This window comes from Balaenoptera physalus, assembly GCF_965194825.1.
Source record: "Balaenoptera physalus genome assembly, chromosome: 9".
NCBI classification, from domain to species: Eukaryota; Metazoa; Chordata; class Mammalia; order Artiodactyla; family Balaenopteridae; genus Balaenoptera; species Balaenoptera physalus.
In genome coordinates, this window is record NC_138888.1 from 2,177,799 (window position 1) to 2,463,649 (window position 285,851).

General features: G+C 48.2%; 6 protein-coding genes, 2 long non-coding RNA genes and 1 pseudogene across 40 annotated transcripts; 5 read left to right on the top strand and 4 right to left on the bottom strand.

The window, feature by feature from the left end:
* The first annotated feature begins 42,944 nt into the window (after positions 1 to 42,944).
* On the top strand, positions 42,945 to 71,815 carry UNC93A (unc-93 homolog A). 6 transcript variants are annotated; one of them, XM_082475602.1, is made up of 9 exons: positions 42,945 to 42,984; positions 43,960 to 44,089; positions 48,655 to 48,836; positions 49,765 to 49,994; positions 51,615 to 51,740; positions 55,605 to 55,819; positions 58,593 to 58,728; positions 59,819 to 59,950; positions 71,387 to 71,815. In XM_082475602.1, exons 2-9 carry the CDS (start codon positions 44,003 to 44,005, stop codon positions 71,650 to 71,652), a joined length of 1,374 nt encoding a protein of 457 aa, XP_082331728.1. In that variant the 5' UTR covers positions 42,945 to 42,984; positions 43,960 to 44,002; the 3' UTR covers positions 71,653 to 71,815. The 6 variants fall into 6 exon arrangements, with proteins under 6 accessions (XP_082331728.1, XP_082331731.1, XP_082331729.1 ...); XM_082475604.1 differs by lacking the exon at positions 42,945 to 42,984 and adding an exon at positions 47,652 to 47,839 and having other exon boundaries at positions 44,038 to 44,089; positions 48,132 to 48,852; XM_082475605.1 differs by lacking the exon at positions 42,945 to 42,984 and having other exon boundaries at positions 44,005 to 44,089; positions 48,132 to 48,852.
* LOC309667319 lies at positions 58,782 to 61,277 on the bottom strand. The gene is made up of 3 exons (XR_014267702.1): positions 61,198 to 61,277; positions 59,700 to 59,930; positions 58,782 to 58,981 (listed from the first exon to the last, which is right to left on the bottom strand). It is a non-coding gene; the product is annotated as an uncharacterized lncRNA (long non-coding RNA).
* A 19,883-nt stretch (positions 71,816 to 91,698) lies between the features above and the next one.
* On the bottom strand, positions 91,699 to 93,041 carry LOC309667292 (uncharacterized protein; the record flags this gene model as incomplete). The annotated part of the gene is made up of 3 exons (XM_082475677.1): positions 92,990 to 93,041; positions 92,729 to 92,890; positions 91,699 to 92,120 (listed from the first exon to the last, which is right to left on the bottom strand). Exons 1-3 carry the CDS (start codon positions 93,024 to 93,026, stop codon positions 91,699 to 91,701), a joined length of 621 nt encoding a protein of 206 aa, XP_082331803.1. The 5' UTR covers positions 93,027 to 93,041.
* Positions 93,042 to 94,631: 1,590 nt separating this feature from the next.
* Positions 94,632 to 95,639, top strand: GPR31 (G protein-coupled receptor 31). Its single transcript, XM_082475666.1, has one exon. It carries the CDS (start codon positions 94,670 to 94,672, stop codon positions 95,627 to 95,629), a length of 960 nt encoding a protein of 319 aa, XP_082331792.1. The 5' UTR covers positions 94,632 to 94,669; the 3' UTR covers positions 95,630 to 95,639.
* Positions 95,640 to 111,168: 15,529 nt separating this feature from the next.
* On the bottom strand, positions 111,169 to 192,131 carry CCR6 (C-C motif chemokine receptor 6). 22 transcript variants are annotated; one of them, XM_082475619.1, is made up of 11 exons: positions 192,072 to 192,121; positions 191,492 to 191,562; positions 167,865 to 168,810; positions 165,803 to 165,962; positions 147,835 to 148,037; positions 146,489 to 146,629; positions 135,172 to 137,459; positions 125,360 to 126,042; positions 118,546 to 118,644; positions 113,704 to 113,813; positions 111,169 to 113,605 (listed from the first exon to the last, which is right to left on the bottom strand). In XM_082475619.1, exons 8-11 carry the CDS (start codon positions 125,472 to 125,474, stop codon positions 112,487 to 112,489), a joined length of 1,443 nt encoding a protein of 480 aa, XP_082331745.1. In that variant the 5' UTR covers positions 125,475 to 126,042; positions 135,172 to 137,459; positions 146,489 to 146,629; positions 147,835 to 148,037; positions 165,803 to 165,962; positions 167,865 to 168,810; positions 191,492 to 191,562; positions 192,072 to 192,121; the 3' UTR covers positions 111,169 to 112,486. The 22 variants fall into 22 exon arrangements, with proteins under 22 accessions (XP_082331745.1, XP_082331742.1, XP_082331740.1 ...); XM_082475616.1 differs by lacking the exon at positions 192,072 to 192,121 and having other exon boundaries at positions 135,172 to 135,255; positions 137,207 to 137,459; XM_082475614.1 differs by lacking the exon at positions 192,072 to 192,121 and having other exon boundaries at positions 135,172 to 136,049; positions 137,207 to 137,459.
* On the top strand, positions 183,417 to 189,905 carry LOC309666578 (methionine adenosyltransferase 2 subunit beta pseudogene; annotated as a pseudogene). Its single transcript has 2 exons — positions 183,417 to 183,536; positions 183,892 to 189,905. The product of its transcript is annotated as a methionine adenosyltransferase 2 subunit beta pseudogene (transcript).
* CEP43 (centrosomal protein 43) lies at positions 190,941 to 216,916 on the bottom strand. Of its 4 annotated transcripts, XR_014267667.1 has the most exons (14): positions 216,709 to 216,915; positions 215,941 to 215,994; positions 214,142 to 214,196; positions 213,574 to 213,662; positions 212,981 to 213,118; positions 210,512 to 210,592; positions 208,021 to 208,080; positions 200,065 to 200,291; positions 197,915 to 198,027; positions 196,438 to 196,506; positions 195,222 to 195,261; positions 194,221 to 194,317; positions 192,072 to 192,637; positions 190,941 to 191,562 (listed from the first exon to the last, which is right to left on the bottom strand). XR_014267667.1 is itself a non-coding variant. In XM_082475639.1 (13 exons), the coding sequence occupies exons 1-13, from the start codon at positions 216,808 to 216,810 to the stop codon at positions 192,563 to 192,565; spliced, it is 1,200 nt and encodes a 399-aa protein (XP_082331765.1). In that variant the 5' UTR covers positions 216,811 to 216,915; the 3' UTR covers positions 190,941 to 192,562. The 4 variants fall into 4 exon arrangements, 3 of the variants coding, with proteins under 3 accessions (XP_082331765.1, XP_082331767.1, XP_082331766.1); XM_082475639.1 differs by having other exon boundaries at positions 190,941 to 192,637; XM_082475641.1 differs by lacking the exon at positions 196,438 to 196,506 and having other exon boundaries at positions 190,941 to 192,637; positions 216,709 to 216,916.
* A 916-nt stretch (positions 216,917 to 217,832) lies between these two features.
* Positions 217,833 to 233,897, top strand: LOC309667328. Its single transcript, XR_014267711.1, has 2 exons — positions 217,833 to 222,706; positions 223,120 to 233,897. It is a non-coding gene; the product is annotated as an uncharacterized lncRNA (long non-coding RNA).
* A 13,858-nt stretch (positions 233,898 to 247,755) lies between these two features.
* Positions 247,756 to 269,172, top strand: RNASET2 (ribonuclease T2). 3 transcript variants are annotated; one of them, XM_082475667.1, is made up of 11 exons: positions 247,756 to 247,905; positions 248,068 to 248,235; positions 251,176 to 251,236; positions 251,308 to 251,508; positions 254,104 to 254,159; positions 255,479 to 255,536; positions 258,969 to 259,042; positions 263,199 to 263,312; positions 265,713 to 265,755; positions 267,113 to 267,184; positions 267,992 to 269,172. In XM_082475667.1, the coding sequence occupies exons 2-11, from the start codon at positions 248,159 to 248,161 to the stop codon at positions 268,181 to 268,183; spliced, it is 948 nt and encodes a 315-aa protein (XP_082331793.1). In that variant the 5' UTR covers positions 247,756 to 247,905; positions 248,068 to 248,158; the 3' UTR covers positions 268,184 to 269,172. The 3 variants fall into 3 exon arrangements, with proteins under 3 accessions (XP_082331793.1, XP_082331794.1, XP_082331795.1); XM_082475668.1 differs by lacking the exon at positions 251,308 to 251,508 and having other exon boundaries at positions 247,759 to 247,905; XM_082475669.1 differs by lacking the exons at positions 248,068 to 248,235; positions 251,308 to 251,508 and having other exon boundaries at positions 247,798 to 247,905.
* The last annotated feature ends 16,679 nt before the right edge of the window (positions 269,173 to 285,851 follow it).

Sequence of the window (285,851 nt, forward strand, 5' to 3'; positions counted from 1 at the left end):
ATTCAAAGAACTGGGCAGGATAGTGTGAAGGGAAGCAGGAGAAAGGACATAAAAAAAAGAAATCTCTGTTTTGAAATTCTATGGTAATTCTAACGTCACGTAAAGACAAGGCTGTTTATGTTTCTCATTTTAAGAGTTCAGGGGACTTCCCTGGTGGCACAGTGGTTAAGAATCCACCTGCCAATGCAGGGGACACGGGTTCGAGCCCTGGTCCGGGAGGATCCCACATGCCGCAGAGCAGCTAAGCCCGTGCGCCACAACTACTGAGCCCACATGCCACAACTACTGAAGCCCGCGTGACTAGAGCCCGTGCTCCATAAACAAGAGAAGCCCGAGCACCGCAGTGAAGAGTAGCCCCCGCTCGCCGCGACTAGGGAAAGCCTACACACAGCAACGAAGACCCAACTCAGCCAAAAATAAATAAATAAATAAAATTTCTTAAAAACAAACAGACAAAAGAATTCAGTACAAGGAACACGGTGTCCCCATTTCTGATTGTTTTAGTTTTACTTAAAACTCTCCGTGTCCCTCAGAGTCACCTGTGGTTCCCAATTGTCTGCTGGACCCATGTCCTCAGACAGGTGCCCAGGGGGTTCTGTAGCTCAGACACACACACACACTTGCGTCTTTATGTGGCGTGTGTGGTGTGGATTGCATCGAATCTACAGATCAATTGAGAAGAATTAACATTTTAGCACTATTAACTTATTTAATCCGTATTTCTTCATTTATTCAGGTCATCTACCATTTCTCTCAGCAATGTATCCTATTTCCAGTGTGTTTTTTTTTTTTTTTTAGATCTTATACTTATTTCGTTAAATTTCTCCTTAAGCATGCTTTTTATACTTTTGTACAAGGTTTTTAAAATTTTTTCATTTTCCATTTTTTGCATTGCTAGTATATGGAAATATAATGGATTTTGTTGTTGATGTTGTTAGTATCCTACAATTTTGTTAAATTACTTGATCGCTCTGGAAGCTTTTTTGGCGATTCCTTAGAATTTTCTACATACTTAGTCATGTCATTTGCAAATAAAGACAGATTTTATTCTGCCTGACCAATATGTGTGTCTTCTATTTCCATTCTTGGCTTATTTCACTGGCTTGTGCAGTGTTGAATAGAATTGGTGGGAACACACGTTCTCACCTTGTTCACGGTCTCAGGGAGAAAAGAAAGAGTCTTTACGGCGACACTCAGGAAAGTTTACTCATCACCCCGCTTGTGGCACTGCCCCCTCCAGGCCTGCTGCTGAAGCCAAGAGAACAACATCACATCCTCGACCCTGGACCCACAAACAGGGACCTGGGCTGACAACACTCAGGCATCATACATGCAGCTGGGAAGGACACCCCCCAGCCACCCCCAGGTGGGCGCTGGGCAGATGGGGACAACAGGTGGACATTCCATTTTGGTTTGTGGCTCCTTAAGCTTCCCTCCTGCAGACGAAAGCACAGCAATGCGGATGCACAGGGCTGGGGCGATGCCTGCAGGACGGTGGTTGTTTGTCGGAAGGCCGTGTAGGATGCACCGGAGCTCCTGACTCCCCCACCGGCCGCCTCACTCAGCATCTTGATAACACCCGTCCTCACCTGTGGCGCGGCCGGAAGCATAGTGCCCGCACCAGGGAGCAGTCTGAGGGCTAAGTGACTGGATACCGGGGCCCCCCTGGAGGTGTGCACACGCAGTGTTAGCTGTTACTGCGATGAAAGCGTACGTCTCCCAAACTTATTAAACCAATAAATCCTACTTTTATGAACGTCTTGTGAGACTAATGTTTCTTGGAACATACTTTTGAAAAGTCTGCGCGGTGGAAAAGTAAGGGTTTTTGGGCTTAAGACTCTAGATCTCTGGGGAGTTTTCTTTCGTTTTTTGGTGTGGGTGGTGTATTTCATTGAGTTAATTTCTTTGTTTTCGGAAAGAGTGCATGGGTGGTAGGATATCTGCCTTTTGCTCTCAAGGTTAAACAACAGTTTGGCTGAGTGTAAAACAGTAATATTCTTTCTCTCAAAATCCCTATACATACTAACGGCTTTTTAAGTTTAGTGTCACGGTAAGGGCCTCGGGGTCAGTCTGATTCTCTCTCCTCCATCAATCCCCTTCCTCCGTGTGGGAATGGTTGCATTTTCTTCTACAGGGAATTAGGAGCACTAATTATTGTGACGCCTAAATTATTTTGTTTGTTAAAAATAAAACAAAATAAAAACCCGTTTGCATTTATATATGTAGTCTTCTTGCCCCTTGGGTGCGGTTCGGGAATTTTCCTGTGTCATACACTTGGTTACGGCCTCCCAGGCCTGGCGCAAGCTGTGTTAGTCAGTCAGTGCCATGCTGATGCTTTGGAACCAGCCTCCCCATACTCTGCGGCTTCAGCCACGCGCACGCGTTGCCCACACTGCTCACGGGTCAGTGCGGCCTCCGGCTGCAGGGCTGTGGTCAGAGGGGGCCTCTGCTCACGTGCCTCTCCGTCTGTGAGCAGCTACTGCCCCGTGCCCTCCTCCTGGCAACAGAAGACGTTCAGAGCAAAGCAAGTCTCCTGGGCAAAATCAACCCCAACAGGGCAGGGAAATACGCTCTTCCTTTGCGGGGGGGACATCCGGAGTCCCCTGGCTGAGCGCGTGGGCGCGGGCACGGACAGGAGCGCTGGAACGGTAACTGCAGACGTGGAGTACGGCTGTTTGGATGTTGTACAGTTCCTCTCTCTTCCCGGTCGCTCTCTCCGTCCACCCGTCTTAATGCTAACTGAGTTGTATATGACAGTCTTCTAATTCCATAATCTGGTTCTGAGTGTAAAAGCAGGAACAAAAATAACCTATAAACCAGGGAGAATCATTTCACTTCTCTGGTAATCCAAGAAATGCAAATGGCGACCCGCAAAATCAGACTGCCCACTGGATCTAGAGCTGGGGACCCAGCTGCCTCTTTTGCTGCTGCTGGGGGTGGGTGAGGCCCACAGGCCGAGGCTGAGTTAGGAAGGACGGACCCCCTTCCTGACGGCTCCCCCTGCCAGATGCCCCTGTGGTCCAAAGCTCTGGTCGGTGCTGAAGAGCTTCCAATACGCCGTGTGGACCGAGCCTCCGCCTTCAGTGCTGAGACTGAGCTGTCCAGCCGGGGGGCCGCTCTTCAGCCACACAGGGCTCAGGGCGCCTGAAAGTGGCTCGTCCAAACTGTGACAAGTCGTGAGCGTAAAATACACACTGGGTTAGAAAGATACAACAAAAAAAGGAAACCATCTCATCACAAGTTTCTTTTATTTATTTATTATTTATAATGTATTTATTTAATTTATTTATGTATTTTTGGCTGTGTTGGGTCTTCGTTGCTGCACGCAGGCTTTCTCTAGTTGCGGCGAGCGGGGGCTACTCTTCATTGTGGTGCGCGGGCTTCTCCTTGCGGTGGCTTCTCTTGTTGCGGGGCACGGGCTTCAGCAGTTGTGGTGCGGGCTTCAGTAGTTGTGACTCGTGGGCTCTAGAGCGCAGGCTCAGTAGTTGTGGCACACGGGCTTAGTTGCTCCGCGGCATGTGGGATCTTCCCTGACCAGGGCTTGAACCCGTGTCCCCTGCATTGGCAGGCGGATTCTTAACCACTGCGCTAGCAGGGAAGCCCTCATCATAAGTTTCATAGTGGTTACATGTTGAAATGATGACTTTGGATATATTGAGTTGTATAAAATATGCCATTAGAATTAATTTCAGCTGTTTCTTTTTACTTTTTTTAATGTGACGCCTAGAAAGTATACAGTTATGTATGTGGCTTGCATTAAGTTTCCACTGGATATTCTATTACACTGGACATTGCTGCTTTAGAACATTTACCAACTGTTTTAAGCCATTTAGGTTTAGACAAATGTTACTCCCCAAGTTTTTATTTTGTTTTATTTTTAACAAACAAAATAATTTTATTATGCTTACCTACTTGGCCTTTTATTGTAGTTTATTTGACCTTTTGTTATATTTTATCTTATAATTCCTAGTCTTTTTTACAAGGATGTGTTTATTTTTATCTTTCATTTACTTTATTTTAAACGGAAAAGAGGACATTACAGTGCAGAGAGGGATTGTTTGCGTTCAAAAAAGGGAGGCTAAGTACTTTTTAAAAATTCCTCTAGTTTCCACCAGGGACTTTCCGCAGTGCAGAGGGGCCGCCCTCCTTCCTGTGAGGACGAGCCCCCGTGTTCAGCCTCCGGGACCCCAGCACCCCAGCAAAGCCCCTCTATCTGCTCGCCCCGCAGGACGGCTTCACGGGCCTGACCGGGAACCCTGACTCTTGTCCGTCTTAGGAAAGTTGAAATGTGTCCCAACGATGCTCAGCTTTGCCTCCGTGAAGGAGCTCCAGGGGGCCGCACCGCTGCCCTCAACCGCCGGGACACCAGGGGGACGGCCGGAGCCGGCCGAGGTCGCTCCAGGTTAAAGCAGGGAGCCGCTCGTGCCGCTCGGTCTGTTGCAAATATCCCCCATCACCACACCTCCCGAGCCCCGCCCCCGGCTCGCTGTGCCTTTCACCACCGCGCAGGATGGGCCATGATTCCACCCCACGTCCCCACCCCGACCTCCCCGTGTGGGTACGGTCCTCCCCCACCCCAGCCCTCCTGCTCCAGGACCAGAGGGAAGAAGTTCAAGGTGCGAAGGGTCCCTGCTCCCTGTGGGCTCCTTCTCAGGGGCCTGGGAAGGCCACACGCCGTCCAGCACAAGCCAGGTGCTCTGGAAGGAACGGCGTAGTCGGGAGTGACGGGAACTCCAGCTTCCACAGCTCTGGCCCTGGAGACGTTTGGAAGAACATCCTTCAGGACCATGAATCCCTCCTGGACGGGCGAGAACCGAGGCAAATCTGAGGCCCTGACATAACCCCAGCTTCTGCTTGGCTTCAAAAGCCTTTCACGTGGAGGGTTTGTGGTTCTGCCATCACCCCGCACTTGGGGCAGACTGGGTGCCCTTGTCACCAGGAGCTTTGGAAAAGGCCAGTGTGTGCTAGCCCTGCATGGCCCAGGTGACTCCGGGGCGGGCGGGGGTGACACGCAGGGCACAGAAGCCGCGGAGTGGATCACACGCCCCCGTGTGATCACTCAGGACCCAGTCTCCGTGGCTGTGAACACACGAAGCCAGTGTAAGAACCACAGACGGAATAGGAGTGATCAGGGGCCCCTGGCAAGTGTGCACTAGGGATGCAAAGGCACACAGGTCCTCTGGGGCCCTGCACAGCGACGCTGTGAGGGGAGGGGACCCCCGTCAGCAGGAGGACGGGAAGCAAAAGGAGGCCAGGGGCGCCTGGAGGAGTACTGGCCGGTCCAGCTCAGGGAGGCTGGACCAGGGGACGGGGGGCTGTCCCCACCTGCTGTCCCCACCTGGCTCCTTCCCGAAACACAGCCAGGGTGGGCGACTCCAGTCACTTCTCCTGCCAGAACTCTCCAGACTAGAAGCCTGCCCAGCCTCTGTGGTGGTCAGGTAGACAGGAGTGACCAGGGCAGGAAGAGCTCTGCGTATCTGGGGCCAAGGTGGACACCAGCGTGGGAAGGGGGAGGCGGGCGGAGGGGCGACGCAGGGGTGGACGAGAGCAGACAGGGCCATGCAGGACTGAGAATGAGACTGAAACATGTGATGGTCTCCCAGCAGCCCAGTGAGTCAGTGGATTTTACCTGCTTTATTTGGAGGCGGGAAGGAAGCTTTGCCTCCACGCAGAGGAGCCTGGGCCAAGCTCTTCACCGAGGCCAGCGGGTCCTCCTCCTGGCTCTTTGCTGGACGACTGGTCACTGTGGACAAGCACGCGTCCTCCCTGGGCTCCACTTCCTCGTGGACAAACGTCCGCCCTGATCACAGCCTCCTGTCCGATGTCTCCCCCAAGTTCTCAGTGGTCTCTCCTGATGCTTTAGTCTCTCCCGACTTTCTCCGCACATCCCCGGACCTGGAAATCCTTTCACTCCCTTGAAGCGGCCTCTTGGAGCAGCCTGGACAGGCCCGAGTGTCCTGCTGCAGCCCAGAGCGAGGCCACGCCCAGAGCTGCTGGGAGCCACGGCCCCGGCCCCTGCGGGGAAGCTGAGGCCCGAGGGACAGGGCTGCCTTGACCCTGCCGGTCAGGAGCTGCGCCTGCCCTTGGGCGGCTTCCCAAGCCCTCCCCCCTGCAGCCCCTCCACCCCCCGTCGTTCTCCTCAAGCTCCCACCCGACCCCCACTGACCTGTCCAGTGAATGACCAGGCCGCCCAACAGAGCGTGGGCTCCTCCAGGTAGTGGGGCCTTCAGCTGCCTCTCCCAGGCCCCTCCCTTCCTCAGCCTGTGACCTGCCAGCCGTCCCCATCCGTCCTGCGAGCCCAGCTTCACCAGGCCTGCCCGAGCCTCACCTCCACGGAAATCCTCCCCGCCAGGCTCAGTGGCCTCACCCCCAGCACCGCTCCGCAGGCGCAGGCTACACAGACCCTCAGTCCTGGGGTCCTCATCTGCACGCCCACCTGACACCAAGCCCCCCAGAGCGTGTCACCTGGGTGTACCCAACGTGTCGTGTAGACCTAAAGAACTGGGGAAGCTGCACCAGACGCCTGCTGCAGCCCGTGCCACTCCAGGGGGCTCTGATGCATGCCGATCACAGATGGTGTTAACACAAAACTAAAATCAGAACTAAATGTGACCAGAGACAGTCACCTTCTCGGGCTATCCAAGGTTATTCAGGATAATGTGTAATTTGCACTAATTTGTAATCTCATCGTAGCCTCATCATTTTCTTCTTTTAGCCTCAGATTTCTTCCACAAAGGTTGTAGCTACATTTAAATAATTTTAACCTTCTGATGTGGCAAAGTCATGAGTAAGGTTTATTTTCACAAATTCTTCTGAAGGAGAACGGTGTGAACGTGGATTCTGTGACAACCTCCTCATATAACAGGAAACGTGGGCTTGAACAAACTAGTGTTGAATCTTAACTTTCTCATCTGAAGAATGGGATTAGTGCTGCTTATCTTACAGCACTGCCATGAGGATTAGGTGGAATAACACACGAGAACAGGATGGTAACAGGCTCAGCTGCTCCCGGCTTCCATCCCAGACCTGAGATGCCACAGAAACCAGAGGAAAATTGATGGGTCCCAGAGCCAACCACACGTTAACAGATGGATGTACCTAAAGATGAGACACCTCGGAGAGCAGGAGGTGATGGACCCCCTCGGGGGATGGCAGTCTACATCAGGGCACGTGTGTCACCAGCCCGGGATGACAAGAGATGCTCCTCCTGTGTGTGCCCTTCTTGTCTCCTGACCCGTTGCTCCTGGACGTGGAAAGAACGGCACCAGCTCAACTGGGGGCAACGAGTGGCAGTGCAGCAACAATGCAGTGGCAATGCAGTGACAATGCAGTGGCACTGCAGTGGTATTGCAGTGACTATGCAGTAACAATTCAGTGGCAATTCAGTGACCATGCAGTGGTATTGCAGTGACAGCACAGTGACAACGCAGTGGCACTGCAGTGGTATTGCAGTGACTATGCAGTAACAATTCAGTGGCAATGCAGTGACCATGCAGTGGTATTGCAGTGACAGCACAGTGACAATGCAGTGGCATTGCAGTGGCAGCGCAGTGACAATGCAGCAACAATGCAGTGACAATGCAGTGGCATTGCAGTGACAGTTCTACATTAGAAAATTTATCAATTTAATAAATCACATTAATGAACTAAAGAAGAAAAGTCATGTGATTATCTAAAGAAATGCAAGAAAGAGCATTTGATAATATCCCATAGCAGTCTGTAATTAAAACTAAAAAAATGGAAGGGAGCTGTTTTTAATTTTGATAAAAGCTGTTTACCAAACACCTATAGTAAACACACCGATTGAGAAATATGAGAAACAAGACAAGGCTTGCTACTTAGAAAAATGGGGAAAACCGCCAGAAGAAACAGTAACGAGAGTTGAAAATAGCTGCCTCTGAAGAGGGCCAGTGCTTTATTGATTAGTCCTCAATGGATGGACGTGTAGGTTGTTCCCAATATTTTACTGTTAAAAGTTCCGTTGCAAAGAGAAATTATTGTATGTGCATAATTTTGCATGTGAGCAATTGTATCTTAAAAAATCCCTTAAGTAGAATTTCTGGGTCAAAGGACATGTGCATTTGTAATCTTGAGAGACATGGCAAATTGCTCCTCAAAGGTTTGCACCAATTTACACGTCCGCCAGGGAAGTGGGAAAGAGCCATCTTCACAGTCTCCCCAGTAGGGGGTCGTCAATTTGGTCCAATCTGATAGAGCAAATCACTCAGTGAAATGTAGTCTGTACTTTGAACACCTCTTCATAAATGTAGGAGCCACTTGTATTTCCTTTTCTGTGAATCGTTTTTCATATCTGGTACCCATTTCTTCTATTAAATTGTTGGGGTCCCTTCCTTCCTTCCTTCCTTCCTTCTTTCCTCCTCCCCTTCCTTCCTTCCTTCCTTCCCTGTATCAATTTTGGTCTTATATATTAGGGAGGTTAGTCCTTTGACTGTGATGTAAAACACAGATATTTTTTCTGTTGTTATTTTGTCTCTTACTTGATACAGGCCATTTTTCTTTTACCATGAAGGTTTTAACATTTTCTGTGTGGTCAAACTTATCAATCTCACCTTTTATGACTTTTAAATTTTGATGAATAGTTATAAAATCCTTCCACATTCCACATTTATAAAGCAATTCTCTCACGTACAACGTAAAACACATTGTGTGTGTGAATGTGTGGTTACGCAAGATTTAATTGAAAAGAGACAGTTGTTCTACATACCACATTTCTAGATGGAATTTGACGCATTGGAATGCCCATCTCTGGGTTTTCTCGAGATCTTTTTGTACCTTGAGACAGGCTTTTCTGAGGTCGATTATCGCTCAGGGAAAAGAGGCCCCCATTTTGCCTGTTGGAGTTTTGCTGTAAGAAAGTGGCTGTTTGGGAAAAGGAGAGGAGAGCCTGGTGGGGGCCTTGACTGTGGCCTCGGGTTGCTTGTCACGTATGTAGCCGTGGTGGGGCACGGGGTCCCTCTCTCCAGCCCAGTCGGGTTCTCACACACGGGCTCGCCGGCCTCTTTCCCTCACTCGGTGCTATGGAGGCAGAGGACTCGCCAAGTGCTAACGCTGTCGTCTGCCTGAGAGTCTCTCTGAGCGGCCAAGGAGGTATGGGCAGGGTTAGCTGCAATAACAAAGTGTGGGAAACCGTCCAAATGCCCATCACAGGGCGATGGCCAAGGAATCGTTGCTGCTGCAGACGATGAAGTAGGTGCAGCTGCTCCAGCGGAGGAACGGTTCCCTGTGGACTCTAGTTGCAGGATCCCACGATGGGCTGCAAAGTTAAAACCAAAGCAAGTTACAGAAAATACTGTGTAAGACCCCAAACAAACAAACAAATAATTGAATGGATACCTTGAACGGAGAACGAAAGAGAGAGGTGAAGACAGAGACAGAGACAGAGAGACACAGAGAGAGGTTGGTTACTGGGAGTTAACAATGAGCAGTGAAAGTGTTGTTGGATGAAGAAATATACAGAAGACTTAAAATTTTTTTTTCAATTTTTCAAAGACCATACGTTTCTTTTTTATTATGAGCACATATTCCCTACATTAAAAGAAGGAAATTCCATGAAGAGTTAAGGCAGTTTTAAGGGGAAAAGGAGGAGGAGCTGACCCCACAGGGCAGTGCCCTGCTCCGCGGCTACCGGGGCTGGAAGGGTGAGCAGTGACCCTAGGAGACACGTGAAGTCCAGACACGAGCACACGTGGGAACTTTGTGCTGATCGACACAGAATTATCACACATCAGCGGGGAAAGAATGGTCATTTAGTAGATTTAGTAGATGGTGTTAGGAAAAAGGCACATGGGTAGAGAAAAAAACTAGGTCCATCCCTTCGTGAGCCCATACACAGAAGTGAACTTCAAACAGACCCAAGACACGAAGGTGAAGGGAGACACTCTAAATTCCCCAGAAGGAACTATGGGCAAGTGCAACTAGAAACTTGGGGGGAAAGAGATGTTACATAAGATCCCCAAGTTCCAAACCACAGGTGGTAAGTCGATGGCGTAATGACATCATAATTACAAAGGATGCAGGGACAAAATTAGCAAATAAATAGCAGATGCTTGCAGTACCTAAAACAGCAGGGAACTAATATTCTCAATAGACTGGGAACACTTGCTCATCAAAAATAAGATCAGCAACTCAAGAGAAAAATAGGCAAATTCTACAAAATTTAAACAAATTGGAGGCAACGTCAGCAGCTACCAGCAGGTGAGATGTTCAACCTCTCCCATGATCAGAAAAAAGCAGATGGACAGCCCATGAGAACGGGGACGGGCAGAAATACAGGAGTCTGATGGAGTCACACCAGTGGATTAAGATGCTAAGCTGGTGACCGGCAGCCCCTCCCGGTATAGACCCCAGGGGAGCCTCGTCTACCTCTGCAAGGACGCCCCCGTTAGCAGGAAGCTGGGCGATTAGGTGTCCATCCTCAGGGGGACATAGGGGAAATCACGGCGCGTGCAAACGATGGGCATGTTACGGGGAGCCTGGGATGAGTTACATTTACAGACAGCAACACAGAGAAGCCTTTTTCTAAACCTATTTTATTGAAGTATAGTTGGTTTACAATGTTGTGTTAATTTCTGGTGTACAGCAGAGTGATTCAGTCATACATATATATGCATTCTTTTTCATATTCTTTTCCATTATGGTTTATCACAGGATACTCAATATAGTTTTCTGTGCTCTACAGTAGGACCTTGTTGCTTATCCATTCTAGATACAGTAGTTTGCACCTGCTAATCCCAAACTCCCAATCCATCCCTCGAGAGATTTTAAAACACAGCATGAGTGGGAAAAAGTGAGACACCGATTGATACTTAAAGTACAATACCATTTATGTAAATTTAAAAACATGACCACGAGATACAATATATTACACTTTGAAGGGCTCACACATATCTAAGGGTATAAAACAGAATAGCTGGGGCCTAAGGCAGGGAAGGCAGTGAAAGTAAGGGTAGTAAGTGAAGGAAAAATAATAAAAACAGCACTGTTTACAGAAGTGTCAGCCATGATTCTAAGTGTTTTGTGGGTATTACATTGAATTCTTGTAACTTCCATTTGGTAGGAATTATGGAAATGGGCACAAACATAGAGTTCGGTGAGAAAATGTGTTTTCCTGTAAGAAATTGTTTGAAGAGCTTATTTAGATAAAAATCTTAAGGTCTCGGAGGAGGACATTCAAAACCTTCTCATAAAAAATAAATCTGCTCACGCTTGGTGAGTTTTATTAAGATGTAGGGCAAAGCAGGTTTGAAGATGTTTCTGGATGTTCCCCTTTGACTAAAAATGTCCGGTGTGGGTGCAGCCACCTGGGCAGTGGGACCTCGGAGCCACGGCCCACTCTGTCCTGCTCCCATGTGACAGGAGGCCACCAAGAGCCTGGGGACGGTGCAAGGTCTAAAGAGCGGGGTCAAGTGGTCACGTGGATCCCTTAATTAGCACGAGGAAAGCCTCTTCTCACCTTTTTTTTTTTTCATTGCAAAGTTAACACAACAGTAAAAAGCACATTGGGAAAATAAAGATGTGAATAGAAGAAGCCAATGACGTCCTCCTTCTGTAAGTACTGTTAAGAGTCTAACGCATTTGCTTTGAGAAAATGTCCATCCCTAAGTAAATATTGGGGAGGTGAAGGATAGTCTCCACTGGAACCCAGAGAATTCACTGGGATTCACATCCGCTTGGGCTGGAGGGACTCAGGCCCCTGGGAAGAGTGTCTCCCAGGGGACAGAGGGGCTCCGGCCAGCTCCTGGGCCGGCTCGGGGGCAGGCGGGCTCCCCAGGGAGGGGACGGCTGCAGGGGCCCCGGGTGAGGACCCCAGACGCCAGGGACCCTTCCTAGTCAGCTCCTTCCAGGGTCTAGAAAGCAGGGCACCTGCACTGGCTCCACTGCTCCCCGGGCCCCTCGAAGCCGAGCTCTCGTCTCGGGGCTGTGATAAGGGTCTGCAGCCTGGAAACGGGAGGCCACCGCGAGGCTGCTGTGAGGAGGGACCCCTGGGGTCTGAACTCCCGTGGAGGCGCCACAGGCAGCTTTCTAAGAGCGCTGTCCGTGGGTCGGAATCCGGTCACGTCATCGCCGATGGTAGCCACAAAGCTTGTTTGGGATGCTGGCTGGGCAACACAGCTGGGACGCCTGGGCGGGGTGGGGAGGGAGCACCTAGGGTCCTGCCCCAGCTTGGCCCTTGGCCTCAATGCCCCAGAGACTGTCTTCTGGCGGAGTACCTGCAGCCTTGGGCCAGCAGTGGTGCCAGCACATTGGGACACCAGTGGGACTCGGTGCCCCGCAGGGGCTGAGGTGCCCGTCACCAGGGAGGAGGAGGGGCTCCACCTGGTGGCCCACAGGACCGAGTGGAGGGGAGGTGGTCCCCTGCCCCCATCCCCGGCCCTGCTGCACTGGGGCAGCCCCCCGCCCCCCGCTTTTGGGATCTGGCATCCTCGCCAACCCCCGCTGTTGCTGCCCCTGGCTGTACCCACCAGGTCCACGGAGCCCTTTTGCTGAAGAGCACAGCTGGGCACCCGGCTGGGGGGACGCCCGCTGTCCCCTGGGGTCTTTACCAGGAGGGGCTGCCGGTCACCGGCGCAGCATCTTAATCCGCCGGTGTGACTCCATCAAGCACCTGCCTTTCTGCCACTCCCCGTTCTCGTGGGTTGTCCGTTTGCCTTTTTCGCATCACGGGAGAGGATCGACATCTCACCTGCTGGAGCACCAGGTCGTCCCTCTCCGTGCTCTGCGTCAGGATTGCACTCACAGGCCCTTCTGTGCTCGGCAGGGCTGCCAGCGCACAGCAAAGTGGGGTCCAGCACCGGTGGGTCCCCAGGCCTGCCTCAAATGGCCATGGTCCGCTCCCAAGGGTCCCCCAGCTGCCACTCTCCAGAAAGAGGAGTGCAGCCCCTGTCCCAAGAGCTCCCTCATTTGAGTTCCTGGGATGTGTTTCATCCCAAAATGCACTGGGAAAGAAGCTGTTAAAGGCTTTTAAAAAGAGAAAGAATATGATGTTCTTTAAAATCAGATAACTCTGGCTTTTATTTAGGAAAAGAAATCGAGAGGAGAGGAACCGGAGGAGTGTGGAAGGAACGGTCTGTGTGTCTTAATTCAGCTTCTTTCCAGAAGCCCATGGAGCCTCCTTGAAAACAGCCGGAAATAAAGACGTGCAGGAGAACAGAGCAAAATTCTCCATCCCACAGGAAATATTTTAGAGCCTAAGTGCTAATGACCATCACGGAAGACAAGAACAAATGCCTCAAAAACAAGCATTTTACAGCTTCTTTTTTTTTTTTTTTTGCAATAGGTGTTTGTGTCTTTCATTACTTATTTGTTCATTTGACCAAGCTGCTAGCTTGCTGATAGTTGAATGTTAATGCAATAGATGCTCTATATAGCAGTAAATTTCCTTGCTCGTTTCAAATGGGGCCTTTTAATGAAAGGCTCAAAATTAATAACAATTCAGAGCTGAAACCAAGTTATAGATTCTGTATAAACAGCAATCATCATTAGGAAATATTTCCTATTTTAAAATGATATGTCAGGAAATAAAGCCTAAAGAAAATGATAACAGTTTGTACATGTTAAAATAATGCAAGTAACTTGTTTGTTCTTTATGAAGATAAAAAAAAAGCTAAAGAATCAGGTGAGTCTGTATGACATGAAATAATCTGGCTAATTATTTTAAGTGTAAGTTTAAATAGTAAAATAATATGTAAATGTGCCTCCACATTTACAATAAGGTAATTTTAAGAAGCTCAGAACAAATTTATTGTGAGATCAACAGAATGAGATCTATTATTTAAATGATGTAATTAATGATAATGATAAAGTAAAAATCATTCGTTTGTAAGATAAAATAGTTGCTAATATGCTAAATTAGTTACGTACTTGATAATTTTTTTCTAGGTAATATAGGCAAAAGTAAGGGGCAGACACATCTTTCAAAACTAAGTAGGGGTTTTGGAAAAAGCTTTTCATTCTCCAAATAAGTAACTGTTTTAGTCTATTTGGGCTGCTAAAACAAAAATACAGAGACTGGGAGGCTTATGAACAATAGACATTTATTTCTCACAGTTCTGGAGGCTGAGGTCCAGGGTGAAGGCCCCGGCACTTTCACTGTCTGGTGGGTCCGCTTCCTGGTTCATGGATGGGGTCTTCTCACTGTGTCCTCACGTGGCTGGAGTGGTGGGAGGTTCTCTGGGTCTCTTATTAGGGCACTGATCCCATCATGGGGGCTCCACCCTCATGACCTCATCACCTCCCAGAGGCCCACCTCCTCACACCATCAGGTTGGGGCAGGGCAGTGGTTAGGTTTCAGCATATGGACCTGGGGGACACAGACACTCAGCTCACCGCAGGTACGTTGTGAAAGTTGGCAGAGGAGCTGGTGTGGGGTGGGATGTCTGAGAGGGTTCACCTGGAACCGTCACCTTCTTCCAGGTCGGCTGACAGGTGCCCTTCAGAGCAAGTGTGTGTTTAGTCTGGTAATAGGCAGTTATGATGCGAGAAACCTCATCACTCTTGTAGGAAAACAGAGAATCAGTAAAAGGCTGGGAGGGCCAATGATGTATCTCAGCAGACAGGAGCAGCTTGTAACATCTGAGCGAGCCCCTGCAGGCTGTGCCCTGTGACCGGTCACCCCCTGCTACCCATCGCGTGAGGGGCATGTGTGACTCCCCGCATGGTCCGATCTGAGCCATCCCATGAGTAACGTGAGTCTTCACGGCCCGAAGGAGGCTCCCGGGATTGTGCTGAGGCATGCCGAGAGCCTTGCACTCTTTCAGCTGGGCTAGAAACTAAAGTTATTGGTCCAAATCGTCACCACCCCTTCCTGCCCACGTGAAATAATTCTTCTCTTTGATCAAGAATACCCATTTCTGGCCTTTTCCTCTTCTCAACAGTAAGAATCAGACTTGGCCAATTCCTACGATGACTGACAGATGGAAAAAGTCGTTCCCTTCAAGGAAAACCCACCTCCGCCCTCCCTACCGGGTACACACTGCGCGCAACCCCCTGGGTACCAACCAGGTGTGGGCTCCCAAAACCCATCCACGCCGTCTGGCCACACAGCCTCACATCATAACTGGCCACACACACAACATCTTAGCACTTCTTACATCAGAACGGTTTCCACCCTAAAGCACCGCCTGCGTAAGGCAGTTTATAACAGCTGAACATGGACTGAGAACTCTAAATTATACAACCACCTCCCTTTTCTGGTATTTAGTCAGTTTCCAATTTTTTCTTTACTGTGAACACCTCTAAAATGAACGTTTTCCATGTAGTTTTACTTGTTATGATTGAAGATTATGAAACTTTAAAATATTCTGTTGCCTTCTTTCAAGAAAGATTAAGAGCGTCCATCCCCGTCATTTTCCACAGTGATCCTCTGATCATCTTAACATCTGATTTCCTCCTCCTGTCCCCCTTTCTAGGATGGAATCTGCTTGTAAAAGCTGAGTATGCAGCTGGAAGGGACCTTTCCTGTCCCAGGCTCCCCAAGAAGGATTGCAGTCCACAAAGGAGTAGAATTTCTGTTCTCTCTCTAACTCATATTTCCCATCTGCCCGTCCCTCAGAATGCTTCAATTCTTACTCCACAGTTGCCAGGGTCAGTCGTGGCGCACATTACATTTACATTAGCAGAACTTCAGACGGGGCAAGCAGAGGAAACCGACAAATGCTCTGGCTTTTGTGACAAATGCACGTTGTGAGTTTGCTTCCTCCACTGCGTCCATCGGGTCCCAGCGGCCGTGCCTCAGGTCCCCCTGGGCAGGCGGGCAGAGCCAGGTCACACAGGGAAGACGATGTGACTGTAGCTCCAAAGGCACGAGTGAGTCGTCCAAACTCCTTGGAAGGACTCCTCTGCGAGAGGCTACGGGGCATCTCCCGCCAGTGGTTTACGAAGTCCACTTACATAGGATGCCACCTAGCTATGTGCTGGCTCCAAAAAAATGCCAAAAAGTTACTTTCTTCCCCTTACCCCCATGAGAATGCAAGGCAAGTTAATAGTGAGTTCAGTCCTAAAAACAGAGAATGGTAAAGGGAAGAGGAGAAACTTTGTCATCTGGAACACGGATTGCATCCACCCGCAGACGGCATGATGGGATGGTCCAGCCTTTGCGCTCACTGGCCCCGGAGCTGCTGGCTGCACACGTCTGCGGAGACCACCAGGGCTGAGGTGGGGACTTGGAATCTGAAAGGAACCATCGAGAAAGTGAGCATGTGCAGGTAACCGCCCTGGGAAGAACCCACTGCTGATGAGAATCCTGAGTTCGCGGGCGGCCCACTGGCCTCACCCTCCAGGCCATCCCGGCTCCTTATTCTTGCTGTGAGAGTTGGTGGGGACCCTCCCAGGCCCTGCTATGCCCGATGCTGGCACGGTCATTGCCCCCTGGGACCCGTGTGGCTGTCGGTCTCCCTCTGACGAGGTGTGCCTTTGTGCTCACACAAAGATGGAACTTCACTAGCGTCACCATCCTGGAGCTGGCATTCCTGCCACTGGGGGAGCGTCTTTAGCGACACACTGTAAGGCCACTTTACACGTGAATTCACCACGAGAGCTTCGCTCATACTGCCGAAGCGATTCTGATAACTAGGAAGGTCCAGACAGGATCCTGCGCTTTGCCGTGGGTCTCAGACGTGAAAGATGCAGCCACTGATCACATGGGCCGAGCGCTCTGGGGACAGGATCAGTCAAGCACGGGACATTCCACAGAATCACTGCATGGGCTCAGGTAGCAGGTGATGAAATAAAATCTCCATTTGGATTCCACAACCTAGAATCTGCAAGGATAGGGCGTATTGAGGGAATATGCTTTCTAAACCCAATTGAAAGTGAAGTTTAGGCTGCATCGAGATGTCCATGTGAACCCGAGGCCAACAAACCTCGGGCTGTTCTTGTCCAAGTTCATTCACCCCGGCAGTACCCGAGCCATCGTTGCCCATGGGGAGCTCTTCCGAGTTCCTCCAAATTCCTTCACTCATGGAATTTTATGGAGGCCCAGGTTTAGAGGATTCCAGGCCTGAGACTGCTTCTCGGTCGTTGCTGATCATGGATTCAGCAGAGGAGACCTCGGGGAAAAGTCCTGACTGTCTCTGAGCAGCTAGCTGGAGTCTCAGAAAGAGAAAAGCAAAGGGAACATTAAGGCTTTCCCAGTGGCCCGGACGATTTGAGCGGTGTGCTGGCGGTCATCCCTCGATGATGCACTTCCCCCTGGCTCTGAGCGCCCGGGGTCCCAGGCGCAGGCCTGGAGCAGGAAGCAGGACCTGGCCTCTCTCGTGGCGGGTACACGCTCCCTTGGGGCATCCTGGATCCCCCTCAGCCTCCTGTCAGGACAGGACAGCAGTGGGGCGGCGGAGGCAGCAGATGGTGCCCATGCCACCTCCTTCTCTACACAAGATGACCAGGATGCTTCTCCCAAAAGGATTTCATGTGCTACGCTGTCCCCTTGCTCTGGCACACCCCTCCGAGGGCTCAGAAGGACAAGCTCCCCTCAAAAGGGAGGAGGAGAAGAGGGGAGTTTGGATCAGAATATGCCTCCCCCACGATGTCCAGCTTGTTCCCTGCACCCCTGGCTGCCTCGCTGGTTCAGCCAGCACCGCACACCCCGTCCCCTAGGAGCCAGCTGTCACTGTCACCGTCACCAAGCCCCTGAGAGCCCAGGACACAGGAGGAGGGGCAGGGGGAGGAGGGAGGGCAGACTGCGGGGACTGTCCACTTTACTTTTCATTGCATTTGATTTTTGTTCACACGCACTGCCTCTCTCTTAGACGATTTTTTAAAATATTTTAATTTTTGATTTTTAGTTCGATGTTCTTTAGAGAGAATGTGAGTTTTGAAATACAATTCTATTAAAGTGCTTTTGGCTTGGAAAACCCAAAGTCTCAGGACTTGGACATTTTGATGTGGGGACTTGTGCTAACCGGGAGATCTTCTGGGGACCAGCTGTGGGCTCGGCCCCCCGGGGGAGGTATAGCCCGGTGCTCTGAGACCTGCTTAACGCAAGGCCTCACTTCCTGCTCCAGCCCTGGGCTGGGATGCAGAGAAATGATGGAGAAAAAATTAATCACTGGGAGATGGGAAAGTTCATCAAATTTGAGTTCAATCACTTGCTTTACATTAATTTAAATGGAAACTTGGCCATGGGCAAAGGCTTAGATTGCACCCGTTCTAAATGTTATTTTCCATCTTGGAAAACCTTAGTGGCTTAATCTGACTGTTGCAATTACTCTCCACGATGGTTAATTTCAGGTCAACGTGACTGGCCGCCAGGCGCCGGATTAGACAGCACTCTGGGTGTGTGTGAGGGTGTTTCCGGGCGAGATGAGCATTTGAATCTGTGGACTCAGGGAAGCAGGTCGCCCTGCCCAGCGTGGGTGGGCAGCGTCCGGTCTGCCGAGGCCCCAGTAGGACAAAAGCTGTAGGAAGGAGAATCCTCCCGTTTCCTGCCTCAGTGACAGGCGGGCCATCTCGTTCATCTCCCGCCCTCGGGCTCCCCTGGTCCTCAGGCGTCTGGTCTCAGGCTGGGTCTCGGCCTGCAGAGGGCAGATGGTGGGGCTTCCCTGCCACCGCGATCGCGGAAGCTCATTCCTGTAATAATTCTCCTTTCAGGTATGTAATCTCCTGCTGGCTCTGTTTCTCTGGGGAACCCTGACTAACACGCTCACCCTAAGGCTAGCCTGTGATGGGGGATGCTTTGTTCCACTTAGACACCCTCAGACGGTGGGATGAAGCCGCCAGTCCTACCAAGGACAGAGATTACGGCACGCCCTGTGCTAAGGAGGACCTCGCTCCACATGAGCCAGCGAAGGAAAGCATCTTGTAATGACTCTGCTGGGACCAGCGTTTCCCAAGCTAGACGCGCGTCAGAATACCTGCTGATCCCTAAGCACTGGGACCCCAAGGCCCCCAGATGTACTGAATCAGAATCTCTGGGTGCAGCCTGAGTCACAGACCTGAGAGATCTCAGGAGAGTGGGCCCAAGGTCAGCAGTGTCCCACCCTCTCTGTGTCTTCTGTGCTACGTCTTCATGGGCATTTGTGTCTGGGATTCAAGGAGTTTGAGTTACATATGCATTTTCAGTCTATGTAGTTATGTATACAGTGATGGACTAATGTACAGTTAACAGTGGCTTCCCCGCCCCCAGAAAATGTGCATATGCATACACGCCTAAGTTTACTATGAGTTTTACTGATGTAGAGGTATGTAGCACGCGTAATAATAAGTTATACGGTACTATTTTACCATGAATTCCATGTAGCCAACTGATCCTCACAGGATGATTTTATTGATCTTTTTTAGACTATGATTTGGCAAATAAAATTACATACCAGTCTGTTAATTCTTCGCCCTATAAATTTATTGTTGTTAATCTGATTTGTGATCTACTCAAACTATTTTCACCCACATCTAAAACATAGTAAGAATAATATATAATATATATTATATGTATTAAGCTGAAACATCTTTCAGCTTCAGCAGTAGACACAACACATGGTATCTGCATTGGTAACATTTTCTCCTTTACTTTCTTCAGTCTAGACAATCAACAGAATAATAAATCAAGCCCCAATTTGTAGTGTTTGCCAATTCCTGGGGTGTAAACCCTTCCACGATGGCTTGTTTCGAACCAAGCGTACACAGAATATCACCATGGTAGTTCATGATGACAAAGTTTCTCCACCACCCGGATACAAGGGATGAGTAAACTCAAAAGCAGAAAACTTGTAGAGAGTAGAAAAATTGGTAAAAAGTGATGAGCTTTGAATATTTATTACCTTTTAAAAATATAATTTATATATTTGAAAGTTTATGTAACTTCATTTTTAATAATGGTCATGTTGAACAACAGGTTTGCCCAAATCCTGAAACTTTAACAAACCACTCTTGCTGCTATATATTTTTTTTAAATATGGGATATACACGGAGAAGGGTAGCAGGCATGGAGATGCAGGGAAAATCTGTGACGAATCACAACATCTTTAAGGTAAAATATTCTGTCGATGTCAAAAGAGGGAATGGTTTCGAATTATTGTTTTTCCCTAACAAGAGAATTTTTCTTTGCTGAAAAGAGACCACAGCACTCTCGGCCCTGCCAGCTATAAGCTCCAGAGGAAAACCTCTCCTGTGACATTTTCAGTCTCACAGTTTTTAAGGCTGCAAAGAACTGGACCAGAAACAATTTCAGTTTGTGATCAGTCATCTCTGCGAGCAGAAAATCCAAATGCCACACCTTTCTGAAAACAGGTTCTGAGCCTCAGATTGCTGGTCGTTTCCAATCACACGTCAGAAAGCTGTCATAATGTGTTGAAAGGGATTTGTACTGACCCCGGATGGTGGTAACGGGGCTGGCAGCTCCGTTCTTCCTCCCTCGGCTGTCTGCTCCCCTGGCAGGTAGACACGCAGTGCGGCTCACTGCCTGAAAGGCTAAATCCCTCATCTCATCTCAGATCTGAAGCACGTCTCCCCAGCTGTTCGCCAGCTTGTCGTCACACAGTTTCCAGATGTGCGCGCAGCGGTTCACTCTTGGCTGTGAGCCGCTACCCTCCTCATCTCCGTCCGCTGGCGTCTCCCCGCTTCCCCGCAGACATTTCCCAAGAGTCTTAGTTTACCTTCCTGGATTTTTTTAAACTAGGCCCAGAAGGGAGATTAAAGAAGAAAGTCCTTTATCATTGCAAAGGCAGCAATGCCAAGGTTGATCTTTATGCTGTTTTTGCTGTTGTGTAAAAGCCCTCAGTTTCCAGGCCCTAAATTTAGAGGTTCTCATCATTTTTGGGTTTCTGAGACATTTCTGGCCCCCAGCAGGGCCACTCAAGGAGCTGATTTCTTTGTGGGGCTACCTATACCAGCGTAGTGATTTTGCTTTTGAACTGCAGGTGTCCAGGTTCTGCAGAAATGGTTCATTTCATGAAAACGAAGGATGGAGACACAAATCAGAATGATGACTTTTAACTCTGCCGTGATGGTGATATTTGTTTCCCTCACCCAGGATGCCTCATTCCCAGGATCAGGGTTCTTGGTAATCAGATTCTAAAGAAGGGGGGTGTTTGGAACCACAGGAGGAGATTGAAGGCCCTGGAGCTCCTGTGGCTCTTTCCCACCCAGGGTCACCTCTGCCCGCTGACCGCTCAGCGGCACTGCAGCCCACCAGCCCCCGGGGCTCTGCCTCCCAGGGTTCCCCTGGTGTTTGCACCGAGCCTTTTAAAGCCGGTCAGGCCGCCACCAACACTGTTTCCTCAGACAGTCGGGTTATAACATCGGAGACTGGAGCCTGCTCTCCTCGATCAAGTTGTAAGATAGTCCCAAGCATGCACTCCAGTTTCTTACTTGGACTCTGGAAGGACCTTGAGCGAATCAGCATCATGTTATCCTCTCATCGCTTGGATGGGTCTCTTCTAAAGATGCTTTATCTCAAAACCCAGTTTTCACTTTCCTTCATTTCCATTTCAGATGGTGCCATTCCCCGACAGGGCTCGCCGTCTTCTTGGAACTGGAATGCCTCTACCTTCTGTAACCAAGTTCCTGGTTCCCTCTCCTCGCCTCCCAACCCCAGGACGGAAGCTTGCTGCATTCTTTAAAGACCCCATGGCTTGAAAGTGAATCTCTGGATTCTCTCTCGTAGGACCTAGAGCAGCCCAAGGGTCAGGAAAGTAGGGAAGAGCTCTTTTCTCCCCCCACCATCCCTGTCTGGTCACATTATTGCAGGATCCTTTGGTTTGGCAAGTTAAGGACTCTGAAGACACCTAGTTCAATGCTTCACATATACTAGGGGTGCCATAAATATTAGTTGAGTCTATAGGTAGTTGTATTAGTTTGCTTGGGGCTGTCACAACAAAGTACCACAGACCAGGCCACTTAAACAACAAACATTTTATTTCCTCACAGTCCTGGCAGCTGGAAGTCCAAGACCAAGGCTGGTTCCTCCTGAGGTCTTCTCCCCCTATCCTTACCCGGTCATCCGCTCTGCACGTCTGTGCCCCAACCTCCTCTCCTTATAAGACCACCAGTCACACTGGGCTAGGGCCCACCCACATGACCTCATAATCACCTCTTTAAAGGCCATTTTTCCCAAATAGAACCACATTGTGAGGTCCTGGGGGCTAGGACTCCAACACGTGAATTTTGGGGATGCAATTCAGCCTGTGACAGAGGTTGCTGACTTCAGACATAGGCATACCTAGAACTTTCCACAAAAGGACAAAAGATAACAAACCCAGAGGTGACCAGCTTGGCGTTTCTGGTCCTCCTGGGAACAAAGAGCCAGGTTACGCCTTGGTCAGAAGTCCAGTCAGTGGGCCCACTGGTTCCTCCTTTGCTCAGGGAGCCCAGACGCAGCCGGATGCTGCCCTCACCTGTAAAGTTAAACCCAATCTGCCTCAAGCAAAGCTGAGATGAGGCAGCCTGCTTTCCAGAACTGACCGGTCCCCAGTGCAGGGAATTCTCTAGGGTGAACTGACCTTCTGCCCGAGCAAATTTTCCCACTGCTTCTCATGTGCCCGATGCTCCCCTGAACCCCTAAACTGTACGAGGTTCTGGGAAAGAGGACGGGGCCAGGACTCGGCAGGCCCGGGGTCCAGCACAATGGGCCGGCCGTGGGGCTCTGGGACCATCAGTTTACCTCGCGTCCACGACAGGTCAAATACGGGTCGAGCAGGAAGATACCTGAGAACGTTAACTGATACGTGTCCCCAGATTTCCTGTTCCCAAAGCGCCTGCCCCTTGTCCTGGTCGATTATGCTTCAGGAGGGAGATAATTCTGCAAAAGGCGGAGGACAAAATAAGACAATTATCGGCTCTTGAGCTGGAAGAAACCGTGATCCTAGGCAAAGATGAAATATTTAGGACACTGAATAGACCTCAATTTTCCTGCGCCCCCCCATGCCCATGCCCACCCACCTAAGAGTAGATGGATCCTGTATGCCAGGAGGTTGGGCAGGGGAGCTGGAGGGGGCTGGAGGTGGTAGATGCTAGAGGGTCCTGAGATGCTCCCCACGGCCCCGAGCCCAGTCTCTGGGTCACACCAAGAGCCAGCGTGATCCTAGAGAGGAGATCTGAGAAGTGAGTGTGTGCTGCTTAGGTGGCCTCGTGGCCTCTCCTGGTGTGGCCCATGGGCATCCCCCGTGGGGTGCACGGGAGGTGGGCACTCCTCCCTTCCTTCCTTCCTTCTTTTTTCTTCCTGGCAAAGACAGGTTGGCCTGGTGTGGGGCAGAGGGAATTTTCAGACAATACATACTGAGTTTTGATCCACAGTTGATCTCTTACCGTATTATTTTAAAACACTTTGTAGAGACTGCACTAGTGTCATTATTTTTCTAACGCCTTTTCTTATAATTCTATACAATTATAGAACAATTAAGAATTGTTATAATAATAATACTAGTTGTCTTGGGACAGTGGAACTGGGAAGATGAGGGAGGGGGTTGGAGGAGATTTGTCACTATAAATAATTTGGTCCGCCTGCACCCAATGCCCTCCCTACACAACTCCGTCCGGCGGGACGTCTGCCTGCAGACGCCGGAGCCTGGCTCCGAGAGCGTCACGCCTTCTACAAGACCCCTCAGAGTGCAGATTTCCGGTTTCTTCCTGATGGGAGAAAATCTGAGTGTAAAAGAAGGCTTTGGGGATGCCCCTGGTGGCCCAGTGGCTAAGGCTGCGCGCTCCCGATGCAGGGGGCCCAGGTTCGGATCCTGGTCAGGGAACTAGATCCCGCACGCCGCAACTAGAAGATCCCAAGTGCCGCAACTAAGACCTGACGCAGCCAAATAAACACGCAAATATTAAAAAAAAAAAAAAAAATAAGAAAAAAAGACTTTGATGGGCCAGCCAGAAGAAAAGTGGGGAGAAATTTGCTTTGGGGCACATCTGGGCACCAAATATGCCCTCCCCCTCCCCTGCCAGTGCAGCAAGCACCTGCACACAGTAGGGCACATGCTTCACTCCTGGGGCCCGGGGGCCGGCATGGACCTGGAGGGAAGGGAAAGGTTTTAGCACCACGAGGAGCGTCGGGCCAGGGAATGGAGTCCCGTCCCCAGGAGCCCTCTGGACCCCTGCCCCTCATGGGGGCCATGGTCACGGTGCCAGGGGCTAACACAGGCCTTGGGGCTGGGAGAGCTGGGCTTCAAGTCCCGCCCTGCTGTGCGGCCTCTCTGGGTCCTAGTTTTCACCTCTAACTGGGTGTGATGATACCACCCACGGCGTTCCTGGGAGATAAATAACGTCGCTTGTGTGAGGGCCTGCACGTCAGGGTGACAACGGTCTCGCTGTTGAGGTGACGGCTATCTGACCGCCCCTACGCTGCTCCTGCAATTCAGGGCCACTTGTAGGGCTAAGACTGAGGCCTGGCCGGGCTCAGGTCTGATGGGCTGGTGGCCGGGCTGAGGCAGGCATGGCAGGGGGGTGGCAAGGAGAGCCTTATTTGTGGGGCATCTGCTGGGACCAGAGGGACCGGAGGGAGAGAGACAGAGGCAGCGCCACATCAGAGGACCATGCGGGGCTGGAGAGGTTGGTGGCTCTACAACCCAGGCGCTGTTCTAACACCCTCATGTGTTTTAACACATTTCGTCCTCCAAACACGTGGGCAGACGCTATTACCATCTCCTGCTCACAGCGGCACAGGGGTTCCTTGGCTGAGGCACGGCGGGGAGTTTCCTGTGGAAAACCCCTGTCTAGCGGGGCCCTGAGCTGGACCAGAGCCCAAGGCCTGTGTCCAGCCCGCACCCTCGGCCCCCGGCTGTGGCCACAGAAGAGAGCCCGGGTAGCCGTCAGGCCCCAGAGGCAGCGGCCTTGCCCGGCACTGTTAGTCCAGAAACGATGCACCGGGCACAGCCTTATCCGCTTCCCTGACTCTATCCCATTCCATAAACATTCATCAAACTCCAGCCGGGTGTGAAGCCCGGGCGGGCGGCCCCTCCACTTTAGCACCCCTTCCCCTGGGTGGCCGTGCTCCCCAAGGTCCCTGGGAGATAATGAGGTCACTTGCTCTTTTCTAATTGTGACGCAGCGAGAATCAGAATTCACTTCGCTCTTCAATAAGCAGCCACGAAGGGGCGGGGAGCGGGAGATCCAGCTGGATAATGACAAGCTTGACATTTTAAACGGAAAAAGCAAGACAAGAAAGGGCTCCCGTGCGTCAGGGCCGTCACTCCTGGGCCCGCTGTGTGGACCTGTGGGAAGCCGGGGAGGGAGGGGGTAGAAGCAGTCGCAGCCCCACGCGAGCCCGGCTCTGTCCATCTTCCCGGAACACTTCCTTCCCAGCCCACTGCCACTTCCCCCAGCTCCCTGCTCCCTGAGCCCTGGGCAGTGGGGAAGGGGAGGGTCCAGGCTGGCGAAGACTCAGCGGTCCCCCCGCAAGCAGCCGTCCCAGCAAACTGCCCGGGAGGTAAAGGAATGTGGGCTCGGCCGCCGCTCAGGCCCTCTGCGCTGAGAGCCTCACGCCGGACACGGGAAAGACGCTTCTGGCCCTCGGGGCTGGTCCTGGACCGCGGGTGCCGGGCTGCCGTGGCCCTCTTCCCACACGTCACCCACGTGGCCGTGGGTCGGGGCCGCTCAGGCCAGCCTCTCTTCCCACCGGGCGAGACCCTCTGCAGGGAGAGTGGGTGACACGCCCCGTGCCGAGTGTCACTGGGCACAAGGTCGTGGCCACAGCTGTCTTGTGAGCCCAATGACAGTGCCCAGAGACATCCCTGGGCACACGCCTCAGACCGAAATGGGGTGATGGGCCGTCCTCTTCGTGTTCGTGGCGACACCCTGAGTGCAGCGTGCACGTAGCCATGACTGTCTGGTAGAAATCGGGATTGGGTGGAACTTTGACCATCCTTCCTGGGAAAAAGTGCCATCTTTTTTCTGCAGTCCTCCCACCAACTTGGAAGACTAATAGGGCCACACAGAGCTCTGGGCCGAGGATCTTCTGAGCGATATTCAGAGAATAAAGGTCTTTACTGAGAAGCAAAGACACAGCAGCGAAGCCTGAGAGGAGAGCTCAGTCCATCCCAGGTCTGTGCTGATGCCACACGTACCTCCTGTCGGTCACTTAACCTCGTGGCCACCATTTCCCCATCTGCAGAGAGAGGCGATGCCCTGGGGATTGTTTGAAGACCCGCAGAATGAGAACAAGACCCGAACAACAAATGTCTCTCCTGTGACCACACTTCAGCAGAGCTTTTGAATGCAAACCATGAGTTCTTGTGCCCCCAAAACACAGTGTCTGGCCAGTGACACAGACAACAGTTGCTCCCAGAATTCAGAAAGTGCAGCTGGCGTGGCGGGCTCAGCTGCCCAGGTGAGGGCCAGTGTCTAGGCCGGGGCAGGGAGGGCTCTGGAGCTCGCGGTTTCGGGGCAAGTTCTGGTCCAAGAGGATACCCTACAGCCCAGTCTTCTTCACAAACGCTGGGCCTGCGCTTGGGTCACGATGTCCTATCTGCCACCAACAAGAGTGGCGCAGGGATTCTCGGCGAGAGAACAGTTAGAATGAATGACCCGGGGCTCCACGCTGAAATATACACAAACGTGGGTCTGCAGGGGTGGGGTGGGATTGAGGCAGGGCAGCAACCCCACTGCGGAGGTCTCCAAACAGTCGTTGTCGGCCCGGTGAGGGAACAAACGGCCCCTGCATCCTCGCAAACAGCCCGGAGGAGTTGGGCCTCCACCTGTCCGCCTTTGGAGAGTGACTGAGTCAGTGCAGACACCGTTTGTCACGTGGTAAAGGTTAATGGGAGTGTGCAAAAGGCATCCAGATGGCAGCATTTGGCCCCAGGAACATCCAAATTTAGAGAAACTTTTGACCATCATAAAAAAATAGCAGGAGAAACAAAACAAAACAGACACCCAGAAGCCAGAAACGATGTATTGTGTCTGCATGTGTGTTACTCAGGTTCTTATGCCGAGGTGCAAATCTCTCTTAATCACTGAAACAACGTGCTGTACTCAGTCCTTCCTCTGAGAACTGTAGGTTTCTTAGCAAATATGCTTGAATAAACCATGTTAACACTACCCCGGGCACCAGGGCAGTGGGATGAGGGAGTGAAGTAGATGTGACAGCCATCCTGACAGCAGACTGGGAAATTAAACATTTCCAGACGACTCTTTCCAGGAACTGTGCACTAACCCAGTGTGATCATCAAGTGATCAGTAAACACACCTTCTTTTCCCTTTAAAAGCTACAGAGAATAAATTTCAGAGAACCTGGAGTTTATCTAACCCAAACTACCTTATTTTATGCTTTGCCCAAGGTCCCACCACCAATGAGAGAAGCAAAGCTTCTAGCCCGTATTTCTGAGTCCTGCCTTCTTGAAACACATACATTTTGTGCTTAGATTCAGAGCAATTGGAATAATCCCCTCGCAGTTCTGTTTCTAGCCTCCCAGAGCACATGAGTTCCCTGGTGGTTCCAACAAATCTCTGCATAGAGAGACAAAAGATAGATAGATAGATAGATAGATAGATAGATAGATAGATAGATAGATAGATAGATAGATGATAGATAGATAGATAGATAGATAATAGATAGATAGATAATAGATAGATAGATAGATGGATAGATGATAGATAGATAGATAGATAGATAGATAGATAGATAGATAGATAGATGATAGATAGATAGGTAGGTAGATAGATAGATAGATGGATAGGCAGATGGATAGACAGGCAGATGGATAGACATACACTCACAAATACAGCCTATGTATCAATAAATGTACACAGGGCAATATTTGTGTACATGTTTGGGTCTGTATCTGTGTGCCTGTACTTTATGAAAGACATGTTTTGGGGGCAGAATGCTAGTTTTAGCAAAACTCCCAAAGTTTTGTCAAAATAAACAAATTATCCATGGATCAAAGTAGGAAATCCATTTTTAGACCCTGGCTCTTCACCTCTGGTTTTCTACAATTTCTATAATCACTACAGGTATCTAGCATTGAACACCCTCAAACTGAAGTGTTATGGAAAACAATTTATCTTTCTCAGGGGTATTTATATTAACAGAAATGAATTACTTAAGTCCAAGAAAACAGTGCCTATGGTAGAAGTGCCAATGTTAATACACATATATTTTCTATCAAACAATCCATCCATCCATCCATCCATTCTTCAACTCAATCAATACTGTATTTATTGAGTTATTGTTTTGTACCAGGAACTCTTCTAGGTATAGTAACAAAAGTTTCTGCCTTTATAGACGATTCATTCCAGATGCATATCTTTTTTATAAGCAGATTACAAAGCATTTTTACATTCATTGCTTTAGGAGAAACTCACAACAAATATGTGGGTATATTCGTCAACAATTGTCATAGTAATGCTGGGTAACAAGCCATCCCAAAACTCAGTGGTTTCCAAGAACAAACATTGTTTTTCACTCTCATGAGTGTCTAGGTCACCAGTGGCTCGATTGGTCTACACTGGGCTCAGCTGGTTGTCTGGGTAGCTTGGCTCCAAGCTGTGGGTTTAATTTCTTTCTGTCCCACATGCTATTCTGGGGCTGCAGCTGAAGGACAGCAGCTGACCGGGGTGTGTTCCTTTCATGCTAGAGCTCGAGACAGTGGGGACCCCTGAAGCCTCCTCCTAAACCTGCCACACTGACATCTCTGCCCACATCCCTGGCAGGCAAGCCCCATGGCCATCCCCAATACCAGTGGGCCAGGACACATAGTCAGACCCTCCTGGGAGGCCCTGCAAAGTCATGAGGTGTAAAGCTCTTTTATAGGTGACAGAAGAATGGGGACTAATTATCCAACCTCCCACACCTGGAAAAGTGATAATGTCCCTATTTCACAGAGGAGGAAACTGAGTGCCACAGAGATGAGTGGTTTGTTCAAGCTCACATCATCATTCCTGTGGCAACCAGGCCTCTTGGCTCCTAGGTCAGTGCTCTTTGGTTATTGCACTCTTTCAGCTGTGTAACCTGGGCAACTTTCATTCACACCGAACAGGCTAGCCTATCCAGGCTTATGGATTCTAGAAGGCCGAGTCAGGCTGACAAAGCTCATGCCAACAGCACTTGCTTATTCCCATCTGTGGTCACTCGGGACCCTGCCTGATGTATCTTGTGAGTCACTTAACTGCTAGGTATCTCAGAGGAGGGGGTCACAGGGCCATGAACCAAAGGGTAGAAATATGGGTTTGCATATACCACAGACCCACCTCATCCCCAGGGCAGGGTGGTAGTAAAAACAGAGAGCCAAACACTTCACCATGCGCCTTCATTAAAAGGTACAAATTGGAAGCCAACACAAGGTGTCTGAGGTACTAAGATGATGCCTTAATACCCACATTGCTCTTCTTCTTGCTATAATTCTTTAGGAAAGGATCAAGGCATCTGTCAAGAGACATTAACCTTGAAACACAGCAGCCTTGAGGAAGTTATTAACATGTTTGTCTCCCAAGGGCCATGTTGATACCCTGGTGTCCAGGCCCAAGGGGAGAAGGTGTTTCTGTCAGCTGATGCTCTGCTTCCGGCCCTGAACTCCGCCTTTGTCTGAGTTCTCCTTGCTCTTGATTGAGAGACAGGGTCGCAGGTCTCTGATCAGAGGACACTACGGACATGGGGTGCCCACTCCCTGCCTGCGTGATTACAAAGCTCTCCTGCAGGTCTCTCTTCCCCTCCCCTCCTCTCCTGCCTTTCCATCCTGTGTCTCTCCGGCTGAATTCCTCATACACGTCAAGGACATTTTCTGTTGTACTGCTAATGGTAAACAACCTTCAAAATGCCTTTAAATGTAAATACATTCTGGCTGATGAGTAAGATCTGACCCTTCCATTCACCAGGTAAATTTCCAGCTTCAGAGAGGAAGCCAAAAATACAACTTTAAGAACTGAAAACAGATCCTAAAGCAGGTTGGGACCAGGTTACTTTGGAAGCAGTGAACTGTGGGTAAAGGTAGCGAGCAGGTGTGGTGCTCGAGAAGATGCCTCAGCACCACTTCCTATGTGGGGTTAGCGGACCCACACAGAACATGACGGCATTTTCTCAGTTCCTTGATTACACAGTTTCTCCTGGTCTCCGTACAAACTGCCCTTGCACTTGATTTCGGATGTGTTAATTACTTGAAATAATTAGCTTCTTATATTTTTATGTTGTTTAAAGAAACCAGAAAGCTTTAATTATTCAAATTCCAACTCAATTGGCTTTCACATTTGCCTTTCAGATGTGGCTATGCCCTGGTCTGATCATTTTAAGGAGTTATATGTTGTCTTTGGTGGGTTAGCAAATGCGCTGAGGTATAATTTTATTTTTTGCTGGAAGATATGCAATTATCTATATGAATAGGATTGTGGTAAATGTAAATGGAGTAGATAGGGCATTTTATGAGTACAGATTCTTTGCCAAAGCCACTCAATACATTTGTACAATTACGTACGTTATCAAATGATTGATTAATTTATAGGGCATGATTATAGACTCAGATCAATTGTGACTCCAAGAATGACCCCCCCCCAAAATGGCAGAGGCTCCAGTGGGTAAACCTCAGGTCTGGTTGTTTCTCTTTCTAGAATCAATCATATCATTTTGATGGTTATGAGAGTTGTTTTAAGGTTGGGAATTAGAAATCAAGCTATACTACTACTCAGGCCCATTTCCTAAAGTAAACCACAATTTATAGGTGTGGGCTGCATAAGCTTTGATATTCAGATACAGTGAGGAACTGTAAATATTTGGAAAATGAATCGGTCTCTATTCCAAAGTAACCAAACCAATCTTTCCTTAAGTATTGAGAATGCTATGAGACAAAGACCCCAAAATACCCCAGATTTATCAACAAGGACTCTAGGGATATTCCTTTCCTGAAAACAATTCTCAACATTTCAAAGGCTGGGAAATCTTAGCCATGAGACCTGTAGTTTCAAGGTCTAGTTCCTAATCCCCTAACCTGGTTTATTCATGAAATGGAAAGAAGCCAAATACATGAATTCACGTGGTATAGCCAGGTCTCATTCATTTTCTCTAAGAGGTAATTACACTAAGAACGAAAAAAAACAGAAATTCTATAGCAGAGTGTTCAAGAAAGGTGTTGGTTTTAAAGCATGTTCGCTCCTCTTGGTGTGAGCTGCACTTGGTGGTTTGCTTTCCACACGTGGAATATGGTGGAGGTGACTGCATATCGGTCCCCTGACGGATCACAAAGGCATGTGACTTCCTCCTCGCTCTTTCTGGGAACACTCACTTGGGGGCAGGCAAGTACCATGTCATGAAGATACCCAAGCATCCCGATGGGGAGGCCCGTGTGTGAGGAATGGAAGCCATGTGAGGTACCATCTTGGAAGTGGACACTCCAGCCCCTGTCGCACCTTCAGGTGAAGGGGCCCCGGCCAACACCTTGACTGCAGCCTCAGCGGAGACTCTGAGCCACACACCAAGCCACTTCCAAATTCCTCACCCACCAACACTGAGACGGTAAGCATTGATTTATTTAAGCTGCAAAATTTGGGGTAATTTGTCATGCAGCAGCAGGTGACTAATACAGAAAGGGGAGAAGTACTCCTTTTCCCATCTTCCCTGACCCCACGGGTGAGCACGAGGGTGTGGAAAAAAGTGAGTGTCAACTAATACAAGCAGGTTTCTGATACTTTAGTTACTTGAAAATTGGCCAGAAAATAAGATGTTTCTTTCCCTTGGGTAGGTACATATTACTTAATACATCCATGAATCTTCTTCACTTTGTATTATTTTACAAATTCCAGAATTGGACAGTGAGAGCCAGAACTAGGGTAAACAGACAGAGCTGGCACAATATACACAAGCACCAGGCACTTTTACTACCTTCCACATTCCCATCTTCCTCACTGTGTCTTCCTTCAGATCTTGCCCAAAATTTCAGGAGTAGACCCTTTAACTAGAAGATGATGAAACCCATCAGGTTAAGATTTTTTTCTGTTAATAATTCTCTTCCTTAATATTTCTCATATTTAAGATTGTAATCCACTTCAAAGAGTCATCCAAAGAGGGCATGATTATTGAGGAGTTTTAAATAACTATCAAATACTTACATTTACCTAAAAAAGCTTTATAGCAATAATGATAGAAGTGTGCATTTTTTTAATAATCTGGTGTTCTGACATATAGTGCTATATTTTATTATTGAGTTATAGTTGGCATACAATATTATGTTGGTTTCAGGTATAGTTCATAGTGATTTGACATTCACACACATTTTGAAATGACCACCACAATAAATCTAGTAAACTTCTGTCCCCATACAAAGTTATTACAATATTATTGACCATATTATTTACGCTGTGTATTAGATGGCTTATTTATTTTATAACTGGAGGTCTGTCCCTCTTAGTCTCCTTCACCTACTTCACCTCCCACCCTCCCCTCTGGCAGCCACCCATTTGTTCTCGGCAACTATGAGTCTGCTTTTGTTTTGTTTGTTTGATTCTTAGATGCCACATATAAGTGAGACCATATGGTAGCTGTCGTTCTCTGTCTGACTTATTTCAATTAGCATAATTCTCTCTAGATCCACTCATGTTGTTGCAAATGGCAACATTTCATTTTTTACACCTGAGTAATATTTCATGTTTATGTCTGAGTAAAGTACCGGCATGGTCATTTTTCTCTAGTGTAGCAAGGAACTCACAAGTTTGTCCCTCAAGGGACTATTTATGACCTGGACATTTTGCCTGCAATAGAGATACACTTTCACCAGAAGGCAGTGTGGTCCAAGCAGCTCTTTCCCTACAGCCACTGTTACCAAAAAGAGGACTCACAGTTTTCCATCCAACTTTACTTTTTCAACAAGAACATAGTTCAAGCATTTGAAGTTACTTCTTCTGATGCTACCAGGTTTCAAACAATGACAACATTTATCATCCAAACACTTTTCTGCTTGTTCTCTTAGAAATTACCCCAGTAGACTCCCAGGTTGGTTATAAGAATCTGCTTCTGAATTAGCCTTTTTTTTTCAGGTCAAATCTTGCTTTCTGGAACACAGCTTGAAACCCCACTTCAAAGATCAGCATACAGGTAGTAGTGATTGGAGGGGTCTCTGCACTGTACACCGAGCCTGGGGAAGCTTACTTGCTGACCTCTCTGAGCATGTCAGCCCTGGCGGTGGGGCAGCCTCAGGGGGCGGGCTTGCTACTCGGTTCCCCTCCCCTGGTTGAGGAAGGGGGAGCCCTCAGCAAGACCTCACCTCTGCCAAGCTGCCTCTATGCTTGCTGCAAAACTAAGTGAAGATAAGCCAGCAGTTTAGTTGTTTTAATGTAATGAATGGAGAGCAAACGTCACTGCTACTCTGTTGCAAAATATCAATAGCAGAATAGGTAAGATTCTCTTCCTGAAAATACATTCTTATTTCTTGTTAAATATCTCTTTTAACTCTGGGAAATAGGAACTAATATAAACAGCACTGAGAAGTCAACAGTTTAGCATATGCTCTTCCACCCTCGGGCAGTTCCCTGGCTGTGACCTCTGGAGAAGTTACTTAACTCCCTTGGTCCCTACAGAAGGGAAATTTTGATGATTAGATGGGATAGAAAAGTGTATAGAAAGCACCTGATACTTAGCAGATTTTTATTAAAACTGCTAGTTCCCTGCTTTTGTTCTTTATGGTCTCAGTTTTCGTTTTTCTAAATTAGAATTTGAAAGTAGCTGGCATCTATAGCCTGCTGTAACATTCTATTTGGGTCTTTGGAAGAGATGAAGCTAATTAATGCTTTTGGTCTTGCAGATGTTTGAGAAAGAACCTTATCCTGAAGACTGAAGGAAAGGGGTTGGGCTCCCCAGGGGTCTGAAGGCAAGCCTGCCCCGGACATGATTCCAGGTCCCTTACATCTCCCAATAGAGGGCTGGACAGACCTCTCCTGCCGTTTCTCCCTGAACCTTAAAATACCATTTAACATGAAAACTCCCCTCATCAGGAGTTTTCCAGGTGCCTGACTGGCAGTTTGGATGCTGTGTGGGCAGATGGAGAGAGGAGGGCGTACGTGCAGGTCCATCTCAGTCACGGGTTCCAGGGTGCAGTGGGTATCGTCCTGCAATCACCCCCTTTGATGTCAGGAGCTTAACTAGGGCGTAGCTTCCATAACATGATGCATGGGACCCTTAACCCCACGTCCCCCGGAGGCGTCCGCCCACCTTCCTCTGAAGCAGTCTCCCCTCTCCAGCCCCCCAAGCTGACCTCTGCTCCTCCCTCATTCTTTTCTCTTGAGAACCATCCTTTCATCATATGGTACTCATCACAGGGCTTCTCAACCTGTGTGACATCGCCCCCTAGGGGACATTCTCAACATGTCATCGTGTTGTCTCCTTTATCACCAAGACAACTGACCCTCAGGGGCTGGCAGCAGGGTGCTAAACACCCTGAAATGAAGGGGACCTTCCTGCTGGGGGAAAACCTACTTCTAATCACAGGAACACAGTCTAAGCCTACTTTACTGTTAACACCCGTCTTCAGGCCAAGTCTCAACAAGCACTGAATTTACCTGAAACACACACAACCCTCTGACTTGCAGGCAGATCGCACTTGGCTCTGCTTGAAATTCTCAATAACTGGTGTTAATCGATTCACTCTAGGTTTCTCGGTGTCAGTCTGCATCTTGACTGCATCCATGGGGATCCTAATATTAGTGAGTGGTTAGCCAGCAACAGACGACGCCATCGTTATCTTCTCCGCTACTGCATCCAAGCACTCAGATATCAAAGTACATGTTATGTTATTAAATTTCTGTATTAGTCAGCGTCCTGCAGAGGAACAGAACCAATTATACATATATATATATATATATATATATATATATATATATATATATATATATATATATTACATATATTTATGAGAGGAATTGGTTCACGAGGTTATGGAGGCTGAGAAGCCCCACACAGGCCGTCTGCAAGCTGAGACCAGGAGAGCAGGTGGTGTGATTCGGTCTCGGTCTGAAAGCTTGAGAACCAGCAGAGCTGATGGTGTAAATCCCAGCTGGAGGGCAGGAGAAGATGAATGAGACAGTCCGGCGCATCAGTGAGGCAGGAAAACCGGGAAGATTCTCCTCCTGCACCTTTTGTCCCACTGGGGCCTCAGCAGACCGGACGCTGCCCACCCACGCTGGGCAGGGCGACCTGCTTTACTGCGTCCACCGATTCAAATGCTCATCTCGCCCGGAAACACCCTCACACACGTCCAGAGTCCTGTCTAATCCGGCGCTCTGTGCCAATCAAGGTGACACAAAATTTACCATCACAATTGCTTTCTTTTTACTTCTCCTTCATATAAAGGTGAGGGCCTTATATTGCTTTTTAAAAAGGTTGTGCTACCTGTGAATTCCATTTGAAGATCATAAAGGAGCATCACAAAATATTCGCTGCAGTGGGGGAGGTGTGCCGTCTGATAAAATAAAACTGCGTTTATGAACAATGGTTCACAGGGTTACTGTTCCCGGGGTGTGGGCTTTTTATCAAGGCTCTTAAAGACTGAAATGCTTAAAGTTCTTAAGATAATCTATTTCTAGTGGGGAGATTTCAGAAGACATGACAAAGAAAGATTCAGGAATAAGTGGGGAATTTTCTGGTGCCCCTGAAATTACAGCTCACAGATGGCTACTGGATTCTGCCTTTCACAACTAAATGGCATGTTAATAAATTGAGCCCAGGCTTATTAAGTCTGAAAGAATGATTTTTGATCCAAGCATGGGATTAAAGCAGTGATCATCAGGCCCTGAGAGAATCGCCCCAGGCTCAGGCCCTTGGCAGGGGAGGGAACTGTGTGTCCCTAACCTCAGGCCAGAGGCTTCCTGGCCGTCCCTGGACCACAGCCAGCCGTAGGGGCCCTGCCCTCAGAGTCTCTTTTCTCTGGGTCCACGCTAAGTGAGCAGACTCAGAGGCCAGAACGTGGCCTGTGGAGATTTTCCTTCACTTCCCGCCGCGGATGTCTCAATGGTGGCACGACTCTGAACAGCCCTGTGCTGGATTCAAGCCCCGTGGAGACACTGAAGTTGACCTGGGGGGTCCCGAAGCTGCTCACACCCCCGCCCCTCCTTCTCCACGGCTTCCCGGCGACACAGCAACGAGGGAGGGAAGCATGGCCTCCTCCTCCCGCAGCCCACAAAATCGGGGAACAAAGAAAATCCCTGGGGCTCTGGCGAATACCCTGCTTCCTCCAAATTACCTGGGAGAGTAACACGGAGCAGTGGCTCGCTTTGCTTTCGTCAGTCAAGCAGTTGCTTCCATTCTTTCCTTTTCTTTTTCAAGAAAAGCAAAGGAAAAGAATTGAAGGAAGGAGGAGAAACCGAAATTTTCAAACCTGCCACTGCAGCTTTCCAGGTTCCTCTTGGAGAGCTGAATGCTTCTGAGCCCTTGTATGTGTGGTGTGAAGGGAACCCTGGCCATTGCTGGGAATTCCAAGATCAAAGGAAGGCCTTCCTGGCCACTGCTGTGTTTTTTTGAAAGCTGCAACTTTGAAGACGTGCTGCAGCTATTTATTGCTCACTTTCAGAAAGCAGCTTTATATTCTTTTCTGTTTCAGGTTTTTCTGCTAAGTTAGGAAAACTATCTTTTCATTTACTGCCACCTTCCGTTCTGCCCTGGTGGTTTTTAGATGACGTCTCACCAAAGGGCCTGATCAGTGTGCGATGGGATGCCCGCTCCTGCAGGAGGGGCCGCAGGGGGAGAGACAGGAGGCAGATTGGTCTGGTGAGGCTCCTGGTCCCTAACTAAGAATGAAGGATGGAGAAGCCTCCTGCCTTCCTTCCCTTCCACGGGCATCTTCTTTTTCATTCTTGAATTCTCCCCACTTTGTTGGGAGGCCCTGGGGTTTGGAAAAGTGTGAGAGAAAGCCCGGCTTGGACTCCGCCGAGCGAGGCTGGCGGCGCCCTGACAGCCTGGCGGCGCCCTGACAGCCTGGCGGGGTTTACTGAGCCCAGGACCTTTCCAGCTTCCCCGCCTGGCAGGCGTGGCCACGTGACTGATTCTGGCCCGTGGGGAGGGGGCAGATGAGCCCTGGCTCTGGATGCTTCTGACCGAGGCGGGGCCTCTCTCCCTACTCCTCCTCTGGCTGAATGGGGAGGAGTCCAGGGCCTGCGGGGACGGAAGGGTGGGGACACGGAGGGAGGGACCCAGCATAACCACGGAAAAGGTCACTTACCCACCCAATGTTTTCTAAGCAAAAATTAACTTTCTGAGATTAAGCTACAGAATTGGGGGTTTATGTGTTGGGTCAGCTAGTACTATTCTGAGAAACACAGGCCTGTTACCCCACCTCCAAGCCCTGATTTCTTGTCTACACAGAGTGAGAAATAACACTGCCTGCCTTGCTGTGTTCACACCAAGATCACAGGACATGAAATTTGGGGGTGTGCCTTGACCACCCCCAAATATTTGACAAACCAGATATTTATCAAGCATCTCTCTGGCCTCGGCAGATGCTTGATAAGTATTTGTTTTCCTACTTTTAAGACAGGCTCTCACCTCTCTAATTATCTTCGCTGCCTTTCTCTGAGGCGTCTCCATCCCTTTGCTCATTTGTGTGGCCCCCAAATCCTCACAACTGCCCAAGATATACAGTGAGGGAAGCGCCATGACTCGGCAGCGGGCTACACCCTGTCTCCTGCCATCTGCCATTGTCATCCTTTCCAAGTAACATCCCCTCCACCCCGCCAGTTGCGTTTGGTACACCGAGTGGATCAAAATCAGGACACCGGGACAAACGTGTCTATCACACCGATGCCTAACATCAAGAGGGCTCCAGTCCCACAGTCGTCAGGATGACGGAGTCGCTCCCAGTAGGAACAAGGCTGGTATCACTCCCGAAGAGCTCATAATTGTGTGTCTGCCAGCTGCATACCCGGGCAGAAATGCGCCGAGCGCAGGCTCTAGGCAGGAAGCTGGGGCCCCTCCAGGGCCGGCGGAGTCCTGGTCCTGAGGTCAGCCCCGCAGCCTGTCTCTGGGTGCCAGACGCCAGCCTCTCCCTAAGTCCCGGCCCTGGGGGCACCCACAGAGCAGGACCCACCTTTTTAAAAAAGTTAATTTCTTTTGCCCAGCTTGATTGGGATGTAAGTGACAAATGAAACTTGCATATGTAAGGTGTACGACGTGTGGCTTTGAGTAGGAATACGTGTGAGCTGTTTACCACACCAAGGTCACTGACACGTCCTCACCCCACATAGATACTTTTTTTTTCTCATGATGAGAACACTTAAATCTACCCTCTGAGCAAATTTCAGGTACACAAAAACGTATTACTAACTACAGGCCCCATGCTGGCATCTGATCCCAGGGCGTCCTCACCTTTTAACTGGAGGTTTGTGCCCTCCGACCGACATCTCCCCATTCCCTGCCCCAGCCGCCGGTGGGAACCACCCTGCTCTGGTCTGGCAGCTGGGCTGGTTTTGATGCAACGCAGGCGAGGCAGGCAGTGTTGGCCTTTCTGTGTCTGGCTCATTCCACCAGACCCCCTCTGGCCCATCCACGCAAGCGACAGGAGCTCCTTCCTTGTCATGGCTGCATGATATTCCTCACGTGGGGAGCACGGAGCAGATGGAATTGGGGTTTCAGAGATCAGAGCAAAGAAGGAGCTGCAGGCGCCCCTTTCAGGTGGACCCCGAGATGCTCTGAGTCAGCAGAAGAAGGTGATTAAAGGGCTTGGCCTGGGCAGGAAGCTCCTTTACCAAGGGCACCACCGGGCCCAACTAGGTTCCCCAGAAGCAGGGGCAAAATGGGCCACAGGAAATGCAGCTCGTACATTACACACCACCTGTGTCTCACACGCGTGCACACACACACACACTCACGAGGCTCTCCCACAAGCCGCCGCTGTGAACCAGGCACTGGCTGTCTGCTTCACGTGACACCCTTACACTCACACCTCTGACCTCCGTGCACAGGGGCGGGGGGGACCCCTGAGGGGCCCCTCCCCAGTGGCCTGACACCGTCTCAGCGGAGTCACGCCTGCTGCTGTTTCGTACCTGCCGCTCAGAGGTGATGAGTCACCTGAGAAGCTGGCAGGGGACCCACTTCTTCTCCCGATCATGTGATTTCAAAACACGCAGTCCCCAGACCCACCCGCTGGCCTTTACTTCTGCCCGTGGCCCTGATCAGCCATGAAATCTCAGACAGGACGGCCAAGAGGAAGGGCTGTCTGCCTGCCATCCGTCCCCACGACGGAGCGATCCGCGGGCTCCCTCACCTCGTGGGGCAAAAGCCATGCCCTGGAGGCCTTAGAAACCCCACTAATAATTCAGCTCTCGTATGAGGGGAAAGAGAGTCTCGCGGGCTGCAGACCAGAATACCGGTGACTTGCTTCCCAGAAACGGCAGACTTGGGAGGTTTCCAAGGGGGGCAGCCAGCCGAGGGCAAGGGGTAGGGGGGAGACAGGACCAGCGTTTGGCAGAGAAAGTGAAGGGAGGTTGCGGGTCTGGGGTTTCCCCACGCAGAGATGGGGCTGAGGACGGCTACACAGTTTGCAAAGAGAAACTGTGTGTGTGAGTGTGTACACGCACGTATGTGCACGTGTGTGCATGCATGTGTGTGTACGTGTCAATGAAAACAAATGCACAGCGTGAAAGTTGTGAGTTAGGGTTTATCTGGGGCAAAATGAGGACTATAGCCCGAGAGACGGCACTTCGGATAGCTCTGGGGAGCTGCTCCAAAGAGGTAGCGGGGAAGGTCAGTGTACGTGTGGTTTTGGGGCAGGTGGGTTCAGGCAACCAAGCACACATTTTTGCGGAAGGTTTCCGCTCGTCACTCCTTGCAGGGGCTGTTGGAGGTCAGCGGTCACAGCAGCTTGTGATTTAATCATCGTAGAGGCGGACAGCAAGCACCGATGTTTCCTCGGCGTGTGCATGTGCGCACGTGTGTGTCCTTTCCTTCCCGCAGTTCCTGCCCTCGGGGGTCAGGGATTGTCACCTGTGACGGCTGACCCCTTCGGGCATGGGAGGAACAAAGCGGTGGTCCAGACCCTTGGCCGCCAAGCCACAGAGCAGCCCTACCTAGTCCAGGCGTGTGAAGGCAGGAGTGCACACCTGGAGATGCTTCCTTGCCAGGCTGGCTGGGACGGCTTTGGCTCTGATCTTGCACCAGGTTCTGGCGACTGCAAGGACCAACGTGCAACCAGCAACTTTGGAGTGTGATGCAGGACAAAGATTTCTTCTGACTTGACATTTCAAAGACTCAGACGTGCGCTATGCAAACCCTCCTTCGATTTGGTGGTGCAGACTCAGGCACCACCATCTTTCTATCTTTAATAGAAAGATCTATTAAAAAGAAAGAACAAGCCCAAGATGAAGTCATTTGCCCCCCCCAGGACAGCAACTTCTGCTGATTTCTGTTCATTGCAGTTTCAAGCTCTCCCAGAAACGGGACCTTTAAATAGACTGTCGGAAATGCCTGATCAGCTCCGGTGAGGTCATTGGTGTGATTAGACCCCTGCCTTCCCTTCCCCCAGAAGAAGGCGGCCTGGCCTGGAACAATCCTGTTCCTCCTCTTGCTGACAACTTCCTGCCCCCCTCACCCCACCCCCCTGTAAAACCCTTTCTTTTGGGTCCATTCCTCAGAGCTCCCTTCGTGTTGCTCTATGGGGTGCTGCCAGATACATGAATCATTGAATAAAGCCAATTGGATCTTCGCATTACTCAGTCTATTTTTGTATTTTAACAGATCAGAGCCATTGGCTCTCCATCCTCCCAGCCAAAGCATCCACGTGTGTGCAGTGACAGCGGGTCACCTTGGCTGCAGGCGCGGTGATTTCTTTCCGCTGCCCATGTTCCCACGTCGCACACGGGGGCCCTTCCCTTCTCAGTCACACGTCAGCTACAGGTCTACACGGGAAATGATGATTCCCGTCACCTCTTGTAAAAATCTCCTTGGGTGACAGTTGATATTTCCTGAAATGAAGGTCTTACCAGATCTGCACCCATCTAGAGAAGGGCTGGGATCCAGGCTCCGTTACCTCCCGCCCTGCTTCAGGCACCTCCCCAGCCTCGGGCTTTGTTTCTCATTCTCAAACCCAAAAGCAAAACCGCCAAGCGGAGGGCCTTGCTGCGCTCAGTAAGGATGTGATGAAACGTCTGTGAAGTACGCTCCTGCTAAGCTCATGCTGTCAGTGAAAATTGCTTGGTCAGGACCGTTCCCTTAGCACCTGGAGAAAGCACCTCTCAGTGGAGAGAGAAGTGGGTCCCCCGTACACGCTGCCCCCAGACCCAGCCAATGATCCCAGCACATTGTCCGCGATAGGCCAGGCCCCAGTTCTCCAACCACAGAGGACCCAGCAAGCGTGGCACCGGGGTCCTTGGTGCAGGCCCTCGGCACAGCCTGCTTTGTTCAGGATGCTGCCCTTGGAGGCACCTGGAGTCTCTCCCCTCACTTCTCACCGCGCTGCCGGTCATCCTGCTGAAACACTGCGAGGCGTCTCTGGGGCCCCCTGTTACCCGGCCACCTGGGACAGCTGCTGGCCCGGGGGAGCCTCGGTCCCCGTGGAGGCAGCTGGCTGCTTCAGGGACATTGGGCTCCGCTGGCTTTCTGTCTGTCTTTCTGTCTGTCTGTCTAACGGGGTGTGGCCTCTTCGCATCCCTCCGTTCTCCAGGCGATTCTCGAGGTTGCCCAGAGAATGCAGGTCAGTCTCCAAGTACGAGCCCCCAGGCATGGACTTTCCTGACACCTGGTGGCCACTCGCCACCTCCCAGGGCACCTCAGGTCTCACCCATCTTAGGGTCACTGCAGAGGCTGCAAATTAGGCTGACTTGAGAGAGAGCAACAGGAGAAAAGCAAACAGAAGTTACTAAGGCGTGTGTGGCGTGTCTACACAGAGAACTCAGGGATGCGGAACTCAGGGCGGTGGGAACCCCCAGGTCAGACAGCGTCCCCGCAAACGAACAGCAGGCTTGGAGAGAAGGGACAGGCCAGAGGACAGGGACCTCAAGCTTCCAGAGGCAGCGAAAGATGGGACGGCAAATGCATGGGGCGCTGACGGGAGGCGAGGGTGTCTCAGGGAGGGGCGGAGGTTGTCACGCAGATTCCTCGGTGCCACCTCTGGGCTGAGAAGAGTCCAGAGTCATCTCATAATTAAGAATAGTCTGGGGCTTCCCTGGTGGCGCAGTGGTTGAGAATCCGCCTGCCAATGCGGGGGACACGGGTTCGAGCCCTGGTCTGGGAAGATCCCACATGCCGTGGAGCAGCTGGGCCCGTGAGCCACAGCTACTGAGCCTGCGCATCTGGAGCCTGTGCTCCGCAACAAGAGAGGCCGCGATAGTGAGAGGCCCGCGCACCGCGATGAAGAGTGGCCCCCACTTGCCGCAACTGGAGAAAGCCCTCGCACAGAAACGAAGACCCAGCACAGCCAAAAATAAATAAATAAATAAATAAAAATTTTTAAAAAAACAGTCTCTGACTGATTTAAAAAAAAAAAAATCCTTTTAATGGCTTAAACCCCTCCCTGCTCTGCCTCAGCCTTCTTCCATTCCACTGAAAGTTAACGTCATCTTAGCTGATTTACATTCACTGGTGATTTCTATGTGCCAGGGCTGTTCCAAGGGCTTTCCCAATGGTTAGCTTCTTGAAATTTTGCAACCCTCCTTTTTCAAGAGGAAACTGAGGTTTGGAAAGTCATGTGATCCACCTGAGATAGTCCAGCTAAGAAGTTACAGGATTAGGGTTAGAACTTCCAGATCTCATTCGTGTCCATGGTTATCATTCCTTTTCCTAGACTGCGCTGCTCAGATGTCTCTGTAAGTGTGAAAATACATGTTTAGTCAATCCCCCAAACTCTTATTTTCCCCAAAATGTGATTTTCATAGGAATAAGTTAAGCTGCAAGGGCAAGAATCTTATCATGCTATTCAAATGGTAAGGTTTGCTTCCCTGAGCTGTGTCACCACCCCGTGTGACATTTATCTACACTGTAAGGTTTGCCTTATTGATCCCAACTAGATGAAAATAACTGATTTCACAGAACTTTGGAAACAATCTCCAAACTCCAAATTTTACCAACAGTGGAATAAAGCAACTGAACTAACAATTGGAAAGGCAAATGATTTCGCTTGCTTATTGGCTGTGAGATGTGGGGTATGTTTAAATTCTAGACTGGTCCTGTCCAATACGATAGCCACTGGCCACAGGTAGCTATTTAAATTTAAATTTTAATCAATTAAAATTAAGTGCAATTGCGCATTCAGTTCCTCAGTTGCACTAGCCACGTTTCAAGTGCTCAAAAGCCACGTATAACTAGTGGCTGCTGTATTGGATAGTGCAGAAAGTTCTCTTGGACAACACTGCTGTAAACCTGAAATCCAAAGCCTCCAAAGTCTTCTGAAGCTGTTTCCTGTCTGGTAATGGGTCTAAATTCTAATGATAATTATCACAGCACTGTAGTAGGACAGCATGTAAAAGTACTTTGCAAATTATAAAGTGTTATATAATTTTTTTTAAATTATTGCAGTGTTGTAAAATCATAGTCTTTGACATACTAATACTTTGGCCCTTGGATCTTATAATCATGTTAACTCTTTTTCAGAAGTTGAACTATAGACCTTGAAGCTGACATTTATACTTTGTTCTTTAAGACTGAAGTACATTCCAAGTTCTGCACCACTGACAATTTCTCTTAATGAGGAAGGTACCATTTATATGTATGTATGTATGTATATATATATATATATATATATATATATATATATATATATATATAAAAAAAGATATACACATGTAATATATATAATTATATAATATATGCGATTATATAACATATATAATATGAAAAGCACCACTTTCCTATAAGGACCATATCTATCAGAAATCAGTAGAAAAAATTTCCAGTCCATATGAGCTGATAAGAGTCCTAATTTTTGCCCAGTTAGAAAGTGATTACTGTGGGTTCCAGAGAAGGTGAATGAGTAACAGCCCCGGGTGCTTCAGTAACTGTCAAGTTCATTAACGCTCAGCAGCCTTAGTGACTAAATACACGTCTAACTCAGACTCCAAGACAGAATGCGACTTCTAGGTACCGACTGCTTTTCCTGAGCCCTATTTGGTTTCTTTTAGGGAACTACAAATCTATTGGTGCTTGAAGCTTTTAGGCAGCACGATGGAAAGAAGCCTGAAGAACATCCTGGTGCTTTCCTTTGGATTTCTACTTCTCTTTACTGCCTACGGAGGTCTGCAGAGTCTGCAGGTAGGTGTGTACAGTTGTCATGTGATCTTACCTTCTGAACGTCTCTGGGACTCCAAGAATTCCCGTGGCACAGACAGCGAGGAACGTGGAGTTTCACCCTCCAAAATCCTCTAAAACAAACAGTGGTTTTTACGTGCAGCCCCAACTCCCAGTTCAGCAGGATTGCACAACCGTGGGTGTTTGACCCTCGGACAAGGAGAGCTGGTCTTGGGTTAGTGATAAAATCCGCTTTGCCTTTGTGTGGGTAAAAGGAGACACAAGACGAATCCCTGTGAATCTGTGGTCAGGGGCAGTAATGAATTCATCAGAGGCCCTGACACCACGTAGATTCCTGCTAGATCTTCCCCCGGGTAGTTCCACTTTAAGTCTGATCTTTAACCGTGAACGAAACCCCACGGAAGCCCCAGGGCTGGTCAGGAAGCAGCCTGTCATCACGCTCTTGTGCCTTCTTCACCAGCTTCATGCTCTGTGGCCTGGGGGCTGCCACACAGTGAAGTATCTGCAAGGTTTCTGATGACAAGTTAGTGTGGTCCTGGAAGGTCTGTCAGTCAGCGACAAGAAGTAGGCGCCTACTGTGTGCACAGAGCTGAACAAGAAAAGCACGTGCAGGGGGCTCAGAATTGGAGGTGCAGGACAAGAGAGGAGAGATTCAAATTTTCTGTCTTCATTGTTACAGTACAAACTCTTTGGACTTGTAGGTTGGCGAGGTAGCTCAGATTCAGCCCTGAATTCCAAGTGCATGTTTTCCTCAATGAAGCCCTATTCAGTCTTTTTTCTGATTAGGGTCACAGAGAATGCAATTATAGCCCATGGTGATTCCCAGAGTCAAGTTGAAGGGGAAGCACAGTCTTCTTGCTTGCCAGGATAGCCCATGACTTTGTAGACATTGCTCAGAACGTTGTGATGTTGTAAAATGCTAATGTGTGTGAAACACCTGTTTTGTCATGCTGCCTTGAGCTCACGTTGAATGTAGTGTGTGCTTTCTGGAAGGAGAACTTAGCGAGGCCATGGACCCATCAGTGACACTGTCCCTACAGAAGCGTGCCCCACCGGAGGAAGTCCTGCTGTCACCAGGTGGGGCAGCTCCCCTGGGTTTGGGCGTGACTGATGGGGTCAGAATTCTCAGGCAGCAGTTGTGATCTGACAGCTGCAGCTGAATGACGGCAAACTGGCCCCCTTGGAGGCCGGGGGAGGGAGTGGGGGGACCATAGGAGCTGCCAGGAGTCCCTTCTCTCAGGCTATGACTGTGGGACGCTGAGGTCACACACAACGTGGAAGCCTCACTCAGGAAACTCTCGGAGTGGCATCTGAGTGGAGAGAGCCGTGCAGCTGAGGGGAAGGCACATTGGCCTCCACGTCTTCCCCAGGGCTCCTGGGCTGGGCACTGCTGTCACTGGGGTGGCCTCTTCCTCCTCAGAAGACCGGAGATGTTAGAGACCCAGCCCTCCTACCCTGCCGTGGAGCTATCCCACCCACCACTCCCCCCTGCTCCGTCCCCGCCCTTATCTGGCCGCATTTCCTTGCCCACTGATCCAGGACATGTAAACATGGTTTGACTCTGTCAGTCAGGACTGGCTTCGGGAACAGCAGGTAAGGGCAGGGAGGAGGGGCGTGGCCTGAGGGATGGCTGGATCCCAGCCACGTTGAAGGGACCTGCCAGTCTCCATCACTTCCTTCTGCTTCCATATGCTTGGCTTCATTCTCAGGCCCCAGCGAGGCGGCCAAGGTGGTCATAGGCATCCCCAGAGTGCCAGCCCCGGTCTGGATTCGGTCGTGCACTTGCCCAGGACGCAGACACGCATCTACCGCCTTCCCCACAGCAGATGATCTCCTGTTTATTATTCAGATCTCGGTGTGCATGTCACACTTCCTTCTCCGCCTTCCCGTGCCCTGGGTCCCACGTCTGGGTGAGGCGCCCCGTGTGCACGCCAGGTCCTGTGGCACACACCACACGGTGCCTGTGAGCTCCATGAGACCAGGCCCTCACCACTCTGTCCGTCACCGTATCCCCTGCCTCAGACAGCGCTCAGCACCGGACCCAATGGATCCAATCCATTCCCCAGTATGGCGTCTGGGGCTCCTGTTGGTCTAGGCTGGCTGGCTGACCAGCCTCACCTCACCAGAAGAGCTCAACAGCTGTGACCAAAGCAGCTGAATGCTCCTTGAGGTCCTTCCTCTCGGGATGGGGCCTCTGTAAACACACCCCCTAAACGTCCCTCCTCACCCACACCTCCCGACCTTTCCCTGGTCACCACCACATCCCGCAGGTCTCGCGAGGCCTTCACTCCTTCCAGAAAGTCTTCTGACGCCTCTGGACTGGACTTCGTGCCCTCCCAGGAGCTCGGCCCCTGAGCGTCCCCCTGCAGCACTCACTGTCACACTGCAGTGGCCGGCTGGAGGCGTCAGTGGCCCTGGAAGTCCTGCCCATCCCCCGCTCCTGGGTGGTGGCCGTTGTCTTTCCCTTTTGTGTCCCAGGAGCCACACGTAAGCCTCTGTTGGTCAGGGCTTACAGTCGTCAGTCGATCGGCTTGCTGAGTGAGTTGAGGGACCGTCCTCGTTGTTTACATACAGGTCACTCCCATGGGCTTCTCCTCGGGCATGGATTTTGCAGGTTGGCTCTCCTAACGCATGGAGAGACAGGTATTTGAACATGGTCATTCACTTTAAAAAAAAAGACATTTGGTTTTGAAATTTGGTTCCCAATTTGGAGATTGAAATCCGCCTTCCTTTCCAGCGGTGGGCAGCGGAACTCCATTATAAGTAACAAATGTGCCTCGCCGCCGACTGGCAGCAGGGTTGTGGGTGGAAAGGAAATTCCAGAGCAGAGCATGCTGCCAGCCTCTCATTAGCACACAAAGAAGCAAGCTCACTAATACATAAGTATTAAGAAAACAAAGGGCCCCGGCTGAACCTGTTCCCACGTTGCACACTCCTAGCAACTGGAGTTAGGAGCAGAAATTTCCAGATAACCCCACTTCAGGCAGACTGTTCAACTTCTGTCTTCCAACCAGACTTTAGAATTTTCATGGGACCAGATGTTCTTCTTCTCAGTTTCAATTAATCAGCAAACATGACTAAGTACCTGTTTGGGGCAAGGCACTGGGTGAGATTCAGAAAAAGCAGAACGTTCCCTGCGCTCAACACCCCTGGAGACCCTTGGCATGCACTTGAAGAAAGGGCACCATCTGGAAAGAGGATGAGGATGGTCAGAGTATGTTGAGGGGTGGAAAGGGAGAGAAAATCCTGGGGTGAGAACACAGCCTATGCAGTTTGGAGTCTCCAGGAGACAGGAAAGGGATGGGCGGGGAGGGCTTCAGAGAGGCCCCCGGCCGATGGGTGGGATCTTCTGTTGTCTTGTTGGGGGACCAGGCAGGAAGGAACGATAATAGTCCAGGTGTTAAAGTCCTGGCTTTGGGGTCATCTGGACTAATTAGCTGAGTGTATGATCCTACGTGGTGTGTTTCTTCCCCCCGTGGAGGTAGTAACACCTGTCTCAGCCATAAAGGAGAAGGAACGTAGAAGCTCTTATTTCGGTGTCTGCACTTTGTCGACTCTCAAACAGTGGTGGTTTTCTGAGTTTTGGGCTCTGGCTTCTGCAAGGGAAGAGACCCTCTCTGCGAATTTTTCTCCTCTGGTGTCTGGTCAGTTGTCTGCAGCACAGCAGGGACCCCCTGCACAAATGACCACAGGGTCGGGCTGAGCTGGATGTGGAAGCCAAGGAAACAGATGGCGGGACCCTTGTGAAAGAAGGTCTGGCTGCGAAGGGAAGCACTTGTCTTCTTCCCCGCCCCCTCCTCTACCCCTCCTTTCCTCCCCCTCCCCACCCTCTTCCTGCTATTCTTCCTCCCCTCTCCCTCCTCCCCCATCCTCATCCTCCCCCTCCTCGCTTTCCCTCCTCCCCTCCCCCTCCCCCTCCCCTTCCCTCCTTCCCATCCTCCCCCTCCTGTCTCTCCCTCCTCCCCCCCTTCTCCTCCCCCTCCTTTCCCTTTACAAGTGAAATAAATGGAGGAAGCAATTATGCTAATAGGTTTTTCTTTCACAGCAAAAGCCAAACGTCACCGCTGCCATTGCCTTTGCCTGAGCTGGCTCTGGTTACCTATTTGACCTTTCGTTCGCTTCACACCAAGCTATGCTAGGCACCAAGTGACAAATGACAAAAACAAGAAAAATGTGCATTGTGTTTACACAGCGTTAAGCTGGAGCTGCTTGCTCTGCCTCAGGCATAGCGGGAACCTTGGTCTTGGTCTCCGAGGAGCCTGGAGACCGCGGCTCCCTGTCTGCCCTGGCACCCCGCCTTCTCAGGGATGAGGCACGGGCTGCGGGAAGCAGGAAGCGTGAGGGCCCCTGTGCCCCAGGCGGGCCACACTGGCTGCTTCCCCTCGTCTCCACTTGCTGATTCCCCTTGACCGGAGTTCTCCGCAGTCTCCTCGCCTCCCATCCCTCAGCTGGAGGAGAGGACGCCCACCCAGGCAGCCGGTTGCTGGGGGTCTCCAGGACCTGGAGATGACCCAGAGCACCTAGCCCTGGCCGCCGGGCCCCTGACCGGGCTGGCCTTGTCCCCGCAGAGCAGCCTGTACAGCGAGGATGGCCTGGGGGTGGCGGCGCTCAGCACGCTCTATGGCGCGATGCTCCTGTCCTCCCTGCTCCTGCCGCCCATCCTCATCGCGAAGCTCGGCTGCAAGTGGACCATCGTCATCTCCATGTGCTGCTACGTGGCCTTCTCCCTGGGCAACTTCTACGCCAGCTGGTACGCCCGCGTTCAGGTGCTTCCCGAAATTCCCCTCTCGGCTTCTGGGACGGGACCGTAGCGTGGCCTTCTTCCCGTATTTTCCCACCAAGGTGCCCCTGTCCCCTCTGCTGGGCCCATGCAACCCCGATTGCCCATCCTGGCCTCTCCTGAGGCCTCCAGCTTCCCTCCCGGTCCAGGGCACTTTTATGGCCCAGCAACGAGGAGAGAATCTGCCTAAGATGCGGAGGGTGAATTTCAGGGGGACTTAGCAGAATGGGATCTGTGGACCAAACCCCACACCCTCACCCCATCACAGGGAGTGGACGCAGCAGGGCTGGACCCAGTGCCCCAGGCCGGGCCTGAGCTCTACCTGCTCCCTGACAGAAAGGGACCCTCGGGGACCAAGCTCTGAGGGCAAGGGCCACATGCCCTTGTTCCCAGGCATACACTTATCAAGCATCTCTTTGAGGGACACCCCGCTGCCATCCAGGATGTATTGATAGGATGGCTTGACATTATTCTTTTTCTTGTTACCGTAGAGTTCTCATACAGAATCCTCATGGAGGAGAGCGACAGCTAGATGGATAGGTAGATAGATAGATAAGTAGATAGGTAGATAGATTGATAGATAATAAATCGTCTCTAATGCACTGCTGTTAGAAATACCTAGAACCCGCCCAGCCTTATTTGTAACCCCAGCTCATTGTAGCTACGTCCAAACACAAAGAAACTGCACTGGCACCGAATTTCACTCTTACAAATGATCCTGAACCAGAAAAGACGCAGATTTTCACGTTCATCTGAGGCTAAGGGGCGACTCTGTCAAGCAGAGCACCACCAATGACACGGCAGTGCTTCACTGGGCCAGGCAAGGAGCTTCCTTCTCCCCGAATGGAGGGAAGAGCGGAGGGCCCGAGGCACCCCATGCCCGCGTTTCATTTCTCAGGTACACGCTGATCCCCACTTCCATCCTGCTGGGACTTGGAGCAGCCCCGCTGTGGTCCGCGCAGGGCACCTACCTCACCATCATGGGAAACACACACGCAGAGAAGACAGGAAAGGTCGGCAAAGACGTGGTCAGCCAGTATTTTGGCATCTTCTTCCTCATATTCCAGTCGTCTGGTGTGTGGGGCAACCTGATCTCGTCTCTGGTGTTCGGCCAGACGCCCACTCAAGGTAACGGGAAGGAAGTGGTGACCGCGGAGGGCCCCTGGTCCCTCTACACACATCCTCGTTCAGGACTTGAGCGGGTGGCCCCGTGAGGCCGCAAGACGTGGCTCTCAGGCTGTCTGTGCCTCAGGGTCACCTGGTCCCCGGCTCTTCCCCAGACAGTCTGGGCGGGTCTGAGGGTCCGCCTGGTCCACGCGTGCCCCAGCGATTCCAGCCCTGGCCTCCCCTGAGCACAGGGGAGCCTGGGGTGCCCTGGGGAAACTGAGGGCCACCGCCTATGGAACTCGGGTTCACGGAGTCCTTTACTATCCTTCTAGACTAAGAACGGGTCCCATGGATTTATTTTGCCACTGAATTGATCCATTCACCAGCATTTTCCATGTTACACAAAGGACCACTTATCACTTAACAGATTTGAACATTTGGTGACTGATGCTTTAATTCATCCGTCTGCCCGACCACACTCAGACAGGGTTACAAAGTGTGGACCTGCTTTATGCCTGCACCCTTTGATGTCTGAGGACTTAGACCAAGGGCAGAGGAAATAAATATCTTCAATTCTCACAGGAAATTTATTAATGGGGAAAAATGTTCTAACTCTCCTGCTATTATCAGGATCATGTCTCTCTCTCTCTGCCCTGGTCCTGTTAACCCATGTAAAGTCCCACGTTTGGGAAACTGTAATAAAAAATCTGTCTCCCCTTTTTGCTCATGTGATGTCATCACTTGCTAAGTGCATCCACAGAAGGGAACCTTTACGGTTGATAGATACCAATCGTTACTCAGTGTTGGCGTAACCGTCAGCAATCAGCCAACAGAAGCTGGGGTGAAGGTTCAGTCTCTGACATGACCGTGGTGAAGGAGCGAACGGGTTTACTTTTAAAGACATACAGACAAGTGAGCTTCAGTCAGTCTCTGCCTGATCATAGGACACAGAATCTGAGGGCTGGAAGGCACTGTGAGAACACCGCAAGGTTTCTCAACCTTTCTGGGCTTCTAGCCTCCACGCTGCCTTCTCATCCGACAGCTGCACATCTCACCGGCCAAGGAGATTTTGCAGCATTTTATGTGATAAAATCTGTATGACGGAAACAATGAACTACTGAGTATTCTTTCCTCCATGACATCCATCCTCTCTCTCCCGAGATTCTGATGTGGGTCTACCGAGGGTCATTGATCGTTCAAATTTTATTCTTTTAATGGAGAAGAAAGTAACATTCAGAGAAGGTATGCAATAACCTGCCGGAGGTCATGGGACTGGTTCCAGATGAATCTGAGAGAGAACCCAGTGGGCCTGACACCCAGTCTAATGTACTCTAGTTCTTAATTAATTCTGAAAAGTGGACAAGGTTCAATTACGTCAAGAATGTAATGTAACAAGTCACCAACATTTATTGCACGTTGGTCCAAAGTGTCTTAAAATCAAGTACACAGACACGTGCCCAATGGGAAGAGCATTCTGAGACACTGGGTCAAACGAGCCCTTGTCTCGTGACTCTGACCTACGGTGATGTCTTGTCCCCTGCGTGTCCAGGCTCCTTTTCCCTGGGCGTCTTCTTCCTTGTGTACCGTCTCCTGTCAAGTCACCCGTGTCCTCAAAGCACCTCTTTGCTTCCTCGCTCACAGGGGCCATCCCAGAGGAGCAGCTCGAGTCCTGCGGGGCCAGTGACTGCCTGGGGGCCACGGCGTCCACCAACAGCACAAACCGTCCCTCCCAGGAGCTGATCTACACCCTGCTGGGCATCTACACGGGTACGTGCTCGGCACCAGGAATCCAGGCAAAGCAAGCCCGTCGCCTTCCTGGGTTGAAAAGACCACCTGCTCACAGTATGAATAATCTCTCTTCGTCTGCAAAAGCCCCACAAAATGCGTTCGGCTGGGTTGTACTCAGCATTTTCCACGTGAAATCGAATGCAGCAGCCTCTGCTGACCGAGGTCTCCTGTGATGATAGAATCACTTCACGCCTGCACCATCCAGGCCAGTAGCCATTACGTGCACTTACTTAAATTCTAATTCAGCAAAGTAAAATTACTGTTCTGAGGTCACAACCGCCACGTTCCAAGTGCTCAATGGCCACGCGGGGCTACGGCGGCCCCATCAAGTGGACCACGGCCTTGGTGGGTTGGCTATTTGTGTTCTAAGTACATCCAGGTGGATTTGGGAAGTCCCAAATCCCGGTGTTATCACCTTTTTCTGAGGAGTACGTTTGAACGGCTTCTGCTGAGAGGCTGGGTTTGGGCACGGGTCTCCCCAGCACCCACCCTCAGGCATCGGCAAGGCCTTGGGGCTCCCACTGCTGGTCACAGGGCAGCGGCAGGCACGGGACATTGGAAGTTCATGAAAGATGGTTGCCCAAGGGAGTGAATTCCTAGGATGTTCTTATCCTTAGACGCTCATCTGAATGGAAAATGTTTATGTTAATAGCTTTCTAAATGACTTTACTCTTACAGATGTATCACCACTTTGATGGGAGCACCTTTAGACTAGTTTTTTTGTTCTTATTGTTACCATTTGAAGAAAATGTAAGGGTATTCTTTGTCATTCTTGAATTCTAGAATCTGTAAAGGTCTTGGACTGTGTCCTTCTTAAAGATCAAGAGTCTGATAGGTGTCGGATTTGGTGGGACTGAGTGCAGGACTCCACCGAGAGTCAAAGGTCCAGAGGTCACGTGCATGGTCAGTTTGTCTCCCCTGTGAGATAAGCTGCCACCGACACGCGGGTCTCTTTCAAGGTTGCTTGCAAGTCAGCGGTGCCAAGTGAGCCCTTTAGGCTACAAGGCAGAGCGAGCTCTGGCAGACGCCGAGCAATGTGCTAGACCTTCTGTGGCCCAGAAACCAGCCAGACAAGACCCTGACTTTCAGTGACCTTAGAGTCCAGAAGTGCCTTCAACTAACCAAAATTTGATAGGACACGTGTTTTGAACAAAGTTCCCAGTTGACATGTAGTTACATTTTCTGGGGAAATTGCGTTCTAGGGCAGCTTTGATGGGGAGGTGGTACCCAAGCCAGGTCTTGAAAGGTGAGTAGGAGTTTACCAGGCAGAGAAGGGGACGTGAACGACACTGAAGGCAGAGAAGCCCCAGAGGGAGCCAGAGTGGCTGGAGGACAGGGGCCTGGAGGGGGCAGAGGAGCCAGAGACGGGCGTGACCAGCTGTGGCCTTGAGTCTGGATGCCCACTTATTTGTCTTGTAGACAGATTCTCCTGTTAGTTTAGTGTGGGCGTGAGAAAAACAGCGGACAGAGAAACCAGCGCAGGGGCGATACAGTGACCCAGAGGAGGCAGGGGAGTGAGAACGACATGCAGAGTGAGGGAGGGGCGGCGCAAGAGAGTCAGAGCGACAACTAGCAGGACTTACCCACGCACTGGACACGGGATATCGGAGAGGATGGGCCGACTTTCTGTTTGGGAAACGTTCAGCCTGATGTGAGGGCAGAACAGTGTGTCCCCTGGGTGGTTAGGGACCTTCCACAGAGGTCCTGGTTCACAGAGAATCCAGCCGCCTAAGTCCAGACGTTTATGTAAAGCAGGGACCATGCATACGTCATACGGGGAAACTCTCTTAGTTTCTGGATCCTGGTTCGCAGGGCTTCACACCCTTCTTCCTTCAAGCAAGGCCATGTTACCCCAAAGACAAAAGAAAATAATAAAAAACAGAACTAAAATAAGAAAGGAGAAAAACAGACCAAAGCAAAGAGAGCACCATCTCCCTGGAGTAATTTTCTAGGATGCCTGAGCTCCGTCCTCACGATGCAGCGTCTTAGCCCTACCACCAGCCATTGCCCTGTCCACGCCCCTGCGGACGGCCCTGGACCGAGGGACCCTCTGGACACGCGTCTGTGTCCTGGTGAAGGTGTCGCTTCTAGTCCTACCCCCAGCCCCCGCTGCTGCATCTCAGCCCCTGTCCCGGGGAAGCTGCGTCCTGGGGCTGCTCCGAGCTCAGGCCAGGGAAGGAGCTGCGGCAGGTGGTGGGCGCTTGCAGTCAGCTGACGGGCCGGTTTGGAGGAGCGCCGGCGTGCGCTGACTTGCTTTGACAGTTAGGTGGGAATCATGACCCCAGAGGACATCAGTGCCATTGTGAAATGTCTGCGGACAAGAGCCCGGCCTAATAAACTTGGTCACAAGGTTGAGTTCCCATGAAATGGAGGAGGGGACCAATGTTTAGCCAGGAGGAAAAGTAGCTGAATTACAGAGATAAAGCTTAGATGAAAGTAGTACTCCTCTGCATGGAGATGTATTTATTAACTACGGACTTCTCTGGGATGCGTGTGGGGACTGGTTTTACCATTTCTCAGGCAATTTGGAGGAGGGCTGACTTTGTAAGCCTCACGGTTTCAGTACGGCTCAGGCAGCTACACCACAGTGAGGGGAGAGCCTGCGGCCTTGGGCGTCTGTGGCTACACGAGATGGAAGAATAGTAGGCAAGGTTGGGGGCCAGTAAAGACACAAAGTGGCTCAAATCCTCTTTAAAGGGTGATGGGTCAAAGACAGCAATAAGCGATAAAAACTGTTCTGAAGGGTCCCGATCCCACCAGGGAGAGGAAAGACCACCACCGGTCCTGAATTCATCTGTGGATCTCAAACCATGTCTATCATTATCATTGTAGATGGAAGAACGGTAGAGACATAAGAAATGACACAGGGCCCTCAGCCTCAGTGAGGGAGCGAAAAGGTGTCCACGTAAAGAACAGGAAGATTAAACAGACATTCGTTCTCCCTCGAGAGACAGGAAGGTGGGTTCATGGCAGAGAAAGAGATCTCGTCATCACCTTCCGGAATCATGAAAGTACAGGATATCCCCTCAAGGGTGAAAGGAATAGTTGTCTTGAGTCACTTTTTGATAGATCCCCTGTTCACGTGGTCCCAAATACAAGTATTGTAAAAGGGAAAATCGCCCTCTCACCGCCACCCAGCTTTCCTGCAGCCGTAGACAACCCGCATAGTCTTTAACTCTTAGACACACCTACCGCACGTCTAAACAAATACGTCTTTATGCCCCTCCTTCTCCAAATCAAATGGGAGCGCAGTAGACTCCCAGTTCTGCACCTGGCTTTTCCTTGTAGCCATTTGTCTTGGGGGGAACTTCCCATCTCCGTATGCAAAGAGCTCCTTTCCTTTCTCCAAACGCATCATCCCACTGGGGTTGGGAGATACCCTAATACATGCAGCTCCTACCACAGGACGTTTGGATGAATAGATTTGGGATGAACATGAAGAGAAGCCGACGGTCGCTTTCCAGGCGGGACCCATAACCCTGGGAAGGGAGCCTAGCTGTTGGTAGAAATTACTTTGAGAATTCTGACGAGAGAAACGGTCCATGGTTAAGGGCCCTGAGGACCTCGGGGGTCTCTCCCCGGGTGTGTGGGTTTCCCATCACCTGCTCGGTGGGTGAGACAGCCCGACAGTCACAGAACCAGCACACGAGGATCGAGGCAACGTGTGTGGCCCCCGAGTCCACGTCAGGGGGCAGGGGCTCAGCCTGCCTCCGTCGCCGTAAATGTGGATTTGAAACCGACCGTCCGTTTCGAGAGGAGGAGGAGGTGAGGAGACGAGTCCGCGCGCGTGTGCGGTGCCGCTGGCGCCCGTCGCAGCAGCCTGTCCCCTCCCTGTCCTTTCAGGCAGCGGCTTCCTGGCGGTCCTGCTCACCGCCGCGTTTCTGGAACCCGTAAAAGACACTGAGCAGAAAAGTGAGGGAGAGAAGCAAGCGCCACCGTTCTGGTCCACTTTGCTGTCGACGGTCAAGCTGTTTAGAGACAAGCGCCTGTGTCTCCTGGTCCTGCTGCCGCTGTACTGCGGCTTCCAGCAGGCCTTCCTGGCCGGCGACTACACGCGGGTAGGAGAGGCGGCCGGCGGGGGCGGCGCGGGGTCCGGGGCTGCGCTGGGTCCGTCCGGCCTCAGGAGAGCCGCCGTGTGGTTAGGACATCAGCCCACCTGGGCTGGGGCCAGCCCGGGAACACCTCTCACTTGAGATGTGTTTTCAGGGAAAGGACCAAAGCTGCTCGGGAGTCATCGCATTTATTTGCCTGCATCTCACCCTGTGTCCTCATTTTACAGTGAAAAATAGGGAAAACCATGAAATCCACGAAAAACACTGAAATTCCTTATTACCTAGTTTTTAACAAATTTTTATTTTATATTGGAATATAGTTGGTTTACAATGTTGTGTTAGTTTCAGGTGTACAGCAAAGTGATTCAGTTATACTTAAACACGTATCTATTCTTTTTCAAATTCGTTTCCCATTTAGGTTATTACACAATATTGAGCAGAGTTGCCTGTGCTGTACAGTAGGTCCTTGTTGGTTTTCCATTTTAAATACAGCAGTGTGTACATGTAGGTCCCAAACTCTCGGTCTATCCCTCCCCCCAACCCTTCCTCCCTGGTAACCATAATTCGTTCTCTAAGTCTGTGAGTCCGTTTCTGTTTTGTAAATAAGTTCGTTTGTATCATTTTTTTAGATATCGCACATACACAATATCATATGATATTTGTCTTTGACTTACTTCACTTAGTATGATAATCTCTAGGTCCATCCCAGTTGCTGCAAATGGCATTATTTCATTCTTTTTAACGGCTGAGTAGTATTGCATTGTATATATGTACCACATCTTCTTTATCCATTCATCTGTTGATGGACATCAGCAGGTTGCTTCCATGTCTTGGCTATTGTAAACAGGGATGTAATGAACATTAGGGTGCATATGCCCTTTCCTACCATGTTTTTCTCTGGATATATGCCCAGTAGTGGGATTGCAGGATCATATGGTAACTCCATTTTTAGTTTCTTAAGGAACTTCCATACTGGTCTCCATAGTGGCTCTATCAATTTACATTCCCACCAGCAGTGCAAGAGGGTCCCTTTTCTCCACACCCTCTCTAGCATTTGTTGTCTGTAGACTTTTTGAGATGGCTATTCTGACTGGTGTGAGGTGATATCTCATTGTAGTTTTGATCTACATTTCTCTAATAATTAGCAATGTCGAGCATCTTTTCATGTGTCTCTTGGCCATCTGTACGTCTTCTTTGGAGAAATGTCTGTTTAGGTCTTCTGCGCATTACCTAGTTTTTAAATGATGCGTCCCAATCTAGAAACGGAGGTTGGTCTCAGCCTGGTCACACTGGCTACTCAGATACTCTTTCCCTGGATGCCCACCTGACCCCTGCACTGCCTGCCCGCTTCGTGCCTAAAGGGGCGCCCTCTTTGGGGGAGGCTGGAGTGGTGCCCCAACGCTGGACGCCAAGCGTGACCCATGTCTGGCCGACCACCTTCCATCAAGGGTCTCTCCCTGAGCCTCTGTCTCCCTAGTTCCCCTGCCCAGGTGGGATCCTGTCCTGAAGAACCTTCTGGGATTCCGTGGAAGGGAAGCCACAGATGGAGATGTTAGAGTTAGGGTCCTTTTTCCCAGAGAGTGTTGGAGAGGAGCTGGGCCTGGTGGGAGCTGGAGACAGCCAGGGTCAAGGCTGGACCCGTCAGCCTGTGTCCAAGGGGCTCTGCCCCGAAGGACCACCCTCCTCATCCAGGAAACTTCCTGTTCCGTCCCCACCCCAGCTCCCTCCCGGGAAGGGCTGCCAAACGGGCAAGATAAAAGGCAGGGTAAAAATCTGAATTTCAGATAAACCACAAATATCTCTCAGTATAAGTGTGGCCCTGAGTATTTGGACACCCAAGAGTTTCTTTGGCAACCCTACTCTTAGGACAGTCCTGTTGGGGTCTTGGAGTTTCAAAGAATGAAGACAGAATGACAAACAGTCTCCCCGCTATCCAGATGCAAGGGGCCTCCTAGCCAGTCTCCTGTCTGTCCCCAACCCCGCCCCCGAGTCTGGGGAAGGGGCACTTGCTCTTCTTCTCATCTCTATGGAGATTCCCTTCCTGTTCCTTCCATCTTCTTCTTTTTTATTAAGACTTTATTTTCTTAGAGCAGTTTTAGGTTCACAGCAAAAGTGAGCGGAAAGGACGAGAGTTCCCGCACACCCACTGCCCCCACACGGGCACATCCTCACCCGCTGTCCGCCTCCAGAGGGTCCGTTTGTCACAACTGAGGAACCTACATGGATACATCGTCATCACCCCGAGTCCACAGTCTACCTGAGGGCTCGTTCTTGGTGCTCTACATTCTCAGGGTTCAGACAGATGCATAATGACACGAAGCCATCATTATGGTATCGTCCAGAGGAGTTTCAAGGCCCTAAAAATCCCCTGAGCTCTGCCTGTTCATTCCCCGGCTCTGTCCTCACCCAGCTGTCTTATAGGCAGGATGGGAAATGACCCACACCAGCAAGAAGAGCTCAAATTCGCCCCTGTATAAATAACATATGGTACAGATACGCGGGGAGAAGTTTGCCAGACGTCCATCCACAGCATTCCCTGTTAGTTCTTACTCAGAAGAGGGTTTTCCTTACAAGCACCAGCAGTGTTCTCCACCCTGGGAGCTGGAGGCCCGGACAAGCTTTCGGGACAGCTTAGCAGGCCAGCGGTCACAGGGCAGAAAGCGTTTTAGCAATGGGCTGTATTCCCGGATCAAAGTGAACCCCCAAACTGCAACTTCAGAGCTCAGCCCTGGAGCAGGCCTGAGGCAGCGCAGGTGACCGGTCTGTGCTTCTCCCCCAGTCCTACACCACCTGCGCCCTGGGGATCCAGTTCGTGGGCTACGTGATGATCTGCTTCTCAGCTGTCAACGCGCTGTGCTCCGTGCTGTACGGGAAGCTGGCCCAGTACACGGGCAGGATCGCTCTCTTCGCGCTGGGTAGGTGGACCGTGGACGCAGTCCTGGGGCAGGTCTGGCTCCACTGCGGGCGATGAGAGCGTGTGCGATGAGGGCCAGGGTTGGGGTAAGGACGGGGTTTGGTGGAGGCACAGAAAGGGGGGCCCACACCCACCGTGGGGGCCGTGGGGGCCATGGGGTCAGGCAGGAGACAGGGAGCCTTCCAGAAGGAGGAGATCTGTGTTCACGAGGTGGATGAAGCTGGTCTTCTAAACGGGCATCACCTTCTGTTTTTCTTGAGGGAGCAAGAAGAATTGGAGACAGTGTGAATAAGGAGAAATGAGGGTGTTAAGGAGACAGCTACCTGGTGGCCCAGTCAAGGCCCAAAGGGTCTGTGGTGATGCAGCAAGAGGGAGGGAACACATTAACCATTGGTCAGTGCTCACTGAGGGCCAAGTAATTTGCTTTATATTGAGGAGAGAACAGAGAAGCATAGTAACTTGCCCAAGGTCACACAGCCTCGGGGAACCCAGGATGCACCTGCTCTTTCTGCTCCTTGGCAGTCCCTGAGGGTCATAAGCTGCTCTGTTCCCACATTCGAGGGACACCACAGTGTCTGCAGAATCACGAGGCCAGGACTTAGGACCCATTATGAGAAAGTCAGGAGGAATGAGGAAGTTCTCCCCCAGCCTCTCCCTCCTTGTCCTGTTTGGAAGCCCCAGCTCCCAGGCTGGGGGCACCCCTTCCCGTCCCCTCCTCATACCCCCTACTCAGTGAGAAGCAGGGGTCCCACCACTCGCTCCTAATGAGAAACCCTTCTCTCTCCCACTCTGAACCCCCATAATCTGGGGCCCCCTCTGCCCAGCAAGGCGACACTTTCCTCTAAGATACAGGTGTGTCACCCCAAGGCCCCCCACCCGATGATGTGGAGGCCAGAGGTGGACGGAATCGCACACCTGCCAGGCGTGCCCTGCATTTCACCTGCAGTCTCCGTGTGCCTCGTCAAAACCCACCTGAAGAAATCAGTCTGGATTATTTTAGGAAACATCATTCCAGCCTGGAAGCAGATGATCAGAAGACTCGTCCCGTGGCACGGAGTGTCTGAGAGAAGCCCCTTCCCCGCTGCTCACAGGTGCCGTGACCCAGCTGTCCTGCTTCATCGCCCTCCTGCTGTGGAAGCCTCACCCCCGCCAGCTGCCTTTGTTCTTCGCGTTTCCCGGCCTCTGGGGCATGGCCGACGCCGTCTGGCAGACACAGAACAATGGTGAGTGCCCGGCACAGAGCCACTCCTGCTCAGGGGGCCCCGCCTTGGCCAGTCATGGGGGGACACGTGGTGGGTGGAGGGCCCCCCAGGGGGACGTGGTGACATGTGCGATAAGGGCAGTGGAGCGGGGACCGCACAGGCGGGAGGCCTCCAGGTCCACACCGGGGATTTGCAGCGCTTTCTCTGAGCATCTACTCAGATCCATGATGTCCACGAGAAAAGGTACCAAGCGTGCAACTTTCTTTCCTGAAATGATCGTTCCTTCGTGCTTCCCCCGGAAGAGCTGCCCTGAGCTGTGTCCTCCCCGTGTTCTCCGTCCTGGTGTCTGGGGAGGACGGCCGCTCTCAGCTGGGGTCGGGGACAGGCGGAAGCGCCTGCAGGTTACCGTGACAACGTCCCTGCAGTGGCTCTGGGGCTCGGGGTGGGTGTCCGTCTTCGGGAGAACGGAGTTAAAGGCGGAGGGGTCAGCAGAGGCTTCATGCTGGGGGCCAGGCCCGAGATAGTCCTCCAGGCCGCGGGGAGCCTGGGGGAGGCAGGGAGGTGGGGAGGCCGGGAGGGAGCCGTCTCTGCCGCTTTGGTGCCGTAACGGGGCTCCACAGACGGGGGGGCTTGTGAACAGCAGACATGTGCTGCCCAGAGCTCTGGGGCCGGACGTCCAGGGTGGAGGCACCGCAGCTTCGGTGTCCGGAGGGCTGGTCCACAGAGGCTCTCTCTCGCCATGTCCTCACGCAGAGGCAGGGGCGAGGGGCCGATCTGGGGCCCCTTCGCAAGGGCACTGACCCCTCCCTGAGGGCCACACCCACGACCTCGCCCCTCCCGGAGGCTGTCGCCTTGGGGTTTCAGCATGTGTCTCGGGGGCACACTGAGAGGAGAGGCTGGCTGGCCCGACGTACCGCTGAAGGGTCCACTTTCATTCACTCAGCAATGGTGGAAGCAGCGGCAAGGGTTTAGGGGTCACTGCTGCCGTGACGCAGGGGACGGTGCGGACCCACGGGGAGGTGGAGGGCAGCGCCCGGGGTGGGAAGGAGGCCGAGGGGCGGAGCTTCTGGACGCAGGGACTCAGTGGTCCCGGGGCCAGGCTGGGCCTCGGGATCCCCAGGCTGAAGGCGGCAGACGAGCCCACAGACCTGCAGGGCTGGACGCGTCCACTGAGGGGCTTGGCTTGAGCTTGAACGCGACACAGAGAGAGGACTCCGGCGGGGGGACCCAGCACTGAGAAGGGGCTGTTTGGGGCGCGTATCACTTACGATTGTTTCATTATTTCAGGCTGCGCCGCAGGGCATGCGGGATCTTAGTTCCCCGACCAGGGATTGAACCTGGGCCGCCGCAGGGTCCTTACCACCGGACCGCCCGGGAACTCCCTCTCTTAGGATTTTAGATTCAGAGGGAAGGGCTGTGAGGGGGCGGGGGGGAGAAGCCGCGGGAGGGAGGCCCCTGGCCGGGAGGGGAGGGGGAAGGCAGTCAGAAGGAAGGATACGGGCCCCTTTGTCACCACGGGGAAAGGAGCTAAGTTCACGCCTGAGACACGTGGCTTCCTAGAGGAGCCACAGCCAGCAGCGACCTAACAGATGGTCTTCACCACGAGGCGGCCGTCAGTCCTGCGAGGATTCGTCCCCCGACGTAGCCCAGCCGGGCGGCATCGCCCTCAGCGCACCGCTCCCTGCAGAGGCCCGGGCCTGGGGCAGAGCGGGACTCGGGCGCAGAGGTCCAGCCGCAGCCTCGGCCGATGCTGCAAAGAGGGCGGGTGAGAGGCGAGGCGGGCAGAGCCGCTGAGGGCAGGGCGGCCCCGCCAGCGCGGGGAACGGGAGAGCTGCCCTCAGGCCGCCGAGAGCGCTGAGCGTGGCCAGTGCTGTCCGGCGCCCTCGGGGGCCCTGCAGCCCGACACAGCGGCGGGTGGGACGGCCAGCAGACGTTCGACAAAGGCCTCGGAGGCCAGGCTGTGGACGTGAGGGACACGGGAGAGGCAGGCGGGGGGCATCAGGGGAAGAGGCCCCGGCAGCCCCGAGCGCGCGGGGAGCTGGACGGCCGGAGCCAGGCCTGGGGCGGAGGCCCAGGGTCCAGACGGTGCGCGGAGGGAGCTCTTCCCTGGGCTGCGAGGGCTGCAGTGGGCGGGAGTCCGGGTCGCCCTGGCAGATGGGAAGGCAGCGGCCGCAGCCCAGGAGGAGATGCCCAGCCGAGGCCCGGGGAGGCCTCCTGTGATCGCCGGCTCCCCACGCGTCAGGAGGCACCCTGGGGTGGCGGGTTGGCGGTGTGTCCTGCCAGGGGATGAACCGTAGCTGAGTGGGTCTGGGAGGGAGACCACGGGAGGGAGGGGAGTAGGGGGCTGGCGGACGGCCCGTGGACAGGGAGGGCAGGGAGGGCGGCTTGTGTTTTGTGTGACATAACGGGACGAGGGCTGAGGGCGGGAACCCTTGGCCCTGAGTTTCCCGAACCACCTATGGCCCTGGCCCGGGGGGTGGAAGGTGTCGGAGGCCCCAGGAGGTGAGCCGTCTACACAGCCGCCATCCTGCAGATGCGTGAGCCCGGGGCCCGAGGTGGATTTGGCTCAGAAGAGAGCCTCTTCCCTCGGAAGCACCACCCACCCTTCAGCCCTTATCGGGGAAACACCTGGGACTGGAAACTGGGTCAGGCCAATCCACAAGCCAGCCACAGGCCAGCGTTTCCAGGGACGGGAGGCCTGGCCGCTGTCCCTACACCCAAAGAGGACAAGGGCACGTGGCCTCACCCATGGTGGACTCAGTACTCCAGGACGGCCCCTGCTTACGATCTCAGTTGTTGCCGGCTTATGAAACAGCTGAAAACATCACTGAACAAACCCAGTGCTGTTGGAACCAAGGGGCTTGGGTTTCACAATCTTGGCAGGAGGCTCTCCTGAAGTTCTGAACCCGGTGACAAAGGTGTGTTAGGCTCAGTGCCATAATCTGGTGTGTTTGGACAAAGGTCAGTTGCTGGAAGCAATGACAAACTAGTCTCAGGCTGGGCTGCAATGTTGCTCAACAGAAGAAATACTGAATCGGTAGAGGAGAGGTACACAGACACCACGTTAGCTTTTCTTGGCAGTGCAGCCTTCTAAACGAGCGTAGGAATCTTAGGCATTTTCCCCAGGGAGCGTCAGGACAGAATTGCTTTCAACATCCCAGAGGAGGTGTGAAAGACCCCCACTATTTTACTGAACAGTCCAAATGCTTCTGCCGTCTTGCTTTCTAATTAGCTGACATCTCTGAGTTCACTTGAATTTTTTACAGTATTTACACATTAGACGTCAGCAGCCACGCAAGAGTCCATACAATAATTCCTCAGGTGTTTCAAATGATGGCAAATAAAATGTTTGATTTTCTTTCTCCCTGAGATATAGGAGTAATTGCTTTAACTCTCCTTTTCTTTCCACGGACATGAGAGACCGTCAGGCAGAGCCTTTGTCAAAATTGTGCAGAGTTACATGAGGTCCAGTGAATAACTTGGATAAAGACCTCCTTGAATAAGGAATGCTAATTTAAAATGAATTATTTCTGTCTTTTTGTTCAGATCAAAAGTAATTTGTTTCAAGGAAAACTCAGTTGCTGGGGAAGATTGTTCTTTTCATGTACGATTTGAGAACTTCTTTTGGCGTCTATACTGGCAATCATCTTGGCTAGGAGGGATGTTTTAATGACCGAGTTCCCTGCAGGCTGGCTCCACCAGGCTCTCTAGGGCTCGCCACCCTGCAGCGTGATCCATCCATACCGTCTCTGTATTTTCAAAAACTGGAAATTTTGTGTGGCTTTTGCCACCTCCCAAGATCAGCTCTCTCTCATTTTTGCTTTTTCAATAGCAAGTTGGATTTCTAATCCTATTATCCCTGAACGTGTCTCTCTTCTAAGAAGATATGTGAGCCACATACTTTCCTAGTTAATGAGACTGGAGACAAGTCAGTACAATTTAACCCTCCTTTTCAGTCATCACCTCTCAGTTGAAAAACTGATGTTACAGTTCTCCAGTTTAGAGGCAAGTCAGGGGCGGGAAGCATCCAAGACCCTCCGTCCTGGGGCAGAACCGTGCTTCTCGCTGCTCGTGTTCCCACTGGGCTCCAGGGATCCCTCCGGCCGTTGGAGCCCGTGATCTGGGCGGCTTTCTGTTTATCCGCCCTGACAGTTCACAAGAGATGGGTACCGTTGCCATGGCAACCCTTGCGAGCCAATGCCTGCACTTGAGATACAGAATGTCTGGCCTAAAAATACTCTTTTGCCCTGTCAGCCACCAAAGGGGCTGTTTTCAGGTTGATAAACTCAAGAAATCTGTATTCTCTTACATGTCCAGTTCATGTATCCCGTCTTTTCCAACCAAACAAGACTCACTCACATCCTGTCATCCAAGGACAGGGGTCAGCATCCGGTCACTTCCACCTGCTGCCTTTCCCACGTCAGGCTGCGAGCAGGCTTTTTTTTTCCTTTTTCTTTTGAAATAATCTTAGATCAACAGAAAAGTTGCCAAGACAGTACAGAGTTCCCACATACTGTTCACTCTGTTTCCCTTAATTCGAACATCTTACAAAACTGCAGTACATTTGTCAAAACCAAGAAATTAATATTGGTACCTAACGAAACTTCAGACTTTATTCAAATTTCTCCAGCTTTCCCCCCCACCATCCTCTGTGTGCTCCCAGGCAGGCACCACGTGACACGTAGCCATCACATCTCCTTTGTCTGGTCTGTGCCAGTTTCTCATTTTTCTTTGTTTTTGATGACCTTGACTTTTGGAGAATACTGGTCATGTGTTTTGTAGACTGTCCCTTAATTTAGGTTCATCTGATGTTTTCTCATAATTAGGCTAGAGCTAAGGGTCTTGGGGAGGAAGACCCCAGAGTGAAGTGCCTTTCTCATCACATTGATCGGGGGACACAGGACAGCACATAACTGGTCACTGATGCTGTGGACCTTGATCGCCGGTCAAGCCAGGGTCTGGCTCCTCCCACGCAGAGGGCTACTCTTCCCTTCCACTGTCAGTTCTTTGGACGCCAGTCACCAAGGCTACAATTCAGGGGGAAGTAATTACCCCTCACCTCCTGGAAGGGGAGTGTGTATGTGCATTAGGTATAATTCTTCTAGGACGAACATTTGTCCCTTCTCCCCAGTTTATTTAGCTATTTACTCAAAAGTTTGTCTACATCAGTATGGGCTCATGTATTTATGGTATCCTTTGGGTTACAATCCAATGCTACGTTACTCACTCCTTTGCTCTAATTGTTCCAACTTTGGCAATTGGGGTCTTTCCCGTTGGCACCTGTGTCCTTTCGACTCCCCCCCCACCACCACTACCAATTTTTTTTTTTTTTTAGTACTTCCTCACTTTTAGGCACTCCAGAATAGTCTAGGCTCATCCGGTAACTCCTGTGCCAGCCCTAGATTAGCCGTTTCTCCACGAAGCCTGGGTGTGTTTTACTGGGGAACGGTATCAGGAAGTAAGATCGGAGTGCTGGGTGTGTTCATTGCTACTGAGACGACGCTGTTTCTAGGCGCTCTCAGTGGACGGAGTGAGGAGATGGGCGTATGCTTGCTGGCCCACATATATGCACACACATCTATTTACTTCTGTATCTGCATATCTATCTATCTATCCATCATCTCTCTATAAAATAAGGCTGAACTCCCACTGATGTCCCAGCACACGGGCTCATTCTAGCACCCCCTTCTCCCCCCTTACCCCACTGCTGATCTGTAACTTCTTCCTTTGACGGTGAGAAACCCAGTTTCCACTCTGTATACCACATTGCTTATTTGTTCAATCTGAATTCACATGTAATTTCAGAACTGTTGAACTATTGCTTTGAGACTACTTTTCTTTTTAATGTCTTTCCCCTCTGCCCTCCGTGTCCTTAACTGCTGGAATTTGACACAATGAATGTGCTGCTTTCTTTACGTTTGGATTAAAATAGGAAACGGATCATGAGTAATTTCCCCAAAAGCCTGGCTTTGTTTAATTATGACTGCCTCTGCCATCTCCTCCTCAGGCTGGGCCATATTCCCAAATGCGGGCAAATGGAGTCCCCCAGATTCCCTTTCTCTGCGTTTTCTTAGATGGCAATTCTGGCTGCTGACATCAGCCTTCTGCTGCCCTCGATCCAGCCTCTCCTGGACACAGCCATCTGAGGAGGGGGCAGGGGAGGGGCCCTTCCCTCTTGTCCAGCTGTCACACGTCTCCTTCCGTCTCTGTCGTTCATCCAGAGGCACAGCCAGCTTCCCACAGACTTCTGGGTTCCAGGTCCTCCCGGTGAGGGCTCCTCCTGCCTCCCAAACTGCTGAGCTGCTCTGCACGCAAGGCTGCGAGCTCACAGTCACCCTGGACCTCTCTTCCCTGCTGGTGGGTCCCCTCACCGGGGTCACATTTCAGAATCAGACTCAGAGAATGGCAAGCTCTTCATTTGGCATTTAAGGCTCTGGGGGCCCAGAAAGTTTAAGTTTATGGGAAAACCTCAGGAAGCTAAGGGGCCCATAGCCACTTAAAAGGCTGAACTGGACTTGAACCAGAACTTGCCCAGGAGAGAGTGGGCAGTGGGTCCCCTTATCCTGCGTGATCCTGCTGTGTGATAGCTGGACAGTGGTTTATAATTGTCACGACCGAAACTTAACCTTGAAATCGCCTAAAGACACCAACCTATAGACCAAAAACGTTGACTTAAAGCTAGAGTTGGCTGTGTTACTGGATTTTCAAAGCATCAGGGTGCATTTGTCAGGTACCACAACCTGCTAAGGGAGCAGTGGACCTTTTTGCCAGAGAACAGGACATAATCCACCACTTGTAGCCATAGTGTCTCACCTTGAAGTTTCTTCTCTAGCATCTTGTTTTGGGGTCCTATTTTAGAGTCACCCTCCAAAGAAAGACAAGAGACGTTTAAGTAATCTCAGAAGTTTCACCCTCCGAAGAAAGACAAGAGACCTTTAAGTAATCTCAGAAGTTAAGTCCCAGGGTGTGGTTACTAGGTTCTCTTTGTGCGTTAACGTCCATTAGGGAGGGCGCTTTGCAGACCCCACACAAGAAGCACACCTCCTTCTGAATGTTCCAAACAGCCTCCAGTTTTCCCAAATAGGCATGTGTTGTTTAAAATGTGTATCTTATGTAATATCTTATATCTGCCCGATGGACCCCTGTCCTGGGTGGTTCCTGCGCAGATGAACATCTGAGTAACCAAATGCCAAGGGGCGTCTCCTGGGCGTTGACATTTCCAGGCAGGGCTGCAGGAGACCTTGCTGCCGCCCTCAGACCTTTCCCCCCGGTGCTGGAGGGGCCCCTCCCCCCCACAAGCCTCTCCTCTCCTGTTCTAAACGCGGGGAGAAGGGGAGGGGTAGAAGGAAAGGGGCAAAGTTAAAGGAACAGAATGAAAGCTGAAAAATGAATATGTGCGTGAAAGTTCCGCCATCAGCTCTCCCCACCACAGCTGCCCGCCCTGCAGGCGGGACGGTTCTGAGGACACGTCCACCGCTCTGCAGACTGCGGCTGCCCCTGGGAATGAAGGACTCCGGGGGCAGATTCTGTCTGGTCCCGCTGGGCTCCGGGCTGTCTGCTCATCCCCACCGCGCTGGAGCCCACGCTTGACATTTTGGTTCACGCATCATCTGACCCACATGCAAAGGGGGTGCCTTGGCCCGTGCCGTGCTGTGTGTGGTCGCGTGTCCTATGTTACCTGGACTGCCTCACCAGCGTGGGCTTTTGGGTTGTAAGGGGAAGGAAGGGGAGAAGAGGAAGCAGCAGCTCTCCCCCCAGGACCACCCACCGTTTCCTTGGGTTACTGTTTATCCTTTGAGAGGCGCGCTGACCTGCAGGGTGTGCTGACACTGCAGGGTGTGCTGACATTGCACGGTGTGCTGACCCGCAGGGTGTGCTGACACTGCAGGGTGTGCTGACACTGCAGGGTGTGCTGACCCGCAGGGTGTGCTGACACTGCACGGTGTGCTGACACTGCAGGGTGTGCTGACACTGCAGGGTGTGCTGACACTGCACGGTGTGCTGACACTGCAGGGTGTGCTGACACTGCACGGTGTGCTGACCCGCAGGGTGTGCTGACACTGCAGGGTGTGCTGACACTGCAGGGTGTGCTGACCCGCAGGGTGTGCTGACACTGCACGGTGTGCTGACCCACAGGGTGTGCTGACACTGCACGGTGTGCTGACCCGCAGGGTGTGCTGACACTGCAGGGTGTGCTGACCCGCAGGGTGTGCTGACACTGCAGGGTGTACTGACACTGCAGGGTGTGCTGACACTGCACGGTGTGCTGACACTGCAGGGTGTGCTGACACTGCAGGGTGTGCTGACCCGCAGGGTGTGCTGACACTGCAGGGTGTGCTGACACTGCAGGGTGTGCTGACCCGCAGGGTGTGCTGACACTGCACGGTGTGCTGACCCGCAGGGTGTGCTGACACTGCAGGGTGTGCTGACACTGCACGGTGTGCTGACCCGCAGGGTGTGCTGACACTGCAGGGTGTGCTGACCCGCAGGGTGTGCTGACACTGCACGGTGTGCTGACCCGCAGGGTGTGCTGACCCGCAGGGTGTGCTGACACTGCAGGGTGTGCTGACCCGCAGGGTGTGCTGACCCGCAGGGTGTGCTGACACTGCAGGGTGTGCTGACACTGCACGGTGTGCTGACACTGCACGGTGTGCTGACACTGCACGGTGTGCTGACCCGCAGGGTGTGCTGACACTGCAGGGTGTGCTGACCCGCAGGGTGTGCTGACACTGCACGGTGTGCTGACCCGCAGGGTGTGCTGACCCGCAGGGTGTGCTGACACTGCAGGGTGTGCTGACACTGCACGGTGTGCTGACACTGCACGGTGTGCTGACCCGCAGGGTGTGCTGACACTGCAGGGTGTGCTGACCCGCAGGGTGTGCTGACACTGCACGGTGTGCTGACACTGCAGGGTGTGCTGACACTGCACGGTGTGCTGACACTGCAGGGTGTGCTGACACTGCAGGGTGTGCTGACCCGCAGGGTGTGCTGACACTGCACGGTGTGCTGACACTGCAGGGTGTGCTGACCCGCAGGGTGTGCTGACACTGCACGGTGTGCTGACACTGCAGGGTGTGCTGACACTGCAGGGTGTGCTGACCCGCAGGGTGTGCTGACACTGCACGGTGTGCTGACACTGCAGGGTGTGCTGACCCGCAGGGTGTGCTGACACTGCACGGTGTGCTGACACTGCACGGTGTGCTGACCCGCAGGGTGTGCTGACACTGCACAGTGTGCTGACACTGCAGGGTGTGCTGACCCGCAGGGTGTGCTGACACTGCACGGTGTGCTGACACTGCAGGGTGTGCTGACACTGCACGGTGTGCTGACACTGCACGGTGTGCTGACCCGCAGGGTGTGCTGACACTGCAGGGTGTGCTGACCCGCAGGGTGTGCTGACACTGCACGGTGTGCTGACACTGCAGGGTGTGCTGACACTGCACGGTGTGCTGACACTGCACGGTGTGCTGACACTGCACGGTGTGCTGACACTGCAGGGTGTGCTGACCCGCAGGGTGTGCTGACACTGCACGGTGTGCTGACACTGCAGGGTGTGCTGACCCGCAGGGTGTGCTGACACTGCACGGTGTGCTGACACTGCACGGTGTGCTGACCCGCAGGGTGTGCTGACACTGCACGGTGTGCTGACACTGCAGGGTGTGCTGACCCGCAGGGTGTGCTGACACTGCACGGTGTGCTGACACTGCACGGTGTGCTGACACTGCTGGGTGTGCTGACACTGCACAGTGTGCTGACACTGCAGGGTGTGCTGACCTGCAGGGTGTGCTGACACTGCACGGTGTGCTCACACTGCACGGTGTGCTGACACTGCACGGTGTGCTGACACTGCAGGGTGTGCTGACCCGCAGGGTGTGCTGACACTGCAGGGTGTGCTGACACTGCAGGGTGTGCTGACCCGCAGGGTGTGCTGACACTGCACAGTGTGCTGACACTGCACGGTGTGCTGACCCGCAGGGTGTGCTGACACTGCATGGTGTGCTGACCCGCAGGGTGTGCTGACACTGCACGGTGTGCTGACACTGCAGGGTGTGCTGACACTGCACGGTGTGCTGACACTGCAGGGCCGGCTCGGCGTTTTGCCACTTCACGAGTCACCGTCCACCCATGCGTCCACTCAGTTGTTCAATAAGGATTTTCGCTGACACTGGGCTGTGCTGGAATTATCATTCCAGATAAGATGGGTTCCTGCCTCAGGGAACCCACGGCCTAGCAGAGGACAGGGGGAGGCAGGGCAAGTCCATCAGCCAAAATGGCAGGCGTGGTGACCAGGCAGCTCTGGAGAGTGCAGCAGGACCTCGGCCGGGACGCTCAGGCCGGTCCCACTGTTGAAAACTTTTGCTTCCTAAGTGTCCACCTTCCAGACACACTGCCGCCTCGCTCACGTCCTGGGGATGGGGTTGATTCTCGTTTGGCAAAACTTTACCACACTGCAAACAGGAACAGAAAGTCATTTACCTTCACCTAGAGGCATTATCAGACTGTACTAGTTTGCTAAGGCTGCCGTGACAAAATACAGCAGAAATGGAGACTTGAGGTCTGAGATCCAGGCGTGGCAGGGCTGTTCCCCTGAGGCCTCTCTCCTGGGCGTGTACTCGGCCGTCTCCTCCCCGCGTCCTCATGTGGCCATCCCTCTGTGCATGTCTGTGTCCTGACCTCCTCTTCTTATATGGACACCAGTCACACGGGATTAGGACCCCCCCTGATGATCTCCTTTAACTTGATCACCTCTCTAAAGGCCCAGCTCCAAATACAGTCACACTCTGAGGTCCCGGGGGTCAGAACTAACATGTGGATTTGAGGGACACAGTTCAGCCCCAATCACAGACTCAGGTCATTTCTCTCCCAAACCTTCAGACAACCACCCAAGGGGGTTTGAGTCCCTTCATCAGGAACTCGGTGTGGGGCAGTCTCACTTGAAGGCTTCAGCTGGCTGAACGCTCTTACCCCTAAAGCCTCCAGGATGGGAAGGAAAGGCCCACACAGTGGTAATCCCCTTACCCTGCAGCAGGCACCAAAAACCCCACGGTTGAATCACTTATGTACTATGCACTTCCCCCTAAGTGCAGGAATGAATGGCCTTCCCCCTCACGACTACGGCCTTTGTTTGTCTTCACTCTGGGGCATCTCGCCTTCACCGACACGGGTCCCATCTCTCGGCCTTGCTTTTCTTACCTGCGAAGCTCGGACTTGGGCCACATCCCGTACAGGGCTAACTTTCATCCGTTCTGTTTCTGGTATATATGATGGTTCTTCCCTGCTAGAGAACGTCACCTGCCTTGCTGCCATCCACAGCATGAAATAATTCCAGTTTTTACAAAGGAAGGTCCTGGTTTTATTGGGAAAACTGGGCCGTGAGGAAGCTGCATATTTTCGGCAATAATCAGAAAGGTCATTTGCGGTTTTACAGCCACGTTTTCACCTGTCTCTCCCCTGCAGCTCTTTTCGGGGTCCTGTTTGAGAAGAACAAGGAGGCCGCCTTTGCCAGTTACCGCCTGTGGGAAGCCCTGGGCTACGTCATCGCGTTTGGATACAGCACGTTTCTGTGTGTCAGCGTCAAACTCTACGTCCTCCTGGGCGTCCTGAGTCTGGCCATGGCGGCGTATGGAACTGTCGAGTATCTGGGGTCCAAGAAGGTGGCCAGGCTGCTCACTGAAGAGCAGACAAAACCAGCTGAGGAAGGAGTAACACAGACAAAAATGTGAAGCAACAAACCCCATGGTGGATGAACCCAGAGCGTATCGGCGGGAGAGTTTTACCTGAAGATGCCTCAGAGTTTATAGTTGATTCTTTACGACTACTTCAACGATATTTCATTTTTTACGTGAATTTTTTTTCTATTTCATCAAATTTTTCAGTCCACCCTCTCATCCAAGAGATCCAGAAATAAACTCAGGGTACAATCAGCCACTCGGAACTTGCCTGGAATCATGGGGGTAACAGCTTATGCTTGTTTTCGTTGTTGTTGTTAAGAATTGGAAGGCTGCTTTAAAAATGCGGCCCAACACCATCATTTTACAAACAGGTAAACTGAGGTCCAGGCAAGTCAGTGACTACCTCTCAGAGTCAGCAAGTGACAAAGCCAGACTAGGGTTTATGTCTCTTGAAACTTATAGAGTATGAGTTTCTAAATAAATGCAATTACACTATGGACTTGACTCTTGTCCACATACTTTGGACACACACACAAGTCATCACATTACCCTGTTGTAGACCATTAGAGACAACAGACAAAAGTAATTTCCAGGGCTTCCCTGGTGGTGCAGTGGTTAAGAATCCCCCTGCCAATGCAGGGGACACGGGTTCGAGCCCTGGTCTGGGAAGATCTCACATGCCGTGGAGCAACTAAGCCCGTGCGCCACAACTACTGAGCCTGTGCTCTAGAGCCCGTGAGCCACAACTACTGAGCCTGCGTGCCACAACTACTGAAGTCCACGTGTCCAGAGCCCGTGCTCCGCAACAAGAGAAGCCACCGCAATGAGAAGCCCGCACACCGCAATGAAGAGTAGCCCCCGCTCACCACAACTAGAGAAAGCCTGCACACAGCAACAAAGGCCCAGTGCAAGTAAAAATAAATGATAGATAAATAATTTTTTTTTTTAAAAAGAATGTATAGAAGTAATCTCCAAAAGGATACGACATGTGAGGCTGATAACACTATGAGCCTGGAGGTGGGGCATGCCGGTCGCATGCCTTCTACCCACTCACCAGCAGTACCTACGTCCCTCCGTCTTGCTCCTTCCTCACTGTCTTGATGGCTCGGGAACACCTGGTAACGCGGTCACGGCCCTTCTTTGAGCCCCGCTTTCCTTCTGAGGCATCCCAACCCTCTGGCACCTCTCGGACAGTGTTCCCCGTGTTTCCTCTTTTCTCCTTTCATGGACCTGTCAGTTAGCCCGCTGTTTAAACACCAGCCCCCTGTGGCCGGTGTTTCCGAGGTGCGTCCTTCAGCCCAGCCCAGCGCCCTCCAGGAGGCTACCTGGCCGCTCTCAGGGGCACTCTTGCCTCTAGGGCTTTGCTCACCTGCCTCGTTGACCTTGAACGCTCTCCTGCCCTCAGCCCCTATCCATCGAGCTTGTCTGGGCTATGCTCGTGGCCCGTGAACACACACTTTCTGACCTCGGTCTTTTGTATGAGCATCTCCCCCTGCCGGACCTCAAGCCTCCCGGTGTCCACTATGTAATACTAGTGGGCGCCTAATGGAGGTTTGTTGAGTGAAGAAAATGTAGCAATAATTCAAAGAAGGATGAACCCATCCTCGGCCTGTCCACGAGCTTCCAGCCAAAGCCTGGCCCTTCCTCAGTCGTTCGTTCACTCACTCACTCAGTACCAACCGAGCCCCAGATGCCCCAGATGTACAGCTGAGCCGATACACACGCGGTCCTTCCTTCCTGCAGCTTTCAGTTTCAGCCAAGAGAGAAGACAGGTGTTAATCAAATAAATAAACATTTCAGCTGCTGTCAGTAGACACATCAGGCCTCTCAGATGCCACCTGCCCCCGCTGGGATTTGCCCAGGACCCCCGGCTCCGGGATGGGCCGCGCGCTCTGCGCCCCCCGCCGTCCAGGCTGGGCGGTCCTGTCCACGTGGCACCCTCTTGCCCCGCCCGTCCGTCAGACAGCTCAGGTGCTGTGCTTCCCCTCCGTCCTCTGGCCAGTCTCCTCCAGGCTGCACACAAAGTCAGCCGCTCCCCCTCACATCCTGCCTGCCTTTCACGGCTCCCAACTTCCAGTCCTTTCTGCCGGCGCCAGACCCTCCCCTCCGCCCAGGACCGACCCCCTCCATCCCACAGCCCAGCTCCTTCTGAGGGCTCTCAAGTTCACGATCTGAATGGACCACAACTATAGTCTTCTTAACACCACTGAGCCTTTACCTTCTCGAGATCTCATAGCACTGTTGCCCCTTTTCTGCCAGTATTGCTGGCCAGCTTGTGCTGTGTCTGTCTGCAGGATGCCTGACCCCTTTGCATTCCCCCAGTGCGGAGCTCGGGTCATTTCACAGCGAGTCATGCTCAGTGAGCATCTCTGCAGAAGGCCCTCGGCGAGGGCTGGACAGCACGTACCACCCGCCGACCTGGAGCGCTGAGCCTCTGTGCATAAACCGCGTGGGCCCTGCACGCAGGTCAGGCTGCCCACAGCCTGATTCGGAGCTGAGCTTTGGCTGCTCACTCAGCTCACAGCATCTGAACCTGAGGTGCCCTGCCTGACTCAGGAATCCCTCAGACCTTGGCCCTGAGACACAATGGCACCAGGAGTATGCCCTAGGCCGAGGGGCCAGCAGGGGTGCACACTGTCCCACAGTGTCCCAGCATCAGAGCCCAGAGACGGGGCACCCCAGGCAGTCCCGGGTTTACGTTATTTATTTTATTTTTTGGAGGCTGGGGAGGCGCCCTCGGTGACTGTCAGCGCCGGTGTGACCCGCCACAGGGCCGCGTGCTGTTGAGCACCTGCGTACGCCCCGAGGATGGGCCGACCTGGCTTAGGAGGCAAGAGCCAGACACTCAGTACTGTTGCGGGGAGGGCTCAGTCCTCCTGAGCCTGGGTGCCGGTGCTGGAGGTCCTCTGCCTGCAGAGATCCAGCAGGCGCCCAGAAATGAGGGGAACGTGGGCAGAGAGGCCCGGACTTGAATGTCCGGCCCGAGGCTGCCCCTTCTCCCAGTTCCAGGCAGAGAAGCCAAGCGGAGGGCATTGCATCTCCGCGTGGTCCTGAGGCAGATTCCGCTGCCCTAAGAGCCCACTCGAGGCCAAGGCGTCACCAGGCTCTGAACAGACGGCTGAGCACCTTGATTTGTTTGCTGCTGCTGATGCCCAAAGAAACACGTGCCAGAAGCCCAAGCCCCTCCGGGGACGGGAGGGCTTCAGGTCCAGCTGGACGCAGGCGTGGGCGTCTGGAGAGCAGCCGCAGGGCAGCCGGATAACACTTTCCCATCTGCCAACCGGCTGCGGGGCCGGCACGTTGGCGCTCCTGGAAGGTTGCCTACGGCATTCGGGCCGTTTCTTTCCTCTTCATCCTTTGAACTTGGGCGTGTGCCCAGGTGCCCTGGTACGACGGGGCAGAGAGGCAGAGTCCTCGGGGCTCTTGTCTCCAGCTGGGCCGGAGGGGGTGCGGAGGGTGAGCGGTGGGTCCCTGCACCACGTCAGTGTTGCTCTGGGAAGGCTGAATTGTAGCCGAAAGCAAGTGATTTGATCTTGTTCTTAGTATTCCATTTGCACAATGGGGCTATTCCTGCTTCATAAGGAATCATTAAGACAGTGTGTTATTAAAAGGGGAAAGGGGCAGGGGAGATAAACTAGGAGTTTGGGATTAACATAGACACTACTATATATAAAATAAACAACAAGGACCTATTGTAGAGCACAGGGAAATATACTCAATATTTTATAATAACCTCTAAGGGAAAAGAATCTGAAAAAGAGTATAGAGAGGGGGGGAGGGAATATATATATGTAAAAAAATAAAATGCTTCGAATTTTTTTTAAAAAGACAGTGTGTTATTATAAAATACTGTGAAGGGCTGTACACAGTGGAGTGAGGAGAATGAACACCCCAGACTAAGGTTAAAATGCAATGGTTTTGTCTACCTCTGAACTCCGGTGGAGTTATTACAAGCCTCGACTGGATTGGATCCAACAATCGTAAACCTCTTGACCCACCTCCCAGGGCTCAGGAACAAAGGCGTAATCTTACTACTTGCTCAGAGTAATTAATGAGGGCAAGGTTTATAAAATATAATGTATGAAAGTATGTCACAATATATTGTTAAAAATTTCCTAAAAATTAAAGGTATATCTAAACTAAAATGTTAAATGTAGAAATAGCAAAGTTAAGAGCATAAAATAATCAGGAGAAAGTGAGCCTGGCAGTAATCCAGGCTTATGCCGCCGGACTCACGATCATTGTCTAAAACGAGCGCTGAGTTTACTGGCAGCCCAGGCGATAAAAAAGAACACAGATGGCCTAACAATCATTATCTGATACAAGGAGGCTTGCCAGTGTTTCAAAAGAGAATAATTGTCTAGGTCCTAAGAGAATAGTTTTCGAGGTCCTAAGATGTAAGGGAATATTCACGTGGGTCGCAGGTGAGGAACATGGACGAGCCCACGAATGCTGCCTCTGAAAGACGACCGGGTATTTTCTGGCAGGTTGGTCCTGGTGACCACTGACAGTAGCTCAGGGACTTCTGCCGGGCGGTGACTCTGTGGACAGGCGGGGCCAGGGGTGCTGCAGGGCCAGGAGGGCGGCTTTCAGTGAGAAAGTTCAGTCACTTCCCACTGCGCCCTCTAGGAGCCTGGAAAGTTCTACTCAAGGCCAGGCTCTGGGCCTTAGGTGACCCATACCCTCAGCCTCGCCCAGAACGGACTAGCACCGCTCCAACAGGGTTTATGTAGTCAGGGAGTAAAGTACACAAACCATTTTACTAGTCAGAGATGATGACAAAATAAATCACATAAAATGTGAGGGTTAAAAAGGACTAAGGGGGCTTCCCTGGTGGCGCAGTGGTTGAGAATCTGCCTGCCAGTGCAGGGGACACGGGTTCGAGCCCTGGTCTGGGAAGATCCCACATGCCGCGGAGCAAATGGGCCCATGAGCCACAACTACTGAGCCTGCGCATCTGGAGCCTGTGCTCCGCAACAAGAGAGGCTGCGATAGTGAGAGGCCCGCGCACCGCGATGAAGAGTGGCCCCCGCTCGCCGCAACTAGAGAAAGCCCTCGCACAGAAACGAAGACCCAACACAGCCAAAAATAAATAAATAAATTTAAAAAAAAAGAAATAGGGGACACAGAAAGGCTAAAAAAAAAAAAAAGGACTAAGGTGTTTGGCAATCTTTTCCAGTTTCACATTCAGATCAAAAACGAAGATGGTGTTTCTTCCCGAGTCCCTTTCCAGGACCGGGTCGCAGCTTTCCTCCGCATCCCTGAGCCCCACCTCCAGCCCCCTCCAGACCTGCTCTCAGAACCTCCCACTCCCCCAGCCGCACGGCCCTCTCCAGGCCTCCCCTCCTGCCCCTCATCTGTGTTCATCTCCCATTTCCCACCTCCCCAAGCGCGTCCAACTGCTCCATCAAATTACCTCCGCTCCAGCTCACGGGGCCCAAGCTTCCTGGTTTTCTCTTTCAAATACCAGGATTAAATATTTGACGTATCAATCTAGTTGCAAAGTATGCCTCCAGGGCTTCGTCTCCGCTCAAGGGCACGTCTCCCCCCTCACGTGCCGTGGGGAGGGGAGGCTCTGCCTGGGGCGGTGCTTCGTCTGCTGGCCTCCAGATGCTCGGCTAAGCGTCTGGGTAAAGCAGCCTGTTGGGGGGAGCATCTCGTGAGCTGCAGGGGCGCCCCCAGCCCAGGTGACGCGGTGGTCCCTCACAGGGCCGTCACCACCCCCTCGCTGAGCCCTTGACCAGACATGAGCCTTCTGCGTGTGTTAGCTCATTTCATCCTCACGGTTGGGGGGCGTTTGGGTTTGTCTCTCCCGACCTCTGACCCAGGGGTCCAGCCTGGTGTGGAGCCCGGACATCAGCATTTTTAAAAGCTCCCCAAGTGTTTGAAAGTGTAGCCGGTGTGAGGCTCCCCTGGTTTTAAAATCATGTTATTTCTCTGCTGCTGCAGCAGCTTGCTCCCCCCGGTCTCCAGCCACCCACTCCGGGGAGCCCGGCCCCCCCTGCGGGCCTCTGCCCCCCAACTCAGCCATGGGCAGACAGTACTCGTGAGCTCCGGGGGCTCTGGGCCTCGGCTCTCGGCTCTCTCCCGCCAGGCCCCGGACACTCCTCTGCTTCCAGCATCACCTGCCGTGGGGAGCCGCCCCTGCCAGGCGCCAGCTGCCCCAGACGTAATCCACACACAGCCCCCACCTCGCCTCCCTCGGTCGCCAGCCCCTGTGGGCTTGGCTTCTGGGAAAGCTTCCAGCCCCTCTCTCCTTGGTCTCTGGTGCGTCATGACCCAACAACAATCTCCCAAAGTGCCAGCGTCACATGCTGCTTCCCCGGCTCGCAATCCACCAGCCATGGTCCTTCTCCTTCAGGGTGAAATCCAGCGCCTTAGCCTGGTACACAGGCCCCCCAGGATTCTGTCCTCTCTCGTCCTTGTCACCTGCCATCCCTTTTCTCCCCGAGATATAATATACACTGCCCCCAATATAATATAAATTTATGTGTATTACTTGTAAATATAATCATCTCTGCATCTAAGCAGGCATTGCTGGCTTTATTAAAATTCCTTTCCTCCTCCACCGCTGGGCTACTTTAGTGCTCAAAATTCCCCTTAGATGTCTTTCCTTAGGGGAAGTCTTTTAAAACTGCCCTAACCTCCCCCAGGCAGCAGCCTGGCTGGCTCAGGTGCCCTTCCATGGCTTCCCCAGAGGGTTCTGCCCTTTCTCCCTCGCCGGCCCTTGAGGCTCCTCCCGGGATAACAAGCTGTCCCCTTGTCTGTCCCCTCCCCAGCGTGAGGGTGGGAACGTGGGCAGATCCCACAGCTGGAGGAACCTGGGTCCGGAGCAGCAGTCGGTTCGTTTCCCTCTCTGTGCTTTCCTCCCGCTGGGACTCAGCACCCTGGAGGGGCGGCAGGTGGGAGAGGAGCGCGCGTGCCGGGGCCGCGGGGACCGGGCGGGCGGGGCCGCATCACCCGGGCCGCGGGAGCGGGCACGACGGGTGCACGGCGCCCCCTGGCGGGTGGGGCGGGCGGAACAGGGCGCGCGGGCGGGCGGTCCTCCGCCGGTCGTTCACCTGAGTTCCCGGGGCGACGCTCCAGCCACAGGCGATGCTCCTGGCCCGCCTTCCTCTGGCTCAGTGAGCCGCTTGTTTATTTCCGTTAGAACATCGGTCCGACTCTCAGTGCAGTGGTCCTTCACCTCTCCTCCCCAAGCTCCTTACAAATATAAAACAAAAAACCACAAGCCTCCCCACCAGGCTGCTTTGGGAGGGAAAGCCTCTTACCTAGGAATTCAAAAGCAAGTCATTCTACGAGGCTCCATCCATGTCAGCCCTCAGGATGTGTTCATATTGCATGGAGCAGCCCTTAATCAGAGACCAGTTCTTTCCTCCCAATCTCCAGTCCTGTGGGGTTTCTGTTTCCCTGCACCTACCGCCTTGGAGTGTGATCAGGGACCCGAGTGGAGATCTTAATCTGTGGCCGTGAGATCCACAAGGATTCACTGGCGGACACACTCAGGGAAACACGCATTCCATCGATGAAATTCTGAGGCGAGGGAAACGTCCTTAAAGAAAACCAGGTGTGGGAGGGTTTACATTTAATGTAGGTCTGTGGGAGGTTCCAAGGACGTGAGGAACCCCAGTGCCACCGTTTGAAGGTCTTTGCCCCCAGCCCCTCCCCTCTGCCGCTCTCTCCTCAGCCCCCTCACTGTCCCACCCGCCCCTCCAGATCCGCAGCACAGTTTCCTGGAAGGCAGTCTTTTTTTTTTGATTGAACTATAGTTGATTTACAATGTTGTGTTAGTTTCAGGTGTATAGCAAAGTAATTCAGGTATATATATATATATATATATATATATATATATATATATATATATATCCTTTTTAGATTCTTTTCCTTTAGTTTATTAGAAGATATTGAATATAGTTCCCCATGCTATACAGTAAATCCTTGTTGCTTACCTATTTAATATATAGTGACGTATATATGTCAATCCCCTACTCCTAACTCCCCCCCGCCTTTCCCCTCTGGTAACCATAAGTTTGTTTTCCAAGTCTGTGAGTCTGTTTCTGCTTTGTAAATAAGTTCATTTGTATTATTGTTTAGAGCCCATATATAAGTGATATCAGATGAGATGTGTCTTTCTCTGTCTGATTTACTTCACTTAGTATGATAATCTCTAGGTCCACCCATGTTGCTGCAAATGGCATGATTTCATTCTTCTTTTTATGGCTGAGTAACATTCCTTTGTATATATATAACCACGTCTCCTAGAAGGCAGTCTTGATCTCTGCTGTGCCACCAACCTGTCCTGAGGCTTAATCCTAGCCATTTAGCTTCCTTTCTTGACCCTACAAATTCCAAGCAGGCTCGTTTTGCCTTGAACGATCTTGTCACACAAGGAAGTTATCTAGTAAGCAAATTCAAATGTATTTATCCATTTATTAGACAAGTACTTATTAAGCACTTGCTAAGTACCATTGTCCTAGGTCTGGTTGACACAGCAGTGAACAAAACAGCAAGGTGTCGCTCTCGAGACATGAATGATAAGCCATTGGGTGAAGGCGCTGTGAGGAGCAGTGAAGTGAGCTGGGGTGTCAGGACGGCTGTTCCCGCAGTGGGCGAGGGAAGCCGCTCTCCCGTGTCGGATGCGTGTGTCCAGCTCTGTGACGAGGTCCTGAGGGGGAGGATCACAAGGTGCCCAGGAGAACAGAGCCCAGTCGATCAAGGGGAGCCACCAGTAGCCAGAGACAGCCTGGGGGCAGGGTGTCTGCAGCGTGTGTGTGTGTGTGTGTGTGTCTGCAGCGTGTGCGTGTGCGTGTGTGTGTGTCTGCAGCGTGTGTGTGTGTGTGTGTCTGCAGCGTGTGCGTGTGTCTGTGTGTCTGTGTGTGTGCGTGTGTGTGCGTGTGTGTCTGTTTGTCTGCAGCGTGTGCGTGTGTCTGTGTGTGTCGGTGTGTGTGTGTGTGTGTGTGTCTGCAGCGTGTGCGTGTGTGTCTGTGTGTCTGCAGCGTGTGTGTGTGCGTGTCTGTGTGTGTCTGCAGCGTGTGCGTGTGTGTCTGTGTGTCTGCAGTGTGTGTGTGTGTCTGTGTGTCTGCAGTGTGTGCGTGTGTGTCTGTGTGTCTGCAGTGTGTGTGTGTGTCTGTGTGTCTGCAGCGTGTGCGTGTGTGTCTGTGTGTCTGCAGCGTGTGCGTGTGTGTGTGTGTGTCTGCAGCGTGTGCGTGTGTGTCTGTGTGTCTGCAGTGTGTGCGTGTGTCTGTGTGTGTCTGCAGTGTGTGCGTGTGTCTGTGTGTCTGCAGCGTGTGCGTGTGTCTGTGTGTGTCTGCAGTGTGTGCGTGTGTGTCTGTGTGTCTGCAGTGTGTGCGTGTGTCTGTGTGTCTGCAGTGTGTGCGTGTGTGTCTGTGTGTCTGCAGTGTGTGTGTGTGTGTGTGTCTGTGTGTGTGTCATCCGTGTGTGTGTCTCTGTGTCTGCAGCGTGTGCGTGTGTCTGTGTGTGTCTGTGTGTGTGTCATCCGTGTGTGTGTCTCTGTGTGGGGGTGTCTCTCTGTGTGTGTCTGTGCGTGTGTGTGTGTGTGTCTGTGCGTGTGTGTGTGCATGTGTCTGTGTGTGTCATCTGTGTGTGTGTCTGTGTGTGTGTCACCCGTGTGTGTGTCTGTGCATGTGTGTCTGTGTGTCATCTGTGTGTGTGTGTCTGTGTGTGTGTGCGTGTGTGTCATCTGTGTGTGTCATCTGTGTGTGTGTGTCTGTGTGTGTGTGCATGTGTGTTTGTGTGTGTGTCATCTGTGTGTGTCATCTGTGTGTGTGTGTTTGTGTGTGTGTCACCCGTGTGTGTGTCTGTGCATGTGTGTGTATGTGTCATCTGTGTGTGTCTGTGTGTGTGTGCATGTGTGTTTGTGTGTGTGTCATCTGTGTGTGTCATCTGTGTGTGTGTGTCTGTGCGTGTGTGTCTGTGTGTGTGTGTCATCTGTGTGTGTGTCTGTGTGTGTGTGCGTGTGTGTTTGTGTGTGTGTGTGTGTCTGTGCGTGTGTGTCTCTGTGGGTGTGTCACCCATGTGTGTGTATGGGGAGGGTGGAGGGCAGTCAGACATGAGGCCGGAAAGGAGCAGGGACCAGATCACTAGGGCCTACAGACCAAGGTGCGACTTAGGACTGTACTCTGAGCACCAAGGGAGACTGGATTCCTTTCCCATGGCTGCTGTAACAGGTATCATGAACGTGGGAGGCTAAGACAGCAGGAACGTGTCTACTCACGGTTCTGGAGGGCAGAAGTCTGCGATCAGGTGTCGGCAGGGCCGCGCTTCCTCTGAGACTCTGAGGGACAGCCCTTCTTGCATTTTCCGGCTTCTGGTGCTGGCGGCCCTGGATGTCCCTTGGCTTGTAGCTTCAGCCGTTCAGTCTCTGCCTCTGACATCACATGACCGTCCTCCATGTGTCTTGTCTTCACCTCACATTCCCTTCCCTGTGTCTGTCTGTCTCTGTGTCTCTTCCTTTCTTATAAGGAGACCCATATATTGGATTAAGGTTGCACCCTTTTCCAGTATGATCTCATCATAGCAGATTGCAGATTATCTCTACAATTATCCTACTTCCAAAGAAGGTCACGATCTGAGGTTCTGGGAAGGATATGAATTTGGGGGGGACATTATTTCACCCAGTACACAACCCACTGGAGAGCACTGATCAGAGGACTGACGTAATATGACAATTGTAAAAGGCTCACTGGCTGCGGGTGGAGAAGACACAGCGCAAGGGTGGGACAGAGTCAATTAGGAAACTACTGATTCGATGGGGCAAGAAACGGCATGGCTGGCACCAAGGTGGGCTGGTGGCCGTGGAGGGGTGAAAGTGGTCTGATCTGGGATATGCTTTAAGGCAGAGTCTACAGGATGTGATGATGTAGAGACAGGGAGCAAGGAAAACTCCAGAAGTCCGGCTTAACAAGAACTGAGAGTGAAGTGGCCCCTTAGATGGGGAAGGCTAGCAGAGGGGCAAGGTCACAGGGTGAAACATCAAGAGTCTGGTTTTGAGTATGTTAGTTTTGATATGTTATTAGACATTCAGGTGGTTTTGTTGAGGGGGTACCACACGGAGAGAGATAGACTCGGAAGTTATCACCATAGAGATGAGATTTAAAGTCGCGGCACAGCAAGAGAGACCAACTCTGAGTGAGCGGAGATGGAGGAAAGCAAAGATCCGGGGTCTGAACCCCTGCATTTTCCAGGCTTTGAAGGTCAGCAGGAGGAGCTGGGGAAAAGTGACCAGTGAGATAAATGACGGCGCTGAGAGGGGCACCACGGAGCCCAGACGGAGAAAGTGTTCCGAGAGACCGGGCCGCGCCACGTCCACAGCTGCCCGTGCGATGGTCGGACGAGGACGGAGGGTGGGTCACTGGTTTGGCAACGATGAGGTCGCTGGTATTCATGACCAGAGCAGCACAGGGGAGTTTGGGAGGAAGATGTGAACCTAGTGGCTCAAAGAGAAAAGAGAAGTGTCAACAGTGGGTGCTTCCAACTCTTCCTAGAGGGCTTCTCCGGAAAAGAGGCAACGGCCCAAGCATGGCCTTGGGGTCAAGGGTCGTGGGGTTACTGAAAGTGGGGTCCAGCTGCTCGCCGCTCAAAAGCCAGTAAAGAGGCAAGTTTGGTGGAAAGGAAAGCTTGCTTTATTTTGGATGCCAGGAACCAGGGGGGAGGGCAGACCCCTGTCAAAGACTGGCTCCCCCCGCCCCAGACCATCAGTGGGTGAGAGCTTTTAAAAGGGGAGTTTCAGGGGTGTCTAGGAGGAGGGAGGGGGCTACGTGCAGAAACGGCACAGTCAGCCCTGACGGTCATCTTGAAATTGGTCGTGCGGTGCTCTGACCAGCAACATCTTGATTGTTTTAGGTACAGTTAGTCTTCAGTCCCAGGGTCGGTTTGTTCCCATTTCCTTGAGGCCAGTTCTCAGAATTGTGACGGCTTATGTCATGGCTACAGTCTGGTCATCATGTAGTTAACTTCTTCCACCTGGTAGGGGGTTCAGTATCTATTAAAAAGCTCAAGGGACATGGCCCAGAATATTATCTATAGCCCTTGAGAAGGAACTAAAGGTCCTTGGCTTTGCTTAATGACCAAACTATTATTATGTAGTCCAGTTGGGCTGCTTTACTTTGCTTCTGCATTTTCTCACTTCTCTAATTAAACCTATTCTTAAGCTAAAGTTTTTTCACAGACAAAAGTCAGGCGGAGGACATGGGGGGCATAGACCATCGGTCCTGCTCCATTTCAATTACACGGTTGAAACCTGTGGGAGTTGGGAAGGACAGGGCATTAAGATGATTCTAGTTTAAATTCTTCCTGTGATATTAATGAGAAAAGCAAGACTAGTCAGTAAGATTAGTGACATGGCCTGGGTCCCATACCCCAGGTACTAGAAAAAATGGTAGTAGAACCTGTCTTCATAACTCCTGGTTGAGGGTGTTAGCTACTAAAAGGGGAGATAGTGATAATAATTCCAAATGCTCTTCAACTGAGATAGATGTTCTTAAGTTTTTGGAAGTTTTTACTGAATTGTAACATAAAGACAGAAAAGGTGTATGTGTACAGTTTGATAAATTTTCGCACACTGAACACACCCACGTAACCAGCACCTAGAACAAGAAACAGACGACCACCAGTCGGGACCCCTGGGGACCCATTCCCATCACTTCCTCCAAGGCAACAGCTCCCCAAACCATAGATTCATTTTATGCACTTATATGTGTCTCTCTCAAGTTTTTATTATAAAAGTATCTTGTTCATGTAAGTCCTTCAAGCAGTACAGAAGTGACGACGGTAATAAGTAAAAGTCCATTCACAATCAATATTTACCATCCTTCCAATGAACCAGGCGCTGTACAAGTTTTGGTTTTCAATGAATGTTAACTGGCAAAATGTCAGGGGCATGGTCACAGGGTGGGAAGATCTTTGGGGGCCAGGAAAGACTTCCACATTTGCTTAATCATGCTGTTTTCCCTGTCTCCCTCCCTCAGGCTTGGTAGATGGGGTCCTTTTTCTATCGACCACCTGGGGTGTGGGTCTTACAGATGGGACTGAGGGGTAATCAAAATAGTGAAACTTCTATTATGGGTTCAGAGCTTCCTTGGACTCCACCAAACTCCTAGATTTAAACATCATAATGAACCCAGCTTCCTCCCAATCCTATCAGAGGAGAGCATGCAAGAAAAGAGCCTCCGGCCTCAAGGAGCAGGCCTGCGCACTTGAAGGTGAGGTTAGACGGAAGCTGTAAATGGTGGGCGCCTGTGAGGTCCACGTAACTGACGGGAGAAAGCCCCAAGGGCGTGGGCTTCAGCGTGGAGCCGAGGTGGAGGGCGGCCCTGGGTCAGCTCTGCCCCGGCGCATGGATGCACCTCTGAGTTGGTTTTCTGACCACGAAGTCCAAACTGCATGTGGTCAGTGGCCAGCGGGCACTGAGCCATCCTGAAGCCTTTCCATGTCTGAGGAGGCCCAGGGTCTCGTAGAGAACACAAGCCACGGAGAGAACTGAGCCCGATGAGAACTTATCAAAAGGAAGCTGAACGTGGAAAAGACACAGTTGGAGGAGGAATGTGCTCTCTCGTTCTGGAAAACAACGATCCTTGTCGTCAGAGAAGTGCTCCCTGCATTTTCCTTATTGTTCAGGTGCCCTTCTCTGGACAGTCGCCTCCTTTCGCAGCCCTGATGCCCAGGCGGGCACTTAGCTTGACATCCTGGAAGCCCACGTGACCATCTCAAATTGACGGGAAAATTTTAAATTGTTGTTCAAACTCAGGAGGTGTAAATCGCTCACCTGGACAATGCAGCCCAAATACCCGTACTCAAGTCTGCAGTGCCCTCCCCGGCGTGCACGTCACCGAAATCCTCCCCAAACCCGCCCTTCGTGCGATGCGCCTGAAGACAGTCAGGGGAAGAACTTAATTACACTTCATTTTTACAAAATTTACCAGCACACGTGGCTGGAGGATAACGATAAATAATGAACAAGCGAACACGTCAAACCGAAAAAGAGAAATGCCTTCCAGGCTACAGACAATGAATTACTGTTATTCTCGGTTTGCTAATTAGAAAATCTGCAATGGTTCCCTTTTGCTTGATACAACTTAGCCAACATCTACAGCTGTTGTGTCGTGCACTTTTCATATAGCTACGTGAAGCAGTTTATTGGTCCTGAGCGGTTATAACAGCGCCTGTAATCAAGTAGATAGCAGGGAAACATTAAACAGTAATCAATAGAGGTAATAACACGCTGGAGGCCGAAGGCGCTGAGTACAAAAATTCTGCAGTGAGGCTCCTGCTTTGAGATGCCAGACGGTTCCCTTGGGTTAAGCCCTGAAGTCTGCAGGCGTGGCCCACGGGCCCTGGAAGAGGGGGTGAGACCCTGGGGGCAGCATTCAGCCTTCCTGGAGGGTGGGTCCAACCGGCTCTCTGCTGTAAACATGGCTTCAACGAATAATAAAGATTCATTTTGGAAACTCAACTGCTTTTATGTAGAAATAATGTATTTTGTGGCCCCACTAGGGTACATCCCCAGGAGACCCCGGGAGGCCCACCAGAGGAGCATACCGCCTCTCCTCTGAGTCTGCAGGTGTGTCGTTGACGGGCCACCAAGCCCTCGGCCTGTGTGGGTCTCCTGGAAAGAAGAACCGCCTCCAGGGCGTCCATACCCTGGACGGGCTCCTGAGCCCTGGTCCTGCCCCTGAGGGGACGACCCCCTTTGTGAGGAGAGCAGGCTGCATCGCTAGGTGACCAGCATGCCGGCTTCTGGTCCTGCCCCCTTCAGCTGGGCTCTGCAGCTGCCAAAGGAAGACCCCAGACTCACCCTCGGACCAGACAAGAGAGGGTTTCCGCGTCTACACCAAGCCGGCTCGGGGACTGGCCTGTGGAAGTCACACTCACATCTGGACAGTGGCCCCCGGTGAGCCGGCACCCCAGGACCCGCCCTGCACGAAGCACTGTGTCAGGGCTGCTGGAACGGTGAGTGGACATCCTGTGCAGTCTGCCTCCTCTGTCCCTGCCCAGGTGGTGCAGCTCCCGCCCACTGTCAATCCAGAAAATAGGCAGAGGCCTACTGCGTGCTGGGCGGTCGCCACACAGGGCAAATAGGATAAACAATGTCTGTGACAAACGTTACCAAAGGGTGAAAGCGTAACTCTGGTGGTGGGAGACATCCGACTGAATGCAACCCAAACACTGAATAGCCTAGGGTCTCCGTCACTCCAGGCGGAGGGATGCCAGGGCCATAGACTGATCAAGAGGGTCTCCAGGGACACAAATGGCTGTAATGTGCTCCACAAAGCAAGTCTGAAGCGGCGTGGGCCCAGCGGAGGGGGCAGAATCCTGCCAGTGGGAAGGGACAAGGGGCAGGTAAGTGGGCTTTGAGAGCCGGGAGGCAGACATCTTTTGAGCAAACTTAAATTCTTTTTTATTCAGAAAAATTCAGAATGTATTGGGTTGCTCATTCTGTGCTGAGACTACAAATACTTATAATTCTCATAATATTTCCCAGCTTTAAGCGATTTACATACCAGTGAGGAAGACCAATGGGGACACGCATTTGTAAAGAGCGACATGATATATAATTCAACACAATGTGTACTTGAGTGGCAGCGGGCTCAGGGAAGAAGGAGAAACATCCCAAGGCGGCCAGGCGCAGGGGGAGGCCCAGCGCCTGGAAAATGCAGCCGGGGACATGGAACCACAGCTCAGGCCCAGCTGTGGACCGCCCACCGGTCCCGTGCTGGGAGGGCTGCCCACCTCTCTCAGCCTTGGTTAGCGACTTCCCCACAGACTCTCAGAAGTCTCCAGAGCCAGGCAACGGCCCGGGCCAGAGTCCTGCCCTTCCTCTTCCCGAGGGGCCTCTGCTCTCTCCCACGTGGGCTGACTCTCCAGGAGACTTGCTGACGCTTCACCCTCTCGGCTGATTTTCACCTCCGTCCTGGGAGGGGGACCTTATAGAAAGGAGCTATGTCATTTCCAGGAAAAGAGGTCGTTTCAGAGAAAGAGGCTGGAAGCAGTCTCAGAGGTTGGAAGTTCCCGCCTGGGACAGTATGCGACGGTCCTGGGCACCAGTCTGAGTTTATGGTTCGTGTCAAGGAAATTTAGCAACCTCAGAATATTCCTAGGATGTGAATAGCACCAAAGGAAGGAATGAGTGTTTCATGCCTAAGAAATCAGTCATCAGTGTTTCATGCCTAAGAAATCAGTCATCAGTGTTTCATGCCTAAGAAATCACTTTGAGCATCATTTATTGTTGCAGAAAAATTTTTAATCTTACAAAAGTAAAATTTCAGCAAAAGTTGAATAATTGTACTTAAGCTCCAACACGGTGTGCAAATGCACTTCCTAGTTAAAAAAAAAAAAAAAGCCCTTTAATTTTTTTCTTCATTTTTTTTTCAGTACAGGTGTAAATGAACTGAGTTTCAAACTCAAAATGATGAAAATCCCCTACACAGACCTTCCTGAGTGGATACACAAGAGGAAGATGAGGACAGAAGTTAAGGTGACAGCACAGCACAGAAGTTAAGTTAAGGTGACCAGCACAGGACTGGTTTTCAAAGGTGTTCTTTTTAGTTTCATTGCTCCTGGAGAAATCAACTTATATCAAAATATGGCATTCCTTATATTTTTTGTGAAACTGAGAATTTGTAATTATGTTATTTATTCATTCATTTGTTTATTCAAGAAATCGGTGGGGACTTCCCTGGTGGTGCAGTGGTTGAGAATCCGCCTGCCAATGCAGGCGACACAGGTTCGAGCCCTGGTCCGGGAAGACCCCACATGCCGCGGAGCAACTAAGCCTGTGAGCCACAACTACTGAGCCTGCGCTCTAGAGCCCGTGCTCCACAACAAGAGAAGCCACCGCAATGAGAAGCCCGTGCGCCACAACGAAGAGTAGCCCCTGCTTGCCGCAATTAGAGAAAGCCCGCGCGCAGCAATGAAGACCCAACGCAGCCAAATATTAATTAATTAATTAAAAAGAAATCGGTGGATCACTGCCACACGCCCAGTCCCGCTCTGGCCCTAGGGGTGGAGCTGCATCTGATCCAGGTGACACACCTGGGTCACCCGGTGGTAGTGAGTGAGCGGTGATGACGGCAGTGCTATTTTAGAAGGCTGGTCCCCGAAGGCCCTCTTGAGAAGTGACAGTTGAAGCGAGTCCTTGAAGGGAAGTGAGGGCAGGAGCGTCTGCGTGTGGCGGGGAGACACGCACGACGGCGCCTAGAGCTTGAAGAAGTTTTTGTGACTTTCTCTTGGAAGAATAAGTAGAAGTATCCAAGAGCATTTTCTAAATTAGATACCGCCACGTACTCTCAGGTTACAAAAATTAAAACAATCTCATCTTGATGCAGAATTAGAAAGTTGAAAGTTCAGGGGAAGGGAATAAGTAGTAAAGAAATAAAGTCAAATATGTAGAATATGATAAATTTGCTTTTGAATATTTTGTACTTCTGTTTAAAAATTTTCCTTCTGTTGCATCATGGGAAATCACAGACACCTTCTGTGGAGAAAGCACCAGAGAGTAGAGACGGTCCATGGGGGACGGGCTCCCAGCAGACCGGGTCGGCGTGGGGTGTGGCCAGCTGAGTGCCACCCACTGCCACGGCCAGGATCCCTGCAGGAGGCAGGTTTCAGCAGTGACCTTCATGCAGCTGTTGAAATTTCCATGCCGTAAATGAAACGAAGGTCACTGGAAGCCGTGCCACGTCGAGGAAAGGCAGGGAGGAGGGACGTCACCTCCAGGGCTCTGCACTTGCTGGAGGAGACCCCACGTCTGGGGGGAAACTCACCAAAAGTGTCTTCACTGGGGAAACAGGCGTGAGCAACACCAGGACGCGGGCCCCCTTTCTCCTTTCAGACTGAGGATACACGCGGGAGCTCGGAATCTGGAAGACAGGCAAGCAGGGTGCAGCTGCGAACGGTTTATAAGGTGGCAAGTAGCCCCCTGCCTTGACCACGTTTGGGAAGCAGTGGAATCTTAGTCCTTATTTATGCAGCAACGTGGGTGGACCTGGAGATGATCACACTAAGTGAAGTACGCCAGACTGAGAAAAGCGAATACCACGCGATATGACTTATATGTGGAATCTAAAACACAATCCAAATGAACTTATCCATGAAACAAAAAGACTCACAGACGTAGAGAACAGACTTGTGGTTGCCAAGCGGGGTGGAGGGATGGATTGGGAGTTTGGGGTCAGCAGATGCAGACTAGTATACATAGAATGGATAAACAACAAGGTCTTACTGTACAGTGCAGGGCAATATGCTGTGATAAACCACAATGGGAAAGAATATGAAAAAGAATGCATATATGTATGACTGAATCACTTTGCTGTAGAGCAGAAAATAACACAACATTGTAAATCAGTTGATTTACTTCAATACTTCACTAAAATACATTTTTAAAATGTCCTCATTTAATGATGAATTGCTACATATGTATAGTATATGCATACATGTGTGTCTGTGTGTGTGTACATCACGGATTTCTACACTGAGCTAAAAGGAGGACAGCTAACTCTCAGGAGAAAGATGACTGTTACCATGCATCAAAACTTCTCAAATTTCCTGGGGTTTTTTTTGGGGGGTATAGTTGTTTTACAATGTTGCGTTAGTCTCTACTGTACAGCGAAGTGGAGTTCCCTGTGCTCTACAGCAGGTTCTTATGAGTTATCTATTTTATACATATTAGTGTATATACGTCAATCCCAATCCCCCAATTCATCCCACCACCGCCCCCCGCTCAAATCTGCTTTAAGGACAACTTCGCTAACGGTGTGATTCTCCACAACGCCCTTGTCAGGACACCTGAGCCCCAGGCTCGCTCTCCTTCCCAAGCATGGATGAGTGGTCACGATGCCGTGGTCCTGAGGCTCCATCCTGCTCCTCGCCCTCCCGGGAGAGCTCGGGGCTGGAGGGCAGTCAGCGCGGCCACCTTGTTCGTCCCCACCACCCCCTCCTCGGCTGCCCCCTCGTTCTGCTCTCACACACACACCCCCCCAATATTCACACCATCACTCTGATAATGTGCAACTCGAGGGATTAAAAGAAATTGTTTCTCCTTTTCCTAAACACGATTTTCCATTTTTTAACAGAGTACTCTTAAATTTTATCTCATTGCCAATCTGATATAATCTCAATGCATAACAAATGGAAAACACAGAGAAGCGTGATAAGAAGAGAAATCAGCTGTTACATCACCACCAGTTATATACATATATATATATATACACATATATTTTTAAACATAAACTGTGTCACACAACAACTACTTTTTGTGGCTTGTCTGATCATTTTCCCGGATCAGAAGACACGACTCTGCAGGGCGGGCTCCCTGGCGGGTGGTGGGACCGCCCCCTGCCCGCCCCCTCCTCAGCCTCCCCTGGTCAGCACTGTCTGCGTTTTCTTCTCTCTCTCTCCCTCTCTCTCTCTCTTTCTCTCTATCTCTGTCTCTGTGTGTGTCTCTCTCTCACCCAGAGGGTGTGATACCCACATGACCATAATTAACCACACCGCGAGGCCGGCTACCGCACAGCGTACGCGGCCATCCTTAGTCTTGGACTGATGCTTCCAAAGAAAATGGTTCCCTCTCATGTGTAAACTCACAGTTTAAAAACTTAATTTTAAAATTTACAGTTATTTCCTGATTATTAAAGTGATCTATTCTGTTATAGAACATATAGGAAGCGCTAAAGTAAAAAAAAAAAAAAAAATCGTTTATAATCCCATTACTTAGAGATAGCTACTTGCTAAAAATTTGGTAAATTTCCTCCCAGTACTTTCTGTAAACAAGCAAGATTAGGTGCTGCTCTACACAGATGACGATGTCGAGTTCTTCTCCATTTAATCTGTAATCTTAAACAACTTCTCATGTCATTGTGAACACAGGTATCATAGACACATCACAGGGATCTCCTGTGGCTAAGTCTTTGTTTATGTCACTAGCTATCACTTTATGAAAGATTCTAAGACATGGAACTTGTGTCCAAGGTATAGGAGGGCTTTGCGTGTGGTTGATTTTTATTTTTGTTGTTTGTTTTTAGTAAATAGGTGTAAAGTTGACAAAGAAGATCTTACGTTCCTTTGGTGTTCTTTCTAGATCTATTAGGCCAGGAATCCGGGGAAGAAAAATAATTCGAGGGGATTTGCCGAGGAGGCACTGAGACTGGATTCTCCAAGGACGGGACCCTGCGTCCACGGGCACCAGGCCCTACCCCCTGACCCAGACTTGCACCCCTGGGGCCGTGTCGCGTCCCGGCAGAGCTGCAGCCCCGTTGCTCTGTCAGTGAGCTGAGACACACCCCTCCAGCCTGGTTTCGCTGGGCTCGCCCCAGGTCTCTTCAGCTCTGGGAACTTGTACTCGGCCCACCAAAGTGTGCGTTTCAGGGACAAGCCCTCCTTTTCCTGTTTCTCAGGCTTGTGGTTATGAAGAGCCGACAGCTCCCCAAGCTGTGACACTGGTCGGGCAGCCCCCTCGTGGGTGAGTGGGTGGTAGGTTCCCACAGGGCTTGGAGGTGAGGGAAACTCTGAAAGAGAATCACAGTTTACTGACCAAGTATTCTTCATTTATTGACATGGAACAAAAAGTGAAACCAATTGGAGTGAGAACAGAGAAGTTTCCTTAATAGGAAGAGTATTGAAGAAATAGAATGGTTTTTGAAAATGGAGTTTCTAAGGATTAAAAGATTTAACAAGATCCCTAAGGGAGAAGCTCGAATATTATAACTTTAAAAGAGAAGAAGTAAAGGACAATTCAGTCTTTCAGAAGTAAGGAAAATACACCAGGGTGCTGAGAAAGACAAGCAGAATTTTCAAAAATTCTGTAACTTTGATTTTCTATTTTTAAAAAGGAAAATGTGTAATTATTAATGTTTATGTTACCTATTGAGCTAGAATATTTATAATTTAGAAAGTCTTTGGTGTACTGTGGACAGAAATCTGCCATTAAGGGGTAGCTTTTAACGTCTCTCAAAGTTAGCAATGTGTTGAGAGAAAGGATTTAATCTGTTTCTTCCCTGCATTTGTGTAACTCCCGTCCCTGAAAAGATGAGTGAGTGCCAGCTTTTCTGGTGTTACCGTGCGTGTGCCATGGCATCCCTGGAGGTGAGACACGTGGTCCCCAGCCAGCCCTCACCTGGAACAAACGCATCCTTTTGTGCCCCCAAGGAACCCTTTATAACAGGCATGCGGTTCATGGGAGGTGTCACTAGAGGTACCAGTCGGGACGTTTCTGCAGCTCTGGACGCTTGGACGACTCTCCAAATGCACCTTCTTAGGAAACACGAGGCAGGTGAACCTGCGTGACGCAGAGGTGGGGGGACACGTGGGCTGGTGGCCCAGCTGGAAAGGAAAACCCTGATAAAATTAAAGCAAGAAGGACTACAAGTCAAATTACCCGGAATGTCACGCAAATCAATAGTCATGGTGGGCATCCTGAGACATGGACCTTTCACGCACACAGGAGTGCGGCTGCTGCCAGCAGGGAAGCGGTGGGCGCGTGGTCAAGACCCTGGGCTCTGGTGCAAGCTGGGCTGGGGGGTCCTGCTCCTGCCGCTGACTGCCCTGTGACCTGGGGCAGGTGACCTAACCTCTCAGAGCTGCCACACCTTCATCCATAAAATAGAGCTTACCCAACGCAGCCAAAAATAAATAAATAAATTTATTTTTTTTTAAATAGAGCTTAAAATTGTACCTACTGCACCTCGTGTTGCTCGGTTCATTGCAATAACACAGGAGAGCACATGACACATGGAAAACATGCAGCGAACTAGTAATTCTTACTGTTGAGACCCCTTAAAGCTTCCAAGTTAGGTCTCAGAAACGAAGGCATCGAAGCACCGTGGAACTGCAGTTGGGTGCGAAATTGTATTACTACACTGGGAGAGAAAAAAAGTTTTGTTAAAAGTCCAAGCATCAGACAGAGGTTAATAATGACTGCAGCAAATGTATCTGGCACCCGAGATGTCCCAGATACAGTGCACAGTGCTGTACCTGTAAGGGTATCTCAAATACAAGGACCCCGCAAGCAGGTATTGTCATATTCACCCCACATTGCTGCTAAGTGGAGAGACCAGATAGAACTAGAGTCCATTTGACTCCAAAGCCCAAACCAGGCTGAACAGGGTCTTCCCTGGGAGTCCAGCAGTTAGGACTCCAAGCTTCCACTGCAGGGGGCACAGGTTCCATCCCTGGTCAGGGAACTAAGATCCTGAATGCCATACGGCCAAAAAAAAGAAACAAAAAAACACACTTAACAGAAACACTATGAATTAGGGTCAACTGTGGGTCATGACCCAGGTGAATTAGGATCAGGATGGGTAGGAATGACTGAGTTCATCGGTATTTATTTTTTGACTCTCGCTATGCGTCAGGCACTATTTTGTCACTGGCACACAGAGCACGTCCCTGGGCTCATGGACCTGCCATGTGGGTGGATTCTGTGCATCTTGACCAATCATCGATTTTACTCTGCTTCCCGGGCGCACGGAGGCCCAGGGGTGCGGGTCCTGACCCGGGTAGTGCGGGAAGGCAGGGAAGCCTCCTCAGCAGAAAATCAAATCTAACAAAACGAAAGGACAGGTGAAAATGGGCAACTACAAAATGGCCAGGCCCCCCCCCCCATATCCTCTTGGAGGGGAACGCAGGACCAGATCTGACTATCGGAAAACAATGCAAACTAGAGAACAATCTATTTGCTTCCATCATTATTTTAACTTTATAGACAGCAAGTCTTCCCGAACGTCCCAAGCCCCTCCAGTGACAGCTGTGGATGTAGAGCCGTGCTCACGCACAGACTCTCAGGACACTAGGACTTCAACTGAATGCCAGATGTGGGAAGTGAAACACAATTTCCCCGCTTTCAGGGCAAAACAAAACTGCAAGGGGTTTTTTCCCTCTGCCCCTGATCCTCTTTCCACAGACAAATTTCAGTTTGCCTTTGACTTTATTGGATGCTGGTCAGTGCGCTCTCTGTCCTTCTGTGGGAAAGAGAACAACCTCGGGCCTGCGTCCCTGGCCTCCACTGCGTCCCTGGCCTCCACTGCGCCAGGCTCGGCCGCGGCGGGGACTCGGCCACATGCTGCCACCCAACTGCTCGGTGGCGCACAGCTACGCGGCGGAGGTGGCCACAGCCTTGCTGCTGCTGCTGGAGTGTGCCCTGGGCACGCTGGGCAACGCCGTGGCGCTCTGGACCTTCTTCTTCCGTCTGAAGGTGTGGAAGCCCTACGCCGTCTACCTGTTCAACCTGGTCCTAGCGGACCTCCTGCTGGCTGCCTGCCTGCCCTTTCACGCCGCCTTCTACCTGCGGCACAAGACCTGGGGCCTGGGACGTGCGTCTTGCCAAGGGATGCTCTTCCTGCGGTCCCTGTGCCGCGGGGCGGGTGTGGCCTTCCTCACCGCCGTGGCCCTGGACCGCTACCTCCGGGTGGTCCACTCGCGGCTCAAGGTCAACCTTCTGTCCCTGCGGGCGGCCTGGGGGATCTCGGTCCTGGTCTGGCTCACGATGGCAGCCCTCACCCTCACCCACCAAAGCGTGTTCCTCTCTGAGGCCGAGTGCCCCAGTTCTGAGCCCAGGACGGAGTCCTCCTTCAGCCTGATCTGGCAGGAAGCCCTCTTCTTCCTCCAGTTTATCCTTGCCTTCGGCCTCATCCTGTTCTGCAGTGCCGGCCTCATCAGGACTCTCCAGAAGCGGCTCCGAGACCCGCACAAGCAGCCCAAGCTGCAGAGGGCCCAGGCGCTGGTGGCCACGGTTGGGGTGCTGTTCACGCTGTGCTTTCTGCCCAGCTTCCTGGCCCGCCTCCTACTGGCCACCTTCCGAGGGGCGCTCAGCTGCGGGGTCCTGAGCCCCATGGTCCACGCTGCTGACGTGACCGGCAGCCTCACCTACCTGCAGGGCGTGCTGAACCCGGTGGTGTACTGCTTCTCGAACCCCACCTTCAGACGTTCCTACCGCAAGCTCTTCTACCCCCTCACCCTCAGGGGCCGAAAGCAGGAAGCAGAGGCTCCGGGCTGTGAGCTCAGAGACTCTTACTCCTGAGGATGGCCAGCTACCCGGGGGCACTGAGCACTCGTGATGGTTAGTTAAGATCCCGCACTACAAACTTGAACGCAACCTCAGCAAGTGTCACTGTTGTTTACCAGGATTTCCTTCAGCGATTTTGTGTTGCAGAGCCGTTCATCAAAATGAGCGAGCAGAGCCTCCTTTACGCAATTCCCATGCAGGTTCAATCACTAAATGACTGCGACGCATTCGTAGCTGGAAAAAGATGCTGTGGTGGGCCGGTGACGCAGAAGGTGGTGGAAAGCGGTGTTGCAGACGCGGTCCTGACTCTGTTTGGTGTTGGCAAGTCACTTTATCCTTCTGTGCTTGAATGCAAAAAATGCAAAAACTCTATGCTCTTTTCCTACCTATTGCACAGACTTGTGGTAACTGACATGGGGAAGTGGGGCTTTGGGTCTAAAACAGGTTCCACAGGGTGTAAGTGTCCTGAGCTCAGTTCTACTTAGCTCACAACTGATTGGTAAACTTGAGCTTCACTTGCACAGATTACACATTACATCCAAGACAACACAGTCAGTGCCCTGGTTTATTATAAGGAATACTTTCCTACTAAACTTCTCAAAATTGCTTCTAGTACCTTTTTTTTTAAGTTTGAATGTCTAAATGCTTTCAAAACTCAATCTGCTTCCCCTGCTCTAAAAAAATCACTGTACTTTAAGCCTCCTGGGAGAAACACACAGTATGAGATACCAATTTGCATGTGAAATGGTGATTTCCACCCAATGGTAACTCCTGAGGATGGCAGCTAGGGACCAGCTCGGGTGCAAGGCCACTGCAGGGAAGGTGGGCACAGCCCCTGGACACCAGCAACGGCTGCATCTTTTCCTCTCCCTCTTCTTAAATTATGTCCTGAATTTGTAGCTCATGCTGGTGACAAAGGATTTAGAAAGTCAGCTTCCTATCTGCCTTCTCTCTCACTCTCTGTTCAAGGAGGTTGTGCTCTCTCCCAGAGGGACTCACCAAGATGCCTAGAAGAGGCCTGGGGTCTGTGTGTAATACAGGGTCCAATGCAGCCCACACCGGGCGGCCTCACCTGGAGCTGCACCTGTACTGTCCCCAGGGAGAGACCTCTGCTTTTCCCAGGAGGTGGTCCTATGATCGCTGTAATATTTAAGGTTAAAACTGCTGGCATTAAGCAATAGAAAAGGGCAAATCTACACCCCCTCCCGGAGCTGTTTGCCTCCCAGGTAGGTTCCTTACCAGAACCAGACTTGAAATGCGGGCGTGACCCCACTATTGTGCTTCTGAAGGATGTAGACCCTGTTGACACCGGGAGTATAATGTGCCCAATGGTCCCAGGGGAGCGAGGGTCCCATCAGCAACATTGTGCTATTTTCTCGGGTTTTATTTCCTCCTTAGTGAACAGAATTTCAAAGGGCTTAGAAGGGAAATGTGACCAGATGAGATGCAAAGCGGTCAAATAAAATTCTCTTATGGGAACATTCTATGCTGTGTTTCTTCCTTTTCAAAGAAAAGAAATGTCTCCATTTTTCTTCCTTTGATCTTACTGCATTTAAAATATACAATTTTAAATGCTGCTTTTAAAAAAATCTAACATTTAATATAAATATTTTCCACATTATGATAAATTCCCCATAAGCATTACTGACGACCTAACCATCTTCCCAGAAGCTGTTTCTTAACCATTTTCCTGCTGATGACATTTAGATTCTTTACTCCCTACACAAGTAAATTCCACACCCTGAAAGCACGTAGCCATCTGCAGACATCAGGCGCCCTTAGGCGGGGCAAAGCCAGCTCATGTGGTTGTCTGGACAGGCCTGCTGGCGAACACCGGGCACGAATGCTTCCCACGCACGGTCGGTCCTGCCTGGCTCCCTCCACGATGCTACGGCCAGCGGCTCTGCCTGGCGAAACGGGGAGGTCTCCTCACAGCGTTACTGCCTCTCGGGCTCTTGCTGACCTTCTCCTGGACTCGCTGTGGGATCCGGGAGCTTTTGAAACCCCCATGTCTCGGCTAACCCCGGGCGGCCTGACTCGGTTGGTCTGGGAGACACGGGTAGGTTCAAAGTCCCCTCATTAATCCCACTGCTGTGCAGCCGGGGCTGAGGGTCCCTGGGTTACTGGCCGCGGTCAGGGCCTTTGGGTCAGCACCTTGCTCCGTCACTTCCCTGCTTTGTGACCCGGGTCGATTCACCAAACCACTCTGAACTTTCCTCTTCCGTAAAATGGGGATAATAACAACAGACCGTATGGGATTATTGTGGACAAAATAATACATAAAACTCTGTTGGGCACAGAGCCTGGCACACGACGATATTCAGTGGGTGTTACTTTGCTGTTTCCAAGCGATAGTTTTATTCTCTAATCTTTGTTTACGTCTCCAACAGTCTGTGGGCCCTTTGCAGACACAGCTTTTCACCGGTACACCCTCAACCCAGAGCCTCGTGAACTGGGTGTTGAATAGTTCTGCTAAGTCAAAGCTTTATTACTATTCTTTCTTTCTAGTAATTCCCTTCTGCGTATTTTCTAAGGATCCTGTGAAAAGGACAATGTTTTGTAGTGAAGCTTCAGGATCCTCTGAACATCCATCTCTGTGGATGTTGTTGTCACTCTGTCCTGTCTCTCGGGTCCGACGCCAGCTCTGCACTCAGACGGTTGTCTTCTCTAAAGATGTAGAGTAACAAGGTTCTCATCTTCTCCAAATTATCTTCTCTGAGAAAGGAAAAGACTCAAAATGAAAGTGTGAGTAAACAGTACATGATGGGCCTCAGAACCACAACGATTTTGCTACCAGTAGCAGATTTTGGTTTCTTTTCCCGTGTGACTCGCTTCTTGTAATACAGCACGTACCCAGCCTTGGCTGCGAGGCTTGCAAATCTCAGCACTGTCTTAATCCTGACATATTCAGGAGCCCAGATTTTCATTTGAGTGATGCATTTCTTTCCCTATTCGGATAATGCCATCACTGTTTCAAAATCCTGGTCATCTTCGCCTTTCTCTTTCCAAAATCCAGCAGGCTGCTGAGCCCTCCCTGCACGCATCCTGCAGGTGCCGGTGTGCTGTCTGGGACACTCCAGTCTCTGTCCGGGGAATCCCTACTCCCCACTCAGGTCCAGCCTCTGGGACCTACCTCTGACATGCCCCAGCCAGACCCCAGCATAGCACCTGACTCACCCCAGCCCGAAGGCCTCCCGTGGGCCTCACGTCTGCTCTCCCCTCTCCGTCAGCTCCTTGCACGGGGCCTGGCACACAGTAGACACTTAATAAATCTGTAGAATAAATACATAAACAAATCAACCAGATTTAAAGTTTAAAATTTCACTTTATCCACTATTTAGTAGGTTTTTAAAAAAAAATACACTTTGAAAAACTAGATCCAGAGGCAAACTTAAAATTGTATCTTAAAGAATCTTCTAGGGAAACACTAATACAAAGGAAAATATAATTTTCACATTTATTGGAGAAAGTTTTTCCTCTATATTTTCATAATAACTTCTGCCAAGAATTCAGGCAACGATTTTGATTTATCTAAGGGTCGGGATGGTGAACGGACCCCACGTTTGGCCGTGGCCTTGGCGGGGACTGGGAAATGCATCACGTACCTCTCAGAGGCTTCCCAAGCACAACTCCAGGGCTCACGGGACCCCCCCAAACAACAGTCACCCTCAAAATGTCTCTTTTATAAAACTGGGGTAAAATATACATAAAAGGTACGATCTTACCCGTTTTTAAGCACACAGTTCAGCGGCATTAAGTACCTTCACACCATTGTGCAACCATCACCACCATCCATCTCCAGAACGTTTTTATCGTCCCAAACTGACACTCTGTCCCCATTAAACACGAGCTCCCCTGCCCCTCCCCCAGGTCCTCCCTCACCACCCTCCTTTCTGTCCCTATGTATTTGACTCCTCCAGAAAATTCACATACGTAGAAGCAGACAGTATTTGGTTTTTTTCTTAATGATTATTTCACTGCACATAATGTCCTCAAATTTCTTCTGTGTTGCAGCCTGTGTCAGTCTTTCCTTCCTTTTTAAGGCTGAATAAGAGTCCACTGCACAAATGCACTGTGTTCCGTTTATCCATGGGTGTCAGTGGACACGTGGGTTTCTTCCTCTTCTTGGCTGTTGTGAATAACGCTGCTATGAACATGGGTGTGCAAATATCTCTTCAAGACCCTGGTTTCAGTTCTTTTGAGTCTATACGCAGAAGAGGAATACTGGGTCCTATGATGATTCTAGTTTTAGTTGTTTGAGGCCTCTCCACACTGCCTCCTCAGCGGCTGCACAAGTGTACACTCCCACCAACAGTGCAAGGGCTCCAGTTTCTCCACACCCTCGCCAACACTTGCTGTTTTCTGGTTTTGTTTTTTCTTTGTTTGTTTGTCTGTTTCTTAGAGTAGCCATCCTAACGGACGTGAAGTGGAGAAATGCTTCTTTGAAAATCGGGAAATGCTTGATAACGTCAGAGACTAAGAAGAAGACATCCCTGTGCCTGGATCCTGGAACACCAGACCCAGGCCCACCATGAGTTCGTTTGTGGCCACACTGCTCTCTAATCCACCGAGATCTCATACAGTGTCTGTTTCTAAAGCTCTTTTTCACTGAAACCGTAGACCTGAGGACAAGTGCACCGGGGATTGTCAGAGAAGCCGTTCCCTGGATGCAGAGCCGAGCCACCCCTCCCCCGAGCTCAGGTACAGATGCTGGACGTGCCCTCGGCTCTGAAGTCAGGACCAGATAGGCTGCCGTCCAGCTGGGAGTCCTTCGGCCTCAGCTTGGGTTTAGCCCTGCTGCTCTTTGGCCAAGGGACCTCAGACACATCACCTTGTGGAGGTTACGTCTTCATCTGAAAAGTGAGGGTGACGACCCTTTCCTGGAAGGATGGCTGGGAGGACGGCTGACCACCCAGGGCCATGTCCTGACCCATCCACACTCGATGTCATGGGGTCTTCAGTGAAAGGGCCCCTGCAGAACAGCAGTCTGTGGGCTGTGATCAGAAAACAGGAGAACCGGGAGCTGTGAGGTGCCATCCCTCTTCACACCCTTCCCCTCCCCGCACCTGGTACCCACAGTCCAGTTTCTGCCCGCTTCTCTCTGCCGCACGTGCCAGCCCGGCCCCGTGGCCTCTCCCTCTCACGCGGGGTTACAGACACTCCTCCATGGTCTGGGCTCTCTTATCTTCTCTTCCTCTGTAATCTGACAGGCTTTCCACTGATCGGGCAGGTGGTCTGAGGGTGTAGATGGTCTACACTCGCACACACAGGGCATGTTGGGCTGCCCGTTGAGTCGTCCAAGTCCAAAACAGTAAAAGGACCAGTAGTTCTTATTTACAAAACCTATGAGGTCAGCAAGGAAAGTACTACCCCATCTGCAAAGGAGTAAACTGACGCTCTGAGGGGTTTGGGAGTCTGGCCACAACCCCGCGGACGCGAGCCGGGTCTCCTGGAGCGAAGAGCCCGGGGCTCCGCACTGGAGCGCCGCTCTCCCAGGTCCTCCTCCTGCCCCTCTTCTGCCTCTGGCCGAGTTTTGCCGGCCAGTACTGGATCCCCTCCTATGCAGCGTGTGCTGGTACCAGGCTGTCTGGGAAGAGACGACAGCCCTGACGTGCAGGAATCGCGAGGTGTCAACACTCCCGGGTGGCTGACTTGAAGCTGTGGCCGACTCACAGTGGCTTCCTGAAGGCTCCGCTTGCAGCTGTGGCCCCCCCTCCCCCTGTCCTGGCCATCAGTCCCCGGGAATGACGCGCATCTCGCTCCCGCAGCTCGCGTCACCCGACAAGGAGACAAGGACAACATGAAATGCGCTAAGAAGGGAAGAATCTCCCACAGACCTCGGGGCGGAGGGGAGAAGTTCCCACTAAGGGTTGGCAAGGGCGATGCTCGGGAGGGTGTAAGGCGCCCGTGATCCTGCGCCAGCATTTAACCCTGTCAGCCCTGCTCCTTGTCAACCAAAAGTATCACGTGCCCCTTGTGGAGACTTCTGGAAACATCCTGCAAAGAGAGCTTGTCTTAAAGGCCACCAAAAGGCCAGTCAAACCCAGGCACCCAGAAGAAACCTAGTGGGATGCTTGGAAGCGTGAGCTTTAGTAAGTGGAGGACAATGGGAGATGAGACCTCGGATTTCTGAGGACAACGGAAGATAAGACCTCGGGTTTCTGAAGAACTAATAGGAGGCAATGTGCTGCAGCAGATGGCACGTGAAGAGGTCGGACATTCTCAGGCTGGAATTCCAGCTTCTCCACTTACGGCTTCCAACTGCCCCCCCTAGAGCCGCATGGCCACGCTGTTTGCATGTCTGCAGAGAGGAGGTGATGCTAGTGCGTGCCCAGTGAGATTGATGTGTCCTCTGAGATGCTCGGCGTGATAAAACCTCCTGGTCCCACACGTCTGGACACACTGAGCTCGGGGCCCTGGCTGGGTCAGGCTCAGTCCTCCTTTCCCTAAGGAGTGAATAAAACAGCGTCACATCTACAGACAGAGGGAACTAAGATGATTTTTGGAGAATATCTTAAATGAAAACTTACAAATGCACGTGATATTCACCAAAACCGCTACAAGATTTCCCTTTCACATATTTTATTGGAAAAGTATATAGTAACACGGAACTTTTTTTTAAGTGTTCTAATCAAGAATAGCAGCAGATGGGATGAAGTGAGAGAGTGGCGTGGACATATATACACTACCAAATGTAAAATAGATAGCTAGTGGGAAGCAGCTGCATAGCACAGGGAGATCAGCTCCGTGCTTTGTGACCACCTAGAGGGGTGGGATAGGAAGGGTGGGAGGGAGGGAGATGCAAGAGGGAAGAGATATGGGGACATATGTGTATGTATAGCTGATTCACTTTGTTATAAAGCAGAAACTAACACACCATTGTAAAGCAATTATACTCCAATAAAGATGTTAAAAAAAAAAAGAATAACAGCAGGAATATTGGGCCCCAACTATACTCTTATTTCCTAAGTTAAACCAACTGACTACGGCACAGCGGGAACTGGGGAGGAGGTGGGGTCTCTTCGAGCCATCCTTAGCACGAGGGCGCCGACCTCCTTAGGGCCCCGCCTTCCTTTCTACACCTCGGGGTGCTCTAGTGTCCGTCCTGGTGAGCCCTAGGGGCTGCACTTCCAGACAGCACCTGCTTCCCGGACGCGGAGATGTCACCAGAAGTCATGCGGGCACATGCACCTGAGTGTGTCAAAGGGCTGGGTGGAGCTAGACACCCCAACCCCCCAAAACCGCCCCCTCCTCCCAGGGCCGCTCCTGGACCCAGGCTGGGTTGTCAGGGAACACGATGGAATCTTCTATCCGCAGTCCAGCCCCTGACAAGCAGCACAGAATGCTTTCCACATTTTCATTCAAATGGGACGGTTTGCTTAATGGGCCACTTTGAACGGACAAGACAACAGTCTCTGTTCTGTGACATTTTACGTTACATCCTCAGCAGTTTCTTGATCCTGTAAAGGGAGAGATCACGGAAAGAGATTGTGCTCCAGAGGATTCCTGTTGATGCTAGATGCCCAGGCAGCCCTGGCAGACGGAGAGTCAGAGAGGGGAGGACACAGATCTGTGTGCAGCGGATGGGGGGAGAGAGAGGGAGGAAGAGAGGGGGTCTCGGGCCCAGACCTCAGGGGCCCTGCACAGCCGCAGCCCCCGGTCACCCAGCTGGGCACTGCACCATCTCTGCACCAATCTGACGGCCCTGGGGAGGTGGCTCTCCAGTCTGCTGCTGTGTCTAGATGGTTAAACCATTGTCCATCTCAGAATTCTTTAACAGCTGCCCAAGGGCTGCGTTCAGCCCACAGAAGGCTTTTGATTGACTCACAAGTTATTTTTAATTACTTTATATTATACGTAGTTAAAAAACAAACCCAAGACTCTACATTTTTAGAAGTTTAGATTTTCAGCTCTTCTTGAAAAGTGGCAGATCCGCCGGCCCTGGGTGCAGACTGCCCCGGCATGGGTGGGGTTGGAGCCCCACTCCTCGGGGGGCTTCACCTACCAGCCCCTGCGTCTGGGCTGGTGTGTGTCCTTCCTGGTCCCAGCGAGCGTTTACGCCATCGTGGACCCTGATCTACACCTCACTGGGTTTCAAACGCGTTTTCCAGTTTCCCCCCCGGGTGAGTGTGATGGTTAATTGTCTGTGTCCACTTGGCCAGACAGTGGTGCCCAGTGACTCATCAGACACTAACCCAGCTGTTGCGAGAAGGTGCTTGTGGACGAGGTCAGTGTCGTGAGCAAAGGAGATCCCCCTCCATAACGTGGTGGGCCTCGTCCGATCAGGAGAAGGCCTTAGAGACAGAGCCCCGAGGTTTCCCAGAGAAGGAGGGATTCTGCCCCCAGACCGAACACAGAAACCCGCCGGAGCTTGCAGCCCTGTGAGCGTCAGACTTGGCACCCTCACAGGCGTAGGAGTCAATTCCTTTAAAAAATCCCTATGTCTGTGCACACACCTGTGTCTCCTACCTGTTCTGTTCCTCAGGAAGGAGGGCTCTCCTCCACTCTTGCTGTCCGCCTTCCCATTTACCAGAGGCAGCGATTTCAGTGATGGCTGTCAGTGCAGATCTTCAAAGGATTTGCTTTTATCACTTTATTTCTGTTTCCACCACCCCCAGTCTCTCTCACTCACATCTCTTCATGCTCTTAATTTCAGGCTTCACCTGGGTCTCTGTCCCCTCTCATCCAGAGTGTCCTTCTGTCCTTTGACGCCCTCGTTCCTCCCCCTACACACTTCAGACCCCTGCCTCTGGCTTTTCTCTACAGTCTTCTTGTGCCTGCGCTGGGGACAGTGCAGAGTCCCCAAAGCTCGTGCATTTGGTTTCTGTTCAACATGAAACTGAACGGTTCTCGGTTAGATTCAGCCTGTATCGGATCCGGCTGTATGTTTGTACAGCCCTGTTAAACATGAAAGTTCAGCGCAGAAGGTAGGTTTGTTTCTGACCTCTGGACAAAAGCTCAAACTGCTCTGTTATCTATACATTCGTATGACACCTTTTTTCAGTTAGCAAGAAAAAAGCAGCCAGATCTCACCAAAATCCTAACCCCATCCAACACCTGCATGAAATGCAATCACCAACTCTGAACTACAAGTTTTTGTCAGTTAAAACTCAACAAAGGTATATTTAATAATAGCAATTATTCCCAAATTAAAAATACAGGCAAAAGAAACCTTCTTTAATCCTGAACAGGAAACTGGGGTGTGAACACACTGGCCATTCTAGAGAAAATAAATGTGTTTTAGGGAAATAATTCCTCCAGGCGGCCATGAGCTCGGCTCAGGGGAGACTCAGATGCACTGTTTTTGTTTCTAAACGTGAATTTCAATGTCGAGTGGGAGAAGTTCCCAAAGTCTTTAATGACTCACTTTTCTCATTTTTACTAGAACTCTGATGCAATCATACTTCTGTTATTTGAGACCCCAGTCCAGCTGCGTAATAACAAGCCTGTTATTCTTATTAACAAGCCTGGGACTCTCCTGTGATTATATTATTTTACCCACAACACATTAAAAGCAATTACAGCTTTAATTTATGCTAAAACATTTAGTTTGATTCCCAACACCAGCATCCTAAAATTTTAAGAGCTGGCTGCCTAGACAAATGCATTGGCTATTACTTTTGCCAATACAAAGGCAAACACTGTTAAGATAAAGGAAGAAAACAATAAAAACGAGGTAGCAAAATTACCTGGAAAGTTACCATAGTTACCTGGAAACCATGGTAACTCAGCAGTCGCATTACTAGAAGATTAAATTCCCAGCCTGACATTTAAGGGGGGTGGGGGTGTGTGTGTGTATGATGGGAGGAGACTGAGAATAGTGAACAAATTCACCAGCAGAGAAGCAGACAAAGGGACTCTGCGTCCTCAGTGGGCACGAGATGGAAGGGGGCGTCCAGTGGCTTCTGATCCGAGGATTCACAGGCTCTTTGCCCTTTCACACTGGACAGCAACTTGAGTGTTTGCAGGTGGGAAGGGGCTTCCTGGGCGCTGGTGACAGGCGGATGCTCCCCTCCTGGTCCTGCCCAGCTGCCTGGTAGCCACGGTAACCGTCACCAGCCTGGAGAGACCTCGGGGCCGAAGTTCCTGGCGAGTGTCCGGCCAGTGTCTCTTCCTCAGTTGTGAGACATCGACAGGTTCCTTCAGCCCTGAGGGTGGACGCACAGGGTATGAAAGCCACCAGGTGAGGGTGCAGGAAGCCCAGACTTAACAGGAGGGGCGTCATAATTCCCACACAGAGGGCTCTGCGTCTGCTCCTCTGGGTCCCCTGTCCCACCTCCACACTCCGCCTGGGTACTCACAGGGCCTGCGACCTGCACCCTATCACCCAGACAAATCGGAACAGCAATGTTGGCATTTCAGGTGGGACCAAAGTATTTATGGAGAGCAAAGCTAGGAACCAAGGGCCGACGACAGGCCAGGCTTTCTAGGCACAGGGTGCGGACTTAAAAACATGGCCCCCTGACCACAGGGCCACCCCTGGGGACCTCCTGCCGTTTGAACAGAAGAATGTGTGCTTTTGACACAGCGCAGTGGAATCAGAGCTGCAGCCCAGCCCCAGAGATCAGGGAGAGTCGGGCAGAGAAGGTACTTGAGGATGAAAGTGTTAAGATCTGTGTCTTCCTCGGTGTGTTAATTAGACAAACACGCTTTGGGTGTGGAACCAGGTGCTAGGCACTGGCCGTCACTGGTGAGACAGACACAATCCTGCCCTAACGCTGGCTCATCTGGAGTTGGGCACAGACACTAAGAGGTGAAATACATAGAACAAAGGGAGGAAGGAATGTGTGAGAGGCTAGGAGGCCACCAAGAGGATGCAGAGTTACAAGAGAGCGTGGGGGCCCACCTGGGTCAGGGAGAGACGTCAGGGAGGCCTCACCGAGAAGGGCACCTTCCAAGGAAACCTGGCAGGATGAGCAAGCGTGATCCGTGCCCACAGAGCAGCGTCCAGGCGGAGAGGACAGTGCCGGGAGGGAAGGCATGGCCTTGGGAGGAAGGGGGCCAAGCTCTGGCTGCGAGCCTGGGCGTGAGAGGGGCCTGAGGTGGGTAGGGGGCAATGGGGCCCAGGATGCCAGGCCTAGCGGGGGGCAGTCAGGATTGTCTTCTACCTGCAAGGTCAGTGACTGAAAGGGGTTAAGCAGGAGAGGGAGAGGATGCACTTTGGGTTTACAAATCCACTCTGGCTGCAGTGTGAAGGCAGAAGGGAGGGTAAGAAGACAGGCCGTGGTGCTACTGCAATGGTCTGTGTGAAAGAAGATGCGGTGGGGTCCCCGGTATGCAGAGATGTGCTTAGAGACAGAACCGACGGGCCTGGGGACAGCCTGGAACACTGGGGGGACAGCCTGGGGGCTCTTCAGGGAGTGGGCTTGGTAAACACGGTGGGCAGAGGCAACAGTCATCAAAAAGAGAAAGACCGGGGCAAATCAGCTCTCTGGGAAAGACGGAGCGCTCATCAAGTTCAGTGTGGAATTCGAGGCCCGGTGGAGGTATCTGGCGGGCACATCCAAGAGACAGGTCTGTCTGCGAGCCCAGAACCTTGGAGAAAGTTCCAGACTTGTCATCAGCATGTGGAGGGGCGGTCCGGAAATCCAGGGACGGGAGGCGGCCTGGGTGGGGGGCACGTGGGGAGGGGAGAGAGTCCAGTCGGAGCAGCTCCGCCTCGAGGGGGCAGGTAGAGCAGGGGGGGCCCACGGCAACACAGAGGAGGAGCCCCAGGAGAGAAAGCCCCCGGCCAGGACACGTTTGCAGATGCCGCTGAGAGGCAGGTGGCCCCTGGGTCTGAGGAGATGGCCACCAAGGTCATGAACATCTCCAGAACTGCCACCCCGCAGCCCCTGCTCCCCAGATCCGGTGGGTCAGTGGAGGGTCTCTGCGTGGTGGCAGAGACCTGACCTTGGAAGTCAGGCCTGCGGGTGACCGAGGGCAGCTCGTTGGGAAGGCTTTCCCCAAAGGCAAGGCTGTCAGCAGCCTTTGATGGGGGTCTCCAGTGCGGCCACCCCTCCTCACCCATCACACCGGCAGACCAGATGCAGGGACATCTCACCTGGAGCCCCTGTGACCGCAGCCTGCGTCCAGCAGGTGGCGGCAGCGCCCCGTCCAGGAGGCCAGTGGGCCGCACATCTCCGGTGAAGTAAGGGCCCTTGTAAGGACCCCTTTACAGCGTCTCATAGATGCACTTGTTCACTGCTAGCGTGGAGAGATGTGCTGCGTCATCGCCTACATGCTCGGTTCAGAAAAGGACCCCCAGATGTCCTTCGTAAATTCAAATTCTTAAATTCAAGGAGCCAGTTAATCTTTCAAAATGAGGCAGAGAAATAAAACTTTCTCATTAAAATATTAACCCTGATTCCAGACACGGTACTTGGACAATTTAGACTGACCAGCTCCGGATGCTGCGGTGTTGGTTATCACGAAGGTGGGGAGGGAGGCCGCTCCTGGGCGGAGGCGGCTGGACCCACCCTCTTCTCAGAGACCCTGGCCAAGACCATCCCCGCTTCTTGTGCTCTGTTCTTTCTACTGCAACTTGAACACTTCTTTAAAATTTGCAACCTTTGCTCTTTTATTCGAAGTGAGCGGTATAGCTGCCCTTCCTTCCCTTGAAGTTCATTTTCCCACTGTCTCCTCTCCCCTCCCACAGAGTAACAGTCCAGGGTGACAGAACTGTGGTGTATTCACTGTTATTACACGTGTGTGGACATGTGGCCGCCCAGCGGGAGACATTTCTCCAACTTTCTTTCACCTTGTTGTAACCACATGACTAAGTTGAGGCCAATAGGTTGGGAGAAGTGATTCCCACAACTTTCAGATTGTGCCCTTAAAGAAAAGGCCACCTGCCTCCGCCTTCTCCTCTTTCTGTTGCCTGGGGTGAAAATGTGAAAGAGGGAGCTAGAGCAGCCCCCTTGCACCATGAAGACAGACTGAAGCTGAGGACAACAGCTTCCTGCTAGCTGCCCTGGATTGTCTGCCCGGACTCTAATACAAGAGAGAAATAAACCAAGGGATCAGAAAAGATGCAGCTCCTACTGCTAGCTCCCTTGTAGATTTACCTAAATAAAACATCAGGAAAATTAGTATATTAGCAAATGCAACTCAAGGGAGAACGTAAGAAAGCAATCTGGCAATTTGCAGTGAGTGTGGCGGGCGTACATACTGAATCATAAAATGTGAAAATAAGTCACAGCTGCTCGTTCTGAGCTCTGGCTCCCGTGTAAAGTCCCTGAGCACAAAGACAGCATGTACCTCTGGCTCCCGCAGGGCAATGAGCTCCGCATCCGAGGACCTGAACTCCGTGAGGGCTGCAGCGATTCGAACGGTCTTCCCGCAGTTGCGAGGGAGGATACGGGCTGCTCTCGGAATCGGATGAGATAACAGAAGCCTCTGAAGTCTCGAGCCAGGAGTGCCCTGCTTATACAAATGGGTGGGTGAAGGGGCTCCCACCCCGCCGGCACCGTCACAGCTGCCTTCCGCGGCCACAGCTGCTGCCCACCTCCCTGAGGCCCCCGAGAGAAGAGGGCGCGCTCTACATCAAGTACAGAAGTGGCCCAAGTTTGGAGAAATGCCCACCGCACTGAAGAGCTGGAGGGCGAGGCGGGGAGGCGGGAGGAGCCTCCTCCCCCAAGGGGGGATGGAGGGCGGCCGACTGGCCAGTAGAGATCCTCAGGGAGGGCCATCCGCGGTGGGAGCATCTGCGCTCAGTGACCGTGCGGGCTGAACCGGCAGGTGTGGCTGACCAGCACCACGGTGTCCGCTGTCATCCTCATCTTATGGGGGAAATGCACCTGAAAACCGAAAACCTGAACTAGGAACGACTACCTGGAACGCACCTTACCAGAAAGGGGGACACACCCGGAAGTGAATTCTCACGTGTCTGAAATTAACTCGAATATGAAAAGCTGCTCTGCCTTTAGAAACCTAGTTGCTATGGGCTAGTTGGACTTGTGTCCCCCCAAATTAACCCGTTGGTGTCCTGACCCCTATTCCTCAGAACAGGACTGTATTTGGAGAGAGGGCCTTAAAGAGTTGATAAGTTAAAACGATACCATCAGGGTGGGCCCTAACCCCATGTGACTGGTGTCCCTATAAGAAGGGGAGGTCAGGACACGCACACTCCCCCCACAGAGGGACGACTGTGTGAGGACACAGGGAGAAGACGGCCGTCTGCAAGCCAAGGGGAGAGGCCTCGGGCGAAACCAGCCCTGCCCACACCTGGATCTCAGACGCGAGATAGAAATGTCTGTTGTTTGAGCAGCCTGGTCTGTGATATTTTGTTGCGGCAGGCCTCCCAAAGTGATACACCAGTAGACTCTAAGCATACACACTGTATTCATTTAGACCAGATTCTGTGTCCTTATACCTCCCGAACGCCTAGAATTTGCACACACTATCAGAATCTTAAAAGGATTTAAAAATATTGTACTTTCCTGGCTTCACTTAAAAGCTAGGCTATCTGTCCTCAGAAGCAAACCAACATACAATTTGCAAGATAATACCTCCGTGCCTGAATTTTCACCTTTGCTGAGATATACATATAGTAAAATCTCAGTTATCCAGAAATAATTGATCAAGACCGCGTCTCAACGACTTTGTAACAGGAACCAAGAAAAATTATCTTCTGGTCAGCACATAGATGTGATTATACATAAACACACACCCATGCATATGCAATAAATTACACATGTGCATATGATTAATGTATTAATAACAGCCTGGCAGGCACGAACCCACTGTTCCTATTAATACACAGTCCTGACAAGTGTAGACAGATGATCCCCAAACACAGTGGAACAATGTTTGCAAAGAGTCAGAGGAGGGACGAAAAGCACACACTTAAGGTCCAGCCAGAGCCTGACAGTGAGAGAAGATACGAGAAATAGATGAAAAGAAGACCCGGGAACCGTTAAAGAACAGTCCGGAGCCCTTTAATGTAGGAGCAGAGACCCCAGTAGCCCCGGGTCTCCGGGGGTGTCGGCCTCTGCAGCACCAAAGGGCTGTTGATGCACCTGTTCTGACACCCAAGGCAGCACGAAAAAACGATGCCATTTAATGAAATAAAATATGTAGCACATTTTAGAAACACCTTTATTCATTATGGCTGAAATCTGAAAAGAGTTATTGCATAAAGAAGCAAGTTTCACTCCTCTGGAGACAGAGATGCAGAAGACCTTGATTCCAGCTTCGCTGAGTCAGCATGATGTTTCTGTGCCTGTTTTGAAACACACTTTCACAGATCTCATCAGTGCTCTGGTCAAACCGAAAACAGCATCTGAGTAACGTCTCCTCTGCTTTGATTTCTGAAGTCACACGCTAACAGATTTGAAGGGCGTGGGACCCCTGAACACCAGGGTCTCCCAGTCGGAGCCCTGAGACTGGAAGACAATTCCTACTTCACCCACAGAACAGTTTTATTTTGCAAAGCCGAAACCATGGTTTAAAAATACAGGCTTTGGATCTTAAGAGATCATATTGAATTTCATGTAGAGATGTAGCTGAAGCTTGTAAGAACAAGAGAAAGTTTCAAATAACACATTAAAAACAAACACATCAGTATCTTTGCAGTTCATGTCAGGACTTTTCTAATACGCATTTGTGGGGTTTTTTGGTTTTTTGTTTGTTTGTTTTGTTTTGTTTGGCCACACCTCAAGGCTTGTGGGATCTTAGTTCCCCGACCAGGGATCGAATCTGGGCCCTCAGCAGTGAAAGCACGGAGTCCTAACCACTGGACCGCCAGGGAATTCCTTTTTTTTTGTTTTTGTAAGATGTGTTGATGCTTTTCCACTTAGGTTCATATATTTACAAAGCACTTTCAAAACTTGAGTTCTATGAACTTTTGACGCAGTCAAAGAGATTTGTTAAAAACTGGTTCCATAGTTAAGCTCAGACTTTAGGTAAAACCACTTTACTGCAGCAGAAGCCAACGTGATCCAAGCTCTCTGAGAAGCTAATCTGAAGCTCGTCACGACCAGAGCCCTCTCCACACATCTTTCTTCAACTCCATGATGGAAATGAACAAAAGTTCTTTCATTATTGTCTCAGTAAAGTCTCCTGGTTCTTTTTTAAAAAGTACTCTATTTATTAAAAAAAAAAAATTTAAACGACTAACTCTTTAAACTGCACTATAAGCTCCAATTTTATTACATTTTGTTAAACAAGTAATTATTAAGCCCCTTCTGTATGCTAAATGAATGCAGTCTAATGGATTTTTAGAGGAGAATTTCCAATAACAGAGGGAAATGAAGCAAACTTACACTTCCTGACGGCCTGTTACAACCTCAACTGCCTTATCCACCGTGACAAGTGTCACTAGTACTTATGCAGCCACCTCTTCTGTCTCTGAGCTTGCTTTTCTTCTGCTTTTTTATGAGCTCATGCTTGAGAAATGAGAAAAAGCTCACACTTTTTCACAGGGAAATGAGATAAAGCTCACGCCAGCCCATTTTGCTATTACGATTACCAACAGTAACCATCGCGATGGAAAAATGTTTAACCTTTTGCCTAAAATGAGTTACACGAGGGCTTTCGTTTGTTTTTTCCATTTTGGTTTTTTAAGCCATGGGATGTTTTGCGATGACCAGAAGACATCGTGGTCTAGGGCTGCTCCGTGAATATTCCTGAAAGAGCTCACGTTTGTCAGCAGTTCGTTTTCATCCAGCATTTCCCGAAGCCTGCTTTGCAGAACGCCAGCCGTCAGGGACCGGGGCACAGAGCCCCCCGTCGAGTGAGTTTGGGGGACGCTGCCCATGAGTGCCTGCCAGCACCCCGAGCACGGGCCACCCTGATCCTGCAGGAAAGACCCGCTCGCTTCTGCTTCACGTCCACATTCCCCGTGCATTTCTGTCCTGTCTGGTCGCCCGTCCGCGCCGAGCCCGGGGGGCGTCACATGGTGAAGGAGGACGGGTTGTCATTGTCCGCGGTCTCGCTGTTCTGCCGGGAGATGAAGTTGTCCGAGTGCAGCCGGGAGCAGGAGAAGCCCGGCGACTTCTGCCTCCTCCTCACACACCACAGGTCCTTCATGATCTTCAGAAAGTAGCTTCTAAACTTCTGACCGACGAAGGCATAGAGCACCGGGTTGAGGCAGCAGTGCAGGAAAGCCAGGACCTCGGTGACGTTCCTGGTGTAGCCCAGCAGCCTCTCGCTGCTGCATGAGCGGTCCGTCCTGCCCAGGTTGACGGCGGTCACAAGAAGCACCATGTTATGCGGGATCTGGCAAGCCAGGAAGACAACGACCACGGCTATGATCACACGGATGGCTCTGTGCCTTTTAGAATTCTGAGCTTGAATTAAGGTCTTGACGATAAACATGTAGCAAAATATCATAAACACCAGCGGGATGAAGAAGCCGAAGAGGAGCTGAAGTCCCAGCACCAGCAGCTTCCAGCGGATTGGCTCGGAGACGGTGTGGTACCTGGGCTCGCAGACGTCGCTGCCTTGTAGCTTGTATTTCTGGTTGAACATGAAGGTCGAGCTGGAGATGAGGATCGACACCACCCACACGACCAAACAGATCACTTTGTGGTGAGCCAAGGTTCTGGACCGGAGCCGGAAGGACTTGGTGGCCTGCACGATGGCGATGTAGCGGTCCAGGCTGATGCAGGTCAGGAGCAGCATCCCGCAGTTGAAGTTGATGGCGTAGATGCCCCGGGTCAGTTTGCACATGACGTTGCTGAAAATCCACTCGCCAGTAGCATGGTTGACTGCCCAGAACGGGAGGGTAAGGACAAAGAGTATGTCTGCGACGGCCATGTTCAAGAGATAAACGTCTGTCATAGACTTGGCTTTCTTATAAAAAGCAAAGGTGACCACCACCAAAATATTGCCCAGGAGGCCAGAGACACATATCAAGGAGTAAGCGAGTGGCACAAATAGCCCAGAGAACTTTCTGACCTCTTGCAAGGAACACAGAAAGCTATCAACATCGAGTGAATAATCTGAACTATTAGCCAACCCAAAATAATCCTCATTTGCGTCGTAGATGTTGGTGGAATTCATGGGTTCCTGGAAAGTGAACAAAGACAGAGTTAGCAGTAGTGTAGTTTTCAAGGAGCACAATTGACCGAAATTATACTCCCAACCAAAATAAAAAAGCTGCTCACCACGCTCATGGTGGTGCTTGACCTGGGCAGAAAGTCCGGGCCTGGAATGGAAGGGGAGTGGACTTTCAAGTCCTCTGGCTCACAGCGGAGAGAACAGGAGAGAAGTGAATCTAAGGGGGAACGAAAGCGAAATGCATTACAGTTAAGAATTCTCAGAGAGCCAGAGAATTAAGGAAACGGGTTTCTTCCCATTTCAACACAGACAGTGCACAGCATACTATTTTACACAGAAATATTCATTTAGAGCTGGTGTCAGCAACCTCTTTCTGTAAAAGGCAAGGTGGCACATATTTTAGGATCTTCAGGTCATATAGTCTCCGACACAGCTACTCAAATCTGCGGGTACAGCGTGAAAGCAGCTACAGACAACTACACAAATGGGTGGGCGGACCAGACATGGTGCCATGGGCTGCGATGTGCCGATCCCTGATCTAGAGCATAAAAAAGGGTGATATCAGCAGAACCACAGATTTGATCTGCAGAAAAATCTTCTGCAAAATTCAAATTAATTACATTCACAAGATTGCACTGAACAAAATCTATCGAAGTGTAGATGTCGCTAGGATACTTGTAATTCATAGTCCTCGCCCGATATTATTACATCTAATATTAAAGGCTGGGTGTATATTTATGGTCTTATATATATAATCCTGAAAAGCCACAGATATGTCCAATGGTCAGTCTAGCTAACAACCACCAATCTGCTGGGGCAAGCACATCATAACCCTCAGAAACCAGAGTTTGGGAAGGAAGGTGCAGGTTGGCGTGGTTAGGGAAGGCTCTGTGGACAGGCCCACTCTGGGTCCTTGGAGAACAGGTCACCTGCAGGTGACCGCTCTGGCTGAAAAGGCATACTGAGCGCTGCATGTTTGTGAAACGGTGTGACCAGCCTGGCCGGGTCAGCCTGACTACTACCAAACAACCTTGATGGAGCATGTGACATGCTGGGAATGCCAAGAGGGGTGACACGGGGTCCAGGCTCAAGAAAGTCACCAGGAGACTAAGGAAGGATGGAGCTGGAGTCTCGGCGCGCAGGACTCTGAAATCCAGCACTTGAAGCGAACCGGAAGGAGAGAAGGATTCTTTGCTCTTCCCATACTCGCTCGTCCTTCTTTACTTGGTGTTGTTCATCCTCCTGCTTTATTACCCAGCCCCACCCCCGACAAAATCCCTGTCCTGGAATCCTGATACTCCTGTGAAATGCGCATTCACTCTCCTCCTTTAGCTCCCCCCTTGCCATGTGGCCCAGCAAGGTCAAGAAGACGGAGGAACAACAGGAATGCGGGCCTCAGAGGCTCAGACAAGAAGGAGGAATGTGTCCCATAACCCATCTACCTGCGCCAAGCCAGTCCCCACCTCCAGAGTCAACACTGACATCTGGGGGAAGGATTCGGTAGATCACAGAGGTCACCCTGAAGGATTTTCTGAACATACTTCTGGTATCATTTGATTCTCCTGTTGTTGCTTCCCAAACACAGATCAGGTGGCCTGAACCCACTCCTTCCCTGATGCCTGGAGACTGAGTCTTTGCTGCCGCTCCGGTCCCTGCTCTGGACACAGGACTGCAGGGAGGCTGGGCTCCCCTCTGCACTTTTGCAATTGCCTGCAAGTGTAGAGTTCTAACGGGCACTTCAGAGCATGCAGAAGACGCATAATACAGAGCTTCTGTGCTGTAAAAGCATGTTGAGGAAGTAGACACGTGGATCAGATTATCAGATTAAACGTATCAATCAAAACTCAAGACTTGTGCTTCCAGCCATGATGGATTAACAGAGACCAAATGCACCTTACCGCATTAAACAACCAAAAAAGCCTATAAAATGCATTAAATCACAGTTTTCAGACATTAGATGACAGACATCACAGGACTATGGTCCCCGACAGGAGACCAGTGAAGTGGGCAATGGTCTGAGCTCTGCGAAGCCCCCAGCTGTCAAGGGGAGCAGTTCCCAAGTGCAGAGCAGGGGGTAACCCAGAGAATGGCCCTCTTGTGGAGTGGAGGAGACAGGGACCAGAATTCAGGGAGGCCGGGCGGCTGAGAGAGGAGGCCCTACACACAGAAAAATGAGGAGACCAGCAGAGTGGTGTCCCTAAGAGGAAGTGACACACGACTGGGGGAAGAGCCACCAGAAAGGATGGGCAGCGGGGTTCGCGGAGCTCTCCCAGGCTGGAATTAGCTCTCCCACGGCCAGATCGCTGTTGCAACAGAAATTAGTTGATAGCCTCCATCATGTTAAACTTTATTCTTTTAGCCCATCCGGCCACTCTCTCCCACAGACCTTTTTTTTTTTTTTCTTTTTCTTCTTGCTTAATTGCTGTTTGAAAATGATTGTTTTCTGGTTAGAACTGAACTATGCACCTGGTGTTTACTTCTTGGAGAAAACACTCCCTAACAACCCCTCCCTTTGTGAGCCTTCTTCATTCCAGAAAGAAGGTCATGGCACGATAGCCTCAAGGACCACCAGAGCCCATCCTGGGACCACCTGACGCCAGCTTTGATGGTTTTGAAACTTTCCTGAAGTCAAGAAGAATGTGCCACTTGCACCCTTGTCTGCTGCCCGATTTCCCGCCCCTAGACTGTAAGAGCCTTTCCTACTCTCAAGGGAGGGCACATCTTGAGGGCACTAGCCTGCTGTGGCCCCCTTTGCCTGGCAAAGCAATAAAAGCTACTCTTTTCTACTTCACCCAAAACTCTGTCTCCGCATTTCTATTCGGCAGCAGTAAAGAGAGGCGGGGTTTCGGCATCAGTGGCAACCATGACCTTCCACATCCCAGGGCCCTGGGAGCATCCTCAGAAGGGTGCCATTCTAGGAGTAACGGGGTTAAAATAATTTGACCTAAATGCTGCTCTGGACCTGCCGTCCAGAGCGAAGCCTGAGAGGAAGTCTCAAATGGTCCATCTGATTCCAATAATACAGCTACATTCCAGAATAAAGCCCAAAATTATTTAAAGACATAAACAAAATTCAGCCTTCAACATGTAAAATTCATAATGTCAGGCCCCCAAACAAAAACTTCCAGACCATGGTAGATTGAATGTTTGCAGCTCCCCAAAATTTGTATGCTGAAGCTGAATCCCCAGTGTGATGGCAGGTGGAGATGGGGCCTCCCCCCATGATGGGATTCGTGCCCTTACAAGAAGAGACACGACAGGGCTTGCTTCCTCTCTCTGCTCTGCACCTTGTGGGGACACAGTGAGAAGACTGCAGATCAGGAAGCAAGCTTTCATCAGACCTGGATCCTCTGGGGCCTTGATCCTGGATTCCCCAACCCCTAGAACGTGAGAAATAAAATGTTTGTTGTTTCAGCAACAAACAACAATTTGTGGTAATTTGTTATAGTAGCTCAAACTGACTAAAGCACAGACATTTAAAGCAACAGAAAAGTGTGACCCATGATCTACACAAAGAAACAGAAAAATGACAGAGATGATAGAATTAGCAGAAAAAGATGCTCCAACAGCTACTGTAAATATACTCCATATGATCAAGAAGGTAGAGGAAGGCATAAACATGATGAGGAGTGTCATGAAAGATATAAAAAGACCTAAAGAAAGATCCTATAGGTGAAATACATAATACGTAAAATGAAAATACATTGATTGGGGGACTTCCCTGGTAGTCCAGTGGTTAAGAATCCACACTTCCACTGCAGGGGGCACGGGTTCGATCCCTGGTTGGGGAACTAAGATCCCACATGCCTCACGGTGCAGAAAAAAAAAAAAAAATACACTGATTAAGATTAACATCAGACTGGACACCGATGATGGACACAAATCAATTGTAATTCTATGCCCCAGCAACATTTGGAAATTGAAACTGAAAAAAAAATCATAATAGCATCAGAAAACACGAAATGAAATACTTACGAATACATCCACCAAAATGTATACATATCCTGAAAACTACAAAACGTTGCTGAGAGAAATTAAATAATCTAAATTAATGGAAAGATATGTCATATGTAGATTAAACAATTCAATATTGTTAAAATATCAGTTCTCTCCAAACTGATCTACAGATACAACAAAACCCAAATCAAAATTGTGGCAAGGGTTTTTGTAGAAATTGACAAGGTAAATCTAAAGTTTATTAAGAAATTCAAGGGATTTAGAATAGCCAAAACAACTTTGAAAAAGAGAACAAAATTGTAGGACTCACAATACCTGATTTCAAGACTTACTATGAAGCTACAGCAATTATGACAGTGTGGTATTGGCAAGAGGATAGATTCATAAATCAATAGAACAGAATAAATACAGATTTTTAACTAAACTACCAAGGTAATTCAGTGGGAAAAACAGTCTTTTCAGTAAATGGTGCCAGAACAACTGGATATTCATGTATAAAAGTTGATCCATACGCCTTATATCATACCATAGGCAAAAAAATAATTCAGAATAGGTTATAGATCTGTATGTGAGAGTTAAAACCATAAAACATCTAGAAGAAAACATAGGAGAAAATCTTCACGCCCTTGGGAATGAAAGAGATTTCTTGTATAAATTGCTCAAGGCATGAACTGTTATAAAATTGATAAATTGTAACTGATCAGAATTTAAAACTTCTGCCCTTCGAAAGGCTTCAGAAAATGAAAAAGACAATTGAATGGGGAAAAAATTGTATATTTATATCTGATCATTGTAGCCAGCATATTCAAAGCATTCTTACAACTCAATGTCAAGAAGACAAACAACTCAAGAAGAATCAGGCAAAAATTTTCAGTCGATTCACCAAAGAAAATACATAGATGTATTTATAAGCACAAGAAAAGGCACTCCATGTCATTAATTATTAGGAAAATGCAAATTAAAACTGCAATAAGAAGTCGTTTCATGCTCACCAGACTGGCTAAAATCCGAAAGGCAAACAAGACGGTGGAAGAAGATGTGGAGCTTCGTGTTCTCACCAAAGTGGTGGGGATGCGGCACAGAGACCCGCTCTGAGAAAACAAGTCAAAGTCTCTCTTAAGTTAAACACACACTTACCACGTGAACCACAAGTGACCCCTGTGTGTTCACCCGGGAGAATGAAAATGAAAGACTTGTACTCAAAGGTTTATTCTTAACAGCCCCAAACTGGAAAGAACCCCAGTGCCCATCAGCTGGGGAACAGGTGTGTAAATTGCACCCCATCCACGCGCTAGAACGCAGTCGGAAGATGAAAAGTGGTTGCTGATGCCCGCTCCACACGTGTGAATTACAAAAGCATTTTTCTGGGTAAAGACGTCAAACATATAAGACCCATGCACTGCATTATTCCATTTATATGAAATTCTAGAGAAGGCAAAACAATAGTGGCAGAAACCAAGTCGGTGATTGCCGTGGGTGAGGGATAGGAAGAAGAGACCGGCTGGACCAGGCTCGGGGACTTTTCGTGGTGCTGGAGATGCTCCCTGTCAGGATGGTGACTGTTGTCAAAACCCACTGAAGGGTGTACTTCAAATTGGTGACATTTATTATTATAAATTATGCCTCAAAACGCTAATAAAAATAACATGCACACAGCTTCACACAAATGCGCTGATGCGGGGGGCTTGTCCTTACGCGGGACTGAGCAGGTTGTGGAAGGTGCGTGGGAAGAAGGACTTTCAAGGACTCCAGAAGGAGGAAAAGGTACAGACTGAGGGAGGGGCGGGGTACAGGTGCGTGGGAAGGGGGCTGGGAGCAGAGCAGGAGGGGATGCCGCGGAAGCGGGGACACAGGGCTGCCGTGGAGACCGCGCTGCTGGGGAGCCGTGCAGGGACCGAGCCCAGACGGAGTCCAGACCTGGGGAGGCGACACGGGTGCTGGTGAGACGCAGCTGCGGGGTGCTGGGGTGTCAGGCCTTCATACCGTATGGAGGTGGGGTTGGCAACGGTGGGAATGGCAGCCTAGTTAAAATGCGGTAAGGCCCAGCTGGAACCCCACTTAGGGGAGATATTTTTTAACCACACTGTGGTAGATGATGTTTCCTGAATTCAAATTGAATTCAGTTCAACCAATGTTTATGAGTATCTACTGAGGAGAGACACAGAGGATGCAAAGATGCATTGAACATAAGCTCCAGCTTCAAGAAGCTGCCAGATAAACAAATCATTATAAAACTGCACAATACTAGCAACAATAGTGGGGTGTACAGAAAAACAAGGGGTTCCCTCCGGTAAGGAGAAGGCCAGGGTCAGGAAAGGCTTTGTCATGAATGTCGGCAGGAGGGTCTAAGCTGGCACCGCAAGAAACCGGATATTCAGGCCATGCTGCCGGGGGGTGCACTCCAAAGCAGAGACCTTAGAAGTTTGGTCTGAATTATGTCTATTCCTGAGACATTATTTTAATTTCCTTTGATTTACTCTTATTTCTGATTAGAATGGCAGAATAAATCACAATAACCCAAATTTGTAAGTTCTGCATCTTTCAGGGATCGTGTTACATAACTGTTGGGTGTCAACAATATAGAAATCTGGATGACGACAAACCTAATGCTATTGTGGTTGAGGATCAGCGTTCTCAAAACGGACTGCTATCAGGTTGACACGTGTGCGAGGCACTCGCAGTCACTGGAAATAATTCACCCTGCCCCAGACCACCATTTTCCTTACAAAAATCATGTGAGTTGTTTGGAGGAAATTGTGTTGGTGACAGATTGGCATCTGGGGCACCACAACGTGGAAAGAACCTTTTTTTTTTCCTCAAGTAAATTACCTCAAATCTTGAGCAGCAATAGTCAGCTTTTTGGAGAAAGAATCTGCGGACTTTCTGTTACAAAAATTGTGATATTAAGACATTTTTAAAATAGATATTTCGTACCTTCTCTAATGAACTGAGAGTTAAATATATGTGTGGTAATTTGTTATGGAAGCAATAGAAAACTAAAATAATGCTCAATAAATGTAGCCTGTTAAAACTAATGGATGTTTTATTTTTAGGCCAAATTATTGCAAGGCTTAGAATGAGGTACGCCATAGTTTCATCAAGTCTACGCTGATCAGACTTACATAGTAATTTTGAGTTGAGCTACGGAAAAAATGGCCAGCTGGAATCAACTGAAGCCAAGCGGCTATGGTGCAGCAAAAAAAATGGTGAAGAGAGACCCCCATGTGTCAGAACTGGAGATGTTCCACCTGAAAGGAGGGAGGGCCAGGTAGGAATGAGGTCATCAACTACCCGCAAGGTTGTCATTTGAAAGAGGGTCTAGGCTTACACGTCCCCGCACAGGGTAAGAATGTGCCCAGTGAGTGGAGACGGTATCCACAGGTTTGACTGAACATTAGAAAGAACATTTGAACCGTTTAGTAAGAATGGCACGAGCTGCCTTGGGGGATGGCAAACTCTCTGGCAGGCAGAGTGGTGAGTCCTTACAGAACACGAGTTGGGTGTGAGGTGGGTCAGACCTGCTGAATCAGAGTCTCTGGTGATGAGCTGTTTGGTGAGGAAAGGGTTGAAGCAGGTGCAACTCTCCCTTCCAGCTGGAGACACGGGGGCAGGACTAACCTTGACCGGCCTCCTTGGAACCATGCTAAGTGCATTTGCCTGTGGAGTCCCTGACGGAGAAGCTGTGAGGCAGACAACACCCTTGTGCCTGGATGTGGAGCATGGGGGCCGCTGGAGCCCGGTCCATGGGAGGGTGCGGGGCACGGGAAAGAGGCAGCCTCCAGCTGTGCGGTGAGCGGGTAAAACCTGCGAAGCCCTGGGAGCAGTGTTTTCACATGTACTGCTCATAACACTTCGTACTGATCTGAAACCAAAACCCATGTTCAGTAAGCTGTATCTGATGGTTCGGGGCCCCTCCAGGAAAGCGATGTCACCCCGTGCCTATGCTTGCCTGTGTCTTCTGAGTCATCAGTAAAGTTGGGGGTGAGGTAAGCTCTGGAGTCCTGTGCATGTCCGCTGTGATCATGGACCATCTCCTTTCACACCGTCTCCGGGTTACTCTAATGCACATTTGTGTGTGAGAACTGTGGCTTCACCGGGGATTCCAGCATCCAGCAACTTAGATCATTGGAATTTAGATCAGCACTTAAAAGTGAGTTCCCGGGAGATGCTCTGGGTACAAAGAACAGCGGGAGAGAGGGAGAGAGGAAGAGCAGGGGAAAGATTGCTCTGGGGTTGAGTAGGATTGGGCAGCGCTACCACCTGCATCCTCTTCTTGGATATTTATGTCACCGTTTATTACCACGGCTCAGACCCTTGCTGACGAACCACACCTTCCCAACCTGCTCACTCACAGGAACTTTAGAGTCGGTGCTCTTTGGAAAACACTTTGGAAAAAGCTGACCTAGAGGAGCTATCCCTTCCTTCCTTCCTTCCTTCCTTCCTTCCTTCCTTCCTTCCTTCCTTCCTTCCTTCCAAGACAAGTATAAATGCCAGGCCCACATGCTGCCCAGTGGCCAGCAGCTCCAGGCTCTGTCCAGCGCTGGCACTGCCTGCCGGGGCGAGCTGGTGAGGGATATCACTAAGGCGAACAGATCCCCTATCTTTAGGCAGCAAGCTGGTCTCCACGCCGGCCTCCAACTAGGAGTGTATCCACCACTCAGAAACTGCATGAAAGGAAAAGTACACAGGCCTTGCACTAACTCCTGATGGATTCTTTTCTCATCGTGGACATACTTAGAAATCATCTATTATTAAAAGATATATCTTTGAATGGCTTTTCTTCCGTTCATAGAGACACACAGTGATAAGTTGAACCTTCATATGACATTTGCATTTAAGATTTGAAACCACAAATACATTACTCTTTTAAATGAAAAGTAAATGTGCTGAAGTCCCAAGATTCAATGTATGCGTATGGTGAGAGCCTCTGCCTCTCAATTGTCACATTTCAAAGATTTTGTTACCACCCAGGAAAAAAAAGTGTTACTTCAAGGAAAACTTAATGTTACTTAATTAAATTAACATTTTTAACATAGTGTTTTAAATGCTAATTTACTTTTTTTTTTTTTTTTGCAATTAAACAGTATGGCTTCCTAGTACCATTTTCATTAGGTACAATATGCAAAAGAAGGTATCTCAGAAACTAACAGCTAATTGACTACTTCATTCAAAAATGAAAAGAATGCCCAATAATACATGTCCTAAAAATCAGAATGGGCCCCACGAGCGGGAGGCAAGGGTCACAGCCCACACCAGGCAGTTTAAGAAACTCCAGGCAGGGGGCTTCCCTGGTGGCACAGTGGTTAAGAATCCGCCTGCCAATGCAGGGGACACGGGTTCGAGCCCTGGTCCGGGAAGATCCCACATGCCGCGGAGCAGCTAAGCCCATGCACCACAACTACTGAGCTTGCGCTCTAGAGCCCGCGAGCCGCAACTACTGAGCCCGCGAGCCACAACTACTGAAGCCCACGTGCCTGGATCCCGTGCTCCACAAGAGAAGCCACCGCAGTGAGAAGCCCCTGCACTGCAACGAAGAGTAGCCCCCGCTCACTGCAACTACAGAAAGCCCACGCGCAGCAACGAAGACCCAATGCAGCCAAAAGTAAATAAATAAAAAAAATTAATTAAAACAAAAAAAATATTAAAAAAAAAAAAAAAGAAACTCCAGGCAGTGGCCCTTCTCCCTACTCGACTGCTCTCAAATCCACCAGAGGCCGCCCCTGGGCCTCCACTTCACAGAAGCCACTCCTCTGTTCTTTGAGGGCTTTGGAAGCCCTCTGGTCACATGCAGAGGACCAGGGACAGGCAGAAAACAGTTTAGGTCATTAGCAGCCAGCGTCTTCACTGGTATCAGTTGACCAAGGACAGCCTCTCAGGGTCTGTCTGTCAATTACTGGTCTTCTCTCTGTTCGGACCAGGAGTGGGTGGCAGCAAAAAGGAAGTAAGATCCCCAAGAGAAGAGAAGAGGTGGCTGAAAAAGCAGAAGGGGGTGGGTAACAGACCAACTTCAACCTTTTTGTCCATTTGGCCAAAGGCAGAATCTACCCAACAAAATTAAATACAGGGAAAACATGAATAATTTTAACAAAATATTATCAGCAAGGAAACTGTGTTAACATTTTGATTTAAACAAATTTAATAACAAGTTTAACAGTTTGTTAAAGTTAAAGCAGAATATTTTAAATCTGTGTTTATTTTCATAAATAGTGATGGCCCACAAGACAAGGAACAAGAACTAAATGTGTGTGTGTGTGTGTACATATGTTGAGTATATGTATGCACATGCATGCATGTGTGTATGTAATGTGTATGCATGTATGTGTGTTACACTGTGTGTATAGGCATATGTATGTATGTCGTGTTGTGCATTGCATGCATGTGTGCGTGTGTGTGTGTGATGTGTGTGCATGTATATATGTTGTGTGCACACAGTCAGTCATAGGTATGTATATTATATACGGGTGTATGCATTGCATGCATGTGTGTATGTTTGTTGAGTGTGTAGAAAGTGGGTGTGCACGCTTTAAATTAAGTTCTAATTACATACTGGGTATTGGGATCACTGCTTTACATCTATTATCCCTTTTAGCCTCACAAAAACCCTCTAAGGTAGACTTATACCCATTTATAGATGGGAAGACTGCAGTTCCTCTAGGGCTGTGAATTAGAGACCTAATTCACCTTGTCTCCAGCAGGTCTTACTGAAGGGCTACAAAATTCCCACAAGATCTTAAATAATATGTTTATTTTAAAACGATATGTATATCAGAATCTCACATACTACAAAAGTAAGTATTCAATAAATGTAGGTTCTCTTAATTCATTTGAACCACGGGTGTTTTATCCTTTTTTAGATGAACATCAGTGGAGCTGAAACTCTAGTCTGGCTTCCTTCTGCTTTTGAATAAGAGTGGTTAAGAAAGAAGCCAGAAGGTTTTTTCCAGTGATTGGTATATAGGTTTGTATTTTTTTTCTTTTGGTTCCTTTTGCTTCTTTAAAAGCTCACTTTTATGTTTTCTTTTTCATTACAGAAATTATATTTCATACCTCTAATCATTTCCAGAATTAGTGATTAATTAATTCAGACCTTGCATTTGTTTCTTTACTGATCTCTGCAATAGCTATTTTCTGCAACTCCATGGGCTTTGGATGGAACCTACGGCAGACGCTTTTAAAGACCACTGCGCATTCTTTTATGGTCATGAGACACTCACTCCACAATCATTGTGGCATTTGCAGCCATTATCAGAGCTTTTCCTGTATTTCACTGAGTCTCATAAAAATTTCCACCCAATCAATTTCTCTTAAATGACTGCCTGAAAAGCTCCTTCGCAATCAATCTCCAGCTATTCGAGGTTCTCACTCATCATCTTTCAGTGCATAAATCACCTATTGCATGGCTGCCAAAACATTATTTTAGCTCAGGTTTTAGCTCTGCAAACTCTTTATGTACTTATTTAAATAAAGAATTGCTCTCCAGACAGGTGCCCCCCGGACTTTTCCCCTATGAAGCAATGCCCGAACCATCGCCCAAGCTCCAGTTCGAGGCAATTAGAATGAAATCACTTCCAGTACATTTAGAGGGAAAGCGAGCTTCTTGAACACACAGTACTATTCCTAAAACTATTAGGACACTGTATGTGTGAAAGTGAGAATGTTTTACTAAGTGTAAACACAGGCAACATGCCAGCATTCTGGAATTCTTAAGAGTAAAGCAGTTCCATGTCTAATATTCCTTAGATGTGGGTATCAGAGAAGAAAATAATACACTTTTAAAAGGAGTCGAGGGGGCTTAGCAGGGCTCACCTTGAGAAACGCCGTGATCCAAAGTGCCCAGTTCGGTTACACGCCCCTCATGACACCCCAGGAACGCACAGCACCAGTGTGATTCTCTTAACCAGATGCACTTTCTAATGATCATTAAGAAAAAAGCAGTGAGAGACCAGAATTAACCAAAAGCAAATCGCTGAATTACCACTTCCTATGTAAAAGGAACGCCTATTTGCCCAAATACAGATGGTTAGCCATCTATATCCTGTAGGTTATAAAATAATCATATGACTCCCTGGAGCTGGTGGTAAAGTTGCTGAGAGGGGAGGGACCTGGGTGCCGTTATCTCCCAGAAGAAGGACTCTGAGCTGCCCTTCAAGGTGTGGCCACGAGTCTGTGCTGCAACACTCACTCCGTCTCCTGGTCAGTTACCTCTGGGAGCAAGGGCACTTTGTGGGCTGCCTGGAAAGACTGAGAAGTATTTAGAAAGGGCCGTGTGAGCATTGTGGTTAGTGATGCAGCCTCTGGAGCCCCCTGCCTCTGTTCACCCCAAAAGCTGTGCACCACAGGGAGGTACTGACCTTCTGCACCCCTCATTCCCTCCTCGGTACAATAAAGACCATGACGGGGCAGCCTCAGACTGTCACGGAGGACAGCAGCCTCAGTTCATGTGACGCTGGTAGGACAGCGCCTGGAGTGGGGTAGCTACTCAATAAACACTAGTTTTTTGGGGGGATAAAAAACACAAGTATTACTATTGTATCACTTGGGATCAAAAACACCATGCGTGGTGATGGATATTAACTAGACTTGTTCATTTCACAATACATGTAAATATCCAATCATTATGTTGTACACTTGAAACCAATATAATGTTATATGTCAATTATCTCTCAACTTAAAAAAAAGAAAAATGTGAGGCGCTAAAAAGCTGGGCACTTGATCTTTATGAGATGGCAGGTGACAGATCTAACAAGTCCCCTGTCATTAGGTATAGCAGTTGATGGAAGGAAAAGCAATTGATGGGTCATTTGGAGACCTCATTTTTGGGTGCAAGTGATTTTTTAAAAAAATGACAGAAAAATAAAAGAAAAAGAATTCTGGAATCATAAAAGTGTTCACCATGATGTAGTGTGTTGTTGTGATTCAAGTCTCAGGAAATAGTTTTTTTTATTTATTTATTTTTTCTTATAAATTTATTTATTCATTTTTGACTGCGTTGGGTCTTCGTCACCGCGCGCGGGCTTTCTCTGCTTGCGGCGAGCGGGGGCTACTCTTCGTTGTGGTGTGAGGGCTTCTCATTGTGGTGGCTTCTCTTGTTGCAGAGCACGGGCTCTAGGCACACGGGCATCAGTAGTTGTGGCATGCGGGCTCAATAGTTGTGGCTTGCGGGCTCTAGAGCGCAGGCTCAGTAGTTGTGGCTCACGGGCTCAGTTGCTCCGTGGCATGTGGGATCTTCCCGGACCAGGGCTCGAACCTGTGTCCCCTGCATTGGCAGGTGGATTCTTAACCACTGCACCACCAGGGAAGTCCCAGGAAATAGTTTTATAAAAAGATTTACAGCAAAGTTTTAAGCAAAGATCAATTAAAAGCAAGACCAGGTTGACTGACATGTTCCCTCCTCCTTTCTCTTTAGCTTCCTTTCTCTTCCTGGGTTGAGCAAGCTGCCCACGGCCCACCCTCTGCTTTGTCTTGACTAAGAGTTAGTCAGGGGTCTCTCCTTCCTACAGACCCCAGAACGCGGCTTGTCCCCAAGTCTGAGCAGCACTGAAACGCGGACCTGTCCCCTTGTCAGCTTCTCTCGGGAATCGTCAGAGCACGGCGGGACCCTCTTCCTGGCCACTGTGGGTCATTTCCCTGCAAAGTTTCTGTTCATCCCTGTCTCCTTCCCCGACCCTACAGAAGAAAAGCCTTTTGCTGTCTGACTTTGAGATGCTTGCCGACCTCTGATCCCAGGGTCCCGATGTTGCAATAGTCCCATTCCCTCCCTCACAATGATCCTTTTGAATGTCATTCGCTTCTTTCCAAGTCCTGACTTGTTTTTCTCGGATGGAGCTTACGATTCTGCATTGACACGGGTGTCCCATCCTTTCCTCTGTTTGAAAAGAGCCCCCCACGTGACATCCCTCGGGGTGGCTGACCTGGGCCGCTGATCTCTGGATGGAGAGCAAGGGAGTGTGTCTTTTCTGCCCTTCCCACTGCTGCTCGTCACATCCCCTGCTCCCCATCACCGCCCACCACCTCCTCCGAGGTTCTGCTTCTTGCTTCGGGTAGAAGCTGCTGGAAGGGCTGCCTACCAGGCCCCAGGCTCCTGGCAGAGGAAAACACGGGCCACCTCGGGAGCTGGGGGCACGGGTGTCACGCACACACCTTTTCTGCCCGTTCCTTCTGAAATCCCCTTTGATGGTCTTGTTTAGCAAGAAGGTGGGAAGGTAAACCCTTTTGCAGCTCATTATCACCTTAGAACTGGCCTGCCTAAAGCAAGAAAAACAGATGCTTGACTTTGTTGAGGACCAAGACAGAACAGTGAGTAGAATTCAGCCTGTTGAGGAAAGCGACACTGTGAGGCCACAGGACGGGCCAGGAGGCTCCATCGTTGCTCCCTTCCTGGAGCCACGCGCTTCGGCACCAATGCTGGCCCGCCTGCCAGAAGAGGGCAGAGGCCGGAGCGGGAGACACCCCCAGGAGGGACCACCGCCCCTCACACGACTTCTCTGCCCCCAGAGGGAGGAGAATCCGCAGAGGATTTGGCCCTGGCCTCTGAGCAGCTCCAGCCCTGGGCCTCTGGCCTTCCCACCCGGTCCCCGCGGCTGCTCCTCTGTGGGACTCGGGGCCTGTGTGGTCCTCAGATGTCCTTTGCCCCAGTACTCCTTCTGTACTTCAAAGTAAAATCCAAACTGTATGTCATCCTTGGGAAGCTCAGACCCATTTTGTTTTCTCTCTCTAGGAAATGTCCCATGTTAAAGGTCCTGGGAGCTCTCACCCCATTTAGATAAGACGCTGCTCATTTGCATGACACTGTGAGGGATGCAAAAAGCAAGAAGTACACAATACGGGGATGCATTTTATATAAACAGTTTCCAGTCTGAAAGTCTGGCCGTAGGCGCGAAAAATTCATTCAGAACAAAGTCCAGGGACAGTTTGGCAAATTAATATCCCGGCCAAGTCGGAAGTGCTTTACACTTTGCGGTGAGGCTGGCTGTGATACTCGTGTGTAGTTCTGGGCTTCCCGGGGACCCCTCATCTTAACTGCCGGGGTTCACCCCTGGGCTGTGGAAAGGCACCTCCTCCAGCTGCAGGTCCCTGTTTAATTAGAAGGAAAGGGAGTCTTGGGCACACAAGCACAGCAGAGAATACAAGTGGGTTCCCCTAAGAAGGAAGAAGAATTTAAAAGGAAAAATAGGAACTTGAGAAATGTGTGTACATTATGAACAAACACATGTTTTCATTATAAAAGTTAAAGTGATTTTAGGCAACAATTTCATAAAGTTTTTCAATCACATGGACTTCCTCACAGATGATACTGAATGTTCCTTTAAGGGACAACAAGGTTTTTTTTTTTAATTCTTTATTTATTTTAATTTATTTATTTTATTTTTGGCTGTGTTGGGTCTTCATTGCTGTGCGTGGGCTTTCTCTAGTTGCAGCAAGCGGGGGCTACTCTTTGTTGTGGTGCGTGGGCTTATTGCGGTGGCTTCTCTTATTTTGGAACACGGGCTCTAGGCACGTGGGCTCAGTAGCTGTGGCGCATGGGCTTAGTTGCTCCGCGGCATGTGGGATCTTCCCGGACCAGGGCTCGAACCCGTGTCCCCTGCATTGGCAGGTGGATTCTTAACCACTGCGCCACCAGGGAAGGCCCATAACAAGGATTTCATACATTTTCAACTTTGTGGATAATTTCCAAAGATGCATGACAGCCGGATGACCAGTATCTGCTGATGGGCTTGTGGCGGATGAAGCTGATTGCGTTTGGCATTTCAGAGGACCTCAGCCCTCACTGATTAACAGTTCCTGTGTCTGATATTTGCCGGCCACTGTGCAGGCCCAGCAGATGGTGGTTTGCAGGGTTTCTGAGGGACACACTTGAGTCTTGGTTTGGTGGCTGGAGTGTTGGGATCTCGGGGACCTGGAAAATGAACCCAGCTGATGTCGGTGTTACCTGTATCTTAACGAGATGTCCATTTCGTGTGCTAGATAGTCTTTGGAGACCGCCAGCTTCAATGCCTTTTCTTCTAAAACAAGCATGCGGCTCACGTGTCAAGAGGTAAAATCTATTTCCCTCTTCTTCGGTCCGGATTGGCCTTGCTGACTTGCTTGACCAATAGTTATGTCAGAAGCAGTGATCCGGGATTCCTGAGGCTGGGTCACAGGAGCCCTGCAGCTCCCCACTGGGCTGTGCCTCCTTTGGAACCCAGCCTCTGTGCTGGACTGAGAAGCCCAGACTCTGCAGAGAGGCCACGTGTGGGCAGTGTGCGGAGAGCTCCTGCTGAGACCCCACACAACAGCCAGCCCCACGGCGCCTTCCGACCACTCGGGTCCCAGCCACCCTCTGACTGTAGCTGCATGACAGGCCCCTCCTGAGAACCACTCAGCTGAGCCCCGCCAACCCCAGAGCCTTGAGAGGGGATAATAAATCGTTGTTTTGAGCCACCACAGTTGGAGGTCGTTTGCTGAGCAGCAATGAGTAACGGGCGCCGTTCTCTCCTCTTCAGCTTGAGCTCTAAGCCTCTTCTGAAGTAACGAGATGTGTTACAAGTAACAAAAATCAAAACTAAAACGGACTTTCTTTGTTTAAAAAATATCCTCCCCAAGAAGGCCAACAGTTAGAAGAGGTGCTAGAAGTGGGGGGGAATAAGAAATCTAAGCCAGCGATGCTGTTGGAGAGATGAAGCCGGGCAACTTTAAAAACAGAATATCTCATCCAGCAGCGGCTTAGGTCTGAGCCTTGTGGTTTGGCTTGGTAGCTTTTCCTCCATATAGAAATACGGAAACGCTATTCATCAAATTCTGCCAGCAAATTCCCCAGGAGGGACAAAAGTGCATTTTATAGAGGGAATTATCAACCATGCTGACCCCTTGTATTTTGGAACTGACAAAGATTTCGGGTTGCACAGCCTTCGTGTTCAGGGCACATGCTGTAGCTTTGGGCCTGCACAGTTTGATACTCTTTTCCATTCTACACGCTAAACGATCCAGCCTGAACATTGTACTGCTAGAGAGTCAGGGGCGCACCGATCGCCTTTGCCTGCTGTAAATTAAACTTTCAGATAGCTACCCTGTGCTCTGCACTACATAGAGAGACGCGTTAAAGTATGTGATTTATTTCCTCCCTTTAAGGGACTTCCACAGTTGCAAAGGTGAGGCACAAACACATGACATTTCAGGCAGTGAGCGCAAGGCTGTGAGTGATGCTTCACGGCACTGAGAACGGGAACAGCTTAAGGAGGCATAGAGCGCCGTGCCTGTGGCGAAGGGGCCAGAGCTCAGCCGGGAGAGCTGACCCACTGGCCAGGTAGGCAGGGGGCGGGGGGCAAGCAGCAGGGCAAAGGCGTGGTGGCAGGAAAGCCCCGTCCTGGACCAGCCTGCGGAGCAGTGGAGGGGCTGAGCTGCAGTGGGAAGTCGAGGAAGGCTGGCCGAAGAGCTGGGACTTGGTCTCAGTGACAGCGCAAAGATGGGGGCGTTCTGTGAGCTGTGGAGTGACGGGGAGCAAGTTCCCAGCACCGACGTAGACAGGGAGCCGTCCAGGAGGGAGGCAGCCCAGAGCCCAAGAGCGACTGGCAGGGCTGATGGCTCACAGCCAGGCGTCTCGGCGTTCCCCTCGCCCTGCTCTGTTCATCTGCACGAGAAGCCTAGAGGGTGCTGGTGCTGTCAAACCGAAACTCAGAAATAGAGCAACTTCCTCAAGTTCACGCATCTCATAACTTGAGGAGCCAAGACGCAAAGCCATGTCATCTGACCCTGAAGTTTATGCGTTGCTGGGATAAACGTGAAGAAGAAATGATGTTTTGAAAAATCAGTAAAAAGCAAGAGGAAGAAGGAATTAAAATGATGTCAGATTTTCCACCTCAACAGAAATAGGGAAATCAGAACTGGAAACTTATTTCTAAGTTTCTAACATAGTTCTAACCAGAGAAGGTATAGAAGCTGACATAAGGGGAAGGAAATGAGATTCATTTAAGGTACATGGAGTGTGAGGGGACTGAACTACTGTGTAACTGGAGAGTCTTGACTTTAGATCTGGGTCAGCCACGTGTTGGCCATTTTTGAAATTAATCCCTGGGTGTCCGTCTCCTCATCAATAAAATGAAGCGGAGAGATTTGTGAAGGCTTCAGGTGAAGATTAGAGACACGGGAAGTGCAGGTCTCCCGCATGTTTGGTACACACCCCCACAGCTGGCCTCTCCCCCCTCCTTCCCCTCCCCTCCCCCTCCTCCCTCTCTTCCTCCAACCCCTCCCCCCCCCGCCCCTCCTCCTTCTCCTTCTGTCCTAAAGAGGAGCTCTAGCATGAGATGTAGGGAGAGTTATGCGCAGGAGGCTGTAACTGAACTCAGAGATGCAGATGAAAGCTCTGGGAGCCTGCACTTAAGCACAGGAAGCAGGAGAACGGATTGAAGTGAGGAAAAAAGACAGAAAAGAAGTGGCCAGAAGAACAGGTCACTTGAAATTAATACAGTGTTATTGGAGCGAGGGAGAAAAGTGCTTGAAGAAAAACCTGCGGAGTAGAGACTCTGAGGGCTGAAACTGACCTTTGGATTTAATTGCTAGTATTTACAGTGCTCTTGGAAGATAAGCTTTCAGTATGAATGTTCAAGTGAAAGCTTTACCATAAGGATCTAAGACGATAGTGTGGTCTCAGGAAATAGAGACCACAGATGTAGAAAAAAAAATTTTTTAATTGGCAGTGGTAAACAACAAGTTCCTACTGTATAGCACAGGGATCTATATTCAGTATCTTGTAATAAACCATAATAGAAAACAATATAAAAAAGAATATATACGTATAACTGAATCACTTTGCTGCACAGCAGAAACTAACACAACATTGTAAATCACCTAGACTTCAATTTAAAAATGCATAAATAAAAACTAAAACTAAAACAAAAACAAAAACCTGGCAGTAAGACTCAAAGAAGTAGAATGGCGTTATGGAGGGCAGCAGGCACAAGTGAGGTTTTATTTTTTGAGCCCTGGGAGCGAGCAGACACCACTGCTGACCCCCACTCCACACCCCCGGCCCACACCCGGTTTTAGCTGTGATGTGGGAACAGAGATTGCCTCCTGCACAGTCCCCATCTCAACCCCCAAAGCGCCGGTCTCCTGACTCCAGGCTTTGCCGCTCAGCCTCAGGCACAGCCCAGGAGTACAGAGGCGCTGGTGGCCCCTGCTGGACCAGCAGGGGGAGGGGAGTCAGCCCTCACGCCACAGAGACGGGAGCCAACGCTTCACGCCAGCATCACCCGCCCAGCACCGCCCCCCCTTCGCCTCGTGGGCTGCCAGGATTAGGGTGGCCAACCGTCCTGGTCTCCCAGAATGCGGAAACCTCAGGGCTGAGACCACGGCTGTCCTGGGCAGACCAGGATCTAATAGAAGTCACGGCACTGAGGACCGGGGGCGAGGAGCCCTTCTACTCGGCCATGGTGAGGGCAGAGCGTGAGTAGGGAGGTGAAGGGGCCTGGAACCAGCACACGCCAGGAAGGAGGGGGTCGAGAGGGGACCTCAGGGAAGATGCCGCCTTCAGTGTGTGAAGAAAGCCAGCAAGGAAAAGGAACGGCCTTATTCTCCACTGTGCCAAAAGGAGGATGTGGGCCAAAAGGAGGATGTGGGCCAAAAGACATGAGGGTGGAAGGAGGTGGTTTCAGCCGGGAGGAAGGAGGGATTTTGAGATACCCAGGCTGCCCAGCCATGGAGTGTGTGCCCTCCTCCCGCTGATTTCCCCAGACATGCTGTGGAGAGAAAGGTTCTGTTACCTCGTGTGCCAGAGGAAAGGGGGTTAAACAAAAAAGATTAACCCGATCTAAAAAAGGAAGCTCTGGGAGGTGGTGGAAGGAGGGAAAAGCTGGGAGGAAGGAGTGATGGGGTGTGGGGGAGACTGTGTGGGGGAAGGGTGTGGGGAGGGGTGTGGGAAGAAATATATTGAAATGATAACTATGGTTGCTTGGGGGGGGCTAGAAATATAAGAAATATAATTTTGTTTCTAAGTCTTTGTGCTCTCCATGTGTTTGATAATGAGATACATTGGTTGTACAATGAAACAATCTCTGAGAACTGTAAAAAGACTAATTGTAGTAACTGTTGCAGATATCACTAATGTTCACTTCTGGAAAAATTACACCTTCTAGATATTTCCTGATAATCTTCATTGTCTCACTGCTCCCATATTCACAACTTTTTCCATCAGTTTCCAGAACAGTGAACATGCTATTTTGCTTCAAATCAGTTACAGTAAACGGTGAAAGGAATTGTTGGACACGACTCCCGGCTCAGAACAGGAAAACCAGAGTGAGATTATTACAGTCAATGAAAGAGCTCTAAGTAGCATTAAAACTAACTTCCAGTGGGACTGGCTTTTCTCAGACTTACTTTAAAAATATCACAAAACTCTCCAACGAGGGCATGACTAATTTTACCAGAATAGACAGGATTAGATCACAGAGTGGGGACAGCAGAAAGGCCCCCTTTCCACCTGTTCTACCAAATCAAGAAGGAGGACAGGAAGGGCACTGGGGCCGGTCCCCGGCAGACACCCCATAGGAGGCCAGCAAGTCCCTCCACCTCAGGTCTGGAGAGAGGACGCCCACCCCTAACCAGAACACATGGGAGGAGTTACGCAAATCACTTCAGCCTATTTTACAGAATCTGAAAAGGCTAAAAGTGACAAAAAAGCCAAAGAAGACTAAGCTATTTTATTGCATTTTCATTTAATTTTACATACAAGACAGTGGCTTTTAGTTTCCTAAAACCTCTGTTTATCGGCCAGAAACAAATCTGAAAGGCACACATCCTTTTATGTTGGGGACCTCCAATCAAATAATGTTGATGTTAGATAAACCCACAAGTAAAATCTATAGCCTCCTTCCCTGAACCCGTAAAGACATCTCTGCCCCAGTCCCTAACTCTCTGTGCATGGGAGGGAAGGCAGCCAAGCAAAGGGCCTGGGGCCTCCACGGATTCACTGCATGCCTCAGTGACCCAGATTCGGGCCTCTGTTTTCATTCTGTCTAACGGGAACAGCCAGGCTGACTTATAAAGGTGCTACAGAAATGAGAAAGGACGAGGTCATGACAACGTGACAGCAGCCCCGCTGCTTCCCTGGCCATCACATCAGCAGCTACTAAGATGGCTGGGGAGAGAAACGTAACAACATAACAGCAGGAGCTGCCGCCGCCGCCTCTGAAACAGTAACCAGCCGTTGGATTGAGGATTCCTCTGCCTAGATGGGGCAGGGGAGGGGTTCCGAGTGCGCAGACAGAGTGAGGGTCTGAAGCCCCTCTCCAGACTCTGAGCGAGCGGGCCTGCAGTTCTTAACACCGCTGGGGCAGCTGCTGCCCAGGAGGCCACGCGTGAGCAGGAAAGACTGGGGGGTGCGCTAACTTGGGGCTCTCCTCCCTTCACCCCAGAATTTCAGGTGGCCGGTATGATGAGGAGGGAGACAGAGCACGGGGAGGACGAAGTCCTTACAACTCCATTCACAAGGAGGCTGAGGAGGGAAGTGCAGAGGCCTGGCCGCACCCCGGTCCTAGCGGCCCCCGGCCAAGGGCTGAGGGCGAGCCCTGGTCCTGGGCGGCGGCGCCTCCCCCTCGGCGGCCTTGCGCACCGTCTTAGCACTTCCCCTTCATTTCACTCCTTACCTTCTGCTCAGACCGCCCCCTCCTTCACAGCTTCATCCTTTCCTTGTTCCCTTTTCTCTTTTTTCATGCATCCAACTCCTCACTCTACGCCCCAAACAGAAGAAGTTGTGCAAAGCAAAATGGAGTGCATTTCACAGATATCAGTCTTCTCTGATATGGAATCCTCTTTAGATCCTAAGACCTCGCCCGGCCATCATGAAGAGCTCGCTGGATGCTGAGTGTACTTGACAGAGGAACTTGTCAATGTCTAATTCACCTTGTCCTGGGGGAAGGTAATTCTGAATTAACTTTCAACTGAGGTTGATTGTCTGCAGTTTTAAGTATTTTAAAATTTGAGACCTGGTTGATGCAATTCTGGCTCAAACGCATCTTCTAATAAAATCGCCGTTGTCCAGCCCTGCCTTTGATGCCTTTGTGGTCACCACCGCGGACGTGAGCTTTTCTCCTCTGCAGGAAAGCACCAAATTCCAAGCAGAAGTCGCTCAGATACTGAGGGCTATTTGCTTGTGCGTTACATGGCCCCAGACTGAGGTATACCGAGTTGGCCTCTCTGTATTTTGGGGTGTTCCCATCCCACCCCGTCCTCTTTCCTGCCTCGTTCCTCCCGGCGTCTGATTCCAGGAGTGACCTTCCCACTTGAAACTTTTTTGCTTCTATAAGCTCTGGGCTGGGAAACCAAACAGCCCTACTTATCAGAACCTCACCTAAAATAAGAGTCGGTACATCTGAATGTGCACCTGAGGGTCTCCCCTGGGAGAGGGGATGGGCTTTGCGGTATCTATTTTGGCTGCAAGAGTCTCTTTTTGTGTTCATTTCCTCTTTCTCAAGTTGTCTTAGAGGGTTGATGTTGACCTCCAGGTAAGCGAGGGCTCAGGAGGCTTAGGATGTTTAGTAAGAGAAGACATAAGGCAAGATTAAAGCAAATGCCTCCAGTATTGTCATATTAATGGAGTAACAGTATTTTTTAAATGGCATACATACATGAACCCACAACACAGTGAAACTCACTGCCACCCATTTGTCACTTTCACTTGAAAGATGATTTTATCATGAGAACTTCTTCCCGTGAAAGCAGCCTCGTCCATTCTCCCGAACCAGAGCCGGGAGTACGTCCACGTGTGGATGTGCGTCTACACGCGGATCTGTACCTTCTGCTGAGCCGGCCCCAGGCTGCCCCAGCCCTTCCTCCCAGCCCATCGCCCCCGTCTGTCAGCGCCCTGTGGCTCTCCTCTTCGTCTACGTGGGACTCGCTCCTGCCCTGTCCTCCTCACCTAGCGCACCGCCCGGCGCTCCAGGTCAGTTCCTATCCCCCTTCACACAGCCGCTCACCTGCCCCCCCCCATGCTTCATCCACATTTAGATCCACCAGCACCTCTCATTCCGTACACGGGGGCACAGGGGTGCAGCCCAGCATGTTCACAAATGGTAAGTTAAGGAGACTGTGCCTGGTTTTGGTTTGTAGAGTGTGCGTTTCTTCTTCACAGTCATGGCTCACGTGCGTGATGGCTCTTTCAAAGGCAGCCGTGGTTTATCAGGTTCTTTGCCACTGTTCCAACGGTCCTTTCACAAGTGCCAGTCACCATCAGCAGGGCACAGGCGACTTGAAGCGACTCGATTCCCTCCACATTACCCACGGATGGTGTAACTTCATGTCTCTAACTCTTTAACCACAGCTGCTCTCAGGACTGCGGTTGGAATTACGTAACATAACATAACATAAGATTACTTAGAATTACATAACATAACATAACATAAGATTACTTAGAATTACTTAGAATAGCATAAGATTACTTACGTCACCTGTCATTACTTAGACAGGTGATGTCTCTAGAACAGTGAACAGCACATCACAGACTCAGCAAAAGTTAGTGTCTCCCCTTCTCTCCCCGCGGCGTGGCTAAGTGGTCTAAGTGACAATCAGTGTCTGGCTTCATACCATAAATGTTCGCAATTTTCTTTTATCTTCAAAGCATTAAACAGTTAAGACAACAGGGATACAATGTTTCCTAAATCCCAGGATGAAATAAAAACTTACCAATAAAGAAGTAGCTTCTTGTTCCACAAATGAACAGCCACGGGAGTTTTCTTTCTTGAATGTCAGGTTTCTTTAGCCTTTAGACTTCTCTTCACCAGCGTAAGGCCACTGGCCTTCCTACGGATTAAAGCGGTTCGGATGCTGAGTGCTCAGCGCCTGCGCCTGGCGTGTGCCTGTGCTCGTGTTCTGACTCTGCCCACACTGGGTGGTGTGGTGAACATCTCACCACAAGCTTCATTCTTCCAGCTCGCACCTCAGATCGTAGAAAGGTAAAAAATAAGATGGAGGAAGGAAGGCAAGCTGATGCAACTAGGTCACTTAATAATTTCAATTTTAGAGACAATTTTTTTTCTTCTTTCAGAATTATTAGTCTGTGGAATATTTTTTAGTCTTCCTGGAAATTACAAATTAATCAGAATGATTATAAAGTTCTCTGAAAAGCTCCACATAATACCTAATGAACTTTATAGTCATCTACCCACATTCTGGCTTAAAAGAACAAAAGGCCTAAAAAAACACATGACTTACCCTTTAAAAGTAAAGATATGATAAATAGAGAATCTGCACGTCACAAATAATGTAGGTCAATGATCAGCTCCAAAAGAAGGCATAACCCAGTTGTAAAGGAGAAATATCACCCTCAAAAGATTCACGTTGCCTTCTCCACCATTTTCTACAATGTGTGGCCATTATGTTATAACTTGACCTGTGCAGGGACAGCAGGAACCTGACTGTCTATATCCCCAGAGCAACTATTCAGTTTGGAAATAGTCCTGTAATTTGAGGGGGAATCTGGGTTATGTTCTGTGAAATCTAAATAGAATTAGTCAAGCCACAAATCCCCCTATGGAAAGTTCTAAATTGGCCCTTGGTAGAAAACACCAGTGACCCTGCTGGGCAAGAAGTGAGAATGTTCATCCCTGGTTTCTCTAACTGTCTCCTTTCTTTTTTATATGATTATAAATAGTATTGTTAATGATAACACATCTAATAAAATTAGAAAGAACTTTCATGTTTATCATTTCGCTTAATCCTGACAAACCATTTTGGTAAAACATTTTACAGATGGAAAGTTACTAGCACATAAAGATGTTAAGTAATTTTCTCAAGAGTCTATAAACCAGGAGTAGTGGATTCAAAAAAATAAGGCCTGGGTCTTCTAAGTCCTCTTTACACCAAACCACAATTCATTTATTCTTTCAGCAAATGCTTTTTGAGCTTCTACTACGTGCCGGGAACTTTTCTAGGCCAAAGTGTTGCAGCAGTGAGTGAAACAGACAAATTCCTTGACTTCATGGGATTTACATTCCAGTCATGGGAGCTGGGCCATAAACAAAATAAAGAAAAAGATCTACAATATGGTAGAAAGTAATGAGTGCCATGGAGAAAAATCAGGCAGGGAGGACAGATAGGGATTACCGAGGCAATTTTTTTTTTTTTTTTTTTTTTTTTTATTTATTTGTTTGGCTGCACCAGGTCTTAGTTGCGGCAGGCGGGATCTTTCATTGCAGCATGTGGGATCCAGTTCCCCGACCAGGGATCGAACCTGGGCCCCCTGCATTGGGAGCACGGAGTCCTAACCACTGGCCCACCAGGGAAGTCCCCCGAGGCAATTTTAAGTCGAGTGGACAGGGAAGGTGTCACTGAGAGGTGACACTTAAGTGGAGCCCTGAGACAGGTGTGGGAGTGTGTCATGTGCTTATATGGGGGAGGGGCATTTCAGGACAAAGGAACAGCAAGGCACTGTCCCTGATGCAGACATCTGCCTGACAGGTTCAGGGGAAACCAAGGAGGGCAGTGTGACTAGAGTGAGCCCAGGAAGCGTGGGGAGAGTTGAGGTCAAAGAGGTGAGAGGGGCCAGGTTGGGGGTCTTGCAGTCCATTGTAATGACTTTACCTTCTCCTTAGGGTGAGATGGGAAGCTATTGGAAGGTTTTGGCTGACATTACATTTTAAGGACGGTCTGACTTACATTTTAAGATTACTCTGGTGGCAATGTGAAACGTAGATTACAGGGAACCCAGGTGGAACTAGGAAGAACATCCCAGTAAGATATGATGGGTCTGTTTTGGAGATAAAGTCAACAAGATTTGCCAACAGACTGGATATTGGATTTGAGAGAAAGAGAAGCACAAAACATGACTCTAAGGTGTTTGACCTGAACAGTAGCAGGATCAGTTGATTAAATAAAATGGGAATATTGCAGAAGCAGTAGGTTGAGGGTGGAAGAGGATATCAGGAATTTAGCTAGGAACTTGAGATGTTAGAGATACCTATTAGAATATCCCAGTGGAGATACCAATACAATAAATAATTGCTTATCTGAATATGAAGCTCAGAGGACAGTGCTGGGCTGGAGATGTAAATTTAGGAGTCATGAGCTTATGGGTGGATGAGATCACCAAGGGATTGGGCATAGATGGATAAGAGAAGAGGTTCAGTGTCTGAGATCTGGAGGCCAGCACAAAAGTATTTCAAGAAGGGGAGAATAATCAACTATGTCAATGCTGCTAGCAGATCAAACAACACAAAACTGAAAAAAAAATGACCATTAGATTTAGCAGCATGCAATCATTGCAACCCTGACAGTTTTTGTTGAGCGGCATGGGGAAACCTAGCTGGAAGGGGGCTGGAAATAGGAGAGGATACAAACACTTATTTCGGAGAGTTTACACGAGAGGAAAGAGAGAAATGGTGAGGAACTAGAGATGATGCTGGAGTCCAAAAATCTGTCGTTAAGATGGTAGAAATGAGAGATGTTTACACACTGGTGGGAATGACCCAGTAAGGAGGAAAATGTTGACTATGCAAGAAAGAGAAGGGAGAAGCACTCGGTCCCATCCCCAAGTGGACCGAGGAGGCTGGGAGACTGTGCACCAGCAAGAGACTTCCTCAGTTGTAGGCAAGGCGGCAGCGTCCACGGGCACAGCACACAGGTGGATGTGGTGGTGAGTGTTTATGCAGGTTCTTTTCTGATTGTTCCTTTGTTCACAGTGAAAAAGGAAACCAGGTCATCGGCTGAGAGTGAAGATGGAAAAAGAGGCATCAGAGCTTTGACAAGAGAGGAAAAGGAATGCAACAGCCATCTAGGGGAGAGGGAGAATGAAAGGGGTACAGAATTACATAACTGCCAGGCAACATCGGTAAGCAGCCATGAATTTAAAGCAAGACCAGTCACGACGATTGTTTGTTATCTTTTTCTAGACACATTCATTATGTAGACACAAGAGTCAGGGAGTAGGAGAGTTGAACCCAGCAAGAGCTGTGGTTTAGCCAGCTGAGTAAGACAGACAGAGGGCCAGTGGGTTGTGCAATAAAAGTATAACATGGCCTTCTAACCATCCAAGGATCACTCCACCCCACGATAGTCTAGTGATGGCCCACAGACAGATTCTTCAAAAAGAAGCATAATGATCACCATCTAGATTCAGAAACGGGGTCTGTCCAACTCACGGTTGACATTGGTCTCTGCATTGACAATGTCTCTGACATTGGTACCAAGGAATACATCCTGATGGGATATAGTTGTCCTCTTCGATGTCAAGTACAAATGTAACAATATTGCTAGTAATGTTAGTAATCTTGGTGTTATCTGTCCTTATTGATTAGGAAAATTTGCTAATGGTGCTTTGGACAAACAAATGTAGGTCCAGACACCAATCTGGGCTAGGGTTTGGGAGACATCACTTATGCATAATAAAATAACATGAGCAGAAATTTCTAATATTTGATTTTAGGTTTTCCTGGCCTTTTCCATGATGTAACCAGCACTCCAATATCCCCAAATGTTAAGTAAAATTCTGTTGCATACACTAGACATATGCTAGAGGTGCTTTCCAAGAATGAAGAAAAGAGATGGTCTTCAGAATCAGGCACCCACATTGGAAAGAGAAGCGTGCCTAGGGGTTGAGAGGGGGTGTTAGCAGAGAAAGTGGCTGCCCAGGTCGTCGGAAATCCCCGAGCATCCCCGAGAGAGGCCTTGCAGCGGTCCACGTGACCCTGCAAGCTTTCAACACACTACAAATAAGCATGAAATTGGAAGGTGATTCTGAGTTCCTCTGCATCAGGTTGCTTACTTGACTCTTTACCTTCTGGACTAATTTAGTCATCTGAGCACATGGAAGTGAATAGAACTGGTCAAGGCATAGCACCTCAGACAGCACACTGGTTCACTACGTTGGTGCCTTCATGGCCGAGAAGACCCAGAAGCAGAAAGTTGTATTGCTTTGAAAAGACACGCATGGGTCATAGGGTGGGAGATAAGTCTTCTGACATCAAAAGAGCCTGTGTTCTCGAGGATATTCCTGGGGACCCAGGCATCTGGGTTGAAATTCATTACCCAAAGGAAGGCCCCAATCTATCTGCCCTCTTTGGGGTTTGACGTGACATATGAGACTATCTTATCCTAAACCATTTACTGGATGACCTGAAAAGATGCCAGCTCTCCGTGGGTCCAAGAACAAGATAGGACTTCCCAGGGTGGTCCAGGCTGGAGTGTTTGCTGCCACTCCCATGCTGGCCTCGAGAGAGTGCTTTTGCTCCCCCTTCTTTATTACCCTCAGGCATGGACTGAGCCCTGATCTTTATTCCCACAGCATGCTAAAGACTAGCTCTCAAACAAGATCTCACTGAAGGTTGAGGATTAATAAAAGGAAGCCCCGATCCACGTGGGAACTTAGATTTTGCTGTTAGAAGTGACGTCATATTTCCAGAGCCGTCCTCAGGGGGCCCTCCGACGCCCTCTTTGCTTGGCTCCTGGGTGGTCACCTCACTGCCATTGCACTGGGCAAGGCACTAGCTGCTCCCACTGCAAAGGCAGTCAGTCAGCCTCAGAGCCCAAGCCCCAGCAGCGGAGGCGCTGGGCAGGGAGACGTCCCCCTGTGCTCCCATGGCCCTGGTCCCTCATTCCAAGATCTCTTTCTCAGGATGATTAAGGGTGGGAATTTCTACCGCCTTCAGGAGCCATGGGCATCACTGCCCCATCCGGCCGCCCCCGGGAACCTGCCCCACCCCTTCCCAGCAGAGCAGCCGCCTCACAGCATTAGGTCCAGCTCACCGGAGTCACGCATCGCTCTCAAACATTACACCCCCTGGAAGACCTCGCCCATCCAGCCCAGGCGGCTGCCCCAGGCCCCACCCAGTGTCTGGCACAAACTCCTCCAGCTCCAGGTGAAGGTCACACCTGTTCTCCTGAAAACTCTCCTCAAAGAATCGATAAACCACCCCCAAGAAAGCAAGCCAGGTGTCCTACCGGGATCGCCTGCAAGCTCACGTGTTCCTCCAAGGAAGCAACCAGCTCTGCAGAGGCAGTGCTGTGACACACATCTCATCTACATAACTCCGGAGGCTCATGGCGTTCAGAAGTTCCTGCGTTCACACGGCCTCATTTCCTTCCAAAAGTAACGACCTTGGTTCACTGATAAGCCCGCTGACGGGGAGACTGTCTGTTTCAATGGGTGTTCAAGTCTTCATCCCTTTGAAACCAAAATTCACTCAAACTTTGAAATTTGTCATCAGGGTAAATAATGCACGTTAAAATTGGGACAGTCTGCTAAAGTGGTAACCTGGTCATCAATGGAGCACGTGCTGTGTGCACACATGTTATACTTTGTCTCTAATGCTCACAATAGCCTGTGAGGTCCTCAGTATTGGGCTCACTTACTGGTGAGGACACAATAGCTCAGAAAAAAATAGACACTTTGTTCTGATTCCCACTCCCCCCCCAAGAGGGTTGAGAATTGTGCAGAGTATGAATATTCCTTCCAAGAAGGTTTAAAGTCATCTTTCATTATCATAAACATGGAAGTTAGCTTTTGACAATATTTGCCATTGCTGAAAAAAAATTAGTAAGAGCCAAAGAAGACATTCAGCTTGAAAGAAAGCAGCGAAAATTGGTAAGTTTAAGCATTACATTTTCATCACCAATAAGACATTCATTCGACCAGAGTATGGAGAGATGCTGTAGCGACACGATTTTTTCCACATTCGTTTATCCAGACGTTTTAGTTAACACTTAGTGTTTCTACATAATTGAAAGTGATTTTCAAGCAGATATCGTGGGTGCCCTTCATGTGCCCTCAGGCCTCGACCTTCTGGTCCAGCGGCCAGCCTTCCTCCCTCTGTGCCCGGACTCCCTGTGAAACGAGAGCCTGCTGACCCAAGCATGGCAGACAGGAAGCGCTGGAGAACCAGCACCCACAGGAGCGGCCCCACTCCGTGTCTGGTGGGCCAGAGTTTCCCAGGGGAATCAAGCCAGTTACTCACAATGGGTCCTTGTGGCATGGGGCCTCGCAGGACGGCACTGCTCTCATTGGCTGCCCCTCTCCCCCCTGCCCTCAGTTGCTCTCCAGGGTCCTGGACTACCCACCAGCTTGTAAAATACTTCCATGAGAATCCAGGTTCTGCTTCTAGCAAACCCCAAACTATGCAGAACTTATGAAACATGTAAACACTGTCGGAGTTTCATCCTGGGATAAATGTGTCCTTCCATTTTAATACATACGTTTTTTCAATACGTACAAAACATATTTTACAATTGAATGTTTTGGCTTTGTTTGTTGAAATACCCAATTACAAGGATGCCAATGGGACCCTAGCAGAGTAAACAAAATAGCCATTTGGAAGTAAAGTTTTTCATGTTTGCTGAAGAAACCAGTGTTAATCACAAAATTCATTAATTCTGAAAGAATAAAATAGGTCCACATTCTGCCTTCTATAGAGCAAAAAGAACAATGTTGTGGATGATTTTTAAATAAGAACCATCAACTACTAAAAAAAAAACTGAATTGTGAAGATCTGAGAATGCGCTACTACATGCAAGGAATTTGGAGATTCTGTGTGAATATAATTAATGAAGATTTATTCATTCTAATCCTCAATGAAATTCTTTTAATATACATATTAAGATGTAATTATTTAGAAATGTTGCCTGCTGGCATCTAATCGTGTGTACTGGATTGCCATAATTATTAATGAAAAGCCAAGTTTCAATGATTAGAGCAAAAAGGCTCAATCTTTCATTTGCTTGCTTCCCCTCCCACCTCTCCTAAGAAAAGGCGCCAGTGTGAAGTCTTCAACTCTGAATAAGCTGAACATAGCCATTACCATTCCCAAGCGTAACCTTATTATTTCTTAGAATTAAATTTCTAAGCAGCTGTCACATTAGGGCATTCAGGTAGGAGCTGCCAAGGGCAAGGTTTTCATTGGTTTTGCCTGTTTCCATAGGTTGGTGCTTCAGAACCAACATATGGTCAAATTTTAAAATTTTTAGTAAATAAAAATAAAAAGTTAATCAAAGCACCAAATGTCTGATGCTAAAAGGACAGTGATGATACAAATAAAATATTGATTCCACTGGCTGAACCATTCAACCAATGAACATATTTCTCTCATTTCTTACTCTCCACTAAATAATTTCTTCCAAATCCTCTTTTGTGTTTCTCTCCTTTACTGACATCGTATTTTTCTATTTTCCTTACCATCAACATGCCTTACATCTCTAAGTGGGCAGACAATGTAAAAGAAACTTTTTGTGGCCAATTTGTATTTTGCACTCTTAGGAAGTAGAGCTGAGGATTTGTTGAGATGCCGGGGCAGGAAGAATTAGCTCCTGTGCACTTTGCACAGATCCACACCCCCCATCTAGTCCTTGGAGACCCTTCAAGTTTCACCACTTGTCCCATTAAAGTCATTCAGAGCAAAAGGATCCGACCTAGAATCACACACTGTGCTTAGTTCTCAGAGTCTCCTTCACAATCGGTTTCTCAGTCTTCCCCTGGCCTCACAACCTTGACACCTCAGACAATTGTAGAATAGTCCTCGGTTTGGCTTTGTCTCGCGTATCCTTACGTCTAGATACAGGATACACATTTCTGGCAGAAATGTCACAGAGTTGATGCTGTGCTCTTCCCAGCGGGCCCTGACAGGTGCCTCGTCCCTCGGCTTGTACTGTGATCACGTGATGAACGTGGTATCTGCCAGACTTCCCCACTGTGAAGTCATTCTTTTCCCTTTGTCATGAGTATTTTATGAGGGGAAGCTTTGAGACTGTAACTAAGCCCTGCCCTCATCAGACCTTCACTGCCGGTTCTAGCACACCTGGATATTTCTTGGATTGCTTATTGTTACGAGGGTACCCAGTGGCGATGCTGCCATCCACCTGTCCTTCCACACTGAAAGGCGGGCGTTCTGCTACCGAAAGCTTTCTCCGCTCCCGATTTATTTATGTCAGAACAGGCTCACGGATTCCTATTTTGTTCAGTAGGTTACTGAATAACCCATTATTACTTTCATTCATAATAACATCATTATTTATTTTGATGTAAAAGTCTCTCCAGATTTGACCAAAATGTCCTTTTGACATCCTATCACTGTTTGAGCATTTCCTTACTTCCCGTTTTCAGCCCATCTTGCAATTTCCCAGTCCCACCCAGCCCTGGGATCTGCCATTTCTCCAAGTCTGGTTTTTTTTTTCTGTGGCGAATGGTACATAGAATCTAACAGCTGGGCTCTAGCGTGTTCATTGCTACAGGGGTGTCTGCTCCCAGCCGATTTTGGTGGAAAAATCTAAAGTGTATCTATGTTTACATATACACACATGCACACACACATACAGTAGTGCAAACACATACATACACATGTATGATACATCTATATTTACATCTACATCTATATACATATATTGAAACCCCGACTCTCACCAATATCTCCAATTTGAAATCAGCACTGTAGGATTCATTCCAGTCTTTCCACATTTATAATTTCCTTCTTTGACCATGAGAAACATGGCTTCCACTAATCCTCAGGACATTTACCAATTGGATCAATCCTCCCTCTGTGTAACGACCCTCCCATCACCACCGCTGCCCTCCTGAGCAGCTACCCTCTCACTTTGCTTTGGTTCTGATCTCCAGTCTGGGTTGCCTTCCACACCCCACGTAGACACCTTCCTTAACCCACTTGGGTTCCGTGTCCACATCACAGCTCACCAGGGCTCTTGAATGTTAATGTAAACATAAGGACTGCTGTTCACCGTTACACGGGACGTGCACCGCACAACTCCAGGGGGCACAGTCTCTGTTTTTCAACCTGCCACCTTGGACCATAGTTTCCTTTCCAGCCTCCTTGACATTCTTCAGATATTTACTAACCTAACAGCACTTATGAAAAGATATCTAAAATAGTGAACTCATGAGCTGTGTTTCTTTCCAACCATCTGATACAACTTGTAAATAATAAAATTGTCCTCAAATATTTTTCTTTCACTTACTTGGCCAATACTTACCAAGTGTCTGCTTTGTGCTAAAATCCGAAACTTTTCATTAAGATTTATTAGGATTTTTCCAAGTCCAGACTTCCATTCTTCATTCATTCCCTGGAATCAGGATGTCTTCCAGGCCATGACCTTCGGTTTCTGGGACATTTTCTGGGACGAACAAAAGTGAGAGAAATAACATGTCCATGACTAATCATTCTAGTTGTTACCAGTAAAAGTCATTAGTTACATACTTTCTCTAAGCAGCCTGTAAACAAAGCCTGTTTCTCTTGTTCCCAAAAGTTTTTGTCGCTTATTTTGCTCCCCATGTCACCCCATTCACTTCCTGGGGGGTCGTGGTTTTAACCAAGCAAACCCTGGGTGTGCTAGTTACCATCATTGACAGGAGGGCCCTGCACCACATGCACTTTCTGTGTCACCCTCCTCTGGGGCCGGCTTCCTCTTCCCCCACTGCTCTTGGTGGCAGGCACTGAGCCCTGCCCCAGCTCCTTGGGTCTCAGTTGTGGCTGCCCCATTTGTAGGACAAATCTAGGATGATAACAGCTTTTCCTCCCTGTGCATTAGATTCCAGCCATTCACATGTTCATTTTCCGATTTTGAACTGGCTGAACCTGCATCTTTTGTAGGAAGAATGGAAACAACATGCTTACACTGGGCTCAGGGAAGATGGTGCGGTCACAGCATCGCATCTGAACCAGCAAAAGCCCATGGAACAAGCACCCGAAACTTCCTGATTGTTTTGTCTTCAGGCCCATGGGTGATCCTGTATAAAGGATCCTGTGTAAAGTATAAAGGACATCTTTGCTCCTTTAAGACATGAATATGTGAAGATTGTAAAGGTGGGTTCTGTAGTAGGGACTAATTTCCCCCAATTTCGGTTCTCTCCTTCTTGCACAGTAATAGAATTTTGCCTGGACACACAGGCACCTTGAAAAAAGCCCCCAAGTCTGCACACGAGCCTCCCTGGTATCTTGGAGCGGCCATGTGGTGAAGTGCTGGCTGTGAGATGTGGGTGCCCTTTGCCCCTCGTCTTTGTCTGTCCGTCCATCCTCCTGGCTGGAACAAGGATGCCACCTTCTTTGAGAGTTTGGGGCCACACCCTAGCGACAGGGGATGGCTGCGCAGGAGGAGTTGGGTCGCCTGAGGGCTGGTGGAGCAGAGCTGGCCCCGCCGTCCTGGACAGCTCGCCCCCATCGCGTGACGGAAGACCCCAATCCCAGCCTGCGGAAGGCTCGACTGCCTTCAGGTTCCTGCTCTGTGCAGGACCACTCAGTGTTGCCTGACACACAAAAGATACAAGATAGCATAAACCAACCACCAGCGGGTTTCCTGGGGGTGTGAAACAGTACAGATACCCGGGCTAGAGGTGGGAGAAGGAGCCCTGAAGCCAGGTGTGCAAGGAGACGGTGTCAGCAACAGGACCCCTGGGCAGGAAAGGGGATCCCTGGGCAGCAGCTGGACCCCTGAGCAGGCCGTCCCTGAGAATGAATGGTGGGAGCCAAGGGACAGAGGAAGGTCCCTCTGGGCGGCTTGGGGACGGTGCAGAGACTGGCCGGTCCTGGAAAGGAGACAGGATAAGGAGGTTTGATGTGGGCTTTTCGAGCGGTGTTTGATGTGGGGGGACCATTGTGTTCGTCCATATTAGGAAACTCACTTCGAGGGGTTAAAACAATAAACGGCTGACGTCTTACCTGCCCCTGAACCTCCTGCCCAGAGCAGTGTCGAGGAGATCTGGGGTTTAGGAATAGGATGAATGAGAGGGAGAGAATTCTGTCCTGTATGGTACTGGGCGATTGTTCAAGGGTGGAAACTCAGTCAGTGGGGTTCTGTGCCATGTCAAAATGTCTTGGGTTGTATTGGTCCCATGAGAATAACTTCCCAGAGCATCTTTAAAAACCCCACCTCTGTCGATGGACACTTAGGTTGTTTCCATGTCTTGGCTATTGTGAATAGTGCTGCAATGAACATTGGGGTGCATGTATCCTTTTGAACCATGGTTTTCTCTGGATAGATGCCCAGGAGTGGGATTGCTGGATCATACAGTAGCTCTATTTTTAGTTTTTTAAGGATTGACATATACACACTGCTCTATTTAAAACAGATAACCAACAAGGACCTACTGTATAGCACAGGGAACTCTACTCAATATTCTGTAATAACCTAAATGGGAAAAGAACTTGAAAAAGAATAGATACATGTATATGTATAACTGGATCACTTTGCTGTAAACCTGAAACTAACACAAAGTTGTTAGTCAAATACATTCCAATATAAAATAAAAATTTGTTTAAAAACAGATTTAAAAAAAACTAGTGAAACAATAAATGTTTTATACCAAAAAAAAAACCAAAAACCAAAAAACCATACATAACAACACACAGCCAGTGGTGAATAGCCGGCCAACACGCCGCAGAGGTGGGGACAGAAGGAAGGCCTGGTGGGCCCAGCTGTGGATGAGGAGATGGCCTGCGTCAGGAACCTGACCGCTACCTGGAGGCCAGCAGGCTGAGCGCCGCCGTGCGCGGGGACGTCCTTCTGACAGAGGCTGGTGATCAGCTGGGATGGGAGAAACGGATGCAGGGAGAAAAGTTAGGTTCAACAGGCTCGTGTGTTGGTCTGGACTTGTGGGCGAGGGGTGCGGGACATGCCCTCCGAATGTGCCTCTTCGCTGTATGGATTATTTTGAGCTAAAGGCTCTTGAGTACCAGCAGACACAGGAAAAGCTCTAAAACTACGGCAGAATTTCTCCTTTTGCAAAGGAAATTTCCATTTGTAACAGGCCTCCCTCTGCCGTAGGGGGAGAAGAGCCCTCTTAACGATTCTCACTGAAGAGGAAGCTGGGACTTGGGTCTGCGGTGAACCTCACTACACAGGCCCTGTTGACACCCCTCCCCGCCCAAGCCCAAGCCCCCCTCCTCAGCTGAGCCCGAGATGGTGCACAGGCCCCCGTTCCGACCACGCCTGTGAGTAACTCATCTCTGGGTGCGCCGTGTGTAGGTGTGATGCCACGTCACCACACGTCTGTCTGTCTCTCTCTCGGTGGCCTGTCTGCGGTCGGTCCAGTTTGCAGGGTCCCGGCAGGAGAACCAGGAGGGTAGCGGGGCGGGGGGAGGAGAAGGTCTTCCCCCCTACACAGGCCATGGGGGGAAGGAAAGAGAAAAAGGGAAACATAGGAGAAGCATTCTGAAGGAAGAATTAGCAGAAGTGACCACTGAACTTAGAACCTGAGGGGCAGGGAGGGCGCACAGTGTCGCGTGGGTAGACGCCAGCCCCCGCTGGGGGAGCGCGAAGGCCAAGCACCCACGTGACGGCGGTGACCAGAGACGCAGTCCCGGCCCTAACGGGCCGGCGGACCAGCGGGAAGACGGTAACGCGCAGCCCCCACGCAGGTCACTCAGCCCACCGCGGAAGGTCTGGAGAAGCAAGGGTTCTTCAAGAGCATCTAAAGGTTGCACTCGGATGGGGATCAGACAGCTTCCTTGAGTTGGGAGCTGGAGGGTGAGGAAGAATTTCCCACCGAGGTGTGTGAGGAGAGAGCCCAGTACTCCAGGCCTCGGGGTCGGGGGGCGGAGGGATGGGAGCAGGGGCCCCCCCAGTTATCCCCAGCCAGGGCCTGCAGAGCCCTAATCTTGTAGGAGGCGCTCTGGGCCCAACAGGGGAGCTGTGGAGGCCCTAGTAAAAATCTGTCACATGTCCTTTATATATAAGAACATCTCATATATGAGAAAAATCAAATAGAAGGTATTAGCAAAGGTACTGAACTGTATCAAACTTCCAAGTGAAACTTTTTCCACTTTCTAAGTGAAAAACTGAGCTTGCTTCCATGAACATAACTTCTAAAAATTTTTTTTCTTCTTTTTCTTCTTTTTTTAAAATTGAAGTATAGTGGATTTACAACGCTTCAGGTGTACAGCAAAGTGATTCAGTTATATGTATGTGTGTGTATATATATATATATGTATATATATATATGTATATATACATATATATATATATTCTTTTTCAGATTCTTTTCCATGATAGGTTATTACAAGGTATTGAGCAGAGTTCCCTGTGCTAGACAGTAGGTCCTTGTTGGTTATCTATTTTATATATAGTAGTGTGTATCTGTTAATCTCAAATTCCCAATTTATCCCACCCCCCCTTTCCCCTTTGGTAACCGTAAGTTTGTTTTCTATGTCTGTGAGTCTCTTTCTGTTTTGTAAATAGGTTCATCTGTACCACTTTTTAGATTCCACATATGTGATATCATGTGATATTTGTCTTTCACTGTCTGACTTACTTCATTTAGTATGATCATCTCTAGGCCCATCCATGTTGCTGCAAATGGCATGATTTCATTCTTTTTTATGGCTGAGTAATATTCCATTGTGTACATATACCACATCTTTTTTATCCATTAATCTGTTGATGGACATTTCGTTTGCTTCTATGACTTAGTTATTGTAAATAGTGCTGTGATGAACATTGGGGTGCATCTATCTTTCAAATTAGAGTTTTCATCTTTTCCAGATATACTCCCAGGAGTGGGATTGCTGGGTCATATGGTAGCTCTATTTTTAGTTTTTAAGGAACCTCCATACTGTTCTCCATAGTGGCTGCACCAATTTACATTCCCACCAACAGTGTAGGAGGGTTCCCTTTTCTCCACACCCTCTCCAGCATTTATTGTTTGTAGACTTTTTGTTGAGGGCCATTCTGACTGGTGTGAGGTGGTACCTCATTGTAGTTTTGATTTTGAACATAACTTTTTATTTTAGGCTAGGAATGGATACACAGAATTCCCTTGATTAAGACATTTCAATGATGATTCTTCAGATTCTGCATGGTCTGAGTGAGTTTCGTGCAGAGGCTCATGGCCTCTAACACCTGAGAAGGATGGAGAGGGGGAAGGATGCCCATGGAACTGCAGATGACCAGTGTCCTGATGCCCAAAAAGGAAGGGGTGGGGAAGCGGGGGGAAAAACATCACTAAAGACTAGACTTGGCACCCCAGAAATATTTTAGAACATATTGCTTCATAAATATTTCTGTGAGCATTTAGAAGAGTGTGGTAAACACTATGAGCACATCATCACAAAGCAACTTCATTTCTTTTATTTTTTCCAGCTTTATTGAGGTGTGATAGACAAATGAAATTGTAAGATATTTAAAGTGTGCAATGCGATGATCTGGCATATGTATACATGTGAAAGGATTTCCCCCTCATTGAGTTAATTAATGCATCCATCATCTCACATAATTAACTTTTGTGTGTGTGTGAGAGAACATTTAAGTTCTACTCTCTTAGCAAATTTCAATTATACATACAGTGGTATCAACTATAATCACCATGTTATACATTAGATCCTCAGACATTAGTCATCTTAAGACTGAAAGTTAGCAACCTTTACCAGCCTCTCCCTATTTTCCCCACCCTCAGCCCTGGCAGCCACTTTTCTACTCTCTGTTTCTATGAGTTTGACTTTTTTTTCTTTTAGATTCCACATATAAGTGATACCGTGTGGTACTTGTCTTTTTCTGTGCGGATTATGTCACTTAGCATAATGCCTTCCAGGTTCATCCATGTTGCTGCAAATGATAAGATTTCCTTTTTTTACGGCTGAGCAAGACTCTATTGTATATAAGGTGCCACATCTTCTTCATCCATCTGTCGATAGACCCTTAAGTTGTTTCCATATCTTGACTATTGTCAATAATGCTGCTATGAACATGGGAGGAAAGATATCTCTTCGAGATAGTGACTTAGTTTCCTTTGGATATATACCCAAAAGTAGGATTCTTAATCATATGGTAGTTCTATTTTTAGTTACTTGAGGAACCTCCACATTGATTTCCATAGTGGCTGTACCAGTTGACATTCCAACAGCGGGCAAGGGTCCTTTATCTCCACATCCTCACTGGCATTTATCTCGTCTTTTTGATAGCAGACATCCTAACAAGTGTGAGGTGATAGCTCACTGAGAATTTGATTTGCATTTCCCTGATGATTAGTAATGTTGAACACATTTTTATGTACCCATTGGCCATTTATATGTCTTCTTTGGAAAAACATCTATTTATGTCCTTTGTCCATTTTTAATTGGGTTTGTTTGTTTGCTTATTGCTATTGAGTTGTACGAGTTCCTTGTATATTTTGGCTATTAGCCCCTTATCAGATATATGGTTTGCAAATATTTTCTCCCACTCAGTAGATTGCCTTTTCATTTTGTTAATGGTTTCCTTTGCTGTGCAGAAGCTTGTTAGTTTAATGTAGTTCCCTTGCTTATTTTTGCTTTTGTTGTCTTTACGTTTGACGCCAAATGCAAAAAATCATCACCAAGACCAATGTCAAGAAGTCTACTGCCTATATTTTCTTCTAGGAATTTTACAGTTTTAGGTCTTATGTTCAAGTCTTTAATCAATTTTGAGTTGATTTTTGTGTAAGGTGTACGATAGGGGTCCAGTGTCATTCTTTTGCAAGTGGCTGTCCAGTTTTTCCAACATAATTTATTAAAGAGGCTGTCCGTTCCCCATTATATATTCTTGGCTCTTTTGTGGAAAATGAATTGACCGTACATGTGTGTTTATTCTGGGCTCTCTATTCTGTTTTATTGATCTATGTGGTTGTTTTTATGTGAATACCATGCTGTTTTGATGAGCAGAGCTTTGTAATAGAGTTTGAAATCAGGAAGCATGATGCCTCTAGCTTTGTTCTTCTTTCTCAAGATTACTTTGATTCCTTTGAGTCCCTAGTGGTTCTGTACAAATTTTAGGATTATTTTTTCTATTTCTGTGAATATTGCCACTGGAATTTTGACAGAAATTATATTGAATCTGAAGATCTCTTTGGATAAATGAATATTTTAACAATATTAATTCTTCCAGTCCATGAGCACAGAATATCTTTCCATTTATTTGTATCCTCTTTGATTTCTTTCATCAATGTTTTATGGTTTTCATTGCACAGATATTTCACCTCCTTGGTTAAATTTATTCCTAAGTATTTTATTCTTTTTGATGGAATTGTTTTCCCAATTTTTTGTTCTGATCATTAATTGTGGGGTATAAAAATGCAATTGATTTTTTTATATTGATTTTGTATCCTGCAACTGTACTGAAATAATTTTTAGTTCTAACCTTTTTTTTTTTTTTTCTGTAGAGCCTTGTAGGTTGTCTATGTATAATACCATGTCATCTGCAAATAGAAACAATTTACTTCTTTTCCGATTTGGATGTCTTTATTTCTTTTTCTTGCCTAATTGCTCTAACTAGGGCTTCCAGTACTGTGTTGAATAAAAATGGTGAGAACAGACATCCTTGTCTTGTTCCTGATCTTGAGATAAAACTTTCAGTGTTTCACCATTGAGTATGGTGTTAGCTGTAAGCTTTTCATACCTGGACTTTATTATGTTTAGATACATTCCCTCTATACCCAGTTTGTTGAGAAGTTTTGTCATAAAAGAATGCTGAATTTTGCCAGAGTTTTTTCTACATCTATTGAGATGATGATACAATTTTTATCATTCATTTTTATAATGTGGTGAATCACATTAATTAACCTGTCCATGTTGAGCCATTGTTGCCCTCCTGGAAAAATCCCACTTGATCCTGGTGTGTAATCCATTCAATGTATTGTTTAAATTAGTTTGCTTACATTTTATTGAGGATTTTTGCCTATATGTTCATCAGAGATACTGGACTGTAATTTCTTTTCTTGTAATGCTTTTTTCTGGTTTTGGTACCAGGGTAATGCTGTCCTCATAAAATCAGTTTGGAAGTATTTCCTCCTGCTCTATTTTTTGGAAGAGTTTGAGGGGGATTGGTATTAATTCTTCTTTGAATGTTTGGTAGAATTCATCATTGAAGCCATCTGGTCCTGGGCTTTTGTTTTTTGGGAGATTTTTGATTATTGGTTCAATCTCCTTACTAGTAATTGATTTAGTCAGATTTTCTATTTCTTCAGGATTCAGTCTTGGTAGGTTGTATGTTTCTAGGAATTTATCAACTTCTTTCAGGTAGTCCAGTGTTTTTGGTGTAGAATATTCATAGTAGTATCTTAAGATCTTTTGTATTTCTGTGGTATCAGTTGTGATGTGTTCTCTTTCTAATTTTATTTGAGAGCTGTCTCTCTTTTTCTTGGTAAGTCTAGCTAAAGATTTGTCTATTGGGTTTATCTTTTCAAAAACCCAGCTCTTAGTTTCATTGACCTTTCCTATTGTCTTTGTAGTCTCTATTTAATTTGGGTCTGCTCTGACCTTTGTTATTTCCTTCCTTCTACTAAATTTGGGCTAAGTTTATTCTGCTTTTTCAAGTTCCTTGAGGTGTAAAGTTCTTTGAGGTGTAAAGTTAGTTGTTCATTTGAGATCTTTCTTTTTTCTTAATGTACATGTTTATTGCTATAAACTTCCCTCTTTGAACTACTTTTGCTGCATCACAGAAGTTTTAGAATGTTGTGTTTTCATTTTCATTTGTCTCAAGATACTTTTAAATTTCTTTTTTATTTTTTCTTTGACCCATTTGTTGTTCAGTAGCTTGTTGTTTAATCTCCACATATTCGTGAATTTTCCAGTTTTCGTCTTATAATTGATTTATAGTTTCATTTCATTATGGTTGGAAAAGATGTTTGAAATGATTTCAATCTTCTTAATTTATTGACTTACTCTGTGGCCTGACATGTGACCTCTCCTGGAGAATGTTCCATGTGCACTTGAGAAGAATGTGTATTCTGCTGCTGTTGGATGGAATGTTCTATGTATGTTATTTGGCTCCACTAGGTGTAATGTGTAGTTTAAGTGCAATGTTTCTTTGTTGATTTTCTGTCTGGATGATCTCTTTATTGTTACAAGTGAGGTATTATTGTATTGTATTGTATGCTATTATTGTATTGCTGTCTATCTCTCCTTTCAGATCTGTTCAAATTTGCTTTATATATTTAGGTGCTCCAATGTTGTATGCATAAATATTTCCAATTGTTATATCCTCTTGATGAATTGACCCCTTTATCGTTATATAATGACCTTCTTTGTCTCATTGCAGTCTTTGGCTTAATGTCTATTTTGTCTGATATGCATAAAGGATATAAGTATACATAAAACCCTTTGCTTTTTAAATTTTCATTTGCATGTAATATCTTTTTCCATCCCTCCACTTTCAATCTACTCCTGTCCTTAAAACTGAGATGAGTCTTTAGTAGGCAACATATAGTTGGGTCTTATTTTTGTATCCATCCTGTCACTCTGTCTGTACACATGTGGGTACATCCTCCCTTCAGGGAGACACTGGCGATCTGGTTTTATTGCTGGAGCGGGATGAAGGGAGAAGGCATGAGAAGGGTCCTCCAGGAAAAGTGGCAGCCAGCCCCTTGATGCTCCTCAGGGGAAAGCTGGGATTTGGGGGTTCCCTCCGGATTGTGTGGCACTGTGCCGGGGACGGGCGAGAGTGTGTCTTCGTCTTTCCTACAGAACGAGAAGCGGGTATTTTCTCATTCACCTGAAGAACAGGAGTCACTCAGCTAGTCCCTGTCCCTCTTTCAGAGGGAACTGCTCCCTGTGTGGCTGTGTATCTGGCATGTCTCTGAGAGCACGGGAGCTCAGGAGCCTCCGAAGTCACCACCTTTATTGGCTCCTGCCTTGTTGTCCTTCTTGACATGTTAGTGTGTTAGTGCATCAGGAAATACCTCCCACACTGAAGACTTTGACTTTACCTCCTGCACATCTTGATTTTGTCAAATATACTTTGATTTTAGAAAAACGTTTAAAATTCCTTCTGAATAAACTGGTAAAATGTAGGCTGAATGACATTACTCTTAGGCAGATTCTTAGCAGAGTAAATTACAACCAGAAATGGTAAATCATTTTTTCAGTATGGAAATAATTCATTGGTGAAATGCTATGGGGCTATATTGATCTTGTGGTCATCAGAATTATTTTAAATCAATGACTTGGATACAAGTAGGAAAAGAATGCTTATCAAATTTGCTGAATTATAAGATTTGAGATGGATAACTAATAGTATAGACAATGCTCAAGATTCTATATTATTTCATGTGGTTGGGATTCTGAGGTGAGAGCAATAAGACACAGAGATAAGAACATTATAAACGTGGGCTAGAAGGACACTGTCTTGAATGGCGCCCAGCAGAGACATGATGTGAGTCACAAATGTAATTTAAATTTTTCTAGTAGTCACATTTAAAAAGGTCAAAACAAACTGGGAAAAGCAATCTTCAAAAATTTTAACTCAGTGTATCCAAAATATAATCATTTCAATATGTAATCAGTATAAAAAATATCCATGGGATATTTTACCATTTTTGTACTAAGTCTTCAAAATCAGATGTGCGTGTGATATTTAGAGCACATCTCAATTCAGACTCACCACACTTCAAATGTTCCACTGCCACACGTGGCTGGTAGCCACCATACTGAACAGCACAGGTCAAGAAACTGACATATGGGGCTTCCCTGGTGGTGCAGTGGTTGAGAATCCGCCTGCCAATGCAGGGGACACGGGTTTGAGCCCTGGTCCGGGAATATCCCACATGCCGTGGAGCAACTAAGCCCGTGCGCCACAACTACTGAGCCTGCACTCTAGAGCCCACAAGCCACAGCTGCTGGGCCCGAGAGCCACAACAACTGAAGTCCAACATGCCTAGAGCCCATGCTCCGCAACAAGAGAAGCCACTGCAATGAGAAGCCAGCGCACCGCAACGAAGAGTAGCCCCCGCTCACCACAACTAGAGAAAGCCACGCGCAGCAACGAAGACCCAACACAGCCAAAAATTAATTAATTAATTAATTAATTTTTTAAAAAAGAAACTGATATATGTAAAAATTATCAGATAAAGGTAACTGATCACAAGTTTGATGTAAGCCACTATAATAGATAATCCAATCTTGGGTGGCACTAGTTATATGATGTATCAATTATCTATTGCCAAAATAACACTGCATGAAAAACAACCCTGAGACCTTAATGGGATGCAACACTAACCCTTTATTATTGCTCACGAGCCTACAGGTAAGGTAGGTGGTTATACTGATTGGGCCAGACAGCCGATGTGACTGGCCTGCTCGTGCACCTGTGCTCAGCCAAGAGGTCAGTCACCGCTGGCCAGTCTGTGCCCCATGTGTTCTCTCATCCTTCCCAGGGTAGCCCAAGCCTCTCCTGTGATGAGGGGGATTTCTAAGAGGAGGTAAGAAAATTGTAAACATGTGGACTAGACTCAGAGCTGGACTCCATCCCTTTGCCGCATCCCGCTGACCAAAGCAGGTCTCAGACCAAGGCAGGTTCACTGGCTGGGAAGCTGAGTCTGCCTTCTGATGGGAGATCTGTGAGACCACGTCACAGAGGATGGGGTGCGGGAGCCCGTTACTTGGGGCCACTGGTGCCATCAACCCAGCTCAGGTGGTGCACTGCAGGCGTCTATGCTGAGCAGACAAATGGATCATTCCTTCCAGGCCTGGGTACCACATCTTAGAAGTGATGGGAGCTGCACTCAGGAACGCAGCCTGGACGGCGGAGCACTTGGGGCTGTGCCCCTTTGCGAAGAATTACAGGAACTATGTGTGTTTGCTTCCAAAATGAGACGATCAGGGACGACCTGAGAGCTATCTTCAAATGGTCAAGAGCAGGCCTGCGGAAGGAAGAGTCTTGTTCTCAGTTCCCCTAATAATTTCTGAAGGTTAATTCTATGTCAGGAACTGTGCTAGATGCAAAGACGGAAGTAGAATAAGGGAAGTTTCGGTAGATACCGGCTCCCCCAAAGGAGAACTTTCTAACAGATGAAAAGAATCTTTACTGTCTGACACCTCACCAGCCTCAAGTGAGTTCTGAAGCTGGAGGCCGTGTAAAGGGAATCCCTCCCCTGTGTGGGCCCCGGAGCTGCCGTCCGAGGGGTCTTCAGCTCCCAGTTCTAGAAGCCGGCTGTACGGTCGTGGCTGTTTGATTTGTGGGGATGCGTCTGAGCGTGCTTTGTGCTCACAGACACACTCAGACTCACAAAGCGCTCCAACCAGAGACCGACGACCGGTGTCAAAAGCAGCCCCGAGTTACGAGGTGTCCAGGACACCGTTTTGTGATACAGAAGGGTGACAAAGTACAGATGCTCAAGTGACTTAGGTCACGTGAGACCACAGATAAACTGGAAGTGAGACAGGCTGTGGCTACTGACCCGTGCAGCTCACACGGTCCCCGGACCATCTGACCGCAGCCCCAGAGGCAACGCCCTTGCGTGCTGGGGTCTTGGGAGACCCGTCGTTCTCCTGTGGCTGGTGTAGGGGTCTGTGTCAAGAGAAAAAGCATCACACTGAATTGTTGCTGTTTCTTTACAGACACAAGATAATCGTGAACCTTGGAGGAATTCACGGTGGGAGCTGCTGTGGAGACACAGGTGACAACAGCGGCTATGCTGGAGGAGCTTTCCCTTCAAGGGGGACAGTCTCCGTTCTTCCTCAGCAGAAACAGTAGGAAGCCCTGGAACAGATCTCCTTGGTTCTCGGAAGCTGTTACGTAACTGTGGACGGCGCAGGCCGCGGTGGCCAGCTGCCGTGAGACCCTCTGCGGCCGGCTCCGCAAGGCTGCCTTGGACTCTGAGTGTGCAGAACTGTGCAGCTCTCGGGGGAAGGTGCACGAGGCCGCCTCAGGGCTGGGCGCCCCTAGCAGAAAAGAAATACCTTTCCTGCTTAGGTTCAGCAGTACTAAAATTTCCGATGATGGGGGTGGTCTCCGCTGAAGTCCACTGGCCAGAAGAGCATCCAGCGCTCCTGGGGAAAGAAGCCGTGAAGAAAGGAGGCGCTGCCTGGTGACCGGGACCCAACGCGCCTCCACAAGATGGGTCCGAGGCTCCTCTGTCCCCGCAGCGGGGGGCTGAGCGCACCGGGAATAAAGTCAAGCCTGCGCGAGCTCAGAAGGCACCCGCGCTCAGCGGTGCCATCAGCTGCCTGTGACAACCCCTCTGGCCTGTGCGACGCGCTAGACCTAGCACAGCAGGGGAGCACTCGTCCCCCGCCACGATGCCTGTTCTCCGAGTCGCGGAAGCTGCGACAACGGAAAACGCCCCCCGCCTGTTCCAGCGAGGGGACGCATCAGAGGTCCCACTCCTCCCTCAGCCGTGCCTCTGCGAGCGGGACAGGCCCTCAAGGACAAGCCCTCAGGATTCTGGGGGGATTGAGGTGGGAGCAGGGCCAGGAGACGGGAGCAGCGTAGATGCTGGGTTTCCTGCCGACGTGGCCGAACGGTGATCAGGCAGTAACTCTGTGAACAGACAGGACGGTGGTGGACTCGTAGATGTTTATCAGCTGGCTCCCCAGGAGAGAAGGAGCCCTGACGGGCAGGCCTGCCAATTCCTGTGGAGCAAATGCTGTCCCCACTCTGGCCGACGTCCAGCAACCAAGCTGATGTCACTGAACGCAGGACTGGGCAGAGACGCGCCAGCGCCTCCAGGCCCAGCACACCCTGGATGCCAGGGCGCCCACGGGAGACTTGGAGAGCAGCAGGCCCCCCAGAGGAGGACCCCTGCGTGACGCCACGACACGGAATCTGGGGGACAGCTAATGTACAGGGACAGAAAGGCCACCAGCGCCGCGTGGAGCAGGCAGGGGCAGAGACTGACAGGAGAGGAGCCCAGGGAACCTTCGAGGGTGGTGGGGATATTTCCTGTTTTCACTGTGGTTGTAGTTGCACTGGTATAAATTTGTGGAAACTCACTGAAACAATCCTGAAAATGAACGCTTTTTTGTTGTATGTAAATTATATCTCAACAAAGTTGACTTTTTAAAACACGTGACACCCCTCCCAAGCAGGTAAAGATGCACGTAGGCCGATTTCCAGGACTGGGCCCAGGGGTAGGAGTGAGATTCAGCGCCTGTCAGCTCAGCACAGCCTCATTCCCATAGCAGGAGCCTCTGCCAGAGCGACTTCGCAGACTTGCCCCCAGTCTCGCCCTATTGTTTTCCACTATTACTAGTTGTAAACTCTGTTGGAATGAAGAAAGAAAAGAGATTCGTCAGGCTCCTCTACTGGGCTCTCCTCACCTTCTCTCCCTGGACATCAGGCTTCCCTGGGCCGGGCCCTCTGCGACCTCACCTGGACCTCACTTCAACACTGTCTCTACCCTGAGACCCTGTATTAGTTTCCTGGGGATGTTTTCACAAAGTTCCACAAAGCTGATGGCTTAAAACAACAGGAATGTAACCTCTCACGGCTGCGGAGGCCAGAGGTCCAGGGTCAGGGCTGGTCCCTCCTGAGAGTCTGACAGAGACCACCCCGGGGCCCCTCCTGGCTGTGGGAGGGGCCTGCAGCCCGTGGGGCGCCTTGCTCTGCAGACACATCACTCCCGTCCCTGCCCGACCTTCACATCCCCTTCCTCTCCACGTCTCTGTGTCCCCTCCCTTAGCTTAGCTTAATTACATCTGCAGAGACTATTTCCAGATCAGGTCACATTCTGAGGTTCCAGGTGTACATGAATCTGGGGGAGACACTATTCAACTGACTACAACCCCCAAACTGTGTCTACAGGCCAGACCCCTCTCTGGAACTCCAGACATCAGGATCCCTACTCAGAACGTTCAGAAGAATCTCAAGTATCTCCTGTCTAAAACCAAACTCAGCTTTCCTTCCCTAAACTTGCTTGTCCACAAGCTCATTCCAGCCACAGGCAACCAAACCCCTTCAACCCCGGTGGCGCAGGCTACGGCCTTGGGGGCGCCCAAGTTCTCTCTTGCTCCCCACCAAGCACATCAGCCAATCCCCTTGGCTGTCTCCTCGGGATGTAACATAAATCCTGTACCCCAAATCCCTCAGCTTCTCACTCCTTCCCTGCCAACCACCTGGACCGGCGCTTTCACCTTCCAAGTGGTCCCCTGCCCACTCCTGCCCTCTGCACTCTGTTCTCCACGCAACGGACCTGTGGGACTTTCACAGTTATTCAAGTCATGTCTGTATTCTGTTCGAAATCCTCCAGGGTGCCCCCAGTACACGTCTGCACCCTAACTATGACCTACAGGGCACCCTAACACAGGACCCCCGCCCCACGCTCTCGCCCTCACTGCTTTATCTCCCACCCCCTCCATTGTTAACGCCCGGGACCCTGGCATCCGGGCTTTTCCTTGAGTTTGCTCAGCACATTCCTGATTCACGGCCTTCGTCCTTGGGATTTCTCTGCTTTCTCTGCCGAGAACGCCTCCCCCAGACAACCTCGGGGGGCCCCTCCCTTCCTTAGGTGTCTGCTCCAAGGCTCCTCCCTCCCTGACCACTGGCGGGCAGTCGCTCGGCTCCAGCCCCATTCCTGGCTTCTGCTTCACTGTCCCACCGGTCGTTCCCTTGTCTGCAGCCACTACTGTGCATGCCCCAGAGAGAAGGAGCCCGCTGTTTGGCTCCTGGAACAGGGCCTGGAACAGGCCCAGTCACCTGGAACAGGGCCTCACCACCTGCAGGGGCTCCAGAAAGATTTGCTGAGTGAATGAATGAGTGAAGTATGATCGGCATGGAAAAATTAAAGAGTGTGGGTTTTTCAAAAGCTTATCTCAAAAGTACTAAAAAAAAAAAAATCTTATCTCGTTTTTGCAGCAATCTTGAGACCTGATCAGGTATCCACCTCTCGCTGATGCGTAGATGGGGGAGCTCACCACAATCTGGGGCAAGCCGGTTTTGTGATTTGTCATCTCAAAAGGGGAAGAGGTTTTAACCTGAAGAGAAATAAAAGTAGGCGGCCTTCATGTGGGACACGTACTCAAAGCTCAGTGGGGCCAGGCAACTTCCCTTCCAGCTTCTCCTCGCTCTCGAGCCCTCACTTGCCACCTTACCAGAGGCCACAGAGATGCTACAACCATCTCGTCAGATGAAGCTCCTTAGTTTCATGGAATACACGAAGATTGGCCATTGGACCAACGCATCTCAGGGAAACAGATGGAATCCCACACTGGGCTACATTACTTTTGGATTTCCTTTTAAACTTAAAAGTCCCCCTTGGTTAAACAAAGATTACAAGCCTAGGACATGAAAGTAAATAACCAATAGGACACTGGAGGACGTGACTGGAGTGGGAGGGTTACTGGGGTAGACGTACCAAGACAGAGGTCCTGACTGGACCAGGATGAAATACAGCTCAACAGACCTTGGAATCAGATCGGCCTCTGAAGCTTGGCTCTGTTGCTTATTAACTGGGAGGTCTGTGTAAGTTACTTCATCTCTCCGGGCCTCTGCTTCCTCGTGTGTGACATAGGGGGATGTAGCCACCTCATAGGGAAGCGTTTGACAGGTAGTGGATGTTACACAGAGAAGAGCTAAGAGGTGGGAGAACAGACAGGTGATGCCAAAGTCATCGTAAGAGATGAATGACACAGACCTAATTTTATGTTGGTCCAACTTGTCAGAAGATTGTGAAAGACTTCCACTGAACAGCTAAGCTACAGCTCCAGACCTGAGGCTGATAATGCCCTTTGGGAACCATCTCTTTAGAAGGTTAGTAGGAAAATTACTCATTCAGGTGTGAGGTTTGCAGATACAACCATTGTGTCAGCCAGTGCTTTACACAGAGGAACCCCAAAGCGGAGGAAGTGGGTATGGAGGAACAAGAAAGAAGGGAAAAACAAAACAGCCACAAGAGGTGGGGTGGCCGTTCCTCTTCCTCCCACCTGGCGGAAATCAAGGCTAATTAAGGGGACGCCAGAGTTTCCATTAATTTGATTGTTTAGCAGAGCCTAAAAACTTCCCCTTCTGAAGAGGAAAAAAGAAAATCCTTCACCTGCTATTCAGTGGAAGGAAGGGGACAAATCCAGTTCCCGCTTCCATCTGAGGTCCTCCAGTGAAGGAATCGCCCACTCTGTCCTGCCCACGCAGCACGTTCCAAGGAGCCCAGCCTTGATGCAGCTCTTCCTGTACGAGAATTCCTCCCCGTCAACCCCATTTTTCCACTCATCGGCTGATCCCTATTCTTGGTGATTTGGCCCAACACCAATGGCTACTTCTGCTCTCATCTTCACCTCCAGACCAAAGCCATGGTGGATTCAGGAACTCATGGCAACCTTGTCTGCCCAACCCTGGCCCCAAGGAATATGCCGCACACATGACCCAGAGCCAACCTGGGTCCCTGAAGAGATACTGCTGATCTGTGACCTCTGTCTGGAGGAAAGAGGGCAGTGGGATCTCACCATGACCCAGAGCCTCGTATTCTGAACCACACGGAGGCCCACACCAAGAGGCTGCTGTGGTCGACCACACTTGGCCCGCAGTTTCCATGGTCCCCAAGTTCCTAGATTCATCAAGGATGCCCAGTTGTTCCCAGGGATCCTGATTTCTCCACGCTGACCACTGCAAGATACGACTCCTTGTTAGAAGGAGGGGGTTTTCTTGACGTTAGCCCAGGCTGCAGTCTCTCAGCAGCTAGAACGTCCGTTTACCCGAGTCTGGCCTACCCTGACTCGGCTCCATAACCAAGGACGCAGCACCTCTTCCCCTGAGGGTCGCCACCACGCGCTACAGGAGGACACACGTTAGGAGCGTCCACGTGAAACAGGAGGCCTTGCCTCGGGGAGATCTGCAGCACCGGGCCCAGAAGGTTCCATTTTTAAACCAACTCTTCCACATGATTCTGATGTTGGCTGAACTGAAGAACCACTGAACTAAATGATAACAAGTTTTTTTTTTTGTTTCCTTCAAAATTTAAGTCTCAGATTGACCCTTGTACCTTATACTTTTCCATGTACAACAATGTTCATTGATACTAGCGACTGATCTGAAATTACTACTTTAAGCCTACATATTTTGTTTTGAAAATTTCAAAATATCGTATCTTAGTAGTTTGCATTTACAACCTTATACTTGCAACTCCTCCCCCTCCCATCATCTGTGCAACTATTTTCATATATTCTACTTCTACATATGTTATAAACCCCATTTACTATTTTTGCTTTAGTCAACAATCTTTTAAAAAGCTGTAAGAAAAAATACTTTAAATATTTATTGTTATTGTTGCTGGTGCTCTCCATTTCTCTGTATAGATCCGAATTTCCATCTGGTGTAATTTTCTACAGCCTGAAGAACTTCCTGCAACATCTCTTGCAGCACACGTCTGTTCACATAGTTATCTCAGCTTGTTTGTCTGAGAAAGTTTAATTTTTGCCTTCAGTTTTGAAAAATATTTTGACTGGGTACAGAAGTCTGGGTTAATAGATTGTTTTTTCCTTTGGGTACTTTAAAGGTGCCACACTATTACCTTCTAGTTTGCTGATCATCTGACAAGAAATCTATTGTAATTGTTTTTCTTCTTCTTTTTGTAATGTTCCCCAACCCCATCCCCACCCCCGGATGCATTCCATATTTCCTCCATGTCTTTGGTTTTTAACAGTTTAGTTATGATATGTTTAGGCAGATTTTTGTGCTTTTTGGGTTTAGGAGTCATTTATTTTTGTATTTCTACTGTTGGGGTTCTCTGAACTTCATGGATCTGGAGTTTGTTATCTTGCACTATTTTTCGAAAATTCTTAGCCATTATCTCTTTAAATGTTTCTTCTGCTCTATTCTTTCCCTTTTATTTATTATACTGGGACTCCAACTGAATGTGTTAGATTATTTGATATTGTCCCAGAGCTCTTGTTGGCCCTGTTATAGTTTTTTTTTTCAGTCTTTTATTCTTTTTTGTGTATCACCTTTTACAATTTCTGTTGACCTATGTGCAAGTTCATTCACCTTTCCTCAGCTGAGACTAGTCTACTGATAAGCCTGCCAAAAGAATTCTTTGTTTTGTATCATTTCTTTTTAATTTGTAGCATTCCTATTTGTCTCTTATAGTTTCTGTCTCTCTGTTGAAATTTCCCATCTGTTCATGCATACTATATATATTTTTCTCTAGATAATTTAACATATTTATCATGGTTATCTTATTTTTATTTATTTATTTATTTTTTGGCTGCACTGTGCAGCTTGTGGGATCTTAGTTCCCCGACCAGGGATCAAACCTGGGCCCACGGCAGTGAAAGTGCCGAGTCCTAACTGCTGGGCTAACCAGGGAATTCCCTATCACGGTTATTTTAAAGTCCCTATCTTAGACTTCCAACATCTGGGTCATTGCTAGTTCTGGTTCCGTTGGTTGCTTTATCTGTTGGCAATGATTTGGTTTGGTTTGGTTTTGCTTTGCTTTTTAAAGTATCAACTTTGGATTGACTGCTGAAAATCATGCATAAAGAAACAGTAGAGACCAAAGTAAGTAGTTCTAATGCTCATAAAAAATCATTTTATGTGTGGTTCCGGGGTGAGGAGGTTGTCTGTCTAGTCAGGAGCTGGGCTGGGCTTGAGATTTTCTGGTCTTTAATCACTACTTTCAGTGCACACAGCCTGCCTTACCTTACAGTGGGTAACGTGCTCGTGGGTTTTCCTCAGTGTTCCTGCTCCATCTCCTCCTCGCGGCCATTCCTGGATCCCTGTGCCAGACCGAGGTTCTCTCTCCTGCTCCTGCCCCTCCTGCAGAAATAGATGGCTACTGTTTACGATTCGTGCTCAGCTCCTGGTGGTAGAAGGAGGGATTTTCTGTTGTCCTGAGTCTTAGGTAAGCCCTATGAATCTGGGCCTTGACATAAGGCAGGGGTCCCCAATCCCGGGGCCACCGACTGGTACCGGTCCGTGGCCTGTTAGGAACCAAGTTGCACAGCAGGAGGTGAGTGGCAGGTGAGCGAGGGAACTTCATCTGTATTTACAGCCGCTCCCCATTGCTTGCATTACTGCCTGAGCTCCACCTCCTGTCACATCAGTGGCATTAGATTCTCATAGGAGCACAAATCGTACTGCAAACTGTACGTGCGAGGGATCTAGGTTGCGTGCTCCTTATGAGAATCTAATGCCTGATGATCTGAGGTGGAGCTGAGGCGGTGATGCTGGTGCTGGGGAGCGGCTGCAAATACAGATCATCATTAGCAGAGAGGTTTGACTGCACAGAGGCCATAATAAATCAACCGCTTGCAGACTCATATCAAACCCTATCAGTGAGTGGCAAGTGAAAACAAGCTCAGGGCTCCCACTGATTCTGCATTATGGTGAGTTGTATAATTATTTCATTACATATTACAATGTCATAATAATAGAAATAAAGTGCATAATAAATGTGATGCACTTGAATCATCCCAAAACCACCCCCCACTCCCGGTCTGTGGAAAAATTGTCTTCCACGAAACTGGTCCCTGGTGCCAAAAAGGTTGGGGACCGCTGACATAAGGTTTTCAAAGCATTCCTGCCCCTCCTTCCCATGGAAGCTCCACTCTGCCTGTATTTGTGGTTGGTCTGGGGTGGGAGAAAGTTTCCTGTCCTGCCCCCAGCAGCAACAGATCATTGTCTGTCCTTGGATGAGAGATTTTTTTTTTTTTTTTTTTTTTAATTTATGGCTGTGTTGGGTCTTAGTTTCTGTGCGAGGGCTTTCTCTAGTTGTGGCAAGCGGGGGCCACTCTTCATCGCGGTGCGCGGGCCTCTCACTATCGCGGCCTCTCTTGTTGCGGAGCACAGGCTCCAGACGCGCAGGCTCAGTAATTGTGGCTCACGGGCTTAGTTGCTCCGCGGCATGTGGGATCTTCCCGGACCAGGGCTTGAACCCGTGTCCCCTGCACTGGCAGGCAGATTCTCAACCACTGCGCCACCAGGGAAGCCCAGGATGAGAGATTTAACAGGTCATCTCTCAGTGGCTCAAGGCTTTTGCTTCCTGGCAGAAAAGGGTAATGGGGAAACGACAGAGTTTTGTGTCTGTTTCCCAGGAGCCTGAAGTCCTCGTGGGAAACCGTGCCACTGAGTGGGCTCTCTCCAGGGTCCTGCCCCCAAGCACTCCTGTGATCACCTGGGGAGGCTGCAGAAAAGCGCCTGCAAGCAAGTATGAACGTCCCTGTGTCCCAGGCCTTGCTGTCTGAACCTGATCTTCCAGCCCATCTCTGGCCTTTAAGGGTCCTTTGCAATCAGCTGCTCTCTTTGCCGTGGTAAGGCAGCCAGCTCTCTCTCCACCCTGTGCCAAGCCTGGGGTGGTTCATGCATCTCATCTCTCCTCTATGGGGCTCTCCCTCTCTTTGGAATTCGGCCCACATAGCTGTCTTGCACCTGAAGTTCTCTGAAGGGCTTAAGAAATGCTGTGATTTGACAGATGACCTGGAGTCTCCTTGTCGTTAGGATGGGAAGAAGTCTCTCTCGAGGCTTCCTACGTCGTAAGAGGAGGTGGACGTCTAACATCTGGCATTTAATACTAAACAGTTGCATGATTCCAGGGGCTGCAACAAACAAATTCAGCCCCTTCACAGAAGAAGTTCACATTTTAACGTGTGTCCAATTTCCCGCATCCCAGGGTCTAGGTAAACTCCAGAAGGGCCCTGAGCAGGCTGAGGAGATGATGCACCAGGGTCAAAGCTTAGTGGGGCTGGGAGGCACCTGGAGTCACCTGGCGAGAGTGAGCAGAGGCTGCAACCCAGGACGGGCAGAAGGTGAAACCAGGGGCTGACCCTCCGGAGCGGGGCCAGAAACACGAGAAGCAGAGATGAAAGCTATGAATCAAAGAAAGGAGATGTGGTACATATACACAGTGGAATACTACTCAGTCATAAACAAGAGTGAAACCCTGCAGGCTGCAGGAACATGGATGGACTTGGAGGGTATTATGCTAAGTGAAATAAGTCAGACAGAGAAAGACAAATATTGTACGATATCACTTATACGTGGAATCTAAAAAATACAACAAACTTGTGAACATAACAAAAAAGAAGCAGACTCACCGATACAGAGAACTAATGGTCACCAGTGGGGAGAGGTAAGGGCGGAGGGGCAAAATAGGGGGAGGGGAGTAAGAGGTAAAAACTGTTATGTACAAAAGAAGCTACAAGGGTATATTGTACACCATGGGGAATAGAGTCAATATTTTATAACTATAAATGGAGTAAATAACCTTTAAAAACTGTGGATCGCTATACTGTACACCTGTTAACATATAATATCACAACTACACTTCAGTTAAAAAATTAGCTTAATGCATAAGATGAAAGAAACAACAGAAAACGAAGCCAGCCCCCAAGCAGATAGTTAAAAGACTGGCCACGTCCTAAGATGGAAGCCCCCTCTTACGCGTGCTGCTTCAAGAGGGCATGCTGTCCTTGGCTGGCTTACTCAGAGTGCTGCAAGGGCTGGTATGGAGTCAAGATAGAGCCAGGGGGGCCGGAGAGGACGGGGCCTACGGACGCGTCCAAGCAGCAGAGGCGAGAACATTCCCACACGGTTGCCCTCCGGTCATCTGTCACGGGCTGAGCTGTGCGTCATCTCTCTGTTCCGTGAGGAGCCCCGAGTGTGGTCACTGGAGATCAAAGTGTGGAAGACGACAGAAGACATTTCTCCTCCTACCAGAAGTTTAAAATTCGGGGCTTGTGAAGCAGCCAACTTTGATTAGCTGTGCAGCAGCCCGTTCTTAGATGAGAACCCAGAAAACCATCATTTCTGAGAGTCTAGGGCTTCTCAAACTTTAAGGAGCACATAAGTTCCCGGAAATCTTGTGAACGCACGGACACTGGGACCACAGCCCTGGGGTGGGCCCGAGAGCCTGCATTTCTAACAAGCTCGGGGTGACGCCGTGCTGATACAGTGCAGGGACCACTAGCTGGGCAGCAAGTTTCCAGAACACAGACCGGGCGCTGATCTAGGACCCACCGAGCGCTCCTAGAAGGTCTGCAGCCCTCCCAGCTCTCCCACCACTAAATATGCCCTGGGAGGGGCAAGAATGTGTAATTAGAAACTCTGCAAGTTGACTAAAAGGATGTCTCAACTTGAGGACCTGAAACTGAGGCTTCTGTGAAGGGCCTCGCTGTAGCAACCGGGACTTCCCCAGGTTTCCAGGACAGAGCTAACACACAGCAAAGGCACTGATGGAGTCCCATTAAAGCAACTATCAAGCACCCACTCTGAGCCAGACACTAAGCACTTTCAGGTACGTTGCTCCCCCCGTGTTCATCATTTACTTACTTTTCCACACTAATACGCTCTACAAATGAATGTATTACCATAAGCCTGGGACAAAATACAAGCCTATTGTTCGTCAATTTCAGTTTGTTTTGTCTGCACATTTCTAATCCTTCCCCTAACCCTTGGAACCTACCCTCCCAGCAGAAGGAAGTACCCTTGTCACTCCATTACTCACAATCCCTGAGTGTTTCTGCTGTGTGTTCTTCTATATTAAGTGACATCTCCATCAGTGGACACAGTTTATGCTAAAGCCAACTAGACATCTGCTGCTACCGGTGAGATCTTCTAAAGTTACCACTTACTTGAAGATGTGTACACTGGGCACACGTCTTAAGAAAGACCAGTTCCCAACGTAACACAGAACTCGTGGGCTCTTATTTAATAACAGAGCTGTCAGCATGAAAGTTGTCACCAAAACAAAAAGTTCCTGCTGACACTTTACATGGGAATATGGCCCACATGAACCCGCTGTCTTTTCCTTAGAGGTTCTGTTATCAGCCTCTCAGTGGCAAAAATTATTGAACACTTAATTTCTATTAGGAGCAATGATATTCAGCTTTTCACTTTAGATACAATCACGGTTCCAGGCTCCAAGTCTCTAGGTCCCAAATCCATCTTTACCTGATCGTTAGTTCCTCGAAAAAGCTATTCCTAAAAATCACTGTAAATTCAACTGTGAAATGGTGGGTCTTGTTTGGAATTTTCCTCTGGGAATCAAAGAGGACCACGCGTCCTGCCATCCCCCAGTGCAGCGCTGCCAGAAATGCAGTCCTTTCATGGGCGAGGTGGAATGGGTGTGCTCCAACGCCCTGCTGCTGTATTCATGTCCGTACACGTGCACAGGGCAGATTCCAGCTCCCCACCGAGCTGGTTTCCTTGGCGAAGACATCGAGACTGGAGGAGATCCCTCGCACTTTCAGGCAAGCCCCTGAAGTGCTGTTGTCCAAGTAGCCACATTCTCTCTCCTCTCGTGGTGCTCCAAACGGGGGAGCCCTGTCAGCTTGCCTCCCTGAGGGAGGGCGGTGTGGGGCAGGCCTGGGAGGGACACGGATCTGGGCGAGACATGAGGCTGCCACAGTAGCAGAATCTAGCCTACCCTGAGTGACCTGGTTGGTTTATCATAAATGACAAGTTTGGAAAACTCACAAGGTAAACACAGATCTCCCTAAAGAGAAATGATCTAAAATTTTCTTAACTTCTTAGAACACTTCTTCAAGAGGCGTACTTCAACAGCTCTAAAGCAGGGTTATTTTAGTCCTTTCTTGCCCTTTGAAGAGAGTGGGCTCCACTTCCTAGAGGGTATTAGAAAAGCTGCACTCAATTCTGGGTGCCACGCCTGGGTCCCTCCCTCTGCACCCAGCAGTGTGCTAATAAGCACTCTGCACGGGTCATCTGCTGTTTCCTCCACACACCTACGAGGAGGAAACACTACAACTGAGAGCAGAGAGGAAACGTGCCCACAGTCACACGGCCAGGAAGCAATGAAACCAGGATCGGACCCCAGGACTCCCTGATGTTCTTAGTAAATGGAGTACTTACAACATACTGACTTATCTCTATACCCACACCCTATGTACAGAAGACATACCATCTGGAGATGCTGACTTTATACTGGTGGCCCCATAGATCTTTGTTAAAATCCACACATGTTGCTTAGGAATAATAAGTCTTAGAAAACAGAGGTGAGGAGGAAGACGATGAATTAATATTGAGAACCCACTGTGTGCTGGATGCGGCTTTCTTGCTTAGTATTCACAACCTTTATGCCAATGAGGTGCTATCTCCATTTTACAGATGCACAAACTGAGGCTTGGAGGGAGATTAAATAACTTGGCCCTAATACATGTACTGCATATCAGAATTAGATTTCAATCCAAAATCTGTCCTTTATGTGGCCCATGCTCTCCCCGCACGTGATGGTGCAAGGTGTTTCAGAAGTGGGTTACAAGAAAGCCAAGTTTTTCGGGAGGTTGCTAGAAAGATCCGGTGCCTGGCCAGCTGCATCATGAGGAATAAGGCCATGGGACACACCAGGGAGGAGAAACGCTGTAAAGGGAGCTGAAGAAAGCTCGTCTGCTTCGTCTTTCCATCCCACGGCCAGGCCCAGGCCAGAGCAGAGCTGCTTTGTCTCCCTCTCCGATCTGACAGAAATCAGAGTACTTTTAAGGGGAGTACTCAAATCCGGTACTCTTAAGGAGAAATCAGAAATTTAACTGCTTTTTTGATAAACTGATGAAGTTTTATTTTAGACAGAAGAAGGCAATTTAACTGATGGCCAGTTTTCCCACCAATTCTATTCTCCCCTTCTTTCTGGACACAAGGCACTCAGCTGGGGAACAAACTTTCAAAAACTGGAGAATCAAACTTGATTTCTATCATGGTTACTTTTAACTACAAGTCAAGAAATCATTTAGTTTAGACAAAAACTAACCAAATTTGATGTTAAGAAATCTATTAACTGGGATTTATACATGTCTAAATTATTCCACTCTGAAACAGTTTAGCAGATAAAAGCACTATAGGTAAATTGCCAGGTTTAAAAAAACAAAAAAAGAGGGAAGATGAAAAAAAGGGTCATGGCGTTTCATTTTCCCTTCAGGAACCAACTTAGAATCTTTTTTTTTTTTAATGTATTTATTTATTTTATTTTTGGCCGCGTGGGTCTTCATTGCTGTGCGCAGCTTTCTCTAGTTGCGGAGAGCTGCGGTGGCTTCTCTTGTTGCAGAGCACGGGCTCTAGGCGCGCAGGCTTCTTCAGTAGTTGTGGCTCACAGGCTCTAGAGCGCAGGCTCAGGAGTTGTGGCGCACGGGCTTAGTTGCTCCACGGCATGTGGGATCTTCCCGGACCAGGGCTTGAACCCGTGTCCCCTGCACTGGCAGGTGGATTCTTAACCACTGCGCCACCAGGGAAGTCCCTATAGCATGGTTTCTAATGAGAAATCTCCATTCATTTGAATCTTTGTTCCTCTATAAGTAATGCATTGTTTGACTACTCTAAAGACTTTGTCGAGTTTTCAGTAGTTTGATCACGATGTGTCTAGAATATGGATTTGGTGGAGGCGGGTGGTTATCCTGTTTGGAGGTTGCTGAGGTTCTTGAATCTGTTAGTTTATGTGTTTTGCCAGACTTGAAAGTTTTTAGCTGTTATTTCTTCAAATATTTTTTCTGTACACTCTTTCTCATCTCTTTCTGGTATTCCAGTGATATAAATGTTAGCATTTTTGGTAATATCCCAATGTTCCCTCTGTTCTTTGTTTTTTTCAGGGTCTTTTCTCTGTTGTTCAAATCAGATAATTTTCTAGACCTGTTTTCAAGTTCACTGACTCCCTCCTCTGTTATCCTTGTTCTGCTACTGAACCCATCCAGTGAGTATTTTGTTTCCTTTTTTGAAATTTTCAGGGGTTTTTTTCTTTTTTTTTTAACATCTTTATTGGAGTATAATTGCTTTACAATGGTGTGTTAGTTTCTGCTTTATAACAAAGTGAATCAGCTATACATATACATATGTCCCCATATCTCTTCCCTGTTGCATCTCCCTCCCTCCCACCCTCCCTATCCCACCCCTCTAGGTGGTCACAAAGCACCGAGCTGATCTCCCTGTGCTATGCGGCTGCTTCCCACTAGCTATCTATTTTACGTTTGGTAGTGTATATATGTCCATGCCACTCTCTCACTTTGTCCCAGCTTACCCTTCCCCCTCCCCGTATCCTCAAGTCCATTCTCTAGTAGGTCTGTGTCTTTATTCCCGTCTTGCCCCTAGGTTCTTCTGACCACTTTTTTTTTTTTTTTTGATTCCACATATATGCGTTAGTATATGGTATTTGTTTTTCTCTTTCTGACTTACTTCACTTTGTATGACAGTCTCTAGGTCCATCCACCTCACTACAAATAACTCAGTTTCATTCCATTTTATGGCTGAGTAATATTCCATTGTATATATGTGCCACATATTCTTTATCCATTCATCTGTTGATGGACACTTAGGTTGCTTCCGTGTCCTGGCTATTGTAAATAGAGCCGCAATGAACATTTTGGTACATGACTCTTTTCGAATTATGGTTTTCTCAGGGTATATGCCCAGTAGTGGGATTGCTGGGTCGTATGGTAGTTCTATTTTTAGTTTCCTACAAACAATAAATGCTGGAGAGGGTGTGGAGAAAAGGGAACCCTCTTGCACTGTTGGTGGGAATGTAAATTGATACAGCCACTATGGAGAACAGTATGGAGGTTCCTTAAAAAACTAGAAATTTTCAGTTCTAATTTCCATTTAGTTCTTCTTGATGCTTCTCTTTCTTTGCTAATAATTTCTATCTTTCCATTCAAGAAGCATTATTGGGGTGGGATAGGGAGGGTGGGAGGGAGGGAGACACAAGAGGGAGGAGATATGGGGATATATGTATATGTATAGCTGATTCACTTTGTTATAAAGCAAAAACTAACACACCATTGTAAAGCAATTATACTCCAATAAAGATGTTAAAAAAAAATAATTCCAATTAGGTTAAAAGCTGAAGCAGTATAAAATATTTTTCTGTTAATCACAGCTTCATTGTTTTGGTAGGACTACATTTCACTTTAACTGATGAAAATCCAAATTGAAAGATGTTCTAAGTGCAAAATACACACCAGATTTCAAAGACAGTATTTAAAATATGTAAAATAGGCTTCCCTGGTGGCGCAGTGGTTGAGAATCTGCCTGCCAATGCAGTGGACACAGGTTCGAGCCCTGGCCTGGGAAGATCCCACATGCCACGGCGCAACGAGGCCCGTGAGCCACAACTGCTGAGCCTGCGCGTCTGGAGCCTGTGCTCCGCAACAAGAGAGGCCGTGATAGTGAGAGGCCCGCACACCGCGATGAAGAGTGGCCCCCGCTTGCCGCAACTAGAGAAAGCCCTCACACAGAAACGAAGACCCAACACACCCAAAAATAAATAAATTATTAATTAATTAATTAAAAAATATATATATGTAAAATAGCTTATTAATATTTTTATACTTTTTGCATGATGAAGTATATTGGGTTACATAAATATGTTTTTGCATGTTGGATCTGTTGTGTTTGAGAAAATCTGTTATTAAAATTAGTTTTACCTGAAAAAAAAAAAAAGAAGCATTATTATAGTAGCTACTTTGACGTCTTAGTCTGAACATGAAGATTATTAATGAATGGATTTGCATTTTAAACATTTTCTATGTTAAAGTTTCCAGATCTTTTATTTAAAGGTAAAATTGAATGAACGAGAGCATGCCACCTATGAGCCATCTTACTAAGCAGGGCTTTACCTCACACAAGCACGGCTGAATAAAGGCTGACGGACAAGCACACCTACAGTACGGTTGCTATTATATAACAGAACGCGCACGTAGCACATAAATTATTTCTAAAACCACAGAGGCCAAACCACAGTGGAAAATTCAGCTACTCTGGAGAGAAATAGCAAGATTATCTTCTGCAAAGTTTCCTATTCAGGTATGCATTCTAAGGTGGCCTATATTTCTAATGCTTCTTAAAGCCCACACAATGAGTTAGTCTCTATGAAAAAAATGTGTATTTTTGGAGAGTTTGCCTCTTTGGCCCTGTATTCAATCTCACAGACAGGCTTTAAATATTGGGAGATATTTAAAATATTTCACAGCACTATAGATTTCACTCCTTTTTCAACATGCAAAGATAGACCTCAGAGAATTCTGAGGATTTTTTTATCAACTCGTTTTTTGAGAATTACTTAAGGAGTAGACATCACCTATAAAAACAGCCTGATATATATACCTCCCTCCCTGCGTTTTGGATTCTAGTAACCTCAGAACTGGACTAGGGAAAATCTGCTGGATTTTATATCTTGAAGCAAGTAATTTAGTAGATTATTTTGTCCACACCACAGCAGTTGAGAATATTTCTTCCCAGGAAGTTTCTGTGGCTAATTGATCCCGAAAAGTCAATCACTGATAGAAGTGATAAGACAGCTGTGTATGGTGGGTCATTACTGTATCAGCTGATGGCCCAGTCTCCTAAGAGGAAGACAAAGACAGCTTCACATTCTTACCCTGCAGGAATCATCGATTCCCCCCCACGTGGTCACTCTCCCTCCTGGGGTCCAGCCCTTGCGCTTTCCTGCCCCCTCCTCCCGCCTCCCTCCTCCTGACCCGTTTCTCTTTTTCACTTTCTCCCTTGTCTGTCTCCTGTGCTCTCCCTCTCCATCCTTACTTGACCATAATGAATCAACCAGATATTTATTTCTTTGTTCTTATAAAGTTGGCCATTTTATAGACCTACAGTGTTATAAACTTACAGAGTGTTTAAACACTCTATTGCCAAGTTCTTAGAGTCTTCTATTTTCTCAGTAAAAAATTTTCAAGGTTCTCTGCTGTTTCTTAGGAGACCCATTGCCAAATATCTGTATAAGCCCATGGTAATTATTCTTTTCTTTTTCAAAGAAATGGAAATAGCTGCAGATAACCTGCACCTCCTTCTCTAATGCTAAGACTTCAGAATGCATACTGGGTAAATGACCTAGTTTGACTCGCTCCTACTACTAGGCATATCACAAGAGATGATGTTATTTAATACCTAAACATGACACAGAACAACATGACGCAGTTTTAGGTGGATGGGTCTTTTTGGGGGGAGGGTTGCTTTTAATACATTAATTTTAGTAATTACTCTCAGTAACTTTGAGCACGACTCACTAGACAACAGTAGGCACGCAACGTTTTCTTAGAATATGCTGGCTGATCGCTGAGAAGTCCCAGCTGCTTTCTTCACAAAACGTTGCTTTCTTCTGCCAGGCGGTTACACCTTCTGGGCAGCGTGCTGGCGCAGCAACAGAGGCACCCAGCCCAGCAGCTTCCCCCAGGGCAGCTGTTGAAGGAAAATTCTTCTTTTTAAATATTAGAACTTGATTATATGTCATGCGCGGATAAGTGGCTTTCCATTCCCCCCTCCTCAGCCCCTGAGGCACCCTGAGAGGCCGGGGCTCCTACAGCCCAGTGTAAAAACACGGAACCAAGGGTCTAGCACCCTCAGCTGACTCGTGAGAGGCAAAGTCCACAGAAGGGGCCGAGCTGAGAGGTCCAGAACCCAGTTAGTTTGACTACAGCCCAGGATTCCTTCTTTCAAACAGACCACTTCCAATTTCCAATGAGCATTCGTTCCTCATTACGCTTGTTTGCTAATTCCACCTAAAATACATATCCTACTGGGCAGAAATTGACCAGTTCTTCTTTTTCCTGAGGCTCATTTGAACACCTATGTTAACACCTAAATATTTTGACTTAGCACTTAAAGCTCAGAATATTTTGGTCACCAACTTTCTAGAAAATGTCCAGATTTCATTAAACAATCATTTGGTAATGGATAGGTCAATGAAGCCATTTAAGTGTTCATTTACTATGATTTACCTTGATTACATACAAACTCCTTCTCCACTGATACAGAGTACAACCAAAGAAAATTACTAAAGCTTCAATTTTTGAAAGACATCTCAAAAAGTTCACTGGTAAGTCAGCGGGTTAACATTCATTTTTTTTGTAGAAACATGCGTACAGAAGTGTAGAAAGCAAGGGGCCAACCTCCAAAAGTCGGCTCATCTCCTAATTTACTATTTCAACTCTGCTTCCTGCTCTGAGGCTTTGCAGCACATACACCAGATCTCCCTTTGGATTCATCATTCTGCACATGTTCACAGTTTCACGAAAGATCATAGACAGCTATGAAAGGTTGCTGCCTAAACTTTATTTAAATTCAAGTGGAGCAATCCAAATTGTGAGAAATCACAGTAAATGGCACAGTATACGACAACTTCAACAAAGTTTGAGGTAAAAGTGGGAGTACTCTGAGTCATTTTGAGATACGACCCCTAGAACAGGCGGCCTGGTGATAGGTAAGGAGTGAATCAGGACACACTGCTGACTAACAGATGCAGGGCAGGGGGGTTTCATTCGTTGCAGAGTTGTCAAGTGGAAGTTCACAGATCCCCCTCTAGAAACAGCTCAGGGTATCCTATCCACTAAGAGAGGCACAGTTCCCTTTCCATGTGTCTTCCTGCCTCCCCACCTCACTTTATGGACATGGGTTCTCTAAAAGACATAAAATTATATAAAGTAAAAATTATAACAGGCAATTCTTGGATTTGTAACACATATAGAGGTAATAACAAAAACAGCACAAAGACAAGGGAAGAGGGAATAGAGCTAGACGGGAAACATGTTTCTATATCTCAGTGGAAATAATTTAGGATAAACCTAAAAAGATTCTCATAAGCTGAGAAGTATATTGTAAGCCCCAGAGCAACCACTAAGAAAATAACTTTAAAAAGATACTGATGATACACAGGAAGGTTGTTAAGAGAGCAGACCATAGGAGTAATTCCTCATCACAAGAAGAATTTTTTTCTTTTTATTATAGCTATGAGTTGATGGATGTTAACTAAACCTACTGTGGTAATCACTTTACAATACACGTAAATCAAACCATCATGCTGGACTTAGCACCTTACACTTACATAGTGATATATGTGGAAAATACACACACACACATACAGTGAACAAATAAGGAATCACAGTTACACTAGAAAAGATACACTTAATGCAAAAGAAAGCAGCAAAGAACAGAAAAACAAAAAATACATGACACATATAGAAAACAAAAAATTTAAATTGCAGCCATAAATCAAACTATATCAATAATAACACTAAATGTGAATGGATTAAACAATCCAATCACAAGGCAGAGGTTATCAGACTGCACTGAAAGAAAACAAAAAAGATCCAACTATATGCTGTGTACATGAGGCAAACTTTAGATTCAGAGATACAAACAGGCTGAAAGGAAAAGGTACATCATGCAAACAGCTACCATAAGAGCAAGAATGGTTATACTAATATCAGGCAAAATGATTTTAAAATGACAAAAAAAATTGCTAGAGATCAAGAGGGACATTTTATAATGATAAAAGGGTCATCCATCAGGAAGATATAACAATCACCTAATAAGAGAATTCCAAAATACAGGCATTTTGGACAGAATGAGAGAACTGAAGGGAGGAACAGATTGTTAAACAGTAACAGTTGAAGATTTCAATACCCCATTTTCAATAATGGATAGAAAAACTAAGAATAAGATCAAGGAAACAGAAAACTTGAACAGCACTATTAACTAACTAGACTTAAAAGACGGCTATAGAACATGCTACCTAACAGCAGCAGAATACACCTTCTTAAGTGCACATGAAATATGCTCCAAATGCAAACCCAAACCACAATGTGATACGACTTCACATCCACCAGAATTGCTATATTTAAAAAGAGAGATAATAATGAGTGTTGGTAGAAAAAGCTTTTGACAAAATTCAACACCCATTTATGATAAAAACTCTCCAGAAAGTGGGCATAGAGGGAACCTACCTCAACATAATAAAGGCCATATATGACAAACCCACAGCCAACATCGTTCTCAATGGTGAAAAACTGAAACCATTTCCTCTAAGATCAGGAACAAGACAAGGATGTCCACTCTCACCACTATTATTCAACATAGTTTTGGAAGTCCCAGCCACGGCAATCAGAGAAGAAAAAGAAATAAAAGGAATACAGATTGGAAAAGAAGAAGTAAAACTGTCACTGTTTGCAGATGACATGATACTATACATAGAGAATCCTAAAGATGCCACCAGAAAACTACTAGACCTAATCAATGAATTTGGTAAAGTTGCAGGATACAAAATTAATGCACAGAAATCTCTTGCATTCCTATACACTAATGATGAACAATCTGAAAGAGAAATTAAGGAAACACTCCCATTTACCACTGCAACAAAAAGAATAAGCCTACCTAAGGAGACAAAAGACCTGTATGCAGAAAACTATAAGACACTGATGAAAGAAATTAAAGATAATACAAACAGATGGAGAGATAGACCATGTTCTTGGATTGGAAGAATCAATATTGTGAAAATGACTATACCACCAAAGCAATCGACAGATTCAATGCAATCCCTATCAAATTACCAATGGCATTTTTTACAGAACCAGAAGAAAAAATCTTAAAATTTGTATGGAGACACAAAAGACCCCGAACAGCCAAAGCAGTCTTGAAGGAAAAAAACAGAGCTGGAGGAATCAGACTCCCTGACTTCAGACTATACTACAAAGCTACAGTAATCAAGACAATATGGTACTGGCACAAAAACAGAAATATAGATCAATGGAACAGGATAGAAAGCCCAGAGATAAACCCACGCACCTGTGGTCAACTAATCTATGACAAAGGAGGCAAGGATACACAATGGAGAAAAGACAGTCTCTTCAATAAGTGGTGCTGGGAAAACTGGACAGCTACATGTAAAAGAATGACATTAGGACACTCCCTAACACCATACACAAAAATAAACTCAAAATGGATTAAAGACCTAAATGTAAGACTGAACATTATAAAACTCTTAGAGGAAAACATAGGCAGAACACTCTTTGACATAAATCACAGCAGATCTTTTTTGATCCACCTGCTAGAGTAATGGGAATAAAAACAAAAATAAACAAATGGGACCTAATGAAACTTAAAAGCTTTTGCAAAGCAAAGGAAACTACAAACAAGACAAAAAGACAACCCTCAGAATGGGAGAAAATATCTGCAAACGAATCAATGGACAAAGGATTAATCTCCAAAATATATAAACAGCTCATGCAGCTCAATATTAAAAAAACAAACAACCCAATCAAAAAATGTGCAGAAGACCTAAATGGATATTTCTCCAAAGAAGACATACAGATGGCCAAGAAGCACATGAAAAGCTGCTCAACATCACTAATTATTAGAGAAATGCAAATCAAAACTACAGTGAGATATCACCTCACACCAGTTAGAATGGGCATCATCAGAAAATCTACAAACAACAAATGCTGGAGAGGGTGTGGAGAAAAGGGAACCCTCTTGCACTGTTGGTGGGAATGTAAATTGATACAGCCACTATGGAGAACAATATGGAGGTTCCTTAAAAAACTAAAAATAGAACTACCATATGACCCAGCAATCCCACTCCTGGGCATATACCCTGAGAAAACCATAATTCAAAAGGACACATACACCCCAATGTTCACTGCAGCACTATTTACAATAGCCAGGACATGGAAGCAACCTAAATGCCCACTGACAGACAAATGGTTATTTGTGGCACATATACACAATGGAATATTACTCAGCCATAAAAAGGAACGAAATTGGGTCATTGTAGAGACGTGGATGGATCTAGAGACTGTCATACAGAGTGAAGTTAAGTCAGAAAGAGAAAAACAAATATCGTATATTAATGCATGTATGTGGAACCTAGAAAAATGGTACAGATGAACTGGTCTGCAGGGCAGAAATAGAGACACAGATGTAGAGAACAAACATATGGACACCAAGAGGGGAAAGTGGCAGGGAGGTGGTGGTGATGGGATGAATTGGGAGATTGGGATTGACATGTATACACTCATATGTATAAAATGGATAACTAATGAGAACCTGCTGTATAAAAAATAAATAAAATTCAAAACTTCAAAAATAAAATAAAATCATATCCACCTTCATCACACACACAAAAAACATGAGTGTTGGTGAGGATGTGGAGAAACTGGAAGCTTCATAGACTGCTGGCAGGGATGTAAAATGGTGCAGCTACTTTGGAATGCAGTTTAGCAGTTCCTCAAAATACTAAACATGGGGTTATCATATAACTCAGAAATTCCACTTCTATGTATGTACTCAAGAGAAAACGTTCTCCCAGAAACTTGTATGTGAATATTGTGCGAATATTCTTAGCAGTATTATTCATAACAGCAAAAAGTGGAGACAACTCAAATGTCCATTAGCTTACGAACTGACATATCAAATATGGTATATCCATACAGTAGATTATTATTCGGCAATAAAAAGAAATAAAGTAGTGATAGATGCCGCGACATGGATGAACCTTGAAAACATTATGCTAAGTGAAAGCAGCCAGTCACGAAAGAAAACATATTCTAACATATTGTATAATTCCATTTATAAAAGAGGCCCAGAATAGGCAACTCTCGAGAGTCAGGAAGTGGTTGTCTTGGGGGGAAGGTCGGAGGGGTGGGGAAAAGGGAGAATGACTGCCAATGGGTATGCGGTTCTTTTTGGTGGTGATGACAATATTTTAAAACTGACTGTGGTGACGGGGGCACAACTCTGTGAATAGACTAAAAACTGTTGAACTGTATACTTGACATGGGTGAACTGCATGGTGTGTACATATCTCAATACAGTGTTTAAATTACTGGAAAGTGACAGGAGCTGCATTAAGGCATGTTCCGGCCTGCAATGCACACCCTGACCACTTTCTGGCCCCGAAGTTTGTCTCAGCTATTCCAGCTTGTTCTTTGGTGAGTTACACCCAGCAACTGGGTGTGGGACTGCAGGCTGCAGAGAAAATATTTCTATATTTCTGCATGGTTAGGGCTTACTGAACAAATTTTGTGGGACCTTGGACAAAGGGCAGGTCTTTACTGAATAGAGATTCACCTTTCTCATGGTCTGTGCTTACATTTCAAAAGGGTTTGAGACCCTGGAGCCATGGAGATATTCCAGCAATCTGGAATATTTAATTACATTTAATTACATTCCAAAGAGTAAGAACCCAGGAGTCTTCCCCCTTTCTTCCTGAGGAGGATTTATTTATACTGGGAGGATCAAGTTGCTTTCCCTCTCTCAGGAGGAGAGAGGAACAATGTGCATATAAGCCTGCAGATTCTTATTTAAGGGTTTCTCACCTCCAGTACAGACCCCCGAAAGGGGTAGGGTGACAGCAATCATGGCCCTCACCACCTCACCACAGGAGGGGAAAAACTAGAGTAAAGGAAGCAAATCTGGTTATTGCTCTTAGGGATAATCAGTCCCCACCCAGGAAACCCCACCTCGACTTTCAGGACAACACAAATAAACATGGGCGTGGAAAAATTACCAAGGCATGTCCACTCCGGCCCTCGCCAGCATCAGAATCAAGTCTAGGCCACTATACAGGTTTCAACCGAAACGTCGATGCAAGTTACTACCCGACGTGTCTGCAGTGAACAGTCCCACTCCTCAGAGTCTCCACGACCTGCTCTCTGAACTACATGCTGGTTCTGCTGGTGGACAGAAGCCCTGTGTTCTGCTCATCTTGCCGGAAAATGCTGAGGTCCCGCCTCTACAACTTACACAATCTTACCTGTAAAGGAGGAATCAGTAATTCCCACGAAGCTGTTGGGAGCATCACACAGAGGTGCATTTGTCACTGACCGAAAGGGACAGCAGTGACTGGAACAAAGTACCTGCCTAAAGCGCCCCCACCCTCCCAGAGCGCACTCCACCAGCTGGAAAGGTTGTCATAAGCTGTTTCTGTCTACTACTATGAATGGCGGTTATTAGTACCTGCCATCAGTAACAGTTCCCAATGCAAATCATTTGTTTTAAGAGGCAAGGTAAAAAACAAATGAGAATACATCTATCATTCCTTAAATTTCTCTGGTATGTACTAAACCGTCTTGCTGGCTGAGAAACTTTCAGGGAGGGGTCTTTATAAACGTCAAATTTAATACAGTCTGATTTCTGATGAAGGAGTAAAGGCAATTCAGTGGAGAAGGGATAGTGTTTTCTCCTATGGTGCTCGAACAACTCAACATCCAATATGTATAGGGTTAGCCAAGAAGTTCGTTCGGGTTTTTCCATATGATGTTATGGAAAAAATAAAGTTAAAAAATAAAAATCCTGCTGCGGTACCATCAGGCTGTTTCTTTACCCATCTTCCTAGGCTCCTGCCTGGTTTTACGCCTGATTCTCCATCCTGTATCTTTCCAAGAAACTGCATTTCTGTCTAAGTTAGGGATAGACTGAGACTGTTGTCTGCAACCAGGAAGCTTGCCATTAAACCAGAGGGCACAAAGCAAGCAGCTGCCGGCAGCAGGCTGCCGAGTGCCTCTGTGACGCTGAAACCCCTGGAGCAGGCGTGATGCCCAGGAGACGACCAGATGTGTCCCTCTGGACGGAGAGCAGCAGGCAGCATGCCCGCCGCGTGAAGGCTTGCGAGAACGGGGAGAAGACGGGTGCCAACGACGCTGCGGACTCTCCCGCCAAAGGTTCTCAGGATTCGAGTTTCATGAAGAAACTTTCAATATTTCTCATTTGATCTACAGAATCTGCTCAAATTTCAGACGCCTACATATTTTCAATGACCAACGCTCCTTGATAACAGACTTAAACTGTTTTTCCGTCTCCACTGTTTTCTTTTGGCTAGACTCCTAGCCTACTGACTAGGGCAGGGCCTCGTTTAGCAGCCTGTAACATCTGGGATTACCTTCTGCTAGAGGAGGGATACGAAATGACCTATACAAAGTTAGCTATAAACATACATACTCTGAATAGACACAAGAGCCCAACAAACTATGAATTTTAAAAGTCTAACGGATCGGCCGGCCCAGACCTAGGGGAGGAGGGCCGAGGGCGCTGGAGTAGAAACAAATCTGCGGCGACGCCAACACGGCGGGCACGGTGGGCGGGAGACGGAACCCTCTATCCATTTTGTTCCCGTGACCTGCCCTTTGGTGGAGGAGGAAGTTAGCAGCCCCAGCTGGCGGGTTCTGATTACTGGTGCCACCGGGCTTCTCGGCAGAGCTGTGTACTAAGAATTTCAGCAGAATAATTGGCATGCCGTTGGCTGTGGTTTTAGAAGAGCAAGACCAAAATCTGAGCAGCTTAATCTCTTGGATTCTAAAGCAGTTCATCACATCATTTGTGATTTTCGGCCCCATGTCCTAGTACATTGTGCAGCAGAGAGAAGGCCAGATGTTGTCGAAAATCAGCCGGACGCTGCTTCTCAACTTAATGCGGATGCTTCCGGGAACTCGGAGAAGGAAGCAGCTGCAATCGGAGCATTTCTAATCTACATTAGCTCCGATTATGTTTTTGCTGGAACAAACCCACCTTACAGAGAGGAAGACGTACCAAGTCCCCTAAATCTATATGGCAAAACAAAACTAGAAGAAAGGGCCGTACTGGAGAACAGTTTAGGAGCTGCTGTTTTGAGAATTCCTGTTCTGTATGGAGAAGTTGAAAAGCTCGGGGAAAGTGCCGTGACTGTTATGTTTGATAAAGTGCAGTTCAGCAACAAGTCTGTGAACAGGGACCACCGGCAGCAGCGGTCCCCCACACACGTCAAAGATGCGGCCACTGTGTGTCGTCAGTTAGCACAGGAGAGGATGCTGGATCCATCAGTTAAGGGAACCTTTCACCGGTCTGGCAATGAACAGACGACTAAGTACGAAATGGCATGTGCAACTGTAGACGCCTTCAACCTCCCCAGCAGCCGCTTAAGACCGGTAACTGACAGTCCTGTCTTAGGAGCACAACGTCCGAGAAACGCTCAGCTTGACTCCTCCAAATTGGAGACCTTAGGCATTGGCCAGTGAACACTATTTCGAACTGGAATCAAAGAATCACTCTGGCCTTTCCTCATTGACAAGAGATGGAGACAAACGGCCTTCCACTAGCATTATGTGTGCTGTTGTTGTTGTTGTTTAAATGAGAAGTCAAGTATGTGGCACTTTTTAAAGAAAAAAGGAAATAGCTTTGTACAAGCGCCCTTTAATCGTGACTCACGGTCTTTCAGGTGAATGATGCTCTTGCACTGGTGAAACCGTCTGAGGAAACCAAGCACAATAACGCCTTGTTTGAAGTAATGAGTTTTCTGTTTACCATTTTGTTCTGGCTTAACTTGCTGTTTGAATATAGTAAATTATGATTCTCAAATATTTGAGAGCCAGGATGAAACACATCTGATGTAGACTTTTTTTTGAATGAAACGCATTGTTCATTCCTATAAATAACCTCTACATTTTCAGGACTTTTGCATCTGTTGGTCCTTTTATGTTTTAAAGTGTGTTAAATAGTATAAAAATCATTGGTGTTCATTATTTGCTTTGCTTGAGCTCAGATCAAAATGTTTGAAGAAACTTTATTTTTGCAATTTAAGTGTAGTTTATATGCTTGAGATGTTTCAACTTGTTATGTATATTGGAACTCCTGCAGCTTGATGCCTCCTGCTTTTGTAGCGGTGAATGGTGAGCCTTTGAGAGAGAATGTGTGTATGTGTATGTATTTTTTTAATATATACGAAACTGTCCTTTTCACTCCATGTCACCAAGTGATATTTCATATGTGTGGTTACACTAATAGTACTGGGCCTTCTAAGTCTTTTGACCATTCATGAATAATAATAAATATGTACTGCCGGCATGGTAAAAATATAAAAAATAAAAATAAATAAATCTGACAAATACCACAAACATCACAAAATATAGGAAAATAAATATTTTCATTAACTGCCTGCTGTATTTTTGTAATACATTTTTCCTACATTGCTTTAACGGCACACTTTCTGATATCACCTCTTCATATCAGAATGACTTTTAAAAATATCTTTCTATGGAGATAAAAAAATAATTTTACTCTAGAATGACTGATCAAAATGGTTTTTCAATTACTGACATATTTTAAGAGTTTCATCGATGGATGAATTCAATTACAATTCATTTTGGAAATGTCATGCATGTAAGTTTTAGAACTGTCAAATTGTGGAAACCTTTTTCGAGTTCTTTTTTCGCATGGGTCTGGAATTTATAGCATTTCCATTTTTTTTCAGGGACTAGTAACATTTTAGTAACATACATGCTCTCTTTTAATTATGTCCATTCACCAGTTTTTCATTAATGTTCTTGTCATACAGCATATCATAGTGTCATATGGTCTTCATCAATATTCTGTGTCAAATCAGTAGTAAATCTAAATGTTTTTACAGTGTATTTATGTGATGCACTCCTCTTCATTAACTGGGTTGTCGAATAACACAAGAGCCTAGTGATTATTTCTACTCAAAATTTAACTCATGAATTACTACTTTTGGTACGATCTGAGAAAGTATTCTGTTACAACTAGCTTTCAATGTCGGGATAACTTCTACTGTTTCATCACTCATCTTTATCGCACAGACCCCCAGCAGCAAGACTGAACAAAGATGCTCATCCTGTAAGTTCAAGCTTAAACCTCACTCCCTAAAAGCTCAGTCTGTAGTGCACTAAGAATTACTTTTTAATCCCATAATTCTCTTATGAAAGGAATTACAACACATTTTGGGGTGTTAAAATCATAGTTGATGTAACTTTTTACGGCATACTGTGACTTCTCAAACAGTCTGGGTGGTTTTCATTCCATTACCACACCAGGTCTCCTTTAAGTGGTGGTGCAGGCACAGCTAGAAACCCCCGTTGGGACACCACTGACAGGGACACAAGGAAAACCCAGACCATGAACACGTTACACTGCGGGTAGCTCGGCGGAGGCGGGAAGAAGGCTTGGTGGGAAGTGGCATCTGAATCAGGCCTCGGGAGAGGAACAGAAATCCATCTGCCATTACCCAAGGCGCCCTCTCTCCTCCTTGCCCTCCACATCCAAGTTAAACTACGTCCCGTGACTCTTACTTTCTTAGTAAAAAAACCATTAATATTTACTGAGTATTATTTGCCAAGAACACTGCGGAACACTCTGCATACGTTACGTATGTTACACAACAGCCGCCCCGTGCGGTCAGGCAGTACTCGCTCCCCCTTGTACCCATGAGCAAACCGAGAACGTTGATAACAAATGACTTGCCCGACAGCCCTCAGCCCGGAAGTGAGGTGTCCAGGCTCCTGATCTCTGCAGTGGTTTCAACATGTACACTCAATCCCTCTGCTACTCCACCTCCTGCATCTCTGCTGCCCCACACTTCCTTCCTTCTCAGAAGGGCCCTTGGCTCATTCCCTGTGAGTCCGGCAACCCTGGGCAGAACCCACCGGCCCACCCGTCTCCAGGGAACCAAAGTCCAAAGATCATCTCGAACATCACCTTTCTGGTGGTCCTGCGTGTGACATTCTCACAGGGCCCGTGAGCAGCACACGGTGGCCAGATGTGGTATGTCCCAAGTCCCTGTTACCGACTGTGCACAGAGCGTGTGCCCACCTGGCACAGCACCTGGCACCCAGCACCTTAAACGTTTGTAAACATCTGCTGGAATCCTGGTATACTTCCCCCACAACGGGATGTGCAGGGAGTCAAAGGGACAGATGACAAGTACCTGGCACACCGAGGAGACAAAACACTTGCTTCCTCTAACCTGGGCCTTGAAAGAGAAGAAAGGGTAAGAGTAGCCCAGGTGTGTGCGATGGGGAAAGAGGGGTCAGGGAAGGTGGCACCCCAGCCAAAGAGCCAACACACCTGGGGCTGCAGGAGCGCCTGCCATCAAGGCCCAACACCAGACTCAGGACGGTGGGTGCAGCACAGAATTCTGTATGCCAAAATTTAAACATAAGGTCAGATAAAAAATCACACACCACATGGACTGAGAGAGAAGGGGGAGAGAAATGCTACATGCCTGAAGTAAAAAGGGAACTCATTCACCAAAAATTTCCATTTCAGAAGAGCTACCACTCAGTTTTACAAACTATAAACGATTTAAAAGAGAGATTAAGATCCATATCCAATAGTCTAGTGATTTATAAAACATGCCCAAATTGGCTGTTAGCAACTAGAAGTGTTTGAAAATTAAACATTTATGTTAAAATAATTTCATCATCAAATCGGAAGATTTCATAAATTGCCAAAACAACAAACTCAGGTGAAAATATCAGAAATGACCCCTGTATATAAGGCATGGCCCAGACGCCTCTATCCTGCTGCTCCCCTGTCCCTATTCCTCTCCATCCACCCTGAGATGCAGGCCCGGGGACCCCCTGCCCTCTCTTCTCCTTCCTGGTTCTGGGGAAGCAGGCCCAACTTTACCCAAAGTCACCATTCTGCAGAGGCAAAGCCCTGGTAAAGGCACAGCGTGCTCCCGAAGGTGGGGAGGGGTCCACAGGTCCCCTCCCACTGCCCATAGCAGCACAGACGGCCCCGCGGAGACATGACGTAAGCCTGATGCCACGTGAGAGGCCAGGCCCATCTTACCTTGCTTTGTGATCCATTTCCTACAAGGCAGGAAGGTTCCTTTTTTTTTTTTTCCAACAGGGTAGAAATTCTATGCTCAAAATTCATTTTCCCTCCTAACTTTGTAGTTATTGCTCTATTACTTGGAGCATCCGGTCAGGCAATTTCATTCTCATTCCTTTAAAATGATCTTGGAAGAGTCTTTTTTTCACACTAATCAGGATCCACCCAGCTGTGGGCCTGGCTTTCGCTCATCCAGACACTCGGGCATCTCTGAGCCTACGCATGTTTCTGCCAATGTTTCCTGCCTCAGTTTTAACCCTGTCGATGGACACGTAGCTGCTGCAGTCCTTAGTCAATCCTCTGTCCACAGCTCCTGACCATTCTGTTTCCACCTTGGTCTTTTTGCTACACATGCAGGGAGTTCTTTACCTTTGAGGTTACTAATTTTTTTTTTTTTTTTTTTTTGCGTTATCCCATCATTCAATCCTTCCACCGAATGACTTGGCCCAACAATTTTTTAATCAAAATTCATTTTGGGCGCTTCCCTGATGGCGCAGTGGTTAAGAATCCGCCTGCCAATGCAGGGGACACGGGTTCGAGCCCTGGTCCGGGAAGATCCCACATGCCGCGGAGCAACTAAGCCTGTGTGCCACAACTACTGAGCTGTAGAACCTGCGAGCCACGACTACTGAGCCTGCATGCTGCAACTACTGAAGCCCGCGCACCTAGAGCCCGTGCTCCGCAACAAGAGAAGCCACCACAATGAGAAGCCCACGCACCGCAACAAAGAGTAGCCCCCGCTCACCACAACTAGAGAAAGCCCGCGCGCAGCAACAAAGACCCAACACAGCCGAAAATAAATAATTAATTTTAAAAAATCACTTTGATTGCACCTTTTTCATAGTAGCCTTTTTTAGGTACAAACGTTCTCAAATCTCAAGTAGTGCAATTAGGTTTTTACTTTAGAATTATTTTCTTCTCTGAATCGTTTCCCCCAAGATAAGCCATTCTGCTGGTTCATCTCAGCCTCTGTCACATGCTGTTCACTTTCCTCCTCCGTCCGGTGTGGATGACCCAGGAGAGTGGCTGCCCTCACTTCCTCTGCACTTGTTTCCACCAAATACGCCCCTTCGTACAATGGGGGCTGGCAGTGTAGACCGTGTCAGGAGGGCGGGGTGGGTTAGCGTGCAAGGGCAGAGACCAGGTGGGGTCCCAGGCAGCCCAAGGCCGAGTCCAGTGGGGTCTGCACCTGCGCCGCGGGGCGCGCTCTTCCCCAGGTGAGCGCTGCCCTCCGGCACGTCCGGCGGGGCCGTCAGCCCGTGACCGGGAACCCTGCTGCTGCCCTGTGCCGGCGTCCACGCTGAGCCGCAGACAGGAGGGCTGCCCACGCCCGTCAGGAACAATGCTCCGAGCAGCCTGGGGCGTGGGCAGGGCAGCCAGGCCCGCGGCCCCGAGCCAGCCCTCAGACTTGAAGCTGGGGCCTCCCCCCGAAAGCGTGCCGTGTTGCCCCCGGGCAGCAGCTGCCCGGCCCCCCCCCGGGCCTGTGGCTGTGGCCGCCTTGGAGCCTCACCGGGCACGTGCTGGGGCGGACTTCTGCCCAGGGACACACACCGGTTACGAGGTCCCTGCTCCAGCGGAGCTTGCGGTGTATCCCAGCGCGCCTCAGACAGCCGTGAGAGATGAATAAAACACGCAGGGCAAACGCGGCAGTGACGGGTGGGAGGGAAAACGGGCGTCCCCTCCCGGCTGGAGCTTCTCTGAGAACGAGACGGAAACAAGCCAGCCCGGCAGGATTCTGCGGGAAGGACGACCCAGACAAGGAGAGGCAGCTCCACCCCGAGACGGGACCCGCCGTGGCAGCTCGCGGGTGCTGTGCGGCGCCGGGGCGGGGGGCGAGGAAAGGGGGGCCAGGGGCAGAGGCAGGCGGCGGCAGTCGGGGCAGGACCAAGGTCAGCACAACCGGCGCCTGGTCACTGTCACTACGGAACACAAAGGGCGTGAGCGGCCGCTCACCGCAGTCGTCATGAATAAAACGAGACTTTTCTTGACATCTGACAGACAAAGACACATCTGAAAAACTCCACTGTACGATACAGGTTTTACCATAAAAACGTTATTTCCTGGGTTAATATTTCAGTATGTACTCCTCAACACAAAGAAAACGCTAATCACACTCAAAACCTTCTATCTGATCAAGGGACACCTGTGGAAACAGAGCTTTTTCATAGCTGAATTTTAAGCTATTAAAACTATCTGATCAGATGTATGTATTGCTGATGACAAAGGGAGTCTCATATTTGGCATTTTTCTCCCCATCCTCCCAGATACTTTCAAAAGATCAGATTCTGTGGGTAACAGAAAAATGACAAATTTCAGATGTTGCTATTCAAAAGTTTTCTGCAAAATTAAAGCACCACACCCCGATGATCATTCCATTGAAATGATTTCAAATCATTGCACAGAAATCTAGCTCCTATCAAATAATATAAAAAATAAATCACACACTTGACACAGATTCCAGAGGGCCAGAACAGAACCACAATCTTTATAGAAAATGACTTTTCACAGAGATGACATCCAAGGAAATACATTTTACAGAGAGCACATTGGGGGGCTTTTAGCAACAGACTACATCTTGATGCAGCGCTATTTCCTCACATGAAACAAAAAGCCTGACCGAGACTGAGATCACGGCCCACAAACTGAGGGCAGCTTGGCAGAGCGGCTCCCAGGCTGCCCTGGCCCACATTCTGTCCTGCTTCCTCTTGGTGTTTACGGCTCAGCTTCACTTAAATTGTATAAAATCAGATTCTAATGTCACATAACCTTGATCCATACATTATCATTTCCCTTTACATTTCGGAGCCTAGTAAATATTTCTGTAATATTTAGACTAGTATGAAATGAAAAACTAACATTATACAAACCACAAAGTCTGTTCACTTCTTGAGATCAATGAATTAGGTCTAATTTGCTCCTTTTAGTAATAAAGGTGACTTAATAAAAAGCTTTAATTTAACTGAAATTAAAAAGTACAAAATTTAACACAATCACAGCTTTACTTACATCAATATGAACATGCACGCACCACTTCCAATTGTTCTTTTTAACACTTCAGGATCAGTGATGTCAGCAACCTACATAAATAGCAGCACAATGGACAGAATGTAAACGAGACTGCCTGGAATTCTATCACTGGCTCAGCTTCTAAGGGTTACGATGAAACCATGTACAGTGTATTAAGCTCGTCAACCTGGATAGGGTCTTAGGCCATTACCACTGCTACAGTCCAATCTGGATTTTAATATAACCAACTTACAGATCTGAATAAAAGCACCGCTTAATGCTTTCAGATGCATTTTGGTATTTAATATGTTTCAAGGCATCTTTACAAATGATAAATTATAACTATGACAAGGAGAACCTGTGAATAAAGCTTCTTACATGGACATAGCGCAGCAACTGCAAGTGCTGTCAGAGACAATTCCATGAATCAAAAGTCATGACCACATCTGGATTTTAATTTTTAAAACAAGCAAAACTAAGTAGCACACACATGAGTATTTTAATATAACCTTAATGGTCTAACAAACCTTCCAAATGGAAGGAAATATGAAATAAAGTCAACCTATCAAATGTAACTTACAGTGATGGGCTTCAGGACTGCAGATTTTCCAGGCCATCTGCCAACTACCTGCAGAACCACCTGCTGCCGAACGCGCTGACTGCAGACGAACCACCTGCTGCCGAAGCGCCTGACCCCAGGAGGCTGCCCCACAGGCGCGCACGCGGAGCTTTGGGAACCTACGGCTTTACTGGCGCCTTCGTCATGCGCTTAACACTGGCATTTCACAGGCTCGCTCCTTGTAGTGAATTTGAGCGTAATCAACTTCCATAGAGAAACATGTAGCTAAACCAAATTAAGAATATTAAATCTTCCACACATGGTCTCAAATAGGAGCATTTTGTTTAGTATAATGAAAAGTTAATTTTTAAAAATATCTGTCATCTTTTTGAAACACAGGCACCAACAGGGAGCAGACGTTCCAGCAAAGGGTGAGACTGTCCAGGAAAAAAAAAAGAGCTGATCAGAGCCCTTTGTCCTTTGCCAATGAGAATACTTCCTTCTTTCATCGCCTAGGCAACATCTTCCAGATAATCCGCAACATCACTGAGCTGGGACACAGTGAGGTCCTGTGTCAGGTCATCAAGCTTTGTCGTTCAAAAGAAAGAAAAGAATTAGTGTCAGGATGCAAGCAGAGTCTTAAATAATGTTTAACATCTACTGCTATAACTTAAATACTATCTTATACTCTACAAACTGCTGCATAGTTAGAAGTCCTTGTCCTTTCTTCTTCCTTTTTTGAAATTGGTGGTAACAAAAGCTGAGCTAACAGTTGAACTCTACATTAACAAGAAGACTGGGTGTTAAAATAATCCGTCTGTAGTTCTTCTGGTAACTTTAAAGCAACATTTTCAGGCCTCTTTACAATGACATAAGGTACAAAGAGAAAGACAAATTATTACAAACTTATACAGTATCAGGAATTAGAGAAGGCACGTTATATATTATCACTTAACCTTCAGAACAAGCCTATGAGGGAGGCATTGACGCCTCCATCTCACGAATAAAGAAACTGAGGATCAAAGGTTGCAGTTCGCCTGAGAAAACACATACATAAAAGAATAGGAACGTGGGCCCAGATTCATTACAAAACGCTGCTTCTCTCAAAGGCCCTCTCCCTACATGATAGTCCTTGACAGTCACAAACACTTGGAGAGTCCTTCCTTATTCTGGAAAGCAAGGCTCACCTCCAGGCTGTAGCGACCCACAACCTCAAAGGCAGACTCACCCACAGTGTACCGGGGGCACTGATATCTGATCCTGAGATGCTACCTTACATCTCACATCTAACATACACCTAAGTATCTGCTCTCTGCCCAATAAAAGGTCAAATGTGATCTCCAAAATGCACTCCTAATTTTACACCCTGACTCCCCGTTTCTGCTGTCTTGTCCCCCTGCCCGCTCACACCTCACAAACACTCCACACCCCAGTATCTGCTTCAGCTCCTGCATTCACAGGGCTCTTATATACACACCAACCTTAGATACTGACGTCTCTGAAAAGGACCTCCTGCCTACAGTGTCTACGCCCTGAGGTGGTCGATTCTGACTCTCATCCTAACCCACCATGGCCCAGTTAACACCCACAGCAATTGAAGCCCCAGTAATAACACGCCAGCATTTCACAAGCACTCACTTAACAAAGCAGGCGACAACTGAAAACAATTTTACACATTCATTACAGACATTCTTTTTAGATTTGGACCAGGAAACTCCGTCATAAAGTTTATGGAATTTTCAACTGCTTTTCTCCTAGTTAGTATAATTTATTTTTTATTGGCGTATAATTGCTTCACAACGTTGTGTTAGTTTCTGCCGCACAGCAAAGTGAATCAGCCCTACACATACACACATCCCCTCCCCCTTAGACCTCCCTCCCCTCCCCCCATCCCACCCATCTAGGCCATCACAGAGCACTGAGCTGAGCTCCCTGTGCTATACAGCAGGTTCCCACTAGCTATCTATTTTACACATGGTAGTGTATTTATGTCAAACCTAATCTCCCAATTCATCCCACCCTCCCCCCTTCCCCTCCTGTGTCCACACATCCGTTCTCTAAGTCTGCCTTTCTATTCCTGCCCTGCAAAAAGTATAAAGTTTTGAAGCTTTACAGTAACTCAAGGCAACAAGCACAGATAGCACTCCATGGGAGAAGCACAACATCATACTTTATCACTGGTATTGACGTCATCTATTTCCACAGAGAGGTCTTCCTCGATCTCTTCACCAATACTTAGCTCACTTTTTTCTGAGCGATGGCTGGTACTAATTTCAGGGGGAAAAAAAAGAAAAATAAGAACTTTGAATATAAACATTTAGAGAGAGTAACTAGCATTCTTCAGTCTTTCACGTAATTATTTTAATTCTTCAAATAAAACAGAATAAACTATTACACGTCATTAATTCCAGACATCTCATCTCACTTGAGCCTTAAAATAACTTAGCAAGGGCAGCAGGAATAGTCCAGTCCATTTACCAGATGAGAACACTAAGCTTCATAATAGTGACTATGGTCACAATGGCATGAAAGAAGCAAACCCAGATTTTTTAAATTTCATCTCTCAAAAAACTGTATAATATGTTAGAAAGTAAACACAAATTCTAAATTGGGGGAAAAAAACTATCAGTTACATTAAATTCTCAGACTCTGATTTAAAATTTCTAATCATATCTACAACAAATATTACTTCCAAATTAATTATTAGCCAAGTCATAGGTTATATTTTCTTTACATATATAAAAAAATTACCTGAAACAAAATATTAAGAAATGTCATGTGAATCAGAAAAACAATTTGAGAGGGCAATTTGTTTAAGCCGAACGTAGACAATTCCCACCACTGAGATCAGAGAGGGGAGAGCGAAAGCACCGGCAATCCGGTGGCCTGACTGCTTCTACCGGCTTCTGAGTCAACCCTTCAATGTTATTTCCTTTTCTTATTCTTATCAAGTTCCCTGCACATAATACAGATGTTCTTATTCTAATGTAAAATCAAAAACATGCTTCAAAGTCCAATGTATAATTCTGGATTAACTATCTTCCATTCACCTTCCATCAATATGAACGAGAGAATCAAAGACTAAAATAAGCACCAATGTAATTTTGTCACACTTTCCTGTTCAGAAATTGTTTACAATTTATGTATTTCTTGTCCAACCATTTTTCTTACCTATTAAAATCATCAACATAGTCATCTTCTTCTCCAGTCCCTGATAAGTTTAAGAAAAGATATATATGTTATATTTATATAAACACACCTCACAATTTATCTACAATTAGACACATACATTTCCTTCAAAAACTACACTACTGAACTATACGGCATCATTAAAAAGAACAGCTGGGCTGCAGTTTGGATTTGGGGGAAACTAACCACTCCCCCACCTTCCTCCAGCTTCTGTAGCCAATTCAAGGACAAAATAGTCACTGAATAATGGGCTGGAACCTAACATTAGCCTCTGACTTTCTGGTTACACATACAAGCCTGTCCTGCAGGCCAAATCAGCCCACAACCTGTTTTTGTACAGCCTGCAAGTTAGGAATGACTTTTACATTTTTCAATGATTGTAAAAATACAAAGAATACTCAGAGACTACGTGTGGCCCACAAAGTCTAAAATACCCATTCTGTCCCTTTACAGAAAGAGTTTGCCGACTCGTGCTTTAAACATGTGAAGCGCCTGTCTGTGAACACGAGTGCCTTTGACTAATATTTCTGTCTCCCAAACTAAACTGTGCTCTAAAGCCTTATTCCAGAAACGTCAAGGTTCTGAGGGCGCTACGGTGCCCACAAGTGGCCCAGGGCACTCGGAGGCTTCTCCTGCTGCTGCAGGAGTACCGCTCTCGCTGCTGCTCCAGACCACAGAACGGGACGCAACACCCCAGAGTTCCTGTTACACATCCATCCCCATCAGACTGACTCCCTGGGGCCCAGACCACGTTCCGCCAGCCCCCGGGAAGCGCCTCTGCCTCGGCACGCACTGTGCTCTCGGTCCGAATGGCAGGCTCTCCCCTCTGTCCGCCCCAGCAGGTCTCGCAGAGCAGTCACTTCCTGGGAGAGGCTCCCCCATCGCCAAGGCTAGGCTAAGTCAAACTACTACCCGCTTCCGTAACGCCGCGGCCTGACTCTTCTAACACTCCAAGTACCCGTAAGGCACCTGTTTAACACCCATCTTCCTGCTAAGTTTAAACCCCACGAGGACAGAATCCGCTGTGGTTACTGCTCCCTCCACCCCTGGCCGACAGAGTAATCCTGGATACATAAAAACCGTCCAACCATCTGTGCATGAGGTGCTCACGGTAGGTTGACTGACACTTCATTTAAGATTTTATTCTAAAACATAATCGCCTTAAAGCAGTCAATACTGAAATTGGAAATCTACTTACCCAAACCAAGTGATCCAATTTTATCATTGACCAATTTAAGATCTTTCAAAATTGTGTTTCCCCTTTTACCTGTGAACAGGAAAAAATATTCACATTAAATTGACTTTTAGAATATAATAGTCTCTAAACCATGTCAACTTTTTTTTTGCAGTACAGGGTTTGTTGATACATCATAACCGAAAACTAAGAAGAAAATTACAAGCTGTGATTAATTACACTGCATTCTGCATTATTACGCATTACACAATATAATATGCTTACACTATGTATCCCATATCCCTTTCTTAACCACACTATTACATATCCTTTTCGTAGCCATACTACTCTTTATTGGAACCTGACCATCAAAATCATTTTCTACCCAACTATCAGATATCAGCCTTCTCTAAGAAGCCCTACTGGGTATGAATTCACGGACTACAGTTAATTATTCTCATCAGTTTTATTTTTCCTTTGAACTTTTAAATTTTGCTTCAATGTAATCGCTATTTCATTTACCAAACTGATCTCCTCACTGGTTTTTATTTCTTCAGTCCCCAGTTCTCAATGCCCTCTCTAAATCATTATTTCCTAGTCAGTGTTAAGTGTGACATGATCATGACATTCTGGATTCCTTCACTGAAGGTGACAGTACCACGGGAAAGGAGAAAAAGAGGGAAACTGGGCCGAATTAACAGACTCACGGCTAGTTAACTTTGTGTGCCCTGGGAAATCCTACTACAGCGGTATCACATAACACAAAATGGTTAGTAAGTACTACAAGATTATGCAAAACCCCACAGCAATTTCCTAATAAAAATCTACTCAAGGAGGCACATTTATACTCTAAACACTCTGCCAATTAAATCCTATATTTACTATGATATAGTATACAAAGCTCATCTACATGATTACATGTTTAAGGCTTTGCTTTTTGCATCCTCGGTCTTGTCACCATCTGTGTGCAGTAGCAGGGCCATTCCATGTCTAGCTAACAATCCCTACCTCTGCTGCACATAAAAAGATACATCTGATCCAAATCCCTAAAGGGACAATAGTATTTTAACATTCTTACGATGATTACTGTGCTATCTACAGAATCTATGAAACAAAGTTTTAAAAATTAATTGTAAGTAAATCCTACGTAAGTCAATTTAAATGTCCAAAAAAGAGAGATGGCTTAAAAATTATAATGTCTATTTATTATAGAAGACAGGTAAAAAGTCAATTTCCTAAAAATATTCCATGGCATAGGAAAAGCAGAATACAAAACAATATAGAGAATATGACCACGCTCAAAAGAAATTTTAAAAATAAAATATTAACAGAAAATATCACTGAGTAGTAAAATTATGGGCTATTTTTATGATTTTACATATATTTTTCTGAAAAAATAAACAATGATCATACACTACTTAATTAATTAGAGAAACAAATATCATCAGCATTCAAAGTCCACGTCTTCAGTCAGCAAACCTAGGGACTTCCAGACACTCACTTTCAGAGTCTTTCAATGAGGGAGCTCCAGTAAGGGAGCTGAGTCCACTTTTTAAGGGGGGGGCGTCCGAGAGCGATGCAAGGCTTCCTACTTGCTTACTAGGTTCACTTCTCCTAGCAAGAAACAAGCGTACAGTTAAATGGGATTCTTACATTCTGCCATTAAAACATAAGCAGCTTGAATATATCTTATAGGCAACACAGGAGCTGCGAAATAAAGAATATACATTTCACAGATTCAAAATCATGAAGTATACCTGGCAAGGCAAAACAGACTAAGAATCACTGCAAATTCATTCAGGAAGTCATCACCTCTCTCTAGAACTGTGTGTGATATCTCACAAATTAAACTGCTCCTCTTCATCAGCGTCACCGTCTGGGATTTTATCAGAAGCCCCTTCCGTGGCCCCGAGATGCAGGCAAGGGACAGCGCAGGCGCTGGCGAGCCCAGCACGGGAGCCCAGACGTGGCCCCGCAGAGCGGGCCGCAAATGACGCCAGCAGCTGACCTCGGCACACGGTCCTGACCGCCAGCCTGCAGCGGACGCGGAGCGGCGCCCGGCGGCCCGCAGGCTCGCCCTCCGGCCCGGCGCGCTCTCACCTCCTCCGGCGCCGGCACGGAGGTGCAGCACTCTCCCGCTCTTACTTCGTTCATCTTTCCTCTTTACAACCGGATTATTCTCATCAACACACGCACGTGCTACTGTTCTTCGCAGTTTAACGTTTCTCAGCCCCACGCCCGCCCTCCAGCCACCGCGCGTCCCTCCGCGCCCTGCACGGGAACACTCGTCAGGAGATCACTCTGCCACGTACGGTCCTCTCGTCTCAGGCTTCCTCGAGCCCACGCTCACCCTCTAACACCGCCTCAGCCCCACCCGACGGCACCGCCCGCGAGGGGCATCGGGGCTCCGTGTGGCTAAGCGCAAAGGGGGACTTTCAGCAGAACGTAACTCAGCTGCTCACTCGGGCCTCCTCCGCCAAGGGCGCCTCTCTCTCCGGTTCTCTGGGTCCCCTTCCCGCTGCAGTGCCCCTTCCTTGGTGACCTCTTCCAGTCTCCCGGCTGCGACCTCAGCTAAGACTGATGACTCCCTAATTGTCACCTCTAGCCCAGACCTCTCCCTGAACGCCCACACCCACACCTGAAAACAGACTTCACCTTCGCACCAACAACCTTCTGGAACTCACTGGTCGAGAGTGAGCTCTGGGCCGTCACACGGCCCACCTGTGCAACCCAGCCTCGCTCCCCCTGCCCTTCATCTCGGTAAACGGCCTTTCCAACCTCCTAGTTGTTCAGCCCGGAAACCCCGGAGCTGCCCTTGATACTGCTTTTCCTCTCTCACACTTATCAGCAAATCCTTTTGGATCCAAACTCAAAACACATCCCAAACCGCCTATTTCTCACCACTTCCACCATCACCTCTCACCTGGATAACCCTAACACCGTCCCTCCTGGAGACCCAGCAGCCAGGCGACGCTGTCACAGCGCAGGTCGGATCGGCCACTCCGCCGCTCACAGCCCCGGGGCTTCCGGGCCCCGCAGAGCAAAGCCAAGCCCTGCCACGGTCGCTCCCGGCCCCGGCCCGACTCCACCTCCTGCAAGCTCCTTCGCCACAGGTCCTCGGACGTGCCACACCACACACCTCGGCCTGTGCGGGGCTCCAGAGGCCCAGCTAAACGCCTGGCCTACTCTCCCCTCCGTAAGCTCGCCCCTGAGGTGAGGCCTTCTCCGCCAGCTACTGAGAGCCGGCTGCCCTCCACACCCGCACTCCCGCCCTCCGCCGTCCAGTTCTCTCAGTCCCTGTAACACGGGCTGCATCTATGCAACCCGGCACCTGGTGACTCTTAACTTATTGCTGCTGCCGTCCACAGTACGAGCTCTCGGAAGCAGAGATCTTGCCTGTTTCAACACTGAAACGGCACCTGGCATACGGCAGGCATTCAGTACAAACCTACCTGCTGAAATCATTAACATCTAGGTCCTTCAAAACTTGGAATTGTTTTACAACACAAAAGGCTTTAATGACACAAAATCAGACTTACGAATTCAATAATTACAGAACTATTGGTAGCTCACTATTTCTTAAACATAAAACATTTAGAAACTCTATTTTTAAGCCGCTAGTCTGATAATATAGAAGCACAGGTTACTCACCAACCATAGGTTTTTTCTGGTTTAGGAATGGGATCATCAAAGAAAGAATCTCCTTCCATATCATCTTCATCTGGACAAGGACCAGCTTCGTCTTTGACATCTAGACTTTTGTTGCTTAACAAGGATCCAATTTTTGTTTCATGGGCCAATAAGTGAAGACTACTTTTGCTCTTTGGTTCTGATGATGAGATACTGGTATCACTCTCACTAGCATCATTGCTGGTCTTCTAGAAAAAGAGAGAGAGGGAAAGAGAAAAGGTCTCCTTGGCGAAATAAAACTTTAATAAGACCTCTTAAATAATAAAAAAGTCACGTGAACACACGCAATTCTGTGTATGCACGCACATACACACGTGGGGTCTTGCAACTGCGTGAGGTGCAGTGGGACCCCCCAGACCTACCAGCTCATCCCCAGGCTTCAGGGCATAACTAACTTTTGAAGGGGAAAAACGTCAAACATGTTTGTACCATTCCTTTCCTCCCTCCCTAAGTGGAAATACCTTCACCTAGCCCATTTATAAACAAACTTCCCCATTTCCTCTTACATATATATCACTGCTTCATAAATTACCTTAATATGTTTTCAACTCGCAAATAAAAAGCATTACTAACAAAGGAGATAAGGAAGATTAGTTCATCATCATTAGTTCATCACATAAATGAACCAAGCATTACAACAAAGTGGTCATCAATAAAACTAGCAGTTTTCCATCCGGTGCCAAACACAGTGGACATCAAGGTGAAAGATGCCGCCTTTACCGTTCACATTTCTAAAGTAAAGTTTTGCTAGTTATATCACTGGTCTTAATTCAGACTTTCAGAGTAACTCCCTATTCCACACCTCCCTTAAACGTCCATGGATGCATGTATTGACGTATATGTTTCTATATACCTGAAACCAATGCACAAAATTCTCAAGCATTTTTACTCCCGTCCTACTGATCTGGTGATGTTAGCAGAAAATATACTGCACACTGTATTTTCTTGTTTTCAGGTAGCCCTAACCCTCACAACCTAATTTTATTCTATCCTTGGTCAGACTTCTTTTTGTCTTTAGACACTTCTATGTCAACAACTATAAAAATAATAACAACAAAACCAAAATATCATGATAGTAATAATAAAAGTAGCTAACATTTATGGAAAGTCTTCAAATGCTTCCCATGTGTTACCTCATTTTAATCCTCAAAATAACCTTATGGTGTGTGGGGCAGGTTCTGTTTTCTCTGCAGAAATGAAAAAGGAGATGTAGGGACACTGCAGTCATTTGCCAAGCCGGGGAGTAAAGGCGTCTGATATCGAAGTCTGATTCCAGAGGTTAGCTCTAAAGGCTTATGCTCTGCTATTAGGCTGAGTCACATGAAACTGTAGTTTTTATGGGTTAAAGACGACAGTTTCCCAAGATTCAGCCTTCACGCTACAGAGAGCAGGGCTGAGTAAGACGCCACAGTGCGTGAGGCAAGCGCTCTCCTGAAACACGGAACGTGTAATGTAGTCCATACTCCACTACTAACTATATAATTTTAAGGAATTTAATGTTCTCAGGCATGAACTTCCTCAAGAATTGAACCGCAGCAGTCTTTTCCAAGTCAAATTATTACTAGGAGGTAAGAAAAAAGGGATGGGCAGCTGGGGAAAAGTGGTAATAATGCGGGTTAGAAATCACTCAAGGAGACACTAAGGATGACTGCACTTTGCATCTGTGTACAGACAGAAGGGACTATGCAGTAAGATATACGTTTATAGTTTTACACTAATTAGAGGCCGTGATTAGTTGACAGCAGGTAAGATATATGCTATACAATTTTTAGGGCCTTGTATAGAGCTATACATTCCATATGTTATTAATATAGATACATCAATGGTTGTAAAAAGAGATGTCTGGAGAAATAAATACCAAGTTATCACCCTTTTAGACAACATAGGATATTTTCAAAGAAGCAGACACTTTTTCAAATTTCCCAATAACTTTCTTGAAGTTTTCCTATTATTATCAATTATAGAGAAGCACCATCCACCTACATATTTCTTAAGTATATTCATGCCCATTATAACTTCTGATTTATAAACGTTTTAAAAACTGATTTATATCTTTTCAAAGGAATATGCATTCGGAAATAAATACCCTGCATTCTTGTGCTATTTAAACACATTTATGATTACAGATACTGAGACAGTGAAAGACTGTCTCCTTCAAAACATCCCTGAGAAAATTCAAAAGGATACCTGACATGAAACGGACAAATACAAATGTAAAGCACATTACAGGAAACAATAATTATTCCAACAAAGTCTTTCTTCCCCATGAACTCACAGCAACATAATTTAAGTCCATATAATGAACTATCTGAACTTAATAACTAATATATATCCGTGATTATTTTTGACAGGTTTTAGTCTTGCTAGGAAACAAAAGGCTAGTTTTAGGAAGACGAGTTTCATGGAGTAGCACATTATGGTGTTCAACACAATACATATTGTTTACAATAATAACTTGTTTAAAATTATGGTTCTATTTATCTATGGAGTAAAATTAAACTTTAAAAGCACTCAATCTGCTTTGGAAGCGTTGTCAAAATCAATTTCTAAATCACATAGGAACGTGTCATTACTTTATAACTATGGCTCATTTTTTATCAAAAAGACCATTACCTAACCGGGTTACTAATGAATTCACTAAACTTAATTCCAAATATTTTTTACTATTAAAAAAAAATCCACACTAAGAGGAGAAGCATTTATCAAAACATTCTGTAGATTGAAGCAAAAGTACTGCAAAACTTTAAGAGCAATTTTCATGGAGAAAGTCCAAATTTTTTGAGCATCAACAGATCAACTCATGACGCATATACCCTGGGATCTATTTATTTTCTTATTTTTTAGATTTTTAAATGGTAAGTTTAATAATGGAGATATACACGGGGTACAGAGAGACACCAAATACAAACTTAGAAAAAAGGAAGCTTTAAAAATGTCTTCTTGGAGCTAAAGATGTCTAAGCTGAGTTTTAAAAATAAATAGAACTTTGAAGACAGGAGTTAAGGATAGGGTATTCTAGGCAGTGGATTAGCTAGAGTAAAGGCACAAAACTGAGAAACAACAGATATGCACCAAGAAACACGAAGAGTTCAGAACTGCTAAAGTGTGAAGTTAAAGCAAGGCTCAGCAGAATAAAGCAAGACAGGTCCTAGATCACAGAGATATTTCACAGAGTCATGTTTGCATATTAGAAAGATCACGTGACTATGTAAAGAACAAACTAGAAGAGCCAAAACTCTTAAAAGAGGAAAACAGTTAGGAGGCTGTTTGAGTAACCCAAAAAAAGGTACAAGGGATTTAACTAGAGCTGTAGAAGCAGCTGATACTGTGTGTAAATCCCAACTCTTCTACGTAACTTTACACAAGGCCCTGATCTCCCTATGCTTCAATTTCTTTATCTGTAAAGCTGGCATAATAATGCTTACAAGAATTACACAATATCATCCCATTTTGCAAATAAGGAAACTGATAGCTGGAATAAGGATTAATTAGACGGGACAGTTCAGACAAGTACATACAAGTTAGCAGGACTTGGTAATGGATTTAATATGGGAACTGCCAGAGAAGTGAGATTTAAGAATGGCTCCCTGTTTCAATTTGGAGACTATCAACTGATATTGAGAACACAGGAAGAGTAATTGGTCTGGTGAAAATGATAAGGTCTATTTCTTATAATTGAAACGGAAATAGACTGGGATCTGTTTAAAAAACTTTTATCATGGCTTAAGACAAGTCTCATACACATAAACTTCAGTTACTTGAGTCTCTATCACCTAGATGTGGACAAATTAAGACTCAGGATAAATCTAAACAGCTAAGATTACGAATTGTTTAAAATAAAGAAATGCAAATGCAAAAAAAAAAAAATTCCTATGACAATGCCTTAGAATTCATTCCCTGGACAACCTCAGAGGCCTTGGAGGTTATTATGGGTTAAATTGCATCTCCCCAAAAGGTAAATTGAAGTCCTAACACCCAGTAGTACTTCAGAATGTGCCGTCATTTACAAGTAGGGTCACTACAGATGTAACCAGTTAAGGGGAGGGCACAGTGGAGGCGGGCAGGCCCCTAACTCAATACGCCTGGTGTCCCAACAAGAGAGGACAGGCACACACAGGGAGAAAGCCCCGTCAACGTGACGGCAGAGACTGGAGTGATGTGTCCACAAGCCAAGGCGCGCCGAGGACTAGCCGCGAGAAGCTGGGAGAGAGGCCGGGAACAGAGTCCCAGCCTGAGGAGGAGCCAATCCTGCAGACACCTTGATCTCAGACTTCCAGCCTCCAGAACCGTGAGACAGTAAACTTCCGCTGTTTTGAGCTACCAACTTTGTGGCACGTTGTTACAGCAGCCCTAGGAACTAAGAGGTAACTATAATAAAACATAACAAAGCCTGGTCTTTCCAGGTCAGCAGGAGGCCTGCTCCACAGCACTACAGCAGTCGCGTAACCCCTTGGATGGACCCCAGGGCGAATAAGCTTTACGGTAAACTACAGCCAAACTGTAAGGAAGTTCTAGAGTATGTTTAATTTTCTGCTAGTACACTTACACAGTCAAGATTTCAATCATTTCTAGATTAACAGCAAATCAGCATCATAAAGAAGTTTCACAGAGAAATAACTACCAATTTTCCAGTAGCCAAAAACTGAATTATCAGTAGAATGTCTTAAAAACCTGGAAAAAATAATTTTGTTTTTCTAAACTAAAGGCTTGATCTGCACTGTTCATAACAGAGGAACAGCAAAGCCAAAGAAACATCCCAGTTTTGCAAAAGTATTCAAAAATATTTGTGCAAATCTAATTCTCTTCCCCGCCCATACTTCAGCCTGCAGCTCCCCTCCCCGACTCCGCCAAAGGCAGTTTGTGACCCATGACTTACCAATGAATTATTTAGAAAAGTAGTTTTACTACCATTGTAACACACACATATATTTAAAGGTTTAATTTACTTACCTAGAAAGTAAACACTGTGGAATTTGAAAACCACAAAGCAAACATACAAGCCCCTTTCTGAAAACTCAGTTTTTCTAAAGAAACACTATCCCTATGCTGTATATCAACAATCTGTAGTTCCTACAGCTGCACATGAGATCCAATGTCTGGCTGTGAAATCGGCCTGAAGCTCACCCTCTGTCCAGCCGCTCTGCTCTCAGCCTGTGCCGCCGGCTCACAGGTTCAGTGGACAAGAGGTCTGGGACCTGAAGCAGAAGGCCAGGCACCATTACAGGTATGGGCCAAGTGCTGGCATCTTGTTCACCCACATGCATTCCTTCATTTAGGGGGTGGGGGGTGTGTGTATGCGTGTGTGTGTGTGTGTGTGTGTGTGTGTGTGTGTGTGTGTGTGTGTGTACAGAATAACACTGTTTTGTTCATCTAGAAAACCCTAAGGTGAGACTATACTTTCGGGGATCATTTCTACAGCTCAAAAACCCGAAGGCAACCGCAAAAGATGCGGAAACACACGCTCCCAAACATACACAGCACGTGATCCCCATCACCGCCCTAAATCAACATAAAGCTGGGCTTATCCCAGAATTTTGAAAACAAGGAACAAATTAAGAAATGTTATTTATTAAGCACTTGAAGCAAAAAAATACCTCAACACAAATCAGTTTTAAAACACCTAAAATCGATTATGAAAAGAAAGGATAACCTTCCATGCTACATTTAATGTGATGATTAAAACAGCTTCGTGTTAAAAACAAACAAAAACCATCTAATACCTTATTTAGTTTTTTCAACTGAATGGTAAAAACCTTAGTGGAGCCTACCAAAAGTCTGTTGTAATAAATAAAATGCATTTATTTTTTTCAGACAACTAGCACCATGCTTGGTACAATAAAATGGTTCACACCAAAATAGATTATTACAGATGATACTTTGGAAGTGTTAATGCACATTTAAAATGTTTAACTCGTTAAAGAAATGCCCTCCCGTCTAATATTTATGCACCTTGTATTCTAACTCTTCTAGCATCCTTTATTGTCCTACAACAATAACAAAAAGAAACGTAACTTTTATTTTACTCAAATTAAATTAGTTCAAAACCCTTAGATTTTGCTTTGCATATTAACGGGCTTACAATACTAAGTACAAATCAGTTATACATGTAACTTATTTTTTAAAGTTTATTTCTGATATGAATATAGCTTCTCTGAAAACAGCCAGAAGTCTCTGAATGAGCAGTTAATACTTGTGCCTTCCCGCAGGCAAAAGAAACAGTAAGACACAGACACTTCCTGCTGGGCGCCCTGGGCTACCACTCCCAGCTCTGCCCACCCGATGGTGCCACTATCTACCCTGTGAACGGCTCCCCCTGGACCTGGCTGTGGACAACCGCCATGACCAGATGCAGCTCAGGATTTGGATTATTAAGATGTTAAGAAAGTTAGGCTATTAAGGGTACTGGGACCCTGCTGCATGCACAGGGCCAAAGAGGAAGGCAGAGGGAGGGAGGGCTAAGGGCTCCTCTACTGGGCTGGGTACCACACAGACTTCTTATAGACGCAGTTTGGAAACAAGAGCAGGGAAGTAGAAGGGAAGAGGTTTCCAAGTTGTTGAGGAAGCGTGAAATAAAAGGGCCCGACTTGCAGCCTGCAGTTCCAGAATAAGGCCTGTGCAGACTCTTCAGTCACCCGCAGAGGGAGGGCGAGGGAGGGAGGGCGTGTCTGGGCCCCCGCCGCTGCGTCCAGCACACAAAGTGAAATGTGTCTCCTAGTGGCTTTGGTTCTACGTATCAACTTCTTTCAAATGTTTTAACTTCTTTAAAACTCATGACACCAACAAGATTTTTTTAATTTAATATTACGAAATATACTTTAAAAAAGTACAAGTAACTGACTTAAAACATCTGTAAAAAACATGCTAGTTTATCTGCTTAATTATTTTTCTTAAGGTCTGTCTCACATCTCCAACTTGACCATAAACTGCTTAAGTGAGGACCCACGTTAAATCTGTCTTGCCCCCAGCACTTAACACACAAAGACTTTCACTACGTAAATGTTCAAACATACTCGAATACATTTTAAAACATCTTCTCATGTAGTAGTGCATAAAGAATAGTGTGAACAAATATAATAACAGGAACTTACCATTGAAACCACTAGAACTAAAGCCAGCTAACACAGCAAATACAATTTTTCAAAACCCTTTAATTTTGGAAGTCCTCAACTTAGCAAAAAAATCTATACATAAACTTAGGCTCAACAAGGACTAGTGATTCTCACAGAATTGAACGTTAAATAACTTGATCTTATTCTAAATAAGTGTAAGAACTATACAGATAATTAATGCTTCTGAGAACTCCGATACTTAAAATTTTATAAGCAGTTCATCTACTAGCTTAGTCGAATTTTGAGATCTTTTGGGAAGGAAAAAAAGCAGCCAAGGCAGTGACATAGCACGCCCCCGTGAGTCTGCTGTGAGGCAGCGCTCAGAAAGGCTAACAGACGTCCAGGGGCTGACAAGCTGCTCAACACAAACAGAAGTGTCTTGAAGGAAACTAGGGGTGGCCTTTACTCATCGACTGGAACTTATCCAAAAAGTAGTCTGATGTTCTAGTTACCTCAGATAAAAATCATAATGTTAAGGATACATAGGTGACCATCCATTCAAGAGGAAAGTAAGTGTCTTCCACTTGTTTTTGTTGCCAAAAAAAACAAGGAATTCTCAAAGCAAAACCGAGAGCAGAGTTTTAAAATACAACACTATGATTTTCACCTGGATAAAAACTGAAAGTCAAACTACTTTTTCTTTTACGTCACCATGACTTTGGCACGTTCTGATCACAGATAAAAGAAAGTGACATTTCAAAAGGAAACGGAACCCTAGGCCAGTGTGAACTCAGCGCCCGAGGAGGCCCGTGTGAGCCGGCGGTCGGCCCGGCCCAGGCCACTCTCCTCCTCGGCCCTCCCGCGTTACCTTGGCACCAGACTTCCGCCTGCTTGGCTTCTTCTTACCTTGTCCTTTATACCTTGGTATCTGAGCATGAGAATAAAATGACATTTTACCACAAAGTATAAATCTTTAAAAATAAACTAATTCATACCAAACCAATAAAGATTCCTATTAGAAAATTTCTTAAAAATGGAAAATCTAACTAATGTGGTTCACTTTGAAATCAGTGTTTTAGTCTTTTCTTAACACTCTTCCTAAAGTGGTTCAGCTCATGTTTAACTCCTCTGTCCGCCAGTCACGGGGTTACACGTAGGGACCGGAGCCCCCCCGCTCAGCTCCCGTGTGCGGAGACCCACTCCTTTCCCGCTCCGTCCAGCAGCACGCTACGCAAGCCAGCCTGAACGCCTCGGCAGCTTCCGCTGAGACCTGCCCTGGCCTTACCGCTCCTTCCCCGGGAGGACACAAAGCCAGCTTCTAAGGGCCAGGCTGGACCCTGCGCTTGACCCCACCTTCCCGGAACTCCTAGTGCCCTCCAGACCGATGAGGCGCCCTGATGTGTAGGCCCTTCTTAGAGCCCGAGAGCCACTCAAAGACCTCAGAGAGAGAAGAAAGCGGGCGAGAAAAGGGTGGGGCAAGGGCTGGAATCCCAAATCCAGATCCGGTAGGACTACAGGGGAACTGCAGTTTAACTGCCAAAAGAACGCCGTGCCTTAAAACAGACCCCATCCAGCCCCGCTAGAGACGGGCTGCGGTGTTCCCAAGTGCTCACTGCGCCCGCAGGCCTGTGATGCTGGCCGAGAGCCCAGGTGAAGCTGAAAACCATCAGAAGGTGGTAGAAGCAGGGACCACCTGGAGACAACTCAAAAATTACCATCACTCCTCTGTATTTAGAGCAACATTTCCCGACTTAAAACTTAAGATTCTCTTGATAATTCTCATGACAGAGCTTAAAACCCTTTTTATGTAGAGAGCATACAGAGATGTAAAACAGACATTAACATTTTATCTTGAAGACACACGATATGTGGAAAATCAGTATTGCCAATATGCTTTAGAAAATAATATGCTAAAAAGAGAACTTCCAAATAACTCAATACTATAGGTGTTAATAAGTATTTTGGAATATGGTTAATTTTAATCCCTCTAAAGCCAGATATTTTCACAGAAAGCAAACCTTTCTTTTTACTAAGGCTCTTATACCTGGCACTTAATTTGAAGTGAATTTTAGATTCACTCACGACCTCGTTCTCCCTGTACAGCAGGTTCCAGCCTCCAATGAGCATCACGGGAAAATGCTTCCAAGACCAACCGACCCTATTAGGAAAGGCTAACTAGGCCTCGGGAAAAAGAACAGCTACCAGCAGCGTGAGAGCCTCATTCCCAAGGCACAGCATTCCTCTGATTTCTAAATCTAAAAAATAAAAAGGAGCAACAAAATCAAAGAACCAGCAATAAACAGCAACAGGAACCATTCACTGGTGTCTACGCCCAGGCATCTGGAAAAGCAAGGAACCTAGCAGTACAATTGCTGCCCTCCAGACGTTCACCTAATTTAAAAAGACACAACTTGTGTCTACGAATAACACAGCCCCAGGAGCCACTCTGGGGATGTACTCCACGGCACCTCTCCAAACAGAAGTCAGAGGAAGTCCCACAGCACAATCAGACCCCAGCCCGCCCTTGGGTGAGACGGGCTGGTCCAGCCACCGTGCTGTGCTCAGCCAGGCACAGGAAGATGCCCTTCCAGACCACCACCTTTCTATCCATTCCTACTAGTACAGAGAGCCTGGATTTTACGTTCAGGTGTTCCACACAGTTTTTTCTCCGTTAATCCAAATCCCTGAGATCAGAAGGCCTTAACTTTAACAGCTCATACAAATACAACCAGAGTGCACAGACTTTTTATAAATCCTTAAAATAGCTCATCAGTATAAAAAAATCATCGTGATTTACAATTCCATATCTGGGCACCTGTCTACAGTATTCAACACAACAATTCTATATTCTGGAGCCTGATATTCTCAAATTACAGGAACTTATAAGTGAAAAGTAAATTTCCTTGTTAATTGAAGGACAAAACGTTCAAAGTACCAAATGAATCCAAATATCCTACAATTTTGTTATTTAACAGCATATTTCTTTCTACGATACAATATTCAAAACAATATCAAAGCAAGAGAATTTTCAAAAATTAAAAAAAAATTTTTTTAAATAACTTCAGTATTTTAAAAATGGAAAGTATAGTACTGAGATCCAAATCTCATGTGGCTCAACATATAAATTGTTGATAAAAAAATTTAAGAGCATATTTACATGGCATTTTAAAAAACCTATTGTCTTGCATAATGGTCCCAAAGGAGCTTATTAAAGTTTTAGGAGACTCTCTAAATAAATAAATAAATAAACATTAAAATATATACTTCCATCAAAGACAAAAAAGCACCTTGACAACAACAAAACTTGTAACAAGAGTAGCGACAGAAAGCAGAGCCCCGCAGAGCCTCAGCCCACTCACCTTACTGGGGGCACTGTGTGCACTTGTTTTTCCTTCTGGGGACTTCGGTGGAGGACGTACATCAGACAGATCTAGCGCACCCTGAAATATTTCACAGTTTACAATTAAAACACATTTAAAAATAAAGCATGAACATACCAATTATACCTCAACAGAATATCAGCATTTAAAACCACTATACAATATTGGCACTTTTATTTCTTCCTATTAATATAAATATCCTCATTAGATTTTCTTCAAATTTTACCAAAACACAAGGCAAACAGACTTGTGATTCTAATTACCTGCTCAGTATTTTACCCAAACACCTTGAGCAGGCTATACTCAGGCCATACTCAGGCCGCATTTAAACATGCCCCCAAGCTTCCTTTCCGAAGTTATTTAACCTTCTCACTTTGCTTTCCCGACTCACCACACTAACACTGTCCTGTGATTCTCAAAGATCTACTCTTTCTACCTTCCCTTGACTAGCTTCCTTACTTCACTGTCTCAAAAAAAAAAAAAAAAAAAAAAAAAAATCAACTAGCAACTCTCATAAAAACAGGAGTACATTCCAAAAGTGGCCCCTGGTGTTGAGTTATTCGTAGATATAAGCGACTCTCATAAAAACAGGTAACTGAGGGCGGGTGGGGTGGGATGAACTGGGAGATTAGGATTGACATGTACACACTAATATGTATAAAATAGATGACTAATAAGAACCTGCTGTATAAAAAAATAATAATAAAATTAAATTTAAAAAAAAAAAACAGGTAACTGTTACAACTATGCGGGATAAGGCACTAAATTACAGGGGCTGCCAGGAGGGAGTGAGTAAAAACAAAAGAAAACATCCCCAAAGTCAGAGTCAAGAGAACATGGATGGTGGGGCTTCCCTGGTGGCACAGTGGTTAAGAATCCGCCTGCCAATGCAGGGGACATGGGTTCGAGCCCCGGTCCAGGAAGATCCCACATGCCGCGGAGCAACTAAGCCCGTGCGCCACAACTACTGAGCCTGCACTCTAGAGCCCACGAGCCACAACTACTGAGCCTGATGCCACAACTACTGAAGCCCGTGTGCCTAGAGCCCGTGCTCCACAACAAAAGAAGCCTCCACAATGAGAAGCCCGCCAACCGCAACGAACAATATCCCCCGCTCGCTGCAACTAGAGAAAGCCTGCACGCAGCAACAAAGATCCAACGCAGCCAAAAAATAAAATAAAATAAATAAATAAATTTATTAAAAAAAAAAGAGAGAGAACATGGATGGTAACATTGCACAGCTGCGTGTGGGAGAGGACGCGCCGTTTCAGGTGGAGAATAGATGAGAAAAAGGGGACAGCAAGACAGCAAAAGCCACTTTCAAGGGTAAGCTCCACCTGGCCTAAGCACAAGGTTGCACATTCAAAAAAAGGCATAAGGCTCGAAAGCCAGGTTGGTGCCACATCATGCAGGATCTTAAAGCTGAGGAACCTGGAGATTATTTAGTTGCCATTACATAGTCACTGCAATGTTTAAAGAGGGAAGAAATAGGCAAAGGGCTGAATTAATTCAGCAATCATGAATAGAAAAGACTGAAAAGATGTGGGCACAGCAACCTGGTTTTTAAGGGGGGGTTAAAATGCACTTTTGGTGAAAGCTTCGCTGAGTTCGGTGGGCTAATCCACAGCTAGTTTTCTTCTCCAGCATCAAAAGTCCAAAGTCCATTACCTTCCACATCCCTACAGACCAACCTGACTAAAAGCACACATTTAACCAGGCATCTGGACAGTTATGATGCTGTCTACATCCATGAAACAGTGTCTTTATGTAAAACTAATGTTTGTAAAGGAAATCAGACCATTAATCTCATTAGCATCATTTCTAAAAAGAAAGGATAAGAAAGACAATGGCGAATCAAAAAAACAAAGTATGAAAATGTTTAGAAACTGTAAAAATCAACAGCTTAAAGTTTTAAGCCTAGTTTAAAAAAGCCTTTAAGTTCAAAAAATTGTTAACTAGCCTATAATTCAGCCCTTCTATGTTTAAAAATAGTAGTAAAAGTAACAACCAACAATTGAGTGTTCTCAGCATTTCACATGCACTAACTCACGCGTGTACTAAGTCACGCGTGTAAGCCCCACAACGCCTGCGAGGAAGACTACCATCCCCATCTACAAAGGAGGCCCGGGGAGGGGAGTCGCATGCCCGAGGCCGGAGGGTAGTTAGTGGAGGAGCTGGGATTGGCTCCACACAGCCCAGCCCCTGAACTCCCTGGTCTGAGTGTCACTCCCAGAACAGGTGCAGCAGCAGCCTCAGAGCTACCACATCTCCAATTTTCATCAAAATGTGCATTTATACAATCTCTGAGTATGTCTTGTTTTGTTTTGAAGGAATAACCTCTTTTTATTTAAACCCGACTCATTACGTATGCACTCATCTGTGTGGCCGCACTAGACAGGCAATGACTGGAAAACAGAAACAGGTAACAAAGGATAGGACTGTACTTACTTCCCCACTGGTTGGCCCTTTTTCTTTCTGTTGACAGCGTCTGATCACTTCTAATAATAAGGGTCCACCCACCGTACCTTCTGCTTCAATAATTCCTAAATCTCGGGCTAAATTCTCTCGACCTTCGAGACCTTGAAACTGGGAAAGAAATAAGATATAAAGAAGTATAAATGCACCAAAATATAGAAAAGTTATTTTCAGAGATTAAAGAAAAATATTTTCAGAACTTAAAGACATCTCTAAACTCAAAGAGGCCATTTTTCTAAGGAATGAAACGTCCATTTTTAAGAATTACATATTTCTTTTACACCAAGTCTTTGCATTCAAAGTCTCCATTACCAGGTACAGGCTTAGAGCAGAACAAGTTAACTCTATAACAACACTTCTGTCAAGTTATGTGAAGCAGGGACACTGGTGCCAGCTATCTGACAGCTCAGATGGCTTTTGAGAAAAACAGATCATCAACTATAAAATATAACCTTTATGCAAGACACTCTAAGTAAGTTGTCAAATTTTGTTAACTTTCAGCTTGTAATGAACCCATCTGTATCAAAGGCAGTTTCAGAGACAGACGTAAAAAGCATCATTCTTACTGTGCTAGTTTCAGGTTGAAAAACAGCCAAGGTAAAGTCAAGATTGAAAAACTGAAGAAATTCGGCAACGAGACTAGCCACCAGCCGGCCTGCAAAAAGCAAAAGAGAAGGTGGGAGAGGGTCTTTAGGAACCCGAGGCCTCCTCACTGACACTGGAAGTAAGATAACTACAGTAAAGGGAGAAAAGAAGTTTCTCAATGTTTCAAATTGCAAATTTCTTCTCTTGAATAATACAATTCAGTGATGAACATCTCAGTTCCGCCATTTCCTCATTAGGATCATTGGTCTGGAACTATCAGTAACACAATGTGACATTTCATAAATGGATGAGTGTTTTGCTTTTCACAGTAAAATCAGCTTTTTACAATAAAATTGGCTTTAACCAACAATTTCCCATGACCACTGATATTTAATGGCAACTCAGTTGTACAATAATATACAATTTAAAATGAGAACCTACAAGAATCGGATACTTCAAAAAATAATCTGAAATTCCTCATTTCTCCCAAATGGAGTCAAGATTTGAAAATTCAGAGACAGACAAAATAAACAACAACAAACATCTTACCATCTTTCGTATTTAAAAACTTTTTCAGGCTCTCATTGACTAAAGGAGTTTTGTTCTGTTAAAAAATGAAATATTTTAAGTGTTATACATTTATCCCCAAACCACTACAAAATGTAGACTAAAGTTCAATTTTTTGGCAAAGATATTAAATTAAATACTGTCACTCACAAAATGATGGCTAAACCCATTCTATAACTACTGATCACTACAGGAACTACTTTTTGCTAAGGTAAGGACTGAGATATACTCAATTAGGAGATTCTTCTTGACAGCAGCAAAAGAAATTACTTAGGCGTAGCAGTGACGGATTTAAGATGTTAATGAATTAGAGGGTGCCTGGAGCATAAGGAAAGGTATAAGAGAGACACAGTCTTTCAAAACTGAGGAAAAAAGTTGCAGAGGTATTAAAAAGCAAAACATGAGTCAAGGGAAACAGCTCTCTCCTTGAGAGAGATGTAAACATGTTTCCGTGCTCAACAGAAGAGCCAGGAGAAAGGGAGAGGCCAAAGATAACAGCGTATAGAAGAGGCACTGACAGTAACACCTAGAAGGTAAAACCCAGAGAAAGTGATTATTCTTGGACAAGATAGAGTCACCTCTACTAAAGCAGGAAGGAACAAGAAACAGATGAACACAGATGCAGGGGAGCTTTTTCTGAGATGAGTGACAGATTGTGGAGGAGGACACAAGAAGTTAGGATCTGATGCTTCTATTATCTAGTGAAGGGAGAGACAAGACCGTCCGTCAACAGTGAAGGACACAGGTAGGCTAGGAGGCTAACGTGATGTAGCCTCCTAGCCTACCTGTAACGTGATGTCAGAGGCTAACGTGACGGCGAAGTGGGAGCTGCTGAGCAGAGGCGAGACTCAGGGTCAGCCAGCTCAGGACCTCACGGAGGCTGGAACCACCAACCAGGAACGTCAGCAGTCCAGTGCGGGCTGACCGCTCTAGCGCAGACGGACACAAACGGGGAGGGGAGTTAATCTGCTCAACTAAACGACCCTTAAGATTTTTCCCCAAATCAAGTATGGCTGGAAGGCAAGGTAGGGAGGATTTCTGAGATATGGACCATGGGGTCCAGACCAGCTAAGAACAAGAGGCAGCTAAGAGAAGACTGATGTCTGGGAAAACACAGAAGAGCCAAGAACTGAAGACCTTCCTGAAGTTAAAGAGGAGCAAGGCATCTAGGTCTAAAGTGAGGAGGAGAAGAGGCTGATTTGTCACAGAGGAAGTTGAAGGCCTTGATTATGGAGTAACGCTTGCTGGCCACGATATTTACTCAAGATGGTGGCAGGACTTGCCGTAGAGAGAAAAAACTAAATACACTTATAAGAGACAGAAGTGACAGGACCTTTGACATAAGAAGGACTACATGATTTTAAAATAACTGGGTGACTGGATAACTTGGAGAAAAGCTGAATACGACATTCCTCCCACCCGGTGGGGATTCACAGTGCATATCAGCATATTAAAGGTTCTAAGGGGTCCCGCAGTAAACCCACTGACTGTGAAACCACTTCTTCAAGTGTTCTGGATTTCGCCTAAGGAAAGAGATCTATGAGATTTACTACTGGCCTCAGAGTTGTGGTGCCTTAACTTTCTTTAGATTACTCCAAAACTCTAAAATATACATGAAAAGAGAATAATCGTGACCCTCTCCCAACAGTAAAGAAGTTTAATCCTTAGTTCAAAACTGTCCCTGGCTACACACTCCTCGAAACAGTGTTTCCGAGTGGCTTTTAAGTAATTAGAAATTAAACATAAACGAATACAGTCATTAAACTTTGTAGATTTCGTACCTCTACTTTTTCTTGCTCCTCTAGCGCTAAAAACACAGCTGCTCGGAGTTCAGCCTTGAAAAAAAGCGGGGGGCGGGGGTAAAGGAACAAAAATGATCTCAGGACATTTTCAGGACAAGCAGCTCACCAGCTGAAATTTCAAAAGGCAACAGGAAAACTAGCAAGATGATAACGCTCAACAGGCAGGTGCGAAGAGAGGCCAAAAGTCGTCCCGAGACGTCCTGACGGAGGGGCGCAAGCTCTCTGTGCCCCGTGCCCACCGTCTGTCCCCCTGGCACGGTCAGCACCCATCACTCTGGCTGCGGTCCTGATTTCCGGGCCTTCATGACGCCCATCGGTCGCGTCGAGGTTGCAAAGTGCACTCTGAGAAGCAGCCCGCCACCCGCTCGTCACCGCCAGCGGGGGGGGCTCGCTGCCCAGCAGCTGAGGCCAGGGGCGGGGGAGACCCAGGCGCGGGGGAGACCCAGGCGCGGGGAGCAACGCGACCACCGGGCCTGGAACGGGACCAGGGCGGGTAGCGGGCGACTCGACCACCGGACGCCGCGGTCGGCCTCCTCCGACGAAGGCTGGCCGGGCCCCCCCCACCCGCTCGCCGCCGCGCGGCCCGGAGGCTCCCCGGGAGAGACCCTCGACCCGAGGGCGGACCGCCCCCAAGGTGGCCCGCGAGCTCGGACCCCAGCCCGGGCGGCCCGCCGGACGCGCCCCGCGCCCCTTTGTGACGCCCGCGGCCGGCCTCCCCTCCGCCGGCCCCCCGGCCTCCCGCCCAACCTTGATGCGGTTCAGGACCCCGCTGTTCTCCAGCGTCTGCACCAGCAGGTCCCGCAGCTCCGTGTCCTCCTCCGCCACCACCGCGGCCGCCGTCGCCGCCATCTTGCTTCTCCAAGACAACCGCCCAAGCCGCGCCGACGGCCGACGGTTGCCGCAGCCCGCACGGCGCGCGGCAACGCGGCTCAGCCCACGCTCCCGGCGCCGGCGCGCAGCCCGCCGTCACGGCGGGGCGGGGCCTCGGGCGCGGGGTGGGGCCTCGGGCGCGGGGCGGGGCCTCGGGCGCGGGGCGGGGCCTCGGGCGGCTTTGGGGGCGGTGGCTGAAGCGGAGGACGTTGTGGTGGCCGGTAAAAGACAAAGCTGGCACCAAGTCATCTCAGCGCTGACAGCTGGAGGCTGACCCAGGTGCAGAAAAGGTTCAGCTGAAAGGCATATGCGAGCTGCCTACAGACCTGCTGTACCCCTAATATCGTGAATGCTGCTGAGTGTTTTCAATCAATTATGGGCAAAGTTTGAAAGATGTAATCATAATTGCAGAGGCGAATGCAAATTCTTGACAGTATAAAAGTAAAACTCAGACTTATAACGTTGGTGGGGGGGTGAGAGAGAATATAAATATACTAATTTCCTCATCTCCCTTTGCAGGGAGCCAATAGGGAATATGTAAGTTTATAAATAATGACTTAGGTAAAGTCACAAAATCTTCCACCATTAGAACTAAAAGTAATGTAAGTTTTAAAATTAGGAGCTGAAAGAGAAGATAAAATTTTATCCTTTGAAAATATGCTATTTATGGTTGATGGGTCAGGATGTATATTATTTAGAGATATAATGAAAAGAACCAGAAGAATTAAAAACAAACTTAATTGTAGCTGAGTCTAGGGTATGGTACCAGGTGGTGCGGAGGGGAACAGGGAGGACTCGAGACCTTTCAGTAGTTTCCCCTTTTGTTTGGCTTTTTAACCACTGGGATGAGTAACTTCCACAGCAACAAAACAAATGCAAATGGACTGTAGGCTAGTCACAAAGGATAACTGTAAAACATCCTTACACAGAATGCAGGAGTTAAAGAGAATGAGGCAGAATCTATCTATCTAGCTAGCTAGCTAGCTAGCTAGCTATATATATATATACACATCAAAAGATGATTAGGAATTATGAAGTGAAATTAGTAAATTAAAAGACAGTAAGCAAAGGATCCAAATTAGGGAAGTGGAAAAATTACTTGTGTGTTTGTAACATGTCTATGAAAAGAAGCTGTCTGCAAAATCTCTGCTGGTCCCAAATAAACCTGCTCTGCCTGCACTTGAGGAAGACCTGAAGTGCCAGGGAGTTTGTACCTCCCGAGAGGGCCTGCAGGCAATGAGTGGGTAAGGACCCCTAGCCACCTCACCCCTGGGGGCAGGAGGTACATCTAAGTTGTGTCCACTAGCTTCCAGTGTTTCGGGTTTGAGCTCTAGTTAAATAGAAACGTGCTTGAAAACACAGCCTTTATTAGTTCCTTCCCTGCCTGGTTCCATTTCCCTACTTCCCCACTGGTGCTTCCTGGCACCCTCTCCCAAATAAACTGCACCCAAAGCCTGATCTTAGGCTCTGCTTCTGGGGCACTCAAACCAAGACAGTCGCCCCAGATCGGGTCATGTGAAGCAGACCTGGGAAGGGGGTTCTGGAATCGGGGTACTCATCAGCCGGATGGCCACGAGGACCCACCCTTGGTGGTAAGCGGGGTGGCCATAACCCCCGGGGTGGTGCCACAGCTTTGCAGTTGTGACTAAGCAGGAGGGGATGCACGTGGGGAGGGGGGTGCTGACTTGTGCAATCTCTCCAGCATTTGTGGAAATGGGGGCAATGGTAAATTTTAAAGACTGTGGAGTCAGGTTTTTTTTTTAATGATAGAAAAATGCTGAAGGAAGAATATGACAGCTAACTATCAACCCAGGGCGTGTTCCCATGATATCACATTGGTAGCTTGAAACCCACTATGGTAGGAAACACTAAGGAAATTGGCAAATACTGTAAATGAGGGCTTTTAAAAAAAAAAACAAAAACAGAGAGCCAGGTGTTAAACGTTTGCTAGCACATTTGCCTTCACTGGGTTTCCTGAGTCTGAGGATTTGTACCGTTTGTTACTTCTCAAGGCCTCTTGACCTTTCTAAGCCTCGGTTTCCTCAGCTGTCAAGTATTAACCTACCTCATAAGATTTTGTAATTTAAAATAACATAAATGTGGATCTGATTCGTTGGTGATGGGGGGTGAGGGGAGATGGACGCGGGCAGAGGGAACTCGCAGGCAGTGAGTAGGCCACGGTGCACTTGATCTTTATTTGGCTTTTTCTAGGTCTGCAACTAGAGTTCCTCTTTCAACTAAGCTACGGTTCTCCATTTCGATTCTTTTAGCAGCTTTGTAAGATAACTTTCGAAGTCACTAGGGTATTATTTCAATTACTACTCTATCATAAAAGTTAGTATAACTCCTCACTCTCAGGGAGTCGTTTATACAACAGGGGAATTTGCCTTAAAATGCATGCGTTTTTCCTATCATAAAGTCAACAAAGTAGAAGCTCTGTTCAAAAGCATTCACTTCCTTGAGCACTTTAAGGCCGAAGATGTCACTATTTATCATTTGTAAACATGGGATTTTTAATACTACTGCTTAAAGTTTATTTTACTAACTGAAGGAAACATACCATTAAATTTTTTAAATGTCCCAAATAAGCCTTAAATTAAGGAAGAAGAAATGGGACCTGCATTATTGTTTGACTTGGGAGGTAAGAGAGCTATTCATTTATTAATTTCCATATCTCACCAAAACTGATGGATTAAAAGTTTAAAAAAATGCTTACAATGAATTGATAGAAAAGATGCCCTTAGATGTGGTACCAATTTATGTGCTCACATTTAGCTTGTTCTTGTATTTTCTAATTTAGCCTCCGTGTTTTATTTAAGAGAAGCAGCACACAGTTGATGATTTGGCATTATTGAACTCACCTCCTTATGAGAGTTATTCAGTATATCACTCCGTCACAGCTTTGTTGAGAGATAATTCATATGTCGTACATTCGTCCATTTAAAACGTACAAGTCAATGATTTTCGTACATCTGCAGAGCTGTGCAACATCACCGCATTCTAATTTTAGAATAGTTTTGTCCTCCCTGAAAGAAACCCCATACCCTACCCATTAGCACTCACTCCCCACCTGACCCTACAGCCCCAGGCAACCACTAATCTACATTAGGTCTCTGAATTTAGCCTATTCTGGGCAATTCCTACAAATGGAATCACCTTTTGTGACTGGCTTATTGCACTTCGCATAAGGTTTTCAAGGTTCATCCATGCTGTGGCATTGACTCTGTACTTCGTTTCGTATTACTATTAATAAGGGATAATATTGCATTGTATGGTTATAACATTTTATTTATCTACTCATCAGTCAGTGGACGTTTGGATTGCTTCCTAGTTTGGGCTATTATGAAAAACACTGCTGTGAACACTCATGTACAACTTTTTGTGTGAACATATATTTTTTCAATGTATTTCTGATTGACACCTAAAAATAGACAATTTGCTTTTAAAAAAGAAAAAAGAGAAGGGCCTGGACTCACGCTGCAGTGCTGCAGAAGTGAGGGTACAGAGAAGATGGGCTCAAGAGATGTGACTGTGTTATAGAAACAAACTCTTTTACTAGATTCTGATAATAAGTTCAGGAGGCTGGAACAGGGGAAATGCCTTCTGACTTCCTACTTGCATATTCTTGGCATGGAAAGTCCCTGTTTCTTTAATATCAAGAAATTGAAAATGCATATTGACTCATGGGGATAGTCTCTCCATCTGCACTCAGGAGTATTAATGCTTTCTCTCTTGAGGTCAGCCGTCCTGTGCTTGAAAGGTCGGGATGGTTTAGACAGAGGTGAAGAATGAATAAAGTGCTTCATGACCTATGAGTTCTCATAAATGCTTCATAGATTGTGCGAACAACACTAGCATGCTGGGAAAGAGAGAAGTCTGTACTTCCCCTGTTGGCATATTCATCATACATTTCTGAAATTACTTAGTTCATTATTTCAACGAGGATTTTCTGATAACGGGTTTTGTGTCGTGGTTAAAAGTATGGACTTTTGAGCCACGTTGCATGAGTTCAGATCCTCTTGCTGGTTGTGTTGACTGTAGCAAGTTCCTTAATCTCTCTGTGCCTTGGTTTCCGATTTGTAAACACGGTAAAAGTCTCTGTGTGTGGGAATATGTATAGTTAGAAAGATTGCTAGATAGTATTGAATGTCTAAAACAGAGAGCACGATAAGAATATTAACTATTATGAGTTGGTTTTATATACAGCCTCATCGCATTTTTTCCATGATACTCTGAGCTAATTTTTGTGTTTTCTAAGCTCTGTTTTACGGATGAGACAACTAATGCTCAGAGAAGTTAGGCAGCTTACCCACAGTCACACAGCAGCTAAGATGAACCATCCAAGTCTACTTGGTTCTCAAAATATTTTATGGAAATACTCCTCCCAATGTTTATATAATGTAACTTGATTAAATCAAATAGAATTAAAGAAATAGAAAAAAAAATGATTGGATGAAGACATGGAATACAGGAGATAGGAAAGGACGCAAAGATGCATTGAGAGCCACCAGGGGGCAGCGCGCACCAGGAAAACCGGCAAGGATCACCTTTTTCACTAATTTTCATTAACTGCTCTAAGATATGATAGCTAATACTGTCAGATAATAGATTCACCACTTAGCTGATGCCTTTAAATTAGATGTTCTTCAATGCCGAGGACAATATGAAAGTGGTTTTCTTCAACCCCACGACTTCTCTCAGGTTTTATTTACTTATTTAGCTTTACAGTGCTTAGCCCTCTTTATGAAATTAATTATCTTGTTGCTAAGTACGTACATGTCTAAGCATAAGTGGCTGGTACAAGAAGCCATCGCTGTGGTACCATATCAGTGAATGGTACATTCACACCTTGGAAACGTACATTCTCTGTGTTTTAGAGGCTGTGTACTACTCATTCTTGAAGAATTGGGATTTTTAAAAATCACTTTGAGTTGTCGTTACTATTTTGATCCATTGTTTTAACCCGTTAGTTAAATACCTTGGATGCTGAAGTTCAGAATTTGACCAGTATGTTAGAGCTAGGATAACTTAACTAAAACCGTTAACTTAATTAAATTAAATAGAATTTAATACTATTATAGAAAGTAATACTATTATGAGTCCAAGATAGATGTGAATTCATTCTTTAAAACGTGGGTGATATAGAAAATTAGGCTCCTTTAATTGGTGAATCTAAAAAATAAACAAGAAGAATAAAATATACACAACACACAAAGATCAGGATACGTCCACTGAAAGAAACCCTAACCTCTTCAAATGTCTCATATATACGTGTATATACACATATGCCATCTCTTCTTTTTGCTTTTGACTTTTCCTGTACCATCGACTCTAAAACAGTGGTTCTCAACTGGCGATTTTGCCCTCCCCGGAACATCTGGAGACATTTGGGCTGCTGGCGGCGGAGAGCTCCCTGCCACTGGCATCCAGTGGGTGGAGACCAGGGGTGCTGTTCAACATCCTTCAATGCCCAGAACGCCCCACAACAAAGAATTGGCAGGCTCAGAACGTCAGTCCAACCGATGTGGAGAAATCACGCTGTAGAGTAACACCCCAATTATCATCAGTGCTATGTAAGTGCAAGTTACCAACTTATCGGCCCACTGTTGGTAAGGTTTCCGTCCAGGGTAAACCCCTTCTGCCTCCTAACACAAGGCCTCTTTCTCGCCTGCGGAAGCAAGTGCCAGCTCTTCTTCGTAGCTTTTCATTCAGAACCCAAGGAAAACTTTGCAACTCTAAAGCTGAAAGGAAACAAAATAATTTCGTTTCTAACAGAAAAATGTATGTGTAACAAATTATTTTTAAAATAGAAAAGTATTCATGCATTCATTTTCTCATAAGACATTTTAAAGAAAATTTTAAATCTTTAAGAAAGGCCACTTCCAGATAGTACTGGTGGCAGGACCAAGGCCAAATGGGGCTGTAGCCAAGTCCACAGGGGGATAGGGCTGTTTCTAGATCTGTAGCTGGACCATGGTCAGTGAGTCTGCCACCTGGACATGGGCCTGCTTTCTCAAAACAGCCCTCCTTCTTCTTGGGGTCCAGTGTGGTTTCACAATCTCCTACTTGGATCCCAAATCTCCCACAAAGGCACTTTTGGCCATGAGTGGCTACCAAATTATTGTTTCTAAGGGTGGATACACAGCAGAGGACCTTCAACTGTGCCATCTTGCTGATATCAGTCAGCTTTTTGTGGTTTGAGTTGAGCATTTTATATGATTCTATTTTCTCTCCTTTCTTAGCATATCAATTATACTTCTCTTTTTTACTTTAAAAAAGAAAAGAAAGGCCACTTCAAGGTGCTATGAGAGCCTTAGACCAAAGAGCTACATCCTGTGTGACTTTTGCGAGTCAGTCATGTTTCCAGGACTTCATAGCCTACAGCATATTAGGGTTGGAGATTTTTGTTTCTGTTTTTTGTTTTAAATTTAAAACGTACAGAAAGTGACAAGAATAGTACAAAGAACTATTTACCCAGATTTACTGAAGGTCACCATTTTGTTGTATTAACTGTGTTATTGTCTATCACCTATGAATGTCTATCTACATATCGATCAATTAATTGATCTATCTTGAACTGTTTGAGAGAAAGCAGCCAACATTGGGTCCCTTTACCCTCAAATACTTCACTGTGGACTCCCTGAGAAAAAGAAGGTTGCCCTCCACAGTAGAGTGACCAAAATCAGGAAACTGAACATCGTCACAATCCAACTGTCACGTGGCATGCTGGTGCACTGGGGGTGAGGCGGGGGGAGTCCTAATTCCTAACACTCGCCATTTCCATGGGAAATGGCTCACCATGGCTGATTTCAAGTTACCAACAATTTAACACCCAGTTTGCAAAATTCCTCAATATTTAACCATAAGCTCCGGGCCACCTGGGCCCACTACCACTGGTATCTAATCTGCCATTCATAGTCAAACTTTCCAGCTACTCCAAGCATATCCCTAGTAGCAGACGTTGTTCCCATTTCAGGATTCAGTCCACAGTCATCACTGGTCAAGTCCCCTTAGTCTCCTGTCATCTGGAGTGGCATCAGCCTTTCTTGTCTGTCATGACATCGCCGTTTTTGAAGAGTACAGGTTAGGTCTTTTGTAGAATGTCCTTTAATTAGGGTCCATCTGACGTCTTCTCATGATTAGATTTAGATTATGCATTTTTGGCAGGAATACCACATAAGTGATGTGTCCTCAATTCGCCAGATTAGAAGCACATGGTGTCAGTTTGTCCCATTACTGGTGATGCAGATTTTGGTCACTTGGTGCAATGGTCTGAACGTTTGTGTCTTTCCCCCCAAATTCACATGTTTCAATCCTAACCTCCAATGTGATGGTGATGGGAGCTGTGCCTTACAGGAGACCCAAGAGAGCTGTCTAGCTCTCTTCCCGCCCTGTGAGGACGTGGGGAGAAGTCGGCAATCTGCCACCCGTGGAAGAGGGCCCTCCCCAGATCCTGACCCTGCTGCCGCCCTCATCTTGGATATCCAGCCTTCAGACCTGTGAGAAAGTAAATGTTTGTTGTTTGTAAGCCACCCAGTCTAGGGGACTTTGTTACAGCAGCCCGAACTGACCAGGGCTCTTGGTTAAGTGGCGTTTGTGAGGTTTCTCCCTCATCAAATTATTGTTTTCCCCCTGTAACTAATAAGCATTTTATGAGAAGACATAATGCAAATATCTTCTCCTTCATTAAACTTTTACTGACTGATTTTAGCATCCGGTAGCCATCCTCCAAAATGGCCCCAGGGATCCCACCACTGGCACTTATGTCCTCCCACACTGAACAGGGAGGACATAGGTGTGCAACCAGTGGGATGAGAGGGAAATGGTGACGTCTGGCTTCGGAGGCTGGGCTCCAAAGAAGGGCGCTCTCTCCTATGTTGCCCTCTGGGATCACTGGCTCTAGGGAAGCCAGAAAGTCATGCCTCCCACATAGGTGGGAACGATAATCTGATATTTTAAAATAAATTAAGGTGGAAGTTAATGAAGGGAAACCTCACTGAAATAGTGGGGTGGCCAGAAGGGGGAGCTCTCATGCACGTACCACTCAAGGTCAATACAGACTCCAACAAAAAGAGATGTACCTCGCATCTCCCCCAGGAATGGATGCTACTTTACTATCTCCCGCTGGGGGAGAAAGATTTTTTTTCTTCTTGTCTGGAAACAGCTCAGCCAATGAACAGCCACTATACTTTAAACTAATTTCCTCCAAGGGAATTTTGTTTATTACAGCCTCCAACGTCCCCTTGTCCTCTAGAAAAGAGTTTTCTCTCCTTTGCATTACTGGGCTTGCATGTGGTTCACCATAGTTGCCTGTCCCAAATAGCAATTCTTTGCTGCTCCTGAATAAACCTGTTTTGCTGGTAAAATAACTGGCTGTTTTATTGTTTTAGGTTTATAGCAGACATAAAGAATGACATAAGATATGGAAAGCAACATATGTCAGATTTAGAAAAACTCAGAAAGGAAGTGACAAACTCAGGAAAGAATTTAAATTTGTATGTGTTAAAAATAACGCACGAGGGCTTCCCTGGTGGCACAGTGGTTAAGAATCCGCCTGCCAATGCAGAGGACACAGGTTCGAGCCCTGGTCCGGGAAGATCCCACATGCCGCGGAGCAACTAAGCCCATATGCCACAACTACTGAGCCCGTGTGCCACAACTACTGAAGTCCACGCGCCACAACTACCGAAGCCCACGCATTGCAATGAAGAATAACCCCCACTCACCGCAACTAGAGAAAGCCCTCGTGCAGCAATGAAGACCCAACACAGCCAAAAAATAAAATAAAATAAATAAATTTATAAAAAATAATAACACGAGAGCAAATTAACCAAACTGATGATGCTTTAAGAGAAATAAGTGAAAAAAATTAGGAAGATATAAAAGATATGTAAGGTGGCCAGAATAATGGGTACCCACAAATATCCGCATACTAATCCCCAGAACTTGTATGTTTTCTTATCTAGCAAAACAGACATTGCAGGTGTGATTAAATTAACGCTCTCAACATATTACCCTGGATCATCTGGCTGAGTTTAATCTAATCACACAGGTCCTTAAAAGCGGAGAATTTTTCCTGGCCGGGGAGATGCAAATACAGCAGAAGTGAGAAGTAAACAGAAGGCCTGGGAGGACAGGTGTACAGAAGGATTAGGAAGAAACCTATTTCTACTGGAACGGAGGATGATTCCAGAGAGAGACTAAAACGGTAACCACCCGATATGCTGATGCGCTTGGCCATTTGGAAATAGCAATTAGTTTAGTTCTGTTTTTTAACATAATTCTTTTGGCGAGCCTAAGAAGAAATGATAGAAGACACCTAAATTTTTAACCCTAGGAAAAGCAAACATTGTAAAAGAAAGAAATAAGAAATAGAATCATGGTATACAACTTGTCTCGCAGGAAAAAGTACTTATATTTTCATATAGGGTAAATTAATGTTGTTTTAATTCTTACTGCATGGCAGGAAAGAGGAAAATTTGGGAAGATGATTAGAGAAGCCATTAAGTCTTTATCTTCCATTATTGGATGACCACTGAGAATGTCTTAAAGTGATACAGGGAGAGATGTAAGTACAAACACAATTAGAATGAGGGAAGTAAGTATCTGTGGAAACAGCAAAAGGAGTTGAAAAAGGCTGCTTCTGGGAACAGTAAGATATGGCTGGAAACTATTCTCGAATCACTTGGGAAATAATTTAAAATAACTTTAAAAGGATAATAAAATGAATGTTTTTTTTATAAACAAAGTATGCTCTACTTTAAGATTTTCATTTTACTTTGAGAATATTTCTTCATTAAGTGAAACTATTGTAACACATGTTATAACATTAAAATGTTATACTTTTTAATTTACTAACTTCTTGTGTTTAGTATATATTTTATAGTAAATTTCATGTGGCAGACACTGACCTCCAAATGTTATTTAAAAAAACAAAGTATTATTCTGACTGATAATCAGTCATTTCATGCAGCTTGAAAGATTTTAGTTTGGAGGTTTGATTTATCATTTTTCTATATACTTCTATTCTACTTTGGGTGAGAATTCTATGCCTGATTTTCAGTATTGTGCCCAGTATTCTAGAACAGCTAAGACTTGTGAATTTAATTAGATTGACAAGAAACCAGATGAAGATGAAGTTTTGTATTTCTAGATTTTAATTTTTTTAATTATATCTCTGTTTACGAAAGTAGCATGTGGTCATTATAAAACATTGGAAAATAAATAAAAGAAATTTTTTCAGAGTTTTTCTCTAGGCTTTTTCTCAATACATATACATTATGTATACACATATGTGTTTACATCTATATTTAAAACATTATTATTTAAGACAAAACATTCTTAATGAGAGAACTTCTAGAATGTCATTTACATTCAGCCAACCCTGTTATAGAGGGACATAAGGTTACAAAGGAAAAAATTAGTTTGCCCGAACCTGGGTTTTATATTTAGGGCTTCTGATACCAGAACAAGGGCTACACCTAGATCCAGATGGATTTCATGGGGTCCTAAGTTTCCCCAAACCCAAAACTAATTGCCAGCTGTGAGGTTTTCTTGGGATAATTGGTTATCGCCAAAATTGGATTCCAAATTTCTCTCTTAGAGCCAAACCTCTATATGTTTTACTCCACAGTAACACCGCACGCCCAATTTTATGGGAATAACTGGATGACATGGCTTTCGAGGCCTTAAAAGAAACTTTGATGAACCCACCTTCCCTTGGGCGTCTCAATTATCACATTCCTTTTTGTACACGAAAAGGAAGGGAATGCCCTGTGGTTTCTCACCCCAAAACATGGGGACCACCATTGACCCATAAGGTTATAATCCCCCAAAACTAGACCCTCTGGCACAGAACTACCCCCTTGCCTCAGAGCCATTATTGCCTTTGCCCTTTTGGTTAAGGCCACCGAGAAAATCCTGGTGGATTCCCTTTAACCATTTTTACCCCATGCCGCGGAAGCCCTCCTGAATTCCCACCACACTCAACATTTCTCAGCCAGCCACCTCACCTCTTAAGAAGCCCTTCTGTCAACTGCCCCTCACATACCTCTTTTACACTGTAATAACCTTACCCTGGCTACTTCTCTGCCCTCCAACAATGACAAAGTCCCTCACGACCGTTTAACACTGATGGACCACCTCCTGATTCCTTGTGATGAGCCACAGGAAATTCCGTGGTTCACAGAGGGCTCTTACGTAAAAGACGACAAAGGAAGACATTGTGTTGGGTGTGCTATTACAACCCCTTTGATGTTGTCTGAGGTAAGGACAACAAGAACCTATGGCTTCTTCAGCCCAGCAGGCTGAATTATATACTCCTGTGCTTTAGCCAAGGACAAAACTTGCAATATTTACACTAATAGTAGGTATACGTTTGGAGTAGCTCATGATTTTGGAATCTTGTGGAAGCAATGTGGCTTCCTTACTTCCAGTGGAAGTAAAATTTAAAATGTCCGCTATGTTCAGGAATTATTAAGTGCAAAACTTTAACCTGCCACTTCAGATATTATTAAGATTCCAGGGCATTCTAAACTTGACCCTCTAGGGATCAAGTTAATATTTGAATAATTATTAACTTATTAATAATAAATTAGGAATGCCGCCCTTAAAAGGACCAACAGAAGCCAAACCTCTGTCATGGTCCAAAGGGAAATTTCCCCAAATAATAACTTAGAAAAATTGCCTAGAGAAGTCCAACAACTGGCTTCAGAAAAGGAAAAACAAGATTGGAAATTCAACAACTGTTGGTTTGATAGAAAGAGAAAGCTCTGGTTGGGACCAAATAACCCAGTCCTACCGGAGACTCTAAAATTCCCACTCCCCACTACTGTACATGCATCAAACCATTGTTCTGGCAAAATGATAACTATTATGCATCAATAGTGGTGGGGAAACTTTTTTTTTTTTTTTGTGGCTGTGTTGGGTCTTCGTTGCTGCATGTGGGCTACTCTTCGTTGCGGTGCATGGGCTTCTCACTGAGGTGGTTTCTCTTGTTGCGGAGCACGGGCTCTAGGCACGTGGGCTTCAGTAGTTGTGGCACACGGGCTCAGTAGTTGTGGCTCACAGGCTCTAGAGTACAGGCTCAGTAGTCAGGGCACACGGGCTTAGCTGCTCCGCAGCATGTGGGATCTTCCCAGACCAGGGCTCGAACCCATGTCCCCTGCATTGGCAGGCAGATTCTTAACCACTGCGCCACCAGGGAAGAAGTGGAGAAACATTTTAAAAGGCCGCAAAACTGCCTACCTCACTTGTCCCAATTGTCCAAAGTACAACCCAGGGGAGACAACTCACACCGCCCCGGACATTTAAAACTGCCCGATGGATCATTCAAGTTCTGGCAAGTGGACTTCATACAACTCCCTTTATCTCTTGGATAGAAATATGTTTAGTCATGGTCTGTATGTTTTCACACTGGACTGAAGTCTTCCCTTGCAGACAGGCTACTGCCTCTTCTGTGGCTAAAGTCCTTTCAGAAAAGATTGTCCCCTCAAACTGTACAGTGATGGAGGGACCCAACACTTGGCCAGGTGCTTGGATAGGTCTGTGCTGTCCAGCTGCTTTTACAACGCTGCCACTGCGCTAACCACCTTCAATCCTCTGGTTTAATAGCACGTGCTAAGGGAATTCCTAAGACTCAGTTGGCAAAACACCTTGGCCAAAAGTTTGCCACTTGTCCTTCTAAATCTCAGATGCATGTTTTTTGGAATTCACAACCTCTCACCCTTTGAGATAGTCCCAGGGACTCAATGCACTTGGCTCCTGCTTCTTTTGACCCACAGCTGATAAAAGGAGAGATACGCCAATACTGTAAAGGTCTACTTGCTTCTATTTAAAAATAGCCATGTTTTGGTAAAGCAGTCTTCACAGTGTGCCCTCAGGAGACAAAGACTTTAAGCATCACACCTTGCAACCTGGAGCTTTTGTCTATTGGAAAAGTCACCTCCAGAAGAACTCTCTTCCATCTCGCTGGAAAGGTCCCTATCAGGTACTGCTAACCAACCCTTGTGCCACCAAACTCCAAAGAAGAGACTCTTGGGTTCACATGGCACACCTAAAAAAAAAAAAGCACTGAACCCTGACTGGACCTGCATGTCATCTGGTGACCTGAAAGTAAAGATTTCCCAGAATTGAAGCAGACAACATCTGATGAGACAGCTTTCCCAAGATATCTAGATCAAGCCGGTTGGAAGTTTGTCTCCAAACCTTTGAAGATGACATAGTGCTTGAGATGATCTCCAGTGTCTATGCTCTTGATAACATATAGACTTTGACAAAAAGTGTCTGAGAGTTCTCCCTCCCTCCTAGTCCTCCTTGCTACTCAAATGTGACCTCAATAGGTTTCCAATCTGTGCACTTTCCCTCCGACTTAGGACACTACATGCTGAAAAGTCCTTCCTGACATTGAGGGACAAAAATCCACTGAAATAGAAAACCTGACTCTTGATCAGTGATAATTTCAGAGAAAGATCTTGATCAAAAGGGGAAATGTAAAAAGTTAATACACAGAAACCTCAGTTAACCAGGGTTGGGAGACCAGAAGGAGGAGCTCTCACTCCCTGTGATGGTTGATGGCAGAGCCCCACAGGAAGAGAAAGAGGCCTCTGCTTCCCACAAGGACTCAGCCAATGGAAAGCCAAGGACTCTTTGTTTACTGTAGCCCCCGCCCCCCAACTTCCTTTTCCCTCTATAAAAGCATTCATCATCCCTTGCTGTGCAGGGACTGCATGTGGCTCACACCATGGTTGCAGACCCTGAACTGCAAGTCTCTGCTGGTCCCGAATAAACCCATCTTTGCTGGAGAAATATCTGGCAGCCTATTTGTTTTAGGTCAACAGCCCCGTTCAACCTAGTTTCTTCTCACTCTCTGTATGAATTCTGCTGTCAGCCACGTTCAGCCATTATTCACGTGCCCTGATCGCAGCATGATCTTTCAGTATTCTTCATTCTCTCCACCCAGAACATGCTTCCTTGTGTTGTCTACCTAAAAAGTCCTCATCCTCTAAGATTCAGCTCAAATGCTGTCTACTCTGAGGAGCCTTCTATGTCTCATAGGCAACTTGGCCATTTCTTTTTCCGCATCCACATAGCACTTAATCTACACTTTTATTATAACATTTACTGCATTTCTACAATTATTTGTTACTCATCAATAATTTACAAATGTTTGTCTCTTAAGTAGATCATGGACCCTTTTAGGAAAGAGAGCATTTTCTTTTCGTATTTATTTCCCCATAATGGATGCCTGGCAGAGTAGGAAATAAATTTATTGAGTGAATAGGTAATTGAAATGACTTCAGTGTCATAATGTTTAGAAAAGATATTTTTCAATCAACACACACACATGGTGCATGTACATATATGTATGTGCATATGTGCATGTATGTATATCTCACAGGTAGAGTTTTGTGAGAAAAACCGGATAACAAATAGAAAATCTGTGAATTTTTCACTCTTAGTCATTTTTATAGCTTTCATTTCTATTTCCATTCCAGTTTGCTTAGACATCTGAGTGGATTTTAGGATAGTTGCCTTGACCAACAAACAGGAAAATTGAGCTTTCTGCACCTTAGGATTTATAACAATTTTATGTAATTTAAGTAATTCAAAACTGAATTTCTCAGCTCATAATTAGGATTTTAAAAGCTTATATAAGGCTGTTCTTTCAAAGAGAATTACTTCTTAGATTTAGAAGCAGATATGGACAGAAGCATTTAGATGCTGTCAAAAGATATTTTTCTATGTGTGTGTGTGTGTGTGTGTGTGTGTGTGTATGTGCATAAGCCTCTCATGAAGACTGACATTACTTCCAAACTAAATTACATGACTGTAGCTTCTCGAAATTTAACCAAAAAGAATGTAATAAAAACATAGAAGGATAGATGTTTTCTGTTTAGTGATTAACCTCTATAGTTAATTTCACTGGATATATTAAAATACTCTAAGTCAAGATTGTATTTATTCATAAGTCAGTTATGGGAAAACATTCTTGTGGAAACGATTGAGTCTTTTCACCCTCAATTTAATGTTTAAAAATTTGGTCAATTGCTATTTTTCAGACTCTTGTCCATTTAACTCTTACATAGCTCATTGCTCCATACAATAAATGTTCAATATATGAGGCTGATTCAATATATATTGCTTCACGTGCTATTCTTATTTTAAATATGAGAAAGTTACTGGAAACAGTTGGAAATTCATAAAATATTTTCAACATTTCTAACAGTTTTAGTTTCTTCTAGTCCAAAATTCGAACCATCATCCATTTGCAGAGAGATAAGAAGTAACTCTAACATAGAGCTAGACTATAGATGTGATTAAGGCTGAAAGCTTTAGCAGGTGGATGCTGTCTTTTTGTGAGGAGGCTTTAGAGAAAGAGCAAAGAAGCAAATCATCCACATATTGCAACACAGTGGAACCCCTAGGGAACTTTATATCCTCCAGATCAGCCTTCAGAATTTGTGAGAAATAAGAAGGACTCTCAGTAAAACCCTGAGGCATTATCATCCAGGCAAATTGTTTTTCTTTCCAACTGAACACAAAAAGGTATTGCCCGGGTTCATCAACTGGGATACTAAAGAATGCGCTGCATAATCAATTACCGGAAAGAATTTGCTTCCATCGGGAATGGATGTTAGTAACATATGAGGGTTGGAAATAACAGGGTGTCAGGGGATAATAATGTAGTTTATTGTTCAGAGGTCCTGGACAAGCCTTCACCCTTGGCCCTTAGGTTTTTCTCATTGGTAAAATGGGAGTGTTTCAGGAGCTAGTACAAGGGGCAATGAGACCTTGAGCCTTGTAATCTTCTACTGCAGGCTGTATGCCTTGAAGGGCTTCTTTACTTATAGGGTATTGATTAATTCTGGGGAGAGATTTTTGAGGGGTCTGTTAGAACCTCAGTGGGAGATGTGCTGTTCATTTTGCCAGTTGGAGATTTTGCCCATAAGGTGGTGGTAGCTGATTCAATAGGGACAGATGATCAGTGTTTTCAGAATCAGCTCTAGTACAATGAGAGGCAGAGGAAATAAAAGATGTCAAAGGGTCATTTAATTCACTTGGTGGGTTACTTTGATGACTACTCCCAAATTCTAGAATTATTTCCACCTTTTCGGAGAAAGAAACTGTGGCATGATACTTCTATAAGGAGTCTCAGCCTGATAAATGGCTGGGGAGGAAGAACTAAGGAGAAAAGGCTGGGTATTTCTCAAAGGGCCTAAACAAAAGGGAATAGATTCAGAGACAGGAACCTTTTGAGGTTCATTAGAGATCCCCATTATTTGAACTGTGTTAGTACTCCAAGGCAGGGACTGTTTTCCATCAATAGTAGTGGGACTGAGCACTGAGTGTGTGGCTCCAGCATCAGTTAGGACTGGAAAAGGTTCATCCCCATCTGGAGAGATGTTCAAGCCAATGAAGAGGGAGGATTGGGAAGAGCCCCCGTAGTTACTCGGAGCCCCGTCACCGGGAACTGGGTGGACCCTGGAGAGGCTGGTTAGAGAGCTGAAGGCCCCTGACATGCTCAAATTTGTAACCATCTCTTTTCCAATGTCCTGGCTCTTTGCAACAATAGCAGGAACCAGGAGGGTCTGGGTTTTGTTTAGGAGCCTTCATTTGCTGGAGTTGAAGGTGAAGCATTTTGGTGGTCTTCCTTGGAGGTGAGTGATCTAGCGTGTGGGAGAGCTGACTTGGCAGGGTAACTAAATCTGGAGTGGACACAGCCTCCTGTTCCATCCTGGCCCTTATTACTAGAAAGGTCCCAGTTCAGCCTATTAATGTACAGAATTAAAAGCTACCCAGGTGGAGTCAACAACTGAAGAAAGACCAGAATTTTCTTTAAAAACATTCTGAAGTCAATTATGATAATCATGAACAGTTCATCAGATTTTTGTGTGCAAGCTTGAATTTTGTTCCAGTCAACAGGCTTTGGAGAAGCCCTAGGAATTGCTTGAACCTGATCATATAATAAGTTAGAGGGCTGGTCTCCCAGTTGTGATTCTAGACACCTTTCAGGACTTTCCAAATTAGCAGTTTTCATTGAATCTGGGCCTGACCCTCGCTGATAAGCTTCTGAACTAGCTGCTATGAGTCAGAGAAACCATGTTGATAAGTTTGAGTGACTACATTAAACTCCTCAGCAAATCTGTGAGGATCTTCAGTTACTTTGAGAAAATCTTTGACTATGGTTTGCAGTTCAGCTTTAGTCCAGGGAATATGAAAAATTAAGAGTTTAGTCCCTGGATTCTCAGAAGGCTTAATTTTAAAGGGACGGGTTCTGACAAGTTCAGAGGAAAAGGGAGTGAGAAAAGAGAAAGTTTGGTGGGAAAATTAGTGTGACCGGCTGGAGGTTATAGCGAGCCATAGGTGGCTTAGAAGGAAAGGAGGAAGGTGGCCCTGGAGTCAGAGCCAGAGACAAAGAAGCAAAGGAGAGGAACCTGAGGCTTCCGGAGCTATTTTGTCTTTTCCTTTGCTCACTTCAGTTAATCCAGCCCGAGCCCCATTTCATCTGCAAGAACCACTGAGAGACAAGCTGGTTGTTTAGACTTCAGTATTTAGAAGACATTTTTCAAGAGTGCATGAAGTTAGTCTGTCGCTTCAAGGAAAACAGCTGACAGTATTTGTTGCCAATGATAAAAGTTTTCAAGTGAAAATTTTGGATAGTTGCTGTGAGTCCTTGAAAGCTTCCTAATATTTAAAGAGTTTTCTGATGAAGTCAGTGTGATATTAATGATTCTTTGAGACTGTGTAATGAACCACGTCAACATTGGGAAAATCTGCACATAACCCAGTGAACCACTATTTTCCAAATGACCAGCTCACGACGTTACAAAGTCTACATGGTGTCAGAGTTTCCCGTTGCTGCTGCAACAAACCACCACAAACTTAGCGCCTCACACAACACAGCTCTGTGATCTTGCAGTTCTGCAGTTCTGCCGTCTGACACGGGTCTCCCTGTGCTCCTTTCTGGAGGCCCCAGGGGAGAATCTGCTTCCTTGTCTTTGAAGCCAGCAACGGTGGGTTGAGTCCTTCTCCTGTTGCATCTCTGTCACTCTCTTCTGTCTGTCTGTCTCCCTCTCAGTGTCCCTCACAATCACATCAGCAAATGTCTCTTTTGCCACATTTCCCAGGTTCAGGGAAGTAGGACAGGGATGTCTTTCGGGGCCATTATTCTGCCTACCACACGAGGACAAATGATGCCCTTCAACATTCCAGAAAGAGCAATGGATTCCAAGGTAACAGAGTGCAAAAAGTTCACTGATAGAGCTTCAGATTCCACATTGCAGCTGATCTTTTATCATTTTAGATTATTTGTCCAGTTTCTAAAGGGCTATTAAAATACTCCTCCCCTTTCCAACTACATACCTGCGTGGGCCTGGATTTTCTTTATCCAAGCAGACAGACTGAATACAGAAGCAAATATGAGAATCCAATTTTCTTCCATTAAGCCAGACATTAAGGACATTTGCAAAAATGTAGAAACAATGCCAGTCTTCTCACTAAATTGGTTTTGTTTTGGAACATATGTTAATTTTTATTAAAAATACGTTATTTATGTGAATCCGTAGTGGGCTTGCCATTATTTTAAAATTAAGTAATAAATTTTTGGATGTTCCTCAGTTTTAATTTCAAATAAGGTAAATATTGTTAAATATAACACATATTTACGAAAGTTCTTTGGCATCCTCAATAATTTTTAAGGGTATAAGGGATTCTGAGACCAAAAAGCTTGAGAACTGCTGTTGCAGAGAATAAAGCATCCTTGGGGGGCCTGTGAGGTGATGTTCCAGGATGACATTCGAAGGACCTGGAATCATCTTTTTGCATTATCGCCAAGTTTTCAGGTAACATTTCTTACTCATTTTCTAGCACTATTGGGTTACAGGAGGAAGAGAAGTCTGAAGGCTTACACTGGCTCTGCTGGTGGTTCACCCACCGAAGAGCTGTGTCTTCATCAGGTGCTGATCTTCTCAAGGCCTCACTTTCCTCCTTTTGGAAAAGGGACACAAATTCCGGCTCTGTCCAGCATCAGGGTTGTTAGAAAACTAAGTAAGATAATGAAAGTAAAATGCTTTCTAATCCAGAAAGTACTATATAAATGTAAGTTGGGTTTGGTGGGGTTTTTTTGTTTGTTTGCTTGCTTGCTTTGTTTTGTTTTTTAGCACATATAGGGGCATATCTGTGGACAAAGTGCTGTTGGCTGAATGGGACTAAAGCAATAAACTAGCCTATTAATAACTATTAAGCGCCTGCCCTGTCACAGCACAGAGGAGACATGCAAGGATTGAAAGACCCAGCTCTGTCCCGAGCAGTTTATAATATTGTGGAAGAGAGGGATAAATCAATACACAAGAGTATATTTTCAAAGGCTTTAGCCTACAAGAGAAATTAGAATTCAGGAGCTGGGGAAATTAGGTGAAGGAGGTCAACTTTCAGGAAAAGGATGAAACCTGAGTTGTGTTTTGAGGAACGGAGAGGATTTGAAGGGCAGGAGGAGACGTAGCTCCCAGCAGAGATGTGAAAACGAAACGCTAGCAGTGCAGGAGGGAGACGACTGGGAAAAAGCAGGATTTCTGGTGTTCTGAGCCCACGTACCACGGCTGCCTTTACGTTTGGGGCACTTCAGGCTCTAATCCTACTGCTGGTCTAGCAGGAAGCAGCCTCCACTCTCTTCCTGGGACCCCCTTTTTTTTTTTTAACATCTTTATTGGCGTATAATTGCTTTACAATGGTGTGTTAGTTTCTGCTGTATAACAAAGTGAATCAGTTATACATATACATATATCCCCATATCTCCTCCGTCTTGCGTCTCCCTCCCTCCCACCCTCCCTATCCCACCCCTCTAGGTGGTCACAAAGCACCGAGCTGATCTCCCTGTGCTATGCGGCTGCTTCCCACTAGCTATCTATTTTACGTTTGGTATATGGTATTTTACGTGTGTATGTGTCCATGCCATTCTCTCACTTTGTCCCAGCTTACCCTTCCCCCTCCCCGCATCCTCAAGTCCATTCTCTAGTAGGTCTGTGTCTTTACTCCCGTCTTGCCACTAGGTTCTTCATGACTTTTTTTTTTTCCTTAGATTCCATATATATGTGTTAGCATACTGTATTTGTTTTTCTCTTTCTGACTTACTTCACTCTGTATGACAGACTCTAACTCCATCCACCTCACTACAAATAACTCAATTTCGTTTAAATGCTGGAGAGGGTGTGGAGAAAAGGGAACACTCTTGCACTGTTGGTGGGAATGTAAATTGATACAGCCACTATGGAGAACAGTATGGAGGTTCCTTAAAAAACTATAAATAGAACTACCATACGACCCAGCAATCCCACTACTGGGCATATACCCTGAGAAAACCATAATGCAAAAAGAGTCGTGTACCACAATGTTCATTGCAGCTCTATTTACAATAGCCAGGACATGGAAGCAACTTAAGTGTCCATCAACAGATGAATGGATAAAGAAGATGTGGCACATATATACAATGGAATATTACTCAGCCATAAAAAGAAACGAAATTGGGACCCCCTTTTAACTCTTCTTCCCCTGCGGCATTTGCTGTTGTATTAACAGACCTGTAAGGAAAGTTAATAGCAATGATGTGTCAAATGACCCCCTACTTCTTAAGATCATGATGAAAGGCAATTGAGGATGAAATCTTGCTTACTTTAAGCTAGTTAAGACAGATTATGAGTCGGCATCTTAATTTGGTCCAGGTAAACTACTCTGCGGTTTAATCAGTTTCCCAGGCCAAAATCAGCCCCAAAGGAAAGGTAAATTGCTTTAATGACTAGCTGTATTTTGAGGAAGCAAGATAGCATGTAGACTAATAGAGTCTCCTTTTTAATCTGTGGCCAAATAAATGCTTGAAAGACATTAAAGGGAGACACAAAGATACATCAAAATAAGAAAATAACAAAATAACAAAGCTCTTTCATCCTAAATTTGATTCATAAATGTCAGAATGAACTCATGGTCTATTTTCTTTAAAAAGCAAACAAACAAACAAACAAAAACCAAAGGACAAGCGGAAGTTATTTCCTAGCTCTGTCCACTGAAAAGCACTAGGACCAATGGCTAACCCAGTAGCTATAAGCACCAGGACTATGGTCTCGAAATACAAATGTCCACTGAAAGGAACCAGGGTGCCTTTTAACAAAATAAGGCAGGAATAGCAATATGTATATCACTGATGTGAAATCTGAAGCAAATGCATTATGATACAAAAGGGACATTTTTTTAATGATAAAAGGCAAATTGTATAAAGAGAACCTGAGGCTATAGCACCAAATAACCTAAAAGCAAAACACACAGAAAGGTGAGATTGTGGCACTGGCTGCTCCACAGGCGGTGAGGTGGGTTCTCTGTCACATAAAATCAGGACGTCACGTGTGCTTGTCTCCGTGTGACGTCACGTGTGCTTGTCTCCGTGTGACGTCGCGTGTGCTTGTCTCCGTGTGGCGTCGCGTGTGCTTGTCTCCGTGTGGCGTCGCGTGTGCTTGTCTCCGTGTGACGTCGCGTGTGCTTGTCTCTATGTGATGTCAAGTGTGCTTGTCTCTGTGTGACGTTAGTATTGATCGTGGCTCCTGACGACCTCGGACTGACCCATCCATTGTAAATTTCCCTCTCAGCTTTCCTCTACTGCTTTAGCTTCCATTGATGATCATGGCCGGGATTTGTTATTTTATTTGGGGTTGCAAAATGGTAATATTGTAATACTATTTTTCCTTCTTCATCTTTTATCTGGAATTCCATACAGAAGAACTCTTCCTCCTCAATTATTTGATTAATCTGAGTTGTGCTTCCTATGCAGGACAGGAATAAAGACACAGATGTAGAGAATGGACTTGAGGACAGGGGGAGGGGGAGGGGGGGCTGGGACAAAGTGAGAGAGTGGCATGGACATATATACACTACCAAAGGTAAAATAGATAGCTAGTGGGAAGCAGCCGCATAGCACAGGGAGATCAGCTCGGTGCTTTGTGTCCACCTAGAGGGGTGGGATAGGGAGGGCGGGAGGGAGACGCAAGAGGGAGGAGATATGGGGATATATGTATACGTATAGCTGATTCACTTTGTTATACAGCAGAAACTAACACACCATTGTAAAGCAATTATACTCCAATAAAGATGTTAAAAAAATTAAAAATTAAAAAAATAAAAATAATTTATAAAAAAATAAATAAATGAGTGATTCTTACTTTTTATTTAAAAATTTTCAGAATAACGAGTTGCTTCTGTTGCCACTCAATCCCCAAGGGCGACCAAGAGGATTTGGGAGGGGAGGGGTGTCATTATGCATTCATGGATTTTAACAGATTTAATGTATTTCAACCCATTGTAGTCATTATTCTTTGCGATGCCCGCAAATCACCCCCTCAAGCCCGCCTGTGAGTTCTCTGGACAGGGCCCCAGCAGCTCCCTTGCTTTCTGATGCGACAGTGTGTTCCAGGCTCCTGTCCAGCCTTTCCTTCTACAGACCTGGCGGCAGCCATTTCTCAAGGAGCCCTGGTTCCTTTTAGAGACCACAGTCGTGGTGCTCCTTGGTACTGAGCTGGTCCTTGGTACCAGGGCTTTTCAGTGGATAGAGCTAGGTAGTAAGGCTTTTTGTTTCTCAGTTGTTTTTTCTCTTTTCTTTTTAAAGAAAATATATCATGAGTTCACTGACATTTACAATTCAAATTTAGCATGACACAACTTTTAAGTGTTCATGCATTTCTTAATTTCTTTAATCTCCATTTTTGCACCGACTTTCTCGCAGACTTAAAACATCCCTAGTGGAGTTAATATCATGACTTATTTGCTGTGTTTATTTTATTTAGTTAGTTTCACAGTAACTATACTCTGTGCTTAGTAACAAAATGGAAACCGAAAACAGTGCAAGTTTCCTTTGCGGGAATTTGGCCTTAGGATATGTCCCACTAGGAAGTACTAGGAAGTAAAACCGCTGTGTTTAAAAAATACTTGAAATACTTCTTCTTGTGTGGTCAAGCAACCTACCCAATACCTACAGACATTTCTTTCACTTTGCTTTTAGTTTTGAGGGGTGGCCTTTTAAGAATTTTTATGTAAAACATGTATTCTACACTGTTCTAAAGTTAAATCTACCAAACAATTACGATCAAAGAATTCTGGCTTCCGTCCTGTCCCTCGGTTAGCTTGCTCCACTGGTCACCAATTGTTCCAGTTACTGAGGCTACAGAACAAAATGCCCCAAACCTAGTGCCGTGCAGGACCGTCCATCACACTCACTCATTCGGGGCCACAGCTCAGACAGGCCCCCGCAGGGTGACCTGACTCTGCTTGCTGATGTCGGGTCTCAGCTGGAAGAGTCAGGTTGGGCGCTGGGGTCACCTGGGGCAGCGCTGCTGGCTCCGGTCCTTCCTAGGTGGCCGTCCCACGTGCCTCTCTGCCTGAATCTGCGCTTCAGCGCCCGGCAGGCTTGCTCCGAGGCGCATCCCAGGAGAGAGAGCCCAGGGAGGCTGTAAGACCTCAGAAGCCACAGAGCGTCCCCTCAGCTACGTTCTCCCAGGCGAAGGGTCAGCAATCCCACCCAGGGTCACTGAAGCAGGGAACTCCGTAACTCCACGGAGCAGGACAAGATTCTGGAAGAGTCTCTGGGCCGGCAAGAACGCCGCGGCCACTTTGGAAAATGACACGACACTGGGATGAGGTTTTAAATGCTTGAAGACGGGAGAAGAACGGGGACAGTTCTGCAAAGGCATTCCACGAGGCAGCAGATCCGGGAGGGGACTTGGAAGGATGGACAGTGCTGGTGGCGACAAGGACAGGGGCCCCAAGAAGAGGGAAGTGGGCGCGAGCAGGAAGCCAGAGCTGCGCTGCAAGGCCAGCAGGAGGCCCACGCCTCTCATTCCTTGGGGGGAAAGAGGAATCCCATTTGAATGAGCTGGGATTTTTTTTCTTTGAAACTGACTTGTCAGTGCTTGTACCTAAGGGATAATTATTGGGGACTTACATTCACAGCAAGCACAAGCTTGCACAGGCTCTTTTCTGCACGGTAGCCTCCTATATAATGCCTGTGGGCTCCCACTACCCACCTCACTCAGAGGAGGTCTTCGTAGGGAGGCAGGGCCGGTGCAATGAATGCAGGGGGCCAGGCCCTCTCCCGGGCACGCATGGGCACAGCTGGAAACCTCAGCTGCACCTGTTCAAGGTCACACAGCAGCTTTAAGGCCACGCGATGGCTGACTTCAGAGCTCTTCCCAGTATGTTTGAGCATTAGTTATATGTATTTATATCGGCTACTAAACACTATTGATCAAGACTAAATATTAATAGAATATCCACTACATTAACTGTTCATGAATATTCAACTATTATTTGTAAGGCAGAAATGCTTATCTAAGGGAAAGCAGCTCAGTCATGTCGTAAAATCTCAGAAGTCTAAGTCTGCTTAATGTTTGGTTTTCTTCCAGTTTTATTGAGATATAATTGACACACAGCGCTGAATACAGTTTAGGCGTACAGAGTAATGATTTGACTTTTGTACATCCTGAAATGATGACCACAATAAGTTTGGTGAACATCCATCAACCATATAGACACAAAATTAAAGAAATAGAAAAAAAATTTCTTTTTCTTGTGATGAGAACTCAGGATTACTCTCTTAACAACTTTCATATATAACATACAGCAGTGCTCATTACATTTATCATCTTGTACATGATATCTCTCGTACTTATTTATCTTATAACTGGAAGTTTGTCCCTTTTGACAGCCTTCCTCTAATCCCCCCCTCCCTCCTCCTCTGCTTAGTTTTTTTTTTAAGATAAATAATTTTAAAAAACATCCAAGTAAACAGTCTCTTCTAAGATCCGTGTAGGAACGTGTGTGGGATGTGTGCACAGGTGCATATGTGTGTGTGAATGAGCTCATTTTTTTTCTTTCTTTTTTCAGGAAGTGATACATTCCTTTATTTCCCATTTAGAATATTATGCTGTTTGGCTTGATTTAGTCTTATTCTCGCTTCCAAAACGTTTCTTCCCTATAGTTCCAACTATTAAAGTGAATCTTCAAGAAAAATGACACCATGAAAAACACTTGGCTGATCTTTTTCTGTTCCTTTCTTGTTCCTGTTTTGTCATAACCACAGCTCAGAATAAAGCAGCTCCACAAAATAGCTACCTCGGTAGCCAGGCTGGCATGGCAAGGCCACACATATTGGTCCTATGAGAGTCGGAGAAAGGTCAGAGGGAAAACACCCAGAAAGTGTCCTAACTTTCTCAATATATAAATAATTTAGAATGCAAAGGAGTTTTTTTTTTTAAATTTATTGTTTATTTATTATTTTTATTTTTGGCTGTGTTGGGTATTCGTTTCTGTGTGAGGGCTTTCTCCAGTTGCAGCGAGTGGGGGCCACTCTTCATCGTGGTGCGCGGGCCTCTCACCATCGCGGCCTCTCCTGTTGCGGAGCACAGGCTCCAGACGCTCAGGCTCAGTAGTTGTGGCTCACGGGCCCAGTTGCTCCGCTGCATGTGGGATCTTCCCAGACCAGGGCTCGAACCCGTGTCCCCTGCATTGGCAGGCAGACTCTCAACCACTGCGCCACCAGGGAAGCCCCGCAAAGGAGTTTTTAAGGAAAGAGTCCCCAAAGTGTGACAAAGCTACTTAAAGCTTCAGAACCTAAAAAGATGCCACAGAGACTGGAGACATTCTCTCCTGTCACGGCTTTTAATACACAAGGTCTAAAACCAACGCCCACCGGCACCAAGCTCAGGGCTAAGGCAGAATCGCCGAGACCCCCAGGAGCCCCTTGAGGTCCTTCCCTCCCAGGTGAGGGTCCACAGGCTCTGTCATAAGAAACAAAGCAGCACTGGGCTCCTAATACGTGCCAGGCGCAGTGGGCTCGCACTAAGCCACTAACGACACTTTTTTGATCATCATGACAGGTCGTCAGAGCGCGTTGCTTTCCTATTTTACAAATGAGGAAGCCGCCGAGGCTTCTCGAAGCCAGTTAGCTTACCAAGGTCACACAGGTCACAAGTGGAGAGTCTGAACTCACCCCCAGACAGGCCCGTTCCCAACCGCTGGAGACACCTGACCCAGAGCCCCCGTTCACCTGAGCCTCCCCTGGCCTGGACGACGCCAGTACAGGTGAGCGCGGACCCCAGTCGGCAAGCCCCTCCCGTGGCTCCTGCCGGCCACGCGGCCCCAGCTCCGGGCTCTGTTCCCCGAGAGCCAAGGCAGACAGCCAGCGCGGAGAGCACTGTTGGAAAACTTCGCTCTCTGACGTTCGGCACAGGTGCCTGCTCTGCAGCTGAGCGCTCACGTTTATCAGTTCGCATCTGACAAGTCCCTCACCAGCGGGTGCTGCGCGCCCACCCGGGGCTTTTCGGCCAAATCTGTGCTCCATGGTTCCTGTTACTCCGCCCACCGGGCGTCTCTTGGGGGGGGAAGCACGGGCACACCCCCGGCCAGCACAGACGAGCAGCCCGCGCCCACCTCCCACCCTCCGCTTGCCGACTGGCCTTTTCCAGGCCTTCTTTCCGCCTCCTCATTGACGGTGGACCATGTTACTTTTCCCAGCTATTGGCTGACGTTCCCCGTACGCGCTCAACATTTGCTCTGTGACTACAACGCCCTCCCCTGTGGGAGGTGTACACTTCCTTCCTCGTTGTCACCAGGCTTGGCCATGTGACATGTTCTGGCCAAGAGAATTTGAATAGAAGACCAGATGTCAGATGCTGAGGGATCAGAGCCCGGGTGTGGTTCTGCCACCGCTGGGCCGTTAGAAAGGCAGGTACCAGGTCCAGCTGTTCCTTCAGCCTGGGTCCCAGAGTGAAAATAACCTGACCCACCGCCAGCATGGAACACGGGCAAAGATTGACCTTTGTTGGTGTAGTTAGTGAAGCCCTGAGATTTGGGAGGTGTTTGCTGTTGCAGTATGACCTGCGGTGTTTCCTGAGTTGGGCACAGGAAAGCAAAGGGAGTTAAATCCATAAGAAGTTGTGTAATAAAGGTTCCTGAGAGTCTGAGCCATCAGCACTGGTTCAAGGCCGATCTGGTCATTGAAATGGCTGTTGCCATCTCGCCCCCTGCCTCCTGTGGACATGCTTCTTCACAAGCTAACTCCATCTCTTAAACAGCATGATTTGTACTCTTCTACGCTGCTCTGTGGGAGCCCGTAAGCTAACCGCTCGGGTTCCTCCCAACCTCCCGAGGCTACAGCCATCAGCCGTCTCCACCTGTCGCTGTGACAGCTCGCCAGCTTCCAGAGCCCCAGTTTGGCCTGGACCCCAGCTGCCCCTCCCACCTTCTTCTTTCTTTTTTTTTTACATTTATTTTGTATTGAAGTCTAGTTGGTTGACAAGGTTGCGTCAATTTCCGCTGTACAGCAGTGACTCAGCCATACATATACATACATTCTTTTTTTATATCTTTTCCATTATGCTTTATCATAGGATATTCAATGCAGTTCCCTGTGCTATACCTTCTTTCTTGTACGTTTATTGAACTCTCCCTCTGCTCTGTTTAGGATCTAGCTAGGTGGACAGCATTGAACAAGATGACATCCCAGGTCCAGATCCAGGTTTGGGGGTTGAAAACTTGTACAATTTGGAGGTCCCTCACTGAGAACCGGAACAAAAACTCATGAATGCAGAATGAGGGACAGGGCCTTGGAGGCCCAGCCAGTGAGGGGCCTGAGCTGAACCCTCATCAGCTTCACGGTCAATGCACCCCGGGGGCTGGGGTGGGGAAGGGGTGGAGAGGATGAACATGGAGATAACAGGAAACTCAAAGGCGATGAAGAGAGCCTTGCTGAAAATAAACAAGGTGATGCAGTGGGAAGTAGCCAGTGGTGACGATGCTGAATTTTACTTGAGCCTGTGATCCTGAACCACAGCAAAGGTTAGAAAGTCCCCCTGCCCTTTGTGTTCCAGAAAACAGCTCACTGCAAGGACTCAGATACGACTGCAAGACGCCCCTGTTTACCTGGGACAAGGCCAGACACGGACCCTCCGAATTCCCATTCCTCACCTCACTTCAGTCCCCAGTGGTCATTCGGAACATGACGCTCATTAACCGACCTTTCGTTCAGCTTCTCTCCTTCCTCCAGGCCTAGACCTTTGGCCCAGCCTCACCCAGAGCCAGCAGGAGCCCCTCCTGAACACACGCAGGCCATCAGGAGCCCCTACTGACGTCCTCTCCTAGGAAGCCACCCTCTCAGCCCACCTCCCACCCCCAGTTCTTTCTAGCTGTGTTTACCCCTCTCTGTAAAGAAACCCCTTTTTGCCTAACCCTTGAGAAGCTTGCAGATCCTCAAGTCAGAGCTTTCTGCTGTTGCTAGAGTCCCCTCCCCCTGCAGTATCCTCGAGAATAAAATCTTTTCTAAGTCAGGTTCTGTTTTTATTTGGCTGTGGTCAGGAAAGCCCTCCCCACGGAGGAGAGATTTACACAGATGGACCATGGTTCGAGGGAGAACTAGGATTATGGGAGGTGATTTTGTTTTAAGAAATGGATACTAGCCTAAAAGAAAAGAGAGGGAAGAGGACAGAATTGTGGGGTGTGCCTAGGTTGTTTAGAGGAAGTGGTTAAAGGAGCCTGAAAGAGGCAAGCAGTTGGAGAAACGGGGAAGGAAAGAAAGGCACAAAGCTGCATAAGACCACAGAGGAGCTCATGCATTCCTTCCACAGGCGCTATTTTATTGAGCACCTACTACTTGCCATCCATCGTTCCAGGCAGTGGGGACTCGGTGGTGAGTAAACTAGATATGAGTGTTGACTTGCAGTTTACAGGGAAAGACAGACGTGAATGGAATAATCACACACATATTTCATTTCAAACAGTGGTGTGTACTATGTGGGTGAGTAACAAGCCGGAGGGCACGTTATCCGTGCACTTAGACAGTCCTGGATGGCAGAGGAACCTGAGGAAGACATATTTTACTCAAAAGGTAAATACGAACGGGCATTAACTAGGGTAGCATGTGGGGATGGGGATGGTGTGAGGGGAGCAGCTTAGCAGAGACAATGGCTGAGGAATGACAAGGCCAGTGTTTGTGCGGTGGAGCCAGGCCTCTGGGATGGATGTGCACTTCTGTCCTGCACAGCGATCTGGTCCGCTGAGCTGTGAGGCCCTAGCAGGCTAAGAACTTTGATGCTCATCCAAAGACCAATGGGGAGGACTTTCCTGGTGGTTCAGTGGTTAAGACTCCGTGCTTCCACTGCAGGGGGCGTGGGTTCGATCCCTGGCCAGGGAACTAAGATCCTGCATGCTGCATGGCCATAAAAAACGAAAACAAAAACCAGAGATCAGTGGGGAGACACAGAAAGTTTTTCCAGGGGAGTGACCTGATTAGATCCACACCTGATTGTAGAGCCACTGTTGTCTGATGCAGGGAGGCCAAACAGACCCAAACATGGGAATCTGAAGCAGAGAAAGGTTTTTTGCAGGACCAAGAACGGAGAACAGGCAGCTTGTGTTCAAAAACCCCGAACTCGCCAATGGTTTTCGGGGAAGAGTTTTTATAGGCAAAATTTGGGGTGAGGGCTGCGGGGTGTGTGACTTCTTCTGATTGACTGGTGATGAGGTAACAGGGCGGGGCTCCAGGAATCTTGTGCTCAGCCTGAAGTTACCATCCTCCACCTGGGTGGCGGCCCTAGTTCCTGTAGAGAAAGATATATCGATACATATATACATATATATGTGTGTGTGTGTATATATATATATTTAGCCCTTGAGGAGGAACTAGGACTCTTCTTTATCGCTGCACTGCTGTTTCTTGACTGCTTTTCCTCTGTTTCTGTGTGCCTTCACTTCCCTAATTAGTAACTGCTTGAATCCGCCCTTTGGAGCTCAGGGAAGGTCTAGGAGGCTGAAGCCTTTTGCTACAAACAAGAAATGGGGACCCAGAAAGGCTTTTGTACCTGGGAGGGCACCTACGGTGCCACTTGGTTTGCCCACCCCTTGGCAGCAGAGGGGAAAGGGAAGGTTGACAGAGCCACAGAGAGCCCAGGGGCCAGGCACTCTTTGCAGGTAGGAGGCCACTGGCAATCTCCGAGGGTTAGTTTCTGAGGACGCAGGAGGAGGAGTGTGGATACGGGACTGCGCAGGATGTGGCGGAGGCGGGCAGGCCGTCACACAGGCGTCCACTGCCTCCCTCTCTCCCCCGCCCATGGATCTGAGCGTCGCTTTGATGGATCTGAACTTCCCTGGTTCTTAGACCCAGGGCATTCACTGTGTGGTTGGAGGAGGGTGCGGGCACAGGCTTGATTTGCCGTTTGCCCGTTGCTCCTGGGGGCAGGCTCAGCCCCGATGTCCTGCTGCTCTAAGTCTGTGAAGTGCCGCACACAGCGAGGCCCATGTGAATGGAGCAGAGACCAAGGGAATCGCGTGGGGTCACGGTAGGGGGCCCTCTGCGGTCTTGGAGCTGGCCAGACATGATTGCCCGGGGATCGAGGCTGCCCCTAACACCCCTGTGGTGGGGAGGACGTGGCACACGCGCCTCTCTGCCTGCTGGGGCCCGAGGGTCGCACCTCCTTGACGACAGCCTGGCCCCAAGGGAGCCGCCTCCTCCCCGCCCTTTTCTGCGGCCCCAAGCCGCTCTCTCCACACACTGTCCCACTCCTTGACGGGCTGGCCACGTGGCCCTGACCGCACCGGCTCCCGGGCAGCTCAACGCCGGGAGGAGGGGCCGCGGCACCGAGGACATCACAGAAGGTGGCTTTAAAGTCGTCTTCACGGGTCCGGGCCAAAGGCGGCCGGGAACTAGACCTTAAGGGAAGCCCCGTCAAAGAGGCGAAGGGGCAGAAGGACGGACCTGGGCCGGGGGCGTGTCCTCCCGATGGGGGCGTGTCCTCCCGGCAGGGGCGTGTCCTCCTGAAGGGGCGTGGCGTCGGGGCCTCACGTGGCGCGTTCGCCAGCCGGGCGCGCGTCCGTCGCCCAGGGGCGTGGCGTTGGGGCGCCCAGGGCGAGTCCGGGGCTGGGGGCGTGACGTCAGGCGCCCGGGGCGGAAACGCGCAGGGCTCGGCTTGGGCCGCGGGGTCCAGGCGAGGGTCGCGGCGAGGATCGCGGTGCGCGCGGGCCGGGAGTGCTGTGCGCCTGGAGGGCCCGGTGAGGCGGCGGGGCGCCTGGGGCTCCCGGTGGTCGGCGGGCGGGGTTCCGGCGCCTCTCGGGGGCCCGCCGCGCCCTCGGCCGTGGGCGGGGGTTGGCCGCGCTGCTCGGTGGCCGCCGGCCCGGTGCACGGTCGTCTTAAGGAAATCTGTCCCTTTTCAGGGAAGCGCAGGGCCTGGCGCTGGACACGGCCTCGCGCCCTCGGAAGGCCGCGCCTTGGTGCCCCTGCGGGGTCCTCCGCCGGGTTCGGCCGATGAAGCCCGCGGCCCGCCTGGGCGCCCTGTGCCTGGCGCTGTGCTGCCTGGGCGGCGCGCACGGGCTCTGGAGGAGGTGAGCTGCGGGGGGGTGGGGGGCGGGAGGGCCTGCAGGGGGACACGGGTGCCCCGAGCCTCCGAGCGTCTCCCGGGGGCGGTGCGCGCACGCTTTCCGTCCAGGGTCCGGTAAGATCCTGGCGAGGTGGTCGTGGTTCCTCTTTCCAGGTTTCTTTCTCTCGCCCTTCCTCCGCTCCCTCTCGTTCCCTCTTTCCATCCTTTCTGTTGCAGCTGACAGTTGAAGGGGTAAACAGGCTGTCTGGGAGAGGAGTCTCATTTTACTTCTGTAGTGGAGACCGAGATTTGAGAACCAGATTTTAATTTTCTTCTGTTTTATTTGGGTAATGCTCCAGTTAACGGATTTCATACTTACTTCGCAGGCCTGGGAAAAGGTCAGTTTTCTTTTTTAAAAAAATTGGGGTATAGCTGCTTTACAACGTTGCGTTGGTTTCTGCTGTATGACGAAGAAGTGAATCAGCTGTATGTATACACACATCCCCTCCCTCTTGGACCTCCCTCCCACCCCTCCCCCCATCCCACCCATCTAGGTCAGCGCAGAACATTGAGTAGAGTTCCCTGTGCTATACAGCAGGTTCTCATTAGTTATCTATTTTATACATAGTAGTGTATATATGTTAATGCCAGTCTCCCAATTCATCCCACCCCCCCTCTTTCCCCCCTTGGTGTCCATACGTTTGTTCTCTGCATCTGTGTCTCTATTTCTCCTTTGCAAATAGGTTCATCTGTACCATTTTTCTAGATTCCACATATATGCATTAATATACGATATTTGCTTTTCTTTTTCTGACTTACTTCACTCTCTATGACAGTCTCTAGATCCATCCACATGTCTACAAATGACCCAACTGCATTCCTTTTTATGGCTGAGTAATATTCCATTGTATATATGTACCACATCTTCTTTATCCATTTGTTTGTCGATGGGCATTTAGGTTGCCTCCATGACCTGGCTATTGTAAATAGTGCTGCAGTGAACGTTGGGGTGCATGTGTCTTTTTGAATTAATGGTTTTCTCAGCGTATATGCCCAGTAGTGGGATTGCTGGATCATATGGTAGTTCTATTTTTATTTTTTTAAGGAAACTTCATACTGTTCTCCGTAGTGGCTGTGTGGAGAAAAGGGAACCCTCTTGCACTGTTGGTGGGAATGTAAATTGTTTTTCTTTTTTAATGAACCATCATTGCTGTTTTATCACTTTAAAAAGTAACATTAAATTTCAGTTTTCCCAGAAAGTGTATTTTCTGAAAAAGAGCTACATTAATTAACTAATTGTTGCTATCAAGTTAAAAGTGTATCATCGGAGAGGTAGTGCGGTGTACGGGTTGAGTATGAACTGCTAGCTCATATCCAGATGTCGGACCTTGGAGCTCGCCATCAAGGTCGTTCATCCTCAAGTCAAGAGAGTAACAGCACCTGCCTCCTAGCCTTGATGCCAGGAGACATCAGTTAAAGTACAGAATGTGCTTAGAACCACGCCTGTCCGATAGTAATCAGTACATGTCAGCGAAGACGTTAGGCTGTAGTATGCGGTCACCGCCAGCTGATTCTCACGATTCATGCCACTGATACAGTTGGCGAGCAAGGCATGGTTTCGAGAACACGAGGGTGATTCCGACCCTGAGGGCCTCACATGTCAGCGGGTGTTCCCCCAGGCCCCCCAGGCCCTCTTTCTCTGCTTCATGGGCCTTTCTCTTTACAGCACAGGCAGCGTCTCCACCGCTTTGGGAGGATGTTTCTCTCTGGGTGGTGGGTGGTTATTGTGTGACAGACGTTGTGAGTTTTGGTAGTTTTATTGTAAACTGCATACTGGTGGTCTAGTTTTCCTGGCCTCTGCCTAACCTTCCAGCCTCAGTTTCCACCTATGTGAAATAAGGTTTTCGTACCCAGAAAAAAAAAAACAAAAAAACCTCTTCTAATGCTTCTCCCAGCTCTAATGCTCCTGCTGCAGTTCTTCTCTTTTCTCTTGTACTGAGCGCTTGCTCATTAGTTCAGACTGAAAAGAGTTTTGAAATATTGTGAATTCTCTACTTATTCAGCAGTACTCAACTATTTACAAAACTAATGTGTAAGAACTGAATACTGTTTTGCTGTTGAGTCTTTCCTTCTAAAAAGGCATTTATTCCGAATTACGTGTCTGCTCGAGTTGCATCCCCTGTTGCTGCTGCTGTCTTCCGTCTGTACGACGAGGATTTCACCAGCCGGCCTCTCTGCCTCTGTCTCTGTGTGTGCTAAGCCTCGCACACCTGGTGGGAGGGAGGGTCCCCGTGTGAATGCTACTCCACGACCCCTCATGGAGAGTCTCAGGGAGGGACGGGTGGGTTTCACGGGGACATGGGAAGGAGCCCCTAGGCTCAGACGTCACCCATCCTGCAGAGAACGAGTAAAGACTCCCAGTGGGTGGGGTGGTGACAGCAGCCTCGCGTGCCACCCGAGGTGGGGTTCCGTGGCCACGTGAGCTACGAAAACCATTCTGTTTTCAGGCTTCTGGGTCTCACGAATGCTGCCGAGGGGTAAGGGGTCTGTGTGTGCACCGTGTGAACACCTGAGGAGAAGGGCGCCTTCTGGTTCATTCCCTCACTGCAGCTCTCTGCTCCCCTTCAGCGGGGGGATCCCGGCTGCCTGATACAAAATCTCAGCCCTCTCCCCACCTGGCAGGCCTGCCGTCCTCCTCGGTCGTAGTCCTTGGCCCTCAGCGCCGTGCGTCCCCGTGCGTCCTCGGTCGCCACGGCCGTCGTCCCCCTCGCTGGCAGGTGCGCTGTGGGACGGTAGGGACTCGGGCCCCCAGCCGTCTCAGGGCCACCTCCGCAGCAGCAGCGCCTGGCCTGCGGTGGGCGCCCCGTGTTCCCCGAATGAACGCTGGCGTGAGTGGATGGATGAATTGATCTTTCTGTAACTTTTTAAAAAGCTCCTGAAAAATACATCCCTTGTCTTTTAACAGTGACAGCCACGAGTGGCATAAACTAATTATGGTTCACCACTGGCCTGCGACAGTGTGCAAGGTGAGTTCCGCCTCGACCGGCCCCTCTGACCTGTGACCCCCGCCCCCCGTGACGAGGAGTTTGCCCAGCAGGTTTCCTCGCCGAGCGCCTCTTGCCGACGGAACCTCCCGGACTGTCCTGCCCCACGAGGCGGCGCCTTCCCGGCCGGAGACCGTCCCTCGGGGAGGGCCTTGCGCGAGGTTCTGGGGGTTCAGGCCCACAGACGGCGGTGGCTGGCTCAGGCATCACGAATGTATTCTCCCAGTTCTGGGGGCCAGAAGTCTGAAACCAAGGTGCGGCAGGTCCCTTCCGGAAGTTTCGAGGGAGAATGTGGTCCACGCCTCTTCCTGGCTTGTGGCGGTGCCGGCGCTCCTTGGCTTGTAGGCATAGCCTCTGCCCCGCCTCCACGCCGTGGTCTCCATCCGTGTGTCTGTTTCTTATAGGAACCCCAGGGATTGCACTGAGGGCCTACCCTCATCCAGTCTGACCTCCTCTTAACTTGATGACATCTGCAAAGACCCTGTTCCAGATAAAGTCACATTCAGAAGGGCCTGGGGTTATGACTTCAGCATGCCCTCCGGGGACAGGCCTTGACCTGTCCCCTCCCTCCACTATTGCAAGTCTCATTAAAATGTCTCCGCAGGAGCCTTGCCGGCCTCCTTTGCTCCGCTCGGCACAGATGGCGCCTTCCCTCCTTCAGGGTGGCCTCCGTCTGGCCCTGCCTCGCCTGGCGCCCATGACCTTGTAGAGTGTGTTGCAGAGGCTCTCACCCAAGAGCAGCCAGCTGGCGCCCCTCCTGCTGCCTGCGGGCCGTGTCCCCCCCCGTCCATCTTGGGGGCAGTTGTCGCGCCGATCCTGGTATTGGTGCCACGACTCTAAAGTCGTTTCATCATATTGCTGAGCTGGCCCTAATTTTATTGACAGTGTTTCTGAAATTTTGACTTGAAAATTCTCAATTTTGAGGCCTTTTCTTTTAAGTATTGGGAGGTGGAGACATTTATAAATGGCAAAGCCTCACCACCATAGCATTAGCTACCACCCCCCTCCCATCACACGGTTACCACATCTTTCTTGTGGTGAGAACATTTGAGGTCTACTCTCTCTGTAGCATTCAAGTGCATGAAACAGCATTATTCGCTGCGATCACCGTGCTGTTCGTTAGATCCCCAGGCTTGTTCATCTTATAACTGGAGGTTTGTGCCCTTTGAGGAGCATCTCTCTCCCCGTTTCCCCAGCCCCCGCCCCTGGCAGCCACCACGCTGGAAACTCATTTGTAACAGGGGATCTCTTACTGTATTAGACTGCTCTGGTTGTAGTTTCCCAAACTTTACAACCTCCTGTGTCTTTCTCCCTCTGGTGCTGGTTCTTTGCTCCAGGGTAGGGAGGACAGTTGGCGGTGGGTAGAATGGAGTTGCCTGTAAGCTGTTTTCAGTTTTGTTGGGAATCTAGCTCTCACTCCTACGCAGTGAGGACGCGTGGGAGCCGTGGGTTCCTTCAGGAAGGACCTGTGTGTGGAGCTCCTACCCTGGGTAACACTGGGAGATTTGCCTTCAGGGCCTGGGACGAAACTTGTGGGTGTTCCTGTGTGCTGACTAAAGATGCATGGAAGTGCATTCCCGCCTTGAGGCTTTAGAAATGAGATGAAAAAAATCAATTACTAGCAAAATATCATTGTTAGGGGATTCATTTCGATCCAAGGCGGCCATGACAAGGGTCCTGCTATCCCGGTCCAGTGTCATCCTGGGGACAGGGCCGTCTGGGCTCCTGCCCCCGTGAGCGATGTACGCGTTACAGGCGCAGGGACAGGTCTATTCTCAGTGCTCAGCACGGCCCCTCACGAATACTTGCTGACGCGGGAAAGAAAGCGGCACCTTGACCTCAGTTCCCCCCGTAAAGGCTCATCTGAGATGCTGGGCGTAGAGCTGAGGTAGAAGATCCCCGTTGGGGCCTGTCTCTGCCCGTCCCCAGCCTTGCACCGTGGGAAAGGGCCCACCTGCTTTCGCTGTGGTTTCCTTGGGGGTGAGATGAAGTCCGCGACCTCTCACTCTGACCCCACACTTTGTCCTCCTGCCCTCTGCCCGCTTGTTCTGTAGCCTCCTCACATCAGAGGTTTCAGGCACCTAAACCAGGCCTGCCCTCATTTCCAGACCAACCGTAAAAAGCAGCAGCCTCCCTGCATCAGAAGGTGATTCGAACAGGAAGGGCTTGCACACAAGCAGGATGCCTCCGGCTCCTTGCCAGACCCGGCATGTACTGTTCATTTGCTTATTCACTGCGGGGCTGCTGGGCCTGGCTTCTGGCCCACTGCCTGATAGCTGAGGGGATTATGGTTTTGGAAAAACCCCAGTTTAGCTAAACAATTTGGAGGTCCCTAAAAAGTGTTACACTGAGATTTTTATCTCTATGAGTTTATCTTTAATGTTAAGGATATGCTCCTATTCTCACCTTGGCATTTTTCTTGGCTCCAAATTTTCAATACTTATTATTCCACTGTTGTATTTGGGCCTGGTGCCTGAACAAACTTGAGTTTAGCAGGATACTGTCAGCCTCTTGTTCTCATTTTTGATTGTATGACAAGAAAATTATTCATGGGTAAGTATGAGTGTATCCATCAGATTGACTTAATTTTCAAGCACATAAAAAGAACAAAAGTAGCTATTAAATTCTGTTTTCCAAATCGTTGGTTCACTCATTTCAAATGAAATATCCAGCCGCCCCACTCCCCGTGGTATTCTCATGAATATTGCTTATGGTAAATTACCATGGAACTTATTTCATGCTAGTCCTGTATTGGATCTCATTGACATTTGTCAAAAGAAAGGAAGGTTGTTAAGTGTATTTAACAAACAACAAACCAGTTAGTTGTCTTCTCTGTCTTTTCTCCATAGGAAGTTAAGAACCACTGCAAAGACCCCCCAGATTACTGGACAATACACGGCTTATGGCAAGTACTTCATGCGTTTAAAACTTCAGCAGCCTCAGAAGCTGGCTGGCCTGGAGATCTAGCTTGAGTCTGATCCTGCTATGTATACTTGCGATTTCTGTTAGGAGTTTACTCAGTAGACCAGATCCTTATTGAGAAGCATCTTTAGTCTTTCTAACATAACCCTACTTCTGCTGTACTTGAGTTCTGTTTTGATACAAGAGGAACAGTCTAGTTTAAATATGCGTTTAAGGATTCTCAGTACATTTTAGATCACTAAACCTTAATTTTCTTATTTGCTTCTTTTGGGGCCAATAAGTAAATGCATAACAATAAATAAATAAATAAATGTGTGTATACTACATATATATATGGTGTGTATGTATAGTATACGTACTTCACAGACACCCACATTTATTTTTCTGGTTTTGCCTGCATTTTGTTTAGTTTATTTTTTTGTTGTCTGTGCGTGTATTTGTGATGTTGAACCGTGTGTGCTAATTTGCCCGAAGGGATCGGCCTGGTCCCGCTTCTCCCGGAGAGGAGGGCCACAGTGGCTCTTGCTGGGCTGCTCATCCCTCAGGGACAGGTCAGCAGGAAGCAAATTAAACCGGGGCCTGCGGACCTGGCCTCGTCCCGCCTTTGGGTTTCTGGGATTGTGCTCACGTCCTCGGCTGTCCTTGAGCTGGGGGACAGCACCCAGCGCCGTGGGAGCTGGGCTGGTCTCGGGTGCCGGGCCGGCCTGCCGACCCTGGAGAAAGCAGGTTTGGTCCCTCATGGTGTCAGCTGCAGGCGGAGGCTGAGAGTTGACACGTCCAGAATTAGACGCGTGAGGACAGCGTCACACGCACAGGTCGGGAGGGTACACGTGCTCGGTGCTAAAGGAAGCATACCAGCCAATCTTAAGCCGTCACCAGGCACTTCTGAGCACGATACTTATGTTGTCCCATTAATCCTCGACGCCTTTAAAGAGATGGGAACTCATGCTCTTCTCACACTGTGGTTGATGAGTGGAGATCTGCAGACTCAGAACCCGGCCAGAAATCCCCGCTGGGCCAGCTCCGGGGCGCCCCCTACCGGCTTGTTTACTTTGCTTCCTCTGCTAGGAAGTCGGCCTGTTTGCATTGTGCCTGGATGTTTTGAACGACTTTCCACTTTGAAAGAAACTCCAATAGTGACTGCTGGTGCCCGAGCATGACTCACGTGGCAGAAGGAGTTCCCAGTTAGAAGTCACCTCCCTTTCGTTCTCTACAGACCTTAATGCAGGTGTTTTCTCATGCTGTTTGGAACCAGCCCAACCAAGGCTAATTTCTCTTTATTTTTTCAATTTTAATTTCAAGGCCTGATAAAAGTGAAGGATGTAACCGATCCTGGCATTTTAATCCAGAAGAGATCAAGGTATTAACTTTTTTTTTTACTTTTTATTTTATATTGGAGTATAGTTGATTAACTACGTTGTGTTAGTTTCAGGTGTACAGCAAAGTGATTCAGCTATACATACACATGTGTCTACTCTTTTTCAAATTCTTTTCACATTTAGTTTGTTACATAATATTGAGCAGAGTTCCCTGTGCTACAGTTACCCATTTTAAATAGAGCAGCGTGTACGTGTCAATCACAATCTCCCAATAGATTCATTCCTGCTCTAAGTGTGCCCTCAAAGTCATGTTTTAAGATGTATTCACCAGCATTTACTGATATCTGAAATAGTCCCACAAGTTAAATACGATTTGCATTTAGTTAAATCCTCCTCTGCCCCGGGCCCGAAGCGCCGCAGTGACTGTGTGAGGTGACCCTGGCCCCAGCCCGCGGCCCGTCATCCCTGCTCCGGGACCCCCGGCCGCTCGGCGTGTGCTCAGCCGTGTGTGCGCGGCCCTGGCTTGCAGAGGCGCCGTGGCCCCCAGGCCGTCCTTGCTGGCTGCGGGCAGGGCGGGTTTCTCAGTGGGCACCGTGGGCAGCGAGGGAACGGCGGGCCTTTCTAGGACAAAGGCTCGTGGTACAGAGGGACTCCTGGCACTGGGGTATACGAGAGTTGGTAGCAGACACTCTTTCCGCACGTGCACACACACCTACACGCGCACACGTGCACACGCGTGTGTTCACCTCTCCACGGGGTGCTGACAACCCCTCATGTGTGACTAGTCAGCTGTCAAGGTAACTAGTACCTGGATTTACAGGGCAGGGCCTGTGCGGTTACTGAGGCCTCCGTGAAAGCATGGGGTAGAATTAGGATTTGCTAGAATTACGGACCCTTTCCAGGAGTTCCAGGAGCGGCCACCAGGAGGACAAGGTAATTAGTTCCAAGCCCATCACAGATTCTAGTCCAAATGGAATTGTTTCCTCCTCTTTCCTTCTCACGAGGACCTTCAGTGCTGTGAGCCTGGAGGCCTGAGAGGCCGGGGCCCCAAAGCCTGGCGAGGTCTCTTTCCTCAGACATACTTTTCTCTTCCCGGACTGACTTCGACCCCCCCCGACGTTCCTGGTTAGAGTCTTGTGACCCTGCAGCGGCATCCAGGTTAATTTACTCATAACAGTGTTCTGCGTGCCTGCAGTGTAGCGGGCACTGGGCCAGGGGCTGGGGACACGGGGAGCAGAGCCAGACGAGGTTTCCGGCCCACCTTGCCTGCAGCCGGAGCCAGCACACACACCACAGAGTGACAAGCGCGGTGCCTGGGGGGAGAGTACTTAGCGCTTAGGACGGTGGACCTGGGCCAGGCTCCCCTGAGGAGGTGATAGAGGGCTGGAATCCGACTTAACCAGGAGACGGGAGAGGAAGGCTGGGGCAGGAGCATGTGCAAAGGCCCCGGGGTAGGACGGAGCTTTTGAGAAAATGGGGGAAGCCAGTGTGGCTGGGGGGTGAGCAGTGGGCCGGGGCAGCGTTGAGGGCCAGGTCCTGCAGAGCCTGTGTACTGGTTAAGGATTGTTTGTCTGCGTGAAGACCCAGAGGGAAGTCGTTGGAAGCATTCAAGCTGGAGAGTGAAGGAAGCCAGTGTGGCTTTTCTGTGGTTGCCCCGCTGCCTGCCTGTTAAGTGAGGAGGCTCTGCAGGGTCCCTGCCAGAGGCCAGGAGCCTTGAATAGACGGAGGCTGTGGGGATGCAGGGGGAGGAAGCAGCAGGCAGGACCGACTCTGGGTGGGGGCTTGTCTAACTAGGTGGGTGTCAGCCTCCTTCCCCGGCCCAGGGGGCCGGGCCTTGGCAGATGGGATCGAGGGTCAGCTGTGGACACATTGAGTTTGAAGTGCCCTGGAAGCATCCAGGTAGGGAAGGTGTGTCAGGAGAGGTCTGAGCTGGAGATGAACTTCGGCATCAGCGCAGCCAGTAAGCCGTACGCGTGAGTGTGGACGGGGTGGTGTGGAGCGGGCAGGGACAAGCCTCCAGTAGCCCCGGTGTTTAGAGCAGGAGGGACAAGGGCCATGCAGAGAAGCAGCCAGAGGGGAGCTTCGCGAAGGAGTGTAACCAGGGCTCCTGACGGGAAGGCGGGGGGCCCTTTGGATGGAGGGCTTGCGGGCCCAGGCCAGGAGGTGACCGGCAGCTGCCCTTTGTTCAGAGCAGTGCCGCTTTACTTGCTTTGTAGCAGAATGTTCAATCTAGCATCTGTCCCAAACAAAAGCAGCCTAGTTTGGGCAATAAATTATATCGTCACCCCGCTCCCCCGGGGGCTGTGGGGGCTGAAGCCAGCTTGTGGCAGGCGGAGGGTAGATGGGAATGGAGACAGTCGGGGAGGGCAGCGTCCCGGGAGAGGTCCGGCCGTGCGGGGTCGGGGGTGTGTGTGTGAAATTGGTTCATAGCTGCTGGGTTGATGGGAAGGACCCATCACGGCGGGAGTGGTGGCAGGACTGAGAAGGTGAGGTCATCCTGGGCCTGTTTACACACCTTTATTTAATGGAACCTTTTCTGGCCTCCTGGGTGTGTGGGAATTGGAAAGTAAACTTGAACGCTGCTCAGTTTAGGATGACTATCTGACCAGTGTAGGGCTAAGACCGCCCAGCCCAGACGAGCTCTTCTCTAGGGAGAGCAAGAACTTGTATTTTGTGTTTGATTTCATTAGTAGACACTATTTTTTAGAGCAGTTTTAGAAACCTAAAACCGAAAATTTAAGTGGAAAGGACAGAGTTCCCATACACTTCCCCCCATGCCCCTACCCTGTACAGCGTTCCCCAGTCAAAACGTCGGCGTTAGTGAGGTACACATGTTACAAGTGATGAACCAGTATTGATACTTTATTACCAACTAAAGTTTGTAGTTCACGTTAGGTTCACTCTTCGTGTTGTGTGGTCTTTATGGGTTTGGACAAATGTGTAAGGACGTGTGTCCACCATTCTAATAGCATGCAGAGTGGTTTCACTCTGCTCACCCTGTTCATCCCTCCCCCACCTCAACCCCTGGCAGCCCCTGACTTTCACTGTCTCCATTGTTTTGCCTTTTCTAGAATGTCATGTAGTTGGAATCATACGGTAGGTAGCCTTTTCAGGTTGGCTTCTTTCCCTCAGTGATATGTACTAAGGTTCCTCCACGTGTTTTCATGGCTTGATAGCTCATTTTCGTAGTGCTGAATAATATCCCATTATCTGGATGGGCACAATTTGTTTATCCATTCACCTGTCAGAGCTTGTATTTTCAAATACACTTTCACGATTACCCAGATTTCACGTTTAGATCTGTCTTAAGAAACACTTCATGCAAAATAAACCCAGAATCATTTTAGTCACCTGAGTGTTATTAATTCACAGAGCTCAGTTCTATTAATGTATTAGTTTCTCAGATTTGCCTTCTGGGTTTTGAGTTGTTAGGTCCTACCTCGATTTATTATTATTGCTGTCACTATGCACAGGACCTTTTGCCAGACATGAAGATATACTGGCCTGATCTGCTCCATCCGTCTCCTAACCGCAGCCTCCATTTGTGGTGAGTCTGAGTTCTGGGGGCCGTCACGAGCCTTGAAGCACAGGTGTGAGAGCTTCGGGGCTGTTCTGGATACAGGTGTGAGAGCTTCGGGGCTGTTCCGGATGGAACTACGGGAGCACAGGTGACATAGAACCTGTCTCCTGAGGCTCAGAAGCTGGAGTGGCCTTTCATCTGCTGTGCCATTTTTGGAGCTGGTCTTCAACGGATAAAAAATGAGGGCGGGTAGAATTTACTTTGTAAACTTGCTTTTTAATCTGTTAGATGGTTCATTGCTTCGTTTTAAAAACTTCCTCTACTGAGGCTGAATTAAGCCAAATACTTGCATATCTAAGACGCCATCGCTCCAAATCAGACAGGAGAGAGTGTTTCTCAGAGAAATGGTGCTGTTGTCCTGAAATAGATCAAGAAAAAAGAAGAGGTCCTCACAAGACAGTGACCTCTCTCCCGTGACTCGGCGGAGAGGAGGCGAGGTCTTCACGGAGGCTGAGCCCTGCCCGTCCCAGTGTCCTCAGTTCAGCGGGACCTGAGCCCAGGAGAAACGTGCTATGTATGTTTAATTCAATAGACCTTTTTAAATCGTTGCTTTTGGAGAAGATAAAGTTGACATTCCTTTTATTTGCATTACATTAACCAAAGATAATTCTTCATTTTCTCCCTCACTGCAGGGTGGCAATTTATAATTCACATGACAATGAATCAGATTTTGTCCAAAGTGATTAATTTAACTTGGAAATGTTTTTGTGTAGACTCTTCAAGAAGAGTTAAATTTGGAGAAAAGCTTTTTGAAACAAAATGGAGTGACAGTGACGTCTGGCCCCCTGGTTCACTGGTGTTCGGTTTGAGTTCACTCGAGGGTGTGTGGCAGGGAGAGGTGTTTTAGGACGCGCGGGTCTGGGTCTGGAGGCTGCCGTGCCCCCTGCACGGGAAGAGGGAAGCCCCCCGTGAGAGTTCGGGGAACGAGGGGTCCAGGTCTCCAGTGCTGGCTCTGTGCGGCCTGTGTTCTAGAAAGCGGTTTCAAAGTAGATTATGGCCTTGGTGAGTTGAAATCGTGAAAAACAATTAAAAAATTTCAGATAGCACTTCACAGTATACTTCAGAGCAGAGTCTTTGGTGACTAAGTGAACAAAAGAGAATATTTCCAGTTGTTAGGATGTTCCGTGATAGCGTCAATCAGATTTGTGTCAAGTGGCTTAAAAACACATCACTAAACGTACACAGAGACGGCCTCCCGTGAGCTGAGTCCTTCAAGATTTGATCCAGTGGTGTGGGCGGAACACACATTCAACTTTGTGTTCTAATAAAGGCAAAATGATTTACCTTTTCAGGATAGATTACGCACTTAAAAACTGTTGTTCTAAATGAAAAAGGTGATGTCACACTCTGGCTAACATTTATGCCTTTGGATGTGGAGTCAGCTCACGTGGCCCTGCCGTTACCCGCTCCCTGGTTACTGCACCTGGGCAGCTGTGGCCCACGTCACCTTGGTGTGCAGGTGATAAAGTGTCCATGGAGGCATCCAGGCCTCTCCTGTCCTTAAGGGGCAGGCTCACGTCGGAAAACTTCTCTCGTCAATCTCAAGTAAGAATCACATATGTGAAGGAGAGGGTCTTGGTATCACTTGGTGCTCGAGATAATTCCCTAAGATTAAATCTTTTAACACAATCAACCATCCTGGAAAATACTATGTGCACGACCCTCTGCAAAGGAGGACTTTTGTTGGTTTTTTGATTCTTGTAAGAAAAAGTGTGAGAGTTTGGTCATCCCTGGTTGGCGATGCAGCCTCCCTGTGGATGGTGTCCCTGGGCCTCAGCAGGAATCGTTGCCTCTCATCCCCGAGACAGGCCAGGCCAGGCCGTGGTGGAGGGTGACGTGACATCACTCACCTACCTGCTGGGGCTGAGAGGGCCACACCATCGTCGCGTCTGATTGGTGACAATTTCGTGTTAAATAGAAAGTGTCTGATTCCAAAGATGTGTGATTTGATGTTTTGAACCACAGTAATATCAGGACTTTAGCATCCTCTTATCTCTAACGTCTGTTGAGTTAAACTTGCTCCAGGGGGACTTCCCTGGTGGCGCAGTGGTTAAGAATCCGCCTGCCAATGCAGGGGACACGGGTTCGAGCCCTGGTCCAGGAAGATCCCACATGCTGTGGAGCAACTAAGCCCGTGAGCCACGACTACTGAGCCTGTGCTCTAGAGCCCACAAGCCACAACTACTGAGCCCGTGAGCCACAACTGCTGAAGCCCGTGCACCTAGAGCCCGTGCTCCGCAACAAGAGAAGCCACCGCAATGAGAAGCCCATGCACCGCAACGAAGAGTAGCCCCTGCTTGCCATAACTAGAGAAAGCCTGCACGCAGCAATGAAGATCCAACACAGCCAAAAATAAATAAATAAAATAAACAAAAAAACAAAAAAAACTTGCCCCAAGAATAACAGCAGTGGACATCTTGACTGTTTATTGCAGGCTAGGAATGTTTGGGCGTGTGTGACGTGCTCTGTGAGCTTCAGCCCCTCACTTCTCCAACAGCCCCTGCAGGACGTTCTAGAACTGCTGCCCCTGTCCTACAGAAACTGAGGCACCCATAATTCAGTTACATGTTCAGTTAGCTGGAAAGAGTCTCCTTTTTCTACTTCATAGAATTTAGAAAGTTATCAAATACATCACCCTGGAAGCTATTCTAGATGAAGAAAGTTAATTACTTACCTACTTTTATTTTTCCTCATGGCTTTCTTAGGTCTGAGAGACTTGTAACTTACAGCTATTGCAGTCACTTAGAGTTGGCACTCTGGGTGATGTTATCAAAGAATTAGTGCACATTTAGATTGTATTTCTGCACGTGGGTACCTTTTGAATGCTTGCATGAACATGTTTTGTGAACTCTTCATGAATTAATCACTGATAAAGCTGAGGAAAGCTGATGCCCGTTTTGTTTTTCCATGCTAACAGTGGTTAACATCTGAATTGACAAGTTGTCAGTCATTCTAAAGTGGGTTTACATTACGTTCAGCAATTGATTGGATGGCAGCGCAAGGCAGTGGGAAGGGCCCTGAGCGTGGGGTCGGGTGCAGGTCAGGGGCTACCTGGCCGGGTGGCAGGTAAGCCAGGTTCCTAACCAGCCCCTCTGAGCCTCGGTTTCCCCATTTCTAAACCAGCAATAATGTTTTCACTTTGCAGAGTTGTGAGAATCAAATGAAGAATGGGAAGACATTTTGTAAAACTTTAATCTTTGATAAAATGTGAGGAATTATGATCAATAGCAAGGTTTTTCTTGAATACAAATAGCTGCTTGTTGGCAGACACTTGGCTGGGCTGTTGCTTCAGTACAGGCATCTGTGTAGACGGACGTCTACGCTGTAAGCAAGTGGGGAACTGGCCCCACGCAGTGTTGGTGATTAGCGAACCTGCCTTTTCTGTGCCAGTGGCTTAGAAGTGGCTGTTTAGCCTCTCCTGTGAAATGCCCTGGCTGTCAAGCCCTGGCTTTCCGGGAGGACGCCCAGTGCCGTGTGATTCTGTGGGTGCCTGAACGATGGTGCTCTCTTTTTTCTCAGCTCGGGTTTGTTGCTAATTGTAGAAGCGAGCTGGAGCTCATGAGCAGAGGCACGCGTGAAGAGCGGTGACGAGTGCCCGTGGAGCTCGGGCTGGGTTCAGGGGCCTCGGTCCTGAGCGGGGTGGGGGGCCCGTGTTGAGGTGAGGAACCTCACCCCTCCCGCTTTGTGAAAGCAGCAGCATGCCTGCCCGGGAATGCCCTGCACGAAGAGGAGCCCTGCAGACGGTTTACTGGGAGGCAGTTTCATTACTTTTTTTTTTTTTTAATTTAAATTTATTTATTTTTATTTATTTATGGCTGTGTTGGGTCTTCGTTTCTGTGTGAGGGCTTTCTCTAGTTGCGGCGAGCGGGGGCCACTCTTCATCGCGGTGCGCGGGCCTCTCACTGTCGCGGCCTCTCTTGTTGCGGAGCACAGGCTCCAGACGCGCAGGCTCAGTAGTTGTGGCTCACGGGCCCAGTCGCTCCGCGGCATGTGGGATCTTCCCAGACCAGGGCTCGAACCCGTGTCCCCTGCATTGGCAGGCAGATTCTCAACCACTGCGCCACCAGGGAAGCCCAGTTTCATTACTTTTTAACAAGAGATTTTTTAAAAAACATCCTTACAGGAAGCATGAGTGGGAGAAGCATGGGACCTGCGCCGCCCAGCTGGAAGCCCTCAATTCCCAGAAGAAATACTTCGGCAAAAGTCTGGATCTGTCTAAGGAGCTTGCCCTGAACAGGTGGGTGACTTGGTCCTGTAGCCTCGCCTTCCGCACCCCACTGCCCCAGGTCACCCCCATCCCGGAGCAGCATCCCTGCCTCCCACCCACCAGCCCCCGAGGGAAGGAAGGTGCCCTCTGTTTCCCACTACGGACCTCACGGTCCCAATTCATGAGCAGCGTGAGTCCCAGCCGACTCTGCAGCCCAGGTTTTGTTTTGTTTTGTTTTTTAATTAATCTTTATTGGAGTCTGGTTGCTTTACAATGTTGTGTTAGCCTCCACTGCACAACAAAGTGAATCAGCCGTACACATGCAGGTATCCCCTCCCTTTTGGACTTCCCTCCCATTTAGGCTACCACAGTGCACCGGGTGAGCTCCCTGTGCTCTACAGTGCGTTCCCATCAGCTGTCCATTTTATACAGAGTATCAGTGGTGTATATGTGTCCGTCCCAGTCTCCCACTTCCTCCCACCCCACCCCTTTCCCCCTTGGTGTCCATACATTTGTTCTCTACGTCTGTGTCTCTATTTCTGCTTTGCAGCTAAGATCACCTCTACCATTTTTCTAGATTCCACATATATATATGCATTATTATACGACATTTGTTTTTCTCTGTCTGACTTACTTCCCTCTGTATGACACTCTCTAGGTCCATCCATGTCTCTACAAATGACCCAGTTTCATTCCTTTTTGCAGCCCAGGTTTTATTGAATCAAACAGGAAAAGGGGAATAAACCGACATGGTGAAAGTTTTAAAGTCAAATATCTGAATAATTCATCCCTTCATCCAACAGCTATTTATTAAGGACCTCCTGCTTAACACTTTTTGAATGTCGGTGGCTTTACCTATATACACACAGGTGCAAAGTTGCTGAACTCTGGAATCACTGGAGTGTGTTCACAGGGCCCCGCGGAGTGGAAGGCTCTCCTGGGAACAGAATGTCTGTTAAAAACTAGATAGAACAACCGTAGAGAAATCCTATTCTTTCCCAGTTTCTCAAAGGAAAACCTAAAGTCTTAGTACTCAAAAAATTAAAATTGAGTCAAAGCTTAAACATCCCTTCTATTTTTCTCTGATTATAAACCATTACTACAGATTGCCTTTTTCTCAGAGGTAAGCCTATCACATTATCATAAAGTAGCAGTTTTAAATTCAATTTATAATATAAAGGTAGCAAACCTGGAAAAATGCAAAGTATCTTGAACCGAAGCTCTCAGATTACCCACAGATATGGACCAGGGGATTAATGCCAAACTAATCTTAACTCGGTAGGAAAAATTATGCTCTATCCTGGTCTAGATGCCAAGTTTCCCCCAATATTTCTCTCTCTCTTTGCCGTATTTCCGTGATGCCCTAACCCAGGAGGGCTCTAGAGCAATGTTACCCCAAAGAAATAGAACTCAAGCCACATATGTGGTTTTAAATTTTCTAGTAGCCTAATTAAAAAGAGCAAAAAGAAACACTGGTTTTCTAGTGTATTTTGTTTAACCCAATATATCCAAAATATCACTGCAACTTGTAATAAATACTTAAGAATTATTGAGAAGTTTTGCATTTGGGGGGCATAAAGTGTTTGAAATCTGGCATTTATCCTACGGTGACAGCGCAAGGACGGGCAGTGGGTGTGTGTCTTCAAGGACCTCTTCCCGCTTGTTCTAGGACCACACGGCAAAGATCCATAGGTCACCGATGTGCAGTCTCTAGAGAAACTGTCTCGTTAATGCTTTTGCCAGAAACCATGAGTGAAGGAGGCAGGGCCTGGCTAGAGTCCTGTTTCCCTCAGGCAGACCCCTGTCTGATGATGTCAGCGCCTGGGGTCCCTGCATCTTCTCTGCGTGGTCACAGCTGGGATAATCCAGAGGCATGATGGGGGATACAGAGCATTTTTGGAATTATTAATCTGAGAATATTTTTACACCGTACTCTATCATTTAGTAAGTTAACCATATCATACTATGATTAGCATTCACTAGAGCTGGTTAAAACCACGTGCTTTAGGAAGTGATTCCAGGCTGTAGAGATTGAATGTATTTTAAAGATCTGACCAAATGCAAGGTTGTTAGGGTAAGGCTAGAATCCAAAATCAATTGCTAACTATCGTTTAGGACAGGCGTGGCAGATGGGTGGTTATGTGATAGCAGCTCCAGTTGGTTGCGGCCATCCGAACCGCTGCCAAGAGGTTCTGGTTCTGGAAGGGGGGCCCAGATCAGACACGCGTGCGCCCAGGGTAAGGGGAGGTCCAGGCGGCCTGAGCACCATTTATGTGCTGCCCTTGTCTACAGATTTATTGCCCCAGGTAATAGAAAGTACACACTTTCCTTTAAGAGTGTCTTCATTTTTACTGTGAAATATGGTAAGAACAAGAAAGGAAAATGGACCTTCATTATACAGTTATTTTTTTTTTTTACTTTAAATTTTAGCATGCTCCAAAAATTGGGGATAACACCATCTACTTACTACCAGGTAAGTCTTGCTTTCAGCTTCTTAATCAAATGTGTACCCGCTAACTGGGGACACCTGGCCACGTTCAAGTGTCCTGTCAGCCTGTGAGCTACACTTGGGTTTTAAAGCGACCCAAACCAGTCCCTCCGACCTGACTATTATGTTTCTAAATAGGTTTTATTTAAATCTTGTTTTCCTCTGTGTTTTGAGTGTAAACTAAAGGCTACTTAAACCGGTGATTTTGAAGCACATTGGTGGTTTCATGGTGAGAAGTGTGTCCCGGGTTCTGAAGAGGCAGGTGGAATATGTAGTTGGAAACCACCGTTTTATGATAGTTTGAGGAGGAAAGTGAACATTTGTTTTTATGATATAACTATGAGAAAACCAGAAATTTAAACATGGCAGAGCCTATTGGCTGGTGGCCTCTACAGAGGGCGATTGCTTCCACCCAGGGTCACCCTCTGCGTGAGCACAGCTGTGTTTGCGCTTAGCCAGGCCACCCCTGGCATCGGCGGCCGCCACACCACGGGCCTGAAGCCTCTGCTCTGTGGCCCTTTGCAGATGTAAAAAAGCCTGAAGGTGTGGATATAAAAAAGCCTGAGAGTCACTGACTTTTTCAGTTCTGAGTTCCGGTGTCGTGGCTGGATGCTGGACCATCGTTCCGGTCTCCTGACAGTGTCTGAGCTAAATCTGCACTCGGGTCTTGCTCTTTGTATCTGCTGTTTTCGTCCCTCCCTGGAGAGAAGGGACCGGAGGGAACAGCGCCCTTCAGGAGTGTCAGCCGCCCTTTGTCTGTCCCGCCGGGAGGCCGGGAGGCAGTGTGCTCGCAGGCCCCTTTGGTTTCATCTGGACTCCCGCCTAAGTACATACAGGGAATTTTTTATATCCTTGCTCAGAACGTGACATTCAGAGAACTGATTTCGATTCTGGCAAAAGCAGCAGTGGCAGCACGTGTTTTCTGAGTTCCTTCTCTGTACTGGAGGCATTAGGTTCGGTGTCTGAAGTAGCGTGATGCACAGCACAGGCCGGGTCCTGACCTCTGATCTCCTAGCAGGAGAGCTTCTGCTTTTGTACCCGGCCTCCAGGCCCTGTATCAGGACAGCGAGGAGAACGGAGACCCGTGTAGAGCAGCTTGTGTGGGTTCCGGTCTGGGGCGGGGAGCCCCAGGGGGCAGCCTGGTCTCCTTCGGGGGTGGGGCAGCGCATTCACCAGCATCTTCCAGTTCTGTCTGTGAGCCAGGGGAGCTCAGGGGGGTGACGCTGTCGTCGGTTGTTTGCGCTCGTGAGAGCGGAAACCAGTGTCACTCGTTCTGAGTAGAACGGAACCGTTCATTTTCTCTGTTGAAGTTTCATTTCTAATGCACTGTATCTAATTTCAGATTTCAGATATTAAAGATGCCCTTGTCAGTGTGTACGGAGTCGTGCCCAAAGTCCAGTGTCTTCCAAAACAGGTCAGACGTGTGCTGTTCTGTCATCCTTTCTGTCCCTATCAAGAAGACAAGTTCAGTTTTTCTGAGAGCTTTGTCCTCACCGTGGAGTTCCCAGGACAGAGTGGTATATGTGTGGGTGTGCAAACGGGCTTGTGCTGTGTGTGCATGGGCGCGCACGCGTGTGTGTGTGTGCGTGTGTGTGCGCACTTTGAAATAACAAACTGTCCTTTGACACCGTGCTAGGATGGGGCTTGTTTTCTGGCAGCTTCCCCCTCACAAGAAAGCTCCCGTTCCAGAGGGGTGGTGCAGTAGGGGCGAAGCAGTGTGGGTATATTTTGCAGCTAAACATCTCTCAGTGTTTGCATCGTTAGTCGTAGACATTTCAGTCGTAGTTACCTGTCCAACTTATAGATGGATTGTGCTTTCTTTTGTCAGCTGATAAAGTCTTAAATTCGTTTAGCGATAGGGTGCTGTTTACCTACTTATCTACAAAAAGCCATGTCTTCTCCTGGGACTGTGACGCAGGCGCAGTGTGTCCGGCTGTGTCTGCGCGCACCTTTGCCGATGCGTAAATTTCTAAGCTGAAAGTGGGGTCCCTTCCCGCACGCTGCCAGGCTGGCGCAGGGGAGTGGCTGGATGGTGACCACAGGTGCCGCCTTGGGCCCCAGTCCACCTTCACCGCTGGAGCTAGGGTCCTGCTCCTGGAACATGGGTCCTAGGTCCGGAGCCACCGCTTTTGTTTTTCTTCAAGTTCTAAAACGCGCTGATCATAGAACCGTCATGATGATCCGGCCTGAATTCTGAAACGTCTTTTGTTCCCCATTGCAGGGCGGCGAGGAGGTGCAGCTGCTCGCGCAGATTGAGGTGTGCTTCTCCAAGGACCTGCAGCTGCAAAACTGCATGGATCCCGGGGAGCCGGCGCCCCGAGGGCCGGAAGCGAGGCCGGCGGCGAGCCTGGGGCTGGAGGTCTGCAAGGACGGCGTCCTCTTTTACCCCGCACTCAACAAGACCAATCACTGATGCCCACATTTTGTAAATAGTCTTTATTTTGAAAAGCAAGAGGAATTGACAAACCACCGCTTTTCACAAAGCAGCTCCGCAGTGAAATCTCCTGTTTACAGCCTCCTTTACTAAGCCTGTTGTGTTTGTTTTGCTTCGCACTCCGTGTCTGGGAGCTGATTTTCGTGGTACATGTAAAGATGGGGTGAACACTGGGTACGTTGAAAGGGAGGAAAGTTCCCCGCCTCTTGGCTGCTTTGTGACTGCAGTAAAGCTTATGGTTTTCTTTTTCTCTCCTTTATCAATCTCTGTGGCAGCCTTGGAAGACAAGTCTGGGCACATGGTACCGATTCAGGAGAACTCTCTCCTGTGTCCCTCAGTGAGCTGCCTTCTCGCTCTGAGTACTCCTGGGGGGCCGTTGGGACCAGCCCTCGAGCAGGAGCCTGGGCCGCCTCGCAGGCGGCGCACGGGAGGGCATCTCCACCTCCGACCTCAGGGCTGCCGGCTCCTGTTCTGTGGTCACCGACCAGCGTCTCCCTCGGTGACCTGGCATGGGTGGGCATGGGCGTGTCCTCTGAGGGTGAGATGCTGTGTGTCGGGGGGGCAGCAGGGGCGGGGAGGCGGGGTGCTGCAGGCTTCTCTCTCCTCGCTGGAGGAAGCCTGGGCGCGTGACCGAGTGCCAGCTAGCACCCCCGGTCAGTGGGTGGTCCTCCCTGCAGACCGGAAATGCTGCAGGTCAGTCTGTATCCGCTTTCCTTTCCTTTCTGTCGGAAGGCAGCATCAGGCCTTAGGGCGCTGGGGCTGACGTGGCCGCAGGGGCGGGCTGCATCCTTGGGTAGTGATGCCTGGTGACAGGGCTTGTTTCGGAGATGATGCGAGTCCCAGGCTCGGGGGCTGCTGCAGGCATAGTCCTTACCTGCTGAATGGCATTTCACCTGTAAAATGAGGATATCTAAAATGGTCTGTGAAGTGGACTTCCTGTGCTTTATTAAAACTACCTTTTAACATTATTTCTCCCCAGTCTCTGTCCCTCTTTAAAATGTTTTTAGCTGTGTGGGTTAAACTATGACACCCAACACTCTGTCTTAATCAGGTTGATACTGCCCTGTTTCTTTTACTTAACACTTAAATTAGAACTTACTATGTGCCAGGCATTATGTTAAGCGCTTAAAAATATTATTTAATCCTAAGAACAACCATATTTTCAAAATAATCCTATCTTTAAAAAATAACCTTGGGAATTCCCTGGTGGCGCAGTGGTTAAGAATCCGCCTGCCAATGCAGGGGACACGGGTTCGAGCCCTGGTCCGGGAAGATCCCACATACCGCAGAGCGACAGGGCCCGTGAACCACAACTACTGAGCCCACGTGCCACAACTACTGAAGCCTGCGCGCCTAGAGCCCGTGCTCTGCAACAAGAGAAGCCACGGCAATGAGAAGCCCATGCACCGCAATGAAGAGTAGCCCCTGCTCGTTGCAACGAAGACCCAACGCAGCCAAAAATAAACAATAATTTTTAAAAAATTAACCTATTGAATTGAATCACTATGAAAGGTGACACCGGAATAAAGCCTGCTTTTTCAGGTTGTATAATTATTATTAGCTAACAAGCAAGTGTGATTGATTCTAATAGCATAAAGGTTTTTTTTAAATAGTGCATTTCTCATCAGCGGAATTTCTAATTTTATTTCCATTCCGGGTGAGTCTCCAAGGCTTTTTGTATCTTCCTAGGGCTGCCATAACAAATTGCTACAAACGGGGCATCTTGAAACAACAGAAATGGCTTCTCTCATATTTCTGGAAGCCAGACATCTGGGACCAAGTGTCAGCCTCGCACTGAAGGCCCCAGGGGAGGATCCTTCCCTGTCTCTCGTGGCTTCTGGCAACCCCCCGGCTTATAGACACATTGCTCCAATCCACCTGTGTTTTCACATGGCTTCTCCCTCTGTGTGTGTGTGTGTGTGTGTGTCTGTCTGTCTGTCTCTGCATCTAAATCTCCCTCCTCTTTCTCTTAGAAGGACATAGTCGTATGGACTAAGGCCCACCCTAACAAACTCATTTTAACTTGACTATATCTGCAGAGACCCTATTTCCAAATAAATTCACATTCACCGGGGATTCGAATGCAGACATATCTTTTGGGGACACATTCACCCACAACACCTGCAAACAGGCAAGACCCATCGGGCTGTGCACCTTTGTACCCTTTAGAGCAGACCTTGCTCAGTGCTGTGTCTAGTTTCTCCACTGACCTATTAGCCTCATAAGAAAATGAAGGAAATCTTTGAAGAATCTCAACACAGGTAAAACCCCTGCGATCGAGTGGCTTGACTTGGTCAGGGCTGAAGGGGTTTCTTAGACAAGTTTAAGGTTATTCTATGTCACTTTTGCCTTAGTCATAATGCACGAGGACTAAGATGAGACAGCAGCACCTGAGATGTGTCTATTCTCACAATGTGTACGTTCAAGATGGGAGTAGCTTACTTACAGCCAGGTGGGCCCTCAGGTGAGCTCTATATGCACGGACTTCTGGAGGCAAAGGAGGCAGCAAACAGCCCAACCCCGGGGGCAGAAGGTGAAGGGGGGCGGGATGGTTGAGAAGGGCTGTGAAGGGGGGTTCCATGGGGCCGGTTGGCTGGGATGTGTCTCAGCGATCATTCTGGTTCAATCTCTCCTGGTACCCAGTGGGTCCTTTCAAATATGTAGATTCATGTCTTTTATCTCTGGAATGTTTTCAAGGGTTATAGTTTTAAATGTTCTGTAATGTTTTAATTTTCTTCTTCGATGACACCAATTGTAACAGGGAATAGCCAAATCTGACTACATGTTTGATCTGTTTCTTTTACGTTAACCTTTGCTTTCTGCTGCTTTTGTTCACTAAAAGGATACTGTCTACACATAATGGCCTGCCTCAGGGAACCCTGACCCTCCGCCTGAAGGTTAAATCAAAGTGTCTTTGTTCAGGGAAACATCCGGACCCTGTCCACCTGTGGATGGCTGCAATAAAGAAGAAATTAACACATCCTCTCCCTGAGGCTGGCCATTCCACGGGATATTTGCAAAACTTATGGCCTTTATACTTTACTTCCCCATCTCCTCCCCCTCTCTGTGCTATAAAAGAAACTGGCATCCAAACCCGGATAAGATGGTTATTTTGAGACTTATTCTGACACCTTCTTGGTCTGCCGGCTTCCCGAATAAAGTCGTATTCCATTGCTTCAACACCTCGTCTCCGATTTATTGGCCTGTTGTGCGGCGGGCCAGCAGAGCGAGCTTGGACTCGGTGACACAATTACACTGTAAAGAGCCTTAATCTAAGATTATCACTAGAGTGAAAACATAAACCTTCCTAAGTGTCAAAATAAATGGACAAAGCAAAAAGGACACACCACACAGGGAAACAGTAAATGAAACATAATGCACACAGTAATTGCAATGTGATATAAGTGACAGAATGGAGACCAAACATAGCCATGTAAATACATGTGAACGGACTTCACTTGTGGGTTTAAAAAGAAGAGATTTTTCAAATTGGCTCAAAAGCAAAACCTAACTCTATGGTGTATGAAAGAGATACACCTGAAACTCAATGATTCTTTTTGAAATAAAGAGAGGGACAGGGATCTACCAAGCAGAAAGGAGGTGAGCAGGTGCTGCAATCCTAAATTTAAGTCCCCGCAGCACTCGGGGAGAACAGGAGGGACTTGAAGACGCCTGGAAACAGGCACACGCTAAGCTGGATCTGAAGACAAAGGTGCCCAGTGATGAGCGATAGTTTTCTCCAAAGGGAGCAAAGTGGCATGTCAGGAATTTGAGCCAAATTTTGACCTTTTTCTTTTCCCTAAAAGAGGGAGGAACCCAGCCCTGCTTTCCACTTCCGGGGTGGGGTCACATTCAGCCTGTGTGGCCTCGGACCTCCCTGTTTGCCTCCAGCGCACTCCGGGTCTGCCTGCCTCTGTCTCTCCTGTTTCCCTGTTGCCCAGCCAGCCTAGTGCATTTGCTTTTCTCTGCTCTGCTCATTTGCGTTTGGCTGCTTGGCAAAGGGAAAGGAGAAAACATAAATGAGGGATTTTATGTGTGTCTAGGCTGGCGCGCTGCCTCTGCTTACCTTGGTGTCCGCTGGCAGGGTCCTCACTCGGGGTGAACCTTTATCCCCTAGAGCGTCATTTCAAAGATTGCTATTATTTCTTTGGAGTCATTTTGCAAATACATGGCTCAAGGCTAGGGTTTCCACTTCGTTATTTCCAGATGGGCTGGTGAATTTAAACAAACTTCATATCTGACTTGAATTTATTTTATAGTCTTAGAGAATCAAGGAAAGCAGTGGTCTGGTCATGCTCCTCGGACACCAGTCTTTCTAAAGTCTGCCCGTGTGCGCTTGTTAATAGGCTACTCTTCTTCTAAACAATAAAGTATGTTTTTTTAAAATTATTATACAGTCTGAGCATTTCTTGAGGGTAGACTGGGACTTCAACAGGATGGTGTAACGGTGAGGCGGGGTGGTCTGAGGAGTGAAACGCAGCACAGTGTAAAATGTCGACGGTCATGTGATTTCAGAGCTGTTTTGTGGACCAAATGGGATAAATAGAAGAGCAGGCTTAGCAGTTCGTAACACGTTCATGGCCCAGTAAATGCTTATGACTTTTAATTAACATTTCTGTGTGGCCTAGAGCATAGTAGCAGGTAGTGATGACATGTCTGATAACTTGGATCAAATCCAGTAAGCACCAGGCCGTAGGGGACAGGGGAAGTAGAAGTCTGTGTTCAGAGCCTGAAACCCAGGCAAGGAGCCAGGGTCATCAGGGAAGGCCTCACTGAATATAATTTTGCACAAGAATCTGAAGGAAGTGAGGCAGCCAACCATGGAGGAAGAATCTTCCAGGTGATGGAAACAGCAAGTGCAAAGGCCCGGGGGCAGCAGCACGCCTGGTGTGTTTGAGAAAAACAGGGAGGCCGCTGCGACTGGCCCACTGGGCTGTGAGCAGGCAGCAGTGGTGTAGGGACTCGAAGGTCATCTCAACCTTTAAAGGCAGGGAGTTATTTCTGTGCCCGTGGAGTCACCAAAGAGTCTGGAGGGGCATTAGCTCAACACCAATGTTGTCTAGTCATTGTGTGAATAAATGAATGAACTAATGAAGGAAGAGATGCATGTGGCACAGATGTCTGTGAAGCATGTTAGCTTACATTGTGCCCAGAGGAGGAAGGCACACAAATTGTCTAATTGTCTGTTTTATCTTTCCGTGGTGTTTTGTGAACTTTCCATCAGGAATAAAAAGAATTTAATCCAGGTCCTAAGGCAACTGAAATTGTACTGGAAGTGTTTTTTCAAAATTCAACTCTATTGGCTACATTCATCACTACAGAGGGCTGAAAAACCCTTAGGGGAAGATAAGAAAGCTACTTTTCCTCACAAGATCTGGCTCAGGAAATGAAATGAGCAGGACACAATCCCCGGTTTTAAATCAGTATTTGTGCTTCTGTAAGAAGATAAATCTATTTATCATTTATGGGATGGTCTCAGTTTCCCATAGATGGGAGGAAGGCAGTAAGTAGGATTTCCTTGTCCTGAGCAAAACCTTTGACAGACAGTGAGAAATGCTGTAATTTTACATAATTTTTGTGATGGGAATTCCATTTTTCTGAGTGACTATAGTGAGTCTTGCGTTTACTATAGACAGAAAGGACAGGTTTAGCATCCCAGGCTCAGATGAGGTGAGGTTATTAGAAAGCTGGAGATGTACAGGGTTAGGAGCTGTAAAATTCTGCAGTGACTCTGCACGGGTTTGCCTTGAACATTTCAACCTGTGCAGCTGTCATACATTCACGGGCCCTTTTTTTCTGGAGGAGAATTATGCAATAACTTTTCCTATTCCTTGTTGATGTTGAACAGCCCACAGAGTAACACAGGCCCATTTTACCAGCGGACATTGACCCAGCTTGCACAGCTGGAGTGACCCAGTCACCGCCTGCACTGCCCTCTTGGTTACTGGGGTAACTTTGGGCTGCACCACGAGATATGAGCTCCTCCCGCTGCCACGGTGTCCTGACAGCTGCTTGGACATGGTAGGTACTTAGTAAATGCTTACCCAGAATTGGGGCGAGACAGTCAGCAATGGATCAAAGACGACCATGTTCATCAATGGCCACTTAGCGGCTGAAAATGGAAAATTCAGCCAATCACCAACATGTTCCCCCTATTCAGGTGTATGGTACCCCATTAATCAGAGACTTGAATGTCACCTGAATTGTTTTTCTCTGTTTTAGAGCAGACTAGAAACAGCCACAGCAAGAAATATTTGAGTGGCCCCATCCAGGGTGCTAGGTGTCTCCCTCCCGGGTAGGCAGCTCTATTTAAATCCATGAATATCATTTTTTTTTAAACAAATTTATTTATTTATTTATTTATTTATTTATTTTTGGCTGAGTTGGGTCTTCGTTGCTGTGCGTGAGCTTTCTCTGGTTGTGGTGAGTGGGGGCTACTCTTCCTTGCGGTGTGCGGGCTTCTCATTGCGGTGGCTTCTCTTATTGCGGAGCACGGGCTCTAGGCACGTGGGCTCAGTAGTTGTGGCTCGTGGGCTCTAGAGCGCAGGCTCAGTAGTTGTGGCACCCGGGCTTAGTTGCTCCGCGGCATGTGGGATCTTCCCGGACCAGGGCTCGAACCCGTGTCCCCTGCCAGCCGCTGTGCCACTAGGGAAGCCCCATGAATATAATTTAATGTTGCTATAACTGAGGGTCTAATCTATGGCAACACCTAGAAACCCAGTGGTTTTGGCGATGCGGGGGACAGTGGGGTGCCACTTACTGCTGGTGAAAGACCTGAGATGTAGAATATTATCCGGCAGGCAGCAATGAAGGAGGATTTACTAGAATTAGGAGAATCTTCCCTTTTAAGTGTGTTAGTGATCCATGATCACATTTATAGGTATTTCTTTGACATTCATATATCACCATCAAAAATATAAACATTACCTTCATGGAAACATGATATGCATGTATGCTTATCAGTTAGGACACTTACACTTATAAATAAAAAAATGGAAGCTATCTTTAAAATGATGGGAATTAATTGGTTCAAGTAATTGAAAACTCTACCTTCAGGTACAGTTTGATCAGGGGCCCAGCTCCATTACTGCACAGTTGGCTGGCCTCTGTCCTCCTCCACATGGTGGCTTTTCCCTGAGCCTGGCTTCCATGTGGGACAAAAGAGCAGCAGCTGTGCCAGGCCTCCAGCCCACCTGGCAGCAGGTTCCAGGTCATTTCCTTTGTAAAGCAAAGCAACTCTCTCCTGAACCGAGTCTCCCTAAACTCCTTTTTCTCTTTCATTTCTTCTGTAGAAGACATAGAAGGACAAGTGGTCCCCTTCTTACAGGCACTATTCAGAGCTATGGGATTCCAGCGGAGAAACCACATTTTATGTTTCGTGCTTAATTGTAATACATAATAAGCGCCTAAAGTCATATACGGGCTCTTTTACATGAATGTTCTTATTTGATTCTCATACCAACCCTGCAGGGTTTAATCCTTGCCATTTTAACTAAGAACAGAGGAAAAAAATACGTAAACCAACTTGCTAAGGACACAGTGATGGTTACTGGCGTGAAAAATGCATTGGCACTTTCAGAAATGCCAGCCGAGCACACTCCGGGTCCCAGGGCAGATTGCCCATCAAGCTTGTGAAGGGCGGAAATGGGTGACCAGCCTCTGCTCCCAGGCCAGGCTACTCCCCCGCCGGCCCTCCGGTCCTGTTCCCAGGCTGGCGCTGGGGGCACGGGCTCAGCCGGACAACCCGGGCCGATTGCTGGGGCCAGCCTGAAACAGGCTGGCAGAGGTTTGCCCGACAAAGATGGGTTTCCTGGGCTTCCCTGGTGGCGCAGTGGTTGGGAGTCCGCCTGCCAGTGCGGGGGACGCGGGTTTGAGCCCTGGTCCGGGAGGATCCCGCGTGCCAGGGAGCAGCTGAGCCCGTGCGCCACGGCTGCTGGGCCTGCGCTCTGGAGCCCGCGAGCCACAACTACTGAAGCCCGTGCACCTGAAGCCCGTGCTCCGCGGCAGGTGAGGCCACTACAATGAGAAGCCCGCGCACCACCACAAGGAGTGGCCCCCGGTCGCTGCAACTAGAGAAAGCCCGTGCGCAGCAACGAAGACACAACGCAGCCAAAAATAAATAAATTAAAAAAAAAAAAAGATGGGTTTCCTGGGATCAGCAGAGAATTGCAATTCGGGGGCGGGGTCGCGGGCCCGTGCGAGTCCCCGACGGGCAGCGGAGGGAGAGCGTTTGGGAGGAAGAGGAAGTGGTGGGCGGGCTGCAGTCACGGCTCGCACGGTCATTGGCCGAGTCCGTCTCTTCCCGTCGGGCTCCGCCAAGGTCACAGGGCACAAGGCCGCCCAGCTCTATTTGATCGGGGTTTCTGTCGAGTTTCTACAGGGGCGTCTCCAGCTTTCTTTAACTGTGGGCAGAGGCCCGAGGTGTGGCCTCGCGTGTGTCCCCCTCTCCTTTGGGCCCTGCTGCGCGCAGAGAAGTTCGTGGACTTGGTGGAGGCAGCCCTGGGGCCGGGGGGCCCGCTGGCCGGGGCAGGGCCGTCCGGGTCCCCAGAGGTCGGGGGTCAGCAGAACAACCCCGCTGGGGTTCTGCGGACACAGACCCCCGGACACCTCCTCACATGGCTCTGTGGACGTCCGGGCAGGGGCGCTCTGGCCACCTGTGCCCCCGGCGGCTCCGATGATGCAGTGACACCGGGGTCGCGTCCTGTCCGGAGACGGAAGGCTGCTCTCGGCCCCGCTGCTGGCGGGAGTGCTTTACATCAGGGCCGGCTGGTTTTGTGGTGACGCCTTTTCCTCAAGTTCTTCCCTGGAGCAGAGGATGGCGCTGACTCGGGCCTGCAACGTCTGTTCCACACGTGTCACCTGCAGCCAGCACAGCCTCGAGGGCGCTGCGTCTCAGGAGAACTGGGTGCCTCCTTTTGTGTGGGAAGCACGATGACAGGTTCACTGACACCCTGGGTTCCGGGGACAAGAGCCCTGAAGACGATCTGAGCCTTTTTGGAAGCAAAGCATTTTCCAGATTGTGTCCTATCAGCCTCACCCCCCAGTCCCGGGCCTCTCACCTCTGAGTGGTACCCAGTCCGGCCAGCTTTGAGGAAAGGCAGCATGACCATGTTTGTCCATCAGAAGATTCGAATGGTAACTTCCCAAGGTTGTGACGGCCAGGCAGATGGCAGGTGAGTGTGGCTGGTTGTGATAAAATTAGTTCTTGATTCCTCTTCTCTCGACTTTGCTATTGGCATTGCTGTCACTTCTTAGTTTGCAGAAACGGCTGGGTGATCAGCCCACGATCCGTGAGCTCTCCTCTGCCTTCCTCCCTGTCTGCTGGGATTCACGTCTCACCAGGGACGTTCTGTGGTTGACAGTCTCTCTAGGAAAGAGTCTGCCAGCCTTGTGAATTCCACAGACGGGTCACTCATTCCGCTGAGGTCAGGACGGGTCTGCCCTTGTGTTGTCTTTGACGCTGCGGGGGCCACTATGCTCTCCATCACACTTGGTAACGCAGGGGAACAGGGACATGGATGTTTGAATATGTCACTGCACTCGGGCCGTAGCCGGGAAGTTCAGGCAGTTTACCCCATTTGTATTAAACTAATGAAACTATATCATGAAAAGACAGCCTAGGAGAATTGAAAATTTATTTTGCTTTCCTTTTGGTCTTTGTGGTCAATGTCTGGATTCACTGTGATGGTTCATTTATTGTGTCAGCTGGGCCGGGCCACAAGGCCTAGATATGTGGTCAGACATTTTTCTGGATATTTCTGCGGTGCTGTTTTTAGATGATATTAACTTTTAAAGGGGTGGACTTGGAGTAAAGCAGGTGTTGCTCCCACTGCGGGTGGCCCTCAGCCAACTAGCTGAAGGCCTGGACAGAGCAAAGCCTGACCTCCCTGAGCAAGAGGGGACTCCGCGGCAGACTTCAGACTTGGACTGCCGGTTTGGGGCTGGCCAGCTTCCATCATCATGTGAGCCAGTCCTTAAGCTAAATCTCTCTCTTTCTTTCTCTGCACACACACATACACACACACCCGTTGGTTCTGTGTCTCTGGAGAACCCTGGCTAACGTATACACTTTGGGTTACGCATTGCCTGTTTGACACATGCAAGGCCCCCCCGAGCTGAGCTCCTGGGTCTCTCTCTGAGCTGGCTGTTTCGCTGATGTTCTCCTTTGTAGGGCAGATGAAGAGATCATCTCACGCTTTCATGCCGGGCGTCCTGCAGGGTCCCCACGTCCAAGAAAGAACGAGCATGTGCAGATACAGACTGGGGTGCTTAATGCTTTGTGTCAGCTTGACTGGGCTGAGGGTGCCCAGACTTCTGGGTAGGTCTGTGAGGGGTTTCTGGAAGAGACGAGCATGTGATTCAGTAGCGTGAGGTGGGCCCGGATGAAACAAACAGGTTAAGAAGGGCGAATTCTTCTCCCGCTGAAGCTGGGATGTCCACCTTTTCCTGCCCTTGGACATGGGAGCCCCTGGTTCTCAGGCCTTCGACCTCAGCCTGAATTACACCATGGGCTTTCCTGGGTCTCCAGCTTTCTGATGGTTGACTGTGGAACTTTTGTCTCCATAACTGCATGAGGCGCTTCCTACAATGAATTCCGTCTTACATGTATCTCTATCCTATAAACCTGCAGGTTTCTCTGGGCACCCTAATACACGGATGTTACTACCAACATGAACAGAATAGGTAGAAACAGGCAAAACGTGGAACCAAAGTATGTGGTGACCAGTGGCCCTCCCTCCCAGTCCTGCCCCTTAGTCACTCAGGGACACGTGGCCACCTGACACCATATCTCTTCCTCTTTTTAATGAGTTTTAAGTACACAGGAAAGTTGCAAGAATGATGCAAAGAATGTTTTCCCCCCTGAAGGCTTTGAGAGTAAGTTGCTGCCATGACACCCACCATCCCCAAACATTTAGGGTGCGTTTTTTACAAAGAAGGACATTCTCTTCCACACTCACAACCCAGCCGCCTGGATCCAGACACTGGCCCTGATGCCCCACTGCTGCCCAATCCATAGTGGCCCTGATGCCCCAGTGCTACCCAATCCATAGTGGCCCTGATGCCCCAGTGCTACCCAATCCATAGTGGCCCTGATGCCCCACTGCTGCCCAATCCATAGTGGCCCTGATGCCCCACTGCTGCGCAATCCATAGTGGCCCTGATGCCCCAGTGCTGCCCAATCCATAGTGGCCCTGATGCCCCACTGCTACCCAATCCATAGTGGCCCTGATGCCCCACTGCTGCCCAATCCATAGTGGCCCTGATGCCCCAGTGCTGCCCAATCCACAGTGGCCCTGATGCCCCAGTGCTACCCAATCCATAGTGGCCCTGATGCCCCACTGCTGCCCAATCCACAGTGGCCCTGATGCCCCACTGCTGCCCAATCCACAGTGGCCCTGATGCCCCACTGCTGCCCAATCCACAGTGGCCCTGATGCCCCACTGCTGCCCAATCCATAGTGGCCCTGATGCCCCAGTGCTGCGCAATCCATAGTGGCCCTGATGCCCCAGTGCTGCCCAATCCATAGTGGCCCTGATGCCCCAGTGCTGCCCAATCCATAGTGGCCCTGATGCCCCAGTGCTGCCCAATCCATAGTGGCCCTGATGCCCCACTGCTGCCCAATCCATAGTGGCCCTGATGCCCCACTGCTGCCCAATCCATAGTGGCCCTGATGCCCCACTGCTGCCCAATCCATAGTGGCCCTGATGCCCCAGTGCTGCCCAATCCATAGTGGCCCTGATGCCCCAGTGCTACCCAATCCATAGACCTCACGCCGCCTCCACTGGTTGTCCCGACATCACCTTTGGAGCAAAGCATCACCCAGGACCCCCTCCTCACACTTAGTGGCCACCGTCGGCTTCAGTCTGGGCCGTTCCCCAGAACTAAGGTGCCTCTCGTGGTCTTGGCACCTGTGAACTCACAGGCAGGTATTTTGTAGGCTGTCCCCCGCGTGGCTTCGTCTGACGTTTCCTCGGGTCACGCGTCTTTGTCGCGCCTACCGAGTCTCCGCGGCCGCGCTCGGCTGGCGCCCGGTTCCCACGTGACCCGGCAGCTGGGTGCCTGTCAGCATCCCCACAGGTGCCAAGTTCTTTCTTTGTAATTAAAAACTGTTTTGTGTGTGGACAGATTTGGAGTTACGTTAATATCCCGTTTCTTATCATACTTTCAATTTAGTAACTGAAGTCACTGTGGACTCAAGGCTCCTATTTTACTCCTTGAGTAACAGTCCATTCCTTCTGTTATTTGTTCTGATGCTCAGACAGCCCCCAGTTTGGCTGGCGGGAGCGTGTGGGCTGGTCCTGTTCCCTCCGTGCGTCTTTGTTATCAGCTGAGCATTTCCTGACTTTCTGGTACAATAGTGTGTCTCAATGTCATGTCGTACTTTCCAACGCTGGAACCAGCCTTATCTCCAAAGAAACAATACCTTTCTACCGTTAACATCTACACATATTTCTGTATTGATCCATGTCTATGGCGAACCATGAGTTCACACCAACACCTCCAATTCCAGTCGAATGCTGGAGAGCTTACTGTAATTTTCTCCTTTTCCATATTTGTAACTTTCTCTGATACCAGCAAACCTGGCTCCCAAGATCCTCAACATCTTTACCTGTGTGATCAACCCATCTCCTGACCCTGCTGCCCACACACGAGCTCCGACACCCCAGGTTGGGCCTCTGTGGTCCTCCTGTCCCCTCACTACAGGTCCTCATCACTGGGGCCCCAACACCCCGGAGGGAAGACAGTGAAAAGGAGGGGGGAGGGAGGGAGGGAGGTTTTTACCACCTTTTAAAGCATCACAGTGTTTGCATTTTTACAATCTATAAAGTCCATGCATGTGCATGTTTTTGTACGGAAATTCTTTTTTTTTTTAAAATTAATTAATTAATTAATTAATTTTTGGCTGTGTTGGGTCTTCGTTTCTGTGCAAGGGCTTTCTCTAGTTGCAGCAAGTGGGGGCCACTCTTCATCGCGGTGCGCGGGCCTCTCACTGTCACGGCCTCTCTTGTTGCGGAGCACAGGCTCCAGACACGCAGGCTCAGCAGTTGTGGCTCACAGGCCTAGTTGCTCCGCGGCATGTGGGATCCTCCCAGACCAGGGCTCGAACCCGTGTCCCCTGCATTGGCAGGCAGATTCTCAACCACTGCGCCACCAGGGAAGCCCTTGTACGGAAATTCTTATCGAAGATGTAAAATGTGAGCAGAAAGATGAAAGAGGATGATGTCTGTTTAGTAATAAAGAATTCTAACAGCTGATGTTCAGTGATTCTATCCCATCATCTGCCTTGCAAACCCACCCAGAAGACTGGTCAACACCTTGGCCAAGGGTTAAATTAACCAAGACTGTCTCAGGTGTGTCCCCAGCGAGCAGAGGTCCAGCTGAGTGAGGCCTCTCAGGCCGTGGAGCTGCCTCTTCCTGTGGGGTGAGAGGGCGTTTCTATTTCAGGATTTTTGTGATGTCGTGATAATACCTTTTAAAAATAATTTGTTGGGGCTTCCCTGGTGGTCCAGTGGTTAAGAATCCGCCTGCCAATGCAGGGGACAGGGGTTCAGGCCCTGGTCCAGGAAGATCCCACATGCCACAGAGCAACTAAGCCCGTGCACCACAACTACTGAGCCTGTGCTCTAGAGCCCGTGAGCCACAACTACTGAAGCCCGTGTGCCACAACTACTGAAGCCCGTGTGCCACAACTACTGAAGCCCGCGCACCTAGAGCCCGCCCCTCTCTGGTTGATCACAGGAATCCCCATGAGCAGGAGACCGAGGGAGCAGAATTTCTGGGAATGAAAAACTCCATGTTTCGACACAATGGATGTTAGTGCCCATTGGGTCTCAGCCAGTGTGCCACCTTCTGTTGACTTTGCCCCAGTGAGATGCCAGTGAAGGGGGGCTGTCATATTTGTGAGTCATGAGAGGGGACGTGCATCATGCCAGAGACCCTGCAAGGTCACGCACCGGCTGACACCCAGACCGACCCTCTGCCTCAGCCATCACTCTCCCCACCATCAGGGCCCTGTCAGCTGCTTGGTGGGCAAAGGGTGGGCTCAGAAAGAGACCCCAGTAACTGCACTTCTCCACTCCCTGGGGCCTTTTTTTTTTTTTCCACATCTTTATTGGAGTATAAATGCTTCACAATGTTGTGTTAGTTTCTGCTGTACAACAAAGTGAATTAACTATATGTATACATATATCCCCATAGCCCCTCCCTCCCACCCTCCCTATCCCATCCCTCTAGGTGGTCACAAAGCATCGATTTGATCTCCTTGTGCTATGCAGCAACTTCCCACTAGCCATCCATTTTACCCTTGGGGGCCTTTATTCTTCTTAGAGGAGTTTCCGTGGGCTCCATGTTGATGCCAGTTGAACCACAGGTCAAATGAAGCAGGAGAAATTCCAAACAAACACGACTGCATGTAAACATTTGGCCCATGATAATCAATGATGACATTACTTATTCAGAATCTTTTTGCTACCAGAGAGAGAGACCTGTAGTCTGCCTATTTTATTTATTTTTTATTTTTTTTGGCCACGCCGCATAGCACATGGGATCTTAGTTCCCTGACCAGGGGATTGAACCCAGGCCCCCTATGGTGGAAGCGTGGAGTCTAAACCCCTGGACCACCAGGCCACCAGGGAAGTCCCAATCTGCCTATTTTAATCCCTTATTTTTCTGAGTGAATGATATTTTTGTCCAGGGAATACTTCATAGTATCTTTACGATAAATTAACTTAGTAGGCCATTGTCTTAAGGGACTGGAAAGTGTACAAATAAAACTGAGACATGGTGGCAGCCTTCTAGGCGTTTAATATATATATGGGTAAATAGTACATTCAGGAGAAATGTCAGTGCTGTACAAGGCAGGGAATGAGAAACACCCCATCAATGGTACAGATGATGAGGAAGGAAAGACCACCTCCGTCTGAGATGTGACCTGGCTTTGGAGGGTGCTGGCAGGTGGGAAAGCAAGTCAGGGCCTCCCCGGCTGGTCGAATAGTTAGAGCAATAACACAGAGTAGGAAATGATCAAGGGCGAGGAAGTCACCGTGGGCCGGGGTGGAGACATGAGCAGGAGCCCAGGGGAAGGGGTTAGAGGCCTTGACTGAATGTGGCCAGTCATGGAGTTTCAGCAGGAAGTAGCGTTATCAAAGCCAGGCTTCCAAATGAGAACTCGTGATCCTTACGGACATAACAAGGCTGTAGAGATTGCTTAGTGGTGGAAATGCTCCCGCTGGAGGTTGCGGGCTGGCAGTGCCTATGGGAGCAGGTGACACGGAGGAGAGATAGTGAGGGGAGAAGCAGGAGGACCAGGCCTGGGGCAGGAGGAGGCTGGGGCAGGGCAGAGCCAGACCCAGCACTCGAGTGAACAGTTGTCCACTGCAGGGGTTCAGAACCATTCAAGGAGCTTGTGGAGTGGAAGGAGGGCGTGTGGCTATGGCTGGGATGGGTGTCAGGGGCCACAGCACATTCTGTTGGGAATGACTGAGAGGCCGTGCAAAAGGTCCCTCCGGAAACCTCAGACCGAGAGTCACCAGGATTCCTAGTAGCTTCCTGGACAAAAATTATTTTACCAGAGTGTCCCATCTGTCCTAAGGAAAAGAATGCATGAACTCTGGAGGGAGAAAATGTACATTGGATACGCATGGAGTTGTGTTTTACATTTCTGTGATGGGTGGTTTGTGAGCGCATTTTTTATGGTGATGGACGTTTTCCCAGGGAGGGTCTGTCACCCTGTCCTCTGCAACTCCTGTGCTTCCCACCCAGTGTCGTCTTCACTTGTTAATTCATTTATTCAACAGCAGTTCACGGAGTGCCTGCTGGGGTGAGGGGTGGTGAGCCCCAGGCTGCGGACACATGTGAGCAGGAGAAATGTGGCCCCTCCCTCTTCCTGCCCATCAGAGAAGACAGCGCTTAAATGCTCCCATGTGAGGTGTGAGGTCAGGGTCGGGAGGCCCTCGGGGGACATCCCAGGTCACGAGCCATCTTGCCCAAGTCCCCAGGTGTCTCTCTTCTATCTGCTTCCACATTCTGTTTGGTTCCTGCCCTGTGTCTGTGGTTTCCAGAACAGAAAAAAATTAAATCTCTCTCCAAACCTCCCCAAAGACTCTCAGGAGTTCAAGACCACTGGGTGTCCTTGCTCTTCTGCTGTGGACGTTACGTAACGTGTTCCTGCAAGCGTCCAGAGCCGAGTGCTGTGAGCCGTTGCACCTCCATGGAAACCCAGCTCAGCCTGGGGGCCCCTCCCATCACAGCCAAGGCTGGAGCAGAGGGAGGAGGTGGGCCAGGACGCAGAAGCACGGAGCCGCAGGCTGGACTTCTTAATCTCGGTGCTGGGAATTGTGACCGGAATTTCAAAGCCCACATCTAGCTGGGCTGAGGCTAGAAATGCGGTAGTTTGCTCCCCAGACAGTCACTGCACTGAATGGCCCTGCACCCTTCTACTGGGCCATGGTCCTGCACGTGCTGTTACTTGCCAGCTGTGTGGTTTGCTCGGAGCCACGTGACTGGGTAGACCAGAAGGCCCGGCTGACCCTGAGCTTTACTTCTCCAGCTGGGACTTGGTGGGCAAGCGTTTAGTGGCTCTAACATCCTTTTAACATTATAACCCTCAGGGAGTAAGGGAGAGACCAGAAGTGACACACCTTTTCATCCTTAAATTACATCCCAGCCGAGATGCTCACCTGGGATTTACCCGGCATCCTCTTGCCCCCGGCACTGTATCAGCCGAGCTGCTGGTGTCCATCTCACCGTGTTGGGAGCCGACCAGGGGACTGTCAGCCGGGAGCCACGTCTCGTGGATGCTTTTCTCCCCGCCGGCTCCTGCCGTCTGCATCTTTTTCTTCCATGTGGCCTGGTGGCCAGCCAGCCCCTGCTGTCAGCCTTCTGAGCTAAGATCTCCGCTCTGGTTCCTCAGGGACAGGCAGCAGGAACCCAGAACGTCCCTCCAGCAGCAAATCACCGAGGCGTGGGCAGAGCTCTGATTTCACTGTTTCCTCCTGCTGTTACTCCCCGGGTCCTCTGAGCAGCCCTCGGGAGGGGGTGGGGCAGGTGTGCTCACGCTCATCTTAAAGGATGTGAAGAACAGCTCCTAGAAGGTCGTGTCACTCCAGTGTGGGCCCCGGGCCAGCAGCATCGGCACCTCTGGTTAGAAATGCAGAGTCTCGGGCCCTGCCTAGCCCTGCGGGTCAGAGCCTGCATCTTCACAGGGTCCCAGGTGATGACTGTGCTTGGTGACGGGTGAGAAGCGTGGTTTCAGGCGACACACCAGCCAGGGGCCTGGAGCTGGGAGGTCTCACGGCCTGCGTGACCCCGCCCCGTCCTTCCCACGGGAGGTCCAGCAGCTTCCTGTCTGCTCCACGCTGCTTCCAGTTGGGTAGATGTAGGGCTGGGCTTTAGGTCTAGGGCATGGGCCCACGTACGTTCACAACCACTGAATCAGCAGCCAGAAGGCTTGAGTCGAGCCAGGAACACAGGCAGGGCCGGGGGCTGGGGGCTGGGGGCGGTGAGAACAGCAGCAGAACCCATAGGCAGGGGCCTCGGATCATGAGGGTCCAGGAGGGGTGCAGAGCCCTGGGTCTGCCTCCCAGCTGCCTGCGGTACCTACCGGCTTCATGACTCACTTTCCTCGCTGTGAAACGGGACGCGTTGG

Coding starts and splice junctions, on each gene's coding strand:
- UNC93A (XM_082475602.1), top strand. CDS start 44,003: ATGGAAAGAAGCCTGAAGAACATCCTGGTGCTTTCCTTTGGATTTCTA. Junction 55,820..58,592: donor TGGCCGGCGACTACACGCGG/GTAGGAGAGGCG, acceptor CTTCTCCCCCAG/TCCTACACCACCTGCGCCCT. Junction 58,729..59,818: donor GATCGCTCTCTTCGCGCTGG/GTAGGTGGACCG, acceptor CGCTGCTCACAG/GTGCCGTGACCCAGCTGTCC.
- GPR31 (XM_082475666.1), top strand. CDS start 94,670: ATGCTGCCACCCAACTGCTCGGTGGCGCACAGCTACGCGGCGGAGGTG.
- CCR6 (XM_082475618.1), bottom strand. CDS start 125,474: ATGATCATTAGAAAGTGCATCTGGTTAAGAGAATCACACTGGTGCTGT. Junction 113,814..118,545: donor TTCGGATTTTAGCCAGTCTG/GTGAGCATGAAA, acceptor GTTCCCCCTTAG/ATTCACTTCTCTCCTGTTCT. Junction 113,606..113,703: donor CAAGCACCACCATGAGCGTG/GTGAGCAGCTTT, acceptor TTCACTTTCCAG/GAACCCATGAATTCCACCAA.
- RNASET2 (XM_082475667.1), top strand. CDS start 248,159: ATGAAGCCCGCGGCCCGCCTGGGCGCCCTGTGCCTGGCGCTGTGCTGC. Junction 251,237..251,307: donor GGCCTGCGACAGTGTGCAAG/GTGAGTTCCGCC, acceptor TTTGCCCAGCAG/GTTTCCTCGCCGAGCGCCTC. Junction 265,756..267,112: donor CACCATCTACTTACTACCAG/GTAAGTCTTGCT, acceptor ATCTAATTTCAG/ATTTCAGATATTAAAGATGC.
- CEP43 (XM_082475639.1), bottom strand. CDS start 216,810: ATGGCGGCGACGGCGGCCGCGGTGGTGGCGGAGGAGGACACGGAGCTG. Junction 215,995..216,708: donor GGGTCCTGAACCGCATCAAG/GTTGGGCGGGAG, acceptor CTTTTTTTCAAG/GCTGAACTCCGAGCAGCTGT. Junction 213,663..214,141: donor GTTTTTAAATACGAAAGATG/GTAAGATGTTTG, acceptor TGCTTTTTGCAG/GCCGGCTGGTGGCTAGTCTC.